Source organism: Zeus faber (genome assembly GCF_960531495.2).
Source record: "Zeus faber genome assembly, chromosome: 5".
NCBI lineage: Eukaryota > Metazoa > Chordata > Actinopteri > Zeiformes > Zeidae > Zeus > Zeus faber.
Window position 1 is genome coordinate 3,436,036 of NC_137192.1, and position 288,358 is coordinate 3,724,393.

At 43.1% G+C, this 288,358-nt stretch overlaps 5 protein-coding genes across 5 annotated transcripts in view; 3 read left to right on the forward strand and 2 right to left on the reverse strand.

The window, feature by feature from the left end:
* Positions 1-7,833: 7,833 nt before the first annotated feature.
* nampt2 (nicotinamide phosphoribosyltransferase 2) lies at positions 7,834-49,126 on the reverse strand. The gene is made up of 11 exons (XM_080000798.1): positions 48,866-49,126; positions 37,917-38,052; positions 31,143-31,246; positions 29,285-29,413; positions 27,702-27,860; positions 21,476-21,606; positions 20,339-20,564; positions 14,193-14,312; positions 12,770-12,910; positions 11,727-11,852; positions 7,834-9,120 (listed from the first exon to the last, which is right to left on the reverse strand). The coding sequence occupies exons 1-11, from the start codon at positions 48,911-48,913 to the stop codon at positions 8,950-8,952; spliced, it is 1,491 nt and encodes a 496-aa protein (XP_079856924.1). The 5' UTR covers positions 48,914-49,126; the 3' UTR covers positions 7,834-8,949.
* Positions 49,127-63,878: 14,752 nt separating this feature from the next.
* cadpsa (Ca2+-dependent activator protein for secretion a) lies at positions 63,879-235,856 on the forward strand. The gene is made up of 27 exons (XM_080000884.1): positions 63,879-64,344; positions 113,136-113,249; positions 133,007-133,339; positions 150,431-150,511; positions 151,649-151,882; positions 155,343-155,464; positions 157,995-158,106; positions 158,350-158,489; positions 160,462-160,528; positions 164,252-164,360; positions 166,201-166,413; positions 172,248-172,384; positions 173,195-173,382; positions 179,105-179,206; positions 179,304-179,367; positions 180,749-180,872; positions 188,322-188,428; positions 191,120-191,276; positions 193,843-193,984; positions 204,326-204,481; positions 204,712-204,859; positions 209,501-209,575; positions 209,743-209,826; positions 210,682-210,714; positions 212,198-212,305; positions 232,469-232,573; positions 233,842-235,856. Exons 1-27 carry the CDS (start codon positions 63,985-63,987, stop codon positions 234,016-234,018), a joined length of 3,792 nt encoding a protein of 1,263 aa, XP_079857010.1. The 5' UTR covers positions 63,879-63,984; the 3' UTR covers positions 234,019-235,856.
* An 18,397-nt stretch (positions 235,857-254,253) lies between these two features.
* On the forward strand, positions 254,254-256,985 carry fezf2 (FEZ family zinc finger 2; the record flags this gene model as incomplete). The annotated part of the gene is made up of 4 exons (XM_080000206.1): positions 254,254-255,060; positions 255,503-255,637; positions 255,758-255,890; positions 256,726-256,985. 4 exons carry the CDS (start codon positions 254,254-254,256, stop codon positions 256,983-256,985), a joined length of 1,335 nt encoding a protein of 444 aa, XP_079856332.1.
* An 11,327-nt stretch (positions 256,986-268,312) lies between these two features.
* Positions 268,313-275,380, forward strand: LOC307230173 (calcium/calmodulin-dependent protein kinase type 1D-like; the record flags this gene model as incomplete). Its single annotated transcript, XM_080000410.1, has 10 exons — positions 268,313-268,407; positions 271,226-271,351; positions 271,467-271,541; positions 271,657-271,795; positions 271,969-272,092; positions 272,519-272,594; positions 272,814-272,926; positions 274,435-274,513; positions 274,683-274,770; positions 275,021-275,380. The coding sequence occupies exons 1-10, from the start codon at positions 268,322-268,324 to the stop codon at positions 275,378-275,380; spliced, it is 1,266 nt and encodes a 421-aa protein (XP_079856536.1). The 5' UTR covers positions 268,313-268,321.
* A 1,962-nt stretch (positions 275,381-277,342) lies between these two features.
* lamb3 (laminin subunit beta 3) overlaps positions 277,343-288,358 on the reverse strand; it is a 16,580-nt gene continuing 5,564 nt past the window's right edge. The window contains exons 4-23 of the mRNA XM_080000004.1: positions 287,870-287,984; positions 287,638-287,711; positions 287,188-287,379; positions 286,824-286,887; positions 286,505-286,695; positions 285,889-286,009; positions 285,449-285,637; positions 284,821-284,976; positions 284,375-284,568; positions 283,917-284,013; positions 283,061-283,436; positions 282,820-282,980; positions 281,358-281,569; positions 280,917-281,123; positions 280,619-280,763; positions 279,975-280,182; positions 279,536-279,677; positions 279,185-279,361; positions 278,082-278,244; positions 277,343-277,866 (exon numbers count right to left, since the gene is read on the reverse strand). Coding sequence (XP_079856130.1) covers positions 277,727-277,866; positions 278,082-278,244; positions 279,185-279,361; positions 279,536-279,677; positions 279,975-280,182; positions 280,619-280,763; positions 280,917-281,123; positions 281,358-281,569; positions 282,820-282,980; positions 283,061-283,436; positions 283,917-284,013; positions 284,375-284,568; positions 284,821-284,976; positions 285,449-285,637; positions 285,889-286,009; positions 286,505-286,695; positions 286,824-286,887; positions 287,188-287,379; positions 287,638-287,711; positions 287,870-287,984 — 3,324 coding nt within the window. The 3' untranslated portion in view covers positions 277,343-277,726. The remainder of the gene's footprint in view (positions 277,867-278,081; positions 278,245-279,184; positions 279,362-279,535; positions 279,678-279,974; positions 280,183-280,618; positions 280,764-280,916; positions 281,124-281,357; positions 281,570-282,819; positions 282,981-283,060; positions 283,437-283,916; positions 284,014-284,374; positions 284,569-284,820; positions 284,977-285,448; positions 285,638-285,888; positions 286,010-286,504; positions 286,696-286,823; positions 286,888-287,187; positions 287,380-287,637; positions 287,712-287,869; positions 287,985-288,358) is intronic.

Consider the following 288,358-nt stretch of genomic DNA (forward strand, 5'->3'; position numbering starts at 1 on the left):
CTGCTTGCTTAAATGTATGCTTATAATAAAAGCATAGACCAAAGGAGGGCTCAGAGCTCCCTGTGTATGGGGGGGGGGGAGTCTGGGGCCGCTTGCTCTGAACGCCAAGTGCGCCATGGACGTGAGGCGGCAGTTACGGCTGTAAAGCTAGTTTCATGCTGCACGGCGTCACAGGTGGGCAACACTGTCTTACCCTGGGTAGGCCGCGCTATAGCATGGTGGCTCCTGTGCACAGTCCGTCCCGGAGCCTCCTGCATAATAGCACAAGAGCGATAAAAAGAGAGCCTAACCCTAACCCTAACCCTGATGTCAGACGAAGAATACTATTTATTTCATTTTTTTTGTTAAACCTGTCCGCATGCTTGGCATACAACACAGAGTATTTGTATGCCATTGCATCTAGGACAGAGTTAGTCTGCAAGTGGAGTTCAAGTTCTCAACCTGCAATGACACTTTTTATTCGTTCTTTAATCATTAAGAACTGCTTGCAACAACTCTGTCCTGTAGACGACCTGTAGGACAAGAGCACAGCTTTTTGTTACACAGAACCGCCACCAATCCCTTTCTTTGGAGAACGATCTTACCATGTTTTGGTCTTTAAACAACTACTCACTACTCCGAGACGGGGGAATCCCCACAGGTTAAACAAATAAACATAGAACCAAACAGCAACATTTAAATGGAAAAACATCAACATAGAACCTGAACCTACACATAGAACATGTATCAATAAAATAGAGTTAATTAAGTCCAGGAAAACTGGAACAGCAATTTGCACGTGGCCTCTTCCTGTCCTAGTTATGGCAGTAAATGATGGAGGAAAGGAAAGGGATGTCACCTAGTAGGGTGTTGGGGTTGTGTTCAAAGCAGGTGCTGGTGGTCGTGTGTGTGTGTGTGTGTGTGTGTGTGTGTGTGTGTGTGTGTGTGTGTGTGTGTGTGTGTGTGTGTGTGTGTGTGTGTGTGTGTGTGTGTGTGTGTGTGTGTGTGTGTGTGTGTGTGTGTGTTGGAGAAATTCTCCTGCGTGGTTGGTGAGGTTAATCTGCCTGCTACAACAAAACAAAACTGAGAGTATTAAAGATATTTATTCTGCAGAATAAAGAGAAAGATTCAGAGCTGCTCCAGAGCAGTGTTCTGATCAGTCTACGCCTACTACTGACCAAGACAGTTTTATACCAAAGAGAGGTTGTGTGCCATTGGTCAGATGTCATTTACAAGACTGTGCCCCTCAATTGTCTCCCTGGGTGTTACCCTCAAACAGTGATTTCACAGGTACAATCAAAACTCCGGTCACAGACGCAATCCTACTATCCCTTACAATGCTCTTTCAAGCTCCCCTGGGGTTATCCTTATCTCCATACAAGGTTGAATGAGGATGAAATGTGATCTGGTTCTTCAATATTGCAATTGACATTGTAGAGAAAGTCTCTTTTCGTAAACTCTAGGGGGCTTCTTAAAAACCCAGAGGCAATGTTTTAAACCCATGAACATACAAAAGGCTATTGTCCTCATTCAAATAGTTGATCATATGCATTTTTCTCTCACCGTGTGTGTGTGTGTGTGTGTATGTGTGTGTATGTGTGTGTGTGTGTGTGTGTGTGTGTGTGTGTGTGTGTGTGTGTGTGTGTGTGTGTGTGTGTGTGTGTGTGTGTGTGTGTGTGTGTGTGTGTGTGTGTGCGTGCCCATGAGATGTGTACGTGTGATGTATCCACCGGTGAGTGTAAGGGACTTGTCCCAATTGGTTCTGGTGTATGAGGTCGGTATTATATCATAGGTCCTCCAAACTTGGAGAAAGAGCCCGAACCCCCCTAGCCACCTCTATGACTGCAGGGAAGCCCAGAGCACCCTGCTCGCAGCCACAGACCCCAAGAGCTGGAAGTCCACAGAGCAACACCCACCAGTTCCAGAGAGCGCAAGGAGACCCTACACCCCTGAGGCGCACACATGCAGCCCACCTCCACATGCAGGCACAAGACACAGCCACAGGCGCAGAACGCAGGCCACATACACCAGGCACAGACAGCAGGCCCGTAGGCAGGTCGTGTGCCGACACACCCCGCCTGAACCGCCTGCGCGAGGGCGCGGCCCGCCTCAACACAGCCGGCCAGATGCCCCATCTAGCCGCAAGCCCCAAGCACCCATCCATGTAGCTGAGTGCGCAGGACACCTGAATGTCACAACTTTGTAGAAAAAAAACATGGGTGGTTTATTGACCGTTGAAGGCAAAAACACACTCTCCCTCACATTTGAAGAGGGGGGAATCGTCACCGAAATGACTAGTGCCGTGTCAACCATATCCGCCGGGTGGTCGACGAAATCTGCGCTTCCCCTGGTTAGTGGGGATGGCCGAGCGATGGAGAGGCTGGTGGAGAGATGACCAGACTGGTGGAGTGATGGAGAGGCTGGCGAATGTTTATGTGGTGCGATTATGTGCAGTGGAATGTGCCAGGAGTAGGAGGAAGAGCAGTCTACCCTTCCGTTGCCGTCAGACCGTGAGGAATTTTGAATGGGATTGATTGGGACTACAGATGAAAGACCGGCGGCGACGTGACGGCAGTGTATATTAGAAATTCCCATACAAATATACAGTATATGAGAGGTGGATTGTGCCACGGATTACCTACCGAAGGAGACTGCTGTGTGACATTTATCTGAGAAGAGAGGATTTTTAGGTCACCGTCCCAAGCATGACTCAAACATGTAACTTGAGTCTCTTTTCTTTCCATTGAACTGATGATTACCCTAACATTAACCCTAACCCTAAAAACGTAATATGTGTCTATTTTGTATTTTTTTAATTATAATAACCATCACAACACAATATGAAAACATGCTTTGCGTCCAACACTTATTTTGGAATGACATACATAATTTTGATTTAAGTATGTTGCATTACACATGTCTAGTATTTTGTAACAACCTAAACTTCTTGGAATTCAGTGAGTTATGATAGCTGTAAGGGCGGATAGACCATTTCCCACAAGGACTAGAACATCTGTAAAATAAAAAGTATTTTTGTCAATATACTGTACCAACAAATGGGACAATTTATGTAGGCCTATTAGATTACAAAATAATCTGGACATATGTACATAGTACATAAGTCACATCACATATGTGTCAGTCACATAGAACATAAGTCACGCCTCTTAGTCAAGTAGGATTATGAGGCCACTAGCCACATCAAATGTTTAGTTATTGCATCCTTATGATTCTTACCAGATTTATATCTCAACTATTGATGCACAAATAGTTAAGTATTTAATAATATAAGTTAATATTTTGTGTTATTAAATAAATAGTCCCTTGCACATTTGTCAACAATCTGCATCCTCAGCCTACTGTATTGCAATCTTATATTCAAACATTAACTCATACACAAATTGTCAAAAAATGTTCAAAAGACGACAGTGTCGATATTTCGGCCTAAACTTTATTGCTAAAATCGAGGAGTCTAAAAAAAGTGGACTTGGGGCGGGTAAAAAACTGGGTCTCGGCTTGGTGCTTATAATGTCGTTGTTAAAAAAACTTAGGCCGATGCCTGTGAAATTATCATGGTCAAAAAGATTCAAGGCCCAGGCCTGTGAAAAAGAAAGCCTGGATCTCGGCCTGGAGCTCTTATCTTATTCTGACCTTCAAAACTTGGAAAAAAAATCATTGGAACTGAACAGAATCTGATGCCTACAAGTTTTATTGTGTATCAGAAAAAACTGACACAACAATAAACTTGAGGTAGGCATCGCGAAACCTGACTGCTTATCTTCCCGTCTTCTCATATATTTATAGTCAAAGCGAGGCGTTTGCTCATTTACATATCTGGCCTCTTTTTGTGTCAGAAAATAATCAAAAATCTGTTTTGAGCCAATCGTAGTCTTAATCCTTTGTTCACTTGTCCTCAAAGTCACTTCTCAGCCAGCCAATCGCAACCTTCATAGCCAAACACCCTCCCTCTCTCGCAAAGGGCGTTACTTGTAATTTTCCAAAAGCAGCTGGCTTCCAAAAAAACAAGAAGACAGGTTCTGCTGACTCTGCAGTCACGGCTTGTCCCTTAAATCACATTTTAGTATTTTTAGAGCTTATAGAGCTTATTGTGCATAATGACCGGGTGTCATGACATTTCACTGCATATATGTATGACCGTATGTATATGTATGTGACAAATAATCTCTTGGACTTGAACTGACCTCTGTGATAATTTTCTTAAATCTTTTTTGGAGAGTTTTGGCATCCTCTATTGATCATACGATGTACTACACGTTGGCTCTATCTGGTGGTTATAAGGTGTATTAAATTTCAAAGGGATTTATTTTATACATTCAATTTGCTTATCGCATCGGATTTAGTATAACATATAGTAGGTTTTTCATGTGGGGTAACTAATTTAACTGTAACAGGTTACTAATTAACCACAGCATTCCCCCTTTGTGACTTCTAAAGTCACGTCCTAACCAAAAATAACAAGGATTAATAAAAGATGATAAGTAGTAACACTGGTTATGCTGGATATCATGTGGATTGTACATGGTTACAATGAGCATGCAGAATATGTTTGAAAACAAGCGGTACATAAATGTACCTGTAAGTGAGTGTATAATTAAACTACTGTAGCGAATATACAATGAAACACAACAAACGTAGTGAGTATAAAAAATGTATAACACAACAACTGAGGCGAGTATAAGGAACTAAAACATAACACAACTGTGAGGATCAGTGAAGTTATGTGAGAAATATTGGTGTGGGGTTTGCTGTGCATAGAAATTGGAGTGGTCATATTTGGTTATGAGAAAAAACTGTATATACACACGATAATATTTGTGATGGATAAAAATATGTAAAAATATATTGTACGTGGAATAAACAGAAAAAGTTTACCAAATGACAACCTTCACATAACAGGTACATAAGAAACCAATCATCTGTGGTGGCTTTTTGTCGGTGAAGTTTACAAAGTTCCCCTTCACAGCTGCTGAATCTGCTACAGTCGTTGATTGAGGGTGGAGATCTGCTGGCACAGATTGTTATTGGCAAGAATGAGTCTGGCCACTTGATTTTTGTATAATACCATTTGCCCAAGGCTGGCCCTTACTGCCTGGTTCTGCCGTTGCTCTCAGATGCGTATTTTACGTAGATGGATGGCTGTAGCTGACAAAGACATAGCTGCCACGGTGGCAGGCTGAGCGAAGGACGGGTCTACTGTGGGTGGCACGGCACTGCTGCTGGGACTCCAGGCAGTGGACCTGTTGTAGCCGTCTGCCTTATCGGTCACTTCTCTGGTCGTGTAGTGGTCTTTCAAGTGGGACTGGTAGGGTTGCTTTGACCTGGGCACATTGGCTTAAACACTTGGTTGAGAGACACATTATGACAATATTGTTTGGTCTAGGTCCACAATCGTAAAGGTGGGGTGCGTGGAATAATTCTGTGATTCCCAAAGAGTTATGTTGAATAACCGACTACAATCTCAGCACCTAAAGTAAATGTGTGCACCCTAGGTGCCGGCCCGCCCCCACGCTCACCTAGCAGGTGCCGGCAACAACGCCCCTCTCGAAGCGTCATCGTGCCGCCTGAGAGCGCCAGACGGGGAGCCATGAAGCTGCCTCACTACAACGGAGAGATGTCGCCGGAGACCTACCTCATCCAAGTGCAGTTGGCGGCATATGTCAATAATTGGACTTCAGAAGAAACCGCCATGCAAGTTGTCCTCTCCCTGGATGGAAAAACCATGCAGATCCTCACCAACCTCCAGCCGCAAGAAGTACTCGACTGGCAGACCGTTGAGAGAGCGCTACAGCATCGGTTTGGCCGCCACATCTACGCCGACGACGCACGGGACAAGCTGATCAACGGGTAGAGGAAAGAAAGAGAGAGCCTGGGCGCCTACATCGAGGACCTCCGTCTGTATGTGCGACAGGGCTACCCGACGTTTGACAGCGCGGTGCAGGAAGAGCTCGCCCTTCAAGCTTTCATTTGGAGACTCCGGCCAGAGCGGCTCAGAGAAATATCCGCCTGCACGCCCCGAGATAATTGGCCGAGGTGCTAGCAGAAGCTAAATGGGTTGAACACGTACTGGTTATGAGTGTTAATTTCCCCAGCACGAAGCATTGAGTGCGCCAAGCAGACAGTGCGGAGACCGACAATGACAAGGCAGTCTGCAACAGTGCACCCCAACAACGACTTCGGCGGGGAAACGAGAGGACTGCCAGGCGGCCAACTGGTGGCTGCTACCGATGTGGAGAGCCGGGCCACATCGCACGCTATTGCCCAACGCCGAAGAGCCTAGCACCACAGACAGCGTTAAACTAGAGCGGGGTGGCACAGCGGAGGAACTGCCACCTGTACGAAGCTCCTCCTCTACCAGAGCACACCTGAGGCTCTGATGTCGGGGTCAGGCTCAGGGGCTGTACCTGAACTGCAACCTGAACGGTACACTATGCAGAGCCCTGGTGGATACTGGTTCCACCATTTCCACCGTCCGCCCCGGGACACTGCTAGGCACAACCAACCTGAGACCGCGAGGCTGGGAGCCCACCAAGCGTCTCATCGTGACAGTCACCGGACAACACACCAGAATGCAGGGAAAGAGAGCCCTTCAAGTGACTGTTGCCAACCTTGATATCGGCCATTTCGGGTTGGCCAACATACAAAACGCCTGCATTATCGGGCTGGACTTGCTGATCAAGTGGGGGGCTGTGGTAGATGTGCCCAGAGCCACACCCTATTTGGGTACTGAAGCCATAGCGCTCCACACCATTGGTGAGGATGGACTACGTGTACGAGTCCATTGCATCACTGCCAGAGGTGGTGCAAAAGGCACCGCCCAGCAGATCTGTTGCAGCGCCCTCAATGGAAAGGGCCCCGCCACCTCAACCGTCGTTGATCGAGACCCGGCGAGCCATCGAAGATCTGTACCACAGAAGCTGTGAAGGACTGGATGCAGGCCAGAGAGGTCAGCTGAAAGAGTTCCTGGGCCTGTCTGCTGACATCTTTGCGGCTAGAGACGAGGACTGCACGCACACCAACTTGGTACAGCAGGACATTGAGACCGGCAATGCACGCCCCATCCGCCTCCTCCCTCGTCGCATGCCATTCGCCAAGCGGGCTGCAGCGGAGCAGAAGATCAAAGAGATGGTGGAAGCTGGCATCATCGAACCCTCTACGAAGGCCAGGGTGTCATCAAGACGTGGAACCCCGCGTCCACTGGTGATACCTGCATCACTCAGAAAGGGCCGACTCGACATTCTCATGCCCCTATGCAGCAGTACCAAGTGGGGGCTTCCATGGAGTGGGTGGCCGTGGACATCTTGGGCCCCTACACTCTAGCTTGCTGGTTAGATAGGACCCTTTATTGGTAACGTACATTTTATCCAATTTTATTTTGTAGAGTGACAAAGGTGCTCACAGCAAATGTATCGGAGTAGAAAAATACTTTTTTAAGTAAAAGTCGACAAAAATATAATAACTCAAATAAAGTAAAGAAATGTCTAGTAGGGATGTTTATTTGTTGCTTTACTTGTTGCTGACTGAGCGATCACACAAAGCATTGTGCGGGACATAGGGTTGCATCTTGCCTTCACAATGTATTGTGGGATGAGTAGTGTGCAGTGTTTGATTGAATGTAGTAAGTCATCCTGGGGCTTTCACATTCTATGAGAGCATACTACGGTTTGGACATACTTGACACTAATTTGTTGTACTTAAGTCTGCCATCTTGTACACCTTGACTTGGACTTTATAAGCTTTGGTCAGGATCTTGTCTCAAAGCCCCAAACATTGTATTGTGCTGGTGGCACCAATGAAAATAAAAAAAAGAATGTAGATGGAAACAAACCCAATGAATCCAAAATGGCAACAAATTGTTTGGCTCTGTATCACTCATCCTCAACCAGAGAGAACACAACAGAAATTAGGCAATGCTGTGCTGTAGCTCTGGGATGGTGTATTTTTTTTTATTGTTATTGGAATTCCCAGACATAACCCAGTGGGGATCTTTCTTTTTTCTTTATAACTGTGCGACAAAATACATTTGAATTTCAATCACAGCTCTTCCATCATTATAAACATTCCTACTAATGACATCCACAAGTTTTAATGTTCAAAAATAAAAGACACGACAGGTCGATTATAATTAATATAATCATATTACATTTCAGCTTAAACAATAACTACACGTGTGAAATCAACTCTTTCATACATTTTTTGGAAAAAAATAAAAAGGCCTTAATAGCAATCAGAACCATTTTATTTTAAAGGGAAACAATGACATTTAAATGAAACTTATCAGACTGTTCAATGAATTGCAGAATGCCAAAATCGTATTAAGCTGGGACTGAAGAGGCAATTTTGGAATCTTATATATTTTCTAAATAATTATCACAATGGAAAATAATATTTGCCATTGTTAGTGTGTGTGTGTGTGTGTGTGTTATTTAATTATTTATAAATCAGAAAATAACAACAATGCAGTGCTACAGTAACCTTTGGCAGACATTTTTCCTTTATTTCCCCCACTCAGTGGCTATACAGCGCCCCCTTGTGGGGATTCTGAGGTAATGCTTTATTTATTTGGAGGGCTGGCAAGGCTTCAGTCAATTCTGGACTTCAAGAATGTGTTAATACCAGAAGGTCTGAAAGTGTTAAAATTGTTATTTATCTCCAATAAGCAAATGGAAGGAAAGAGAGAAGAAAGAAAGAAGGAAGTAAAGAAAATAGATTTATGAGATGTGACCCTGAGCTTTTGATTATTGTTGTCCACAACTGTTGGGACCAAAGTGAATCCGACCAATCGAAATCGACCGGCACAGAGCCCTCTCCGGGTGGCCTACCCTAGACGGGCAATGGGAAAGGGGTTGGAAGACTGCTAGAAGAGTTCACCTTCTCCTCTTCCTCCCCATGTGAAAACACTAAAATCCCGACACTCATTCACGAAAGCGGGACGTTGAGGAAGTTCCACCCTCAGAGCAGTCCATTGATGATGTGCAGGGCTTCCGGCTGCTTCTGGTCACAGTTGTGCTCGGCCAGCCGCAACTCCTCCCCTTCGCCCTGGAGCCGAGCGTTCTTCCGGATCTCATCCAGAGTGTAGTCCTGCAGGAGCGAGCCATTCTCAAACACAGTCACCAGCATGTCCTGGGAGGGAGATGAGAGTTCAATTTAATGCTTCTTAGACAGAATATTAAAGAATGATTTTTGGACAAATCATCTCCCTTATTAATAAATAATATAGTATTACAGGTAAGTAAGGTAAGTACTGTACGCAGTATCTGGTACAGGGCAGAGTTAAGTATTAGTATATAGATCTGCCAACCTTGGTAAAATATTTTTAGTATCACAATAGTGTAACAAGATTCAAGATTCAAGATTTTTATTTGTCACATACATATACATACTTCCATACATATATGCAGTGAAATGTAATGCAACGCACCCGGTGATAGCACACAATAAGTCCTAGGAAAAAAATAAAAAATAAAATAAAATAAAAAGTAGAAAATTCCTTTCTAATAGACCGACTAACTGACTCCTAAAACGTAATACAGTAAGTGGAATACATATAGAATAAGATAAAAAATATATAGAATAAAATACAATAAAAAATAAATTGAAATAAAATGGAATAGGTAGAAGGAATATGCCTATGTATATACAGATATGTGCATTTAAAGTGGCATGTGAATTAAAGTGGCATGTGAATGTGAATAGTGTGAGGTAGTGTTTGCGATAATACAGCACAGTATACAACAGTACGGCGCAGCAATACGGCATCACGAACAACCCTGAACAGTGACACAGTATGCGGTACAGTATGCTACATACAGTATAACAGGGAGTCTCTGTGACGTTAGTTACTGAGCTAAATTACTCCATCAGTTATTCACACCGTAGCTGTCTCGTAAAGCTGCTAATCACATCGTATGCAAGCGACCACTGCTAACAATATACAGTATACAAATTCAAATCATTTGGATACACCACTTGAAACAAATCATCTCATAAAGACACCCAACATGTTTACCAACTAGAGATGCACCGATTCCAATTTTCTTGGCTGATATTTAAAAGTCTAACCTATTCCGATTCTAGCCGATGCATTCAATTGTACGCTCATAATAAAACACTGACTATTAAATAACTTTGACATTGTCGTCCGATCATTCTGAGTTTATATCTGTGATCAGAGAAATCAAATTTTCTTATGATTTGGTCTCTTTGGGGATATCTGCTGTACGTCAATGATCAATACATCGAGTGAGCTAATCACACTCACGTGATAGGAGAGCTGCACATACGCACTACACTGCAATTTCAGTTACCACAATAGTGAGTTTGCTGATTGTGTTTGTTATTATTATTGTTCATTATTCACTACGGAACACGAAACTGTACATGAGTTCCAATAAAATAAAATAGAACATAAAACTGTCACCAAGTTCCAGTATAATGAAACCTGTAATTTACCTACTAACCTTTAGTAGGACATAACATACAGTATAACTAACATGGAAATGTCCAGTTCAAACTTCAAATTGAACTCACAAATATACCTTTCTATTATCTTTATATGGTACTTGCCTTTCCAAAACAAATTGCAAAAAAAGTAATAATAATAAATGGCCAACTCTTCTTATTCTCGTTCACTGGAATCAAATATAACAACTCGTTTTACTGAGTGACTCGTCAAGAACTGAGTCTCAAAAAAGAGTTGGACCTTTAATCACAAGCGAAGCTCATGCACTAAGAAGTTGGGCCTTTAATCACAAGCGAAGCTCATGCACTAAGAACAAAACAATAAAAAAAACATAAACAATTTATCTAATCTTCTTTGTTTACCTTGAAGTTCCTCCAAACAGCCGACATTTTCTTTCTTTCGCTCTCTTTTTTGAGCGCCAACTGCGCAACTACTTTACATTATGTTTTATCGGGTTTGAGTATTGGAGCATTTTTACATACACTATATCAGGCGTGTAAATTTGACCGGCACAGAATCGGATATATCTGACACCGTTCAGCCGGTGAAAACCCACCAATTCCTGTCACCGGACGATCGATCCGTACATCTCACATTTTATATGTTAACATTACTGTCACATTTTTTTGCTTATTTCTCCCTCACTTCCCATTTTACCCCAGCAATGCAGTGTGCAGGATAATAAAGTACTGCTGCGCTCAGTGTGCTGCGTATCAGAGGAAGTTGAGTGAGTGAGAGGGAGGGCTTACAGAACCACAGGTCATAGCATCTGGTCCAATCGGAGGTACGTAGTTTAAATATCCAATAAATGTATGGTTATTCTCTCTCTCTCTCTCTCTCTCTCTCTCTCTCTCTCTCTCTCTCTCTCTCTCTCTCTCTCTCTCTCTGGCATTTCGTACCTGCGTACATTGACCAAGAATTGCGTGGTTGGTACACAAAATGCGTGCAGGTTGGCAGGTCTGATATTGGGAAAAACTTGGGTTATAAACTTGATAATTTTATGAACTGTTATTTTAACACTTTTCTCTCGGGCAGACAGCAAGGTAAGTAATAAGGTACTGGAATAAATCTAATCATTACTTTTATTCCACCCAAACCCAGACAGAGAAGTACCAGGATTTCCTTTGACTTCTGACTATTCGATTCATTTTGAAGTCTATGTTTTATAAAATTTTAATCAAAACATTTAGTAAGACTTAAAAAAAAGAAAAGGACTCTCAGACCCCCTGTTAATGTGAGGGTTAAAAAAGAAAACTGTTCAACCCACCTCTTCGGGCTTGCCCTTCCCTCTCTCTACTGTCTCAAGGAAGCCATCTGAGTTTCTCCTCAGTGACAGACGACCCCTCTTTGACCCCTTGGAGGGGTCCGTCACGGGCTGCTTGTACACATCCATCTAGATGAGACAAGGTGAGACAAAGCAAAGCAACTTTCAAGCTATGTTGACCTCTGGGTCGTTTTGGTTTTCGCATTTCTCTCAGTGAGCTCCTTTGAAGTTTTGTCCACAAAATCATCTCTAATGTTTGTAATGGCTTTTAAAACACACACACACACACACACACACACACACACACACACACACACACACACAATATGTTTTGATTGCGTAGTAAACAACATTTAACTCAATATTTCTGATATAAAGAAAGAAAATTTGTATCAAAAAATAGGCATGGCTTAGGATCTGGTCTGTGTAAGTACCGCTAATAAAAACCCTACTCCCACTCTTAAAGATCACGTTTTATTCTCCATACACCTTTCTCAGTCAGTGCCAAATAAAGGCCTAAGTGGATGACCTAAAGTGCAGATCTAAACTAAATAATTTTGGTAATCTATCAAAGCAAATAAAGATCTCCCGGAGGTCCAAAACAAAATCTTAAAAGGCCGGCTCCAGATTTATTTAATTTTTTTGTTTTTTTACAAATAACCTATTTGAGCACAACCCATTCAAAAGTTCAAGCTCTTGTTACAATGGTACCAAGCAAAAAGTGACATGATGATTGTCCAAGCTGCATGGCCACTCACTATGAAATAAAACCCTTTCCTCACACACGTTCTGCCTTTTTGCGACAAATATAGTGAACGAGTCAGCTTTCTGTCCATTTTATATGGGAAAAACCCTCCTGCCTCAAAGCTTTAGTAGGAGTGGTCACAACGCTAACTTTTCCTCGCCATCATTGACATCATTGGGAAAGCAGGGAGTGAAATTGGCTAGAGGTGGCCTTTCAGACAATCGGCAAAATAATAGGGTGGTGAGGATCAATTCAAAGGAGTATTCAAAGTGCCCTGCTCCCCTGCAGGCCTGTGACGTACCCCCTTCCCGTTGGTCTCCACGTAGCTGCACTTGAATGCGCAGCTGAGGGTGTCCCTGTTGATTTTCTGCAGCAGGGCGCTGCCGCAGCCAAAGTAGACATTTTCTGCACTCCAACCCTCATTGCTGAGTTTATGCAGAATCTAGAGACGGAATGAAGAGTCGCTGTCACTGTGAGACAGCGGCTAGTCACTGAAATAGCCAAGTTCTCCAAATTTGCAGGGATCAAGACTTGGGAGTGTGGATGAAGGGAACGCCTATGCATTCAATAAACAAGATACACATAATATTGACATCTTCAAACAGTAGAACCCTGCGCCGAATTTTACCTTATGTTATCTACACCTCATGTATTTGAAAAATACCGTTACCGAACCAATATTTTTTTTACCCCCAGTGGCTGAAAGTAAAAACAATTATAAATTTTCTATTTTCAAATTTGTATTGAAAACTTTTTTTTTCCCGATGTGTCAGACAGGAGTCCTACACACGCAGACTATGGTAAAAATTACACATTGAAACATTATATAATGTTTGTTTATGACTAAATTTAACGTATTAAATGTATTGTTTATGGATCACACTGGGAGTAAATGCTATCAGATATTAGGGCTGAACGATAAATCAAATTTAAACCCACATCACAATGCAATTTTCAAATCGCAAGGGCTGTTTTTTTTATGTTACACAATCTAACCAAAAGGGCTGTCAATATTGGCCAAAAAACATGTTTGAATATGCCTTCTGAAAAAAACACATTCTTTTGAATATATTATAATATCTATCACAATTTTGAAAAGTTACTATTTCACCAACTTCCGGGCTGTGTCCGCCGCTGCTATTTTCTCCAAGATAATTTCACGATTTGGTCCTTTTATTTAGCTCCTCCGCTCTTTATCCTTTGTTGTGAGATTTTACTGAAACACTGCATAATTTTACATACGAACAATTACAAGGTTTGAATTTAAATCAACCAGTCAATATTCTGTTGGGATTGAAAGTTTTTCTTTTTACAATTCAATAGTTGAAGATATATTATTCATCTCAAGTCATGCTTCAGTTCATCTCATTTCATCACAACACGTAGGCCTTGCCGACAGGAAAGAGTAGTTTATATGTTGACTGTATCCAATGTTGTGGTCATACTATAGAAAGATTTATTGCTTGTGTTTGGTGAATAATACAGAAGATGAGGAACTTAAATAAATCGCAATATTGGTCTAGATAAATCTCAATTCGATTATTTTCCCAAACCGTTGAGCCCTATCAGATATTCAGACGTTTCTCTGCTATGAACTTTAAAGTGACTTTCAGAGACTTTTTGGACGGATAAATTAAGTTCTATTGCACAGAGATAGATTTAGAGAAAGATCTCCATCTCTAAATCTAAATCTCTCAACCTGCCAACATCGAAAGTGCAAGTACCTCTTCCACGGAGCTGAGATCTATACCGTCCCCTTGGATGATGCGCAGGTACGACGGCAACACCTTGTAGCCCACGGAGTTCACCGAGCAGCCAAAACACTCCTCCAGAATCTTAATGACCTGGCAAAACAAACAGAACCAAGCCAGTTCAATTCAACACATACATTTGCTGAGGAAGGAAAATAGAGCACAATTCAATAGAGCACAATTCATGCTTCAATTCATAGGATATGAATTGAAGCATGACTTGAATTGAAGCTTGAATTGAAGCTTCCCCAATGGTCCTTATTACTTTTATAAAGCACACTATTGACCCTAGTTTCAAAGAAATTTGGATTGTTATTTTTAAGTGAACTACGATTTTCTTGGGTTTCTCTTTGTTTGGTGGATTCAAGATTGTTCTCAAGCCACACAACGACGGAGAAACAGATTGGGTAAAAGATTCATAAAAACAGATTCAAAAGTGTATTTGCATCCGACTGGACAGTGATTTTTGATGGTACTTGAAACTTTTACTTGACATTTTTAAAAGGGAGGGTACAGATGTTTAAGAGGCTTATTAAAAACCGCTAGATAGTGTCAATAAATACAATGAGGAATTCTGGGTATGACGCTGAGCTGAGAGGTTGAAGCTCCCTAGCTTGGTTCCTATACCTACCTGAATCCTATTTGAAATAATCAACCAATCCACAATTCAATCCACCTAAAATTGCAGGATATCTGAATGATCCTCCCAGACCGCTCATTATGAAGTTCCTATACTACAAAGATAAAGTCTGCGTGCAGAATGCTGCAAGACAAATGGGTAAAGTCCTCTTCAAAGATTGCCAAGTGATGCTGTTCTCTGATGTCTCTGTAGAGCTTCATGAACAACAGAGAACATTGCATTGAGTCAAACACAAGCTGCAGGAGTTGGATGTCCAGTATGGAAACGTTTTCCCAGCACGATTGAGGGTCACATACGATGGTCGGTGGCACTTTTTTGACAATCCATTGGTGACAGAGATCTTCATTACAAAAATACAGAAGAAAGGAAACAGCAAGGACACTATCTGAGCATCCTACGTGTTCACGGATACAGAATTGAGGGATTGTGGGGTAAGGATACTGTAGACTCAATCCACAGCTGAAATCCTGACTAACAATTGTAATTCATTAAATAGCAATTGGGGGGTCCAACACAGGCATTGTCACCCCTCCTATTTACATTAACCATAGAACCCTTCTCTATGGCAATTAGGACACACAAAAGCACACACAACATCTCCGGTATCAGGTTAGGACATATAGATCATCACATAACTCTATTTGCGGATGACGTAATTTTGTTCCTTACGGACTTATCAAACTCAATTCCGGCCTCACTGAATGTAATTAAGATTATTTTTGGATTATTTTCAGGTTATAAAGTAAATTAAAGCTGCAAGCAGCGATGATTGGGCCCTCGCACCTTTGTGCATGTCGGGGGTGCTGGTGGGATGCCGGTTGATACAGCTGTGCACTTTCTGGACCATCGGACACTGCGTGAACGAGAAGATATTATTAGGAGGAGTACATCAAAGTATAAGACATGTCATTTTATATTATCAGTAGGTGGCGCTATGACTACAACTCAATATCGGCACATACATAGATGTCTTCAGATCGGGACTCTTATCAAACATGTGAAGTTTGGGGCAGATTTGACCATGTACAGTCTAGTTACAAAAGTTCCTGCCAGTAGGGGGCGCTATGACCATAACTCAATATTGGCACTTAAGTGTCACTTAAAGGTTTGTGGCACATTTGACGATGTACAGTCGAGTTACAAACCACACTCTGCCCGTCGGGGGCGCTAGTCTCATAACTCAATATTGGAATGTAAATGTAATAGCAAAAAAGCAAATATATGAAGTTTGGAGCAGATTTGAGAATGTACAGTTGAGTTACAAACAAGTTGGCCTGTCGGGGGCGCTCTGACCATAATAATAATAATAATATTAATATTATATTAATAATAATAATCTCTACTAAATCAATAGGTTCCTGGCACATTCAGTTGGGCCCTGCACTTTCGTGCTCGGGCCCTAATAATAATAATTATAATAATAATAATAATAATAATAATAAATAATACAGCTGCAGGCAGCAATACCCTGTGTATTGCTGCCTGCAGCTATATTTATTATTATTATATCCAGTCCATTTATAATTATGTCCAGTTTCGTCGTTTTAGGTATGTATTAGTTTTCTGGGTTCTGTGAAACGCAACACAAAGTTACAAACACCGTGGACTTACATCTGGACCAATCAACGTGCGCTTACGCCACTGCATGTTGCTCTTCTGCCGTTCAGTTTAAATATCCCCGAAGAACGGTATTAAGAATTATGATTGTTCCTGGATGACACAGTGCGGACACAAAAAAGGGCTGGTTCCTCCAATGGTTCTTAGAAACTCTGTGATGCCAAAAAAGTCTTCGTTGAACGATTATAGTTTGCAGAGTTTTGTAAAACGTAGCACAAGTTTTACATTTTTTATTTTACAGTTTTCCCAGCTTCCTTTAAATACAGCCTCAGCTCATGCTGTCTGTCTAGATGTCATACTCGCAAGTGGCTGGAGTTTTTCACAAATTTCTGCTCCAAATGTAGAGCAATATTGATCAAACTCGAACGACAAGACGTCTGAAACGGTCTGTGCGTACTGCCGTTGTTGTGCTTCAGATACTTTTTGCCTGAAATACGCCTGGATTAAAATATAATAATAATAATAATAATCTCTACAAAAACAATAGGTTTCTCGCACTTTCAGTGCCAGGGACTGTTGGGCCCTGGCACCTTTGTGCTCGGGCCCTAACAATCTCTACAAAAACAATACGTTCCTTGAACTTTCAGTTGATGAACCATTGGCACCATTGGTCCCTGGCACTGAAAGTGCAACTACTGGCCCTGAAAGTGAAACTGGGACTGAAGATTCAAGATTCAAGATTCAATCTTGAATCTTGAATCTTGAATCTTGAATCTTGAATCTACTGGCCCTGAAAGTGAAACTGGGACTAAAAGTCACTGAAGGGCGAATAAATATACTTAAAATGAATATGCTTCCAAAACTATTGTACCTGTTTCAAAATATACCTCTACCCCTGCCATTATCCCACTATGATCCACACTATCATCTATTACTTCTGCTCAGAGCAAATCCCAAATCCCAGCATGGGTAGACATCACAATCACTTTAATCTAAACTGACCCGTAACACATACATATACTCTTCAAATATTAAAAAGCTTAGGGAACAAACATCTAACCATTTGTATTGAACATGATCAACATTTGGCACAGTATTCAAGAATTGCTAGGAGAAAACTCCTCAATGTCCAGTTTTAGTCCAATTTGGGGAAATTAACAATTTAAACCAGGGAGAGCGGACCAAGGTAGATATGGGGGATATGTTGCAAGACGAAAATCTGATAAAGTCTGGTGTTTTCGTTCGCAAGTAGGCCAAGGTCATTTTTCAGTTTTTTACAGATTATGACAGTATAGATCGTAAACTTTCAAAAAATATATTTGAGGAAGGTATGCTTATTTGAATGTTGGTACACCTAAACTCATCTAGCAGAGAAAATCCCCCTCAAAGATTCCAAGCTTTTTCACACTTCTCAGAGGCAGGTAATGAGTTGGGTGAGCTGGTGAACTCCACCCCCAACCACTCCCCCCACTCCCTGTCATTATCTGTCAGGAAACAGTCTTGCAGGGCTGACATGTTAAAATTGCTAAATGTACATTAAAATAAACAATATCTTATAGAGAGGCTTTCTCTGTCATTTCTGTTGAATTTTGTCTGTCTTTTTAAAAAACAATTACAAGACTGAGCCGATAGGGCCTGTCACTTTAAGACATTGTATTGTGGGTAATGTAGGTGCCCTGTTAACACATGGCTGGAGGAAGATAACTGTGATGGAGAGATCGCTATGAGAGCCAATACACTAGTTGCATGTTATTACTTTATTCCTATAGTTGGAAGGTAGCTGTCTGTCTACTACCTGTCCTCAAATAAATGTAAGTCCACAGAGTACTGCCTCACAGTGTCTCTGTGGAAGGAAATCACTCTCTCAGAGGTTCCCAACAACACGGTTCCATTCAAACGGATTAAACACAATGTCCCTCAGAGACATTTCATCAACTTTTTAAACTTTTGGGACTAAAATAAAACATAATTCAGACCCGCTGTCTGTAGCTGCAATCGAACTCCATGTGTCTTCACACATGGACAAACACGGAATATGTTTGCGACTGACTTGGGGGTGATTAGGTAAATTCTGTTAATCCCGTTGTCATATTGCTTATAACAAATGCAATACAAGTTGCATTTAGCGCTGTGACGCCGCAGGCACAGGTTGCTGATGTAGGCTACTTTTTAATTCGGCAGATAACTGCCGCGCTGATTTGTTTATGGGAGGGGTTTCAGCCGAAACTCTGGAACAATAGCAAGATGCAAATAGACTACCACGCCCACACAATGCGCCCAGATCACATGAAAACAAGCGTACTTTGGTGAAAAAATATTTTCACCGAAGTGAAAACAGTATTGAATAGTAATCAATATTAATGCCAATTGTATTCAGTGATCCTAAAACTATTGTTTGCTTTATTGAGTGGGTTCTTCAACATTGAAACTTTTGTAATACGAAACAAAAAAAAACATGTTGATTTGCTGGACTTTGCTTTCCGACTTGGTACACCTTTCACCAGTAGCTGTCACATATGATCTTTCGAACAGCCACTTTTTAAAAATACTCGCAGGTAAGAAGCTTTATAACTGCATCCCCTAATCAATTATTAACTCCTCCACCTCTTTCTTAAATGGAACGATTGATCTCTGATAACTATTATAGTATAGGGTGTATTTCAGTGTGTTATGACATGTTGGTTTCTAACTCATCTGAATCCTCTTACCGGCTAAAAGCCTGAAAAGGAAGATATACAGGAGGATATTTCCTTGGATGACTGGGGTGTGATACTATATGTTCTGAGATAGACAAACTGGGAATACAAGATTAAGATTGCTACAATACAAATGGCTGATACGCACTACTTAACACCAGCTAGATGACATCAGTTTATTAATAATATTCCAGTATTTGTATTCAATGAGAACACTCTAAAGGCAAACTTTTTCATTGCATATGGGATTGCAAAGAGATTGCAACTTTTTGGTGTGAGATCTCACGAATAATACACAAAATGCTAGATGTAAAGCTACCTCTTGATCCTAATATGTTTATTTTGGGGTTATATCCCGCCGCCCTAGTCATATCAAGGAATAAACAAATTCTTATAGCTATGTGTTTACTCTAAGCGAAACGTTCATTCGCCTTGTCATGGAAGAATATAATAAATAAAAAATAATAAAATAAATAGATAAATAAATGAATAAATAGCACTGAGCCATGATCACCTGTGGGCCACTTTAAAGTACCTCTTAAACCAATATGACTATATGCACTTTCTAGGAAAATATTGCTCCTGCCCATTTTTTTTTTTTATCTTTATTTTCTGTCTTATCTTTGCCTGTTTTATATACACTTTTGTTTACTATTTGGTTTGATTGGTTTGTGTAAGATATGTGTTGTCTTAGAACTATGTCGTTTAAAGAGAATAAACATACTGTTAAAAATTATATAATAAAGCAATGGAATATAATATATAAAAAATAAAATGGCAATAAGGGAAAAATGTGGAAATGTACAATAATAATGCATAACTATATACAATAAAATGTGACAATATGCACTAAACCTAAAAAAAATACAAAATAATAAATACAATCAAAATGTGATTTTCTTTATACAATAATCTTTATAATAGTGGTCAGATTTAAAACTTTTTGAAAGAGATGGACAATGCACAAAAGTGCACTGGGAGAAAGTGGAATCACTGTATGAATTTATGATACACCATTGATTCGGTGACTAATGTCTTTCAAATATTACCTTCTTATTTTTCAGTAATACCTTTTGTCTTGAATGGTTTTCTTTATGTACAGAGAATATATTCTTGTCGTTTACCAACTTTTGTTTTTCGTGGCTAGTTTAGACCAACAGTAAAGTCTGCCATTCTTCGACACCTTGAGCTACCATAGCTAATTTTTATTTGTATTTTTTGCTCACCTGTATGAGTGTAGAGGCAGGATCCCCGGAGTCAGGTCGGATGACCAGGCAGGAGTCCTGGCTGCGCTCCATGACCCGCTCCTTCAGCTTGTTCCCCCAGATGTGCTTGCACGCCTTGAAGATGTCGTAGCTGTCGCTCACCACCGACACAGGGCCTGTAGAGAACTGGTCCAGCAGCTGCTCAAAGGCCTCCTTCTCCCGGTTCCTCCCCCAAGAGATGATTGTACTGCAGAGTGGAAAAGAGAGAGAGAAGCACTACGGTTATAAATGTGGTAAATGATTAGCTTTTAATGGCTTTTGTTAATGGCTTTTGGCCTCGCTAGGACATGTAAATGATATGGTTGATGTCATATCATTTACAAACCAAGACGGCACAGCTGTAGTGGATAGTCCACTGGCAGGAAACAATACAGCCGCACAGGAGGTGATGACAAGAGTTGCTATGGTTGCAGACACCGTGAGTTGTGCTGTTGTCCCCACACCTCGCAGATTTTGAGACTGTGTGGCCTGTGTGCGGACTGCGCATGCACTAGTGATGTTCTTTGGCAGGTTTGTGAAACAGCATACAAACAACAGAACAGAATAAAAACAGAATTAAAAAAGACAAATTGACAATCGTCACTTACAATTTGTGAGTAAGTGACAAATTTGTTGCTCTAACTAACTTTGTTTGGTGGTCGGTATTTTACGATAGGTTTCATGGAATGTTGCATTCTGAGTTCCATGAAATGCTTCCATGGAAGTGTTCCCCACTTCCAAGCTAAGTTTACATCATTTAGCAGACACGTCTGTCCAAAGCGACTTCCAATTATTCATACAAGGATGGACGCAGCCATCAGGACACCTCAGCATGCTAGCAGGAGGAGCCAGGGATCGAACTGGCAAACTTCAGAATACTAGACGACGCTACCTGCTGAGCCACTGCCCACCTAAATGTATTCTATAGGCATTTTTCGGCAAAACATGAAAGCCTGTGATAAATCGTTTTGTTTTAGTTTTTTTCGAGTGGGCATGTGTGGAATGTGTCCATGTCTGCCGACACCCAAATGTAGTATGCGCAGAACCCGTTTTGGAATGTAAACAAGGCTTAACCTTCACCTGAATAGTCTGAATGCAAAATGTGTGTGTGTATGTTACCTGTGCTCTGCTGCCGGAATGGAGAAGCCAGCCATGGGACAGCTGTAATAGCGCTGGGTCATCAGCAGTCCGGCTACTGTGTCGGTGCTACAGAAATTGACAAGGTGAGCTGCTCCTCCTAAAGCAGCTGACTAAAGACAAATTACAAGAATATGAGAGAGAGAATATAAATTGAGATGTACACCTCATACACACGTCAGTTTTGTACACCTGAACATATGACATTGAACTCCATATCACTCCCTATACACACTCTGTGGCAGTTTCGCCTTCCACACGCCATCCAAGTGGTGTCTTCAGGGCCCTCCGGCACAGAGACACAGAAGACGGGGGGTTGTAAACGCCAATTTATTGTAGAGAGTGGGCCAGCTGGAATTAGCCCAGGAGCAGATCGACAAATGTCATGACACAGGCTCCTATCCTGAGTGGATAGGAGCCTGTGTCAGACATACATACACACACAGTTGTGGTCAAAAGTTTACATACACTTGTAAAGAACAGGCATGTATGTCAGGCAACACTTATTTTTCTGTGATGGAATGATTCACACACCGTTCTCACAGTGTACTGTGAGAATGTCTTCTTAGACATAGGATGGATGGATGAACATGGATCAGTATAAAAGCGAGATTGAGGTATCTGATTTCCTTAGTGAACACACACTAGAATTAGACCAAATTAGAACCAAATGATACAAATATTAATTTGTTACATCAAGTAGTTAGTAATCAATGTTGTATGGATTTATCACAAATATTATGTTATGTGTAAGAATGTCTGAATGTCTTATTCCTGATCACACTGTTAAAAAATGATTTACTCCATGAATTGAAGGTGATGGGAGGAGTTGAGTGAGTGTTACGCGTAAAATACAAATTAGAGGATGCAACGTCACAGGGCTGGCTTCCTGCGACACGCCCCTTTTCACAGACAATAAGAAGTGACGGCTTAAGAGACGGCTTGCCCACCCTGTATCAAATGAAAATAAAAAAAATGTGTTTTTCCTTTAGTTTGCGCATTGTTTTATTTTTCCTTTATGACTTTGTATTTTTTCTGTTTCACTAAATACCGCCAGGACCTGCGAACACACACTACAGGTTCACTTAATAAGATTTTTATAGTCACCAAAGCTTTTGAAATTTAGGAACTCCGCAACCCTATTTCTCGAGTTATAATAAGTAATAATAACTTTGTAGTCATGGTCGAACAGCCAACAACGTTATTTGCAAGTTCATTTTTAAGCGAGTTCGATATAAAACAGTTAAGAACCTGCTCACCAACCAAGCCTTGAGACTGACCACGGTGTTACATCAAGCAACACTACACAACATCCCAGAGCTCAGACAGGCTGCGGCAGATCTACCCACTGAGCGTATCACGTCCCAGGCGGAAGCAAGAGACATCAAAGGGCTCACCAGCTGCCAAGCTACCCGGGAGAGCTTCGTTACAAGTAACACCGATGGCAGAAGATCGGAGAATAGTTAAAATCTTTAGATTATAACATAGAAATGATATTTAGGATTTTTTATTTTAGTTTAGTTTATTATACCATAATCACACTGTTGCTGTCAAATCAGGGATCAGTTTATTTGCTAGTTAATCATTTTCTTATCTGTTTTATTGATTTTTTATGATTTCATTCTTTATTTCACATTTCTATATTTTACCTTTTATTCCCAAGTATTTTAGCTATAAATATGTTAAACTAAATACGTCAGTTACGAGACTGATTAATTATGCTTAAAGATTGATGTGCTTAAATTCATTCATTTCTCTCCACTAAAACAACACAGTGGTGGTGTCCTCAATGAGACAATTATTAATTATTTAATAGTAACATAGGTGATAACGCTCCAATCCCATATTTTACGGGTGACAACCAAAATCATAACTCAGTAATAAACCCACTGAAATTTGTCAGGGGAGACAGAAACATTATGGTATACATGTCTACCAAGTGTTGTGGTGATATCCACTTAAATTTTTGGAAAAAGCATCAAAAATCTTCTCAAGAACCGTAAGTCCTGTAGCATTATGTCTATGTTAATATTAATATTAACTTATTATTAATATAATTGATAATTATCTTGTTGGGGCACCACTCTCTTTTGTTTAGTTGAGAGAAACTAATACATTTAATTTAAGTAAAACAAGCTTTGAAGTATAATTAATCTATCTCATATCTAAAGTGTGTGGTCCTACTCTCTGTGATCTTTAGAAACTACTCAGGCATGGTCAGCGGGCACAATAGTGCCCCCTAATTATTAGGGGTCCATCCCCTAATGATGGCCCCCTTTTATTATTGTTAGAATTTTTATCATACTATTATACTACATAGGCTAAAAGTGTCGGAACAAGACGATCACTAGGGTATGGACACGATTGAGGTGTCGTTAGAGCCGGGACATCACAGACATGTCGTGCTTCAAGTTTCTTCCAAATCAATCCGAAATTGATTGATTCGAAATTTGACAAAAATCTCGCACTTCACTGACACGGCAACATTTGAAAAACTTAAGACAAATTGGATACTTTGTGACATCATCATCCAATTCGATATAAATGAGAAGATTATGGTTCTCAATGTGTATTTGCACCGTGAGCGGTGTAGACTCCATCGCTCTGTAGTGGTTAGAGATTACAAAGTGTGAGTTTATGTACCATCTGACCTGGTGGATGTCTGCGGGGCTGTTTGATAAGTAAGTAAGTAATCTTTTGTCCTGTAAAATGTCAGAAAACTGTCCAGGGTGACTTTTACAACTTGCTTGTTTTGTCTGACTGACAGAAAACATTCATATATAATTTATGATAATTCAAAACAACAGAAAAACAGCAAATTCTCAGATTTGGGCATTTCAATCTATCAATATATACTTAATAAATGACTTAAGTCGTATACGATTAAAAGTGTAAATGGAGAATCAGCCGCTAAATATCATTATCATTTACCTTACCAATTCTTTCTTCCAAATAATCCAGCCACGTAACTATCCATTCATGAAATTAAATTGCACAGTTTAGGATCCTCCTTATCCCAGGAATCAGAGTTTCCGTCTGAAACAATTGGTGCCTGTCAACGTGTCCTACAAAATTCCAATTTCCCAGACAAATGGGAGAGATTCCGGTCAAATATTATCTGTGTTTATTGAGCTTAAAATTCATAAGAAGGCTTTCTAGAGAATGACATCAAGGCATGTAGATGTATAATTTATTTTATTGAATATTAAAAATAAAATAAGTCCCGTCAGTAAATGCCATATTAAAAATAAATAAATAAAAATTACGACTATTACAACTTGAAATCAAATAATTTCTGTTTCTGACCAATCAGTAAGAAGTGCAGCCACTTTAATTAACATATCACTAAAATAAAATTTTGACCAAATCAAAAACAAAATAAAAATGCCAAGTAGGTCTAAATAAATAATAAAGTTTGTGGTGTTTTCCGTCTTCGTTAGGACGTCACGTCAACATGTTTTACACAATGAATATTCACCAAATGCTTTGGGTAGGACCTTAAATATAAAAAAAAACTGCCCGCCAAACTATGAATGTATGTGTCCCTGTTGTCAATGACACAGCATCTTTCTGTTTCTCTTCTGGATGCTGCGGCTCCGTCTCCGCTCCATGTCTCTACTGTTTTCTCTACTGGCTTAGTTCTCTTAAAATATCTTTTTATAGTGTTACAGTAGCCTAGAGTATCCATCCATTATGCTTATAAGTGGTGGTATCAAGGGTTGGTGTGTTTGTATGTGCATCAGTGTGGCATAGAGTATCAAGGGACTGGTTCTGGTGGGCTGGTCTGGGTAAAAAAGTCCAGGGCCGCCACGGGCGTGGCGATTGCAAACGCTAGTGTGAACGAGACTAAGACTAAAAACGGTGATGAGATGTATATAGTGTATAAAGGGTGATGTGCAATGAGATGCTTGACGCTGAGATGCCACGCATGCAGCGCACACACCAAGGTATTGTATGCAGCACACAATACAGACTGGTCAGAGAGGTGGTTGTAAGTCCGAACGATCGTTAAACAGGTAGGTTAAGTGAGGAGTACCTGTAGTTATTTATTATTTAATAAATATTGGTTAAACGTTAGTCCTTTTGTTGTCTCTCTCCTTAATGATATGTACCTTTGGTTTTATTTGAGGTTCATAAAAGTACATTGTACAAAGCAGTTGTTGGCTCATTTGTTTGTGATTCATATGCACTAAAATTCACCAGATTGCAGGAAATTAAGTCAAAGATTTGGGGAAACTGTAATATGTACCAAAAGCGACTAAATGGGCCCAGTGTATTGCTGTCTGCAGCTATATTTATTATTATTCCCCTTGGCATTTTTCGGGCTAAAAGGTTGAGGTCTCGTTAAAACCGATCATGCGGCTCAAGTTTGATCCATATCGATTTACATTTGGAGCAGAAATTTGTGAAAACCCTAGGAAAATCTACTGGAAGTAGCAGAACGTTTGCGCAAGGTTCTACAACTTCCGGTTGGGTGGTGTAGTGAAATTAGTTTGGGGAACAGAGTGCTTTGTGACATCATTATCCAATTTGTTATACGTATATGTCCAGGTTTTGTCTCTGCGGGGGAATTCGCACCCAGTGAGGTCCACAGTCTAGGGCTGCACGATCAATCGTATTTTCATCGTCATTGCGATCTGAACATGCCCCATAAACACATCACAAAAGACTGCCTTTCCACCATTTTTTCTTCATTTCAAGAGATGTTTTTATTAAGTTTAGAAATAATTGTGTTATTAGTTGTATTATAAAATAAGAGAAGAGAAGCCGAAAGTTTAAGACAATAAAGAAGCAGTAGGAGGAACTTCCACCCTGTGTTCCATCTGAACTCGTAAATGTGTAATTGGTGTCGGTATGGAGTGATTCTGTGTTTCATGGGAACTCTGAAAACTGTAATTTGTAACTAACACGACTAACCTGGACCCTGTGTATTACTGCCTGCAGTTATATTTATTATTATACCATCCTTTATACTATATGATATTATACTTTGGACATTATAATACCACCTTCGATTATAAATCTGGACTACACTTTGCACGTGGACATTCAAAATCCCAATCCGTATTATAAACTGGACTTTATTGTGGAAATTATAATATATACACTTTACTATATATACTTAACTATACGTTAATATAATTATTGCTACTACTTCACTGTAAAGCTACATTCCGCAATTCTACTGCCCATTACCCATTATTACTACACTGCTCCCAGATACTATATACTACATACTATACTAGCTGTACTTAAACATCAAAACACTTCATGCAGGCCCAAAATAAATGCACATGATTTCAGCACACCTAAACTAGTAGGCCTGTGACCTGGATTCATGAGGTTAACGTGATTAGGGGTGATTCAATAAGGTTATTCCAGGGGCAGCTCAAAAGATGCAGACCACTGATTCACTGAACTCTGAATGTGAATTGATACGGCCAATGTTGTCCGTGTACAGATCGGATAATGAATCACTGCATTATTTGTTATTGTGTTTCTTTCTTTGGTGATTCAAGACTCTCCTTTGATTGTGGAAATTTTGCATTCAAATTAGCATGGCTTTGTTGGTTAGCATTGTCATGGAAATGTGTGCTTTCAGTCATCAGATAAACTTCTAAAGAAAAAAAATATTTTTGCTCGGTCGCGCAATCACTGTTAGTAACACCATAAGATACCTAAATTATAAGATACGTTAGCAATGTCATAAGCTACTTCAGCATTGTCAGAAACATAACCTATGTCACATTCTCATAAACTACATTAGCAATCTCATGAACTACGTTGGCATAGTCATAAACTCCCTTTGTATTTTCATGAACTAGCATTTTCATAAGCTGTGTTAGCATTCTTAAACTATGCTGGCAACGTCATAAACTGTTAGTATTGTCATGTCATAAGCTATATTAGCATTGTTATAAGCTATTGTTGCATATTGTCATAAATATAAGCTCTATTTATGATAATGCTGTCGTAATCAGTCACATATGGGCCACCATATATATAATGTTCAGCAATGTAACTAGAAGAAAAAGACAATGTTAGTTTATGAGAATACTAACTTAGGTAATGACGATGGTAATATAGCTTATGACAATTCCAACACAGCTTACAACAATTTGCATTATTGTAAATATAAGAACCCTAAAGTTTATAGAGGGTTCCACAACCCCTGACCACCAGCCTGTGATGGGAGTGCGAGACTGACCTCCTGGGAGGAGACCCCTCTATAGCCAAAGTCGTGCAGCTTGAGGTCCAGGCCTTCCGTGCTCCCAGAGGTGGCTTTCAGGTGCTTGGACAGGATCTTCTTGAACTCTCTGGACATGGTGGCCACAGTGATGGGATACCACATCTGGACAAGCATTGTCTACACCCCAGGTTGGAGGGAGACGGGAAAAAAGTTCACAGAAAATATCAGGTGACTGAATGACTTGTTCTCCGATATACCTTATTTGAAGACCGAATGAATGTCAAACATTAAAGATAAATTCATTTTATTTACTTATTTCTGTTGCTGAAATGAAAAACAAAGAATTGTCCAAAAAGTACTATCAGCCATAGTATTAAACTTGACTTGGACCAGCATTTTTGCATATCAGAACACACCTGATATGCAAAGCGATGCTAAAAAATGTTCAGAGTTTGACTCAAACGCACCCGTTTTGCTTTTACTTTATGTTTGAATGATGGAGAAAGCAATTGCAACCTTCTGAGACTACCGTTTATTAAAGCATCTACTGTGAATCGTGCTCCTGTTTAACAATGTCTCCTGGAAAACTCCAGATTTCTAGAGATATTCTACAGATATTGTCCTTTATGTTTCTCTGACTCACAAGCAGAGCGGCTGCTTCTTTACGGACAACAAAGTGCTAGGAGCCGCTGTTACACAGTTAGTTTTCAAAGTGCAATACAGTAACTCTTTGAGTACTTTGTTTAACCAACAATCAAATCAAAAACGTTTAAGCATGAAAGATTTCATGTTACACAGAGGTTTTATATGCAAGGGGTTCCCAATCTGGGGTGGGCGGCCCACAATTGGGCCACCTAGGCAGTCCGCATCAAAATGATTATTTTTTATTCTATTTTATTGTTTCTATGTTTTAATATAGCATTTCATGTAAACCTGCTTGTTTGTCTTAGCAATTGGCCCAGTGAAAAAGGACCCAAGGTCCCAAAGAAAAGGAGAACGATGGTGGCTTGTTTATGGTGAAAATGTCATTAAATACATTTTCAAGATTATTTTGTATTTCTGTTCTCAATAATCAAATCATAGTATGGCTATAGCTCAATGCACTGATTTTTTAGATTGAAATATATTTCTTTAGCGTCAAATTTTTGTAAATTAACCAATTGTGATATGTTGCACCAATTTCATGTGATCAATCATGATTAATCCAGCGAGACGCACAAAAATCTCATTAGACATGGCGAGTTCAAATGAACATCAGCGCCAACACATTGTGCTCTGACAGGCTCCATGTTTGTTGTGTGTGGTGATTGTAGACTAAAATGTTCTGTCATATCACTCTTCATTTAAATCTCCAACCATCATTAGAAAAAATATCCAACAGCAAAGAAATGTCAATATTTTAAATAGCTGTGGTCGCGAAGAATTTCAGACCAAAAGTTGGGACCTGGGCAAAAAAAGGTTGGGAACCCCTGACTTAGACCGGACCAGTGTCGGTCTTGACTCAAAGTTTCGGCACCATTGGTCTCACTTTAACCTGCAGTATACGTTTTGGACTCAGACTCGCCCACCTTGGATGTTTTTTGACTTCAACTCTTTTTTACCTCTATGTAGTTGGGGAGCCAGAAGAATTCAGGGTCTGTGTTTTCCACCGTGAACAGCACGTTGCCCCGGGGAACAATCTTGCCCTCTGGGACAGCTTTGATACGGATAGGAAGACGACCGTCATATTTCTGACAGAGCAAAAAGGAAAGCATGTAGACCCAAATTTATGCAACACAACTGTATGAATAATACCTCTATGTCCCACATGTCAAAGTCAAGGCCTGCGGGCCAAATCCGGCCCGCGAATGAATTATCTATGGCCCCTGGGATGATATTTAATTACTATTAGAACCGGCCCGCAGGCCGACGCTAACCCAACGCTTTCTGTGGGCGCGCAACGATAGCCCACGAAAGCACTGCAGAACAGGAAGCCCCGGGCCTCAGCTTCATTATTCATCAGCATTCAGAGCAGTGGTCAACTGTCAGCTACCCCCCTCCCAAAAAATGGCTAAACGAAAGGTGGACGCTGAGAACAGGGGGTTTCAAGCCAGGTGGGAGGCAGAGTACATGTTCACGGAGGTAAAAGGCAAACCTGTGTGTCTTCTGTGTGGAGAAAGTGTGGCTGTAATGAAAGAATATAATCTAAGAAGGCACTATGAAACGTCTCAGAAACACACAGACAAAGACAAGAATATGTACACGGAACAAAGGCTACAGAAGGTAGAAGAATTAAAACGAGGTCTTAAGTCCCGGCAGGCTCTGTTCACAAAAGCCAAATCACAAAGTGAGGCTGCTGTCAAGGCTAGTTTTATTGTGGCAGAAGACGTCGCAAAATCAGCCCGGCCATTTACAGAGGGAGAGTTTATCAAAAACTGTATGCTTAAAGTTTGTGAAGCCGTGTGCCCATACAAAAAGCAACTATTTTGAAACATGAGCCTAAGCAGAAACACCGTTGCTGAACGTGTAGACCAGCTTTCCACCAATCTAAAACAACAGCTTGTGGGAAAGGGAAAAGATTTTATCGCATATTCCCTTGCTGTGGATGAGAGCACCGACACATCTGACATTGCCCAGCTGTCAATTTTCATCCGTGGAGTGGACTCCAGCCTGTGCATAACAGAAGAGTTTTTGGGATTACTTCCAATGCATGGACAACTACAGGACAAGATCTGTATGAAGAGGTATCTAGATGTGTAAATGAAATGGGGCTGCCTTGGGAAAAACTTGTGGGACTGACAACAGACTGAGCACCCGCGATGTGTGGGCACAGGAGTGGATTGGTGGCAAGGATCCGTGAGAGAATGCGGGAGGAAAATGTCACAGGTGAGCTGACCGCTTATCACTGCATCATACACCAGGAGTGTGTGTGCGCCATAGATTTTTGTATTTTATTTTATTTTTTTCAGTTGAATGGACTCAGGAAAATTGCAGATAAGAGCCATAAGAAAGAATACAACTGATTTGATTTTTTTTCTCATTTTACTATTTGAAGCAGTGATTGGTTAGGATCATAGAGCAGCACAATAATGCATTTTCAGTTTATAATGCATGCAATTTCATTTCTGCATTTATCTTGATATTAAGGAAGATATTTTGTTTTTGAAGGAAATTTACTTTTTTGCTGTTTGTCTGTTGAAACATGTTTTCACTTGAAATTACTGGCAAAGCCATAAGAAAATATTGCTTTATTCATTTAATGAGTAAATTATATACACTGTGTTAGGTCTTGGTTCAATAGGCTATGTGCAATCATTTCAATATGTTTTAATAAACATTGAACCAGTCCGGCCCTCAACTTGTAGCAAATTTGTTTTTTTGGCCCTCTGTGGTATTTGACTTTGACACCCCTGCTCTATGTGTTTCTGGAGGACTTTCTCCGCGAGACAAAAGTGGGCAGAAAACCTTTCCTTTACCTACCTCTAGGATTTTCCTCCAGCCCTCCTCGTCAAACACAGTCTGTCTGAAGTGCATCTGGTAGAAGATCTTAGCCTCTTGGATTTTCTCCTCTGTCACAAGAGGGCCTGCACAGAACACACTGGATTTACTTAACAGAGCCTTCAAGTTATGTCCACACACACAAACATAAATACAGAGTGACGGAGTGAAGTATGTCAAGTGCAAACACTTTCATTATACTGGATATGATGATAAACCTTGCAGCGGCTCTAGGATCTGAAAACCAATTTTCTGAAAAAATGTACCTCCAGTCTATCTCCTCAAACGTGGGTTGGCCAGATATAACATCCCGACTCTCCTCCGTTGAAGTAAATCTCCAAGTCTTTGCCAATAAACAATAAGAAAATTTTTCTAAACATTGTAGCTATTATAATATAATTACAGTAGGTAGCCTACCTGTCCCTGATGCTCAGTATGACTGCTGTGACAGCGATCACAACCTGTCAGTGGTGCTGAACCCTTAGGTTGTATGTGTGCGCTGTCATGCACAATTTGTGCTGTGCAAGCAGGCACGCATTGTAGTGCTATTTTGTTTCCCTTGTTTGTCCGTTTTAACTAATAAAACAACATTAAATAAGACTTAAATAGACAAACCAAAATGGTCTAAATAGCCTTAACTTATATAATATGTTATATCCACCAGAGGAAACTCTGGTGGAGGCCTGAAGCAGCCATGACATGCACAGACGTAGATCGCGCAAGAGGTACGTCCCCCACAATATTTAGAAAACTCACATTTGTTCCCCACAATAAAACGTCAAAGAAGCTTTCCACCATAAGTTGATGCACAAAAGGCACAAATTGGTAAATAAAAATTCAGCAGAATGCAGGAAATGAAGTGTTTGACATTTAAAATTTCTCTGGGGGAGACCCAGAAAAAATTTAGAGTAGAGTAACCACCACCACAACAGAAATCTATAATAAACAAATTAATTAGCCACCAAAGGATTGTTTGAATAGGTGACTGTTCTTGTCTATTCACAGATCATGAACTGGAGAGAAGTAAAGATCACAATTTTTTTAAATTAAAGATGAAGAAGTAGAAAAGTGAACAAATGAAATCAAATCGATTTTTCCAATTAAAATATATTTTTGTATTTTTTTCATGTTTGCGTTTGTATTAGACATTTCTATCTTTCTACTTCATATATTTCTAATAGCCATGTATTATAAGTGATTTTTCATGTATGGTAAATAACAGTTAGTACTAGCCAGCCACTTAGGTCTGAGCAGCAGGATGAAGTGCAAGAGCAGGGGGCCACTGGATGAGGTGGGGCAAGAGCAGGTAGAGGCAGAAATGGACTGCAGATGGAGGTGACCAAACCTCATCAGGAGATGGCCAGGAGTGAGTCATTAGGTCTGCATTTGTGGATCAAGGATATCCTGATTGATCATAAATAATTAATCCAAATCAACTTTCCCTTTATTAGTAAACGTGCTGCTGATAAACACAAAACCAGCGGATTTCTGTCTGCTGCAGGGTGGCAGTGGATGGGCCACATCAGGAGGAGATAGACTTAAGGGGCCTTGTTAAAATGTTTTACAGGACAAACAAAATTAGGAGGGTCAAATGCAATCGGGCCGACATCTTCGGTCCCCTCCCCAGTCGCCAGCATACTGCTTAAAGGCCAATGAGCGTCTTGGTGGAGGACGAAGAGCAGGAATTGGCTCTCCCGTCCTCGGCCTTGTTTCGAGAGAAGTTCTACAAGTAAATTTACCCGGTGTGGGACTAATAAAGGTTTATCTTATAAGGCCGCAGGGCAGGCTGAAGCACTGCTCAACAACATCTGCCTGCTGCAAGCCTACCAGGCCAGGCTCCTATGGGACCTGGATGGGAATGCCACCCCTGAAACTTACGTGGAACTTCTGCCTCACGATGGCCAAGGGTGCGCAGGAAGCAGGTCGTGTGATGGGGTTTTTGGTGGTGATCTCACCTATCTCAGATATCTGAGAAGGAGAAGACCAGGCTCCTGGATGCTCCGGTCAAGGTATTGGGCCTTTTGAGACCCATTGTGGATGACCCACAAGTTTGAGCAGCAGCAGAAGGAGTCGCTAGCATTGAAGAGCTTCATGCACCAACGGTCCGTTGGTGCATGAAGTCCCTGCGCTGCAAGCCCCGGCAGAACCCCGGCTCATCACGTGCGTGATACGAGAGGGCCCCCAAATACATTGTGCGCCCAGATCTGACTGGCTCCAGCCCAGGAGACGTCCCAGGCTCCACCCACTGACAGGATAAGGGGCTGGAACAGGAAACCTTTCTGTCCCCAGCAGCCACAAGCTTCGGCGGTGGGGGGCAGGAAGGTGCGGAGGACCTGAGGCGCTTCGGAGAGGGGATTCATGCTGCTGAACTTTCGGCTCAACCTCCAGTTTTGGCACGAAAAAGTCATTCAACTGTACGTAATTCCCGTGCCAGCGAAAGCCGTGCGGTTAATGTACACAAAATACACACAGTCTTTATTTCCCCTCCATCACTCCGGTGTGTTTTCCCAGTGTGTTTTATCGAGGCCCCCTGTCCACTCAGAAACATGAGCGTCATGGCCCAAAACTAAAATATGAGCCCAAGGCTCACATGAGGCCGGGACACATCACCAAACACATGAACATGGGCGTGAGCCTTCCTGCCTAGATACTGTGGCTGGAGGCTAAATTTGTGGGCGAATCTGCCCTGGTGTCATCGCTACCACTAACTAGAGCATGCCTCTCTGCTTGTGTGAGTGTATGGAAATGCGAATGCGCAGTTTCTCCCTGGCTCGAGAGGACGATTTTAAAGGGCTATGCTCTGCAGATTGCCCAGCATCCAGTGCTGGAGTCACACAGACGGAAGTCTTGGACACAGCGTCCGTCATCATGCAGGGGAGATTGTCTCTTTCTGGAGAAGGGCACCATTCGCCCAGTAGTGGACAAAGAGAGAAACTACGAATTCTACAGCAGATATTTCCTCATTCCATAAAAAAGACAGCTCTTCTCTTGAGATCAATTCTGGTTCTGAGAGGCTGCATACTCTGTGCGCTGTCCAGGCGCTATTGGTCTATGTGGAGCGCACACACTCCATACGCCAATCAGACCAGCATTTTGTCTGTTATGGATCTCAGACAATTGGGAAACCCCTGTCAAAAGATCGTCTCTCTTACTGGAAGCGATCTCATTAGCCTACTCCTCTGTGGGGCAGGAACTCCCAGAGGGTCTTAAAGCGCATTCAATTAGGGGTGTGGCTACCCCATGGTCATTGTTACGACGGGTTTCGGTTGAGGAGGTGTGTGGTGCTGCTTATGGGCTACCCCACACATGTTCACCAGATTCTACAGTCTTGACATGACGGCGTCAGCACTGGCACAGGCTGTTTAAACAGCGGCCAGGTGTTAAGCCTGCAAACAGAGTTACACTAAGTGGTTGAGAGTGGGTACGGTCAGGTGATACAAGCTCAGCTGTTAGCAGAATCCCCACTAACGAGCATGGCGGTGGGTCTGGGGGGGGTGGTAATGTAATTTACCTCCGTACCTTATGAATGGGTTCTTATATGCTGAAACTGAGGTTTGAGGCCACATCTGCCAGTTGGTCCTTGGAAAGGATGTGTACAAGCACATTACTTGTACACATCGGTTCTGAACTCGCGGTCAGTGAGGGTAGTGGGTATACAATATGTTATAGTAAGAACTCAAGTTTGAAATTAAGTAAAATGTTTGGCTGTAGCTACAACCCTGGTTTTACAAATGAAGAACGAGAGTTCTTACCGGTGGCTTCACTGACCAGCTTGCTCAAGAGCTGAATAGAAGAAGAATCTTTATTTGTCACACACACACACTCATGACCAACACACACACACTTCAAATGGTGGCCAGTGAAATGAGATCTCTGCTTTTGAGCGATCCTGGCTTGTCCTTCCTCTGAGGGGCAGCCAGGAGCAGTGGGCATCATACAGTGATGTGCCTGGGGACCAGTTACAGGCCCCCAGTATATATGCTGGGGGGCAGGTTATATGATGGGTGTCCGGGTGGCCCAATCACAGCCTGTCAGGGCCAAGTTGAGACTTGGTTGGTTTAAAGGGGCTTTCAACTTTATTCAGTGGAGCTGTCTAGAGACTGCTCAAGGCATAGTAAGAACTCTCGTTCTTCCTTCACAACCAAAACCTTTGTTATGCCGTAAGTTCATTAAAGATGGCAAGTGCAGAGCCTCCGCAACCGGTTTTAAAAGAAATGTTTGGAAATATTTTGCATTTGAGGCAAAACGTAAGCCTAACTCAAGTTGAGTACAGCGCTGCACCGCGCGTGCGGCCTGTGTTTTCCTGTGTTTTTATTATAGTTCTATTTCTCTTTGTGTGTTTCCTTGTATGAAACAACATTTTTAAACACAATTGAGTTAACAGACTGTCCCGTTTCTACCCGTTACAAACAAAAGACCATGTGTCTCCCCACTGTCCCATGCCGTGTCACATTGTCTCCCCATTGCTTTCCGTTGCTATGGAACTTCATTTAGCAAAAACTGAATGCTTTTGTGTAAATACTTGTAAAAAATTACTTGTACATAATAAATCTTGCACTTCTGTAACAAGGAGACTATCTATCTGGCAACCAGCCTTTAATATGACGCAGTTTATTTTTATTAATTTTTTTTATCGTTTATAATTATTTTTTTTTCAATCATACATTTCAATCATTTTTTACAAAGTTTTGTTTTTTTAATTACATGTGGATATTTATTTGGTTGATAGATTTTCTTTATTTTAACTGAGTGCACTGCAGAGACAAGGCAGACAATAAGTTAGTAAGTTAGTGTTAAATAAATGTTCATTTAAGTTCAGCAATTTTGTGTCTCATTTGTTATTATTAAATTATTGCATTTTATGAGATGCAAAAAATAAAAACACAACAACATGATATATATTGGCCATCGGTCACCCCGCTCTTTAAATATCAGCATCAGCAAATGAAAAGCCCATATCGGTCAACCACTAATCTCAATACATTGTAGTGGTAGTGGTCATTGTAGACCTGAACTTACATTCCAAATATAAATGTACAGAGATGACCCAGAGATGTCCCATCAAACATGTAACGTACATGTTTGATGGGATGGTAGCTCAGGCGGTAGAGCTGGTGGTCTAGTGATCTAAAGGTTGCTGGTTCGATCCCAGGCTCCTCCTGCTAGCATGCTGTAGTGTCCTTGAGCAAGACACTTAACCCCTAATTGCTCCTGATGGCTGCGTCCGTCGGTGTTTGAACAATTGTAAGTCGCTTTGGATAAAAGCGTCTGCTAAATGCAATGTAATAATGTAATGACAGTGGCAGCAAACCCGGCCTGACGGCAGTCACTGTCATGCAAAGATACCACCTAAGCTTTATTTTGAGCCAGGAAAAACCCTGGATTCCCAAAGGGTTTTGGATTTCAAACCATTACCCCTCAGAGGCTGCCATGATTCGGTGTGTTCTAGAGATTACTCTGATCTGTTAGCTCTTGTCTTACTCGGCCAGTGGCAATAAAAGTATCTAGGATGAATCACGCTATTATGAGAAAATTGAGCTGTGAGATGAGCGATGAGCTGCAACTGATTGAATGAGAATTTAGTTTAAATGTCTTTCTTGTTTGCGCTAAGGACGACTGAAACCTCAGCCATCCAAAACACAGGTAAACCAGTTCACAAGCACTACATACAATTACTAAGATGTCTGAGCATCTAACACAAAGCCATCCAGAGAATTAAGTGAGGCACATGTTTTCTGTGTAACACCCGTTCCGCACTGTGGGCAGGTGAACGAATTGGAGGCGAAATCACTTGCAAAACTGTCCAGATATGTAGTGTTGGCTCTGCTATGATGGCCAATTGCCACTTACAACATACAATCAGAATTGTCTGTGATGGCAGCATAATAGAAGCTTGCGGCTGGACCAATACAATGTGTTGGGGGGCGCTGACTCTTAAATACTGCAAGCAATTTCCCAGGGCTCAACGACGTCGCTGCATATTTTGCTGTTCCTCACGACAGGTCAAAACAGGCTCATTGAAATTAATTAATTTTAATCATTTTTTGTCGCTCACGTGACTGGCAGTCAGGAACGGATATTAGAGGTACCTTTCGAGACATGCCCAAACAACACACGTTTACATTCTTTCTGTATGGACGAGTGAACTACTTCAAAGAGATAGATAGATAGATAGATAGATAGATAGATAGATAGATAGATAGATGACAGACAGATTTTTAAAATACTAATGGCAGATTAAGATAGATGGACAGGTAGGCAGGCAGACAGGCAGTACTTGTACTGTGCAAGCTTAAAAAGGATTCAGAGAAGGTTAATACCCTAATAATCCCTAATAAAATAATAATCATGCCAGTATGTCCAGTGCCAAGATAGCAACTGACTACATGCTAACTGTGCTAGCTCAATGCAAGGCTGCATGATCATCTAGCCGAGCTCCTGTGAAATTGGCGGAATACATCTTCCAACATCTTGAAAGCGTCAAGTTATTTAGGCAATACATGACTGTGTCTTTATGATATTTTATACAATTATTTAATTGTACTAAATTATTTTTGCATTCAATTTGTGTTGACCCTAAATGAATTGTGATTTATAGCATACGTTCCATTTATCAGTTTTGAATCAATTCAATCCAATAATTTTGGGCATCACACCCTTACAGTAATGCTCCTCACATCCAATGCCTTCAAAAATATACAAAAAAAAAAATAGCTAGTACATACAAAACCTTGTTTCATATTCAGATGGATGCACCTGCAAGGTACTTCTTAAGAAGATACTGGAGCCCAAAGAAGACCACTTCGCTGAACGGGGAGCCCTTCTTGCGTCTGCATTCGAAGTAGGAATAGATTTTGCTGACGTTGGGTGGGTACTGTTTGTAGTGTGTGATCTGAAAGGATAAGAAACAGACTATCAGTACAGACCACCATGGAGGTAATATCTCATACATAAATTTGAAAACTCAACTTTGAGTTGAGATTTAAATTTAAGTGGAGGATTGTCATGAAAATAAATGGGATTAACATTTTGTCTTTTTTATGCCACTATCATAGTATACGCCTATTATAATAATACATGTCAACCTATTGCAGAAGAGCTATCTATTGACACTGAATATTGGAACATGAAAATTCAGGTAGACAGTAAATCTTCCTCAACCGAACTGGTGGAAACACCAAATTAGCATTTTATTCTTTATCAACATTAGCTTCCCCTCAAATTTGAATGGCAATCTATGATTGTGGAATCTTAACGATTAAAAATACATGAATAAATAAAAATAAAATAACTATTGCGGTCTGCTTAAATAAGTGCGATCAGGCATTTATGTAATAATTGTGACTCTACAAAAGCTCTACAAACACATTAATGCCATTTAAGAATTACACCAATTATGGTATCAGATATTGAAGAATGTCCATATCCTGTCCGGATCTTATATTTTTCAGTAAAAGTAATGGATTAGGATCGATATTTGGTATCGGCCAATACTGTTTGGTTCTAGTTAAGGATTCTGATGTCTGTTATGTCTGCAGCACACTGAAAAAGTGGTATCAGTGCAAGACTGAACGAGGAAAGGCATTAAAGGGAGCGGTTATCAATTTCCAACCTTTACTTTGCAAATAATACATATTTGCTTTTTGAGAGTAGATGGAATGTCTCTGTGCTTATTGTACAACCCGTTTCTAGAATATGCAGAAAACGAGTCTCCTGTGTGCTAAACATAGGATTTAAATGCAGAGGTGATTGCAGCTTGTCTTCAGCTTTTGTTTTTGTTTCCTTCTGGCCAGCACCATAAGCAAGTTTGTTTGTACAGCACATTTCACGCACAAGGGCTATACAAAATGCAAAGAGCAACTTACAGTTTGGCATACCTAGTGAATGTGCTGGGAAATTATGTAGAAATTCCATTTTAAAAATTACCTTTTTTTTTGCTTTAATAATTTTTTTGTAATGCAATAAGCCATGCCCATTTAAAAATCTGAAATTGCCCGCAAACTGTTCTCTTTACGCACGTCTCTCGATTGTTATAACCCTACTGTTAGTATGGGACTTTATTTTGTAAAATCTGGATTTTTTTGTGTAAATACTCTTGTCGAATTAAACTTCTAAATAAAAAATCTTCTGTAATGGGGAGACCTGTCACTCCGCAGAGACATCGATGAAATGGCCTTTTTAGTCGCAAACTTGAATTTTTGCCCTTGCAAGTAAAAAAGTTTTTTGTTTTTTTTTTTGTTTTTTACAAGCCATGTTCTCCATAAGCCCTAAGATTGTAAATTCATTTAAAAAAAATCCCTGACTGTTGCTCTTGAACATAAAACAGGAAAGGCATTATATAAAAAAAACAAGACAAATGAAAAGCATAGAAATAAAAAGCTAAAAAAGACAGCTACAAAGGCATTATAACATCACAGATAAAAAGTGCAATTTTAAACAGGCGGATTTTTCGCTGAACAGCCATTGCAAATAGAAACATTAATAACTAAATAAAAAACTACCCTGCTTCTCCAATAAGTTTTCCACTTTCATTTTCTTCAACATCTGTCAGTTGAAGTGATGTATTGTGTTTTATCCTTTAAACATTTACTTGTGAAGAAGATTACAGCGGGTATCATATTGTGGGTGTCTCTGCCCACAGGTAGGGGCTTAAGGAGAGAGCCGGGAGTCCTTCTTGTCGTGGTTTGCCAAAATGGCAAGTTTTAATTATAACGATGAACAAAAGGCTCGCTTGCCAGAAGTATAAATAATAAGAATAATGATGATGATGGTGGTTTCAGGCACATGGGGAATGGTGTTCCGCTCTCTGGCTCCTGGTCTGCTGACGAGCCCGTGCACTGATCCCCTCTGCAAGACAGACAAACATTAAGAAACCTCCCGGGCCTCGAGTCGGACCAATCAGCGCTGCATGGGCGCTGATTCGGCCGATTTGAGGCGGCTTGGCGGCCGCAGGAAAGGGAACCATGCTGTCATCTGCAGCCGGGACTTGACCACACCCCTTGGTCCGCCACATATGGACACCGCCTGAATTAGGCCGGGGAGCCATCCGGACGAATACCCCCGCCACCCTGTCCCCCCAGAGCGGGAGAGAAAGTCAGCCACGACCATCTGCGCGGCCGGCCTGCTGGCCTACGGACCACCCGGAAGTTAAAGGGCTGGAGAGCCAGGTACCAACGGGTGATCCGGGCGTTTGTGTCTTTCATGCGGTGGAGCCATTGCAGCGGGGCTTGGTCCAAACAGAGGGTGAAAGCACGTCCCAAGATGTAATGGTGGAGGGAACTGACGGCCCACTTGATCGCCAAACACTCCTTCTCCACTATGCTGTACCTCGACTCCCACTCTTTGAGAGCTTGCGGCTGAGGTACAGCACCGGCCGTGGAGAAAAGTCGGGGACAACCCTCCTATAATAGCCGGCCAGCCCCTGCTTCACCTCCTTCTTGGTCTTGGGTCTTGGTGTGTTTGCGACCACAGCGGTTTTATCAAGCTGGGATCGGACCAGGCCTTCACTCAAGTGGTAGCCCCGATACCCTACCTCCCTCCGTCCCACTTCTTTGAGTTGGTGGTGAGCCCAGCCCGCCTGAGGGACTTGAGCACTGCGCCCACATGCTGCATATGCCGCTCCCAAGTGTTGCTGTGAATGATTATGTATTCTCGGTAGGCCACAGCATATGCTACATGCGGACACAACCCATGAGTCTCTGAAAGGTGGCTGGAGCACTGAACAACCCGAATGGAAGTATGTGAAAGTGGTACAAGACGAACAGAGTGGAGAACGCCAGTTTTTCCTTGGACTCCTGAGACAAGGGAATCTGCCAGTAGCCATTTGTTAAATCCAGTGTCGTGAAAAAACTAGCTGTACCTTACCGGTCAAGAATTTCATCGACCCGGGGCATTGGGTAGGCGTCCAACTTCGACACCGCGTTCACTCTTCGGTAGTCTACGCAGAACCGGACCGACCCATCGGGCTTACCGACCAGCACAATGGGACTAGACCAGTCACTCGTGGACTCCTCTATAACACCCATGTCCAGCATGGCCTCTAATTCCACCTACACGATCTTGCGTTTATGTTGGGCAAGCGATACGGACAATAGTGAACCTTCACCCCCGGGTCTTCTCCACATGGTGGTGTATGAGGGACGTGAGTCCTGGCAGGGAGGAGAAAACATCTGAGAAGCAATGCTGAAGTGCAGCCACGTCCGCCCTCTGGGACAGAGAGAGATGGTCACTTAACAGGACTGAGGACCAGGAGGCGGTATGATCGGCCAGTTATTGAACCTCTGGCCACAACTCATCCCGCTAAATGACTGGCGTGACCAAAGCCACGAACGCCCCCTCCCTCCATTCTTTAAAGAGGTTTAGGTGATAAATCTGTGTCATCTCCTACCTGTCAGACCATTCAACCTCATAATTGACCTCGCCAACCACCCGTGTGACCACAAAAGGCCCTTGCCACTTTGCAAGCAATTTAGAGATGGACGTAGGGAGCAACACTATCACCTTGTCTCCCGGTGTGAATTGTTTGAGTCGGGCCCCCCTGTTGTATAAGAGGTGCTGACGTTCCTGAGCCCGGAGCAAATTCTCCTGTGATAAAGGCCATTCTCTTGTCCAAATGACGGCTATCATCGTGAATGAACTTTCAAATCATGTTTTTTAGCGTTTTATTAAAGCGCTCCACCAGACCGTCGGCCTGGGGATGGTAGACGCAGGTCCGAATTGAGCGGACGCCCAGTAACTCGTAAAGTGCTCGAAGTGTACCTAACAAAAAGGTAGTGTCCTGGTCGGTCAGGATTTCCTTTGGAATCTCGACTCGGGAGATGACCTGAAACAGAGCTTGCGCCACACCTTTGGCCATAATACTGTGCAGGGGCACTGATTCGGGGTACCGGGTTGCATAATCCACTAGGACTAACACAAAACGATACCCGCAGGCGCTGCAGTCTAGCGGCCCGATGAGGTCCATACTGAGTCTTTCGAATGGGAGCTCGACTAGGGGGAGGGCTTTAATGGTGCTCTTGGCATAGCCGGAGGGTTGACTTACTGGCACTCAGGACACGCAGCGCACCATTTACGCACATCTGCCCAAATGCCTGGCCAATAGAAATGGGCCATAATCCGCTGTCGTGTTTTACCGCGACCAAGGTGACCGGCCATCATGTAATGGTGAGGTGCATGGAAGAGCATTTTCCAGGGGTGCTTTGGCACCAACAACTGGGTTATCTCCTCTTGTATCTGAGTGTCGCAGCTCACTCGATATTACCTGTCCCTAATCACCAAACAATACGGGTGAGTGAGCATGACATCTGGGCCTCGACTTTAACTACCCCCTCAAAGGCCCGGTGTCGGGTGTCGTCCCGCGACTGCTCCAGCGGAAAATCGAGATTCCACTGCTCCTGCACACCTCACGCCCGCCGACGACCCCTCTACGTCACCGCAACACTCTCCTTACAGACCGTGAATGCACTCCTCCAGCCTCTCATCAACGCATCAACCCTGGGCAATCCGTGTCCAAAATCAGGGAGTGCAACAGGCGGGAACTAAACACAGCCTGTACCCTATGCTTTTCCACATTTGTAATGAATTTCAAGGCGGACCATCGGGTAGGTGTGAACATCCCCATGCACAAAACGAACCTCCACCTGTGATGCCTCCACCATAGCCCCCGGGTCGAACCAGGCATTGCTGGACCATCGTCTGCGAACAGCCCAAGTGTAACAAAGCCCTTGTAGCCTTGCCGGTTCTAGGTAGGCCCCTTCCCGACCAGGAGAGGGGACCGGCAGGCCGGTGACCACCTGGCTGAGTTTCACCGGGCCACCCGCAGTGCCCACACCCCCGTCCAGACGTCTGCGCAGCTCCCTGAATTCTCACGGCAGCAGGTCCTGGGGTCGGACGCAGCGGGCCCCCGGACATTCTCCTCCGGGGCATCGTGATGGGGTGCGGACCTGGCAAATCCTGTGTGGGCGCTGGGGTCTGGTCCTCTCGCCCGTTCCCGGCGGCCAGTAGTGATGTGCCACCGGTGCTCACGCTGGCAAGGACGTGCTCCAGCTGGCAGTGGAGGAAATCCTGCTCCTCCTCCAGGTCTGCGAGGGGTTTCCGCAGCCTTGGTCGGCTCCAGGACACCTTTCACACTGTGCCCTGCCCCTCCCGAGTCCCTGTTCAGGTTCCACTTGTGAAAGTCTCTACCCACAGGTTGGGGTTTAGGGAGGGAGATGGAGTCCTTTTTGTGGTGGTTTGCCAACATGGCGAGAGTTTTTATTATACCATGACCAAAAGGCTCGCTGGCCAGAAGTATGAATAAATAATAATAACAACAACAACAACAACAATAATAATAATAATAACAATAATGATGATGATGGTGATGATGGTGGTGGTTTAGGGCGCAGGAGGAATGGCGTTCCGCTCTCTGGCTCCTGGTTGGCTGACGAGCCCTTGCACCGATCCCCTCTGCAAGACAGACAAACATTAAGAAAGCTCCCTGCCCCGAGTTGGAGAAATCAGCGCCGCGCCGGCACTTATTCTGTCGATTCGAGGCAGCTTGGCAGTCTCTGGAAAGGGGGCTGTGCTGTCGTCTGCAGCTGGGGCTTGACCATGCCACTTGGTCCGCTACACGTTTCAGTTAACCGTTCCATTGAAAATTCTGAATGTCTTGCAATTTATGGCTTTTTAATTCTCTTGAGGTGAAATATGACTTATCCATTGAATAGGTTTGCTTAAAATTCATCACTTAAAAATCACTTAAAATTCATCAATATTGCAAACGCTTGTACAGTCATACAGAGTAGAATTCACAATATTATAAAAGGAGTAAAAGAGAATTGCATAAATCGAATTATAATTGATATACTTGGCCTATGACATAGGCCATAAATAGGAAAAGACATATATGTCAAATCAACGTGTGATCATATATCGGAAGATTTACTTTGGATTTGATCAAAAAAAGTCCTCCTATGTGATTGTTCTCACAGTGTTAGGTAGCAGGCCTATGCGATAAAGTTACCACTCTTGTGGTTGTTTTGAGTTCTTGTGTTCATGGGGTGGATTTGGAGTGGGTCAGTGTGTGTGCAAACAAAATAGAGCTAATCATATTTACGTGGAAAGTCCTATGATCCCGATTTTTAGGGAAAGCATTTCATAACTTAAAGTAAATTGCTTAATCTCTTGGTATGGCACTAGTTGGTTGCCTCACTGGAGGAAAAATTATACACAAATATAAATGTTAAGAGATGATCTGAACATGGAAAATTCCCAAACAAGATGTACACATTGTGCTCAAACAATATGTTTTGCAAACAAAACTTGATATTTTCGCATTTCCTGAAGAAAATGCGTGTGATTAAGGGCATCTGCTGCTGCTGCTGCAACTGGCCAGCCCAGCTTCTGAAAGAGTCCCAGCAAGAAGTGTTGGTGATTCACATCTGAAGATACCACCCAACGTTTGTGGTAATTGAATAATGCGTTCAAAATATATGCTGGTGTTTTATTAATGGCCACAGGGTGGGGCTATTGGTGCCATGCTTCAAAATGTTGTGCGGATGCTCATGGAGAAGATGCAAGTTTCATCTTATTAAAGACAGCATTGCTGGCCCATTAAGTGCATCAGGCCATGCCTTCAAAAGTTTGGTCACAAATTACAGACAAACAGTAAGGGATATCAAAAGACGAACTCCTGAGTCTTGTTTGGAGTCATCTAAACATGGTATGTACCAAATTTAGTTAAGATTTGATTAAATATGTGCCAAAGGAGGCAAAAAAAATGTGTCTACCAAAAAATCCAAAATAGCAGATGAATATTACAGGCGCAAATGGGCATGGCCTACATCAGTCAAATCGGCATCATCCAAGGAAAACACTGTGCAAATACTGTTTTGCTACGCCTCGTGGTTCTAGTCTGGGAATCAGACCAATCTGAAGCTCATGTTTCATTTGTTCTGCATATTATGTCTGGCCACCCTTCCATTCAACCAGATTTTCAGCCGACCATGCCAGGGTCGGGCCAATCACAACCATTTATCTAATACGGGGCGGGTTTGATACGATGACGATAGAGAGGCACCTTTAAAAAGATGGTTGGTAACGCCCCTTGTAAATTGAAAATGAACTGAGAGGTTCCAAACTAACACACATTTGCGACTTAGCCTGGTGATGGCAGGATATCGCTATTCATGCGTTATGAGCCAAAATGTAAAACATGTAATAACTGACCATATGGCAATCTTTTGGTACCATGTTTTAATATGTTAAGCATTTCCACATTGGGCAGCAGTCCATGAAGTATAAATACTTTAGCACTTTTGGTTTTTGAGCTATCAACTTTCAAACATTCCTCTCTAGATTGCCATTATAGATTTGAATATTTTAAAAAGATATATAAAATCATATGAAATCATATGCTCGATAGACGAAAAGCACACATCTCCTGAAGAAGACACGTTTTCACGCTCTTCGTTTTATTTTCGCGAAATCTTAATTAAAGCAGAAGCATTTTATTTGATTTTTGAATTATTTGATTTCAAGTAGTAATAGTCGTAATATTTATTTATTTATTTGTTTATTTATTTATTTTTAAAATGGCGTTAACTGACGGGAATTATTTTATCTTAAATATTCAATAAATAATATTATAAATCGACATGCCTTGATGTCATTCTGTATATAGCCTGCTTATCAATTGTTTTTAAGCTCCATAAACTCAGATAATATTTGGCCGGAATCGCTCCCATTTATCCGAGAAATTGAAATCTTCCAGGACACATTAACCGGCACCAATTTTTCTCACAGAAACTCTGGTAGACAGCGAATTAGAATTCAGGGTTTAACTATGCAATAAAGTGCCATGAACGCTAACAAACGAGTGATTTGTTTCCTTTTGTTGTTCTAAAATGGGAAATGGAAACTGAACCTGGCAGGAAATGTAGGGGCCAAAGAATAGAACTAGTATGGTGAGACAATAATGAAAATGTTATAAAACATTATCTAAAGCAACCCTGTATCCTGCATTGTTCATAATGATAAATATATATTTAATTTTTAGTTTGTCGTTCACAGACAATGACATATGGGTTCTCCTGACATCTGAACCTCAGATGAACCCTAATCTTTAGCTGCTGTTGGTGAATCATTACATCAGTTATGCAACCAAGCATTTCATTGGAAACCAAAACACATGGGTCTGTTATTACAGGCACCCTTTGGCCTGATCTAATGAAATGAAAATCATTATGCAGCCAATACAGCCCACCCCATAAATGGAAATAAGTCTGCTGACTCCGAGGGACTTCAATTATGAAAAGTAGATCATCATTAATTCTCTGTCTGAAGGTAACGTATAGTATGTAACTTTTAGACACCATCTTTTGATCAGAGTCATTAATTCCCATGATATGAGCTTATCTAGCTAAATGTGAGGGGTAGAGGGTTATTTCATGTCTGGCATGAGCTATGAGCCACATGCAATAGCTTACTGCCAGTAATATAAGTTAATCTAGTCTTCAGAAGTAAGACTAGATGTAACCTATATAGACTAGAGAAGAGTTCTATACCCTGTCGACAGGCGAGGGGTGTTGATCTGCAGCCTTCCTCCCTGGTGTCAGAGCGATATGAAGGCCCAGGCGATATCTACACCACGAATACAACTATTAAACAAAGACATCTATTACGTTTGAAATACACAAAAATGAAATAGTTTGAGCAGGTGAATACGTCTTTAAATTGATCTTGAATGGCTCTAGTCATTACAGTCACCTGGGACGTTAGAGGTGAACAGGGTTAACTTGATACGCTGGAGGTCCTTTCTGTTCAGCATGACTCAACTGCTCTGTTTATTGACTCTTAAATGCAATAACATTAGAAAAAAAAATGTTGAAGTCGTGATAACAAATATCAAGGGTTTTTAACAAAATGCATGGTTGTCATTTTGAACGATGTGATGTTGTGAAAGATCGTTACAGACACGTATATACATGTACACACACATCTTATATTCACACATACTGGATATCAGCATCTCTAAAGTATGCGTACGCACAAAACATACAAACCACAACTACAAAACAAGCTCATTGTATTTAGCTTTAAACTCTGATGAACAAACCGAGGACTGTGTAAAAGATTATTATTGTCATATTTCTTAAAATCTAGGAGATGTAAGCCAAGTTAAATTTCAGTTGAGTTCATTGCAATGCCCAAACAACAACAACAACAACTCAACCCCATTATTTGATTGTGATGATAGACACATTCAAGGAATTAGCACCAGCCCTGGTCCTGCTTTGGACCAGGGACCAAGGTTGCGAGGCATTGTGGTTCTCGCAAAATTGGCCTACTTTTGAAAGCATAATCTTTCCCATTGCAAGGGCCCGCAATTTAATATGCCTGCCTGATTAGATTTTTGTCTCTGGGACACCGGAAGATTTTTATTGTTAGATATAATGTAGTTCAGCATACACATCTATAGGGCAGTTATGGAAATATCAGTGAAACTATCATTAGTGTATATTCTCAAATGATGGTCGCGTCTTGTAAATGAAATAACGACGTTTAACAATTAGTAATTTTGCTATGGACCCCCTGGAATCTCTTGAAGGACTCCTGGGGGGTCTCGGATCCCACGTTGAGAACCACTGCAGTAGAAGACAAGCTCAAGCAAGACCGGCTAGACTAAGACCAATAATCTATGCTTAGCAGTATATATGAACTACATCAAACATCCATCAGTTATATTATATAAACTATATCATATTAACTAATATTACATCATTAATATAATTTAGGCCAGATTTTATTTTATTTGTTTTGGGGGGGGGGGGGTGGTGGTTTATTAGGCTTGGGGCTGGACAATCTCGCATGACCTGGCAAACCTGCTCCGCACCCATATTTCCGGGGTCATGGGAGCAAATAAAAAGGTCGCCCAGTCGCAGCCCGGACCTTTGCCATTTGGCAACAGCACGGAGGCTTGCGGGACATATGACATTTAACCATACCGTGAATGGAGGGAGTGGATAGAGCCTCACTAATTTGGCATGTCAAATAGTTTATTGACAATGTAAATAAACCCCCTTGACTAATAAAAATTGGAACCAAGGTTGCCAACCCCCGCAACCCCAACCTCCGCTCTCTCTCTACGTCTCCGCTATAACTACAAAGGCTTTGAATTTACGTTGTTGTTTTTTTTAATTTTATGAACACGATTGATAGAACTGACTCTAATTGTACACATACATATTTTTAGTTTGATTAGTCTCCAAATCATGTAGGTATGTACCGCTGCTGACATTTGCTAATGTATGTATGTTTTACACGTTATGTACGTTGGGGAACGTGTTTTAAAATACTTAGACAAACAACTGGGAGTATTCTGGGATTAGTTCGTTCGTAGAACTGTTAATTCTGATATTTTCCCACCAGCCATTAAATAGGACCCAGTGAAAATTGGACTCAGAGGTCACTTTCGTTTCCCGGGTAAAGATCACGTCCTCAAAGAAAGATATTTCATCGCCTTTTTTTTAATGACGTTATAACAACGTAATATGTTACGTTACAAAACAAGTATTCGGTGTAACACAGAGAAAAGCTCGCGTTGCTCGTTGCTCACACGAATTCAACATCGACGAAAGCGAGTGCCATGACCACATTTATCAACGTAAAAACAGGGACTTGGATTTTTATGAACCCGGTAGACGCCGCGACTGCTGTCCGCTCACCTTGTAAGAATCCGTGGCCAGTATGAAATTAAAATCTTGCGCTGCCATTGTTGTGAATGAATGAGTCCAGCGTATCTGCGCCCTCTCTGTGTAGGAGGCGAAGCGTGAAGGCAAAAGGCGTGGACAGCCCGAAAGGAAGGCCTCAACTCTGGCCAGGTTCCTCTGGTTCTACCTTTCTATTGCCGTGGTAAAAAAATAAATGAAAAAATAAACACTTCGGACCTGTAAATGGAAATCCTTGTGGACATGGTTTTCAAAGGCTATAGGTTGTGAAGGGGCGGGGTTGGCAACGCGGGTAGTGCTGCATTCCAATACCACTCGGAAATAACTCCGCCAACATGGACGTCCGCAGACATTTGTGTGTTTGTCTTGCAAGCTTGTGCGGTCCACGAGCTACGAGATGTTATCAAATATTAAAATGCAACGCGAAAAATAGAGTTTGACGTATTTTCAAATAAAAACCCATGCAAAGAGAACTTTGTCGTGGTAAAATGTTTGTGCCGCCATGCTTTTGTGACGTCAGATCTGTTATCTCCACATACGCGGCTCTGACCGCCCCGAAATCCCGACTTGAACGGCCGTTCCTTTGCACTTTTCGCAGTAAGCGGTCGTATTTTTTCTTAGTTCCAGTTTAAATGGAATGCAGCATAACGCTGAATTTAAAAACACAGCTCACCTCTATCTAAGCGAATCGCCATTTTTAACGTGCCGGCAGGTGCTTTTACAATTCACAAGCTCCAAACGCCAAATATACTTGGGGCTTCCATGTTTTCCCGAATAGAGGCAACGACACACAGTTCGCTTGCAAGTTAGAACTATCCACTCGGAATTACCGAGTCCCGAGTTACACATAAATGCAGCATGAGTTCCAGAGACATTCCAACAGGAGAGAGAAGCCAAAATAATAGCAAATCATTACGGTTGAAATGTGTACGCTAAGTGGGGCGGATCGATACTACGTATCGTTTTGAAGCGCGATTTCCGCGTCAATAGGATCGATACAAAGGAAGGGACGAGATTCTTTCTCCAAAATGAGTAAATTTGCTTTTTCTTATTCTAAGTATATTTCCTCACTTGCGGCGGCTCGGTGCTCGTCAGCGTTCACCTGGTGAACGGGAGCGCTTTTCCGCACCACGCCCACTTGAATCAAACGGCGAGTCAGGGAGGTGGACTGTGGGCACCGCTCAGTGTTTTATGACCCTGGATTTAACCAAAGGCGACTGGATTCCAAAGTCTCAAGAGTTCAAGGGAAACTCGACTTTCTCTACTCTGTATGGGTTGTACCAATTTGTTACACTCCCGTTTAGTTTGTTCGGAGCCCCAGCCAACGTCCAGCGGTACAGTGGACGGAGCAGTGTCATTGACTGCTGACGTTATTATTGTTTTCGCACCTGAGCGTTTTCTGTTAAATCCTGAATGAAACCCAGCGTGCTGGTGAACTATCTCCAAACCGGTGTCTCCCTCCGCCATTCCGCCGAACTAGCGTAGCCAGTCACATAGAACAAAAGAACAAATAGCGAAACAAAAACAAAATCCAATAATGGACGGATGCATGGTGTGACATCTGATTGATACATCCACTGCAGCAGACGACCCTCACCCTTTGTTATCTTTTAAGGCAGTGGCTTCAAATTCAAATGAATTGGGGGCCACTGGCTAGGTTGTTTTCTTTTAGGGGGAAAACCGGCCTTTTTGTTTTGTTTTCTCGCACACGAGTGAATTGCCTTGTAATCCTGTTAGAAATAGCTCCCTTGTGATCTATTTAAATCTGTTTTGAATTTTGAAAACATTAGGTACATTTTCTGGATTAATTAAGCATTGTGATTTGAAAAAAAAAAGTTGCAGGACAGATTTATCAATAAATTATCACCATGTAGCAGGCCACATTAAATTGCCAGATGTGGCCCCCAGGCCTGTAGTTTGAGACCCCTGTTTTAAAGATAACTTGAATGCAAGCAGTGAGAATTCAAATGAGGAGGAGGGGGGGGGGGCTTTACCCTTAAATCCACCACAGGTTAAACGCTCATGCTATATTATAATATACAAATGGCTTCCATCTTGGTCCATCTAGGCATAAGTTCACAGTCTTTCCCTTGACATAAACAGTCGTCCAGACATGTCACAGTCTGAATATTTCTTCCTGATCATAATTCAACCAGACAGTACACTATAAATACATTCCAAACCAAAAAACTGACTTTGTGACAAATTGCTACTTCTAGTTTATTAGCAGTTTGTTTTTGAAACCAAAAATTATAATGTAAGCTTTTAGGTGTGTAGATGTAGGTAGGTCTTATTACTGCTGAGTTCAAATGGTCCAGCAGTAGGGTCCTCCTGGTACTCTTATGTTGAAATATCCTTAGTTTAGTTTACATTTACATTTACATTTAGTCATTTAGCAGACGCTTTTATCCAAAGCGACTTACAATTGTTCAAACACCGACGGACGCAGCCATCAGGAGCAATTAGGGGTTAAGTGTCTTGCTCAAGGACACTACAGCATGCTAGCAGGAGGAGCCTGGGATCCAACCAGCAACCTTTAGATCACTAGACCACCAGCTCTACCGCCTGAGCTACCATCCCAGAAGTGGGGGATGGTAGCTCAGGCGGTAGAGCTGGTGGTCTAGTTGCACATATTGAAATAATAATTAAAAGAAGTAAAATACACATAAGTAGATAATAGTTTAATTAAAAGAAAATTAAAAAATAAGTACTAGATGTGGGGGTGAAAAAAACTTTGTGGCAGACCAGGGGGCATGGTCAAGCACCGGCTGCCGATGACAACACAATTCACTTTCCCGCGGCCGCCAAGCTGCCTCGAATTGGCCTAATCAATGCCCGCGCGGCACTGATTGGTTAGACTCGGGCCAGGGAGATTTCTTAATGTTTGTCTGTCTTGCAGAGGGGACGGCCTCGTCAGCCAACCAGGAGCAAGACTAGTACGTCACTCCGCCCACGCCCAAAATCATCGTTATTATTATCTATTATTTACACGTGTGGCCAGCGCGCCTTTTTGTTCTTCCGTATAATAAAAACTCTTGCCATGTTGGCAAACCATGGAAAGAAAGACTCTGTCTCCCTCCCTAAACCCTTACCTGTGGGCAGAGACTCCCACAACCTTGAAACAAAGGATTTGCAAGTGGAGCAAAAAAAAACAAAAACATTGGGCCTTGTCAATTGGCCCTCCTAATGTGAAACATCTGAGATAAGGATAATGGAAATCGATAATATTGTGCAGAAAAATCCATTGTCTGCACAGGAGCTGGGAGATAAAGAAAAAACATTGCTGAAAAACATAAAAAGATTAAAAACTGCTAAAGAGTGCAATATTTACAATAATAATCATACAAGAATTAGAAGTGGTGACTAATTACAAGAGCGGAGGCTATGTTGTGGTAGGGAGTTTTGCATTTATTCATTGGACAAACTGCTTCTTGAATGAATTTGGGCTGGAAAAGATTCTAATGTAATCTGGTATGGTACAGGTAAGATGTCCCTAAAAAGGGTATATTCTGCTATTACAAAATTAAATTCAAGGACTTTCAAGTACTTTTTCAAGCACTATTTTTTTCATTTTCGAGTACTAAGCACAACACAAATATAATCAATTTTCAATGTGATCTTATCAATTAAAATATAATAATAATGGTCTCATTATGTATTATTCATATTAGTATATTATATACAGTATATGTACATATATATCTATTATTAAACTCATTGTCATCTGCCACTATAAGTGTTAATTTACATTTTCTTGGCATAATCTAAAATGTTATTACTTTACGATTTGCAAAACCAAAGCGGAATGTCACAAGTTTCTAGTGATCACATTTTTTCTCATAGGGACTTCTCAGTCACTTCAGCACAAAAGGGACTATTTTCAAGGTATTCCAGTACTTAGATCTCTAAGAATGAAATTGAAGCGCCTGTCCTGGGTCTAGGGCCCTTTCTCAATCTGCGTTCTTGTCTGTACTTGTGTTCTTGTGGACTTGTGAAAGGTCATCAGTCGCAGCACAAGTACTGTTCCAATTCAAAGTACGCATCAAGCCAAGTCCAGTCCAAATGCCCGGATGTGGACTTGCTCCACCAATTTTATCGAGGATGCATCGGTGGTGACTTGTGTGGACTTGGGACAGCCAAGTATCCCAGAATGCATTTTGCAGAATGACCGTCCTGCGTCCTCCCGTCCCTGGGAGTACTCCCGAGTCGAACTTGCCAAGTCTGAACTACCAAGTTCGCAAGTCCGGACTTCGCGTACCTGGTATTGAGAAACGGCCTAGGTAATTGGGGACCAGGATCAGTTTGGCTGTACACCTGTTGCTCGTTAGTTGGTCTAACGAGCAACAGGTAAAACTCCCATCCCCACACTCACTCAGGAGAGGAGCCCTTAAACTGTGTGTCTGAAACCCCGTCGTTTGTGTCTCTGTGCTGGAGGTCCCTGAAAATATAACCTGATGCCATAATGCAGGGTTAACTGCCACAGACGGGTTAGAGAATTACATTTAGAAAACAAAGTAAGTTGTGAATTGAATGGGGAAGGGGGGTGGGGGGGATTGAAGACGTTTCACATAAAGCATGGGGGTGAAAATCATCACTACGATCTAAGTATAATATTGATTTTCCTTGATTGCAGATTTTATATTCTTCGCCGGACTGCTAGATTGTAAATGGCATCACATTTTCAAGGATCAATATCAGTGTTCTTAACATTTTTTGTGATTTAATGTTTTTCTATGGCTACAAACCCAGATCCAGTCACTGCCAGAGTTCATCACCAAAAGTTCAACATTTCAAGTTCTTGTTGAACTTGAAATGCTGCTTGACATAAAGCTGTTGTTGTTTTTTTGACTGCAAATCTTTAGCTTTCTTTATAGAAAGATTCTCCACCTCAAAACTTGTCCGAGTGGTCACATTGTTTTCTTTCACTCTTAAAAAAAAAAAAAAAAAAAAGGCTTTTACCAAAGCTACTTAGTAGCTTAGCCTTGCTGAAAATTGTAGCTACCATGCTAATGCTGAGAACAACAAAGACTTATGGAAAGTTAGAAACCTGTAACTAAGTTAAGCGAGCTGTTGATTAAATTAGCTGTAAATGGTGAAAAAGATGAAATGGTGTAAGAGAAGATAGCTAATGTTATCTAATTTAAGTGTTTAAAGCAGCACGAAGTAACTTTTGGTATTTGGCACCCCTACAGTTTCTGAGTGCAATTAAACATTTAAACCACTGTCATAAAACTGTCCAAGAATAATTTATTTTACAGGACAAATATGAGCCTTATCTTTCACGTTTCAATAACAGTCTATGTTACAAATGCAAATAAAATGTAGCCTAGGTTAAAACCCAGGTTACAGCGCCCATTGCACGGACGTCCCTGCTTCAGCGAGCACTCAGTCCATGGCTCCCTCAGAGCCCGGCGCGCGGATTGGCCCCCTGCTACCGGTGTAGGTAACAGATATGCTTGGCCTGGCAGATTGGCTTGCACGCACGAGTCAATGGGTGACACAAACCCTGTGCTGCGTGGCTTCTCTGCAGCGGGTGCCCCGGTGCTGGGGGTGGTGGAGGGCCTGTATATCTGGCGGCCTTGCTGGCATCAGCAGGGGCTGGGATCTAACATCCAGGTGCCCCACGCTGAGCACACTCTGCTACGTGGATGGGCGCTCATGCCAGGTGGGGTGTCTGGTCGACTGCGGTGGGGCGGGCCTCGCCTTTACGTGGGGCGTGAGTGAGCATGGGGTTCCTGCTCCACCCGGGCCGCGGGTGCCTGGCACCCGCGGCCCGGGTTCTATGCCTGCGGCTGCGTCTTGTGCCTGTGTAACCTTCTGGTGACCCCTACGTGATGGGGGTACCTATGCTAAAAGTCTATGTCTAAGGTTGGATCAGGTTACTTAAGATTCCAGGTTCACATCTGATTGGTAAGGGGATTGATTGTAGCTTGTTGAGATTTATGAGACCTCCAACCCACACAACACGTGACCACGACTTGAGAGAATAAAAGTTATGTATTTACAAAGATACCTTCAAGAAATGAATAAAGAAATGTATATGTTCTCTCAACACTGCGGCAAACAAGATAAACATTGACCCGAATCACATCACAAAAAAGTTAAATGAAACCGTTTGCTTGTCTTGGGCCCAAGAACGAAAAGAAACTGGAAGAAAAACCAGAAGAAAAAAACGGGGTACTCAGAATAAAAAAAACCCGCTCCTACCACCCCTGGACCCGAGCACAATGTCCATGTGACGGACGTCCGATGAGAGGTGATGGCATCCAGGAACAACGACGATGGCGGAAGCAGTCAAATCCAGTTGGATCCAGTGGACAGGCCGACCCTCAAAAAAAAACAGCCAGGATAATGCGTCTATTTACTCAGAAAGCACCCGTCTGGAACTCTCCCCAGTCTTGGGAGCCTCGTAAGTTACAGTGCTTAGCTATTATCTCAAAAAAATTAAACCGTAACTTAAGAACTACAGAAAATAACTTGGGTTATACCTGCACCTAGGGGTGGGTTGTATGAGTGTGCCCCTAGGGTGTGGGGTCTCCTCGTGCTCCCTGGGACTGGGTTATGCTCCTTGGAGTTGGCGTGGGGGTTCCTCCACGGCCCTCTGGCTTCTCTGGGGGCCCGGGGGTCTTCTGTGGTCGCAGGGCAGGGCACACACACACACACACACACACACACACACACACGCAAACACATACATACAGGCGGTCCCATCACACACACACACGCACACACCACCACACCTGCTTCGAGTGCACTCCAGCACTCTCCTGGTTGCATTCCTCTCCTTTCCTCCCTCATTTACTGCCTCATTACACTAGGGTTGGTGGTTGTTCTCTCCAACCAAAAACTGGGCTCTTGTCATTCTACAGGTCATCCACAGGACAGATTTATTGCAGCAATTCTTGATGATTTTAGAAATAATAAAGTGTTGCATTGCAGGTTGAGAACTTGAACTCCATATGCAGACTAACTCTGTCCTGGATGCAATAGCATACACATACTCTTTGTTGTATGCCCAGCATGCTGACAGCACAGGTTAAAAAAAAGTGCGTGAAGAATAATAAGAAAAGTGTAAATAACATGAAAACTATTATAGTATACTATTATAGATTCACGATTCAAGATTCAAGAGGTTTATTTGTCACATGCATATACTTTCATACATACGTATAGTATATGCAATGAAATGTCAATGCAACGCACCGGTGCTTATGCACAATATGTTTGAAACTGAACACAATAGCTACCTAAAGATTTCTACTTGACTAACTAACTGATTCCTAAAATGTAATGCAATGAGTAAGTCAAATAATATAGAATAAAATAAAATAAGAACTCAAAGGTAATGCAGAGTGGGTGTACAAAATAGAAATATAGGGAATAGTTTTATGTATATAGGATAGGCTATTATGTATATACAGATAGGTACATCATAGTGGCATGTGAATGAAGTGAGGTAGTTTGTGTAGAGATATTCAGTACAGTATACAACAGTACGGCGCAGCAATACAGTAACACCGAACAGAACAGCAATACAGCACAGTATGCAGTGACCCAGAACAGTGATACAGTATACAGTACAGTATGCTACATACAGTACAGTAAGGTAGTGGAGCATATGTGTGGTGACTCAGTGAGGACCTCTGGTGAGTTCAGCGTTGACAATCCTTATGGCTTGCGGGAAGAAACTCTGTCTCAGTCTCTCTGTCCTCACTGTGTGACTGCGGAGACGCTTGCCTGACCGCAGCAGCTGGAACAGTCCGTTGTTGGGGTGATGAGGATCTTTCATGATCCTACGGGCTCTGCTACTACAGTGGCGTAGTCGACAGGATTCTTGGCAAGGACGAAGTCGAAAAATGGAGCGGTCCTCCCTGGAGAACCTGGTCAGCCACCTGGCCCAGATGCAGGAGGCGCAGACGATGCTCCTGCAACAGCAGACTCAGACGTTCCAGGCCATAGTGCGAACGCAGGAGGTGGACCATGAAGCGCTGCAGGAGCTGCTATGGGAATGCCCATCACCCCACAGCCAGCAGCTTCCAGATGCCCCCGCCTTGGTCGTGCTGCAGTGGATGACCGGTGGGAATGATGCCGAGGCCTTCCTCACCACTTTTGAACTATCGGCGGCGGTGGGTGGATGGGCCAGCAAAGAGATCGCCCTGCGTCTGCTCTCCCTGCTTACGGAGGAGACGCAGCAGGCAGCCCACAGCCTGCTGACCGCTTCCCGCCACGATTATACGGTGATGAGGAAGACCATCCTGGACCGGCTGGGGCATCAGACACTAGAGGGACACCGGCAGCAGTTTCAAACCCTGAACTAAACCAGCGCCGGCCGGCCCTTCGCCTATGCCCAGCAGCTAAGGGATGTAGCTAGACAGTGGCTGCAGCCAGGGGAGAGGACGGCCGACCAGAGCGTCTACGTCATGGTCCTGGACTGGTTAGGCACGGCTCAATGTTTTACAACACTGGATCGAACCAAGGGCTACTGGCAGATTCCCTTGTCTCCAGAGTCCAGGGAGAAATCGGATGTCTCCACTCCCCAGCGGTTGTACCAATTTGTTACGCTTCAGTTTGGGTTGTTTCGGGCCCCAGCCACCTTTCCGAGACTCATGGACTGGGTTCTGCGCCCCCACACGTCATATGCCACCGCTTACTTACTGTAGATGATGTAATCATTCATAGCGACAGCTGGGGGCGGCACATGCAGCATATGGGGGCAGTTCTCGAGTCCCTGAGGCTGGCGGGGCTTATCGCCAACCCTAAGAAGTGCGCGGTTGGGTGAAAAGAGGTGTGGTATCTCGGGTACCACTTGGGTGGAGGACTGGTGCGGCCCCAAGTAGATAAGACCGTGGTGATTGCGGCCAGCACAAGATCCAAGTCGAAAAAGGAGGTAAAGAGGTTCTTGGGGCTGGCCAGCTAATACTGGAGGTTCATCCCGGACTTCTCAGAGTTGACCACCCCTCTAACTGATTTGACCTCGAAAGAGAGCGTTTGAACGAGTCCAGTGGACGGAGCAGTGTCAGTGAGCTTTTGAGAGCATTTAGATGGCCCTCTGTGGGGCGGCAGTATTGCATACAACTGACTTACTCTCCCTTTTTGTCTCTAGACTGATGCGTCGGACAGAGGGCTGGGGGCAGTGTTGTCCCAGCAAGTGGAGGGGGTCGACCGCCCGGTTCTTTGCATAAGCAGGAAACTTGCAGACCAGGTGACCAAATATAGCACAGTGAAGAAGGAGTGCTTAGCCATCAAGTGGGTGGTCGACACCCTCCGCTACTACCTCCCTGGGCCCCCTTTCACCCTCTGTTCAGACCACGCTCCGCTGCAGTGGCTCCACTGCATGAAGGACAATGTGCAGATCACCCGTTGGTACCTGGCTCTTCAGCCTTTTAAGTTCAAGGTGATCCATAGGCCGGGGGCGCAGATGGTGGTAGATGACTTCCTTTCCCGTCTGGGGGAGGGGGGTAGAGTTGGCTCCCCGGCCTAAAATGGCAATGGTCAGCGTGGTAGACTGACGCTCCCCGCCTCTGTGCCAGCTGTGGCCAATTGAATGACTGGCGAATCACAGCAGCTGGGAAGGTTTCTTATATATTAGTTTGTCTTGCAGTGAGGGCGATGGCAGGGAATGTGCGGGAGCGCTCCGGAGGAACCCGATCTGAGCCAGTCCTTAAAGTTCTGTCCTCGTTGAATGCTCCGCACTAGAGGGTTTTCTGTTTAAAACTATGAGCAAAAAAACCCGCCATGCCGGCTCTTCTGCACCGCTAACCCCGTGTCACACATCCTTAAAAGGAACCTGGGTAGCGAACACGCTACAGTGTCGTCTCTTTAAAAAAACAAACATTTTTTTACTTTAAACCAAATCTTGTTATAACTTACCTTGTTGTATGTAAGTACATGGCGGTAGGTGATGTTGGGTCTCGTGTGCGTTAATTATGACATATTTACGTAGGTTTACTTATTTAAGGAGATTTAATATCGTGGCGGAATTTATGTCATTTTAGTGGTGACTTTTTTCCTTGGATTACATTGGTATGTAATCCAAGGAAACAGGTATGTCATGGAAACAGTTACGTTTCCATGACATACCAACAATTTGTGGTGTTTCTGTGAGTAATTACAATTGCACGGCCTCCATTATTCCGACCGCTTGCTGGATCTTGAACGCATTACTCAGTCGCACATTTGAGTTTATTCGACTCGACGTGATCATTATTTTATTGTGGACTACTTTTTGTTCATGTTCGTAGCTTATGTCATTGTTGTGTTCCAGATACTTTTAGCTGTGTTGGACATATTTAGGCCGCTAAATGCATTGGACCCTGTCTGTGACATCAGGGAAATTTGGTAGATTTTAATTAATTTCTGCTCTGAATGTGGATGGACTTGGATGAAACTTCAACCACAGGACATTTGTGACATATCGGTTCAAACAAGACGTGTACTATGTTTGTAGCTTTTGCCAATCTTCTGTTTCAAATAGTTTTCGATTTCAGAATTCAGATAATTTTCCCGGAACAATAGCTCCTTTCCAATGTTCGAGTTCACAATACATACACAAATAATATCACTTTAGTTATGTTGTCGTTTCAATCAAGAGGCAACTTTGGTTATTGTATTATTTTCTAAGTCCAATGACATCAAATGTTATTCATTGTATTGAACAGGCCTAGGTATTTCTCTTCCTCTTTACAGATTTTCACTTGTGACTCTAGAGTCATCAACTCTACCTCCTTCGAGTGTCCCCGTGGGGAGCACGAGTGCAGTCACTCTGCTGCTTTGATGATTTGGGCCACCCACAACCTCAGTTCCCCAGTTGTTGAGTGCCGGGAGAAAAAGCCCAATGTGCCATCAGAAAACGTCAAGGAAATGGAGGAGTTTTTTCCAGTATGGGAGTACAAGCCTCTGATTCGTGCAGTAACCCCAGATGACCTTAAGTTGCTGCTTAGTCAATTCCAATGCCAGTTTACTGGGCTTTCCTTTCCACTGACTGCATCATGGCCACCCACAAACACCTGGGCAGTGATGTCATCCTTGCCGCCATCAAGATGTCAATGGAGCAGCTAATGGCCATCCAGACAGCGACAGTGGGGCAAAAGGACAATCACCTCTGGCATGGTCTGAGGAAAAGGTCGGCTGACAGCAAGCAACTTCAGAAGTGTGCTGATGGCGAAGCGTGTCACCCCTTCCCTCATTTCCAAGCTCTGTGGGAATCAGGACCTGCATGGAGCACTGGCTGTACAGTGGGGTATAGATAATGAGCAGGAAGGAATCAAGGCATGTGAAGAAGCCACGAACATGAAGGTCAGAGGGTCTGGTTTGTGGTTGGCTGACTCTGGGAACCTGGGTGCCTCCCTCGATGGCCTGGTGGGAGAGACAGACATCATTGAGGTGAAGTACCCATACCCATGGAGGGACCATACTGTTGAGGAAGCAGTGCAGAAGAAGTCATTCTACCTTCATCAAAGGAAGGTGCTGCTTACCGCCTGAAGCAGGATCACCACTTCTGGCACCAAGTACAGGGGCAGCTTCATATCTCTGCAAAGACCACCTGCTACTTCACCATCTGCACACCCAAGCAGTGTATGATCAGACCCATCTCCCACGATGACTTCTGGCAGCGTAAGTTGGGGATCTTAGAGTCCTTCTAGAAGGAGCACCTGCTTCGGCAGCTTGTGTAGAAGTCAATGGACTAAAACATTGTTTGTTAATAGTAAATAATAGTTAATAATTTCTGAGATCAGTTCACCTTTATACATCCTTGAAGATTTCTACATTGTTAATTTTTTTTCTACAGCTGTTCTAATGGTTCTAATTGTTATTTTATTTATGTATTTATTTATACATTTTTTGGGAGGTAGTGGATCAGCGTTCTCGCCGCGCCACCTGTCAGTACCTGGTAACAGGGAAGCTAATGATCCAAAACATTAAAGGAAATCCAAACAATGGTGATCATTTCATTAAGGTATGAAAACAAATGGAATTTTTTACTGTGCAACTCTGTATTTTACAGTCAGCTGAAAGCCAATCACATAAAACCACACCCTCACGCATGCGTTATTTGAAATGTAATGCAACGAAAATGTGCTCAGAAATGGTAATGCAGTATCTCTTTAAGATGTAAAGGTTAGTTTGCAGCTTGCACGGCATAACTGAATGTACTGAACTATAACATACATCAAATAAGAGAAATTGTGTCTCTATGTCAGGCCTATAAATGCTATGCTACACCTATTTAATTTTATTTAATTTTTTACATGAGGTGAGGAGACTCAGGACTCAGGACTAAACCTACTGTAGGTTCTGAGTCTGGTGGTGCCTACACACTGTATCACAGAGAGAAGAGACTGAACCGGACCAGCTACAATCATGAATTACTGACATTTCATTGCCTTAATAATTTAGTGTAAGTCGTCAAGAAAACACAAGTTAATTCATTTAAAAACACATCAGTTGACTAACCACATGTATAGCAATTAAACATAGCAATTAAAATATATATAAATATAATACAAAGTCTAAAGGGTCCTTTTGCACTGTGGTTGGCTCTGCAAACTGAAAGTTAGTCATCCAAATTAAATGCAACTTTGATCAAGGGAATCTGGAGATTCACGAAACCACAGCAGTGCTGCGCCACCACATCAGCGGTGCTTTGCAAGCAATGAGGAATGAAATGCAAGATTTTCTATTCTTTCAAATGGCCATTTGCCCTTTCAACCTGTATCCTGGTCCATGCAATAAGTTGAATATCACTCTTTGTCAACCTGCCATGATGGGATGTTGACACTGACTCTGCCTGGCACAATGTCTCAGACTAAAGTTCCTTTATCAGTAAATATAAGATAACTTGACTTGAAGACCTCCAGGATTTCACTCTGAGCCATGATGGCCTTGTCAGAGACCGATCCAGGATACAAATTGTTGCAGTATGTTATCAGAGTGTTTAGCGCCACAGCTAGCAAGACTTTAAATGAATGCATGCTTATATATGAGGAGTAGATGTGTTTCTGAAGTTTCATGGAAGCTCTAGTAGCAATTCCAACATCTGTGCAATCAATGACCATCCTGCTGTTGCGATACATCTGGAATGAAGAGGGTAAGCTTGACAGGTTCTCAATTTCTCCTGCCTTGGCACAGTGGTCATGATGTCCTTAAACCACAACTCATGGAGAACATAGATGAAGATGAATGTGTACTACATTTGTCACACAAGTGAGCTACACTGAAGAGCTGAGCAAGATGGCTACACTAAGTAGGTTGGTGTAGTTATCAGAGCTTCATGAGATTCATGAAGATCTATGGTCATCAAGTGACAGAGATTCTATCTTCCAGCCAGCAAAATAATCAATGGACTCTTTAAATCTCCTCATATTGCCAACAAAGATGTGAAAGATGCTTCTGTCTGGGAGGCAAGCTTCCATTCTATTTTCCATTCATTTCGGTGTCAGCACACTGTCAACGGAGACACTCTCCTCCACACTCCTGCCCTCCACAGGCAGACACTCCTCCTCGGGCAGACTCTTCCCACGCCGGGAACCATGTTGGACCCCTGTGAAGTCCCTCTCTAAAATGGCAGCTGCACACTCTAGAAATGCCACTGGGCCTCCTCTCTGCACACCTTAAATAAGAAAATACTAATTATACATATCTTATATGCAGGGGGTAGGCATAATTAAGTAAATATATCAAAAGAAAACAATTATGTTGTATAGAAAATGTATATGTCTAGCTAACACGTTAATGCTGATAACAACACAAGACTTAGAGAGTTAGAACTTAGAGGTTAGAAGTAAGAGAGCTGTTAGAGCTGAAGATGAAATTAGTTGTACATTTGCTGAGTTGAAACTCTATATATATATATATATATATATATATATATATATACACACACACACACACACACAACACAAACGACAATACTATGATTGACAATATAGACACTATAATAATGACAAAAGTTCAATTTAAAAGAAGCGTGCTAAACTATCGATAGGTTGAAAGTCATTAGAAAGGGATCATTCGCAATGGTTTATGGGATGAGTAGTTCCTTCGCTCTTAAAATAATTATGTACAGTCTTGTACCTTTGCCGTTTTTCAGTTTTCCTTTTTTTGTCTATTCATATTCGTATGTTTTATGGTCACGATTCATCTTGTAGTTGGTTGTCTTGGTTCCAGGCTTAAAGCTGTTTATCAGGATTGTCTGAACTGTCAATGGAGTGAATGAATGGGAAATTCACTTCCGAAAATGGAGCCGTTCAAAAAGTGGGCGGTCACTGGTGTGCTCTTTATGGTTTGTAAATATAGTTTATATTTGTGTTTCCCTTTCCAAACACTAGTCCCATGAATAATTTAATTATATTAAAAAAATAATAATAATAATAATAATAAAAAACAAAAACAAACATAAACATAAAAATCAGGTTGAGGTAAAAAAAATGTCTTTTAACAAACTTTGCGCACGCCTTGTTCTCTCGCGATAGTCGTGATTCGGCGCGCGCTGCAACGCCTGCAAACGACACCTTTACATGAATATATCATCAGGTGGGTGCGCCCCCCCCGTGGTATGGTTCTTTTTCCGCCTCGGAACCTGCGCGGCCAGTTCGCAATTTGTTTGTTTGTGTATGTATGCATGCATGCATGTGTGTGTTTGTGTGTGTTTGTGTGTTAGCAGAGGATCATCAGTGTCTTTTACGTTGTCATCTCGCAGCTAGGAGGCGACGGTCAAGGAAACCCGCTGGAAAAGAGCTATTTCTCCACTGTTCCATCCTGCCTCCCTCCCCCTCCCCCTCCTCAAATTTCTCGGCGAATCCCCCGTCGACGGTGGCTGGAGAGTTGGAAGGCTGGGACACACGGAACCGACTACAAGTCGGAACCGACCGTCAACTGTGAATCGTCTACAAACAGTTTTTTTTTTTTTTATACAACCGACGCTTTTGTGTCTTCCGAGCTTCCGTCTTTGTCAGGTTTTCGTCTCATCTTCATCGAGTTTATCTTTTTTATTTTTATTTTTTATTTTTTTTTTTACTTTTATTTTCACCGACGTCGCCGACGCGACATACAGGTGCAAACCGCTGCCCACCGTGTGGTGTTTATTTGTTTTCAAACAGTCTACATTCTAGATCAACATGTTGGATCCGTCTTCTAGCGAGGAGGAAGGGGACGAGGTTGTGGAGGTGGAGAGGAGAGGGGTGACGGCCCCGAAGAGCGGGTCTGGAGTTCGGCCGTCACCCGGTCGAACCTGCGACAGCGGCGTTGGCGGCAGCGGCGGTGGCGGCGGGCTTCAGCCCCCGGGCCGCGGGGGCAGCGGCCGCCCCTCCAGCCCCAACAGCCCGACACCGGGGAGCGAGAAAGAGGATCTGGAGAAGATGCAGAGGGAGGAGGAGGAGAGGAAAAAGAGACTCCAGCTGTATGTGTTCGTCATGCGTTGCATCGCATACCCGTTCAATGCAAAGCAGCCGACTGACATGGCCAGGCGACAACAAAAGGTAAAAAATAAAATTAGGGGGGAATATATATATATATATATATATATATATATATACACAACATGCATACAACTTCAAACTCCCAAAGAAACAGTGTCCCAACTCATAACTGCACAGTCGACTTGAGATGATTTATGGAATTAATGATGAAATTAGTTGTTTTTATAGACCCAATTACAATGAATATTGCAAGACACAAAGCTCTTCTCACAATCGTTTCAATTCGAGAGAGAGAGACAGACAGAGAGAGAGAGAGAGCTGTTGTCTTCCACCCATTGTAGTGGGTCTTGCATAAGTGCTTTCCCCCCCCCCAGGCATAATTCCTCTCTTCCAGGCCTGTACTTCTTCCTGTTTGAATCACGCAAAGCTCCTGGTTGAACCACACAGTCTACAGTTTTTAAACAGGCAGGACCTCTTTGAGTCTTTTGAGATACACTGTCCGTCCATCTTCTGTTTCCCATCAGTTTCACCACAATCACTTGGCTCATTGCTATCTATTTTCTATTTGACATATTTTATTCAAACTCAGATTTATGCCTAACAAAGAAAAACTACTATTATTTAATCTCAGTCCCTCCACACAGTCAGTTAAGCCAAATCAGTGTCGAGATAAAATCAATTGCGCCCAACGATTGAACGACTTTGTGACACAGTATTTAGTAAAACTGTCATAATAAAACAAGCAGAAAGGTGTGGAATGCTAGACGCCTCCTACAGGCCACTTCTATTGACGTTAGAATGTTAAAACCTTTTCAAGATATCGATGCAACAATTCAGTCCACAAAGACACCTCAGAAGATGTTAAAATCATGACGTCAAGGCAGTAGGGCTCACTTGTCTTTTAGCTTCTAAGCATTCCGATTCAGGAATGAAGAAGACTTATCGAACAGGAAAACCTTGTTTTCTTAATGTGGTTGAGCTAAATATAAAGCAAACTGAATACCCTTTGCCAATGTGCAGTTCTGGCAATACTAAACCACGGACCAAAATGAGACGTAATCTTGACTTGTGCTGTTGCTGGTAATGGAGCAAAGAAAATTTTAGGAGATGTCTTATATGGAGCTATGACTGGTGTGCGTTAAGTAATCGCTGCTGTGTTGTCGGACCGGTTCCTCAGTCGTAGCTTAAGGCATCAGTTTACTCATGATTAAACGGAGCTCTTTGAGTTTGCGACTATAAACAAGCTGAAAGATGTGGTTTTTAGTTTGGATGTTGCAGTGCATGTGGCAAGCCCACAGAGGGAACTATTCAGCAGTTCACCAACAGTTGTTGGACAAATTGGGCCAATTGGTCCAAATATTGAATTGATGGCTAGAGATGAAGAATTCATTGGCTTTCAGTGTAGTTGACCACTGACAACACTGTTCAGGGGTATTCATGTTGTTTAATTTCCCTGAAGGTGCTTCTCTATATTATACTGCTAAATGTTGTCAAGTTTGTTCTGGTTACTGCAGCTGTTCACTTTCTTTGATTCCCACAGATCTAACAGAAACACAAGGTTACTTTCCCATCTCGGAAAGGGCAAAGCAAATTGGCTTTAGAGTCAAGCCCAAAGCTAATGTTTAAAACACAAGGCGAGGAGCTGGAATACTGGGAAGCCTGAACCACTTAAGTGTGGTGAACAAAATTGCTGGGAATGTCCCGAACCCCCCCCACCCACAGGATCAATAAAGTACTATCTTATGTTAGAAGCATAAACCAAGGTCATCACTACAGAGTCAGCAACAGGTGCTTTACATTGCACAGTGGTGTCAACATGTTATCTTTGGCTTTGTGTTCTCAGGGGGTGGGTTCATATTTACTCTAGAGAGGCTATGATGAAAACCACCAGACAACATAGCTTCATCCTGAGGTGAAGGGCTCCACTCAGCTTCACGTATAATATGTTAAGTGGTGCAAAAACAAACATTACATGTAGATAAAGCATGGTGTGGAGAGAAATTTAGAGTGTACATGTCAACGGTCCCCTATATTTCAAATTCCAGCATTTGTATCTTTTCAAGTTTTATGGAATATTGTTGATAGCCCCTTCTTTGGAAAAAAAAATTGCCAAACCGGCCCACTGTGCTCCCAAGTATCTGGTTCTATCCCCATGATTATTCAGAGAGTTTTTCGGTACCTACTGTATCGTGATTCCTGTTCACCTTGGGGCGTCAGTATGATGGAACCTGTATGAACCCTTTTGAGTCCTCAGGCTGTTACCTATTAAATGCTACTACAACAGAATCAAATCAAAAATACCTAAAGGGGCTTAATTTTCGAAAAACTAAAAAATTATATCATTTAGTATCTTCAGATAATATTAGCAAAAGTTTATTCCACTGAATATGGGAGGGACCTTTGAATAGTCAGTCATTTCCAGAAGAGCTTCAAGCTTCATGTTGACTGATGCCTTTGTATCAAACCTCAGTTTGTTAATACTGCATTGATTCCTCCATAGTACAAATAGTTCATTTAAAGCTTTTGTGCTCTTATTAAATAGAGTCCTTTCAAATTGTTTTTTTCTATCGGGAAGGTTAGTCTGTTAGAAAGGCATTAGTGAGTTGCTTACCTGCCCTATTGAATTATTATCTGAATAAAGCTTAAAGTGCCGACATGGAAACAATTACTCTGTTATTATTTATCTTATTGGGAGGAGATGTGTGAAGTAGGTGCTATATTGAGCTGCATTTAGAGTGCCAATATTTTGCTGACAGTGTGAGTAGAGAGGTGAAACAAACAATCATATTCAATACAATGCTAGCTTTGTTTGGACTTAGGACTAAAAGAATAAAGGCTTATAACTAGACATGTTCCAACAATAAAAAGGTTTGATACATATTGATAGAAAATTATTTGTTCAGTTTGAGTTTCTGAGTTAATTTCTTCCCACTTCTGATGAAACTGGGACGTTTAACAGAGACGAGAAGAGGAGCAGGGGAGTGCCGCACTTTTGGAAAAATATGAAACCGATAATGTGGTTAAATTTCCCTACTTGGTATTTGACACTATAAGGAGCACTGTAAGGAGTTGTAACATACTGTCATCCTGGTAAGTGACAGCCTTCTTCAGTCAGGGGGTTTGTTGTGAGACCTCCAAAATATCTTTACTCCTCCCAAGAATCTGTGCCTCCTTCCTTGTTTGCTAAAAGATTTTGGAAATGTGAAGGCCCCCGTCATATGTACTCTGTACCAAAGCTGCCATATTTAGTAAATAATGGAGGTAGAGGGACATCAGTGTGCTGCTTTTGGTTTGCCTTGAACTTAAAGTACATCAGCTTTAATTAATTTATTTAATAATTTACCGTTATGATCAAATATGCAATAGGTGGCCCCCCACTTCTCACCTCGGTCATTACAAACTATGATTAAGGTTGAATATTTTGTTAATTTCCAACAACTGCCCAGCACATAGTCATGGTGTACTGGGGCGTGCAATTGAAACACATTCCAATTAGAATCCAGGTTTAACAGGGGTTAAATACAACAATGAAACGCACATCAAGTAAAACGGAATGAATGACGCAGAGGTGCAGAGAGTAAAAGTTGAATGCAACAGTCTGTTTTTAACACATACTCCCTTCTACATGTTCTCAAGCACATTCACCTGTCAACTGGAAAGTGGGTGGTATTGCACTGGGTTGCTGCAAAGATTAAAAACCATGCTTGGCACCCACTAGTAAGTGCCTTTAACACTCAGCACTGTCCCTGAAATCAAGATGGAAAGGTGAAATAATTGAGCACATTTTTTAAATAATTCTGCAGAAATGCAATGACACAATTTTATAAAAAATAAAAAAATACACAATTGAACAATGTATTCCAAAGTGAATGGAAATAGTCAAGGTCAAAAACTGTTTTCAAAGTCAGCGTCAATTTGAGCCCCACTTAACTTGTTCTTGTACATTTTCACTTTTAGAGTTTCCTGTTAGATTTCATTCTCTACCATCTGTATTGTTTTCACTTGAAGGTCCTCTTGACCTTAGTAGCAGCCCCTGACAGCTGCTCACCATGTTATTGATCTTCTGAAAAATTAGCTGGCTCTAATGATGAGACAGGCCATTTTAAGGAGGTCTTTTCATCTTCATTCTGACCATGTTGACATTACTTACATAACACTGTTCTACTAGAGCAGTTAGTAATGTAAAACATACTACATTTTACGTCACAGATTTCTTTATATGATCATCTGCACCATCGGATCCACTGTGCATCTCTCCAAACAAAACCAATTAACAAAAGTGTTTTTATTGTAGATGTTTTTATTTTACTTTTAGACCTTTTGTATGAAACAAAAAATTCCCGGGTGCGAGTTTCCCAGTTCGTCCCAGTGCGGTGTCCGTGTCCCACAAGCTTGGAGCACGGCAACCAAAGTTGGAACAGACTTTTAAATAAGGACTTGTAGATTTAATGAGTGAAGATTCAGCAACTGGAATGCTTAATTCTCTCCTCAAATTTGTTCAGAAACAGATTTTGGTGGACTGATCAAGTGAAATAAGTGAAAGTTACGGAGTAAATAGGACGAAACCTGAAAGCCATGTTCAAACGCCATTGACTCACAGAAGCCGGAACTTGTGCTCAAACGCCATTGGCTCACATAACTCGTGGCCTCAAAAGGTTGGCTCCACCCACTGAAACAGCCAGTTTTCAGACAGGTTGGATTGGACGCATGTTAGAATAGAAAGAAAGATATCCTGAAATAATCTCTAACTGAATATGACTTTGTTTTGTATGTTTTTCCTAATCTTTCAAATGTTATATCAATATGGGGTTTGTATATCCATACGTTTGTGATGTTAAGTTTTCAAATAAAGTAAAAACAAAAAAGAGAATCTCTGCCATAGATTGTGTTCATGTGGCGCACTGTTGATTCATTGATTCAAATCAAATGCTTGCAGCGAAAGGCCAGTCTCTTGTGATAGCAACTGTAAAGACCTTGCAAGAAAGACTGGTGGAAGCAGGCTACTAGTGGAGATGGTGCGGAGGTGGAACCTGATACTGGGGGAAATGGGGCGGCGGTGGAACCCAATACTTGTGGGGGTGGAAACTGATAGTGGTGGAAATAAGGTGGAGGTGGAACCTGATACTGGTGGAAAAGGGTGGAGGTGGAATTTGATATAACTTGTGTGTAAATATCTTCTAAAGGCATCAATAGCCCCAAAAACATCAAATTATTGATATTCAGGTTTTGAAATTTGATTTTACCAATATCAACCAGCCCTATCCTGTAACATACTCAGTGTTGCTATATTTTTACACTATAATAAACTATGTTACAGAGTATTACTGTGCTCAAACAATTTTCGCAACGGCAGGAAACTAGGTTCTTAGAATGTGTTTACACCACCAACTGAAATGACCCAATTCTGATGTTTTGACCACATCTGACACAGATCGGATATGTATTATGAACACCTAAACGGGAAAAAAAACACATGGATTCTTTAATTTTCATATTTATTATTAAAATAAATGTATTATAAAAAATATTCATATTTTTTTTCATTTTTTTTTTGGGCTGCATTCAAAAGTGGAAATAAATCTGATGCAAATCAGATATCAGCTATTGCCATTTCTGTCTAAACATCTAGATCTGAATTTGATGGTCTTTGCGACTCAAACATAATCAATGCGATAACAAGCGGAACAGGTGGCGACAGTTCAAATAAAACTTTATTTATTCGAAAGTTACTGACCCATATTCTTGGTCAAAAGTTCCAACTATACGATCTCACTAATGTTGAGTTCTCAGTTGTATCCACACACCCCTCTGAACTGAAGTAGCTGTGATCATTGCTGCACATGCCCAGGCTTCAATCAAGGCTCCCCCTTTCTTTGTTACAAAATGTAATTAATATGTTGTGTACCTCTAAAGATGCTTCAGAAAATAATAGCTTGATTTGTAATTTCTATTTCACTTTCATTCATGGCAAATGGCAAAATGGCTGTGCTCATAGGATTATGTAGTCATTATGAAGTGTGCATGTGGTGTAAACACAACCAATTGCATATGGGCAAAAAAATTGGATATACCTGTAGGCAACAAATCGGAACTGGGCATTAAGACCTGCAGTGTAAACGCAGCCTTAGACTGGTTCTATATTTGGAAACATATTGCTTTAACTTGCAATTCAAACAACCAGGCTAGGATAAGTTGTTGGGAATACAGAAAAAAGCTCAGTTTAAAACATTTCTTGAATGTGAATTATTATTATTATTATTATTATTATTATTATTTATTTTTATTTTTTGCAGACCATATCATTAAAGTCAAGTACAAAGTACAAATCTGTGTTCCAAAATTGTCCCCCCTCCCCCCCCTTTTTTTTCTTGGTTTGTTAGAACTAGAACAGCACCTTTCTTCAACCCCTCACCAGAGTTTCCGTTATATGGTTATTGTCGGTTTTTGACCGGGAAAATCTGTTGAAGACATTTAAATCTCTCCGGTCGTAATGTCCGGTGAAAATAATTCCCTCCAAGCACAATTTGAATTAGTGCTGGGTGGATCATTTTGATAAAAAATAAATAAATAAAAGTCCACGGATCTGTTAATTCTCGTGCTTGGCAAGTTGGAAAGGGTAGCCAATCAGTTTGGATAATCTAAAGCTGATCTGAAAAGCTTCACCTCTGACCAATCACGTTTGTCGATATATAACTAAGCCCTGCCCCCTCCCTCGTGGACAGGTTGCGCTTGTAAACACAGTAAACAAGGAGCGGCCACAGGGTCTAGAACTGTGAGGAGAAGCAGAGCGATGATGTATCTTTGGGACACAAACATCCGTAGTTTGGTGGTTTTTTTTTTTTTTTTTTTTATATTTAGGTTCCGACCAAAAACAGACGGTAAATATTTATTGTGTAAAATATGTAGATGGAAGATGGACAACACCAGAAACATTATTTGATTAGACCTTTATTTTGAATATTCAATAAAAATAATATACATCTACATTCCTTGTTGATGTCGTCCTCTATAAAGCCTGCTCAATAAACACAGATAATACTTGACCAGAATCTCTCCCATTTTTCTGGGAAATTGAAATCTTCCAGGACAAGTTGACTGGCACCAATTATTATTATTTTTTTAATTTTATTTTTTTACAGAACTCTAATACAGATGGACAGAGATTTCTAGAATTATAGAGGGATAGAGAGAGGGGAGGAAGTGAGCAAAGTTGACGCCTAAATAATGGAAACTAGTGTGGGCCGGAATGGTAGGGTACCTCGTAGGGGTTGCACGACTACTGTTTTTTACTAGTTGGAGAACTGCATACGTTTGATAATCAAAATAGCAGCGCCCCTGGATTTGCTATTAAGAGATGAATTAAATATTTGCCCAATCCAAGGTTTACGCATTCTGTTAAAATCACTCGTGCATATGGATCTGTTGAAGGAAAGCCATGTCAGTGTTAAGACCCTTAAGGTGCAAAAACATTCCTTCAGATCGCTTTACTGGGCCCCCTAGGCCATTGACGTTCCAATTCACCAGCCTGATTGAAGACCCATCTGTTCCTCTCTGAGATATTTGGATTAACCATTGATCACATCTAAAGTACAGAAAATATTAATGACGAGTAGAAATTTAGTTATCATCCTGGTAGCATCAAGAGGATATTAAAAAAACATGAAAAACCTTCCAGTGTGTAGCAATAATCAACACCTTCTCCCAAAAACACAAACATATATTTTGACAATGATTTAACTCAAAACCAATCAGTAAATCGTTTCCTAAGCCTGCCGTAACAGAACAAGACAAGTTGCAGGATTGGATGGTGGATTCTGCCTCCTTCTTTTCTTAATTTGGTCAAATTTGTCAATATATAGCTGTTACAATACAATAACCAATTCTTATCTTCGTAGACAGACAGCATTTATAATGAGCATGGCTCAGACCTCCTCTGGTGGAGAGCTACTTATAAATGGAATTATGATAATTAGAATTTACCATTGTTACCAATGAGGGGACAAACAGAACTGTTGAGATTCGTTTTGTCTGTGTGGTGAGCATATACATGTGGGTGTAAGAGAGAGACACAGGCTAAGTATGACCAGAGGAGTCATGGTAGAAGTGCACCAGGTGCGTTTTGCGTAGCATACGGGCACAGGCGCGCAAGTATGGTTTTTCGCTGACTCCACCGGCTACATGGTGAAGCGTTGTAGAGAGGGGATAGGAGTTTTATAGTACTGTGATGTGTGACGGGGTTGACCAGACAGACACAATGAAGGAGACACAGACAAGCCTGGTTTTATAGCCTGCCGTGAGGCTTAACACTCCACCAGGGTTGAGGTGTCCAGTCAGAGGATAACAACCTGGGATGGCTGTGGATCAATTGCAAAATTTAACCATCAAGGTGAAATACAATTTTACTGCCGCTGTTACTATTAAAGTAATAATTCCATAAATCTGGATGCACAGTTGCAGTGAAAAGAAGATAGACAAGACGGATGCATGCTGTGTTTTACTCGAAGCACAATGATTGGTTTACGGTGCGTTGCGCTATGTAGCTGCTACTTAGACATATCGTGAAGCAAATGTCGCCGCTATGCATCTGCCTGTCCACCATATTGGAGAGGTCAAGATCTGCTTGTAAACAACATATGAACATACAGTGTGTATTGAGAGATGCAGAGTTCTCTACAAAGTCCATTGTAACTCGCTTAATTCTGAACCAATTTTCTTGATATTTAGTTTGTTATAAATATTTGAAAAATGGAACATGATACTGGAATTGAATTCAGTTACTCGGGGGGAATCTAATCATATTTTTCATTCACTACCATATTTACAGTAAGGAGGTGTCATGTCAGGATATGGAGGTGCCTTATCTTGCACATTACTTTGACAATTGAGTATTAAATATTGAATGTGTTTTAAGATTTCATTTAAACATTGGACATTTTGAATGTTGTTTTCAATGAAGGCCATGGGAAAATGTTCCCTGCTTTTAGTGTTTTACAGAATAAATGGAAAGCAAAGTTTGTCTGTTGATCCGAAAAATGATCTGATCCGTGACTCGAAACCGTGATGCTACCCGAACCCTGAGTTTTGTGATCCTTTGCACCCCTAACCGCGTCCTTTTTTTATTACGGACTTCTCTTCAGACACTTTTTCTCCCCATCCACAATATCCTGGACAACTCCCCTCCAATCAGATTAACTTAGGCACATTATAACAACCCACCAAGGAACTTGACCCCCCCTGTCATACACAGACAGCGTGTTTGTTCTTTGTATTTTAAACAGGTCTTGATAAATAAGCAAATCCGACAGCAGCTCTAGGTCTCTGGTACAATGTAGGCTCATATAAAACACATTTAAATTGCACTATTTGCAAAAACATTTCTCTGTAGTTTTATCTCGAGTTTCTAAAAACGCTTGCGTCACAACACGCAGTTTGGTGAAAAAAAAAAATTGATCTTTTAAGCAAAAATAGAGAAATGTAGATGGAGCCCTAGCAGTGGATTAACATGGTTTGGGAGTCTCTGCCCACAGGTTGGGGTTGAGGGAGGGAGGTGGATTCCTTTTTGCCAAAATCGGTCATCGGTTATGTCGATGAACAAAAGGCTCGCTGGTCAGAAGTAGTAGTAGTAGTAGTAATGGTGTATGAGGGACGTGAGGTCTGGTAGGGAGGAGAAAATATCAACAAAGCAACGCTGAATTGCAGCCACGTCCGTCCATTGGGATGGAGAGAGATGGTCACTTTTTGAACGCTTTTTGAACATCCGGCCCCAACTCATCCCGCTCAGTGACCGGCATGACCAGAGCCACGGACGCTCCCTCCCTCCATTCTTTTAAGAGGTTTAGGTGATAAATCTGTGTCGCCCCCTACCGTTCAACTTCATAATTGAACTTGCCAACCCGCCGTGTGACCACAAAAGGCCCTTGCCACTTTGCAAGCAATTTAGAGCTGGACGTAGGGAGCAACACTAACATCTTGTCTCCTAGTGTGAATTGTTTAAGCCGAGCCCCCCACTGTCGTATAAGAGGCACTGACCTTCCCGAACCTGGAGCAAATTCACCCATGATAACGGCCAAAGTGCCTGTTACTTTGCTTTCAGGTCCATAACATACTGTATTCCATTCTTACTGGTGCTAGGACCTTCCTCCAAGCTTTCTTTAATTAGGTCTAGGGGTCGGAGGGGTAGGTGTCTGGGGTCTCCTGCCAAAGAGGAGTTCAAAGGGAGAAAATTCCGTGGAGACCTCCCCACACTGCAAACAACAGGAGGTCCAACCACCTGTCCCAATTACGGCTATTGTCGTGAATGAACTTTCGAAATCATGTTTTTGAGCATTTTGTTAAAGGGCTCCACCAGACCATCGGTCTGGGGATGGTAAACACTGGTCCAAATTGAGGGGATGCCCAGAAACTCTTAAAGTTCCCGAAGTGTACGTGACATAAAGGTGTCCTGGTCGGTCAGGATTTTCTTCAGAATCCCGACTCGGGAGATGACCTGAAACAGCGCCTGCGCCAACACTTTTGGCCATAATACTGTGCAGGGGCACAGGGTACACACTTCGGGGTACCAGGTTGCATAATCCACTAGGACTAACACAAATCGATACCCACGGGCACTGCAGTCTAACGGCCCAATGAGGTCCATACAGTCTTTCGAACAGGACCATGGTTGGGGGGAGGGGCCTCAACCACTCTCTTGGCATAGTCAGAGGGTTGACTAACTGGCACTCAAGACATGCAGCGCACAATTTACGCACAAATACCCAAATGCCCGGCCAATAAAAGCAGGCCATTATCGGCTGTCTAGTTTTATCGTGCTAGGTTACCGGCCATCGGGTTATGGTGAGCCACCTGGAAGAGCATTTATCATCTCTCCTGTCTGAGTGTCACGGCTCACTCGATATAACCTGTCCCTAATCACTGAAAAATACGGGTGAGTGAGCACGGCGTCGGGGCGCATCACTACCCCCTCAAAGGCCCCGCTGCGACTGCTCCAGCGGAATATCGTCGATAGGGAAGGTCAAGGGGACTGGGGGAGATTCCACTGCCCCTGCACCCGTTGCCAAACTACATACCAAGTTGGGACACAAACGTTTGTGTCCCAACGATACATCATCTTTTTGCTTCTCCTGTGTGTGTGTGTGTGTGTGTGTGTGTGTGTGTCCATGAGGGAGGGGGTGGGGCTTAGTTCTATATTGACAAAAGTGATTAGTCAGAGGTGAAGCTTTCAGATTAGTTTTAGATCGTCTAAACTGATTGGCTTCCCGTTGCAACTTGCCAAGCACGGAAATGAACAGATCTGTGGATTTTTTTTATTTTTATTGAATTGCTCCACCCATCACTAATTCAAATTGTGCTTGGAGAGAATTATTTTCACCGCACATTATGACCAGAGAGATTTAAACCCTAACCCTGATAAGTCACAGTTTGCAACCATTTCTTTCAGTATAACATATAGTGAATGTCTGACAATGTTGTGAGCTTCCCATTTTCGAAAAGGACATACATCTTTTTTTAAAGACTTAAAACTTGTTCTGTTGGATTACATTTAAGCACACTGAGAAGCTGGGAAGCTTAGTGGTGTGTTCCTCAATAGTAAAGAGATGTTCAGCGAGGTTGTGCTCTGAAAAGTAATTGATGGGAAAAAAATTGCAGAACTATCCTTAAGCTAATGTAGTAGTAGTACACAGAGTACTATCACAGAGTACTATCACAGAGTAGCATTTACAGTGCTTGTAAACATTGCTGAATTACACCAAGGAAACGACAACTGGTTTGTAACTTGTAATGCAACCCTGCAAAGTGTAATCCTTAATTTGCATTTTAAGGATTAAATAATTGTACACACAAAGAACATTCTAATAGATCAGCGGTTAAAAGAAAATTTTTATTTCACTTTCAACCAGAAAACCAAGCTAAAATCTTGTAGGACAAATGAATAAAGCCTAAAGGGTTGCTTGGTGGACATTTGAATATCAGAAAGCATTCTGTCAAAGACAGAGTAGCTTTAACGTTTGCTGATTGATTCAAGCTTTGACTTTCTTTTCCTTTCAGAATCATGGTTAACTGAGTCATCACCAAGGACTGCTATGCCTGGGTATCATGTCTTTAGGAAAGATAGAAAATTAGACAGAGGAGGAGTTGTCTTGCATGTTCGAGATCATTTTAAATGTGTACAAGTACATCTCAATTCCTTGCAAGACTTGGAAAGTATTGCTGTCTCTCTTGTATTGTCCCCACCTATGTCTTTTACTGTTGTTGGCATATACGGCCCCCCTAATTCTAAAAACATTTTCTATGACAAATTGAAATCCTTACTCAAGGAAGTAGGAACAGAGACTGAATTAATTGTACTGGTATTAGGTGATTTTAATATAAACAGGGCTGAGAAAGTGAACAGGAAAGAACTCAGAGGTATATCAGATCAGTATAATCTCACTCAAGTTATTCAAGCCCCAATCAAGGTTACTCAATCATCACAAACGCATAGATAGATCTTATTTTTAGTAACAAATCTGAAAGAATTACAAAATCTTTGAATCTGGTATGAGGTCACTTACCTTAATTGTCTCTCATTTAAATGAAGGTGTATTTACTCTACCCCCAATGCAATTTGTTTTTCCGAAAGCATCATTCGACAGTAACTGCAAATTGTTATTTTGTTGTACAAATCAAGTCATATCGATAAAGGAGGTGTTGTCTGAGCCATGTTTTTTAGATTTTAAGAAGGAACTGTTAATCTGTTAACTGTTAATCATAATATTTTACTTTAACTTTCTTAATTTAATTTATCTGTCAATTCCCTGACTTGGATGGAATCCTACTGAACTAAGAGGAAACAATGTACAAGAGTGGGTGATAAGATTCCCTCATCTGCTAGTTGTACAGTAGGGGTCCTTTAAGGGTCTATTTTAGGACCAATTTTATTTAGTATATAGATTAATGATCTCTGAAGTATGTCCAGATTTTAGCATCCAGATTTAGGCTGATAATACTGTGATACCTATGCAAGATCTAAAAATCATTCTGTAGCCATGTATGCAAATGTAAGCAATGTAGTAAGCAATGTAAGCAAAACAGTTTGCATGTATTTCACAGTGAGGATCAATAATTTAGTAGATCCTGAGATTTTTATTAATGGTGAAGTCATCACATCTGTGACACAGACATACCTGTCTTTCAAAAAGAAAGTTAGCAGGGTCATTAGCAATATTAAGTTTAATCAGAATAATTTTCAGAGCATCACGCACCAGTTGTCCACGTCTGCTGCAAAGCTTTTTGTACATACTATGATTTTCCCAATCTTTTCTCCCTTCGTCTTACTGCATATCAACCTGGTCACAGGCATGTGTCACTACACTCAAGCCTGTGTACTTACTCTATAAACAAATCTTAAAAGTACTAGATAAAACGCCAAGGGATTATCATTACTGTAATATCCTGAACAAAAAAAATTGAATTTCCTCAATTTTGATAACTTCTTATTTTACTTTGTATCACTGATGTTTCAAATTATTCAAAATCTTTCAGCCACTCCCCTTAGAGGACAACAAACATTAGAAGACAACAAACATAACCCACAAACATTAAAAATCAGGGAGCTTTGCAGTGTTTAAAACCAGCCTCATCCTCTGAGTCAGCACAAATGCATCACCACCAATGATATGCCTTGTATTTATTGTATATATCATACTGATTTTAACTATCTCACATTGATGGATTCTTATATATTGTGCTGTTTTATGTAGTGTATTTCTTGTTCTGCGGTAGTTATTTGTCTACCTGCCCAAGCACAACAGATGTAAATTAGCTTCTACTGTAGCTAAGTCTGGTGCAATAACTTTTAATTGTGCGCTGTCCCTGCAAAAATAAACAATTACCTTTAAAAAGAATAACAAAATAAATTGCAGTAAGCTCCAGCAGAATTTTGTCTGCCACACACCAATATTTCTCATTCTCCTCATTAAGTGCAAATCCCAGAAGTCCCCTTGGTTCAATATAAAATACGAAAACTAGCCCCAGTAGTGCAGGCCCACTGTGCGCCTTAATTTTGTAAGAAGCAGGAACACAATGGTGCTGCGTTTTCTTTCTGCTTGTGTTTCTCCTTGTTTTATTTACATTTCTTTTTCTTTGCTAATCAGATCGGGGGGGGTGGGTTAGTGGGCCCAGGTGAGGCACGTAACACAATCAGATCAGATCTGTCTGCTTGTTCTCTGCACCAAAATTGGGGCTCTGATGAATCTCTTTCCACAACCTCTCCTCCACTCGTTTGTTTAATCATGGATTCCTTCTTTTTACGGCTTTTGAAAATCAGAATTGCCTTAAAAAACAGCTGATGTTAAGCTTGGAACGCATGCCGACATGTTGCATGCAGGGAATTATTTTACCTGAGTACTGTATTTACGTGCCGTTCTGAGAGATTTTTATTGTAATTAGACCTCAAAAGTTTTTATTTGACTCCAGCACATTTCAAAGGGTATTTCATAGAAATAAAGTGCCATAAAGAGGAAACCAGTAGTGCAATTAAAATGGAGGGTGAGAAAAGTCAATCAGAAAAATCAAAAATGCGAGGTGTCATATTCTTTCTTGGGCCTAAAATTCTTGAGAGATGCGGTTTTTGAGTACATTTTGGAGCATCTCCAAAACAGCAGATCTTGTGGGGTGTTCTGGTATGCAGTGGTACCTACCAAAAGCAGTCCAAGGAAGGACAACTGGTGAACCAGCGACAAGGTCATGGGCACCCAAGGCTCATTGATACGCGTGGGGATCAAAGGCTTGTCCATCTTGTCCAATCCCACAGATGAGCTACTGTACAATTTCTGAAAAAATGAATGCTGGCTATGATAGAACGGTGTCAGAACACACTGTGCATTGCAGCTTGTTGCGTATGAGGCTACGTAGCCGCAGACTGAGAGGGTAAAGAGTGCCCATGCTGACCCAAGTCTACCATCGAAAGCGCCTACAATGGGGAAGTGAGCGTCAGAACTGAGCCATCGAGATATGGAAGAAGGTGGCCTGATCTGATGAACCATGTTTTCTCCTACATCAGGTGGATTTCCTGGGTAAGGGTCCGATCGAGCGGCTGTGGCTGTGCTGGAACAAGCTAGATCCAAGCCCTGGGCCCCCTCTTGCAACTTACAGGACTTAAAGGATCTGCTGCTAACATCTTGGTGCCAGATACCACAGGACACTTTCAGAGGTCTTGTGGAGTCCATGCCTTGATGGGTCAAAGCTGTTTAGGCAGCCTGAGGGGGAGCTACACAATATTAGTGGTTATTAGTGATGGTTTTAATGGTGTGGCTGATCGGTGTATAATATACAGTATGTATATATTTATTTTATTTCTAAGTTCTATGTAGCTTTTATTTCAGCGTGAATTTCAGACAGTGAGAGTCAGTGTGTGCTCTTGTGTATGCTCTTAGTGTTGTATGACAATAACAAAACCCATGTCCAAACAAATATACATATTGATGAATAAAGTAAAACAGCAAGACGATGGTAATAAAACAACCGGGGAAAACAAACACGACGAAAAGACGTGATCGCAACAACAGAACAACAAGAAGCATCAAGCAACAGATGCAAAAAAAAAAAAAAAAAAAAAGTAGCAGCATAATAACAAAAACAACTACACAAACAGGGAAAGGGTGGGTGTTGGGTGAGGATACGGCACAGTGTAGTATATAATCAATCCTTGGACTATATTGGGAAATTGGGAAATCCTCTATCCACCTGTCTCTAGAGAAGCGTGAGGGTTTTCTCACCTTCCAATTCCTAAGGATTAGAGGCTTCACCGCAAGGTATTCCAGCACTTTTCTTTTCTGTAACCCTCCCTTGTAGCAGGGGAAATACTTGCTCTGGTTTCTTTTCAATACGTTCAAGCCTTTCGCCACTTATTGAATATAAAAAGTGTGTGCTTTTTTGCAAAAAATCGAAATTTAAGAGCAAAGTATCCTTCCTAGTGGTGACAACATTTCTGAATTAAAATAGTCAATTAATACTCTTCAAAATGCAGGGCTGCATGACAGTTCAATATGAATGCCTATAATTTCAATTCAAGCCAATCGTTCACCAAGACAACAGACCTGACGTCATGGCAACATGGTGGTACACGCGGCTGGTGGTGAACGTTCCCTTTGTATAGATTTTAAAACACATCTACTGTCGTTTTGAACTACTCTTCAATTTTTGTTATGTTAACACATGGACCACCGACTCGAATGACAGATTTCAGAGTTCCCATGGAACGCAGCATCACTTCCTGCTGCCTTTCAAAATGATACAAACAGGGAGTACTTTCTTATCCACCTTTTGTTACATTTGTTACATATATACGTGATGTCTTCTTGATATGTCCACTTGAGAGGACAGAACAGAGTACCAGCAGCTTTTGAGAAATGCCGGTGCGGAACAAAAAGTACCGGTACGCAAAAGAGTAAAATTTAGAAGTACCAGTGCTGCGTAGCGGTGAGTACCAGCCCACTTCAAGCACTGACCACTATGTAATGTAATTTAAGTAAATTAAATTATACAAGGCTGCATACTGTAGTACACATTCTTAGCTCCTGCAATGTGTTTGCTGTTGTATTTCGTTTTTATATGGACCTTTCCAAGTTCAAGGCAGTGGAAAAAGAGTAATGTTAATGCTGTTCTGTGATTCTGCATAGAATCAGAATCAGTTTTATTTGCCAGGGACATTAACATATAATAGGAATTTGTTCTGGTGAGGTTTGGTGCGTTACACTGCAGACCATTAGCATAAAAAAAGCTTAACAGTCCAATTATTTTGAATAATAATAAAATAGAATAAAAAAAATGAAAAATACAATTAAAATAAAATTGTTAAATATATACAAATAGCCAAATATACAAAACGCAATACTATGGAAGAGATCGCTGCATAGTTTTGGTGTATTAAGAATTCAAACAAATCATACTCCAGCAAAATATGATTTATGATTTGTATATGAAAAGTGGATTTGAAAGTGATAAATGTAAAACAAATGAAGTTTTCTTCATCATCTCGAAAAATACCTTGATATTCTTCATTTTTAAGCATTTCCAGTCCCCTTTATGCTCAGGCAAATCAAATCCTGGCCTTGAAACAAAGGTATCATATTTGATTTACGCCATCAAAGTGATATGTAAATGCAGCGTATGAGTGTGTCTTTTGTGAGAGCAGTTTAATAGTGTCTGCATAATTCATGAGGACGCCGTGTAGAGTGCTAATGATCAGGAAAGCCTTGTCAGTTGGCCTGTTGTGTTACATGTACTTTATATGCACACATACAGCACACCACACACGAACATATGCCAAACATGACTTCATGTTTCTCTCCCTGTCTTGCTCAGTCTCTCTCTTCACACACATACACAGACACATAGATACTTGTGTGTATAGTGGTACCGCATGCACTTAAGAAGCCAATCAGAGTGGCCCTAATCAGTGCGGGCGGTGACTCATCCTGGCAATTTGATCTACTTGGTCTCAGAATTCCCATCATCACCGCTCAGCAGGGCCCCGGTATTTTGCCCTGCCCAGTACACAAACAGCCCTCTGAGTTAGGAAAATCAACCAGAACTTTCTTGGGTGACTTGGAATGTAGTGTACATGGGGGCCATGAAGTACCTGTTTGTGCTTTAGCTTTTCTAGAACAAACATTCGACAAGTTCTTTGCAATCAAAGCAAACAAAATGTAGAAAGCACACAAGAAGCAGAAAGATAATCACATGTAAATACACATGTAACTATCAAGTGGAGAGGGGGTTGACAGTACACAGACAGATAATAGAGGTAGTAAGAAGCCTCGTATAGAAATATATTTACTGTAGGTAATTGCAAACAACTTGTGGAGACACAGCTCATGGTTGGAACAGCCTAAACTTAAAAAAAGAAAAACACAAATGTGCCCTTACATATTGGATGCAGGATTTATGTCCAGAAAGCCGGTAGAAATACTCAGGGGCGTCATTTTAGGGTCAAGCAGGGTGTGGCAAATATGTGTTTGGGGGGTATTTTCCTAACCTTAAGCATTCAAAATGTATTTCAGATAAGCCAAATTCATAGGCGGTAGAGATTAGCACCCAGAGACTTTAGGTTAGCTGAGCATGCCAAATGTTTTTCGATAAGATAAATACAGTGAAGTGCTCATAGGCAGTCCTCATTTTCCTCATTATCCTTATCCTTATCTTGCCATACTGTAGTCAGCGGAAAGCGAGGTCACAAAGTCAGTGTACATCCATGCACTGCACAGATCACCTTAATTTTCCAAATTCTTTACTATTCGTAGTTTATTATTTATTCAGTTTATTTATTATTAGACACCAGAAACAGTGGATGGGGGGAGGGGTGGGGCCTAGTAAGAGAAGTGATTGGGCCAGCCCAGTGTCAGTATTGAAAATGAACAAATGGGCAACTGTCCCTGCTTTATGGCCCGACTGTTGGACAATTTTTTTCAATTTTATTTTTTTTACTCTATCGTCCCTAAGGTGCGTTGGCCTACCGGGAAAATGCCCATTAGCCAGATTACCAGTCCAACCTGAACCCCACACCTCGCTGGAAAACCTGCTGTTTTTGTAATAATTTCCCTGCTTCTACACATGGTGGTATTAGTTCAACTTGTGCCAACCAGGCTTGAAAAGTTAATTTGTTAAGAAGATGGACAACATAATATAGTCAGTAATCATAGTGCTATACAGTAGTGTCTCTAGAAAACACGAAACAAAAACGCAAATGTTTAAATTAATATAAAGTGTTTTATTATTAGAGACCAAAATCAATCAGTGCTGCTAAAAGTGCACAAATGTATAGAGAATAATGTCAGACTTTGGACTTCATTTAAAAAAGATATGGATTTGATTAAAGAAAACTGTTTAAGCAAAACATTGAATGGAACTTTGTAAATGTAAGTCTCTCTCTCTTTAAATACCATGCAACTACATCCCCGTAACTAGGGTAACAGTGACAAGTTGGTGATATTCACACAACTCAGAAATATATTAGGGCTGTCACTTTTAGTTCAGTGTTTTCAAACTTTGTGACAGTTGAAATATTCAAACATTCATGTTTCCTTTATGTTCAAATTAATTCTTACTAATTTCACATCAATAGGAGTTAGTTCAAACTTGAAAAAGACAACAAAACAATTTTGAGTAAGCAAATGGTTTGAGTGAAAACAAAAACTCCACCACAGGCAAGAAAAGGGAACTAATCAGTCTAACAGCAGAGGCCCACTCATTACTTTATTTCTACTCATTACTCATTACTACTGCATGTGTGTGCCATGTGACAAATAAAGATTCTCCTTCTTCTACTGCTTTATTGTCGATCTTAAAGCTCAAACCCATCTTTCCCTGTATATCTGATAACGCTTCGCGTTACAACGATAGCGCTAAGCCCTAGCAACCCACAGGTGGGGAAATGGGTGATGGTGTTTGTCAACCAAACCAGCCTTTCAATTGCGTTAGAATGAACAGTTGATGGAAACTCAAGTGAGGTATTCTTAAAGGCCTTAGCAACGTCCTGAGCCCTATCAGTTGCCTTCATTGCTGGTACAGACCCACTCTGAAGAGTAGTTGTTAACAAGAGGTGCTCCACCGTTATACAGTGTAAATGCCATCCCCAGTTATTTTTTACCACAATTTTCAGCTATTTAACCTTTTGTCTGTCAATTTTACATACCACCATACGTTTTTGACAAAGCGACCATTTGTCAAACATCAAAATTTCAAGCTAAAATTGTACTTGGCTAAAAGTGGCCATATTGCCATGCCCGCTCACTACAAAATAATTTCTTTGCGACTGAGGGGCTACAGACTTATGGTGAAAAAGTCTATTGAGCGACTTAGTTATCTGTATGCTGTGTTCATGTTCTCTCTCCATTATCGATACTAGCTGGTAAACTGCAGTTTAGTAGCCAGCTAGGACAAAAAAATAAGAGGGGAAGCAGGAAGCAAAATTGTCATCGGTCACCCTTTAAAAGGGGCTTCTTTACTGAAACTGTTTCAGGTTTAGTCAGCGATGAAACAGACTGGCAGAGAGTGTGGAAATCACAGGAGTGAACGAAATAGAGGGAGATTTTCCTGCCGCTGCGGCCTCTATTTGCTGATGATTCCTTGGAGTAATCCCTGATTTGACAGCAGTAGATTAGTGAATTCTACAGACGCTTCAGAGTGGACATACTACAGTGTGGGTTCTCAAATGAAAATTTAGATGTGAATTCACTTTTTTATTGGAGTGGCTGTATACTGACGACAAAATATTTTTCACAGTGTTTGCTGGCTAGAAACAATGCAAGTAAATGCAGCTGGAGTCGTTTCTCTCTCTTGGCGATTTTTCTTGTAACAATCGAATCATCTACCACATCAACTGGGTGCTGCATGTCAATGCTATCTGAATACAGGGTCGTGACACTTTTTTTATCTCTTACTTTTGATAATGTGATTTCGGGCAGGAGTTTATTCGCAACACAAGGACAGTTTTGCATAGAACAATTTTACTATTCTCTTGTGTGCTTCATATACACAATTGTGTATATGTAGTCGTGTGTGACTAACTGTTCCTCTCTGCCCTGTATTTACTTGAAAAACGTGTGTGTGTGTGAGTGTGTGTGTGTGTGTGTGTGCGTGTGCGTGTGCGTGTGCGCGTGCGTGCGTGCGTGCGTGCGTGCGTGCGTGCGCGCGCGCGCGCGTGTGCAACGGTTGCCTGTTTCTTCCTCCACACGTGTCCATGTAAAGTATGAAAGCTTGAGTGTGTGTGTGTATGTCATTGTACATGTATGCGCCCGTGCAAATACAATCTCTTGCTCTGATGAGCACTTTCTCAATCCTTTGTTGGTTGGCTGTGTGTAATCTGGGATTACCCATCCATTTGACATTATGTAATCATCAGAAAGCCGGCGCTTATTTCTCACCATAGGAAGGAATGAGGAGACATACTGAAAGTGAAAGCTAATCTGTCGGAGTGCATGCGGGGGTGTTTGAGAGAGTGTGTATTTTTGTGTGTGAGAGTGTTTCATTCTTAATATCTAGGTCATGGATTGGGGCTGTGTTTTCAAATTTGATTTAGTAAGGACATTCACAGGTTGTTTGTTAATCAGTGAATTGCTGGAGTGCAACATTGGTTGGAGACAAACATAATGCTGCTGTTCATGACACAATTTGAACGTTTACTGTTTGAGAATGTTTAATGCATTTTAATAACTTTTCTTACATTTTTCTCACTTTTATTCTTGCGAAACGAGCATACATCCTCTCAAAGGCATTTGTGTGATGCAGGTGATGAGGCCATTTGTTCCTATACTGGTTTCATATTCATGTTGATTTCCATAGGTAGATGGCCTTTAAACACCATTCAAGGCATGCCATTTAAGAGTCATCTGTAAATGAGCCTTGGTCAAAAGGCCCAAAAGAGAAGAGGTGTACAGTATATGCTCTTTGTGCATGTATCTGCTTTTCAAGACCTCTTCTAAATCCCACTGGAGACAGGAGTATTTTCATCACTTACAAAAATCTTTTAAATGCTTCTATTCGTCTGCCTACTGGTAGGACCTCATTTGCAGCACTCTGAGATTTTTTAGGCAGTTCGGACACTGTAAATGCAGGCCCCGATCGCCTGCTGCGAGCTCTATAGGGGTTCTGGTTTTCAGAGCCAGGCAGCTCAAATGGCATTTTAAAATGCATTTTAAGTATGGTTTGGTCTTGAGGATTTGCATAAGGATTTTATTTCATTTTGCCAACATGTAATAAACAATTTGTACAATGTACAATTCTTTTTCTATGCTATGGTGCAGGTGTGTTTGAGAGAGTGTGTATTTTTGTGTTAACCCTAACCCTCACAAATAAACCTCTTGAATCTCTTGGTTTGGAGAATTGTGGCCCCATAAATTTGGAATAATCAAACGCTTAGCAGCACTTGCATGGCGAGGTTATGTGGTTCCGTTGATTTGTTAGAGCTAAACGATATCATGCCATCTAGTCAGATGTAAGATTGTATGACATTGTTTTCATAACCTCCAAATTCCATTGTATATTTAAAATATAGAAGATTTTCAAGCAAATGACAATGGGCCATTTTTTTGGGGCTACCAGCAAAATAAAAGCTCTCATGTAGGGAAAGACTCCCAAAGTAATTTTCCTTTTTTCAGACATTAACACGACACTCAACCCCATAGGTTTCTAGATCCGATGAATTGCAGGTGGCAGCTCTGGAGAATGATATTAAGTGGTTTATGGGGCCTGGCCCTGCCCCTCTGCGAGATGATTTCCTAATGTTATTGCTTGCCATAATAGCCTGTGTTGATCCAGTCACAGAACTAGCTAACTAGCTAACTAGCTAACTAACTAACTAACTAACTAACTAACTAACTAACTAACTGATATACATTATTAGGCATACGAGATAAAGGCTAAAGTATATACTTTTGGGAATCCCCTCCCAGCCTCAAGGCAGATTTTGTGACTTCTTCCAACTGGACTGCGATGTCTTCCAACTGGAGTGTGGGGGTACAATGCAAGTTCAGTACCAATTAATTGCTGCATAATTTGAGCAAGTAGGCATCCGAGTTTGTTGGATGCCATGAAAGGACAAATCCTGCTCCCTTGACACAAGACAACAGACAAACTTTATAACAAGACAGTAAGTTCAAGAAAGGGAAGTTTTATGGGGACCTACTATTAAACACCTCAATAAAACGCCCTCTTAACAGGCTTGCCGGCCTGTGCGGTGAAGCCACTACAGATGATACAGAATGCGGCGGCGCGACTGGTGTTCAACCAGCCAAAGAGGGCACATGTCACTCCGCTGCTCATCGAGCTCCACTGGTTACCTGTAGCCGCCTGCATCAAGTTCAAGTCTCTTATGCTGGCCTACAGAGTGATTGCTGGGAATGCTCCCGCCTACTTAAATGCTCTTGTAAGAGCACATGTTGCCCCCCGGATGCTGCACTCGTCAAATGAGCGTCGCCTGGCTCTGCCGGCCATACAGCCACGGCAATCCAGGCTATTCTCATTTGTAGTTCCACGTTGGTTGAACGAGCTGCCAAAAATGACCAGAGCGGGGACCTCCCTCTCTGTCTTTAAGAAGCACTTGAAGACCCAGCTCTTCAGTGAGTACCTCCTGTCCTAACCTACAATTACTTAGCACCACCTAGCAGTATTTATTGTTACACTAATGTTGTTGTTACACTAATCTCTGTCGCAATGTAGCTTGAATGTTATTCTCCCTTGTAAGTCGCTTTGGATAAAAGCGTCTACTAAATGACTAAATGTAATGTAATAAAATAAGCTTATACAGATTTGAAGCCATCAACCTTGTCACCCATCAGTCTTTCCTATCATCAGTAGTTTTCTACCATTTTATTTTATTATTTTTATTATTTCTTAGGTACCTAAACAAAAAGGACCTTTGAGTATATACAGTGGGGCAAAAAAGTATTTAGTCAGCCACCAATTGTGCAAGTTCTCCCACTTAAAAAGAGGCCTGTAATTTTCATCATAGGTACACTTCGACTATGAGAGACAGAATGGGGGGAAAGATTGAAAAATTGCAGCTCAATTTTATGCTTTGCAAAATCATCTCACGGGCCGCATTAAACCTGTTCGCGGGCCTGATCTGGCCCGCGGGCCGTATGTTTGACACCCCTGGTGTAAAGGAAAGAATGAATGGGGCCATGTATCGTGAGATTTTGAGTGAAAACCTCCCTCCATCAGCAAGGGCATTGAAGATGAAACGTGGCTGGGTCTTTCAGCATGACAATGATCCCAAACACACCTCCCGGGCAACGAAGGAGTGGCTTCGTAAGAAGCATTTCAAGGTCCTGGAGTGGCCTAGCCAGTCTCCAGATCTCAACCCCATAGAAAATCTTTGGAGGGAGTTGTAATTCCGTGTTGCCCAGCGACAGCCCCAAAACATCACTGCTAGGTGATGATCATAGGTATACAGGTATACCTATGATGAAAATAACAGGCCTCTCATCTTTTTAAGTGGGAGAACTTGCACAATTGGTGGCTGACTAAATACCTTTTTGCCCCACTGTATGTATAAAAGATGAGGTGTATCTATTTGAAAAATATGGTCTTATTGACATTTCCAAATTGTGGGAACATAGCACCCACATTTGTATTGAGGGAATATAGGAATATATTGCCTTGTGGGCCCAGCACACGCAAGGCAAATCACCAGGGTCTGGTAGAGGCAGAGGCAGGGTGGCCTAGCCGTGCTGTACCTGGGCATTGGAAACTGGCGTTCGGCATGTGGAACATCACCGCTGGGAGGAAAACAGCCAGAGGTTGTGTGGGAGTTGAAGAGACACCGACTGGATATCAGAGGCTCTCACTGGGTTGCTGGGAAACACTCCACCTGGTGACTCCATAGTTCTACTGGGGGACTTCAGCCATGTGGATAATTATTGAGAATCCTGGAGTCAAGGCGTAGCCGAGGGCCGGAGTGTATCCAGTTTGGAGGGATGAGGGGGACATCACTGCTTTTTGCAGATGATGTTCTCTTTGCCTCATTAGACTGTGGTCACCAGTACTCACTAGAACGATTTGCAGCCGAGTGTGATGCGGTGGGGATGAGAGTCAGCACCTCCAAATCCGAGGACCATGGTTCTCTTTTGGAAAAGGGTAGCCTGTCCTATCTGGGTTGGGAGAGAGCAGCTGACATAGGTGGAGGAGTTGTACCGGACCGTCGTGGTGAAGAGAACTTGGCCGAGAGGCAAAGCTCTCAATTTACTGGTCAATCTTCATTCCAACCCTTACGTTTGGTAATGAGCTCTGGGTCATGACCGAAACAAAGAGGTCCTGGAGGCAGCAGAAATGAGGTTCCTCTGCAGGGTTGCTAGGCTCGACCTCACCCATTTCAAACCTGGGCTGTAATAACATACAGTAATGGTTCATTAACCAATTTCTATACTCAGGTATGATGCTTCGCTTCCTGTGTGTTTTTGTTTTATATTTTGATTAATTTTTTATTTTTTTCCATTAGTTAAGTTCCATTAGTAGCCCAGTCACGGCACACGATTGGTCTTTTCCTGGGTTTTTGAACATTACAAAAAAAAAACCAGAGGTTTTTGAACCATAATGTCAGAAGCCATGAATCAGCTCACTTTCAGCTGATTAGTGAAGTAAAAAAAACCTTACTGTTCTAGTGTTAAAGTAGCACTATATAACTTTTGGGATTTGGCGCACCTACAGTTTCTGACTGCAATTGCACTTTTACACATCTGTTGTAAAACTGGTACGGTGTCCAAAAATAATGTATTTTACCGGAGAAATTTGAACCTTATTAGTCATGTGTCAATAACAGTCAATATTACAAACGCAAATATAATGTAGACCGAGGTTACAGCGCCCCTTGTACGGATCTTGCCGCTTCAGCAAGCACTCCACGGCTTCCCCGGAGCCTGGCGCGGGGATCGGCCCCCTGCTACCGGTGTAGGTAGCAGATATGCTTGGACTGGCAGGTGCGCACGTGTGAGTCAGAGGGTGAAACAAACCCGTGGCGCAATGAAAGTGAGGGCCGAGGCGTGCCGGCTGAGGTGCGGGTCCCCAGCACATTGGCCCACCTGATGCGCACTGTCGGGGAGGGGGAGCGGCTACGTTTTGTATGAGCATTACTACCGGGCATTTTGAATGGCAAGTTTATAATTTATCTTTTTTCTTTATATTGTGGCCAGCTAGGGCTCCTTCGAGTAAGCAAGAGGCAGGAGATTTGATTTCTCAACCAAGCGTGTTCTTTATTAGTCAGTGCTCAGCATTTAACCACTATGCCGTTATCACGGCAGGCATGTTACTCACAGCACACACACTCTCACTCCTGGTGCACCAATCATAACATGATCACAACACATAAAAGTAATAACAATCTATCATAACACGTGACATGGCTAACTAACACTAACGGCATAACAATTAACATTACTAAGAACACGACTAAGAACTAAGAACACACAAAACAATCCCTTTCCCCGAAAACCCCAAAACACAATAAACAAAGCATGCTGGGAAATCTCCACCCCACCTCTATTCCCCAACATGCTACATTGCCCCCACCTGACTGGTTAATTATCCCCAGCAACCCATGTGTCCACCACAAAGTCTCTGAGGTGTTGGGGAAGTTGACGCTTTTGCCAGGTTCGCCCAGGGGGCCCTTCAGCTGCTTCTAATGGCAAGGCACAGACTGGAGGCTGCCCCTGTGCCCCTGACTCACCCTCAGACTGAGCCAAGGGTCGGTAGGGTGCAAGTCGATTTTGATAAAGAACCACCACCGGTTCCTTTTGATCAGCCGCACCCTGTACACCACATCAGACAGTCTCTCAAGGATCGTACACGGTCTCACCCAGTGGCCCATCAGCTTCGGGGAGAGGCCTTCCGCTCGGGCTGTAGACCCCCGGAGGGAAAATCCTCCCTTTTGGTGTGCTGGTTGTAAGCCCTTTTCTGACGGCCCCAGCATCGCCGAGAGCCTGCCTGGTCAGTTCATGCACCGCTCGGAGCTGCTCCCGAAGGTGGTGAAAATAGGCCATTGCCAGTTCCCCGGCCACCTCTGGTTGGGGGAGGGCCAAACACCAAGTCCACAAGGGTGCGGAGCCTGCGTCCAAACATGAGGGCTGCCGGAGTGCACTTAGTGGATTGTTGCACTGCTGTCTGATATGCCTAAAGGACCAGGGGCAAGTGAAGATCCCAATCTCGCTGCTGGTGGCTCGTCAGAATTGGGTTGGGTCGCCAAGGTGCAGTTGGAACGTTCGACCAATCCATCACTCTGTGGGTGCAGCGGCGTAGTCCGGGTCTTTTTAACGCCCAGCCAGCAGCAGACCCTGGTCGCTCTGCAGCTCCTCTGGCACCCCAAACCAACAGAACATCTCATCCACCCGGTGTGCGGCGGTGGTGGCGGCACTCTGCTTGGGAACAGTGTAGGCTTTGGGCCATTTGGTAAAGTAGTCCATGGCTACTAGGATGTAGCGGTTGCCCCGTTCTGTGGCCGGAAAGGGGCCCAAGATGTCCACAGCCATTCGCTCCATGGGAGCCCCCACCTGGTACTGCTCCAGAGGGACGTGAGAAAGTCGAGTCGCCCCTTTCTGAGCGGTGCAGATGTTACACCGGTGGACGTGGAGCTCCACGTCTTGACAACACCCCAGCCAGCAGAAGCAGGAACAGAGGAAGCGTCTTGGTGACCCCGAAGTGACCAACCCTCGCAGAGCCATGGACCAGCTGGAGTACTCTGGAACGTAGCTGGCGAGCACCAGGAGCTGGAAGATGTCGCAAATGTCACCAGGAGTCTGCCAGCGATGATGCAGGAGCCTGTCACGGCTGATGAGGTTGGCCCACTGCGAGTAGAGGGCCTTCATCTCCGTGTCCAGTGCTGAGACGCTGGCCAGTCTGGTCTGTGGCCTGCCCTCACCCACTCTTGAACCCGGGAGAGGACAGGGTCTTGGCTCCGCTCGTATTGGAGTTGGTCTGGGTCAATGTTCCCAACACTGTGGTTGTTGCTCGTGCTTGGGGGCTCTTGGGAACCATCGACGCGTAGCCCATCCTCACCAATGGTGTGGAGCGCTATGGCTTCAGTCCCCAAGTAGAGTGTGGCTCTGGGCACATCCACCACAGCCCCTTACTTTATCAGCAAGTCCACCCCGATAATGCAGGCGTCTTGTATGTTGGCCAACCAGAACTCGTGTTCGACATCACGGTTAGCAACAGTCACTTGAAGGGCTCTCTTTTCCTCCATTCCGGTATGTTGTCCGGTCACTGTCATGATGCGGCGCTTGGTGGGCTTGCGGCCTCGGGTTGCTTGTGCCTAGCAGTGTCCCGGGGTGGACGATGGAAATCGTGGACCCAGTGTCCACCAGGGCTCTGCATAGTGTACCGTTCAGGTAACTGTCCAGGTACAGCCCCTGAGCCCAACTCAGACGTCCGAGTCTCAGGTGCACTCTGGTAGAGGAGGAGCTTTGTGCCAGGCTCTTCGGCACTGGTGCTGGGCAATAGCGTGCGATGTGGCCTGGCTCTCCACATTGGTAGCACCCCCCCCCCCCCCCCCACGTTGGCGGCTGGCACTGTTGATCGCGCAGACTGCCTCATCATCGTCGCACTCCACACTGTCTGCTTGGTGCACTCAATGCTTCCTGCTGGGGAAGTTATCACTTGTCACCAGCACGTGTTCAACCCATTCAGCTTCTGCTAGAGCCTCGACCAATGATCTCGGAGCGTGCAGGCGGATGCGTTCTCTGTGCCGCTCTGGCTGGAGCCCCCGAACGAAAGTTTGAAGCGGGAGCTCTTCCTGCGCCGCGCCGTCAAACGTTGGGTAGCCCTGTCGCACATACAGCCGGAGGTCTGCGATGTAGGGGCCCAGGCTCTCTCACTTTCCTCTGACGGTTGACCAGCTTGTCCCGTACGTCGTCGGCGTAGATGTGCCGGCCAAACCGATGCCGTAGTGCTCTCTCGACGGTCCGCCAGTCAAGTCGTTTTTGTGGCAGGAGGACGGTGAGTATCTGCAGGGCTTTTCCTTCCAGAGCGAGGGCGACTTGCACAGCGGTTTATTCTGCAGTCCAATTATTGAACTGTGCCGCCAGCTGCACTTGGATGAGGTAGGTCTCTGGTGACGTCTCTCTGTTGTAGCGAGGTAGCTTTATGGCTCCCCGTCTGGTGCTCTCCGGCGGCGCTCGTGGGACGGCTAATGACGTGTCAAGAGGGGTGTTGTTGCTGACAACTAGGTAAGCGGGGGGCGGGCCGGCGCGTCACTCGTTCTTCGCTGGCTGCTCCAGCAGACATCTCCCGCCGTCAGTAGAGGATTGCTGGCCCCATCGCTGGCGCGTGAGTCACTCTCCGCTGGCTGCTCCGGGGGAGCTCTGTCACCGGCAGTCGAGGATCACCGGCCCCATTTGGCAAGCTTCCCTGTGTTGCCTCGGCATGAGATTTTGCTGCCTGCGATTCTTGTCTCTTCTTCGACCAACCCTCGATGTTTCGCAGGCATATGGTGAGTTCTTCAATCTCTTCTCGCAAAGTTGCCATCTTGCATCCCACCTCTGACACCAATGTGGCAAGCTAGGGCTTTGTTTCAAACAAGCAATATGCAGGAGATTTGATTTGAAGTGTAATTTTTATTCCTCAGAGTGCTCAGCATTTAACCACCACACTGTTATCACGGCAGGCAGGTCACTTACGGCACACACACTCCCACTCCTGGTGCAACAGTCATAACATAATCACAACACATAAAAGTAAGAACAATCTATCATAACACATGTAACATGGCTAATAACACTAACAACGGCATTACAATTAACATTACTATAACTAAGAACACAAAACGATCCCTTTCCCTGACAACCCCAAAACACACAATAAAAAAGCAATAAAAAAATCTCCGCCCCACCACTATTCCCCAACACGCTACTACATATATTTCACCAGGCAAAAAAAACGGTAATAACCAGAGCCAAACATCAAGCAAGTGACATAGTGCTGTAATGCGTAATGCACCTTTCCTGCAGTTTCGTACCCAAACAAAAAAATGTACATAGTGCAAGAACAGGCTTTCGGGGGATGGGTTGGTATAAAAGAGGCTAGTTAGTATAGTTAGTATACCATCAAAATGATTTTGAAGTTGTTATTTTAAGGTAAAAAGTGTTGCTTTAATGGTTGGAGTTTACTCAGTATATATATTTTTTTGTCTAAAATACATTTTTTAAATCTTCACAAAATAATTTTGACATAAAAAGAAAATTGGACAACCATTGTCAATTGGAGTTTTGCCTGGTTGGATTCAGTTTAAACAAATAATGTTAAGCGAGGAGCACAATTGGGGCCGTCCTTCACTTACGCAAATCATTTTTAACTTTTTCCTGTCGGACCGAAAACAGAAGTAAACCAAGTCACGGGGGTCTTCATCTGAGGTCTCTCACATTTGAAGAGTCTTCTGGAAATGCACAGAATGAGAAGCCAGCACATGGTGAGGAGCTTGGCAATCCGGGAAGACCTCAGAGTAGAACTGCTGGTCCTCTGCACCGAGAGGAGTTAGTTGAGGTGGTTCATACATCTGATAAGGATACCCACTTGACACCTCCCCAGCTGGCATGGGAACGCCTAGGAATCCCCCTGGAAACGCTGGGGAAAGTTGCTCAGGAAGAGGACGTTAGGGCCACCCTATTAAAGCCTGGTCTATGCTTCTCTGTCGGTAAACATCACTGCGGAGAAACACAGCGAAAGGGGTTATGTCTAAGCGTAGGTCGCAGAGGTTTGCAGAGGAGCTGGCGTGCACACCTCCCAAATCTCCACAAGGCATTGTGCGGTCCTATGCGTCAAACGTTGAATAGTGCAACTTACTGTCGCTTCAAAACAAAAAAGAAAATTTAGCAGATAGAAATGTGACTTGTGGATTTTTGTTTGCTCCAGTGGACACATAATACACAAAATCCATACAAGTATAAAAACAAACAGCCACGTGTCTCTGTAGGACACCCATGCACGTTCGCTGAGGTGCAGACAAGCAAAAACCTGCCTTGAGCCTGCGGTCTCCAGTCCCGGACCTGGATAAGCGGCATGAAAATGGATCGATGAATGGAATATATGGATTAGATAACGTGTAGATGAGGGAACATCAGACAATATTTGTTGAGGGAACATAGGGCCTACACTAACAGTAACATAACCTGAACAACTAGGGAACATAACATGTTTCTCTCGACCATATAACTTGTGGGGTATAGTTTTGTCCATTTTAATACTGACGATGGGTCATATCTCCTTTTAATGCAGCTTTAGTTTAGGCAGTATACTGTATTTTTTTCAAGATTTTGACACTGCTTGTTTACTTGTTATGAATCACAATGGAAATACTCATGATCATGAAGAGGACATTGAGTACATTTATATATCTTTATCTTTGTTACTTCATCTAACAATTCACTCTTGGCTGGTGAATTTGCTGCTTTGCGCTGCCCCTTGTGGTCGCCTGCGCGAGCGCTCGGTGTCAATTACGCATTTTTGTATATTTCTTGGTTTTACATCGCAATGTCCATCAAAACTCATCGGCAGTGATCTCATATGACCGCGATGCACTCCTGGATATAAAGAATTCCCTGAAATAACAACTTTGGGACATTTTATCCTTGGATCCAAGGTGGCTGGTGGAGATTTTACACGCCAACACTCTCAACAAGGAAAATAACAACAACAATGCAGTCGCTGTTCCACAGATGGGCCGATGGAGGAAGCATGCCGCAAGCGAGGCAGCATTCGGACCAGAATGAGGAGGCAACCTCACCGTCCACCTCTGCCAAGCATCCTACTTGCCAATGTCTAGTCCCTGGAGAACAAGATGGATGACCTTTGAGCGAGGATTTCATTCCAACGGGATAGAGAAACTGTTGCGTCCTCTGCGTGACGGAGACATGGCTGAACCCGCTGGTGCTGGGTCAAGCCATTCGTCCAGCTGAGGCCTTCCCTGTGTTCCACGCCAGCAGATCGGGGAGGTGGGGAAATCCAAGGGTGGAGGTGTTTGCCTCATGATAAACAGCAGCTGGTTTAACCCCAACAACATCAAGACGCTCTTCCGCTCCTGCTCGCCGAACCTGGAACAGCTGACTATCTCATGCCGTCCATTCTACTGCTCCCGGAAATTCAGCATGGTCATCATCACATCCGTTTATACTCCACCGCAACCGGACACGGACACAGCCCTTTCGGACCTATATGATGTGTTGTGCAGACTTGAAAACAAACATCCCGACGCGGCTGTGGTGATGGCTGGGACTTAAACAGGGCAAACCTTAAAGTTCTGCCTAATTTCCACCAACACATCACGTGTGCTGCTAGGGGACATAGAACTTTGGACCACTGCTACACAAGAACACAAGAACTCCCTGCCATCTCGTTACTTCCTGTTTACGGGCCGTGCATCATACATGGAACGGTAGTGATGAGGGAAGTAAAGTGGTGGTCAGAGCAACCAGAGGGCATGCTTGAGGACGCTCTGAGTGACGTCACCTGGGACATGTTCCAATCAAGTTCCAGTGACGTCAGCAAGTTTTCAGAAGTAGCTACGAGCTTCATAGCTACGTTGGCGGACATCGTTCCCACAGTGAAAGTTCGGATATTTCCAAACCAGAAACTGTGGGTCGATAAATCCATCCGCGGTGCTCTGAATGCTCTCAAGGCTGCTTATAAGAAAGTTCTTGTGTCCGAAAATATGAACAACTACAAAGCGGCATCATACAAACTGTGGAGGGAGTTGAAGGATGATAAACCGATAGGCAGACACAGTGGAGCTACAGATGGAGCAACGGGAATACAGTTACTTGTGGCAGGGGCTGCGGATTATTATGAACTACAACAGCAGCCCCTCCTCAGCCTGTATGTTTGGTCCGGGATGCCTCCCTAGCATACGAACTGAACTCCTTTTATGTGCAGTTTGAGGCTGGCAACAACACCACTAGCTCGCCGGCTAATTGGAGTTAACAGCACAGGGGATGGGCGTGCACTCTGTGTCTCCACATGGCGTCAGGAGGGTTCTGACGCTTGTGAACACCAGGAACACTGCAAGCCCAGATGGCATATCTTGGCGAGTACTGAAGACCTGTGGATATCACTAGGATATTCAACGCCCCCCTGGCCAAGTCGGTGGTCCCGTCCTGCTTCAAGAGGTCCACCATCATCCCTGTACCTAAGATCGCCTCTCCAGCCACTGGAACTACCCTTCCCTCCCTGCAGGACTTGTACACCAGGAGGTGTGGAAGCAGAGCCCGCAGGATCAGGAAGGATCCTCACCACCCCAACAACAGACTGTTCCAGCTGCTGTGGTCGGGAAAGCGCCTCCGCAGTCACACAGTGAGGGCAGAGAGACTGAAACTGAGGTTTTTTTTTTCCCGCAAGCCATAAGGACTGTTAATGCTGAACTCACCAGGGGCCCTCACTGAGACACACACACAGGCCCCACTGCCTACTGTACTGTATGTTGCATACTGTATCGCATACTGTATCACTGTACTGGGTTACTGCATACTGTGCTGTATTGCTGTTCTGTTCGGTGTTACTGTATTGCTGTGCCGTACTGTTGTATTGTATGTACTGTACTGTATCTCAACATACACTACCTCACTTTATTCACATGCCACTTTACTGCACATATCTGTTGATATACAAATAGTCTATTCCTCTTATTTCTATGTTGTATTCACGTTCAGTACATTATCTTTTTACTCTTATTTTATTTTATTACTAACTGCATTACGTTTTAGGAATCAGTTTGTTTAGTTAGTTTGTAATTAGCTAGCTATTGTGTTAGTACTTATTGTGCATAATCTGCAGGTACGTTGCCATGACATTTCACTGCTTATATGTATGTGATTATATATTATGTATTACCGGTGAAATATTAAATTATTAAATATACAGTCTGGGAATGGACACTGCAGAAAAGAAAGCTATAAATATGGATGTCACACTTGGATTGTAATTCAAACAAACAATTTCTCTCATCCTGCAGAAGCACTTTCTGTTTATGGATAAATATTGTGGGCAAGCGTCTATCAATTTAGACTGATCCGTATTCACTCTTGGTGAATAAGGATCAGTCTAAACGGATAGGCATGTAGTTAATAAAAAAAAAAAAGTGATACATTTGCATGTGCATTTCGTTCTGCGCAGAAAGTAAGATCGTTGTGTGGTGTGGGTTTGAATTTAATGTGTAATCTATAATATTACTGTGTACTATAGATATAGTACTGCTAAAGACATTTGTATCTTCTGCATGAACAGTTCTAACAGACACCGCTTGGTGCAACTTAGACACATCGTCAGTGATGTGACCTGGTATCATCGGGTGTTTCGTGGTCTTTCAACATCATACACCCTCCCCCGGTTGACCCAGCCGGGGTGATCAGGTCCCGGCTTGTGTCTAAGTAGCATGTGTCCATGGATCACCCCCCTTGATCCACAGCCATCTGGATGCCTTTTCTGCAGTGTCTGTGATGTTTCTGATGGCTATTCTGTTATGCAGTCCTTTTACCCCCAGCATCTTCAGTGCTCTGTCGAGTGACTGGCCGACAAAACCTGTGCACCCAACCTCGATGGGGTTGCACCGGGTCCGCCATCCCCTGCTTCGGCACTCGCCTGCCAGCTCCTCATACTTGGCCCTCTTCCTCTCAAAGGCCTTTTCCATCCGGTCTTCCCAGGGGACAGTCAACTCCAGCAGGACCACTTGCCTTGTGGTTTTGACACCAGGCCCATGCCTGGCCTGAGTGTGGTTGCTGCAATGTTTTCCGGAACTTGAGCTGTCTCCCTAGGTCAGCCTTCAGGGTCCAGTCCCTTGCTGTTGCAAGCAGACCTCCTGCTTGGCTTGGGTGCTGCTGCGGCTTCTCCCCAGCTTTAACAAAGGAGATGGACTGCCTAGCTAGTTGCTTCTGCCTGCGACTACTATACACGTTTGTGTTCACCTATGTTTACAATAAGTAAACGCTATATTATTCATGTTTGATATAAATTAAACATCTGTTGCGTAACATTGATTAAAAAAAGTACATAAGAAAAGTCTAGTCATTGACCTGTCAACATAATTAATATAGTTCATTATATAGTTAATCTTATCATACTTGGTCATATAGTCACCTTTTTTTATTACATAGACATAGACAATTCTGTCCTTAGGGTACAATTGCTATTTAGGTTTTACCTCAATAACTATATGAACAGTTTCCTAAAGTCCTAAAATACTTGTTGCTCTTAGATGGTCATATCTCTGGTTAGTAGGGTTAAGCTCTACTGGCTGTCAGCATGGACTGTGAGAGGCACGGGGCCAACAATAACACACATACACACACATTGGTTCACATCTGGTCACATATTAACACAAATCTGTGCACGCATGGGCTTGCGCATGCCACCGGCGGTGTTATCTCAGTTTGCTGGCTCCCAGATGGCAGCTGAAGCGACTGGACCCGCCCCCACCAACACCACTACCCTCACAGCAGACACCATCAGCTGATGATCTCCACTACTGTTCTTCACTACTCCCCACTGGTTCTGTTTTTTAATCTCTCTCTCTCTCTCTCTCTCTCTCTCTCTCTCTCTTTGACATCTAATGGTCTAATTTCCAACATGCCCAACACTCAACCTGCCAAAAAACAATGTCAATAAGAGGAAATGAAGAAAACTTCTGGAATCATGCAAAAATATCTGAAAGTTTGACTTGAGAATTTCTTAAAACATGACAAACATGTTTGTGATGGAGATGAACTTATAGTCTAGCTCACCAGGGAAGATCTAAATATTTTCCCAGAGAGAGAGACTGCAATGTTGTGGCAGCACCTGAGTAACAATTTGGCCCACAAAGAAGCTTACCACATCAGTCATTTATGCTACACCGCCAAATAGTATGGAGTTCTGTCTCTTCGACACAAAATGGGTATCACAATATTCCCCTTTTATAATATAAAGTTCAAAATAAAACCCAGCGTTCCATTTCCCTGTTGCTCTAGCCCTCGTTTTCCATTTATATTGCAGTCGGCAGTTTTGCTTGAGAAGGGCTAAGCGTCTTATCTAATAATCACGGAGGAAGAATCCAGCATCTTGGGAGGAGCTAAGAAATATTTTGTCGAGATAGTTTAGAAGGAGCTTGTGGTGCAGGTAATATCACTGTTGAGTCCTCCCGAATGCAGACTCTTTTGAAGTCTATATTGAAGGCGACCTCCAGTGAATTTCACTCCCTGCTTTCACCAAACAGGCTGTACGAGTGCAGTTTGTATTAGAAACACCATGACAACCCTTGATAAACAAAGCAGGTCAATAATGGAGAGGAAAAGTGAATCTACCGATGACTCAAAGTAGGATTTTCCAAAATAACCCTAACCCATATAATTTTCGGATCGCTCACGAGACTCTTCATCAAAGTCTGCCTCATATGCTGGGAAAAAGGAGGGTATACTATGAAACAGGATTCCGTTGTTTGTTAGCTAGCTAGGTTGTGTTTATTTAGCAGGTTTGACTCAACTTCATGTTGTCTCTGTAAAATACTTCAATTGCATACTGCAATACTGCAATTCATTGTAGATGAGGAGCATGCATACAGTAGAGTCAGCAGGACAGATGGCGGGGAAATATTAGGAAATTAAGCTGTCTTAAAATGAGGCCTGTGCTTTTCGGTGTGAGATAGGCAGCGAATACGGGAGAGAGGGAGAAGTCTGAGTCTTTCATAGATTAAGCTAAGCTTTAGCTGGGGTGCCATCGTGGAAAGCAGGTACAAACATTTAAGCATTAGCTGAAAGGGCGGTGTGCACCATTGTGACCAGCTGAAGGACACCTGAGCCTAACTCCAAGTCGACATGGCAAAATGAGTTTACTAATTAGCATACAACCAGACTCTTGCAAAATGTTAGATTGAAATCAAATTTGTATTTCATTGGCTTAATGCTGGTTAGCGTGCAGGAGTGTATATTGGAAGAAAATGTGAAATAGAAGACGGAAAATATGTAACTGGAGTACACAGAATAAAATTTATATATATTTTGAGACAATTAAAGGACAATTAAATAAATTAATTAAATTAATATAAAATAATGTACTGAACATTGATATCTATATATATATATATATATATATATATATATATATATATATATATATATATATATATATATATATATAAATAAATTAAGTAGAAAAATATATAGAATAAATATAATACTGCAAAATTAATAATTGTGTGTATAAAAGTGAATTAAATTGTTGACATTGTATTCATTCATTGTATCATTTCCCCCTAGGCTTTCCACAAGAACCTGATATCATAGTCATTGTGGTAGTTTAGCCTACCACACACCATCCAAGTGGCGTTTTCAGAGCCCTCCGGCACAGACAACGGGGTTTCAGACACAGTTTATTGTAGAGAGTGGGCTAGATGGAATAAGCCCAGGATCAGATGGACAAGTATCATGACAAGGGCTCCTCTCCAGAGTGTGTGTGGGAATGGGGGTTTTATCTTTTGCTTGTTAGACCCACCAACAAGCAACAGGTATGCCAGGGCCCCAATTATCTAGACCCAGGACAGGTGCTGCTCAAACCACACCATCCCCACACCACTGTCATATATATGTAGCCTTCAGTGAATGGTTATTAGTGCTGTGTGTACGTGCACATGCGTGCATGTTTCCGGGCATTTTTACGAGCAACTTTAGCAATTAAGTAGGACCTCAGGTTTAATTGCTGTAGTTTAAATGTAGTTGATGTATTGTTCACTCATAACTATGTTTTTTTTTTTTTTTTTTTTTTTTTTTTTACCTGTGCTGTCAGCATGCTGGGCATACAACAGAGTATTTGTATGCCATTGCATTTAGGACAGAGTTAGTCTCCAAGTGGAGTTCAAGTTCTCAACCTGCAATGCAACTCTTTATTAATTCATTATTCACCATCAAGAACTGCTGCAATAACTCTGTCCTGTGGATGACCTGTAGAATGACAAGAGCACAGTTTCTGGTTATGGAGAGCCACCACCAACCCCCCTCTTTGGAGAACTATTTATCATGTTTGGGTCTATAAACAACTGATCACTACTCTAAGAGGGGGAGAATCATCATGGTGAGACAAATAAGCATAGAAACAAACATTTACACAAAAACATGAACACTGGATGACATGTATTGAAAAACAGTGAATTAGGTCCAGGAAAACCGGAACTACAACTGGTCACGTGGCCTATTCCTGTCATTAGTATGGCAGCAAATGAGGGAGGAGGAATGCAACCAGGAGGGTGCTGGGGTGCGCGCGCGCGTGCGTGCGTGCGTGCGTCTGTGGAAAAGATGTCCACCGGTGAGTGTACATGACTTATCCCCATTGGTACTGGTGTAGAAGGTCGGTATTATGTCGCAGCGCCTCCAAGCAGCGGAAGGGGCCCCCGAAGCCCCCCCGAACTCCACAGCCCCGTGGACACCCCTGTGCTGAAGGAAACCCCCGGGTACCCTGCCCTGCGGCCACAGAAGACCACAGCCGACCAGACGCCCTGCCCGGCATGAGTGCCAAGTGCCCATACACGTAGCAGCGAGTGTCCAGCGTGGGGCACATCGATTTTACACCCCCCCCCCCCCCCCACCCCACCCCATGCCGGCAGGCCGCCAGGTATACAGGCCCTCCGCCACCCCCAGCACCCGGGTCGCCCGCCACAGAGAAGCCGCGCCGCTGAAGCAAAAGGCCAACAGCCGCCCTCCACACCCCAACCCACACCAACAACGGCAAGCAGTCCCCCCAGGAAGGCGACCGGCGGTGCTCTCTACAGCCCCGCCAGGTCGCAGCACATCCCAAACCACCAGGTGCAAGCCGTCAGGACTCCAGCCAGGCTGGGAGGGGGGCCCACCCGGGGGGGCCCACCCGACCGCCCCCCAGTGCGGCCACCTCCCGTACCTGGTGGCAGCAAACCTACAGCGCTCTGCCAAGGACGCAGAGCATCCGCCATGCGCCTTCGCCATGTCAGGCAGCTCCGCGCCCCCATCAGGCCCCTGGTCAACCCCCAGCCGCCGAGCATGCGGACTACAGAACAGAGGGCAGCAGACGGCACCCCCACCGACAGCCCGACCCCCCAGCGACAGGCGTCAGAGGCTAGGTACCTCTGCAGCCCGGTGTGATGACAGAAGACCGCCCCCCACGAAGGAGGCCACATGGTGAGCCCTGCACCTTGCACAGCCAGCCAGGTTCAGGACTCAGGTTGACAAGACCAGACGGAACGCCTAACCAGCCCCAGCACAACGGGCCAACCCGCCCCACGGGATGCAGAGGGACACACATGCCCGGACACACATGCCCAGCCACCCCGCCCGCAGGGTGGGCGACCCCAGCAGCGTGCCAACCCACCGACCATGGGGCCTGAGACCAGCAACCCACACCCCCCGCCCCCAACCCAAGCCCCAGAACCCACAATTAGCCCGGAACCTACACACGGACGCCAGCTGCAGGTACTCCCTGGGAGCATGTCTCCCCCACCCCTGGAGACAGGCCAGCTCAACTCAGGTAAAGAAGCAGGCGCCACCACCCAGACCACCCAACTCCCCCGTGCGGCCCCGGGATCCCCCAAGAACACCGGCCCAGAGCCCAGGTCCCCAGAGCTGCCTAGGCATCCACCCAACCGCGGAGCCCTGGCAGACCAGAAGGACCTCCACATGCCCCAAAGGACAACGATATTGCACTGACTTAGGAAGACTCAAGTATTAAATGATGGAGTTATGTCAGTGATAAAAGTAGCCCATATTTCATTAAATGAATCAACATTGTTTTGGGATATTGCCAATAGTTTTTCCATTAAGATGTAATCTATTAATAAATGCAACCATTGGGATGTGGTGAGATTATTGCTCTTTCTCCAATTGAGTAATATTGTTTTGTTGGCCATTGTTAAGGCGATCAAAATGGGTTGGTGGTGTTTCAGTGGTGGGTCGACTGAGGAGAGGTCACCGAGAAGACCTATAGACGGGGAGAATGGAATGCTGCGACCCAGAAGGGTTGATAGCTTCTTGGTGATGTTGGTCCAGAATGCTAGGATAGGTGGGCAGAGCCAAAAGGCATGGAAGTAGTCATCTCTGGTATCAAGGGAAGAGTGAGAGCAAATGTCATCCACAAAACCCATTTTGAACATATTGTGTTCCGTGATATGGGCTCCGTGCAAAATCTTATATTGGATGAGTTGCATTTTGGAGTTGCGGATCATAGAAAAGGTGTTGTCGCAAGTAAGCTTCCACAGGTTGATATTGGTGGGCACAGCAAGGTTTCTTTTCCATTTCATTGTAGGTAAAGATAAGGTGTCATCTATTTTTAATAAAAGTTTGTATATTCTGGAAAACTGATTTTTCAAGTGACCGATATGAGTGAGATGTTCAATCATTTCAGGTGGTTGTAGGATGTTGTTCGTCAATTTGATTTTAACTTTTAGAGACTGCTGTAATTGAGGGAATTGAAACAAGCCGTGGCCACTGATATTATACCTTTGGGTCAAGATTGGGAAGGATATAAGCAAATTGTTTTCAAAAATGTTTTCCAGATGAGTAATTCCTTGTCTTTTCCAAGACCTAAACATTATTGGTCTGTTTTGAACCTAGAACACGGACTTCCACTTCTGCACCTTTTTCTTTTTGCACATTTTTAACTGTACATTTTACACTCTGTATAGATGTTTATAACATATAGATATGTTTATATATATATTTATATATAAATATGTTTCTTAATAATTATATGTTGTATGTAAATATGTTGCATGTAGATTTGGAGCTGTAACAAAAGTAATTTCCCCCGGGGATTATTAAAGAATTTCTGATTCTGATAGAAATCTGGGTTGTGCCAGATTGGCGTAAATTTGTTTGGAGATAGTGTGACCACTGAGTTTGAGGAATTTCCACCAGGCTGACAGAGTTGTTGCGACAAATGGGTTTTTAAAGCAATTATGTTTCCTTATAGATTCAGTAAGGAATGGGAGATCAGATAATGATAACTCCTGACATTCAGATTGTTCAATGTCTTGCCATCCATGGGCCAATTGTTGCTCTGGTTATAACCATTTAATTAGAAATTGAAGATGGTTTGCTAGATAGTAGTATCTAAAGTTTGGGGCCGTTAGGCCTCCACAGTCTTTGTTTTTCTGTTGTGTTGCTAGTTTAATTCTCGGTTTCTTGTATTTCCAATAAAATTTGTTGACTATTGAGTAGAGAGTATTAAACCAGTGTACTGTTGATTGAACTGGGGTCATTGAAAATATATAGTTTATTTTTGGAAGTATATTTATTTTCACTGCTGCTATCCTACCAATTAATGAGATGGGTAGGTTCCATCGAATGAGGTCTTCTTCAATGGATTAGAGCAATGGAGTGAAGTTAAGGGTAAACAAATCTGATAGATCGGGGGAGATATCAATACCAAGGTATCTAACATTGCCCGTTGTGATAATTAAGTGAAGTTTCTGGGTTGGAGCATTACAGTCCCCCCCACTGAGTGGTAAGACTGTGGTTTTAGTCCAATTTATTAAATAGTCTGAGATCGCTGAGAATATAGATATAAGATTGAACACCTCCGGTAGGGATGATATTGGGTTCCGTATGTCTGCATAGAAACTGATTTTGTGAGCAGAGTTTCCTGTTTGTATGCCTACAATATTACTGTTTTAATGGATAGCCGCTGCGAGGGGTTCAATAAAGATGGCGAATAGTAAAGGGGAGAGCGGACATCCTTGTCTTGTGCTGCGTTGTAGGGTGAAACACTGTGAAGTGTAACCATTGGTGATGACAGAAGCAGATGGAGAGTTGTAGAGGATTCTGACCCATTGAATGAGGGACTCTCCAAAGCTACATTTGTTGAGGGTTGAAAAGAGATATGTCAAATTAACTCTATCAAATGCTTTTTCGGCATCCAAAGAGGCAATAATGAGATTAAAGTTGTTCCTTTTAGATATGCTCATCAGACTGGATAAACAACGCATATTGCTGGATGAGTGTCTGCCTTTGACAAATCCTGTTTCTTATAATCTTAAGGTCGCATTTAATAAGGCTTATGGGTCTGTAACTGGAGGTGAGGGTTGGGTCCTTTTTGGGTTTGAGCAAAACAGAAATGAGAGCAGTATTCATGTGCGGAGGCATGGTGGAGGTTGACTTGACCTCTGTAACCATTCTATTGAATAATGGGGAGGTAAGTGGCCAGAAGTGTTTATAAAATTCCACTTGGTAGCCATCTGATCCAGGTGTTTTATTGTTGGGCATAGAGAAGAGCGCTTTCCTGAGTTCTTCAAGAGTAAGTGATTGATCTCAGGTGGTAGCTTGCTCTGTCGAAAGTTTAGGAATGTTAATATTATTATGAAATGAGTGAATGTTTGATATATTTGATTCATTAGCCGAGTGATATAGGTTCTCATAAAAGTCTCTAAATATGTTATTGATGTCTTGCGGAGAGTCTGTTTTTCTGCCCTGTGAATCTTTGATGGCTGTAATAAGTGATTTTTCTCTATCACGTTTCAATTGATTGGCAAGAAATTTACCTGATTTGTCATTGAATTCAAAATAATTTACAACTTGTTCGTTGCATAAGAAATTGTCTTTTGATGGATGATAGTTTCAAGTTGAGATGTAATTGTCCTGATCTCATTTCGGATTTGCTCAGATGAGTGGGCTTGTTGGGAGTGCAACTCCTTTAGTCGCCGTTCGAGTTTATTTTGGCATTCTGTCCTTTCTTTTTCTTGTGAGTAGAGAATGAAATAATACTACCTCTTAGTACTGCCTTAGCTGTTTCCCAAAGTAAGGATGGTGATATTTCTGGGGAGTCATTCAGTTCAATAAAGGAAGTCCATTCTCTTGAAAAGAAATGGTTAAATTCTTTATCTGTCAAAAGTGAGGTGTTAAACTGCCACCTGCCGTGGGTCTGGTTTGTTTCATTTATTAGGTTGAAACTAATCGGCCCGTGATCGGAAATAGGGTGGATTTCTGGATTCGTGATTTTGGACAGTGTGGAGTTATTTGTCAAGAAAAGGTCGATTCTAGAGAAACTTTGGTGGGGAATAATATGTGTATTCTCTAGAATGTGGGTTATTTGATCGAGAAACAATCCCCAAGAGCAAGATCACTCATCTATTGTTTTATAGTGTCCGACGAACGCCAGGATTTGGGAATATTTCTGGCTTGAGAACGGTCTAAATTTGGATCCAGTTCTGTGTTGAAGTCTCCTCCCAATATGATAATTGATTCAGAGAATTCTAAAAGTTTTGAAAATACATTGTGAAAGAAATTTGGGTCATCCTCATTGGGGCCATAAATATTAGCTATGGTTAATTTGATGTTACCTGAAAAATCCCATTAATCATTATGTAAGGCCTTTCGGTGAGTTCGGATTTTGCTATGTTTAGCAGGTGAGCCCAAGCCTCTCACATTCCAATTAACAAACTTAATGGGTGTCAGTGAAGCTAGTTAGGGGGTGATGGCACAGTGCATCCAAGGCAATAGCTGTACTACCGTTCCCATGTTTTCCCATAGATAAGTCTGGGGTTTCCTCCTTTAAATTCCTTTTCACTGCCATAGTATTGTAGGAAGTTTGTAGGGATACATAACTATACAAACAAATAACAAGTAGACAAAGATAAACACAGAACATTGCCGGATTAGACATACATAAAGTGAAAGACATTATAGAGTGAGAGTGATAGAAGTAAGGAGAGAGGGATTAGGGAGGTGAGATGATGAGAGAAGTATGGAGGGGGAATTAGGAAGGTGAGATGAGAGTAAACGATATTTTAAATCCTGACATAGATAGCATGCCTATTCCTACATCTTGCAGTATATAATAACCAGAATTACAAGAATACATACATTATGATCAGAATAACCAGGGTGTGGTGGTTCTCCTTCAGGACAGGATACAGCACCTTCCGTCGGCGGTTGATCTCCCGGGGGAATTGATCGTTCATGCCTAGCGTTGTTCCTTTCAGCTCCTTGTGCTTGAAGTGTGAAAACTTAGCAATGATGGAGCAGGCACAGTTCCCCACGTGGTGTCCCAGTCGATGAACTCGGTGAAAGGTGACCTGCTTCACGGTGTCTGTCGGGAGTTCCCGGGGCGGTGGGGAGAAAATCTTTCACCATATTTTCTGGGGACTCGGTGTTATTCTCTGGGATCCCAGAAAATATGAGGTTGTCCCGCATACTTCTGGATTGAATATCCAGGATAGTCTCTTTCATTATTTTATTACATTTTTTTACAACTTCCATCTCCGCTGTGAGACGCTTCACGGAGGTTTTTCAGATCTGCGTTGTCTTTTTGCATCTCGCGGACCGTGCGGGGCAGCAAATCAAGACTGGCTTTGATCTCGGTAATGTCTCGGAGGAGTGGACCGAGCATGTCCAGCTTCTTGTTAATCTTATCTACGACACTAACCTCTACGGCACCCGGTATGAGATTGTCTGTGTCCGTTGCTGAGTCGGTCTTCTTCCTTTTCGCGGGATTATTGAGATCCTGGTCATCTTCCATCACGTATGCGTTATAAAAAAAATCTATATAATCCTCGAGGTCCTCCTCAATCTAATCCCACATTCCCCATTCCCACATTCAACATAGTTACCACAATTACATTTTTTGTCTCTACATTCCTGAATCTGTGTGTCATGAGCAAACCCAGTTTTCGAGGTTCCTCACGCAGATACTCGGAGGGATTGTGCAGTACACCTAATGCCCAAAGCTACCTCTCCTTTAGGCAGGTAGGTTTTAAAGGTTGCAGGTTAGAAGTATTGGGAGTGGGAGGTTTATTTTCAGTTGAAACCTAAGGGGAAAGGAATAAACATGATGATATTGTTCCCTACTTTGAGTTGTTTGGTGACATTTACATGTTACTATACACTGTATAAATGCCTTGAATAAACGTAGAAAAAAAGTGTGTGTTTAACTAGCCATTTATTTACAGGAAACTGTATAATCACTTATAACATAAGGGCCGTGCCATAAAAGCCTCTATCAATAGTAAGGTAGATACCAGCTGCATTCGCTACACAGCACTGTTTGTCTGGGGGCCGCACTTTTAATTTAATTTATAAGGTTTGCAAACAGAACGTTGTTGATCCAACGAGCTGTGATAATATAGCTACTAACAACAGGGTATTCTCAGGGTTATTGCTGGGGTCTGGATTGACAAACTACCTTTCTGTGTGTAATGGATGGTTTTGGTTAATAGCATGTTCAGAGCTGACATCCCACTGGGATAATTAGGGTTTTGTGTTAGCCATTCACATTTGAACCTTGAGCATGAGCTTTTTCATGACCACTAGGGTTTTTATTAGTTGCCAGTGCATATTATTGTAAGCTGTGAAATCACTCACTAGCCATAATCAATGAACTGACTTCACAAGCTCCTCTGTGTGATCATCAAATGGCCCCACGTTTCAATGACGCTCACAATTATAATTTTTTTAATGTACGTTAGACATGCAATACCTTGCGATCAAAGAGAAAAGCCACATCAACCCATAAACCACGCTTATACACTCCAGAGATTAGTAAACAATCCCGTCGGGATCCCCAACATAACTTTATGCATATGTGCTTTTATAATGTGTTTCTTTGCACTTTGTCTTAATGCTTTTTATGTAAGCACTTTGAATTGCCTTGTTGTTGAAATGTGCCATACAAATAAAATTGCCTTGCCTTGCTATTTGCACCGTTTTAGCATTCTATTCACAAAAGATAACAAGATTACAAACACGGCCATAAAGTTTTGCTGCTGAGTGCAATTTGCGCTCGTTTTGCATCTGATCCCAATGATCCATGTGGCAAAATATATGATCTATGCGTCTTGGGTGCGGTCTCCATTGGAGAGTCATGATGCGTTTACGGCCTCCTAGACCCTTGCCTGTTTAACAAATGATTAGTCTTAAATTAATATTAAACTTAAAAATAATTATCGGATGGTAGTTATTTTGATTTAAAGTGCTGAATGAAAATGTAAAATTTTAAGAAATCCTTGGAGAGGCTGCGCCGGTGCTATGCCAAATCCTGATGAGGGGATTTGAAAAGAATGGAAATTGTCCGGAGAGGGACACCCGATGAGCCTGGGGTCCGGGCTGTCCATGGTCCTGCAGGTTCGAGGCCATCTGTGGTTCAATGCAAGTTTTGACAACTTTATCACTATTTCCTATAACTTTGAGTTGTTTTTTTGATATATTTTGAGTTTAATAGGAGATATAGAACCATTTTTGTCAATGTTAGTAATGCCTTATTTGTACAAAAACGTATTCAGTTTCAAAAAGGTTGCTTTTGGAGTGTGTTTTGAAAACCATAATAATAGTTTTATTAATAATAATAATAATAATAATTAATTAATAATCTCAAAATATTATTTACAAATCACTGAAAAATCTGGGCGTGACACCCCTTATAAATGCGCTTCAGTTGCACAAGCTCCCTGAAGTTGATCACACAGCGGAGCCTCTTTTTGCCTTTTCTTGTTTTGTCTTGCGCAGTTACCACCAGGTCCCTGCAGACAGTAAAAGCGTACACTCTAACTCGTGTGGCTATTAGTGTCGATGTTATTGAATTGGAGGCTATTTGCAATTAGGCTCATTTACGGGGATGGTAGCTCAGGCGGTAGAGCTGGTGGTCTAGTGATCTAAAGGTTGCTGGTTCAATCCCAGGCACCTCCTGCTAGCATGCTGTAGTGTCCTTGAGCAAGACACTTAGCCCCTAATTGCTCCTGATGGCTGCGTCCGTCGGTGTTTGAACAGTTGTAAGTCGCTTTGGATAAAAGCGTCTGTTAAATGACTAAATGTAAAATGTAATGTACATGTAAAGGGGGCCAATTTTGAACCAAGTGCATTCATAATACTGAATTTAAGTACGCGCAAATAGCACCAGCGCTCCAAGACACTATTTGTGTGGCAGCGCAGTTAACAATGCATTTCATCGCTTGCGGACGCTTGGTGAATTAGACTCTCGCTTTTTCTGTTATTTGCCCCAGTTTAGCGTCCGCAAAAGCCGCGCGATTGCTTTGTGAATATGCCCCAGAATCTTTTTTTTTTTTTTTTTTTTTTTTTTTTTTTTTTAAACAAGGATTGGGTCATGGTTAAGGGTTGGTGCATGTTGTACAGACAGACAAATATCATACGTATCATAAAAAAAGCTAAAAGTGACCTATTTTGCTCCTTTGTAACAATTTAATATAGGTCTCTAAGGTCCCCAAAACATGTTTTTAAATATTTTTGCTGAAAATACCAGATTATGCATTCAAGCTATTGTAACGGGAGTTACTGTAGCTTTGTTACTACAGTTCTATGAGGGAGGCGAAGCCCCTTAGTATATCTATTGGTATATCAACAATTGCATATGTGGAAGTACTGAAATTTATGCACTGAGCGCGAGAGCCCACGGTGGTGATGATCACAGCCTGTGACAGTCCATGCTGTTCAAGCCTACGCCGTTCAGGCGCCAGGTCAGCAGAGGACCTCCCAGGACCGGTAACGAGGTCACCGAGCACCCGTCTTGCACCCAGCGGCGATGTACCGTGTATGAACGTGCCCAGGACCTGGTCTTGCTGGTGGTCTGGTGATTCACGTGCCCTTCCGTATAGAAGGTGCGTTCCTTCTATACAGGAGGGAGCACGAAGCCACTTGCTCCAATGTATGCTTATTATAAAAGCATAGACACGAGGAGGGCCCAGAACTTCCTGTGTGTGTGGGGGGTCTGGGGCCGCTCGCTCTGTTGTACGCCCAGGGCGCCTTGGACGCTGGACGTCAGCTACGGTTGTAACGCTTATCCTGCGGTTGTCAGAGCGGGGTGGGGACATGGAGCAATGTTCTCCCCTACCAAAAGCAGGTGTAGGGAGAGCTGTCTCCTGTCCTACTCCCTCCCTCTGAGGCGCTCAGTGGTCTCAGTGAGAGCACCCCTGAACAGCCCTGTCTCAGAAACGGGCGCGGAAATCCGCACTGCTTTCTCTGACTCGTGCATGGTGGTCCGGGACAGCCAGAGATGTCGCTGGGTAACCACCGACAGCACCACAACACGCATTTAGCCTGCGCCTGGGAGAGGTGGAGAATGGCGGCAGAAGCCTTAGACACTTTCTCTGCCGGCGAGGTGATGGGCCAGCATCTCCTTGAGTCGTGGTGTGCCCATCCTCTGAGCCTCGAATCCCATTACGTTCCGTGTAAAGGGATAGAAGGATGAGACCCGAATGCGGGCTCTGCCCTGTTCTATGAGCCGATGGGGTTTGAGCTTTACTCTGGGCTCCATTTTATTTACTCTGTAAACTTTCACTGATTTCACCTTATCAATATACTAAAATCTGTTTCTCAACAAATTTGAGGTGAGAAGTAAGCAACCCAGTTGCTGAATCTTTACTCATATTAGATCCCAAGGACTAATTTAACTTACTCGGATTGGGGGCAGTTCTAATTCAACCGAAGTGATGTATATTACCAAGATGACGTTAGGGCAGGAAAGCTGAATGAATCGTTCCACCACATGTTTTCTGAACTGACAATAAACTGACTGAGTTGTCTTATTTCACACTTCCACCTCTTGCCAGGTCGAAGTGATTAAAATAAATGATGTCCAAGGTGGGATGGTTTGCCACAAACTTTCCTGCCCACTTCGAGCTCCTGGATGTATGCATTTCTTTTGCTGAAGTACATCCTCTGCAGACCTTCTTGGTGGTTAGCTCCCACTTGAGGTCCTGAGTAATTATGGTACCTAGAAAACTGAAGGAAAGAAAAGTATTAAGGATCTTGTATTTAGGATATCTTCTTGTAGTCACACTGTGCATCTACTCTTTGTCCTTATATACATAGAAGAACGTGATAATGAATTGTCATCATAATCATCCCTGATCCTATAGGTTTTGCCCTATAGGATGAGGGAGGATTTCTACACACAGAATAATAAGGGTTCTTTAAAATTCTTTGTAATTCCACGAAGAGACATTACCGAATGGAGAATGACTTTTCGTAGCGGGTGGTTCTTTATGTCCCACATGTTGTTCTTTTAGGTTGTTTTCTTAAAATTTTATTTAGTTATTTGAGTTATCTGATGGTGGGTGATATGAAAAGAACCTGGGTCCAAGGGAGCGGGGCTACTAGCTGGTTTAAATTTTCCACTATTGCAAAATACCATAATTAAGTGCACTTAAACAAAAACTCAATGCTGGTTTCTAAGAAAAGAACCTCTCAAACCAAACAAACCTTGGTTTGAGAGGTTAGTTCTTCAATCATTAGAAAAATAAACCACTATAACACTAACCACCTATAACAGTCCTGAGGATGAGAAAACATCACCTTACATCTGCCGTCAAATTAACAGAAAGCCTAATAATAAAGAATCAGGCCCAGAGGATATAGAAATGGGGGGGGTCTGACTTTTTACACATTTCTCCTTTACTCCCTCAGATCAGCAAGCAGCAGCTGCAAACAGTGAAGGAACGCTTCCAGGCTTTTCTCAAAGGAGAGACCCAAATTGTTGCAGACGAGGCCTTCATCAATGCAGTCCAGAGCTACTATGAGGTGTGTGTGTGTGTGTGTGTGTGTGTGTGTGTGTGTGTGTGTGTGTGAGATACACACATATATATATATATATATATATATATATATATATATATATATATATATTTATTTATTTATTTATTTATTTATTTGTTATTTTTATTTTTTTATTTGTTATTTTTATTTTTTTTCACTGTTCAGGGTTGTGTGTTTAGGTAATGAATTAATGTTATTACACAAGGCTATGCTTTCTCTGGTTTAGAAGGAACACATCCCATCGGCAGTAAAACTAATAACAGCATAAAATGTTATTATTTACTTAGATTATTTGCATTTAATACTATTACTAGACTATATTACACCAGCTATTCATGCTAATTAAAAAAATTGTCACTATCAGTTTATCACAAAGTAACGTTAATTGGCTGCAATGCCTTCACGCAGAGTTAAACTTTATGTTAACTTTGGTAAACTTTGACACTCAAATTTGTGTCACAGATGAATAGTAAAATTGCTTTCACAGTGTTGGCATCTGTGGTGGGGCAATATAAAATAAACAAGCTTAAATAATTTTTACTGTATTACAAAATCCCATTTTAGGATTTATCTCCTAATCCTGCTCTGAAAAAATACAAATTGTTCCATTAAAGGGAAAGGGGTTCAGCTGTGAGGCATGGTTAGATTAGAGTAATTCTTGCAACATATATGACATAGCAATCAACCCATCCGTGTTTGGCAAACTGGGTATGCTCTGAACTATTTATATACAGTATTGTAGCGAGCTCGGGCTTCTTCGAGCAAGCAAGAGGCAGTAGATTTGACTTCTCAACCAAGAGTGATCTTTGTTCCTCAGAATGCTCAGCATTTAACCACCACACTGTTATCACGGCAGGCACGTCACTAATGGCACATACACTCTCACTCCGAGTGCAACAATCTTAACACGTAAAAGTAATAACAATCTATCATAACACATGTAACATGGCTAACTAACAATGGCATAACAATTAACATTACTGTAACTAAGAACACATAAAACAATCCCCTTCCCCGACAACCCCAAAACACACAATAAACAAAGCATGCTGGGAAATCTCCGCCCTACCTATATTCCCCAACATGCTACATTGCCCCCACCTGGCTGGTTAGCTGTCCCCAGCAACCCATGTGTCCACCACAAAGTCTCTGAGGTGTTGGGGAGGTTGAAACTGTCGCCGGGCCCGCCCAGGGGATCCCTCGGCTGCTTCCTGTGGCAAGGCACAGACTGGAGGCTGCCCCTCTGCCCCTGACTCACCCTCAGAAGGAGCCAAGGGTCCGTAGGGAGCAAGCCGATCTCGATGAAGAACCACCATCCAGTTCCTTTTGATCAGCCACACGCTGGACACCACATCAGACAGTCTCTCAAGGATAGTCCCACCCAGTGGCTCATCAGATTTTGGGGCGAGGCCTTCCTCTTCCTCTCGGGGTGTAGACCCACACTTGCGCCCTGGAGGAAAAATTCTCCCCTTGGGTGCGCTGGTTGTAAGCCCTTTTCTGATGGGACCCAGCGTCACCGAGAGCCTGCCTGGTCAGTTCATGCACCGCCTGGAGCCGCTCCCGAAGGTGGTGAAAATAGTCCATGCCCGGCTCTCGGGCCACCTCTGATTCATGGGGCCAAACACCAAGTCCACAGGGGTGCGGTGCTCGTGTCCAAACATGAGGGCTGCCGTGCGCTTGGTGGATTCTTGCACTGCTGTCTGATATGCCCAAAGGACCAAGGGCAAGTGAAGATCCCAATCTCGCTGCTGGTGGCTCGTCAGAATTGGGTTGGGTCACCAAGGTGCAGTTGAAACGTTCGACCAATCCGTCACTCTGTGGGTGCAGCGGCATAGTCCGGGTCTTTTTAACGCCCAGCCAGCAGCAGACCTCTGCAAACACCTGAACCTCAAAGTTCCGACCTTGGTCGCTGTGCAGCTCCTCTGGCACCCCGAACCAACAGAACATCTCGTCCACCAGGTATGCGGCGGTGGTGGCGGCACTCTGGTCGGGAACAGGGTAGGCTTCGGGCCATTTGGTAAAGTAGTCCATGGCTACTAGGATGTAGTGGTTGCCCCATTCTGTGGCCAGAAAAGAGCTCAAGATGTCCACGGCCACCCGCTCCATGGGAGCCCCCACCCTGGTACTGCTGCAGAGGGGCACGTCGAGTCGGCCCTTTCTGAGTGGTACAGGTGTTACACTGGTGGACGTGGAGCTCCACGTCTTGATGACACCCTGGCCAGTAGAAGCGGGACCGGAGGCTATGAGGCGTCTTGGTGACCCCAAAGTGACCAACCCCCACAGAGTCATGGACGAGCTGGAGTACTCTGGAACGTAGCTGGCGGGGCACCAGGAGCTGGAAGACGTTGCGATGGCCACCGGGAATCTGCCAGCGGTGATGCACGGCTGATGAGGTTGGCCCACTGCGAGTAGAGAGCCTTCGTCTCTCCATGTCCAGTGCTGAGACCGCTGGTCAGTCTGGTCTGTGGCCTGCCCTCAACCACTCTTGAACCCGGGCGAAGACAGGGTCTTGGCTCTGCTCGTGTTGGAGTTGGTCTGGGTCAATGTTCTCAATGCTGTGGTTGTCGCTCGTGCTTGGGGGCTCTTGGTAACCATCGTCGTACGCTTGGCTGTCTCGTAGAGCCGCCACCTGTAACGTCGCTGCATCCGGTGCCTCGACGTGTTGACAGTGCCAGCACTCTGCCTCCTGACAAGGGCTGTCGCGACAACGCATCTGCGTTGGCATGGAGACGGCCAGCCCAGTGGCGAATCTCAAAGTTGTAGTCCTGTAGTGTCTCTAGCCCGGGCCAGCTGTCCCTCTGGTTCTTTGAAGTTGAGGAGCCAGGTGAGGGAGGCGTGGTTAGTGTGCAGAAGGAACTTCTGCCCATATGGGTGACAGCCAGCAGCTCCCGATGGGTGACACAGTTGTTTCTCTCAGGCCGACTGAGGGAGTGGCTGAAGTAGGCGTTGACCTGTTGACCATGTACCCATCATCGTCTGACCAGCGATGGACACTTATCACCTGGTCCCCGGGCGCGTCCACGTATGCTGCCCACTGCTCCTGGTTGTGCCCCCGGAGGAGCCTTGCTTTGCTGAGCCTGCATGCCAGCTGCCAACCTCTGAGCAGTAGCCGTCGGTTCTTGCGTTGATTGGTTGTTAGCGTAAATGAGCATGCTTGGTGGAAAAGTGACGGTTGATGTTGTATTCCTTTAAAACCGCAATAGTTTCTTGGCAAATAAGACATACAGCCTTTGACCGGACTTCAGTAAAAAAGTACTTAGTTGTCCATTCCTTATTAAACACTCGGCACTCACTGTCGACTTTTATTTTCTTTGGCCCACTCATTGTTGCAGATGGGTTCAGAGTAGAAGCAGAGTAATAACAGAGAGTAGCTCGGGCTCCGCAAAATCAAGTCACTGCGCCTAATGCGCCACCTGGTGAAACGCCAGGCATTACAGGTCAAGGTCAAATTAATACAGTCATAATTATGAATTCTGTACGCCCCTGGGGTGCAGGGTCTCCTCGCGCTCCCTTGGACTGGGTCATGCTCCTCGAGGCTGAGCGTGGGAGTTGCTCCATGGCCCTCTGGCTTCTCTGGGGGGCCTGGTGTTCTGTGGCCACAGGGCAGGGTACCCGGGGATTTCCTGCAGCCGAGGGTTGTCCGCGTGGCTGTGGAGTTCGGGGGGGATTCGGGGCCCCTTGCGCTGCTTGGAGGCACCGCGACATAATACCGACCTTCTACTCCATTACCAATGGGGATAAGTCATGTACACTCACCGGTGGACATCTTACACACGCACGCACGCACACCTGCTTGGCGTGCACCCCAGCACCCTCCTGGTTGCATTCCTCTCCTTTCCTCCCTCATTTGCTGCCATAATAATGACAGGAAGAGGCCACATGCCCAGTTGTAGTTCCAGTTTTCCTGGACCTAATTCAGTTTTTCAATACATGCTGTTGTCCAATGTTTATGTTTTTGTGCAAATGTTGTTTGTTTCTATGTTTAATTGTCTCACCCATTGTGATTCTCCCCCTCTTGGAGTAGTGATCAGTTGTTTATAAACCCAAACATGGTAAAATAGTTCTCCAAAGAGGGGGGTTGGTGGCGGTTCTGTACAACAAAAAGCTGTGCTCTTGTCATCCTACAGGTCATCCACAGGACAGAGTTATTGTAGCAGTTCTTGATGATTTAAGAATTAATTAAGAGTTGCATTGGAGGCTGAGAACTTGAACTCCACTTGCAGACTAACTCTGTCCTGAATGCAATGGCATACAAATACTCTGTGTTGTAGGCCCAGCATGCTGACAGCACAGGTTTGAAAAAAAAAAAAAAATAATAATTCTGTACCAATCTTCGGCAGGCCGGATGAAAAAGACCAACGGGCCGGATGTGGCCCGCGGGCTGTAGTTGGCCCACCCCTGTTCTAGAAGCTACTTGAAAGTTATACTAGGTTAGCTAGTTTATTGAAATATCATTTTAAAACATAATGGGTTCCTGCACATTTCGATAAAAGGACATAGAAGGGTGGAAAGGAATTTGAGAGGATTATTGAGATGACCAATGAAATCTGGGAGGAGAATCAGCTAACGTTAGCTATGGATGATCATTTCGTTTTCACATGTGATTTAAATCAAGCTAGTAAAATTTGAAAATATTAGGACATGAACTACCATGTTAAATGTAGCTAACTACTTCTACTACTCCCAAAAGCTTGCTTGCATTAGCTTGCATTTGTGAACATAACATGAAGGCATTATTTGACAAGCTATGTAAGTTTCCCAAAATAGGGCAGGGAATTGGAGGATTGAGCGAAGGGTGACATTGCAGGAAGGATAACATGGAAAAAAAGAGAAAAACAGAATCAAACTTATCTCGCAGTATATATTATTTAAGAGTCAATTTTTTTTGTTAGTTTGTTTTGTTTTTGTAGAAAATGTTGCCCCTAGTGGACACCTGTAGCTTCCTGAATAGAGCAGGATATAAGTTCAGCGCCTAACTAAGCACAGGTGCCTGTAATGTAATTAGGAAGAGGCCTGTTGACGCCGGAGGAGAGATAATAATTAGATTACTCTAACTCAATTCTATGATCATAGGCGAAGCTTAATCCTGATTAGCTGTCTGCCCCCGCGTGTATGCATGTCTTACTGAAAATTTGAATGTACCCATTAGCCTATCAGCTGTGGCATGCCACTTTAATAGGGCTGTGCACCAGCCCATCTGCTCCCCAAGGATCTTCAGCGACCTGAGGAAGACAGCAGGGCAGGAAAAGCTAGAGGACTTTGCCTCTGATCATAGGACTTGAGTTAGAGTAAGCTAACTATCGATCTCACATAGGTTCTGTCCTCTAGCTTCGTCCTATTTGCATAAGACAAAGCTAGTTGTCTCACTTCCTGGAGGAAGTGTTTAATCAGAGTATGGCTAAATGCCGGTTTTTCGCCATGACATGCAGAAATAGCTGATGCATACACCTTAGCAGTGGACGGGAATAAATCCATGTCCAATAACCACTGGAGATAGAAAAGTAAGTGTTCCACAGAGGTGGGAATGACACTCTGTACTTCGCTCAAGCACTTGAAGATTTCCACTTCCCAGCACACTGAGTGTTGCCGAAGCTGCCCTGGCACTCTGTATCGTAATTATCACCGCAGATGACAAGCCCAGTTGTTGTAGCCTCAACCTTTCAGGTACCAGGTCACCAGAGACTGACCGAGAATTGGATGCTGTTTTATCATTCCCTGTGCCTGAGAGATTGCACCCAGGAACCTGGGTGTTGGCCATGGTTCATCCACCAGTAACTGGACCAGCACTGGAAACTAAGATGCGGACGGGCACACCGGGGCTACTAGAATGAGGCATGCTCTCTCTGCTCTCACTCTCATTAACAGGCAGTCTATACAGTGGATCGGAGGGACGTTTACTGTAGCAGTTCGCGGGGTCAGGCGATATGAGCAAAAGCATCCACTCCCAGTGGCGGTTCGTCTCGGTGGTGAAGGGAGAAACAGAGTGGGCACTGAGTGTTCTCCCTGGTTGCAAACAAGTCCATCTACACTTCCCTGAAGTCTTCTTCTCAGAAAAAAATGTATTTGTATTCTGGGAATGTAGCGATTCACCGACCTCACTCCGCCCTGCCGGTTGATATAAGCCTCCGCCAATTGGTTGTCTATCCTGACTAGAACATTGCAGTTCCTTAAAAAGGAGGCCAACTGTTGTACCAGAAGGACTATGTTCACTTCCAACACGTTTGTGTTCGGATGGAGGATTCCACCGCTGCCCCCTCACTGCGAAAGGTTGGCATGCTCCTCCCCATCCCATCAGAGACGTATCTGTGAAGATAGTCACGTGATGGGGCGTCCTTTCCAGGGGTGCGCTGGGCCAAGACCCGGCGGTCCCCCCAATGGTTCAGTACGGCACTGATCGTGGCCGGGACCGTCAACATACACGTTCTGTGGCGCAGAGATTCCACTTTTAGATGACTGAACCATCTCTGGATGGGACACATGGAGCTGTGTGAGCCATGTGTGAGCCAGCAGTCTGCTCCACGTGTCCATGGAGCATGGACATGTGGAGCAGACCCAGCGGTACTACTGTATTTGCTGCTGACATCAGTCCTAACAGATACATAATGGCTACTGCCGTTACCACCCATAGAGGTAGTAACCGCAGTTACTGCCGCCCTCTACAATAGCGTTCTGACAAGGGGCTGACAGTGCAGCTCTTATTGACAGTGAGTCCAGATGAATGCCCAGGTAATCCACCACTGTCTGGAGAAAAAGATGGCTTTTCTCTCAGTCGATGGCGAAACCCCGGTGGGAGAGATGCCTCACCTGAGACTTGGTGTGTGCTCTCGCTACCTCTGGGAGTGAGACAGCACTAGAATATCATCTATTTTTAAATTAAAAAATAAATAGATTTAACCTGTGCTGTCAGCTTGCTAGGCATACAACACAGAGTATTTGTATGCTATTGCATCTAGGACAAGGTTAGTCTGCAAGTGGAGTTCAAGTTCTCCACCTATGCAATGCAACTCTTTATTCATATTCAACTATTTATTAATTCTCAAATCACCAAGACCTGCTGCAATAACTCTGTCCTGTGGATGACCTATAGGATGACAAGAGCACAGTTTCTCATTATACAGAGCCGCCACCAATCCACCTCTTTGAAGAAGTATTTTACCATGTTTGGGTCTATAAACAACTAATCACTACTCCAAGAGGGGCAGATTCACCACGGGTGAGACAATTTTACATAGAACCATACAACAATTACATGGAAAACATAAACATTGGACGACAACATTTGAAAAACAGAGTTAATCAGGTCCAGTAAAACTGGAACAGCAATTGGGCACGTGGCCTCTTCCTGTCATAGTTATGGCAGTAAATGAGGAAAGAAAGGAGAGGAATGCAACCAGCAGGGTGGTCTGTCTGTCTGTCTGTCTGTCTGTCTGTCTGTCTGTCTGTCTGTCTGTCTCCGTCCGTCCCCATCGGTGAGTGTACACGACCAATTCATGTAAAATGGTGCCACGCGAGTGGCAGCCTGTTACAGAAGCTCCTGCTCACGTATGAGCTTCTTTCTTCTTCTTCTATTTTTTAAGTAATTTTTTCGTGTGTTATTATCTCTAAACACTGTTTGCACTAATGGAGGCCAAAATTGCAAGTTTTGCTCTGGTTCTTCTTCTTTTTTTGACTTTATTAACTACTGCGTCGGGAGATTCCGTGAGCAGCCCTATTGTTTACAGTGGGGATCAGCTGTTGGCCCTCCGCAACACAGCGGTGCTGCCCCAGGAGAGACCCGATGTCCCCCGCTAGCTGAGGAGGAGGAGGCGGGGGAGCCCGGGATGGGGCACTGTGTCGTTCCTGAAGGAGATGCTACAGACCCGTTCTCCCGTCTGTTATCATGGGGAATGTCAGATCTATCCCCAATAAGAAGGACGAGTTAACGGCGCTGACCCGGCACCAGAGGGAATATCATGAGTGCAGCATCATGATGTTTACCGAGACATGGCTAACCACGCTAACTCCGGAGGCGGCTGTTTCCTTGGACGGATTTAATTTGCTGAATGATAGATGGTGTAACCCCCGGCACATCACTATCAAGGAAGAACATTGTTGTAATGACATCGAGCTGTTAGCCGTTAGCATAAGGCTGAACTATCTCCTGAGGGAATTTTCGCACGTCGTTGTGATCACTGCGTATGTCCCCCCTCTGCTAACGCCGAAGCGGCCACTGATGTCCTGCACTCAGCTGTAAGCAGGCTGAAGACACAGCACCCACATGCCCTCCTTCTCATCTCTGGGGATTTTTAATCATGCCTCTCCGTCCTCCATTCTGCCCTCGTTCTCCCAGTATGTGACATGCCACACCAGGGACAATAAAACACTGGAGTTGTTTTATGCGAACACCAAGGAGGCATATAATTCTATCCCCCCCCCTGGGAAGATCAGATCACAACCTGGTTCATCTCCTGCCTGTATACAAACCTCTCGTGCTCAGGCAACCAGTTGTGACTCGCACAGTGAAAAGGTGAACTAAAGAGACTGAAGAGGCTCTACAGGACTGCTTTCACTCTACTGTGTGGGAAGAACTCTGTGCTCCTCATGGGGAGGACATCGACAGTCTCACTGACTGTATAACGAATAACATCAACTTCTGTGTGGAAAACACTGAACCCACCAGGACTGTACGGTGTTTTCCCAACAGCAAACCCTGGATAACTCCGGATATAAAGGCTCTCCTCAAGGAGAAGAAAAGGGCCTTTAAATCAGGAGACAAGGAGGAGCTGAAGGAGGTTCAAAAGTAGCTGAGGAGGAAGATCAGAGAGGGGAAGGACAGCTACAGAAGAAAAATGGAGGACCAGTTGCAGCAAAAGAACACCAGAAGAGTCTGGAGGGGCCTCAAAACCATCTTGGGCCGCAATGAACCAGACTCCCAGGCTGTTGGGGATCAGAGGTGGGTGAATTATCTCAACGTTTTTCAATAGATTTGATCAGTCATCTACCCCTCCCCCAGCCTATTCACCCCTGCTGTTACCTTTGTCGTCTGCACCCCAGGTGTTCTGCCCCACCCCCCTTCCTTCAACACTTACAGCCACCCCCCACTGCTTCTCCTACCAGAGACACAACCCCCCCCATTCACACCCTCCACTCAGCCCCCCAGCTCCAATCTGTCCCTCACTACGATCCAGGTGAGGAAAGAGCTCAGGAAGATGAAGGAGAGAGAGAGGCTGCAGGTCCGGACGGCATCAGCACCAGGATCCTGAAGACGTGCAGACCAGCTCTGTGGGAAAGTGGAGCACATGTTCAACATGAGCCTGAAGCTGGAGAGAGTACCACAGCTGTGGAAGACATCCTGCATGGTGCCGGTGCTGAAAATCCCGCACCCCAAGGACCTCAGCATCTACAGGCCGGGGCACTGACGTCTCACCTCATGAAGACCCTGGAGAGGCTGGTCCTTGTGCATCTCTGCCCCCTGGTGAGATAATCAATGGACCCGCTCCAGTTTGCCTACCAGCCTGGCATCGGGGTGGACCACGCCGCCATCTTCCTGCTACATCGAGCTCTCTCTCTGTGAGGATCATGTTCTTTGATTTCTCAGGTGCTTTCAACACCACTCAGCCTGTGCTTCTGAGGGACAAGCTGCAGCACACAGGAGTGGACCATCACCTGTCGTCCTGGATCCTGGACTACCTCACAGACCAGCCACAGTACGTGAGGTCTCACATCTGCGAGTCTGACATGGTCATCTGCAGCACGGGGGCCCCGCAAGGAACGGTCTTGGCACCTTTTCACCTTGGCACCTTGGCACCTTTCCCTGTCGTCCTCATCACAGATGTGGATGACAGAGAATACAGAGAACTGACCATGGACTTTGTGGAATGGTGCCAGTGGAACCGCCTCCAGATCAACGCGGGGAAAACCAAAGAGCTGTTGGTGGATTTCCGCAGGCACAGACACCGGTGAACATCCAGGGAATGGATATTGACATAGTGGAATCTTTTATTGAGTGGTCTGCTGGGACAACAGCCTCAACACAGCTGACAGACTTAATAAACTGATCAAGAAGGCCAGCTCTGTCCTGGGGGGCCCCCTTGACCCAGTACTGGTGGTGGGAGAAAGGTGGATGATGGCTTAGCTGTCATCCATGAACGAATCCCATCCCATGCATGAGACTCTCATGGCACTGGAGAGCTCCTTCAGCGAGAGGCTGCTTCACCCAAAGTGTGGGAAGGAGCGCTATCGCAGGTCCTTCCTTCCTGCGACTGTCAGACTGTATAACCAACAGCGCACCACTTTCTTCCATGGTACAAAAAGAAGAACCGTACCTTCCGTAGCAAAATCATCTTCATGCATGACAATGCACCATCTCATGCTGCAAAGAATACCTCTGTTTCATTGGCTGCTATGGGCATAAAAGGAGAGAAACTCATGGTGTGGCCCCCATTCTCCCCTGACCTCAACCCTATTGAGAACCTTTGGAGCGTCCTCAAGAAAGTGATCTATGAGGGTGGGAGGCAGTTCGCATCAAAACAGCAGCTCTGGGAGGCTATTCTGACATCCTGCAAAGAAATTCAAAAACTCACAAGTTCAATGGATGCAAGAATCGCGAAGGTGATATCAAAGAAGGGGTCCTATGTTAACATGTAACTTGGCCTGTTAAGATGTTTTTGATTGAAATAGCTTTTGATTTCAGTAAATATGATATCCTAAAGCTGCAAATACAACAAATGACCATTTTCAGTTCTTTACAACCTATAAAATGTTTTGAAACTCTGTTGTGCATAATAATTTGGAACCGTGCATTTTGAGTTTTTTATTTTTGAAAAAAATACTGTTATCATTGGGAGGTTTGTTCAATAACATTCGAATTATACCCTAACGGTTGATGACTTGAAAATTATACTGACTGTCATTTGCATCGACTATTTAGGAAAATCTGAGAAAAATATTATTTGCATAATAATTTGGAACGCGGTGTAATAAAGGTTTATCTTACCTTATCTTATCTTAATTGGTTCTAGTGTATAAGGTCAGTATTATGTCGTGGCGCCTCCAAGCAGTAGAAAGGAGAAGCCCCCCCCCCCCCCCCGAGCATCCTGCCCAGCAGACACAGAAGACCCCCGGGTCCCCAGAGAAGCCGGAAGCCCGCAAAGCAACCCCACACCCGGCACCCAAGGAGCATAACTCAGTCCCAGGGAGCACGAGGAGACCCCGCACCCCAGGGGCGCACACATACAACCCACTCCTAAGTGCATGCTCAAGCCACAGCCGCAGAACTTGGGCCACAGGCACCAGGCACCAGGCACCAGGCACGGACCGCAGGCCCGGAGCCAGGCCCCGCGCCGACGGAGCGACAACCCACCCGAAACGCCGCCCTGTCGGCGGGACCGCCATGCCTACTCACAGCCCCCACTGAGCGCCCATCCACGTAGCAGAGTGTGCTCCGCACGAGCACACATAGACCCACCCATAACAGCAGGCAGCTCCCCAGGGGCCCCGGAAGCATTCGGTGGCGCTCTTGGCAGCCCCGCCAGGTCGCAGCATACCTTAAGCCTCCAGGCGCAAGGTGCCAGGACTCCGGCCCAGCCGACCCTGCCAATAACGGCCCCACACTGACCCATCAGCGCCCCGCCCCCTTGGAAGACCCCAGTGCTCAATGTGTGCTGTTGGCAATTGCAGTTAAAATTGTGGGGTGTGGGGGTGCGAATCCTTCAAGCAAGTCAAACCCAAATCACTCGCATCCTTCCTACCCTGGTCTGGTGGAGTGTTGTTCAGAGTAGGATTGGTGTGCGAGCGTATGTGTTCTAAGCTAATATGAGGGGGATTCAAATTTCGGGACGGACGATAAGCACGCTGGGGCAAGAGCGTGATGGGCAAGATGGCAGCCACCCACCACATTCCCACCCACATAGCACCCACCCCGCCCAGATCCGACTGCGCAATAGCACGCCCACCTCCCGTGCCTGGAGGCAGCCGACCTGCTGCAACCAGCCACGGGCTCAGCGGTCCACCATGCGCCTCCGCCATGCCAGACAGCTCCGCGCCCCCATCAGGCCCCTGGTCAGGCCCCAGCCGCTAAGCATGATGAGCAGCGATGAGCGCCTCACGCACCAAGAGCGCCAGAGGATAGGTACCCTGGCAGCTCGGTGTGATGACAGGAGTCTGCCCCCAACCAAAGGATGCCACATGGTGAGCCCCGCACCGAGCACACCTGGCCAGGTTCAGGCCCCCGGTTCACAGGACTAGACACAACGCCTAACCAGCCCCGGCAGGACGGGTCTCAAAAGGACACACAAGCCCCGCCACCCGACCATGGGGCAGACGACCCTAGCCGCACGCCAACCACGGGGCCAAGATCCAATCTTGCAACCCACACCCCCTGCCCCCAACCCGAGCCCCAAACCATGCCTCAAACCAACACACGGACACCAGCTGCAGGCACTCCCCAGGAGCATGTATTGACTATTGAGCTTAGAGTATCAAACCAATGTACCGCACTGGGGTCATTGAAAATATATAGTATATTTTTGGTAGTATATGCATTTTCACTGCTGCTATCCTACCAAATAGTGAGATGGGTAGGTTGTTCCATCAAATTAGGTCTTCTTCAATGGATTTGAGCAATGGTGTTAAGTTAAGGGTGAACAAGTCTGACAGATTGGTAGAGATATCAATACCAAGGTATCTAATTTTTCCCATTGTGATGGTTTAGTATTTGCATATATGTATGACCGTATGTATATGGATGTGACAAATAATCTCTTGAATTTGAACTTGAACTTAAGGGAAGTTTCTGGGTTACATCATTGCAGTCCCCCCCACTGAGTGGTAAGACCATTGTTTTAGTCCAATTTATTCAATAGTCTGAGAATTTAGATATATGATTTAACACTTCCGGTAGGGATGATATTTGGTTCCGTAAGTACAACAAAATATCGTCTGCATGCAAACTGATTTTGTGAACAGTTTCCGCTTTGTATGCCAACGATATTACTGTTTTGATGGATGACCGCTGCGAGGGGTTCAATAAAGATGGCGAAAAGTAAAGGGGAGCACGGACATCCTTGTCTTGTGCCGCGTGGTAGAGTGAAACGCTGTGAAGTGTAACCATTGGTGATGACAGAAGCAGATGGAGAGTTGTACAGGATTCTAATACATTGAATGAGTGACTTCAAAGCTCCATTTTTTCAGGGTTGAAAAGAGATATGTCCAATTAACTCTGTCAAATGCTTTTTCGTCATCTAAAGAAGCATTAATAGAATTTAAGTTGTTCCTTTAAGGTATGCTGATTAGACTGAATAAATGGTGCATGTTGCTGGATGAGTGTCTGCCCTTGACAATGCCTTTTTGGTCTGGGTGAATTTTTAATGGAATTACTTTTTCAATTCTGTTGGTTAGTGATTTACTAATAATCTTTAAATTGCAATTAATAAGGCTTATGGGTCTATAATTGGAGGTGAGGATTGGATCCTTATTGGGTTTGAGCAAAACCCAAATGAGAGATCAAGGCTAGCGAATAACTGAGCAGTATCCGCTGGTACTCGTAGGTTATTCCCATGAAGGCGAAGCAGCAGAACCGCCTGTGTGCCCGTAGGATGGGTACATAAAAATGCATACTTGAGACCAATTGAAGTGAACCTGTCCCCTGGCATTATGTAACGCAGCAGGCGCTGTGTAATGAACATGCAGAACAGTCTCTTTACAATCAGTTTGTAATTCCAGATTTGGTCTCACTCCCCCTGTTTTTATGGGAACCAGAAGTAGTGGGAATAGATGCCGGTCCGGCTGTTTTCTGGTGAAATGATGGATGTAGCCCCCTTCCTTAGAAATGGCGCTATCTCCTCTGATAGGGCAGCCTCTGTCATGGGACTTGACATTACCATCTGTCTGATCCTTTGGAAGGAAGGGGGGGCATCGCGAACTGGAGTGCGTAACCTCATCTTAGTTTTCTGTCTAGCCATCACGGTTGTGAGCACCTGAGACGCGACTCACAGAGAAGGAAGACGCCTCCAAGCAAGGGGCATTCCCCATAAATTCCTTTTAACCTCCCTCTGCCCTCACCACCGCAGACAGGCAATGTGCCTGTCTGCCCAAGGCAGGCCCTTCCCAAAGTGGAGGCCCTTCCCACAGCGTTGATGTTTCGACACACAGTTCTCATCTCGCTCAGACGAGAGAGTGGGAGGTGTGGCTATTAGTGGAGATTCTGTTTGCTGGATCTCAGTGCTGGGAATCCTCCCCGTGGGAATCTGTACAGAAACGCCGGGGGGTGGGGGTTGTCGATGTAGCATGAGTAGGTAGCCCTGTTCGGGTCTCGCGGGGAAGCCAAACATGAACGACCAGCCCTAGTACCCCCACTAATCACATTGTCAGCTGTAATGTCACAGGTGCTCTTTCTGGTCGCGAGGCAAGCAATTAGCTGCCTAACAGAATCAGCGACTGCCGTGGAGATGTATGCTGCATACCATGCGGCATGGGGGATCGCTGCCGGTCCGAGATTTCAGATGAGGGATCCCCTTCATCTGGGCTTCGACTCTGTCCTCTATGACCGTAGAGGGAAGAGTCGGTAGGGGAGTCGGTAGGGGATCCACCTGATGCAGGTTCCTCTGGTTCCTCCTTCCCTCCTCGAAACAGGTCGACAGCGTTCTCCAGTGGGATGCTGTTGTTAAAGAAAAAAGAAATGAGATGGTGGTCTCGCTCACCCTTCGGCAGGAATGTGCATGCTACACAGGCCGCCAAGTCTTCGGTTCCCTGTTTGGCGTGGAGGGAGCCCAGGCATTCGAATCAGCCGACATGCTGGTCCGTTGGTGGCATAATATGCCGGGCATCTCTCGCACCGCCGCCCAAGGGAGCCTGCCTCTGAAAATGGCTGTTGTGGTGGGATTCTAGCGTCGCTCATCTTCAGACCTTCGAATCTCGGGGTACTTCGTATCTTCGCTGTTTAGTGAATGGTCACTGAAGAAAATGGGTAGCAGATCGGCGGGCACATGGTCCTTTTATAGTGGCAGGCCACAGCTGATAGGCTGATGGGTGCGTTCAATTTTTCAGTAAGGTGTGCATGCATGTGTGGGGAAGCCAATAAGGATGAAGCTAGCTTACACTCATATGTAAAATAGAACAGTTTCTCAACTGTTCCACATTCATTTTGTTTTCGTTCAATACATTTTTACTTTTTACTTGTTTTACTTTTTCTTTTACTTTTCCCTTTTTTACTTGTTACAGTTTTACTTTTACTAATTTTGTCAGTTTAAGAAAGTTTCCAGTAAATTGTAAAAATCAGAATTTTGGCTGCACTGGAAAAACCTTGGTCACACTGAGGAATAAAAATGGAGAGAGTAGTGCATTTACCACATCTCAAAACCATGAAAGTATCAGTGTAGTGGGGCCACATGTCTGACAAAATCTGGAAGCTATTTTAAGCACTAGTTTTATAGTGATGTGTAAAATATCCTTGCATGTCATGGGGGTACGGGACTTTAGTGTATTTAGAGATTTCACAGATGACTTTGAATCCGCACTGCTTTATTTGATAATGCTATGTGAATAGCTCAAATTAATAGTCTATAAGGACATTCTAAGTTAATGCAAATGGATGAGAGATTACGGGTAGAACAACAACAAAATAAATCAATACCCTACAGACTTGTATTTTTAATGTGCTTTTCGCCAAGCCTTTTCTCATAGATTGTCAGCACATCATTACAGAGTTAAAAGTGTTTTCTAAACTATATCTATTGATCACATGACAAAAGGGGGCTCGGTATTGTACAATATAATTATAGATTGCGAGACCATTGACTTCCCCATAACAGACAGACGGCATAAATTCCAACAATTCAAAACAATATTTTTGCTTAAATTGTTTATTCAACAGGTTTAATGCAAATTACTACAGTAGCTGCAACACCTATGGCCCACTCTGAGCAGAACGTGACATTTATATGTTTCTTAAGGAATGGTCTACGATGCTGGGCTCTCTGATTCAAGATTCAAGAGGTTTATTCGTCACATACTGTACATATACATACTTTCATACATATATGCAGTGAAATTTTAATGCAACGCACCCGGTGATTACACACAATATGTCCTAGACTGAACACAGTAGCTACCTAAGAAAATTTCTTTCTACTAGACCAACTAACTGATTCCTAAAACATAATACAGTAAGTCGAATACTTATAGAATAAAATAAAAATATATAGAATAAAATAAAATAAAATGGAATAGATAAAGGGAATAGGCTTATGTATATGGAATAGACTTATGTATATGGGATAGACTATTTATGTATATACAGACATGTCCATTCTGCACAGTATACAACAGTACGGCACAGCAATACGGTAACACCGAAAAACCCAGAATAGTGACACAGTATGCGGTACAGTATGCTACATACAGTACAGAAGGTAGTGGAGCCTATGTGTGTGGCTCAGTGAGGACGCCTGGTGAGGTCAGCATTGACAGTTCTTATGGCTTGCGGGAAAAAACTCAGTCTCAGTCTCTCTGTTCTCACTGTGTGACTGCGGAGGCGCTTGCCCGACCAAAGCAGCTGTAACAGTCCGTTGTTGGGGTGGTGAGGATCCTTCATGATCCTGCGGGCTCTGCTACTACACCTCCTGGTGTATAAGTCCTGCAGGGAGGGGAGGGTAGTTCCAGTGGTACGTTCAGCTGAATGCACCACCCTCTGCAGGGCCCGCCTGTCCTGAGCAGTGCAGTTCCCAAACCGGGCAGTGATGTTGCCTGTCAGGATGCTCTCCACCGCTCCACAGTAGAAGGACTTGAGGATCCTCACTGAGACCCGGAATTTCCTCAGCTGCCTGAGGTGGTAAAGACGCTGCCTCGCCTTTCTAACCAGAGTGTCTGTTTGTAAAGTCCATGTTAAAACCTCTGTGATTTGGACTTCCAGGTACTTGAAACTGCTCATTAACTGCCCATAAATCACCAAGGGCGTGTGCGTCCTCGGTTGTAATCCTCGCCTAAAGTCCACAATCAGCTCCATAGTTTTGCTGACGTTCAGATGTAGGCTGTTGTCCTGGCACCAGAGTGACAGGTGAGCCTCCTTGCGGTAGGCCTTCTCATCGCAGTCGGTGATCAGGCCACGACAACGGTGTCGTCAGCAAACTTGATGATGGTGTTGGAGCTGGACCTGGCCACACAGTCATGTGTGTACAGAGAGTACAGTAGGGGGCGGAGGACGCAACCCTGGGGGGATCCTGTATTCAGGGTGAGGGAGCTGGACACGTGCTTCCCCACCCTAACCACCTGGGGCCGGGCTGTGAGGAAGTCCAGGATCCAGGCACACAGCGGAGTATTTAGTCCAAGCTCCTTCAGCTTGACAGCCAGTCTGGTGGGGACTATGGTGTTGAAAGCTGAACTGTAATCGATGAACAGCATTCTCACATAGGCCATCCAGATGCGTGAGCATGCTGTGCAGTACCTGGGAGACAGCGTCATCCGTGGATCTGTTCTGCCGGTACGCGAACTGCAACGGCTCCAAGGTGCGGGGGAGGGAGGCGCCTATATAATCCTTAATCAGCCTCTCGAAACACTTCATGACCACCGAGGTGAGGGCCACCGGACGGTAGTCATTCAGGCAGGCAGGAGAGGCGATCTTCGGGACAGGAACAACGGTGGACTTCTTGAAGCAGGACGGGACCACTGATTCAGCAAGGGTGATTTTGATATTGTAGTAACACCGGAGCTAACTGGTTAGCACAGGTCTTCACTTCCCGCAGCTTTCCTGGTGTTCACCCGCATCAAAGCCTTCCTGACGTCATGTACGGACACAGAGAGTGCGCGCTCATCCCCAGCGGTGTAACTCCAATTAGCCGGCGAGCTAGCGGTGCTGTTGCCAGACTCAAACTGCGCCTAAAAGGAGTTCAGTTCGTTGGCTAGGGAGGCGTCCACACTCGTGGCTGGGGAGTAGCTGCTCTTGTAGTTTGTTATCGTCCGCAGCCCCTCCTACAAGCGTCTGGTGTCCCCCTGCTCCATCTGTAGCTCCACAGTCTCTCTGTACGTCCATTTAGCGTCCTTCACTGCCCACCGCTGATTGTAAGATTGATTGCAGGTTCTTGAACTTATTTGCAATTGTAGGGGGCCAGACACAACCAGCCAAACATTTCTATTCATGGCCCGTAATGAGATAATTATCCAGCATCTACTAATATATGTCTTAAAGCTGCAAAGAGTGGATATTGAGTTGGATTGGCTTGGATGGTTGCCTTTATTTTCATGTGTTTAATAATGTAATATCAACCTGACAAGACAAGTTTCTTCATATCAAGGTAGGATATAATACATAGGAAATCGGAGTATCCCAATCTTGCCCTTTAACATTAAATAAAATGTTCTCAATGCTATCCAATTGTATAATATGGAGCAGTCCATGTGTCTTCGTAACAGTTTTATTTTCTATGGAAAAAATGCTTTTGGGCTGAGATGCAGTGCCTGACTTGGCCACCATACAAAGTTGGAAGCAAGCCTTCCTCCCAATCCTCTGGGGTTGTATTGTGCATATAAAACACCTACCTGCTCTATAAAAACACCCCAATGTTAATACTCAACTCAATATCAACTGACTTTCAGTTGAGTCTTACAATTGATTCTTAAACTATTACTCAATTTGTGTGCACATTGGGGACATTCAAAGTCTTTGGCAATTTGATGCATTTTGGGGGCATTCCATATGCTTACCTTGACCAAACCCCTACCTAAACATTATCATCTCTCATCTTATACCTAAAATTAACCATGTCAAACATAATACTTAAATACAATAATACATATGGTCTGAGCTTAAATCCCAGTTTAGACAAATAACTCCACATACTTCTCCCTACGCTTAAGGAGAATTACTCAGGCAATGCTATCATACATCTCCATAATCCCAGGTCAGAACCTTTCTGTGGGTTCCGAGTTCTTCTGCAGCTGTGGGAGTTTGTGCTCAGGACAATTTTCCAGCTGCAGATTGTTTGTGTGGCTGCAGGGCTTGCTTCTCCTGGCTCAGAGGCATTATGACAGTGTTCTGACTCCACACACCACTGTCAATTAAAGCAGATACACTCTTGGGTATACACACCACACATTTGCACACATGTGTGCACACTGTCAATATCTACCTCACATAGACCTTTGCAGCGATTATTACACCCTCCTGATAATCACTCTTTTTTGTGTTTCTGCTGTTATATATGATGATGATGTGACAGGAAGGGGCCATTTGTCATAAGTTTTTCTCCAATTTAGTTTGACTTAGTGCTTGTGTTGTTTTTTCTCAGTCTCCTTTTTAATTTTTTTTTTTATGTGTTTCACTTGTAATTATTATGCACCTCTTGGAGAGTCAATGATAAATTGATTAGTGGTGAACATGGTAGGGCTGTGTTCTGAACTGGATTTTTTTAAATCTATTAAAATATGATTAAAAAAAATTTATTCAATAAAATGAATAATGCTAATGATCAGCGTTGCACAGGGCATTCCAAAGGGCAGCTAATATATGGGGTTATATTAAGGCATCACAGGTTGGGAATTGGAACTCCACTTGCAGATTTACTCAGTCTTGAATGCAATGGTGTACAAATCCTTTTTGTTGTATGCTCTGCCTGCCAAAGACAAGACAGATTATAAAGATTAATAATAAATCGCCATGAACCCAGCTCCAAATGATTTTGTTGGCTACTAAGCTGTGACAGCTTAGCTTACAAAGTGAAACCATATGAAGGGAAACCATATCTTTTTTTCAACCAATTTCTCTTGCCTAGATCTTCCTGAAGAGTGACCGCGTGTCCCGGATGGTGCAGAGTGGGGGTTGCTCGGCCAGTGACTCCAGGGAGGTCTTCAAGAAGCACATAGAGAAGCGTGTACGCAGTCTACCAGAGATTGATGGCCTGAGTAAAGAAACCGTGCTGAGCTCCTGGATGGCCAAGTTCGACACCATCCACCGTGGCGAGGAGGACCCCAGGAAACACCAGCAGAGGATGACGGCCAGTGCTGCTTCTGAGCTAATCCTCAGCAAGGACCAGCTCTATGAGATGTTTCAGCAGATCCTGGGCATCAAAAAGTTTGAGCACCAGCTGCTCTACAATGCCTGCCAGGTTGGTTTACCACTATTGCATGTGCAATATGCCGGCGGTTTGTGGTGTCTCTGCTGTGTCATTAATACTAGAGTAAGACAAGGGAGGTAATAATCTATACTCTATACTCTATAATCTATAATACTGAGACAGCTAAAGTACAGTATATTATTGTAATATTTCCGATCCCCTTTAATTTCTTTGTGGAACAAACCACCAACATTAAAAGTCAATGCTATTAAGTGATTAGAGAGGATATGTTTTTAGCAATACTCTCCCTTCACTTATGAACAAGTTCATAGCATCCATTTTTTGCAAATACATTTTGTTAAAGGTGACCATGCTTGGTTTCTTTCTTTTGACGATGGGTTGCTAAGGAATCTAATCTACAATGTGCCTTGTGAAATGTGCCTTGCCTTACAGAGTGACATAAAAGTAAGGACTTTAGGCCTGCACAAATAGACCTCTGGGCATTTTCCTGAGCAACAATGGAAGTATGACAGTGTTTCCCCATTGACGTAAAAGGTTATGGTGTGTGAGGAGGGAAATTATTTTATGCACGAGTGGTGTCCATAGTAACAATTGATTGTTGCAAGCACAGCCAATGAAAATCTGGTTCAAGTTTGAAAAATGAATTGTCGTTATATATATAATATGTACAGTGTGATGATAATACTGGAATTGGGAATGGAAAGATCAGGTGGGCTTTTTGGTTTGATTATACGACAATGGTCTCCATGTGATGGTTGATGGTGCTTTTCAGCCAGCTTGTTTGACATTCACTGCAGTTACTAGGGATAAAACAATACATTAACTGAAATAAACACTGAAGTGACAACAGAATAACTAGTCACCGAGAGGGCCTATTACAACTCAAGGCAACAACTGAAAAAAAACTCCATAACCCAGCTTTGTCAAGACGACGCTCTCACTGCCTGCTGAGCATGCAACTTGCTTGTGTTTCGTGTCATAATTGCAATGAGGATAGAAGAGATCTACACCCACCCCCAACCATGTTCAATTGACATTTCCAGAAAAAACATGTATGCTGTGGAATCTAACAGTCTGTCATATTAGGCGACAGGGTGACAGAAGAGGGGTTGGTGAGGGAGGGAGAGTGTGATCTGCTGTTTCTATGCGTGCCATTTTCACGTGTCACGTCCGTGCGCACACACCAACTGGCAGGAAAAGATGTTTCCTTGCCAACAACGGCGCAATATCTGTTGTCATCTGTCTAATCAGAGAGCTGATTGACTGACTCACCACCTAGGTCCAACTGTGGGGAACTCTTTTCAAAATGTATGCTCTTTGAAATCAAGCTTACTGGTTGTAAGCTTTTACATTACATCATTTAGCAGACGGTTGGTCCAAAGAGATTGACAATAATTATATGAGTTTTGAGTAGTCTAAATGACTGTACATCATAGTCAAGTTGTTATCAAAGCATTCTGGTTAAATTTTTTTTTTTTTTTTTGAAAGATGTTTTTGTAAAAATCTTCACTAAATGTAATAGTGCCAACAGAATGTTGTTGAAGACAAAACAAGCCAAGAAACAAGATTTCGATTTTAAGTTTGTTGTGTTTTGTTTGTGTTTTGTTTGAATTTCAGATCCCCAGTCAAGCACTAAGCACTGATTATCTGAAGGATCAGTCCTTCTCCAATCACTTCTCCATTGGAGTAATATAAGTTTGTAACACCAAGACTGCCCCAACTTAACAGCCCATACAGATACAAAAATACAGAAGAAAAAAAATGGTGATGAATCAATAGGTTACGAAAGTTTTATAAAGGTTATGAATTTCATTATTCAGGCAGTCATTTTGTCAGTTTTATCTTGGTAATTATTTATTTCACTACAAAATCAATTACTTACTGAAATGAGGTTTCTTTTGCAATTTTGTATGCCATGTCACTGTTATTTGGTATTTTGATTTATTGATTGAGTGAGCGATTCACTTAATTGATAGGAAATTGATGAAGTTATGCCCTAAGGGAATACGTGTTTATGCTGCGTGGGGTAAGTTTCAAGGAAAGCAACCTCACATTTCCTCCTCCTCCCCTGCAGTCTGTTTGGAACAAAGATCTTTCAAGCTCACTTATGACATCCAGGTTGGTCTCTGCTGCATGATGTCATGATCCATTTCAATATCTCACCTGTGATACCAATTAGAGCCAACGTTTTCTTGACTATGCAGATGTGTAGATCTGTAACTGGTCATCACTGGGCTCTCCTGCCATCATTGTATTTGAAATGTTGTATGTCAAACAACACGCACGCACCATTAGCCCATAGGAAATTACTTCTGATAAGCTCCCCATGTGTGGCACATGGCGCTGGAGTCAGATGCAGCCTTTTTGATAAATGTGCCTCGGGCTATAATGATGACTTGAGCCAAGAGACAAATTGAATTGCAGCGGTCGATGTACAGCGGAAGAGCACCGTGGTTGGCAGGGACAAACGGAGGGAGTGGGTTTTCTTCTCTTTATCAGATGGGTTTCAGCCATTACTGCCACGGTAGAGCCAGCAGCTGAGTATTCCACAGCTGAAAGCCTCTAATTACTCAATACGCACGGGGGACAGCACAGCACAGCACAGGGCAGGGCAGATGTAACTTGTCACTCCTAAAACCATATGGTTGTTTTCTCTAACATGTAGGCACTCGTCGAGGTAGCTCCAACATTTTCTCTCATTCATTTAATCTCATTTTGTTTCAATTTAGCATGAGGCTTCCACTACTCGGTCAGTCAGATATCTGCGGAACACAAATAACAAACAGACAAGGGTGTCTGCGTGTTTGGACATCACAAACAGGGACCAGTGCACAATGCACCATCAACAACCCTCCATTCTCTTTGCATGCGTTTGCACTGATTACACAAATAAGAGCAGGCAGATGGATGGGTGGGTGGATAGATGGGTGGGTCTGGGACCTGTGGCCAGTATAAGCCACAATTCTACTTCATAAAATACACTGTTGCTCACTTGAAAAGAAAAGAAAGACTTTCCATGCTTTGAAGCACACCTTGTTAAGATGTGTGTGTGCGCTTGTCCTCTGTTAATTGTCAGGAGACATCCCCTTATTGTAAGGGGTTCTTTGATAATGTGTGTTTACTCCAGTCGTATTCTTTACACCTTCAAAACTCTTTCGTTAAAACAGTTACACGGGTGGATGCATACATACACACGCACATAAGACATACAGTACACACACGCCACACACACACACATATGGACACTCCCCCACGCGTCTATCTTTTTGTACGTGGTTGCCATAGCAACTGTACACACAGGCACCGCTGTCCCCCTCGTCCCTCCCTTTCCAGCCGTGCGTCACCCGCCCGTTGTTTGAATTAAGGGCAAGTGATTGCCTTTTCTCTTTAATCACACATCACAGGGTTTTGCCTGTTCATCCATCTTGTGGAGATTTCTATCTGATTGAGAGGGAAGTGAGAGAAGGGGTGTCGGGTAGATGGGGGGGTTAGCAGCTGAGTAGAGAGGAAAGGAGAGCGGGAGATAACAGGTGGAACAGATGACAAGAGCGGTTTGAGGGGTAGGGAGGTCAGGAAAGGATGGATGAGAGGATGAGGTGAAGGTGTGAATCAGTGTAGGTTATGACAGGGTAAGGGTGAAGAGAAAGTGATTTGTGAGTGACAGAATTTCAGGGATGCAGACACTCAGTTGATAGAGAAAGTAAATCAGGGCAGTATCACTTACGATCACAATATGGAATGATTTGATAACTGAAATGATTGAGATAAAATTCATGTTGGTAGACCAACCAATTGACTTGGATATCTAGCTACCTACCTGCCTTCCTACCTATATATCTACTTACCTACAATTCTACCTACCTGTCTATCTACCTACCTAACAAGACAGCCTCGATGCATATTTAAACTGAGGAGACACATGCTCGCTCACATGTGACCAGAGAATCCGTATCTGTATGTAGAATCAGTCTACATATAAATATGTCAGTTTTATTAAAAACATAGTAAGATGACTATATATTCACTCAACATTCTTGAAACAGGATTTTGGTAATCAATTCCCCTTTCTGTCCCGTTTGCTTCCTTCCTTTCTTCCACAACTGAAGATCTTCAATGACACTAGAGATGTCTCTCACTGGCAGTGAATGGAAAAGTTGCATCTTGCCGTCTTCAGACGCGAGAAGTTGCACATCTTCGTTTTCTGTAAAAAAATCTTTGCTATTAGCTCGATTCCAGAGGTAAAGTTGGCTTGTTTACATTGCGTTGATATCGATTCAGTCTTTGAGGCGAGAGATGAGGTAATCAGGCTATGCTCTCCATCACTCTCACTGTAATAATGCTGCCATGATTCAATAAAACACAGGGTTCCATAACACAATGCTCTATATAATCAAATTGAACAAATGTTGATTAGTGTAAACAGACCTAGAGTAAATAGTCCTCATCATGCTTGTACATAGATTACAGTATGAAGATGTTATGTTTACATTATAGTGAACAATTTTGAGCTAGGCAGTCACTAGTGGAAAAAGTAATGAACTTTGACCAAAAATATGCCCCCAATATGCACCGCGGCTGATCTGTCAACTGGTTTGATTAAGCCTTTTATACATGAAAAGAAGTTTGCAATTGGGCAGAGGATTTCAGCACGCATCATCTGAGACATTGTACTTCAAGAATTGAGCGGCAATAAAATACCATGCGCCATTACTTTTTACAATTTATTTAATAAGTTACAGAGCATAATCCAGATTTGTTTACCATGAACCAAATTTCCAACACTATCCACAAATGAGTATTTTCCATTTGTTGAACATCAGATAATCACCATAACAATGGCCACAGCAGTTATTTGCAGCTGAGGAAAGGAAAGTCCCTGTAAACCAAACACGTGTTCTGAGTTTGTCACACCGCAGAAAAAAATGTGATATTGACCACCCAGCCAAATTTAGATTGTTTAAAAAAAATCTGCAATTATATAAAATTTGGTTTCAAAATCGTGAAAAAATAGGCAGTCCCCTCTGCTCTGAGACGTTGGGGCTGTAGACACTAATAAACACCTTCATTTAAAAACTGCATTTTGTGTTTACTTGTGTTATCTTTGTCTAATATTTAAATTTGTTTGATGATCTGAAACATTTGAGTGTGACAAACATGCAAAAAAAAAAGAAATCAGGAAGGGAACACTTTTTAACACGTGTGTGTGTGTGTGTACACATTTATATATATATATATATACAGTATATACCGATCAGCCACAACATTAGAACCACCACTAATAACCACTAATACTGATTAGCCCCCCCCCCCCCCCCCCCCATGCCGCCAAAACTGCTCTGACCCATCAAGGCATGGACTCCACAAGACCTCTGAAGGTGTCCTGTGGTATCTGGCGCCAAGATGTTAGCAGCAGATCCTTTGAGTCCTTTAAGTTGGGAGGTGGGGCCCCCATGGATCGGGATTGTTGTCCCAGCACATCCACAGATGCTGGATCGGATCAGACCCTAACCCTGACCATCCACATGATGTAGAAGAAACCACTATTCATCAGACCAGGCCACCTTCTTCCATTGCTCCATGGTCCAGTTCTGAAGCGCACTTGCCCATTGTAGGCGCTTTCGCTGGTAGACAGGGGTCAGCATGGGCACTCTGACCAGTCTGTGGCTACGCACCCCCATTCGCAGAAAGTTGTGATGCACTGTGTGTTCTGACACCTTTCTATCATAGCAGCATTAACTTTTTCAGCTATTTGTGCTCCAGCGGCTCTAATGTGAGATTGGCTAGCCTTCGCTCCCCACGCCCATCAAAGAGCCTTGGGCGCCCATGACCTTGTCACCGGTTCACCGGTTGTCCTTCCTTGGACCACTTTTGGTAGGTACAAACCACTGCATACCAGGAACAGCTCACAAGACCTGCTGTTTTGGAGATGATCCAGTCGTCGAGCCATCACAATTTGGCCCTTGTCAAAGACGCTCAGATCCTTACGCTTGTCCATTTTTCCTGCTTCCAACACATCAACTTCAATAACTGACTGTTCCCTTGCTGCCTCATATATCCCACCACTTGACAGGTGCCATTGGAACGAGATGAGCAATGTTATTCACTTCACCGGTCAGTGGTTTTAATGTTGTGGCTGATTGGTGTGTGTATATGCGTGATATTTGGACTAATAGACAGCGGTAAGTCGGCAAACTGTTGGCGATCTGGTGAATGCTGGGGGCTTGCAAACACCGCTACACAAACTGAAAAGACTTTACCTATTTTTATGTCTCACTCTGAGTAAACTAGCATCTTTACCTATTTTCTCTGATTTCCTGAGCTTTTTAAAAAAAAGTACCACTGTTTTTCCAGGCAAGCCTTTCTCACTCTTGTTTTTTTCTTAATCTTGTGGGAATAACAACGTAGCTTGAACTAACTGGTGCCATTGTAATATTTTGTCTAGCTGACGTGTGTGTGTGTGTGTGTGTGTGTGTGTGTGTGTGTGTGTGTGTGTGTGTGTGTGTGTGTGTGTGTGTGTGTGTGTGTGTGTGTGTGTGTGTGTGTGTGTGTGTGTGCGTGCGTGCGTGCGTGCGTGCGTGCGTGCGTGCGTGCGTGCGTGCGTGCGTGCGTGCGTGCGTGCGTGCGTGCGTGCGCGCGCAAGGCTGCACATCAAAAAAGACAAGATAAGGAGCGGCTTGGGAGACCTGTAGTCATGACAACAGGCTCAGACAGTGTCTTGTTTACTGAAGCATAAACTGCTCTAAACCGGTGCTCATCAGTGGGAGAATGCAGCTCAAAGCATTGACCCAACCTCTACATTTACCCACCAATCCCCAACTCCTGCATGCGTGTCCTTTGGTCAGAATGTCTACACCAAACCTTGTTGTTCATCCCTCAACTAAACCTTTAAATGAGTGGAATATACCCTGACACGCCCAGCGCAACGGCCCTATACCGCTGCCAATGCAGGGGTATTAGCTTACACCTAACTCCAGCTCATTATCAATATCTCTAGACCGCATCTTAACGTTGATCCTTTACTCAACAATGGTTTAGCTGCTATTTGTTGGTTGTTCTACTGAATTTGCTCAACCTCCACCTCAAGCAGCAACATCTCACTGCTGGTACCACTGCTACTGTCCTGTGTGAAGGCTTTTTTTTGTTCTACTCATCATTTCATGTTCAAATACATTTTACCTTGACTTGGAACTAGGGCTGGGTGGTATGGCCTAAAATTTATATCACGGTATAATTTGAAGCACGGATGGTAACCGTAAATACCACAGTATATTCGGTTTTCTTAAAATTAAAAAAAGAAAAGCTTCTAAAGATGCAAAGTAGTCCTATGGCAACTGCATGGCAGCTATTACTGTAGTCTGTGTGTACAGTACTCTTGACTGTATTACTAGGACATATTTCACATAGTACAGAGATTTTTTAAGAACATTTCTTGTGAAAAACTGCAATAATAAATAGAAAATAATAAAAAACCTTTTCTTAATTAACTTCCATCTCTGAAAAACACTTTTTCATGAAATACAATAAAATCAAGCAGCGCAAAGTGAAAATATAAACTGACTTCAAGTATTTGTTGTTATTTATTCCCCCCTTTTGTGCCAGGTAAAATATCATCTTAACATCTCATATCTATATTTCTTTTTGATCAAAGGAATCCTAATGCCCTTCAAATCTGTACGCTAGTAAGAATGGATATGTACAGGCCTTTCTCCTTCACATACCACAAATCTCCCTTGGCATTGGTACATTCCCTCGACCATGTGAATTACCTATAGTAGAGCAGATAAGCTCATATATAAAAGGTATTGTGCATTTTATGACTGAAGCATTAATCTTTCTCTAGTGTTTCTTTAAACCATTTAAACCATGCAATTTATTTTCAGACGTGGAGGTATTTCAGATTTGACCTCTGGGACTTGGCAGAGGGGGAACAAATTTCAGGCTGTCAAATTAAAAAAAAAAAATTTCACCTTTTTGCCAATATCATCACATTATGTGGACTCTGACACAGGGTTCCCATATCTTATACAAACAAATGTCCAAAAAAGATTAACTGGTCCCCTTCCAGAGGACCTGGTTACACGGAGCAGCACGGTCAACCGGCCTCCTTCCCCCAGGTCAACCACAGACTGCCCCCTCCTCCCTTCCGGAGCGTGGGGTCTCGGGCTGCTGGGCTGGCTGGTGAAGGCGTGGCCGGACTTGGCTGTTGCCTGGGCTGCTTCAAGGGGTGGCCTGGCTGCTGGGCTGCTGGATGATCCCAGCGGTGGCTGCTAGGCGGAGGAGCTGGCCGCAGACGGATACCCATCCGCAGACGGATACCCATCCGCAGACGGATACCCATCCGCAGACGGTTTCCTCCGCAGGTGCCACAATGGTTCCTGTTCAGGGACTCTCTGGCACGGGGAAGGGACACAGAGGGGCCATCCAAAGACAGCACCAACCCTCTTCTGACTGGCAGCAGCAGCACCCAGGGGTCCGGCGGCCGAAACAGCCACAGCAACCACCATGTGTAACTGTCTGCAGATCTGTTCCTGGCTAATTCCACCTAGCCTTCTCTCTACAATAAATTGGTGTCCACGACCCATCGTCGTCTCTGGCCCTGAAAACGCCACTTGGATGGCGTGTGGCAGGTGGAACTGCCACAGCAACATATTTATATCTATCTATCTATAATGCTCTTGCTTCAGTATCTAACTTGCTGGGGACCCAAGGACACGTCCCCTGCGACAGTATCGAATTAGGTGCAATTTGGACACATAGTATGTGTAATATTAGTAAACACTGAATAAACAAGGGAACAGCGAGCCACTCTGTGCAGCTGGGGTGCTTTGTGACATCATCCAATTCCACCAAGCGAGGTGATTTGTAACATCATCATCCAATATGTGAAGCACGAGATGCACAAGTGGAAGCGCTGGAGTTGCAAGCCGAGCACCGGGCGCGTGACCTTCAACGTGACGCACGTATGCACGCACGCACTCACACTGAGCGTCTGGCAGTCCACACAAACGCGACTAAATCATTGACTGAAGAAACCTGGACTCAACTGATACTCCTGAAGTTCTAATAGTATATTTTCACATTTGGTGCTTATTTTTTTAATTTATTTATTTTTATTGCAAAATTGTCCTTACATTTTGTTAAGCTGTGCCATTTTGGATGGGCATGCAGGCCACAGGACAGAATTTTGTGTGTCTGCATTTTGTTAAACTGACATAATGGCTTAGAAATTCTTAAATTGAGAACGGGCATGTACTAGTATTTATTATTCTGAAAATGCATGTTTACAACATTGCCAAACAGTATACTGTATGTAGCATAACGTAGCGTACCTTATTATTTTAAACTTTTTTTTTTACTTTTTAGCTTAACGTTTTTACTTTTAACTGTACTTGTTTTACTGTGCTTTATCACCAAGTGAAATTCCTGTGAAAATGCTATACTTGGCGAATATAGCGATTCCGATTGTCTCTTCTCTTATATCTTCTGCTTTGACTGTTTTCACTGGCGGGTGGCTGAAGAGAGGCATCTTGTTCTTGGGCATGGTGTTTGTGGCTGGCTTTGTTCGCTGCTCCAGCCATTCTTTCACAAAGGTCTTGTACTTGTACTGTTGTGCACCCAAGGACTCCACCTTCCTCACTATGTCTGAAACTGATGAATCCATGATATCTTTGGAGTCAAGCACCAGAAGATCCTGACTCTTCAAGAAACGGGTTCCTCTTTGATCACTGCTGTGACGGACCTCACATGCTTCACAAAGGCTTCTTGCACTGCTGGCTGTGGCTCATGATGATGGTTTTCACTTTGTGAGGAGTTTACATTTTCGACTTATGTAGTCATTCTGGCAATTTCTAGACCTGCCACCATCCAGCGTTGCAGCTCCCCAGGATTCTCTCTTGGGCCACGATCCACCAGATCCTTTGAGGAGTACGTTGTTCTTTTCATAGCACAACAAACTTCTGGGCACAGAATTCTTCTCGGATTGTTGGGTGTTTCTCAGAGTGGACCGTCATGTCACGAACATGTTCTGACAGCCACCTGGAGAAGTAAGTGTGATCCAGAGCAAACATCCAGGGCTAGGAGCTGTGTGAGGGTTTCCACATTGAGCTGCAAGTTGCCCTCCCGTAGTGATCTGATTTACCTGTACTTGTTAAAGGGCTGAGGCAGCTGGCAGCAACTAAGGATCTTTATCAGAACACAAATGCAATTTTGGTAAAAATATAGATGATTATAATACAGAGTGAAGGGGCAAAAACTGGAAAAATGCAATGCTGATGCGAATGACATCTCAAGGTCACCAGAGGTCAGATACAAATCGCCTCCATGTCTGAAATAAAACCTTTGGGTATGTAGATTATATGCTGAAACTTTCATACAAATGGTTTGCCTATCTGCCCCACTACTACTGTCTCCCGCTTTCAAGAAAATGTTGCGTCAAAATAGTGGATCAACAGTAATCTTTTCCAACCACAAATCCTTCCTCTTGCAAATTTAGTTGGATATCTAGCTTTAGCACTGACAAACAGAGACATTTAAGCAATATGAGAGAATAACAAGGGTAGAACGGTGGACTGACAGTTGAGAAAGAATAATGAGAGAATTAGACGAATGGGAAACCACGTTCGTTTTCCTGGAGGATATCTTGGCTACAGCACAATTCGCAGCTTAAAAAAAAAAAAAAAAAAATGGGGGCTTTTTTATTTGACAGACTTGAATACGAGACTTGAGTCATTTCACTCTTTGTAAAATGCTGCTGGTTTATCTTTTTTTTTTTTTCTTATTGAGAATTAGATTGTGTGGGTTGAGTGTTTTTTTCCTGGAGAAAATCAGGGGGAAGGCAGATAAATAAATATCTAGCAAAGGCTCAGCCCCTGACACACCTTTTGTTCTTTGTATTCTCTGTGCGTATTACAGCTCTATGTGTTTGTGTGAGTTTGTTTGTGTGACTTTTTACCAGGAAAACAGTAATTCAAAAGTTAACCTCGCTAGGTGGTAGACCCAGGGGTGGGTGTTCAGGCAAGATTTAATAAAGCCTCTGGGGAAGGAGAGAGAGAGACACTTGACTGACTTTTTCTTCAAACGTAACAAACATTTTTGTGAGGCAGATGATCTTATAGACTATGTGACTAGGGAAGATCAAAATATTTTCCCAGTACAAGATCAGTTTAACGGTGAATATCATATTGCCCCTCTATAAAATATTTTTTAAATAATAAAAGGGGGGTAGGGTACGCAAGGTTCAATAAGGAATCTTCTTTTGTGAGACGCACTAAGTGGATCCTGAAGAAGAGGGGACCATGCAGTAGGCCTACATGCTGTGCAAAAAAGTGTTTTTCTTTTTACTGGTATCACATGTAGTTTTTGTTAGCCCTGGAGGTCTTGAGATTGCTTCGGATGTCTCCTAGATTGGTGTTTTTGGCAAAATGCAATAGATGCATCCTGTCCAGTAAACCTATTCCATGATTTGAAGCTGTAATTGCTGGTTTTTGTGGTAACATAATCCCGACATATAATTGCCTTGTGGGATACTTTCGCTGCCACAATATTGCAGCCAGGAGCAGCCTTCAGCATCAGTTTCAATCAGTTCAAATCTAATTTCTTGAAGAGAACTGTCATGTCAGGTTTTAGAATTGTTTACCGGTACCAATGTTAGCTCAATAAAAAAAATGTTTTAAAGAGAAATTGAAATGTACATTTGAAGAACCATGTGTTATCTTGGTTTTGTGGTAACCATAGTCGTTTGTCTGTCTTAGCTGGTTTCACCATTGATTTTCAATGGCCACTGCAGCGTAACATAACTAACTCATGCTTTAGTTATTGCATGCATGTAAAAGCAAATTCTATTAGTTACAACGAGTCAAGCACTTCATGCAGCCCTGGGGGGGAACAATGGGAGAATGACTCAGTTGTTATCTCAGGTTCGATGTGGTTAAGTGAAATTATATTTTCTTTGAGTGCATGTACAGGACATCAATCAGTGGCTGCAAACCAATGTGTCTGTTTGAGTGGGGGTGCCGTCTGCCGCCCTCTGTTCTGTAGTCTGCATGCTCGGCGGCTGGGGGCTAACGGGGGTGCCTAGCTGCCCGACATGGCGGAGGTGCATGGCACACTGCTCTGCGCCCTTAGCTTATTGCTGTAGGTTGGCTGCCAACAGGTACTGGAGGTGGGCGCACTGGGGCACGGTTGGTTCCGGGGGGGTCTGCGTTGTTGCTCCCCGGCCTGCTGCGCCCCTGGATCGATCCGGTCGCACTCACCTATCTCTCCCAGTGCCAAAACTCATACTCAGCACATACAGTGGGGCAAAAAAGTATTTAGTCAGCCACCAATGTGCAAGTTCTCCCACTTAAAAAGATGAGAGAGGCCTGTTATTTTCATCATAGGTACACCTCAACTATGAGAGACAAAATGAGAAAAAAAAATCCAGAAAATCACATTGTCTGATTTTTAAAGAATTTATTTGGAAATTATGATGGTAAATAAGTATTTGGTCAATAACAAATGTTCATCTCAATACTTTGTTATATACCCTTTGTTTGCAATGACAGAGGTCAAACGTTTTCTGTAAGTCTTCACAAGGTTTTCACACACTGTTGCTGGTATTTTGGCCCATTCCTCCATGCAGATCTCCTCTAGAGCAGTGATGTTTTGGGGCTGTCGCTGGGCAACACGGACTTTCAACTCCTTCCAAAGATTTTCTGTGGGGTGGAGATCTGGAGACTGGCTAGGCCACTCCAGGACATTGAAATGCTTCTTACGAAGCCACTCCTTCGTTGCCCGGGCGGTGTGTTTGGGATCATTGTCATGCTGAAAGACCCAGCCATGTTTCATCTTCAATGCCCTTGCTGATGGAAGGAGGTTTTCACTCAAAATCTCACGATACATGGCCCCATTCATTCTTTCCTTTACACGGATCAGTCGTCCTGGTCCCTTTGCAGAAAAACAGCCCCAAAGCATGATGTTTCCACCCCCATGCTTCACAGTAGGTATGGTGTTCTTTGGATGCAACTCATCTTTCTTTCTCCTCCAAACACGACAAGTTGAGTTTTTCCTAAAAAGTTCTATTTTGGTTTCATCTGACCATATGACATTCTCCCAATCCTCTTCTGGATCATCCAAATGCTCTCTAGCAGACTTCAGACGGGCCTGGACATGTACTGGCTTAAGCAGGGGGACACGTCTGGCACTGCAGGATTTGAGTCCCTGGCGGCGTAGTGTGTTACTGATGGTAGCCTTTGTTACTTTGGTCCCAGCTCTCTGCAGGTCATTCACTAGGTCCCCCCGTGTGGTTCTGGGATGTTTGCTCACCATTCTTGTGATCATTTTGACCCCACGGGGTGAGATCTTGCGTGGAGCCCCAGATCGAGGGAGATTATCAGTGGTCTTGTATGTCTTCCATTTTCTAATAATTGCTCCCACAGTTGATTTCTTCACAACAAGCTGCTTACCTATTGCAGATTCAGTCTTCCCAGCCTGGTGCAGGTCTACAATTTTGTTTCTGGTGTCCTTTGACAGCTCTTTGGTCTTGGCCATAGTGGAGTTTGGAGTGTGACTGTTTGAGGTTGTGGACAGGTGTCTTTTATACTGATAACGAGTTCAAACAGGTGCCATTAATACAGGTAACAAGTGGAGGACAGAGGAGCCTCTTAAAGAAAAGGTTCCAGGTCTGTGAAAGCCAGAAATCTTGCTTGTTTGTAGGTGACCAAATACTTATTTTAGGGAGGAATTTACCAATTAATTCATTAAAAGTCCTACAATGTGATTTCCTGGATTCTTTCCCCCCATTCTGTCTCTCATAGTCAAAATGTACCTATGATGAAAATTACAGGCCTCTCTCATCTTTTTGTCTGTCCCAAACTTTTAATCCCACTCACATTAGCTTAGAACACACTTGCACACCAATCCTACTCCGAACAACACTCCATCGGACCAGGGTCTGCGGGACAGGAGGGGTGCGAGTGATCTGGGTTCGACTTGCCTGAAGGACTCACACCCACAACCCCGCAATTTTCTAACGGCAATTACCAACAGCACACATTGAGCACTGGGGTTTTCCGGGGTGGTCGGTCGCTTGCGGGTCGGTCTGGGGCCTGGTTGGCCCCCCTCCTGGCCTGGCTGGAGTCCTGACGGCTTGCGCCTGGTGGCTTGAGATGTGCTGCGACCTGGCGGGGCTGCGGAGAGCGCCGCCTGGTGCCTTCCGAGGCCCCTGGGGGGACTGCTTGCCATTGTGGGTGTGGGTTGTGGTGTGGGGGGCGGCTGTTGGCCTTTTGCTTCTGCGGCACGGCTTCTCTGCAGCGGGCGCACCCAGGGTGGCGGAAGGCCTGTACACCTGGCGGCCTGCTGGCATCGGCGGGGGGGTGGGGGAGGTAACATTGAGGTGCCCCGCACTGGGCACACACTGCTGCGTGTATGGGCAATTGGCACTCACGCTGGGTGGGGCGTCTGGTCGGCTGCGGTGGGGCGGGCCTCCCCCTTGTGCGGGGTGTGGGTGGGCATGGGGGTCCTGCCGGCTTGCCCGTGGGGCAGGCGGCTTGGGTGGGGTGTCGTCTGTCTCCGTGGGGCTGGGATCCGGGCCAGAGGTCCGTGCCTTGTATGTGTGCGCCCCTGGGGTGCGGGGTCTCCTTGTGCTCCCCAGGAGTGGGTCATGCTCCTCAGGGCTGGGGGTTGCTCGACAGCCCTCTGGGGGCCCGGGGGTCTTCTGCGGCCGCAGGGCAGGGTACTTGGGGCTTTCCTGCAGCCGTAGGGTGTCTACAGGGCTGCGGAGTTCGGTGGGGCTTTGGGGCCCCTTCCCCTGCTTGGAGGCGCTGCGACATAATACCGACCTTCTACACCAGTATCAATGGGGATAAGTCATGTAGACTCACCGGTGGACATACACACACACACACACACACACACACACACACACAAAGGCGGTCTCATCACACACGCACACACCACCACACCTGCTTCGAGTGCACCCCAGCACCCTCCAGGTTGCATTCCTCTCCCTTCCTCCCTCATTTGCTGCCATAATTATGACAGGAAGAGGCCACGTGACCAGTTGTAGTTCTGGTTTTCCTGGACCTAATTCACTGTTTTTCCATACATGTTGTCGTCCTATGTTTATGTTTTTGTGTAAATGTTGTTTGTTTCTATGTCTCACCCGTGGTGATTCTCCCCCTCTTGGAGTAGTGATCAGTTGTTTATAGACCCAAACATGATAAATAGTTCTCCAAAGAGGGGGGTTGATGGGGGGAAAAAAACAAAAAAGTAACAGTGGGCTGCAATGTTTCCAGCATCACAGAAATTCGCCCAACAAACCCCCTCGGCTCGGACATCTGCCACATTGACTCACTCTTCCAGTTGCGTTTGGTCTCAACTCTCCCTTCAAAGGAAAGTGTTGGCGTTTTCTAATGTCTTTTTCCAAATAAACTTAAATTACCGCAACCTTTCACTACAGGCTCCGGAAATTAACCAGCACACTACCTACTGAGAGGGAAAAAGGGAATAGCAGGAAAGGAATGACTCCAAAAGGGGTGTGTGTGTGTGTGTGTGTGTGCGTGTGTGCGTGTGTGCGTGTGTGCGTGTGTGTGTGTGTGTGTGTGAGTGTGTGTGTGCGTGCGTGTGCGTGTGCGTGCGTGCGTGCGTGTGTGTGTGTGTTAAAGCCAATGTTGGGGACAGGAAGGGAAATACTGTCTTGCTCCTCTCCAGATGGCATGGCACACTCCAAGCTGCTGACCAGGCACACACACATTCACACACACACAAACACCAGCGCTTCAGAAAGTGCGAGCCTTGCTCAAGTCAACACAGAGATTTGATTTGCATGCGTTACATGAGCATATGCTTGCAATATCTTACTTCAGAAAAGTTGCATTGACCCTGAAACATAATGAATTAGACTAATATTACGTCTTCAAGTTCAAGAGATTATTTGTCACATACATACACATTGGAATGAATATCGAAACACCATAGGTGTACCTTTACCAAGTCGTGCGGTAGGCCCGTGAATTTATGTTGAATTTGAATGGTCAGTAAAGCATGTGAAATTGTCATACTGTCAACAAAATGGAAGCTGATTTATCTCATTACAGGACTTTCCTTCCTTTCCTTCAAGCTCAATGACACGTGATTGACTTGACACGACACAAAATCAATCCAAAATCACAATTTGCTGAAAGCTACTTCCCTGTGAGCAATTAGGGCAGAGGGAACATATCCCAGACTGCAACAATGGTAGATTAAAATGTCATAGCAAGAACAGCCAGTTACAACTAAAACTGTCTTCAAATTGCATAATGTGATTGCATAATGTATCCTTTAATGGACTATACCTTACTAAAATAACAGTCATATACTATACATTATATCATATATATAATGCATAGTAGTATATATGTAACTTGTATATTATATATTGTATACAAACAAAACACAAATACAAACTTACAGCCTTCTACAAAACATGATTAATTTCCTGACATGTGAATGCATACACATGTTTACACACACTCACACACACCAGCACACCTTCGACTGGACTTTTCCAAGCCCCCTTCCCCCAACCTCCCCTGTTCCTAATCGCAGAGGTTTGAGAGTGAGTTATCCATCCGCCCGTCCGGGGGCGTAGAGCGGCTGATGAATTCCACGTGGTTATCAGATTGATTCTGCGGCCCAGTATCCTGAAAGTTGTGAAAGCTTGAGCAGAAGGGATTGACAGGCCATGCCGGTTAGCAGGCAGCGGGCGATGCCATGGCAATGACTACGGGACACGCAGAATGAGGCGCAGCCAGAGGGGTCGTGGCCCTCTGAGTGTCGTCACATGACTCTGTGATGAAATTCATTCTGTGTCCTCAAAGTAAATGAATCACATCAAGAGTTTTGATCTCACATTTCAAAGGCAGTCCATCCTGACATAAAAGTGTCATTTCATATTTTTTATTAAATTATATTATTAATTTGATAGCGTTCAAATTCTGAAATCAGAGTCACCGCTAATGACCTCCCACTCAGCCACAAATACTATACTCTAACATATTCATTATCATCAAATTCATCATTAACTGATCCCTTGTGAAGAGTAAGGATTACCCATGTGTGTTTGTTTAATAAACTGAACTTGTGTGTGTGTGTTTATCTCAGCTGGATAACCCTGATGAGCAGGCAGCCCAGATCAGACGAGAGCTGGACGGACGCCTGCAGATGGCCGATCAGATCACCAGGGTAAAGCGCCACTGATGCCGTAATGGAGAGATGCAGGGCTGGGTGATGGATGGATGCATATTGACTTTGGACATAATTGATAGTTTGACAGTCGGCCTGAGGTTTCCACTGCTGAGTTTTTCCATTCCGATTTCACTATACAATCATTAATTAATTAACCACAGTTTTTCTCCTCTATGACAGGAAGAGGCCACGTGACCAGTTGTTGTTCCAGTTTTCCTGGACCTAATTAACTGTTTTTCAATACATGCTGTCATCCAATGGTTATGTTTTTGTCTAAATGTTTTTTGGTTCTATGTTTCTCCCCCTCTTCGAGTAGTGATCAGTTGTTTATAGACCCAGACATGAATAAATAAATAAATTTTAATAATAATAATAAATAAAAAGTTCTCCAGAGTGGTGGTTCTCTAAATAAAAATAAAGAAATAAAAAACATACCCTGGGATGTTCTTGATGGATATGATATTCACACGAATCCAACCTTCAGTGGGTATAATATGGATTTTTTTGCTCTGCTCCTCCAGTTATAACGGAAGTATACAGTGCAACTATTTCACTGTCGCCTCATTGATATAAATGGATGCAGTTCAGTTAAGGAACGATTGCTACCCTCTAAAATAGATGTCAATGAGGTCCGGTCTCCAATTCTCTGTCACGCATTTCCACTCACAAAAATGTAGGTATATTGAATTGGTGTCGTGTACTCACATGATAATGCTACAGAGGAAAATCTATTAAACTCAGTGATGGTTTGATAAAGGCCGGGAAATAAATATAGATTTGCTTAATTTCATTGCAGGCCTTATTAAAATGCCGGTTCCCATAATTTAAAACTGTTCATAGCACAAACTCACTGAACGCTTTACTATTGAGAAACTTAGCACTCTGCTGCAGCTTCTCGCTGTTTTCAGTTGTAAAGTGTTTATCTTGGTGTTGGTCTTGCAGCACAAGAGCTAATGTTGTTGGGACATGGGAACCAACATTTCAATAAGACCTGGATTGACAAATGATGAACACATCTTTTTACTGTGAAATGAAAAAGTTGCATTTTTCCTTCAGTTAACATAATGGCGACTCTTTACTTGTTTTTTTATCGTCACCCCCTGGCAACTCACTTTCTGTTTGCATCGTTGGCAGGGTGGCAAGTTCCCCAAATTTGTGTCCAAGGAGATGGAGGCCATGTACGTGGAGGAGCTGCGTTCCTCGGTCAACCTGCTGATGGCCAACCTGGAGAGCATGCCTGTCTCCAAGGGGGGGGAGTTCAAGCTGCAGAAGCTAAAGAGGGGCCACAACGCCTCCATCATGGACATGGGCCAAGAGGACGAGAATACACTCTCCAAGTCCGATGTGGTTCTCTCCTTCACGCTAGAGGTCAGTGGAATGGGGCGGTGTTTGGCAGGGAGGTGTATTCATGTCGAAATCCAGATTTATGCTTCTGCAAAAGGTACATATTAACGTCTCTGCGGAGCTACACAGCAAAGGGGTATTGGGAAAGATGTGAAAAACCCAACTGTGAGGATGTGAGCCAGCAGTTATGTGTAGATGGGTGCACCAGAAGAATTCACAACAGTCCAGAAATTGATTCAGAATTCTCTGCTTTTAGTGAGTATTTTGTTCAGCGTGTATTTCCATAATGCATCGAGCCCAACAAACACCAGGGGTTGTATTCCCTGAAGGACGCTTATGCCGTAAGCGAGGCTAGACTGACTAACTTCCGGTATAAGAGGGTTCCTAAGATCCCGCTAGAAAAAATGCCTGTTAGGTTACCACGGCAACATATGCCTTGGAGCTAGCCTGGTCGATAGTAGGATAGTTTGAAGACTCAAGACTCAAGAGTGTCACTGTTCACCGCCCGACACAAATGTGGCGCAAATGCAATGGATTATGCTTTTCAACAATTGGCAGTTTTGTTGGAGATGTATTTATTATATTCCCAGACCACCAAAGTGCAAGGCACATAAAACAAGTGTTTACAGGGGACCTATTTTGCAAAACTCACTTTTTCAGTGCTTGTTCACATAAATTTGGGTCTCTGATGGGACTACTAACACACAAACTGTGAAAAAAGACAACCCAGTCAGTGTATTGTGTTTGTTTCAGAAAACATATTATTGTATTCTACTGTGTGTTTCTTTCTGTGTGTGTGTCCATGTTAGGTTGACTATACTGTAGGCTGTGGCGTGTGAGCTGCGTTTCTCCAAAGAAAACCGTAGATGTATTAATTTTATTCATTTCCTTTTATTTTCCGTTGTTTCCGTAACTGAATGAAACAAAAAACCCCCAAGCCCCAGCTCAATGCTGCTCCAGACACAATAGTGGAAGTCGAATTAAACTTTTAAATTAGGCCTTGTAGATCTAATATGAGTGACAATTCATCAACTGGATTGCTTATTTCTCGCCTCAAATTTGTTCGCAAACAGATTTTGGTGGACTGATAAGGTGAAACCAGGGAAAGTTTACAGAAAAATACGGGAGGGTTAAAGCTCAACCAAACCCCATTGGCTCACTTAACACGGAACTTGTGCTCAAACCCCATTTGCTCACAGAACTAGGGGCCTCGGGAGGGTGGCTCCTGCCACTGAAATAGTCTCCTTTCAGACAGGGTGGATTGAACACTCAAATGCATCATCTGAGTAGCATTTTCAGCAGAAAACTTTACAAGCTTGTTCTGGGGACCTCAGGGACCATATATTAAACTTGGTCAAAAGGAGCATAATAGGTCCACTTTCATTCAATTGCAGATAATTATTTTTTTCAAATTGTAAAATATGTTAGGATCTTATTTTCTGCAGTTATACATAGGTGTCTACATATTGTAAATACTGTATATTGATATTATTTTATATTATAGGCTATATGTGGTACTGAAAAAACCTTAGCAAAAGAAGTGTGCACATGCACAGTATGTACACGCAATATTTTTTTTTGTGACAATTTTTCCTTCTCTTAAAAAAAACATGATTTCAAAAAAAAACAGAAGTTTTAAATTGCAAGTTGGTGTATGTTTCATATCAGTTTATTTATTTTTATTTTTTTAATATATTTTAAGGGAATGCATATAGAATAAATGGAACATGCAGATCAGGTACTTTCGATCAGTTTAAGTAACATTTACATTACGTGTTTGAGATTGAGATGTTGAGATTTTCATTGGGAGTGACAAGGATGGAAGGATTAAGAATGAGTACATTAGAGGGACAGCTCAGGTTGGACAGTTTGGTGGAAAAGTGAGAGAGGCCAGATTGAGATGGTTTGGACACGTGTGTAGGAGAGATGAGAGTTACATTGGGAGAAGGATGCTGAGGATGGAACTGCCAGGCAAGAGGAAAAGAGGAAGGCCAAAGAGAAGGTTTATGGATGTGGTGAGGGAGGACATGCAGGCGGTTGGTGTAAGGGAGGAAGATGCGCAGAACAGAAGGTATTGGAGGCAGATGAACCGCTATGGTGACCCCTAACGGGAGCTGCAGATAGCAGAAGAAGAAGATACATTACGTGTTTATGAATTTGGTAATCGATTGCCCAGGCTGCTTTTCTGTGTTTATTAATATCTTCAGTATTGCCCTTTTTAGTAATCATGTGTTTAAATATTTAAATATTGTTTAAATATTGTTCCATCAGTAATTACTCCTCTGTAGATGTGAAGGAAACTTCACGTTCTGTAGTGATCATGTGTTGAACTGCGTTCCGTTGATTGGTTAAGTAACGGTGTAAATATCGAGAGCATTGATGTTCTATCTCCATCTGATCCAGACTTCACTGAGTCAGACTGGTTTACCTCCAAGCAGCATTTAGAGAACCCACTTAGCCTTGACTGCCAGTTACTACTTACATAAGTGATGCTATCGTGGGTTATCGACGCCTGATCCTCGCGACCTTTAGGGAATACACCCCTGGTCAACCCAGCCTAAAATCAGCCCTCAAGTAAATGGAAAAGGCAGCCTTAAATATACCCCGGCTCAAACCATCTAGGTAATACACACAGGGGTGTTACATTTCAAAACAGCAGATATTGATTTTAAAGATAGATTTTGAGATATTGAAGGCTAGCTATTCCACATGTGTTACTTCATTATTCGTTTACAGCAACTATACAAAAATAGGCTAGAGCTAATCGGAATATTGTCTTGTGGGGGAAAAATGTAAATAAAGGAACAAAGAAAGTCAACATTCTGCTAATTTTTTTCCTGCTGGGAAGCAGGAAAGCAATTCCAGTCTGAAGCAATTCCTATTGCCTGACACTTTACCGCCATAAAGAACCAGTAACAAAGTGAAAGAAAGTCTCACCAGGTCCACTGATCTCCTGAATGACAGCTTTTTTAGAAAAAAAAACAAAAAAAACAAACAAATGAAAAACAAACACAAACCATCACCTTAATTGGACCAGGCACCAGCGGCCATTCTCTCCCCACAGGGATGGGGAAACAAGGGATGTCTCCAAGCTGCGGACTACTCAATGAAACGCTGAGAGAGGATAAATAACCTGTCCAATTCTGACACCCAAAATTCCTGCTGGTGAATTGAGCTTATAGCAAAGACCATACAGAACACTGCCTTACTGTTCCCTGCTACATGATATATTATATAGTAACACTGGTATTACACTGTACTAACTGTAAACAATTATTTATTTATATTTTACAATTTTATGCTTGGAAAAAAAACTAAAAACGGCTCCACGAATTAGAGGTACAACCATTTATTTAGTCGTTAAACAACGGTGAAAGGTAAAAGATCCCCAGATTCCAGAGGGTTGACTTGACTTCCAGAATATTGTCCTGGAAATCCTGATTCTAACAGCCCTTCCACTCTGTTTGTCGCCCCCCTCCCCCAGGTGGTAATAGTGGAGGTGCAGGGGTTAAAGTCTCTGGCTCCTAACAGGATTGTGTACTGCACCATGGAGGTGGAGGGAGGACACAAGCTCCAGACAGACCAGGCTGAGGCCTCCAAGCCCACGTACGTGCAAAGGCATATCCATCACACACCACGTACATCACATCAAATCCAAATTTTTTAAAAATGAGTTAAGTCCGAACTTTAGAGAAAAGGTGACATATTGATTATCCAGGCTGGCATGCCCACTAGGTGTGAAGTAAAACTTCACATTCAAATCTCTTCATACTCATTCTGCCTCTTTGGGACTGAGCAACTACAGCCTTTGGGCAGCATATCTATATTGGCAGTTTACGGCAGTTTGAGTTTATATCTTTTTCTCTCCATTATTGATGCTACCTAGTAGCCATAGTGTCATTTTCCATTTTGGATTAAAATTGAGGTGGGGAATCTGGGAAACAAGAAGTGAAATTGAAGTGAAAGTTCCTTGTCAACCCCTCATGCACGGAGGGAAAACTCATTAATAGTGTTATTAACGGAAGGGAAGGCTGGGTATGTTTTGCTGTCGGAGAGTTGGAAGACAGTGCCACCATCTGGACTCACATGAGAACACACATGACAGGCCTTGTGGAAAGACGGAGATTCCTCAAAAGCAGAACACGATGTGTATCAATAGTACATAAAGAATGTCCTCATATCTGTTTATGTAGATGTATTTAAAAATACTAAACAACCAAACTAAATTGTACAAGTTGTATTCTAAAGTGCCGCATATTTTTAAGCCTTTTTAAGCCTACAGTTGACATTTAAGTAAACCCGGCACAAAAAAAATAACATTTACTCAACTCTTAAGACTGTTTCAAGTGGCATTTTTAAATTGCAATTGATCCCCACGGGGAATCAGTCAAAACCTAGTCATCAAATCCCCCATCCTTCCATTCCCATGTCTTTCCCCTCACGTCTCTTCCACTTCTCATTTACGCTATATCCACCCTTCTCCTCTTCCCCCTTGTCCTCCTCTCCTGTCCTTTTCATCGCTCTTCTCCTCCCCTAGATGGTAAGAGAAAGAGAGAGGGAGAGAGAAAGCAAGAGAGAAAACGAGAGACATAGGGATAGTCAGAGCATCTCACGGCCCAGAGTAATGGTCCAGGCAAGAACTCATGACCACCGAACACTCCTGTGTCTCCTGTCCTCTGTGCTCTTGCCAACAGCAACTTATTACAAGTTAATTGAAGATAGATAGATAGATAGATAGATCGATAGAAAGAATTCTGTTTGAATTTGCGTTATCTAACTCAATGACATTTCAAATTAATCCACTGAAACGGATGAATGAAGAAGTGTACAGTACATACAGAACCATCTATGCACTGACCAATACAGTATATCTGGAATATTGAAACCTCAATGCTTTGCATTGATCTCATTGCGCTATATCAGGGGTCAGTCAGTGCATTTACATAAACTAAATACCCAGATAAACTAAATACCCTGTACTTCTGAACAATAAAACCTGCACTTCTGTAAGGTGGTGAGAAAAATATGCAGATCTTATCCGGGTTAAGGTGTTTGTATACCACAATAAATCGAATCATTGAGGAGAAATCCAGGTCTGTAAATCGGGTCGTGCTTGCGCCTATTTCGAGTTTAACTTGATTAAGATAATGGGGGTAAGGTGTTTACATGACAGTTACAATATTCTGAATATCGCCTTACCCCATTGTAATTGGCGTCGGTGTTGGTATGGAGAGAAGCAGTAAGCCTAATTTACACTGGGCCTAGTTTAAGACAGAGAGTAGCAACGGTTGGTATCAGCGACGACTAATTGAAAATCTGGATTATTGCTGAATGGCTTTCCCACACAAGTGATTTGGTTTGATTTGTTTTGGGGAGAAGGTGGTGCAGGAAACACTTATCTAGACATACTGTATACTGCTGATTCCCAGGGTAAGTCGGCACTTGGCTTAGCCAGACTTGTTCATGCCAACCAGAATTCAACGAAGCATTAGTCTACATGACTTCCAGCGCTCACTGGGTAATTGGTCATGGTGATATTTATGAGTGCATAAGCCCTCATATTTTAACATAAATGGAGCCACTTTTACTTTAGAGGCACTATGTATTCAGCAGCAATTTTTTTTTATTGTCTGAGTCACTGAACAATAATACGTTTAAAAGGGCATGCTTAATTTATTATATTTATTTGTTTGATTGCTTAATTTCCCCATTACCCTAAGCTGAATTTGCATAATTATTGTCTCATACAGGCAGTGTTTTAGATATTTTAACAATGACCTCCACCCTCTGTCATTTATTGATGTATTCGCCCTACTAGCCAATGTGATCCAAAGTAGCTTTTGAGATTCTCTGGTACATTTGATTGCTATGGTTTGTGGAAAAAAAAAAAAGATATCTATCACTAACAATAGATCAAATGTAATATAGAGAAAATCACAATGGCAAATAAGAAGTTCAAAAACACATACACACACACTAACATATTACCACACTACCATAATATGGTATACATATGTGGTTGTTAATCAGAGTACATCTTGTGTGTGTGTGTGTGTGTGTGTGTGTGTGTGTGTGTGTGTGTGTGTGTGTGTGTGTGTGTGTGTGTGTGTGTGTGTGTGTGTGTGTGTGTGTGTAGCTGGGGCACTCAGGGCGACTTCACCACCACCCAGCCGCTGCCTGCTGTCAAGATTAAGTTGTTCACTGAGAGCACTGGTGTGTTGGCCCTGGAGGACAAAGAACTGGGACGGGTGAGCTTTGAAGAAAGCAACAAAAAGTGGAACTTCTCAGCAACTTGTGGACTTTTTTTTTTGATTTCGCAGAGGTTACACCCCCCCCCCCCCCCAAAAAAAAGTGAATATAACCTGCCACTAAAAGTGTTTTGACAAAATACCCTAAAGATTTGGCATGGAGGGATTGAGACAGAGAGAGAATAGGTTTAATCAGGCCATTTCATAAAATAGAGACTGATCATTGATGTCCCTGTTCTCCAGGTGGTGTTACATCCAACCCCTAACAGCCCTAAACAGTCCGAGCTCCACAAGATGGCTGTGTCCAAAGGCTGCCCAGACAGTGACCTGAAAATCAAACTGGCCGTCCGGATGGACAAGCCCCAGAACATGAAGCATTGTGGGTAAGCTGTTCTGTCTTCGAACCATCGCTACTGACATGTTGCTGGGGTTTGTAGCTAAAAGGAACCCTGACTCCTGCCTCCTACCACAGTTTCCCTGAACCCACCTTTTGAGAATTCTGGTGTAAATTAATCCACTATCCTTGCCTGAAAACGTGTATGACCGCTGCAGTTTGAAGCAGTTCCAAGTCCCAAAAAGTGCACCGAGCCAACATTTAATAAGGTTATTGAAAAAGATAAAGATAGTGTGGGTGTCAAGACAGCCTTTAGGCTTACAATAACCTTGTTTGATGAACAAAGCAGGAAGAATAATTTGCCACCCCCTAGTGGCTTGTTGTAGTTAGAGTGATGAAAGTTTTGACTTTTTTTTGAGAGTCGGTACTTGACGAGTCACTCAGTAAAAAGAGTCGTGTTTTGTTTCAGTTTGATTAAGTTGTTGTAATGTACAGTAAATGAGGGAAGACTTCCGCTGAATGATGAACGAGAGTCGGAAGACTGTTTGGCTCTAAGTTGTGACTAGAATTTTTTATGAATTATGCCAAATGCTGAGAGCTTTTTTTGCCTTGGCCTTTAATTTTTCCCTGGACTTAAATCATTTAATAACAAAATGATACTTACCATTTGAAAATCACTGCGCATGTATCCATATATGCATCGGATTGGTACCCTTTTAAGCTCAGTGCCACTGTTTTAAATCGAAACTGCCCAGACATGAATGAAATCTAACCTTATACAATTCTTATAACAATAGCATGTATACAATGTTCTGCACAGTATATCAATATGAACTTTGAATCATGCCTGCCTGTGAGTGTTCCCGAGATGGGCTAGCAGGCACATCCGCACGTCCATTCTCCTCAGATCAGATCCCATAACTGGCAATGAGCCCTGTTAGATTAACGGTCCACCATGTGACAGCAGCAGCTCTTTGAGATGTTCAGACATACACACTCACAAACACACACACACACACCCACAGTCTCTCTGTGGCTGTAAGGAATTGCTTTTCTCTCTCCCAACCGCATCGTTCTCCTCCATATGCTTTCTGTTTGGGATGGGGGGGAGGCCTCGGAGGTGGCTGCTGGGGTTTGGTTTCTAAAGATGCCCACATTGGCGGCATAGCTCCCACCCCCTCCCCCATCTCTTGTTCCATTCTGATTTTCATCTTACAAGGAATGACAGGCAGGACCAGCCCGACTCCAAAGGCAAGGACCAGGGGCAGAATAAAGGGCAAAGTCGGGCACAGACAACCAGGTCGACTTTTTGCCCCACAATGCTGCACTGGGTTCCTCGCCCTCCGATGTTCTTTTACAACAAAGCCCCCCGCTCTTCTCAACTCCCACTTGTTCTCATACAAAGGCGCACACACACACACACAATAGAGCCAAAAGAGGCATTTTACAGCCGGATCTTCTGCTCTAAATAAGATCAGACGCTCAGATGATGGAGAGGAAGGGAAGGCTTTAGTTCAAATGTTTGAGAAAGAACCCTGCTTAGTTTAATTTGTGGCTTCATTTGTTTTACACTTTTCCAGTCCTCCCTGACGGCGAAAAAAACAAACCAAAAAACACCTAAAAATGTTAAATTAAGATAAAAACAAACCAATTCAAGGAAGGTTGAGGAAAATTGAATGTTTAAATGAATTGAATGTTAAAATTTAAATCCACTCCAGATTTAATTGACACTTTCTTAGCAGGTGGTAGAATTTCCACATTCCGCACGGCGATTACGAATCATTTCGAATGTAAAATTTTTAGTTTTGGAATGACATTATATAAATGAGTGTTATGGCTGCAGTAACCTAATCCCACCACAAGAGGTCAGGAGATGCCACGCAAATGAACTCAAATGTTCACAACAAAACAGCACCAATTCATTTTTCTCACTCTTACACACATGCACACATACACACACACACTGTTGTGCTTTTTCCTAAATCCATGTCTTCTTCTGCCCTGTTTTTAATTCACCACAGGTACCTGTGGGCTATAGGAAAGACTGTGTGGAAAAGATGGAAGAAGAGATTTTTTGTGCTTGTCCAAGTAAGCATAAACAATTATTAAAATCTTACAAGATACGAGTGGTGCGTGAATATCCACGGTTCAAGGCACAGCGAGTTAACGGACAATACGTGTAAACTAGCGTGTAAGCATGCTGTGTTTTTGCGATATTATATTGATTTCTATCGAAGAAAAATACTCTTCTTTCTACGGAAGAAATAATATGGTTATGACTTCGCTAGGCCCGAGGGAGGAGCATTTTTCCATCTTGACATTGACAACGTGGCACTTGTATCTCTCCGGCTTTCATTTCAAACGGCGATGTGATGGCAGCCGCATCGATTGTCCATTCGGGCTCGGCGTTTCATTAAAAAAAATAAAATAAAACCTAAAGTAGAGCTCTAGAGATTCTGTACTCCCTCAGCTGTCACAAAAATAAAGGCAGAGTTCGAGCGGGAGACAGGGAAGCAGCCATTTTCTGGTGGCTCCTGGTGCGCGGGCGGGCACACACTCCATGCGCACCCTCTCTGGCGACGCGTCAGGGAGGATATGTCTCAGAGCTACGATTTGACAGCGGATTGACAAAGTGGAGCGAACATTAGCTGGCCTAGCACTCGCAGCTAGAGAAGCCTCAGCGCCGCCAACTTGAAGCCGTTCATCTGCTCGCAGCTATACATACAGCAACTGACAAATGCTGTTCAATAGACTCAACTTGTGTGTGTGTGTGTGTGTGTGTGTGTGTGTGTGTGTGTGTGTGTGTGTGTGTGTGTGTGTGTGTGTGCGTGTGTGTGTGTGTGTGTGTGTGCGTGTGTGTTTTCTTCCGGTTGCCTGTCTTGTTTGTCTTGAGGTGGGAAGGGGGACCGACCGGACTGTTAGGACGTGCAAATATAATTTATTTATCTTTATATCTGTAAAAGGTAAAAACAAACAAACAAAAACAAACAATATGGTGGATCTTAGCGGGGCTCTGTCTCTTTGTGTAACATCTGTGTTTTGTCTTTTTTTTTTTCTTTTTGTTCTGCGACCTTTTTTGCTTTTGCTTGTGTCAAGTCCCGTGTAAGTACTGACTTTTGGCATTTGCTGGCCACCGCCTTCACCCCCTCACACACTTACATCTAGTAACTAGATGTAAGATGGCACCGTGACATGGCAATATGTCATTTGCTAGTGCTTATTAGAAAAGTGTATTTCAAAAAGTGTTAATTCATCTGATTAATTCGCAGTCATATCATAACACTTAAATTTTGAAATTTGTAATTAAAAAAAAAATATATTTTATATATATATAATTTATTTTTATTTTATTTATCATTATTTTTTTTTCTATTTGGTAAAAAAAAAATATATATATTTTTTTACCAGTTAGTTTGTTTATTCATTCAAAAATTAACCCAATGTTACCACTGTGTTTCAGTTGTGTGTGTGTGTGTGTGTGTGTGTGTGTGTGTGTGTGTGTGTGTGTGTGTGTGTGTTTATATACAGTATATATCTATGTGTATTTATGTATGTGTATATATGTATATATATGTATATACAGTATACTGTATGTGTGTGTGTGTAACTATATTTGTGGTTTTTTTAATCTGTTTGTGTGTTCCGTCTCTTCATCTGCGTGCGTATTTACGTCATCCACATCAAAGAACTGACCATTAAACAAATTCATAGCCGACATTTTCAATTCTGTCACCTGACAAAATTGAAATAGATGCCAGCTTTTTTTGTATTGTTTAGTTTCTCAATTCCCAACAGAATAGAGCTGCTAGTAGTCCTACATTGCCGATTGCCGTCACCTGCCATAATTACAAACAAAATGCATTAAAAAAATTAATAAATAGGTCCAACATTGTAAGAAACAACAAAAAAAAATGAAACAAAAAAAAATCGAAATAGGTCCATAAATTATTTGAACTGTTGCTCAAGAAACTTTAACATTTTCACATTTGTTTTTTGGGGAAGAAACAGACAATATAAACATGAGATTCTTAGCTGTGCGTAACTTACCCACAGAGCATGGGGGCCATGCTCTGTGGGTAGAGTTTGTTGGGTTCTGTGGGAGCTCTGCGGTCGCTGCCGTCGGCCCCGGGGCTCATCAGCCCACTGTGAGGGAATTTCAGATGTCACACATGCAAACAAACGCACGCACGCACGCACGCACGCACGCACGCACACACACACACACACACACACACAAGCTAAAACAGTTGAAATGTTGCAGCTGGGGAGGAGTGCTGCCACTCGCCGCCAAATCACAGAGGGTTTCCGTGCGCTCATGGCGAGTGTGCCTGGCTATTTGTTGGTGACAACACAGTACGGCTCCTGTTGCTGCCATGTGTTCATCCACTCCTTTCCCCTTTTGTTAGCCGGGTCTTTTTTATACCCAATACCATTGACATTAGGGCTTGCATGCACACTCGTGCACACACACACGCTCCCCCGCTACTTATTATGGCTGGTCATGAACGCACATTTCCACCGCTATTATTGCCACTTCTACCAGGAATGGCTCTTTATATTATTAACACCCCCCGCAACCCCCTCCATTCAAGCACTTCATTTAAGTTATTATAATGTCATTATCATAGCACACACACAGTCGTATATGGAGTGGCTCACTCAAGAGTGAAACAGATGTCACTTACTTAGCTGCTCCTTCCACGCACAGACACACACACACACACACAGAAACACACTGGTAATACATGGGAACACAACTGTGTGTGTGTGTGTGTGTGTGTGTGTGTGTGTGTGTGTGTGTGTGTGTGTGTGTGTGTGTGTGTGTCTGTGTGTGTGTGTGTGTGTGTGTGTGTGTGTGTGTGTGTGCGTGTGTGTGTGTGTGTGTGTGTGTATTGTCGGCGAAAACGGTCACAGCTTTGTCCTAAACGGTGCTATTAGTGCACCTTTATAGAATTTGCATACTAAACAGAACTAATTACAAAGGTACGATATTAATTTCAACAACATAACAAAATGCGGATCCAAAACAAGCAAAGATAACTCGTTTTTAATGCCGTATCGAAAAGAACAAGGCTGTTTTGTTCACATTCAGATTTGTAAGGGCACCCAACAGCACTAAAACATGTTTGTGAAGCTACAGCCAATGCGCCGATTGTGCGACGAAGCCATGGTGAAAAATTTCCTTTCAATTTAAATGTGACGATAATGCACACAATAAATCAAGTCCGTTTTTTTCCGGGCCAACACAATAGAAACTGAGAAGCAGCAACGTAGTCAAATAATCAAAAATGCAATAAATACAACGCGCATGACTTGCTTGTTAACAAATACAATGTAGGAATAGACGTCAGTGTGACAGTTATAAAAACAGACAAAGAAAAAATAATTTCTAGATAAAGAAAAAACACTGATATTTAAAGGATAATTTTGCTGTTCTTCAACCCAGGCCTTATTCGAATGTTGTTTGCCATCATGTATAGTTCTTTGCCAACCTCGCTGAAGGATTTATAATTAAGAAATGTGGCGCTCTGCTCAACGGGGCAAACTTTTAAGCTGTTTAAAATACTAACATATTCAGCAATGTTGTGCAATGAACTGTCATATACTGTATTTACCTATCCTTTAAGTAAATCTGTTTATTTCCCATTTCTACAAGAGCGCAAAGCGCACGTACATTTTTCTCAACATTAATGTTGATTTATATCTTATTTATTTGCATATATGCCTTTCATGATTCATCCTATATGTAGCTTTCCTGCATTACCAAAGTGGCAGTTAGGTGAACAGTGTCTCTTTTTGTAATTGGTGCAGGTGAGTCAGTACACCTTTGCCATGTGCAGCTACAGAGAGAAGAAGGCAGAGCCTGTGGAGCTCCTCCAATTAGACGGCTACACTGTGGACTATACCGACCCCCAACCAGGTAACGGCAACAAATCACAAAGTGCGCAAAACCAAGGGATGGACCAATCATTTCAAAGTACGACGTTGCCAACCAGGGCTAGTTTCTGTTTGGGAGCCCCTATTTTGTGGAATGATGGTGGGGGGATTCCAAACCCACTAGGGTGGTCTGGGGGCATGCATTTCAAATGTAACTCCATCAATCTGATGCACTTTAAGAGGAAAATAGGCTAGGTCTCTGAAAAACTCTTAACATATTTTTTCTCTCAAATTCAAATCAAACATCTCAAATTGATCCCAGCAATTTAAACATACAGAAAATGATAATAAATGGGAAACACTGGGGCTCCCCTACATCAAGAAACTCCTAAAAAATGTACTGGATTTACCGAATCTGCATTATAACATCTCCAAAATGCGCATAAATGAGACCGATGCCGATTTTCCTTAAAATGTTTATTTTAGAAGAAAGAAAGAAACAGTCTTTAATTGTCACACGACACTCCACAACACATGCTTGCACACACACACACACATGCACATGCTTGATGGTGGCCGGTGAAATGGCTCCTCTGCTTTTGACCCATCCTGGCTTGTCCTTCCTCCGGGGGCACAGCCAGGAGCAGTGGGCAGCATACGTGGACGCGCCCGGGGACCAGGTGATAAGTGTCCATCGCTGGTCAGACGATGATGGGTGCATGTTTTTGGTGGGGGTCCTTACTGACGTGAGGTGGAGGAAACCCCATGTGAGCACGGGGAGAACATGCAAACTCCACACAGAAAGGCTCCTGTTTTTGGAAGATAACCCGCCGGAGCACGGTGCCAATATTTTAAGTATTAGGAACAAATTTGTTAAGGAATCAAAATTAAGGAAACAATTGCAACTGATAAATACTAAACATATTACACCACACCCCCCTAAAAAAAACCCAATAAATAAAATTAATGATGCCATTACACAAAATGAACATAAAATAAATTTGCCCATTGCACAGAATAAGAGGGCACTTGGCTACCAGAAAAAAGAAAAAAGAATCTTCGGGGGGCTCTTTGCAACTATATAGTCCACATATAGCACGAAAGGGCCCTGTTGCCAACCGTTAAGCCACCTTGACAAAGAAACTGGCAGAATCCACCCCCTAATGGCCGTGGTAACGCCTTCTGACTAGAAATGAATTAAATGAGACTTGCCCAGTATGTTTTTGTCATTTGTCGGTTTCAGTGAAGAAGGCGATTTAAAAGACCATTTTCATTTCAAGTAAGCTACCTATATTAATCAAATTGTAATTCAGTTTCTTCAGAATTTCTGATTATGCAATCTCATAATCACACTATCCATACTGTCTCACATGATGAAGAATTAAGTCCCTAATCAATTTTTTTTTTCTTCCACTATTAAAGGATGTTACTACGATAATGGCACTGTTATTGTTAAAGCTACAAAAATAATGCTTTTTCAGACCTTAATCATAATTTTCTGTTACTGCTGCAATCTTTTCCACAAAACCTGCTGAAATACATCAAAAAAGTGCATATTTATCTTTTTTAAGGAAGCCGCTGCATATTCACTCACTTTGTTACTCAATGATCACATAAAACTGATGAAAGTGCTGAAAAATACTGGAGGCTTAGATTCTAAAAGGGCCACATTAGGACTAGAGGGCTTATTGTTCATAGAGGATAACACAAAACCTTTAACTAATCATAAATTCCAAGGCATTTTTATTTATTTATTTTGAAAGACCATATTGGGTGGAAATGCATTTTTTGCTGGTGTGATAAAATAAGTAAAATCCATTCTCTTGCTTTCTCTTCTGTCCGTTTCCCATCGGTTCCGACTCTGCCATTCCCCAACTCACCAGGTCTGGACGGTGGTCGGACGTTCTTCAATGCTGTGAAGGAGGGCGACACTGTGATCTTTGCCAGTGATGATGAGCAGGACCGTATCTTGTGGGTCCAGGCTATGTACCGGGCCACGGGCCAGTCCCACAAGCCCGTCCCGCCCACACAGGTGCAGAAACTCAACTCCAGGGGGGGCACAGCACCGCAGCTCGACGCGCCAATCTCCCAGTTCTGTACGTCCGTCTCAACTCCTAATGTTCTGGATTTCTCTACTAATGGTTTGTTTTTGTAGGTTTCGGGTTACCAGGAAGTCAATCCAAACAATGGCTCCCCCTGCTCACCTGATGGCTTTGTTCTTTAGCTAATGAAACAAATCACCCAGTCAAAGTCCATCTGTTAAAATTTTTCGTACCATGCATTTTTTCCACAATATTTCCTGAAAGGGCTGTACTTCACTAAAAATAATATTGCGTCTACAGATCAAGGTTTTCATTTTTTTTCAAAATGACTTTTTCCCCAAAATAAAAATATCCAAAGAACGATCTCAATCAAGTCAAGCATCATTTTATGTTTAGTGCATTTCATGCATAAAGGATATGCCGATAGACACATCAACATTTTGAGGAAACGTAATCCCCAAAAAAGACCCGCCTCAACCTTTAACTGGGAAACTACCAGATTTGCTCTACCTGTATGTCTTCATGTTTCTTTGTCTCATTTCTTCTCCCTCTTTCTCCTCTCCCTCTCTTCTTCTACATATTATTGTTCTTTTGACCCCCCCCCCCCTGCTATCTTGTAGACGGAGTGAAAGGTAAGGGCTGTCTCTGTCTCTCTCTCTCTCTCTCTCTCTCTCTCCCTCTCTCTCTCTCTCTCTCTCTCCCTCTCTCTCTCTCTCTCTCTCTCTCTCTCTGTCTTTCTAGCTGTCTTTCTTTCTTTCCGATCCATCATTTTTTTCTTATTCAAACCTTAGATTGTCCGTCAGGAGCTAAACGCATACTTCCGCCTGCGTGCATCGGGGTGCATGCAAAAATGATTTTGTTCCTCTGGATTTGGTTTGAATTCCTTCCTCTGTCTGCATATTTGCCATTCGTGTATTCAGGGTTCTCAGATGGGCTACTCATCTGTTTTGTTTTTTGTGAAAACTGTGGTCGTTGTCGATCGCTGACGGCCTGATGGCACATTTCTGCCGCGCAGTCCAGCGGTAGTGTTAACTGGATTTTATTTGTAGCAGCAATCACATGATGTGGTATATAAATGTTATAATGCACACCTACATCGCTTTGATAAATAAGGTTAGGCAAGGGAAGGCTATGTACAAGGTAGGAGAGTGATCAGGTAAGGTATGATCAGTTGTGGTCAGCTAATTCAGCAGAAGTTAAGGTAAGGTTTAATTTAGGCTAAGTAAAGGGTTGGATAGGGTATGGCAAGGTAAGCCTCATATAAACCTTAAACCTTATATATACATAATTCCATGACATACACTGAGAGAAGTATGTTATTACTGACATAAAGGATATGTAATTGCACAAAATGAAATGTATAATAATAAAAATATAATATTATATAAATATAATATTAGTATAGTATAATATTATACAACATATATATGTATATAATATATTATATAGGTGTGCACTGTAGTTCATTTATTCATACCCAAAGGGAAATTAGACTTAATGTACAATAGTACAACTACCTACTATATAATGTCATAATGTCTAATTAATATAACACATATACAGTTACATACTGTGTCGTTATATCACAACACACAAAGACATTGCTTCATTAATACACCTTGTTTTGCGATCGGCAGCAGCCGGTGTGTAAGTTGCATTTTTGCAAGTGACTTTATTGAATGAGCTGTTTTTTACACAACCTCTGGAATCCCACTGTGTCGCAGCAGCTGGTAATTACCAAGTTAAAAGTGCCAGGCCATGAATAATACAGTGCGGTTGCTGCACAATTATTTCGGGAAGCAATCAGTCAAAATGTTACCAAATAACTACTTCTCCGTTCACACCTGTCTCAGTGCAATGCATAATGTAACACGACAAACAGGGCACTTAAATCCAAATTGAATATGTTTGAATGTTGCAAAAAAGATTAAAAAAAAAAAAAAAAAAAAAAAAAAAAGAAAATCACAATGTTTGTTCTTCAGGAAGTTGGAGAGTAATTATATTCCACAGCTTTTCCGATTATCAGAGTTAACCACATCTGTGTTTTCCGGTATGATGACTGACAGTTATTATGACCTTAACGCAATACACATTTGGCATATCGGCGATTACTTAAGCTGTGTGTGTGTGTGTGTGTGTGTGTGTGTGTGTGTGTGTGTGTGTGTGTGCGCGTGCGCGTGTGCGTGTGTGTGTGTGTGTGTGTGTGTGTGTGTGTGTGTTTAGGGTTTGTTGGAAAAAGCTGGCAAATATGCACCTGGAGAAGTGAATGCTACCGATAAGGGAAGTGATGCCATGGCACCTCCTGGCTGCTCTCTCTCCCCTAATCTTCTCCTCTGTTGTGTGGAGCATTGTAGTAAATGGGTTGTAGAACTAGTGCTAGTGCCTTTCCCAGACTTTACTTGAGGCTTTTAGTAGTGCTCGTGGGCGTGAGTATTCTGTAGATAACCAAGTAGAAGGTAGTAAAGGAGAAATTTCTGTCTTGTTGAAGTTGTGAAGTCCTGAATATGGTCTAAAATTATGTTTAAATGGCTTCGCAAAATCCAATGAATAAACTTTTTTTTTTTCCACATCTTTAGTATGTCTAAATGCACATTCAATTTGTACCTGTATTGTAATGTGAGAACCGTTCGTTTCCCTCATCAACAAAAGAGAACAAACTCATTTTTTATATCGTAGCCTTACGTTGTATGCACGTAAATGCCCCATGTTTGTGTTTGTGAATGTGCACATGTTTTACGCGTGTGCATATTTTGCGTCGCATGATGACATTTTTATATGAATGGACCCCAAAATGGTTTTATGCAGCGCAGCGGCAACTTTCACCTTTCTGACCATACATCTGTGATATCCCGTCCACTACAAACATTTTTTTTTTACCGAACGCGCTAAATGGCTTCAAATGTTTTGCAACTATTGCCAGCCCTTTTTTTTCGTATTTTTTGGCCTCAGGGTGGCCCCTCCGCTTCCCAGTCAGTGGTGCAGCGGGATCTATAAATGAGTAGCAGCCGTCAATCATTATCAGGGCCGTCCTCTCAGAGGCCGGACGGACGGGGTGAATAGTGTCACTGCACGTTACTGTCCAGGACTCCCGCCTCCGCTCCCGCTCACTCATGTCAAGCAGACCTGACAGGCTACCGACTGCAGACCAAAGGGGCACCGCAATGTCACCTTTTTGATTTGGGGGTTGGGGGTGGCAGGGGACTTGTTGTCGGGGGGGGGCACTGTCGGGCAGTGCGCCGATGTCCTCCATTCTTTGTTTTCACTGCGGTTTGACAGCAGGGGGGCTCTCGCTCAGCAGTGAAGGGGATGTCGACAGTGACTTGGTCCAAAAAAAACCAACAAAAAAACCTTTGTTAATTTTGTGCGGGAGAAATCTAATTTTGAAGGATTTATTAATTTAGTTTTTAGAATTTTTTTTTTTTTTAGAATCTCTTTATTATACTCGAGTGTTCAATGCATTTTTACATGTCAGTTACGGGAATACACATGAATACATAGTGTGAAAAAAATGAATTTTGCAACGTAGCGCTAAGGTGTATCAGGGGAGTAGTTGTGGCGTGAGCATATATATAATAGATCTGATTAATTGTGAGAGTGTGTGTACTCTGAGTGGTTCTTGGACCAGAGTTTGCTTTTGGGACTTGTGAATGTGTCCAGGGCCTACCTAGGTCACGTACAGGGCGTCGCAATTTAAAATAGCCTTTTGTCAACCATCATGAGATACCCACTCAAATTCATCTCTCCTTTTAAAATTCCCCAGTCAGGTTTGAATGTAGGCACTCGCCCTCAAATCCCTGCAAGTTCTAGTTGTGATACAAATTACTTTAAAAGATGAGTTTGGGTAAGGAGTCAATTTATCCTCAGTTGAGATTTTTATTTTTTTATTTTTTATTTTTTTATTTATTTATTGAAATAGAGACGGGAATGCTGATGTCTGTACCCTATCCATCCAGGTCTTTTTGACAACAGTACTGTCCTGCTGGTTTACGGCAGCCCCCTCCCTGAGCAAGTGGAACGGCTCCGGGGATTAACAGCTGGCCAACTTACTCTGCCATTCGGGCCCAGCACCCCGATGTCAGGATTACTGCCTAAGCGTAGCCCACTAGCTGGGAAAGCAAGTGAAAAAATTTGTTGTCAAATTTTTATTCAAAGCCCCCTATTTTGGTGGGACAATGAAGATTTGCAGGGGGGCCCCATGACAGGGCCCACATCCCAGGTTTGCTAAGAGATGTTCTGTGGCAGCGATCAATTAGGGCCACCCCAGGGGGGCCCGGGGCCACAGGCTCAATAGTGAAGTGGTACAGGGAAGGGTAGAGGATAGTAGATTTATTGAGCGAGGGGGGGCGGGGCGGGGGGGGGGGGGGGGGGGGGGGGCTAATGATGCATGGGGTTGTTAGTTACTCGTTTGAGTTAGGGATTTGAAGAAACCCTGTTGGCTAGCACAACGACATTATGTCACTTACATTTAATTTTTATTAAAAGTTTCGCCATTTCAGTGAGGCTAAATTCATTGACTGTGAATTGGATGTGAACATACATACTTATGTAGGCTCTTAGCTATTGTTTATCCGAACCTCATAATGGTCAAACCAAAGCGGCTTTGTTGGCCTGTTAAAAGGCGATGGGGTTTGCAAAGTGCAATGTCTATGGTTCAATGTCAAAAATGTATGGCTGTGGAAAATACACCTGACAGGACACTTAGGCAGGCTACAGAGAATTTATCGTATGCTGAGTTTGTGTCTGACAAATGTAATTAATGTGTTGCTTTTATTGCTCTGGATCAACCTGTGACTAATAGTATTGGTGCAGCCAAGTGTAATGCTGTTCTTCTAGATAATGATAACAGAAAACAGTCTTTATTTCAAATAACTCATATAAAAGAGGAATAATTATGCGTGAACACTTGCGTGTTGAACGGCAGTTAACATCGCCACGTTCTGCAGTCAGTCGCCGCTTAGGTGCACAGGACCCTGCCTCGCTGTCTGGGAGAGAAAAGAGGAGCACATGACGAACACTGAAGCTTTTAAAGAGTCTGTTAATCGGTTCAATCATCAACAGCTGCGTCCACGGTCAACTGCCCCCCCAGTTGCAGCTGACGCAAAACAAACACACCCCACTACCACAGTTGTATATTCGGATGTGTAACTCATCAATGCTTTTGTTTGATAACCCTATTCACCATGTCTGACAGAACTACAGCCAAAGAACGGCAATGTTAAGAAAATGATTGATATGATGTTTATGAATCCTACTGCGAGTTGGAAAAACATAGGATGTTCATGTGTTTGTAGCTGGTGGAGTTAAAAAAAAAAACAAAAGAAAAACTTGAATTGTTGGATTGGTTTAAGAATGATTTTGTTGTACATCTCATCACGTCTCCCGAATGACTGTCAATCGTAGATGGGTTCGAATAAATAACCTTCTAGTATGTTTCATATGATTCCAGCCTGGTCAGTTTTCCTTCAGAAAAAGGCCCTGCATGTATAGCACAGTAGCTTGCATCTGCGTGTCATGATCCCTGACATTTCATGACTAACTGCTAATTTCAAGATCGCTAGATCACGGTGGGAACACCTGTAAAACTCACTCTCCCTAACCTGCCTTGAGTTTACTTGTGTCACGGGATATTCAATCAAAGCTGGCGACATTGACGTGATCCTTAAATTTGAGACGATTTGTGACGATTTTAAGACGACTCTGTTTATTTGTTCACGGCCGGCCAAGCGACTGGTAGTTTTGATTGAATACTCTGTCCACCAGCAGGGTGTTGTAGATTTACATTGACCTTTGATTCTTTGCTTGTCTTTTGCCTTGTTCTCTTTCTTACTGTTCATTCTCTCTTTCCTGTTGGTTTGTCATTTGACTGCGGGGTGATGGTTGGACCACAGACGCAGACCGGGCGCAAAAGCATGGCATGGATGAGTTCATTTCGGCCAACCCCTGTAACTTCGACCATTCCTCCCTGTTTGAGCTGGTGCAGCGCCTCACCTTGGACCACAGACTCAATGACTCCTACTCTTGTCTGGTGAGGCTTGAAAACCAAGCAGTCTTTGCTTACCAATATGTGAAGGGATTAGTTAAGGAATAGTTAAGGCACAAGGACGCAAAGTAGCAGTTTAAGGCCAGTATTTCCTAGCGTTTTCTTTGGCACTTTCAGCATCACTCCAGCAATAGATTAATTACACAAATATTGACTTTAGCGACCAAAATTTGCCAAAAAATTGTGTGTATAGGCTCTCTCTCAGAGGGAAAGTCAGACATGGAATCGTCTGGAGGTGGTCTTTGAACACTGCCTCATCATTAGCTTTGTTTTGAGTGCTCAATTCTACTATTTGAGGAGATGCAGCCACCCACCATTTCCCTTGGTTGCCAATGTGTTCCAAAAATCTTCCTATGATACCTAGGTTCTATCAGCAACTTCTTCTTAATTTCTTATTTTAATGGAAAGTATTTCATTAAATCTAATCACTGGTCAAAAAAGTATAGCAAACCCAAGGATTTCTTAAAAGGTGCAATTATGTCGAGAATATCAGCAAAGTAGTGAAGCCACTAAGGTGCAGAACAACTTATTTACTGAGGCTTATTTCTGCATAGTTCAGTGCCAATCAGATCCAAATAGTAGATCCACGACAATTATTGGATCATGGAGTCAAAGTTAGAAGCTGTCTAAAGGTGATGGTGCTTAGTGGTTTTCTTACCATTTTCACACTGACATTCAGATGAGAAGCCCTCCTCAAGACCATGACCGGGAATAAGTTAGTAAAGAGACTGAGTTAATGAATGAACGGCCAAAGAAATTTGAATTAAAGCAGGGATTTCTGAATCTCTCCGACAGGGTTGGTTCAGCCCCGGCCAAGTGTTTGTCATGGATGAGTACTGCGCTCGCAACGGTGTGCGAGGCTGCCACAGGCACCTGTGCTACCTGAGCGACCTGCTGGAGAGGGCTGAGAATGGCGCCATGATCGACCCCACCCTGCTGCATTACAGCTACGCCTTCTGTGCCTCGCACGTCCACGGCAATAGGTAACGCTGATGTTAGGCACACAAACAAAAGTATGGAACCCCATCTAATGACGATCCCCCATCTGTGTGGGGAAACCACGACTTTAGCCAGTTGAACAAGGCCAAAAACAACATAAGGACACTGCTTGTTGTAAGGAAATGTATTTTGTCATCACCCTTGGAAATATGGTTCAAATTTACACGTCCAACCTGAGCAAAAATATACAATTCTACCGGCTGTATCGCGTCTAATAGCTTCAGTTCTTGAACCTTGGCGTTTTTCTTTCTTTTCTTTTTAGCTGGGACGCAGGTATTAGGCGCAACAGGCCAAGTCACCTTTCAAAAGAACATCTCTTTGGCTAAGGCCTGGCAGATGTAGTCAAGCACAGGCGTTGGCGTCCTTCCACTTTCCTCCTTTAAAATTTTCTGCTACTTTGTTTATCTTTTCCTGTCATTCTTTTGGCTTTTCATTGTTACTTTGCATGTCGCTTGCATGCTCACTTTTGTTTTCTTCTGTTTTTTTTCACCCTCTCCCCACCTTTTGCATTTTGCAAAATTACCTTTCCTTACTCCTCTCGCTTGGCCGGCCTACCCCATGCCTCCACCCCTTAAAACCATGCCTCTTCCCGCATGTCCAAACCTAGCCAGCGTGTGTGCGAGTTGCTTAACTGGCCGGTAAACGAAACCGAACTCGAGAGAGCCCTTTACCCCTCTCCCCCCGAGTCCCCTGGCCCCATCGCTAGGAAGGAACTCAAAATCATTGAGTTCATGAAGAAAAAGGACTTCAGGTTCCCCTATTCCTCTGGGGCCAGGAGGTAAGTTATTCCCTTGTCTGTGCGTGGGGGTTTTGTCATGTTGAGCCATGCAGGTGTCTGCTCAGGGACCCTCTAAGAAGGGAACATAGAAATCAAAGGGTAGGTGATGGTTTCATATTTGAAATTGGAAGTTTGTGTGCCTGCTAAACTATTTAAAATTTTTTACTACTTTTTGCATGGGCTTGGTGAGTTGATAGTTATTTGAAGCAAGGAAATATTGAAAATATCTCAGTAACAATACATTTACTGGTGTAGAATTGTGTGTATAGAATTACTCAGCTAGCTTTGAGAAAATGTCTAACTATCTTACTTAGAAAATTTTGATTGAACTTATTCCTTTTTATTACACAGTAGCTTACTATTGCAAGAATATATTTTTATCCAAGAACCTTTCACACTTCCTCTTTCATGCTAATCAAAGAAAATATGTATTTCAAGTCTATTCTGATCCTGGAATTGGAGTAAATAAAAGTCCTGTGGAAAAAACAATAACAAAACTCCAATAAGCCAGCTGACCTGTGGCTTGCATTCAACATTTAATAGCTTATAATTAAGCATATCGCAATCGCTCAGTATCTTTACAACTGTTTTCCATTCAGTCATAAATAAGACATCCGATGAGGTGTGTGAGTGTTTTTGCTCTCCCATGCGTTACTTACAGCATGTAAGTTCATCAAACATTAGTTTCATTGTCCATATCTAAATCGCAGTATTTAAAGCCGTCTAATTTTAACATGATTTTGCACAGATATAAGAATAAATAAATACATTTAAAGAAGAGAATCTGTCAGCGTGGCGGTCATCAATCTCCAAACCAAACAGTAACAAATATAGACCGAGGGCCACTCCAGCGCTAAGGGGCAAAGGTCACGCAAAGCCTGTCTGTCAGTCTGTGCTGCTCTGACACTCCTCCACCCTCCTCCCCCTCTCCATTCATACATCCATCCATCCATCTATCCAATCATCTATCCCTTTCCACCCGCTGACAGACAGTGATGGGGCTGACTGAGGACCGGGTGCCTGTTGTGATCGGCCTGGACAGATGGACAGCACTAGCTCCAAGACAGAGAGAGATGGGAGGGGGATAGGACGATGGGGGGTCATGCTACGGAATGTGTGTGTGTGTGTGCGTGTGTGTGTAAGAAGGGGGGGGGGGGGGGGGGGGGGGGTAGATAGAGGGAGGGATGTACACACGCAACCAACCCCACCCACCCCTCACCCCCATGGAGGGAGCTGTTGCAGGAGAGGGACCACCAGACCATCCTGCCTGGAGGTCTGGACGGGCCGTGACAGGATGACAGGTCGTCATATGTGACGGGCGGGTGTCTCTCCTCCTGCCTCTGTCTCTGTGCTCGCCCCCATCCCCCTACACACACACACACACACACACACACACACACACACACCTCGACCACATCCGACCAGACTAGACCAGTGCCAGGCCCAGACCCCCACCCCCCCCAATATTAAAATACACACAAACATACAGACACACATGCAGCCTAATTGCCTGCTGGCCTGAGCGTGTTGATGCTAAGGACAACACTATGTTACTATGTCAAGAAACCCCCGGGGAGAGAAATCGGAGCTTGCATTGTCCGAGTAAAAGCGTCAGGATTTGACTTCTGTCCAGCTCGCAGTCGACTTGGGGCGGGGTTGGTTGTGGTCGGGGGGCTTTGGTGGGGGAAAAAAAAGCATGCCAGGAGGTGATAGAAATTATTCACAGTGGCAATTTAATATGCAGCTGAATGTTTGTTGTTATTTTTATATTATAATAATAATAGTAACCTTCATTAGTTAAGCACCTTTCATACACAATATGAAACCCAAAGTGCAACAAGAAGGCCATCAAATAGCAACAATACATGCAAAGCAAACAAGCAAAGTGCATACAAAGTAGAATAATAAAAGAATGAGCTAATGAAAGAGAAATATTTTATTGTTATGTATTCTGTAAACAATTTGTTATATAGATTTAAACATGAAACATGTAATCACATGCTCAATGTGATTTCTCTGAGACACAATGTTAACGATTGTGTAAGAATTTGTTTATTATATTTTTTTATTTAAAGCTTTTGCGTATGCATCCTCAAAGACAATTATTTGTGTAATTAATCTATTGCTGGAGTGATGCTGAAAGTGCCCAAAAAAAAAGCTAGGAAATACTGGAAGTGGCCTTAAAACAACATTCAATCGGAAAAACGTTCCTGGTTTGAAAGGTAGTATAATAAATAATGATAATTAGAAGAAAAATAATTAGATATTCAAATAAAAAAAATCCAAATGATCAACATTTAGTTTTTAATTGATATGCAACAAAACTTTAGAGTTGGATATACAAATCTAAATTGAATTCTTCAAAAAAAGGTTTTGTATAATTAAACAAAAAAATAGGTACACACAGTTGATCTTTGACCAAATTTTTGAGGAAGACAAGATAAAATAAGATTATAAGATCATTTTAAGATAGAACTGTTAATCTAGTAAACAACAAGCTGTAAGAGTGTGTTTGAGAAGTTCGCAACAAAAAATGTAGTGTATTAAAACAGATTAATTAAGTAATATGAATCAGAAATGTATACTCTGTATACTCATAACAATAATTTATCTTGTGCGTAGTATCGCATTTTGGATATTCTGTTGTTATTTGTATTTTTTTTTTTTATTTGGCTATTTGTATATATTTGACTATTTTTATCGTATTTTTTACTTCACTTTTTATTTCATTATTATTTTTATTCTCCATTTTCCAGACTGTTAAGAGTTTTTCTTTCTTTTTTCTAATAATGCTGATCATCTGTAGCAAACTGCACCCAACCTCACTATGACAAATTCTCAGTATATGTACCAAATGTACCTGGTGGAATAAACAACAATCACTTACCGCCATAAAGTTTGTCAAAAAAACTATGGTGGGTGGAGCACCATGTGGTTACGTAGATATGGCAGATTTTTACGATTCTGATGATCTATGATTTTTATGATAATTTTTATAGTTAGGCATAAAACAGCTAATCTGTGATAAACAGCCTAATAATCAACAACCTCCATAATTTCCTATAATTCTTTCTCGCTAGGTTGTTACTGCTACCTCTTCTCTACTCTGTAGACAACTCATGAGGGAGTCCACAATATTGACAGAAAGATACAACATCGTTTGATTGTGTAATTAGTCTATATATATACATTTTGTCCATCATTTGACATTTATCCATTTGTTTTCCAAGCTAAATTCACGAGACCGACTAGTTCTCCGCTCTACGCCGTCTCCAGCCTGCCCCGCGCGTGCTTACCGTCGGCGATGGCTCATTTGCTTGTTGTCACAGTCGGGGCAGAGGTCAGGGAAAACATTAGGGAAGCTGCCAAGAAACAGGGCGAAGCGCGGAAAAGACGCCCTGCAGGGCTTAATTAGTGTGAAAACATTTTCTTTGCCCTTTGTGACGATGGTGCGGCAACCAAACAGCTACGATAGAGACTACAAACCTAACTAATTTACCTGATAATAAAACACTTTGTTTATTTATTGTCCCTCCCTCCTCATAGCAATTTCCTGAGTTTAAAACATGACTGTGATCCCCGGTCTACATTTTTCCATACCGCACTCACGATTTATGAATATTCATCGGCAGCCATTACAGCTTGACAAACATATACCCGTGTCTGGTGTTATGTGTGTGTGTGTGTGTGTGTGTGCGCGCACAGCTCTGATCTCCTTATCGGTTTTGACACGGCCAGGGCCCGGGTGGAGTGTGAGCAGAGTGCATGTGACAGTAGAGGCACTAGGCTGGTGGTCATGACAGGATCTTGAGACACCAGAGACATGACACACACACACACACACACGCACTCTCTCACTCTCATTCTCTTTCTCTCACTCTCTCTCACACTCACTCACTAGAGCCTCCCTCCTGACTTGTCATCTTGGCAGAGGTGTGTGTGTGTGTGTGTGTGTGTGTGTGGGTGTGGGTGGGTGTGTGTGTGTGTGTGGGTGGGTGGGTTGGGTGGCGGTTCCCATGTTTACAAGTGCACACACGTTAAACACACAGATACGCCGCGCTCTGCAAGTTGTGCGTTTGACTAGTGAGTCGCATTACTTCAGGGGTAGCGGGCTGCCATTTTGCCCACCATCACCTCAAACTCTGCATGGCCATTTGAAGGGATCTCTCATCAAAGCCTCTACTGTGAAATAATCTCATTCAAAAATGGAAAAAAAATTCTTTCCTAAACAATGATGGCTGTGGTAGCCTTAAGCTAGCTGTGTGTGTGTGTGTGTGTGTGTGTGTGTGTGTGTGTGCGTGTGTGTGTGTGTGTGTGTGTGCGTGTGCGTGTGTGTGCGTGCGGGAGGATATGTTGGATTTGTTGCTGAACACCATCTTGCACTATTAAGGCTTGGTCATAAAACACAGGCTAATAATAACACATGTGATTCAATGTTTTAATCGATGAATCATGCTGTTTCTGTGGTTTTATTTTGCTAAATCATATCTGATCATAAAGTAACTATATTATATAATTAGTGCCACCTAAAGGTCCAGTATCAATCATTTCACTCAAGTTTTTCCAAATGCTTATGGCAGTTGTGTCGTCTTAAGTGTCCAAACGGGTTGGCGCAAATGTGAAATCTATCTAAAATGGTCAAACTTCTTTTTTGGGAAAAATCCAGTAAGTCAGATGGCCTTTTTTTTTTTTTTTGCATTTCCATAAACCCGCCGGTGAGAAAACAAAAGTGGGAGGGTCTCAAGTTAGGACATGTGAAACAAGTGTGCAACAGTCACTGAAACAGCCTTTTCAGCCTGGAGGGAGAGAAAATATAGGAAAAACAACCCAGAGACATTATGGTTCATTAGACTTCATGAAATGGTGAAATAAAAGCTAGGGAGCCTCGAATTTGAATGTGAATTTCTGTCTGCTTGTCCACCTATTAGGCCCGATGGCATCGGCACGGTGACTTTGGAGGAGAAGGAGCACTTTGAAGAGATCAAGGAGAGGCTACGTGTGCTGCTGGAAAACCAAATAACACACTTCAGGTAGGAAGGGGAGGGTGTGTGCCATGGTCATTCCGGTTAAAAAGCTTTAAAAAGGCAATTGAAGTTGAACTTAATAAACTCTGTTGCTCTCTCCAAGGTACTGCTTCCCATTTGGTCGTCCAGAAGGGGCACTGAAAGCAACCCTGTCCTTGCTGGAAAGGGTAAGTACCAAATTGTTTCCCCCTGTTTCCCTAACCTTGATTTTGTTGCAAATTACACTGTACATTGCTGATTTTGCAAATACTTCAATGTCAACTTTTTGAGTACCTTTTTTTATGTTAAAATAGACATATGCACCACATAGCTTGAAAAATATATTGCAATAAACGTGCAGATTCAGATAACCAAACAGGAACTACGATGTTCATTCACAGAGGTGTGTTGCTTTAGTTGGCTGTTCAAACATAATGTTTTACGCCCTGCCCATGGCAATTTTCATTGATCGAGTCTCTACTGCCTCATTTAGGCTAATAAGTAAAAAATTAGATTTTGTGATAGTTACAGAAATATATTTTCTATACATTATAATTGATTATTTGTCTCCGGATCACAATTTGACTTCATTATATATAGTCAGAATAGTTGTTTTAAGGTATAATTTATGCCCCATACTACGGAGCCTCAAGGTGACATGGAAAGACGTTATGTAAACAGTGGCAGATTTTCTTGAAGTCATGTCAATCTTATACATTATTATTTTGTTGGTAGTTGATTGGTTGTCTTTAATACAACAGGGCAGGGTCGTCATGGGTAGGTTGCAGTCGCAAAGGTGTGGGACAATTCGTTACTGTTCGCGTCCTATGCAAATAAAAAATAATGTACAACAAAGTCATCAAGATCTTTGTCCAGAAGTGTAAGCACGTGGAGCTTGTCTACAAGTAAAGTGAGTGCACTGTTGATGTTTATTTGTGTTTTGTTTGTTTTTTACTGGCTTCATGCTTGTCTGCGCTAGTCCGTGCCCGCCACCCGTGCTCTGCGCACGGCTCAGGTTCAAGCCGTCCCCACGCTAATGGGAAAGCGCCATTACTCTCTCTGTCTCCGTCACCAGGTCTATGAATGTAGATCGTTTTTTGTTGTGCCAACTCCCCCGACTCACTTCCCCAGCCAAAGTTCTCACTGCACACCGTTGCTGTCATATCTGTGATATGTGTTTTACCCTGCAATGATTATGAATATTTAGCAAATAGCAAAGTGTAGAGAGAAAGTGGAGTATTCATGTCCCAAAATGAAAAGCTTGATGTTCATGTTAAGTTTTAGTTTTATTAACATCATGAACATTGAATTTAACGAGGATCAGTAGTGTCTAATGTTTTATGAATAGCCTCCCATCTAAAATATCCCGGCTCTGCCCCCTGATCGCACCCTCACGGTACTGATGGTGAGGGAGCGAGAAGGGGGTAGCACATCACTGTGCCAAAACAGTTTTAGGGGACACATTCTCTGTTACTCTCTTCGCTCAGAACCGATATCTAGAATCATACTCAACTCCTTCAATGAGGGAGATTGATTTATTTTATATTGCTACTACTCCTCTCCGCCAAGGTGCTAATGAAAGACATCGTCACCCCGGTTCCTCAAGAAGAGGTCAAGGCTGTTATCCGTAAATGTCTGGAGCAGGCAGCGCTGGTCAACTACCAGCGCCTCTCTGAGTACGCCAAGCTTGAAGGTAGGTTTGCTCCACAATGAACGCTCTGGTCCTGCTTGCTGCTTTTTTGAAAACACTTCTGTTCCGCCAGTTGGGGTCGATAGGTATGAGGTTGGTGGAGGTACGTAGGTGTGTGTTAGGCACAGATATGGCCCAGGTCACACCAACATTTATGACACAATATTTTGCACTCAATTAAATTACATTTCAACACAATGGGTGCAATCAGTGGAATGGCTTGTGAAGGAGCTTTGACTCGGCTTAGTGTTTGCATTTTTGGCAAACTTCGACACGTATATTCATGGAGTCGACCGTCACATTTTCCTCTTTTATACAATTCTGCACTGCCAGATCTGAGAAAAAAATATATGCAGTGACCAGTTTGCCAGGACTAGCTGGTTGACAAGCCAGGTAGCTTGTTCATCAATTACGGTATCTAGCTTGTGTCTAACACAAAACAATCTTGCACTTGCAATTTCTGGTGTAACAGAGGCCTTAATTGGTTATTTTTCTAAACCCATTTTAACTTTTTGCAGTGTAAATTCAATGGCATTAGGACCCTGTAATGACTCCAAACATAATCTATTCTCCAGATACTGTATGTTAATGTGGGGAACTGAAGACCAGAGTTTTTTGAAATGTATGTTTTTTTTATGTATCTGATTTAGTGTCCTGAAGGATCATGTATAGATTATGTATGTCTAGACTGCCTCTTTATCTAACCCCTACAGTCTCTCCACAGCTGCAGAAAAGACCTACCGTCAAGGTTCGCTGTTAGTTACAAGCACTTGTACACGTCAGGCCTCGATAGCCAGTACCTAAAGTGGTGGTGTGTTTGGTGTTTCTCCCACCTAGTTTCACTAGTCAAAAGAACAGTAAGTAAAAATGCATTCAATTCCCCACCAATCTCTATGCTGACTTTGTCCACTGTGACCCAGCTCTTGACTCACCTCGAACCTGCTCTTGACCCTTCAGCCCGCCTTGTAGGTGGTGTTCTTTTTCCTCTCCGAGTCAACTCTCTGGCCTTCCTCTCTTCCCTCTGTTCCAAGACAAAAGAAATGAAAGGCCAATAGACAAGGCCTGATGGGATCGCCTTACGCAGCAATTCACTGTTGCTTTCCTTTATTCCTCATTGTTGCATGGTTCAGTTTTTCTTTAATAGACATCATGTGTATTTCTTTGCCTCTGGAATAATTTGCCCACTCACCTATATACTATCAGGCAGAAGAAATCCTCAATGAATATAAAAGCTCTTTTCAGTTGAAATGCTGAACTGATTGCATTCGTCATAAGTGTTTTTCTTCCCGACAATGGCAATTTAAAATGATGTCTTTAAAGAAAGACCCTTACCCCACTGAAGACACTAAGGGGAGACAAGCTTTAGTGTCTTAGTTGGGACTGTGAGTACCTCCTTTCTTTTTAACATTGCACCAGTTTGCTCTGTGGCAGTGGGAAAACGCAAGATGTCTTAAAATATAAAAAAAAAATAAAACACTGCCTGGCAAAGCAAATGGTCCCTAACCCCCACCACCCACCCCCAAAGCAGAGACATTCCATTTGTCTTTCGCATCCTCAAAGTGACATGCAATTGGAAGATGCCACTTTTCCAATTATGTGTATCTCTGTATGACCTATTCCACAAACCCACCCAAACCTACAATCTCTCTGCTCGAACCCCCTTTGATCCTTTTCACCTCTTCGCATGCCCTGGTTGTCCTCCCTCTTTCTCTGTAGGGAAAAAGAGAGAGATGTATGAGCACCCTGTCTTCTGCTTGGCGTCCCAAGTGATGGATTTAACCATTCGTGAGTACCTTCCTCACCCTCACCCCTCCACCTTGCCCACCTCCACCCTCATCCCCGCCCCTGCCCCATCGTCTTCTGGTACCCGACCACACCTTTCTACCCTTTATTTTGGTGGTTTTGGTTGGTTTTCTCTCCCATGAGCTTTTGCACATGAACTACGTTTCTCCCTCATTCACTCATAAGCTCATAAGCTGCTTTCACACATGCACTCCGGACAATGTCCAGATAATGTCCGAACCTGATTATCCGGACATTGTCCGGATTTACCCTTTCACACATGTAGCAAAAAAATTTGATTGTCCGTGTCAGACGCGTTAACACTACCTGGAAATAATCTGTTTGGTTTAGACAAGGGGCGGAACCTGGGTAGAGCATGCAGGAGGCAGGACGTGACGCAATGACCCTGCCAAGCTTTACAGCACATCCAATATGGCGGACGATGCTACAGTCTTATCAGTAGTTGGGCTTTTTTTGCGTTGATACTCCATGTATTTGGACGTATCCGCAATATTAACGAGAGAATGGAATCAGCGTACTCGGAGAGGCGCTGGTAGCACTTCTGGAATGGGGACCACATTTGCAACATTAAACATGCGCACAGGGTGGTTCGCACGCATAGAACATAATTTAATGTTGCAAATGTGGTCTCCCTGCTCCAGAAGTATAGAATTTATTATTTACACAAAAGCATCCAGTTTTTACCAAATTTAGTTCCATAGCAACAGGGAGACGCATGTTTTTTTTTTTTTTGAAACGGACAGTCCCTAAACTCAGTTGTTTAAAAATGTTGTTTCATACATGTAGGAAACAAACTAAAATAATAGATCTAAAATAAAAGGACGCGCACACTACTGTCTGGAGGAGAAACAAAGACTCTGCTCCAATTCTCTCAGTTATGATTAGGTTTTTCATTTTCCATACAAGTAAGAAACTCAGGAAACAAAATAAATCAAAATCTTTCTCTATGAGATTATATTCTATATTTCTATATGATTATCACAAGATGTGCATATAGAGTGGCATGTATGCGCACAGCAGAATGCAGATCACGGCCACCCCGATGTGGGCGTTCTGGACACTGATCACCGGTCCGCCGTGCTGCTCCATTTACCCAGAGCAGCAAAATACCTAGGACTAGAGCTGGGGGTCCATGTGCCTTTTCTTTTTTTTTTTTGAACACCTGCCCCTTTTAAAATTTCTGTATGGGACTGTAGTCCAGGGTACTGAGAACCCGAGTAGTTTCTCAACAGCGCTGAGGGGAGAGGGCAAGAGCCTCCCATCCTCTCTCCCTCTCCGCTCCAGTTTCAGAACACGGTAAACTGCACTTACATCCTTTCAATGCTCTGATTTTTCCCGGCAGATAATTTTTTTTTTTTTTTTTAACTATTCCGTCATCAATGTCAATCGTGATGGAGTCGATCACCGATAGACTATTTAATTGTAAATCTTCCTAAGCCAGCACAGCAGCTACACTCTGTGCACGAACATCCGCACAAAGGAAAATCACTGCCGTATGTTGAGGACGTCATCAACACGTGACACGGCCACTCGCTGTGAATGATCCGGACAATTACATGCTTCGTTAACAACACAAACCTGGACCAGCACCCTAGTACCCGTACTAGGGTGCTGGCAGGGTCAAGTTTGGGTCAAGTTTGGGTAATGTCGGGGTCAAATGATTTGGACATTGCGTTCACACATACAGGTAATGTCCGGATAATTTCAGGTTTACAGTGCATGTGTAAAAGCAGCTCTAGACATGTTTGCTTTGGGTCTCCTCCTTCCCCCCCGCCCCGAGTTCCTCAAGTGCCTCCAGTCTTTTGTGGGTGTGGTACTTCCTGTTGTTCAGTCCTTAGATTACCACAAGCCATTCCTTTCAGGTCCTGTCTTTGGAAAACAGGGCGTCTGTGTTTCTGTCCGCACGTTCCGTGTCCTGCCTGAACCCCCTTTTTTTTCTGACTTGAATGCATTTTTACTTTGTGTGTAAAATCCCCGTTTCAGTGTTCCGGGAAAGCACGGTACTCTGTTAAAGCTACCATCGACACACGCAGCGTATCCACAGCATCGGCTCCAAAGGGTTTTTGGTTTTCTTCGAGTGGAACGTGGTCGGACCAAGCTGAGTTGTCCACATTTGTGAAACGGTCATTGTCTCCGTGTGGTAATTTCGATGTCATGAAATTTAAACGGTCAAAAGATGCAACTGCTATTGTCTCCAAGCAGATTATAAGACAGTTTTCATTGTCGTGTTGAGATCTTTTTTTGTTTGAACTTCCTGTTTCCTTCATCTGGAATAGCCCCCTTTGGCCTCGCCTTCTGCGCTATCTTGAGTGACATTTTCTCTGCTCTTTCTCTTTCCTCTCAATATATCTCCCTCTCTCCATCCGCTCTCTTGCTCACGTCTAGCAGAGAAAGCCCAGAAAAAACTGAAGGATCCAGGTGATGTTTTACCTTATATTGAGCCCCCCTCCCCCCACTGCTCTTTCTTGACCAGAATAAACCCCCAACCCCACCCGGCCGTGACTACCGTAGCCCCAAAACAACAATCCCCCAATCACAACCTCCCTGCTGCATTGCAAACAAATGCCACAGGGAATGTCGAATGTGACAGGAACGTTGTGATGCTCTTGATGCTGCCTCCCCCTTCACGCACTAGCCTCTCCATTGCACTCAATTCTGGAGAAGGGCTCCTCTACGGTTAGGACCGGGACTCCCTCTTAATGGTTTTGCTAGAAGGTCCCAGGCTAAATCCTCTTAAATGCTGCATCCTCCACCAAGATGAAATTCACATTTGCGATGTCCTCAAACGAAAGACACAACGATTCAATTCATAAGCAGCAAAAAAGTACAAAGTATTTTAAATGCAGACGGCCTTTTAAGATGATTCACGCAAAAATAATGCCGACCACCCCCCCCCGTCTATGATACAGTAACAGAGTAAGTGCTGCTTTCTTTATTACAAGCATTCAGGCGGCGCATGTAATAGACCGCTGTTTGCGAGAGATATATAGAGATATTTGAGTCGTAGAAAGTTACACACCCACTTCGTCTGTAACATGTATATAGTAGTGTAAAAGCTTTCTGGATGTTGAAATGTTAAAATTTTCAATCAAACTCACTAGTCTCACAACTGAACAGAATCAGAGGGAGGGAGATGGACCTCCTGTGATTTTCAAATGTCATCCCAGCTTTTCGAATTTGACAGATGACTCCACCTTTTGTGGTTATGTTATCGTTCATAAGGTGGAGCAAGCTCAATATTCAGTCGGGCCTGATAATAACGAGATCTAGTTGATAATGTTGGTTAAAAAAATAATAATTATCCACAAACTTGAGACATTTGGCGCACGCAGAAAGCAATCGTTCTTTCCCCAAATAATTACATAACACCTTTTACTTGAAATGCTTTGCCGGAGCCCAACAATCCCCACTTTGAACCTATACACAGGGCCGTCATTCTTTGGAGGCCTCGAGCCATGTAAAAAGCCAGAGCTTCACTTTAGTGCCACTGGTCTACAAGGGCTGTCTCTTTGGCCTCCTATTCAGTCCGTCTGCGCCGCTGGGTGACAAGTGCTCTAACAGTGGGTGTGCTTCACAGAGCCCTGGCTCTGGACACGACCAATTCAACTCCTGTCTTTTAACTGACTTGGCATTACAAAGAACTCTGTGTGTGTGTGTGTGTGTGTGTGTGTGTGTGTGTGTGTGTGTGTGTGTGTGTGTGTGTGTGTGTGTGTGTGTGTGTGTGTGTGTGTGTGTGTGTGTGTGTGTGTGTAAGCAGATATGAAAAGATGGGTACAGCAAATTGTGCGTAGTGCAAGGCGAGGGAAGATATAGCGAAGGATTTGTGTGTCCCATATCGTGAACATGCTGGCACCACAGCAAAAACAGGTTTTTACTCTCCAACGGTGCACTCTTTGGAAATAAGCAAAGCAGAGCTAATTAATTATCAGTTTAAAAGTGATATCAGCTTTCTGATTCGCTCACTTATCCACCGTGTTAATACCTTCTGTGGAGAACACAGTAATGCTAGTTTGATTGATTCGCTGGTTAACCGTGACGGAATTGTGAGAAAACAAAGCATCCCAGAAGTCCATGCCAACAAATCGCATCAAAGCACACTTTGTAGCGATTCAACGTCCTCAATCAAGGATTTCATCTGAATATATTCTAAAAAGCAGCGTTGGATTTGTTAAAGAAGGTCCCATCTTTTGCAGGGTAATGACAAATTGCTTGAACTTTTTAGAGTCATTCTGCCTGATTTAATCTTGAAAACTTGAAAAAGCGCTTGATGAGAAAATTTAATTTAAAACAGCATTTATGCTTTACTCTCAATTTCAACGCAATTTTGCCTTCCCGCGGTGAACCAGATATGAAATTAATTGACCTCTTCTTGGTCCCAGTGGGTTCTGCAAAGAGAGACCAACATAGCTGGGCACTGCGGGGGCAGCGCTCGTGATTGCGACAGTGAAATAACTTGTCACAGTCGAGAGGTATCCACGTCCACACAAAGTTGTGGACGTGGATACCTGTAGGGAAACTCATGGAGATCTGCGCAACATAATTATTGCATGATCGTGTGTGTCAACTGTACCTGTTGTTTTCATCCTGTTTAATTTGACTCAGTATTGCCCGTGTTTTTCTCTTGGTGACATGATTACTGGAAAGCGATTGATAGAGTGATAGAGATGTGACTCATTCCCTGTGAGCGGCGGGGTCATTACCACTGCAGCTGCCTTCCGCTATTAGCAGAGAATGTTCAGAACCAGATTGTTTTGAAAGACATAAAATTCACACAGAAATGATCTCCGCTAACTGGTATTGTGATGGCACGTGCATACGTTGTGTTATCATTCTTGCCGCACTATAACCATATAACTCTAAAATTTCACAACCATTAAAGGAAACCTCCAATCTTATTTTGTACGTATGTGGGAGCTATTTAGTGAGTTGCTGATCAATCAATCAATTCAATAGATTCCACACCGCTGTAAATCTTTTGACACACAACTGAGTTTAGCACCAAAAGTTCAACATTTTCAAGCTGTTGTTAAAATAACACTTGGCCAAATGATTATCCAAGCTGGCACGCCCACTCACTGTGAAATAAAACCATTTCTTCACACTCCTACTGCCTCGCTGCCACTGACCAACTACAGCCTTTTGACAACACATCGATTGGGCAAAAGAACTAGTGAGTCCATCCACTCCAAAACTTTTCCATGAGCAGTTGCGCTCACGTTAACTTTTTCTTTCCATGATTGACACTCACTCAGCCAATGAGAATGTGCTTTGTTTATCACTTGTGGCCATGTTGCTAATACATGGCGTTCATTTACTAGCCACGCCCCCATTTTCCATCTGAAGAAAACGAGGCCGAAAGCGGCATGCGAAATTGGCTGAAGGTGGCCTTTAACTTGCTATTGACCTAATCTTGCACCTCCTTTTGAAGCAATTACGTGTCAACTGTAGTTACTAGGCGGGTTACATTTTTCAAGGCATGCAAGTTACATTAAACATGTAAGACGAGCACATTTGTCTAATTTCAACACATGAGGGGCCCGAGAAGGTAGTGAAGGTATGTAGCTCGCCGTAGGAATTATCCACAAAACACTCAAACTTCATTGCTTTCTTCCTTGAATGCTAAATTGACCATTCACCTTTGTGCTCCAGAGAATGTAGGGCGGTTAGTCACGCCTGCCAAAAAACTGGAAGACACCATTCGCCTGGCGGAGTTGGTTATTGAAGTGCTTCAGCAAAATGAGGAACACCATGCCGAGGTTAGTGTGCCACCATACAACACAGATGTGAACACACACACACACACACACACACACACAATAAAGAATTGCATCACTTCTGGAGAATCTGTATCTTTTTATCAATCCCAGTAGAGTTTTTTGTCCGTTTTTTTGCGGCCCCAAATGATTTCATTTCCATCTGATACAATGATGCAATTGATGATGATGCAAAACCTAATTTAGTGTTTTGGTAATATAATTTGCGAGGACAAGCAGTGGTTGCAGATTGGATCATTTAACACAGAAAAGTGTTGACTTGTTGACTCTTTTCTTCTTGCAATTGACTAAAATTGCATTGCATTTGACAATTTTGTGCGGGTACAAAATTGCAAGCACTCACAAATAATGCAAGATTGGTTGAATTCACATAAATTCTTGCAATTGCAAGATTGTGAATTATCTCAGGGACTGTGCTTGTATGAAGAGTTAATTTGCAAAGAAATTATAAAAAAATATATATATATATGTGACATGCTCACAGTTTCTCCTGGCTGCCGTTGCCACAAATTACAAGCTGTAAAGAGGAAGCACGCTGTACTGAGTGTGTGCCATGAAGGTGCCGTGCTGAATCACAGCTCCAGCATCAAAATCACATCCTCGCGGAACTGAGTTGTTGATGTTGAGTTGATGACCTATTCAGCAACACTGCCACGGCGAGAGTGGGAGGCCTAGCTGTTTGCTCGGCTTCTCTTCAACAAGATAACAGACGAAAATACATTTTGGGACCCTGCTGTTTACTGATCCCTTTTCTAACCTTTCTAAATCTGCTTAGCTTTTCTCATCACATTGTTTCTTAGAAATAGCACAAACTTGACTCCATATTCCCTCTCTTCTTTTTTCTTTGAACAATTTTCTTGTTTCGAGGGGCAATATTGAAAACAGGGAAAAGAGGTATGTGATTGCTGATGTGACTTATTCAGGTCACATTTCCCACCCACTAAAAACCCTGTGCACGTGAATAATGATATGCTTATCATTGAAGGGGATTTGGGTCATTCATCCTTCCTATGTCGAAAATGGCCCCCAGTATTTTTTTGGTCCAAATGCCAATCGAGTGCTTGTGGGAACATTTGCTAACAGTAATGCCTTGTTGCCTTTTCTGCGACAAGTAATTCTCGTCTGTGTGTTTGTTTCATTGCCCCCCCCCCACGCCTGCCCCAACAACTCCCATGGCAGCAACCCTACTCCTTAATTTAGCCACCTGTTATCCCGCATCACACCCATCAGATATGACCATCGAAGAGGGGCATGAGTTATCTACTCGACCAACCAAAGGTGTTTTGCAAAGTAGTTGAAGAGCAAAAGGTCCCTGCCCCCTCACCCTTAACCCCCTCTTACCTACAACCAGGAGTTTTCAGCTGCGCAGAGGAGCAAAGTGGGGAAAGTTAAAGCATGACGTGGTGTGATTACTGGAAAGGGAGCTATTCCTGTCCATTCTGTTCTTTGTGCATTTCAAGTAAATGCATTCCATCCCCCACACCCGCCTCAGTTGATGTGAGTCGCTGGGTAGAGCGACCTAACCAGCATTCAACGCCTTCCGTCAATATCAAAGAATTCAACCGTCGTTCAATTTTGATCTTATACTTTACCACCTGAACGAGTCACGTCAAACCCCAATGATGGTGTGAACCGTATAACTGTTTCCGACTGACTTATTGATCGGAGCACTGAAAACTCGGATGACGCAATTAACAGTTTGATGATGCCGGCTCTCATCTTAATCTTGGAATTATTATTCAAGGTCACAAGCTATCCGTTGCAAACATTGTCACTTTGACTCTGATGCTGGTTAGGGCCAATGCTACTCGTCAACTACACCATCCTGATGTGCTGCTGCCAAGAGCTCCCCTGGCACGTCTCTTGAGCCTGAGTGCATGAGCCTACAGCCCCACCTGCCCCACCCTCCCTTTTTCCTCAGCCCATGGGTGCATTCCCATCGCAGCGTCGACGTGCTTGATGCGAATGAGAAGGCCACATGGAATCCACTGACGTGACTCCCGGTAGTGGAGATGCATGGGAAAGAGATTTGTTTTGGATGTGCATGAGAGCAGGGAGCTCGTCCCCAATCACTCCACTGCATCTATTGGAAGAGTACACCGCCAGGGGAGGGGGGATATCGGCACGGCTCATCTTGCTTCTTCTCAGAAAGGGGGCTGTGTGTGTGTGTGTGTGTGTGTGTGTGTGTGTGTGTGTGTGTGTGTGTGTGTGTGTGTGTGTGTGTGTGTGTGTGTGTGTGTGTGTGTGTGTGTGTGTGTGTGTGTGTGTGTGTGTGTGTTCAAGTAGTGCGCCCACCCCTACCCACGATAGTTGTCGAGGACCTGCTGCTGTTGTGGCCTCTGTGGGCCGACAGAAGAGAAAAGAAAAGAGTGCAGTTTTTTTTGTCCACGGCAAAACGTTTTTCTGCTTCAGCTTCCCCAAGCATCTCCTCATGCCCAGCAGTGATGTTTTTTGGGGGGGCTTATTTGCATAAAAACTCTCCATTTATTTTGTATTGATTAAAAAAAAAAAAAGATGCTGTCACGAGACTGCTATAGATCAGCGGAGTTACCTACTCAACTCTGAACCTTTCATCTCAGTGCACTGTCATCATCATAAACCCTGTCTCGATCTCTATCGCTGCTTCTCTCTTTCCTTCTCTCCCACTCTCTCAACCTGCTTCTGCCTCTGAAGGCTTTCGCATGGTGGTCGGACCTCATGGTGGAGCACGCAGAGACCTTCCTGTCTCTCTACTCGGTGGACATGGACGCCGCACTGGAGGTGCAGCCACCGGACAGCTGGGACAGCTTCCCCCTTTTCCAGCTGCTAAATGACTTCCTGAGGACTGACTGTGAGTCCGAGAGAACCTATATACGTGCATGCATGAATACAGTACAAACACAGTACAAGCACTCATACACTTGGCATGAATTGTTTAAATTAAATATTTGCAATGTGTGTAGAAATGATCGGCATGCTGCTTATAGAAATGGCAAGTTTGATAGTGATTGGATCGTACATATGGCTCCATTTTTAGTAAATCAACAGCAAACCCAAGTGCTACATATTTTTTTAAAAAAGGCTTGCAGCTGTCATTTTCTTCTATAATAAGAAGTTTATTCTTATATAATAATTAAAATAATCGACCGGTACATTTATTATTATCAATTTCAAGTTGCCAACATTTGTCATTGTCAATATTTATAAAGGCATATAAAATAATTTCATTGATTAAATCTGAAGCTGTCAGGCTGGTTGATTGATGAAGGAAAGGGAAGTTCTATTGTTTTTTTTACATATATGGAGAACTATCATGACACATTTAAAGTGCATTTTTATACAAATAAATGTATATTAGCTCTGCTTCACTAGACCAAAAAGACAATGCAGCCCCCCCCCCCCCCCCCCCCCCGCCCCCCCAAATAAATAAACTAAAAATGGCTCTGTCCTCGTAGCTGCTGTGTTGCACATTTGACTGTGTCTTCCGTTGGCGTAGCCAGAAGGCAGCTCATAGTCAACAATAGATGCACTCGATAAACAGATTTCCTATCAGTTGCTGCGGGCCAGCTATCTTTCTAATGAACCTGCGCATTCTTGCCTGGAGGAGAGCCATGGAGCTGTCTGCCGTCCTACAAAGCAATACACTTCACAGTCACCAATGTGCGGGGGCGTTAATTGACCCTGGGAAACACTTCTCTTTTCAGCTCATCTTGGGCGCTTGGGAGTCAGGGAGAAGACAGAATGAGGTCCTGTCATTCAGCGCTTCAACAGAAATGATTGCAGATTGCTTGTCGTGCTCATTTGTTAGTGGCCGCATTCCTTTTCGGGGGGGGGGGGGTTGCACATGAAATGGCGGGATGTCAAAATGGCTAATGAAGCACATTGCAGCGAACATAGATACAATCATTGCGTGTCACCCGAGCAATGAACACAATTTGAGCAAATATGTCCAAATTAAAGGTATAGCGCCATTGTCCATGCTGTCCTTTGACAATGTACGTTGGGTTAATTAGCTAAAGCATAGGCCTTAAAAATCAATATTGTTAATATTGGACGTTGGTGTCCATATTCAAAATTCCATATAGGGCCATTAACCAAGATCAGAGGACATCTAAAGAGCTAGTAGAACCACAATTAGCACAGAAGGTCATCTGTCATTTGCCCAAAAGCAGCTCACTTATGTGTCTGTAAATAGCCTGAGCACCAGACGGACTACAAAGTCGAGCAACGTCCGAGGAGTTAATGAGGTCTAAAGAAAGCGGTGCCTGGGAGAGCGGCAAGCCCTGCGTCCACACTCCTGGACACACACATCCAAGTGGACAGCAGCCGCTCAAGTGGCTAATTGGGAAGAGTGGCGATCAGCGAGGCAAACAAGCATGGCACCTACTGCGTATCATCGACCTTGACTCAAACACGCACACACACAGTTGCAGGCGTGCAGACAAACAAACAAACAAACAAACAGACCAGGGGGGTTTGGAGGGGGGAGGTGGGGAAAAAAGAGTGAGAGAGTGGAAAGCAGACACACGCTGCGTGGAGCCGTGAGGCATCACATTAGCACACACTGGACTCCATTTTAGCTCCCGTGGTCTTTAGCAGTGCTGCCTTTTTACCAGTTGGGAGCCGAGCAGAGTTGCTGGCGACAGCAAAGATTTGGATATGCGTGGTTTCAGAACCGATCAAAAAACCTTAGCTATCCGATAAACCGTAGCTACCTTGTGCATGTGTTTTTCTTTCTTCTTGTGTATTGACTTAAACTGCAGAGTAAACCCAAAGTATTTTTAATGCACAATCACCATCGACTAAAATGCATCGAAGGACTCCCTTTTCAGCATGTCTATACCGAAACAAATACCTTGAATTTGATACTGCTGCCCAAGCACTACTTTTTCTTTTGTTATATATGAGAAAGTTTGAAGGTCATATACTGCTTCTCAATTCAAGCATTTCTGCCTCTCAATATATATATATATTTTTTGACGGAACAAAAATTTGGTATTTTTGGCTGAAGGCAATCAAGAGATAAGATAAAACAAAAAGGTAGTATATTACAATTTTGTATTGAATGTAACACAATGATTTGACACTCAAATCTATTCCAATATTAAAAAGAAAAATTCAGAAAAAAAAAATTTTTGATCCTGAGTTCTAGAATCACAGTGTAGCTTTGCTTAATTTTCAGAAGAAGACAAGCAGAACTAGAACAAGCTGAGCAGAGGATTAAGAAGCGGACACGGGTTGGCTAAGAGGAAACAAACTCCCATTTATGGTTAGAGGGTTAGAAGGCTCCGAAGTGTTGTATTTTGGAGGTTGTCTTTTCCTATACTTATGGGGACAAGTGTTATCCCTAAAAACAAAAAAAGAAGATTTGACTGCCTGTCCTTCTGGTCAACTGCTGCCTCGTTTCCCTTCTGCAGACAACCTGTGCAATGGCAAGTTCCACAAGCACTTGCAGTATCTCTACGCCCCTCTGGTGGTGCGCTACGTGGACCTGATGGAGTCATCCATCGCTCAATCCATCCACAGGGGTTTTGAGAGAGAATCCTGGGAGCCTGTCAAGTAAGGAACCACGCCTCCAGAAACACCATTGTGTATATACCTTATATTAGTGGTGTGAATCTTCACTGGCCTCACGATTCGATTCGATTACAATTCACCGGTTTCACCTGATTCTCAATGTATCGCAACACCAATTTTCCATATGGGCACCAAGGCCTGCGCCAGGGAGAGGTTTAAAATGATGGTAAACATTGGGCAAGCAGGTAGGCACAGGTCTTCAGAACATGTCCGGCGATGCTGTCTGGACCTGTTGCTTTCCTGGTGTTCATCTGTCTCAGAGCCCTCCTCACATCGTGCTCTGAGATGCTGAGTGTGCGCCTATCTCCGGTGGCAGAACTCGGTTGTGCTGTGCTAACCAGGGGGCTAATGTGAAAGCATCAGAATTCACCTTGGTAGTAGCTCTGCCTCTGTAGTCCACAATAGTCCGTAATCCCTGCCACATTTGTCCAGTGTCAGACAGCCGAAACTGAGACTCCACTCTTTCCCTGTACCCGACGCTTTGCCTCTTCACAGCCATCTTCAGTTGGTAAGACGGTGCTTTTTAATCATCCACGACACGGCGTAAAAAGCGGTGCGCCCGTTCAGTGCACCCTGTATGGAATGGTATCGCACCATAACCATGGGAGCCACATCTTCCACTAGCTTAGCAATGAAGTTCGTCACCACTTCCGTAAACTCACTGACCTCATCTGGGGGGGAGCCAAACACGGCCCAGTCAACATCACTCAGCCGGTTCAGCACCTGATCTCCCTCCTAACCGGAACTTCCCCAACATGATGATATGATTACATTTTGTGTAGGCTGTTATTTTAATCACAATAAAATCTGTTAATTAGAAATAAATGGTAGGGTCCGTTTTTTTTTTTCCTTTTTTTCATGTAGGCCTATTCCAATCCCCCGATTATGTTCTGTCACTGTATCAGAATCGTCCACGTCCGCATCACGAACGGAATCGAGAAATTTACACACCTCTGCCATCGCTGCTACTACAATGGAATTTCCCTTTGGGGATTGATGAAGGAACTTTATCCTTATCTTACACACATGCGTGTGTGTGCGTGTGTGTGCGTGTGTGTGCGTGTGTGTGTGTGTGTGTGTGTGTGTGTGTGTGTGCGTGTGCGTGCGTGCGTGTCTGTGTAACTTGGAGATGCTGCCATACAATGTTTTAAAAATGTTTTTTTAGAGCAGAGTTTAGAGTTTATTCAACTTAAATTAGAGTACAGGCTGCTCAAAGTACAAGAAGGAGCCAACACGATAATCGATGCAATAAGATGAGGGAAACACAAAAATTGTCTTTGATTTATTTTTGCAATCGATATCCCAGTAAAACATTGCACAAACAATTTTTAAGGTATTTGTGGTGGGTGAAAAATAGAACAAATCGCCTTAAATCTATGGCTAATTAGAAGGAAAAAATATATATTTGAAATTCCAAGAAAACAGTTTTTATACAATTTTAATAACGACAGTATGGGAGTAGTTTGTGGTTTGTTGGCTTTCAGAGCAAGATATAAACTCCCCTAGAGGAACATACATATTTTTTCTCACTATAGTTGTCATATGTCATAATCCCCAAGCCCCAAATTCATTAAAAAAAAAATGAAAACAGTAAACAGACTACAAGATACTTAACCTGTCATTGTCCAATGATTATCCGTTTTGTGGCTCATTTGAGGTAAGATCATCTTATTTTTTATTCTTTATTAAATTGCTTTCCCCAGTGCAATTTCGAGACGTTTGTTTGTCTTAACATGTATATATTTGTTTTCTATTTTTACTTTTATGTCTGGTAGCGCTAAACCGTTTGACAGAGTTTGAATTTGGCATATGTTCTTGGGGCCCCCGGAGGGTATATGCTCACTTGTCTTTGTTGAAGCTCATTTTATTTAAGCCCTAAACTGTTTAAAATGCATCGGAGCAATGAAACCTTTTCTTTGTAAAGACCATGCCAGTGTCAAATTTGTGTCAGCGCACACATTTTACTTTACCCCCTGACCGTTTTGCCGATGATAGCTCATATTGTGAGATTCAGGAAAATCTTAACACTATGGTGAGAAACCCACCTTTAAAATTATCTCTTGGTCACAATTACGATGACATATTTTGTTAAAGCAATGGCACTTACACTTTTTCAGATAGAATGAATAAATACAGCAAATTGATGATTCTATTATATTATCTTCTTCTTCTGCTATCAGCTGCTCCCGTTAGGGGTCGCCATAGCGGTTCATCTGCCTCCAATACCTTCTGTTCTGCGCATCTTCCTCCCTTACACCAACCGCCTGCATGTCCTCCCTCACCACATCCGTAAACCTTCTCTTTGGCCTTCCTCTTTTCCTCTTGCCTGACAGCTCCTTTCTCAGCATCCTTCTCCCAATGTAACTCTCATCTCTCCTACACACGTGTCCAAACCATCTCAATCTGGCCTCTCTCACTTTTTCACCGAACTGTCCAACCTGAGCTGTCCCTCTAACGTACTCATTCTTAATCCTGTTCATCCTTGTCACTCCCAATGAGAATCTCAACATCCTCAACTCTGCCACCTCCAGTTCAGCCACCTGCCTTTTTGTCAGTGCCACCGCCTCAAAACCGTACAACATAGCTGGTCTCACTACCGTCCTGATGACCTTCCCCTTCACTCTTGCTGGAACCCTTCTGTCACAGATTACGCCGGACACTCTTCTCCACCCACTCCACCCTGTCTTTAGTCTCTTCTTCAGCTCTCTCCCGCACTCTCCACTGCTTTGGATGGTCGACCCCAAGTTCTTGAACTCATCGGCCTTCTCCACCTCCACTCCTTGCATTCTCAGCTTTTCGCCGCCCTCCCTCCCATTCAGGCATATGTATTCTGTCTTACTTCTGCTGACTTTCATTCCTCTTCTCTCTAATGCATGCCTCCACTTCTCCAGGCTCTCCTCAACCTGCTCCCTACTCTCGCTAAAGATCACCATGTCATCTGCGACGATCATAGTCCATGGAGACTCCTGCCTGATTTCATCTGTTAACCTGTCCATCACCATTGCAAACAAGAAACGGCTCAGAGCTGACCCTTGATGCAATCCCACCTCCACTTTGAAGGCCTTCGTCACGCCTACTGCACAACTTACTACAGTCTGACTGCCCCCATACATATCCTGTACCACTCTTACGTACTTCTCTGCCACCCCCGACTTCCTCATGCAATATCACACTTCCTCTCTCGGCACCCTATCGTATGCTTTCTCTAAATCCACAAAGACGCAGTGCAACTCCCTCTGGTCTTCCCTGTACTTTTCCATCAGCATTCTTAAAGCGAACATTGCATCTGTAGTACTCTTTCCTGGCATGAAACCATACTGCTGCTCACTGATCCCCACCTCTCCTCTTAACCTAGCCTCCACTACCCTTTCCCATAGCTTCATGCTGTGGCTGATCAACTTTATTCCCCTGTAGTTACTACAGCTCTGTACGTCTCCCTTATTCTTGAAGATGGGTACCAGTACACTTCTTCTCCTCTCCTCCGGCATCCTCTCCCTTTCCAGGATGGTGTTAAACAGTCTTGTTAGGAATGCCACTGCCATCTCACCTAAACATTTCCATGCTTCCCCAGGTATGTCATCTGGGCCAACTGCCTTTCCACTCTTCATCTTCTTTAATGCTGTTCTCACCTCATCCTTGCTAATTTGCTGCACTTCTTGATCCACTATCCCCACATCATCCACTCTTCTCTCCCTCTCATTTTCTTCATTCATCAACTCCTCAAAGTACTCCTTCCACCTTTCAACGCACTCTCCTCACTAGTAAGCACATTCCCATCATTATCCTTCATCACCCTAACCTGCTGTACATCCTTCCCAGCTTGGTCCCTTTGTCTTGCCAATCGGTACAAGTCCTTTTCTCCTTCCTTGCTGTCCAACCTCTCATACAACTCACCGTTTCGCCGCATACAACTTGCCTTTTCCTTTGCTTTTGCCACTTCTCTCTTCGCCTTGCGCCACATCAGCTTGAACTCCTGTCTACTTTCTTCATTTTCTCTGACTATCCCATTTCTTTTTCGCCAACCTCTTCTGCTCTATGCTCTGCCTTGTCTGCCTTCCTCCACCACCATCTGTCCTTCCACATTCCTCTCCATGACACCATACCTACCCATCGCCTTCTCATCACCTATGTCTCTGATCCCCTTGCCAACATGCCCATTGAGATCTGCTCCAACGACCACTCTCTCTCCCTTGGCGACACTCTCCACCACTACATCCAACTCACTAAAGAATTCTTCTTTCTATTCCATCTCACACCCAACTTGGGGAGCATATGCACTGACCACATTCATTATCACCCCATCAATTTCCAGCCTCATGCTCATCACTGTCCGATTCTCTCGTCACCTCCAAAACACTCTTGACATATTCTTCCTTCAACACTATCCCTACCCCATTTCTCCTGCCATCCACTCCATGGTAGAACAGTTTGTACCCAGCTCCGATACTCCTGGCCTTACTCCCCTTCCACCTGGTCTCTTGTACACATAGTACATCTACCTTCCTTCTCTCCGTCATGTCAGCCAGCTCTCTCTCTCTTTACCCTTCATAGTGCCAATATTCAAAGTTCCTACTCTCAATTCTACTCTCCTACCCTTCTTCCTCTCCTGCTGTCTCCGGACACACCTTCCCCCTCTTCTTCTTCTTCGGCCGCCAGTAGCACAATTTCCACGGGCACCCTGTTGGCTAACGGCGCCAGTGGCGATCGTTGTTAACCCGGGCCTCGACCGATCCGGTATGGATTTAGATTTGTTGTCCGCATGTTTGACGGATGCCCTTCCTGACGCAAACCTCTCTATTTATCCGGCTTGGGACCGGCACTGATGATACACTGGCTTGTGCACCCCCAGTGGCTAGATTGATTCTATTATATTTAATTGTTAATAATATTATATTGGTATGATATGACCTTTGACAAAAATGTGTTACCAGGAGATCATTTTCAGGGAGGATTCTCACCATTTTGAGACTTTGAAAATATTCCGAAACACGATACAATATTTTGACACAATATTTCTAATCCTATAATGGAAGGTATTATCATAAAATATATAATAATATAACACTAAATATATATAAAAAAACAAATAAATACATTTCTTTATTCAAGAGAATATAATTTATATATATATATATATATATATAATAGTAGCTCACTTATCTAGATTATCATAGATCATAGTCGATTATATTCTCTTGCATTTCAATTCAATAATTATCCTGTACATTCTTGAGGCATTTATAATTAGTATTAAAACTGTTTACTGTGTATGTATGTATCCTGCATATCGTCAGTTTAATGTCCACTCTCCCACTTATGCTTTTCCATTGAGCAGCTGCAAGGCTTAGTTGCAGCCGCGATTAAGTACTACAGTGGTACCTTGAGTTACGAGTGCACTAACATACGAGTTTTCAGAGTTATGAGCCGTCGTTCCGTCGATTTTTTTTGTATTGATTTGCGATCCAAAATTTGAGTTACGAGGAGCGAGCTTCAGGTACGCCGCCGCTGGTGGGCGTGGCGAGTGAATGCAGCCAGCATCCCGCGTCTCACTCCTTCACTTCACGTGGTTACCTGAGCGTGGAAGCATCGCTTTTGTGTTTTGTGCTCACGATTTGTGCTTTTTGTGCAGTTATTTTGCCAATTGCGAGGAAGAAGAAACGGATGATGTCCATTGACTTAAAGCGCAAAATAATAGAAAAACATCAGCGAGGTGTGCGTGTGATGGAATTGGCGAGGCAGTACGAGTGGAGTATTTCTACGATATGTACCATACTGCAGCAGAAGGAAACGATAAAGGGTATTTCGCCAGTCAAGGGCGTTAAAATAATGTCTAAGCTGCGGACCGCTGTCCATGAAAAGATGAAAAATCTGCTGTTTGGTGTGGTTGACGGAGAAACAGCTCGCAGGAGATAGCGTGACGGAGGGTATCATCTGCGAGAAGGCAGAAGAGAAGAGAGATCTACACATTCTCTTTTATTGTGTTTTATTATGTTTTTATACAATATTTGTTATTTATAAATACATTTTTCTCATTTAAAAACATGTAACAAAAAAAATTGGGGTGTTTTTTTCGGGGCTGGAACGGATTAATGGCATTTCAATTAATTTCAATGGGGAAAATTGATTTGCTATACGAGCAGATTGAATTACGAGCTCTGTCACGGAATTAAATTCATAGGTCAAGGTACCACTGTATATCTTATTCTATGTTATATTATTAGGAAAAGTCACAGGTAATGTAAAATGTCTGCACTGACTGGAAAACAAGGTTAAAACTAAATGCCAAACTGTATGATCCTTCTTGAATTTGATTTGACTATTGTAGATTGCAGATCTGATCGTTTTTATCTTGATTCGCCGTCAACTTCTTCCCTGCCTCCTCCTCAGTTTCCTAAGTAAATTTCTGCAAAAATGCGTTGCTTTCATCCCGGACGCTTTCTCTCTCTTTTTTCCTTCCCCTTGTGTTTCCTCTCCACAGGAGTATAACAAGTAATCTGCCCAATGTCAACCTCCAAATGCCTAAAGTACCAAATCTAGCTGTTCGCAGCGTTAACCTCCCACAAATGCCCAGCTTTTCGACGCCCAACTGGATGCCGGCTATTTATGAATCACAGTGTGTATTTGTCTTTTGGAGCCTGGGACATGGCGCCATGTCCTTGGCATGAACTTGGCATCTGGTCTACCCTCAAACCAACAGGACTCAAAAGGGGCCACGCCTCCCGGCCTCCTGCGAGAGCACCGCAGCTAAATATATCTTGTAGCTTTTAAATGAGAATTTTGACTGGCGGGCCACTACACACCCATTACGTAGGATTTTAACACGCTGAGGCAATACTGGATGTTTTTGTTGTTTTTTACAGTCAAGCTTTTTTTTCCCCCATTTATTTATTTATTTGTTTGTTTGTTTGTTTGTTTGTTTTAATAAAGAACGAACAGTCATGGTCAGGTCTGCACAAATATGCGCTTGAGGAGTGGAAAAAGACGGTTCGCCCCAAATGTATTCAGAGGATTTAACTTGAATATTGCTTGAACCAGTGGTCTCAAACATAAAACTTTTAAATTTTTAAAAGTTAATTTACATTTGAGTTACATTTTTACTAGTAACATTTTAAATTGGATTGTCAACAAGCTGTTTTGACTGGTAATTTCTCATGATGGGTAAAAAAGACAAGCACTAGTCACTAATAAATAAGTACTAATACATAATGAATAGTGACTAAATAGTGATTAAACATATGATAGTTACTCGTGACAATTGGAATAGCTACTAGAAGATAGTAAATAAGTACTAGTACCTAATACATTTTGATGAGTAAAACTGAAATAGTTACTGGTAACATTTGGAATAGCAACTAGTAACTAAGATACTAGTAACTTTTAAAAAGTTACTAGTTCGTCCTATGGATTAAATGATTAACGGCTTGCCCTAAACTGCCCATTTTTAACTTTTGTGGTTGTTTTTTCCTCATTAGACATACACATTAGTGTATTGCCTCGTTATAGTGTTAGAAATAGACAATCGTTAATCGTTTGGATTAATCAAGCGTGATTAAAAAAATTAATAATTTGCGGGCATCACCCTGTAGCGGGTCACATAAAATAGTCCCGTGGGCCAGATGTGGCCCCTTGTAGTTTGAGGGCCCCTGGCTTTAAACGTGGTTACATTTCATAGTAGAACATTGTTTATCTTCACATTTAACTGAACTTTGTATCAGCGTGCAGTGCAAGATGCCGGGGTGCCCAGGGCCAGCTATGTTTAGTCACTGATTTGAAAGCTTGCGTCTTTATAATTGATTCAACATATTATCCATGCCACTCGCAAAACTTAAATGAAACATCGTCTGCGCTCGCGACAAGGGGAGGGAAAAGGTGTCACAAAAAAAACTTCCCCACGTGCGCACTCCCACCCGCAGAGTGTGACCCCGGCGCCACAGCTCAGGGTTTCTTTACCCCCCCCCGGGAACTGGCAGCTCAGAAAAGCTGGAATACGACTCGGGTGTTTTTCAGCGAGAAATGTGACGCGAGCCGCACTTCCCCCACAACAAGCGATTTCAACTCGTAATTTATGCGTTAATCTACTTAAGAGGAAAGCCAACAAAATTGTCTCAACATTTTTTTTTTTTCAGTCTTTAATTTAGTGTGATTTAGTTTCTCAACAATGAATAGTAAATCACAGTGAAAACAGCGTATCAAACACACTATTTTGAAACCACTGTTGAACATTATTTAACTCAGTAGAAGATGTCATTTCAGTCACTTGGTAAGTATTGGCTCAATACTTGAGCACTATGTTTTAATACTTAGTACTTTAAACTTTAATACTTTTACTATAACTTCAGTTAATATTTTTTCCAATTGACTCCACTCTTACAAAAGTATAATTTTTGAGTGTACCCACCTGTGCTTACGAGGACGGCAGACTAATTTCCCGTGGGTGGAAATGCCAAACGCCCACCGGTCAGATATGAAATTACATGAAAGACGTAAGAGCAAGCACTGATCTGGCAATATTTGCAATTTGCTGTTTTTGTAGCAACCAAAAGCCAGGTTCATGCCAATGTCACAGCATGGGAAAAAGGGATTGAAATAGACAGTGTTTTGAAAATAGAGGCCTGTTAGAGGCACTTTAAATTCCCTCCCTCCTTCCTCCTCCCCATCATCTGTTTGTCCTTCCAGAGTGGAAAGCTGCAAAACAAAAACAACAAACCAATATTTCAAATTAATAAATAAGGCATCATAGCCACACACATATAGTTTCCAAGGACAACATGAAGTTATACAATTCCATTTATTATATGCATATATTCCGTGCAGAGTGCGAATTATACAATGACAATCAACTGTTTTCTCCAGTGGGGTATGAGAACGTGTCCCTGTTACACACGCTTACGCATGGGTCTTCATTTGTTTCATTCAATTATAAAACGGAGGAAAAGCAATAAATCTATGACAAAACCACATTGTATTTATTTGCTTTGCTTGGAAAAAAGATAGCTCTGAACCTAGCTGCAGATCGCGCCCTCTGCTGCGAAGCCGATGCTAAGCGTAATGGTATGGTATTGGGGTTTCTGAAATCGTATTACGACATTCTTCCAGGCCTAAATATGGGAAATATATTGTAATATTTATGATTACCGTGATGCCCAGACCTGTAGTTTTTGCCTCTTTTGGGGGGGTCAAATTTTTTATTAGGTTTAAGTCACTTTTTTCATTAACAATTACACTAATTACAATATTTTACTAGTAAGATAGCTTAATTTATAGCAGGGTATTTGCATAGGTGGAAAGTCACTTGTTACAGCTATTATTATTACAGTACTTAAGGACATTTTCACCTTTGACTACAACTAAAATTTGGCCTGATACTTTGACTTGAGTTTTTTAATTATTGTACTATTTCTATTTTCAAGTAACAGAACATTAAGCATGTAACATCAATCTCGAATTCCAGAGTAAATTCAAGCAAAGCATTTCTATGTCAATACTTTTATGCAAGCTGCAGTTTGGTTAACAGTGCAATCGCTACTATTGTGTGCAGAGGAATGACTGCTGCAGAGGGCACTACAACAGAGTTGTTATGGCCGGGTCACATGCGCCTTTTTGAATTTTGGAATTATTTTTGTTAACTGAAAGAATTTCAATTAGAATTCAGTGAAATTAAAGAATGCTAATACTGTACATACAGTACCAAGCTTATACTGCACAATGCGTGCCCAAACACCCTAATTTCCCCTTTTATTTCCTACAAATAAAGTGTGGCTTTTTTTGATCACACCAGTTAACACCAAATCAGGTTCAACAAGAAAAACACAAGACAAAGATTGAGAGGGGGTGTCCTACAAGCTGCTTGATGGTTTATGAAAATACACTTGTAAAATAAAAATAAATATTGCTGGATTTATATGAAGTATTTATTTAAAAATGTTAAAATGGCAATAACTCAAGTTTCTTCACTGAGAAACCACAACAAATTAGGATCTGTTCTCCAGGTGTAAATCCAGTCCCCACCCTTTCCAGACTATCACTGTACCCTTATACCTACCCACGTCTGTGTTTACACATGTTACTTTACCTTTGATTGACTGCCCATTAAAATCAAATTCTAAAACCTCATTAAGTAACTAGGGGTCAGTCAGTTAATGGTAAGTGCTAACAAACATACTAAACCCTTTTAATGTAATCCCAAGGCCTAGACCTACCCATTGAGTGATTTCCCCCCCCCCCCTTCCCTTTGATAAGCCTTTCCGAGAATCCCTAATATCTTCCTTAATTTTGAGGCTCTCACTTAAAACAAAAAACTTTTTTGATCCTGACCCCATCCAGCAATGGCTCAGGCACATCGGAGGATCTGTTCTGGAAGCTTGATGCTCTGCAAACCTTCATCAGAGACCTACACTGGCCCGAGGAAGAGTTTGGCAAACACCTGGAGAGCCGGCTCAAGCTGATGTCCAGCGATATGATTGAGTCTTGTATAAAGCGGTGAGGGTTTTTTTTCTGTTTTTACTTCTGCTAAGATTATATTTTGGTCCAGTATCTGTTTGATCTATCCTTTCAGCTGAAATGAAAATCTCCATGTTCAACATTCACTTTAAAAATCGGATTCAAAATAAAGAAATAATATCAGGAATTCTGCACTGTCTGAGGCTGAGTCGAGTTTAAGATGATACACTGTCAAGTACGGGACGAGACCAAGTTGCCTTTCTGTGCAGGACACGCATGGCTTTTGAGGCCAAGCTCCAGAAGAGCAGCCGGGCAACTGACTTCCGTGTCCCACAGTCGATCTGCACCATGTTCAATGTGATGGTGGACGCCAAAGCCCAGTCCGCCAAGCTATGCGCCATGGAACTGGGTCAAGAGGTAGGGTCGGTCTCTCAGTACCACATCCTCCCCGTGTCTTTTATCAATGATTATCAACTGATTGTGAATTGTGTCATTTCAAGCAAACTAATAAGGAGCAAATTCACAGGACAAGAAACTAGAAAGAAAAAAATGTAGTGAAGAAGATTTAATGATTTATTAAAGGATAAATTAAAAAGGCCTTATTACATAGCTAGTTCCCCTCATTTATTAACACAACCTCACTCACCGCTTTACTATTGAGGAACTTACCAATCTGCTACAGCCGCTCACGGTGCTTAGATGCAGTCTAATGGGGCAAATGTATATTAAATCAGCCAGTCTTTATGTTATATCAGGGAAAAAAGGTTTTTCAGGGTTTTATTGACTCTTTTACACTTCCACAAAGCAGCTCTTTTGACTACATCCAAGCTAATGGGGAGACTAGAAACAGGAAGTTTCGCCGTTTCCCACTAGCAACCTACTGAGCCAACGCTACGCTTTGGGTGTACTGCGGCTATTGAAAAAGGTAGTTTCTCACTGAAATGTTATATTACTGTTACTTAAAGGTGCAGTGTGTAGAATTAAGTGGCAACTAATGGTGAGGATGCAGATCGCAACCAACTGAATACCCCTCCCCATGGCGGTGCAATATGCAGGCCTCCATGGAAGAGATGGTGGCTGCGTAAACTCGTGTGAAACGCAAAAAGGCCCTCTCTAGAGTCAAATGTTTGTCCGTTCTGGGCCACTGTAGAAGAGTCCGTGAAGTGTACCCACTCCCTATATGTGTCCCACCACAGCAAAAGCCGCCATCTCACGCATTTCTAAAGTCAACAGGAGCAGGCAAATAAGTTGGAAAAAACCTTTCTTGAAGGAATATGAGATTTTTCCAGATTGTGTTCCTTTGTGTTTTTTTAATCTCTCAACGTATTTCCAAAACAGAGTTCGATTTAAAAATAGTAGAAAAAATTTTAAACCGTGGAGTTAAATATTCCCGTTAGATTACATGGGGAAAAGCAATTCACTTACCGAGACGCTGAACACACTAAGAACGCAGATCGATCGTTTCCTTTAAAGCGAGCGTCCAGGTGGAGATCATTCATCCATATTCCATGTGATATGAAGTCACAATGTGAAATTATTTTGATAGAATTCAACCCTTAAATCTTACTACTTTCACACACACGGAGCTATTGTTGTGAAACGGCGAGGAAGAAAAACCCTTTGTGTCACACACCTACGTCACTTCCGTAAACAGACAGTTAAAGCGCAGCACTGGGGTGTTTCGGGCTCACTTGTCTGTGAAAACTTTCTACTCCTTATCGTTATGGATGACGCAAAGCGGGTGGCGGAAACTCTCAATCATATTGCGGATCTTAGTCTGACCAGTGTGATAGATCCAAGTCAGTGTTAGCAGTGCGTACTGGACATTTTCTGCAATGATAGTCAGGTCTGACGGCGACGCTGAATCTGATATAACTCCGAACTTGGAGAACATTTCAAACAGCGGATTTCAAACTTAATGTGACGATGAAACTGAATATTTTCAAGAACCACCGGAGTAGACCCACGATACGTCCGTTGTTGTTACAGCGGAAGAAGTTGATGACGTGATGAAGTCCGTTGAGGTTGGTGACAGATTCTCAGATTTCAGATTTTCTGAGACTCATAATATTGATAGACTCGACATTTTGTTGTGTTGTCTGTACTTTTAAACTCCATAAACAATTCCAATTTTAGAAAACATGTATATTCTTACTGTTAAATAAAAGCTTTTTTTTTTTAAACAAAATTAGTTGTGTGTTGTTGAGCTGTTTGTGATTGGCCCATTCGGCAGTATGTTAAGTAGCCATGAGGCTTTGTTTGTCCGCCAACCCCATTTGCATTCTGGGAGCTGGCTGAATGAACCTGGTGTGGGTAAAACCTTGGAGGTGATTATCACAGAAACACGGTTTGCCACACCCTTGTCATTAACAAGTCTTAGCTTTAAAAATATTTGCTTGATTTGTACAAGTGACACCTTGTTTGGAAGCTCTGATTCTCCACTTTCAAATGATGCAAAAAAACGCGAAAGCCGCCAAATGATCACAAAGTATGCGGTGGGTCACATGTAGATGAAAACTGCTCATTCTAAGGTAACGAAAACACAACAATTCTTATTTTCATGGGATTAAACAATAATTAAAATATATTTATGAATATTATATTCCCTTTCTGCCAAGTCCGTTCCGTAAATTCTACACACTGCACGTATAAATCACAATACACTAAGACGTGTGTCTATAAAGCAAACATCCCATTTTTGAAAAGGAGATTTTTGATTTATTATTATTTTATTTCATTTTTTTTATCGAAAAACGCTTAAAGAATTGCATCGGTGAACAGCGTTCACTCACATTTAGAAGATGCAACAGAACACTAAGTTTCTCAACAGTAAAGTGTTTATGCACAGTTATAAATGATAACAAAAAACGAATAAGGCCTGGGTTCAAAAATAGAAAACACGATGAAAACGAATAAAAACTTTCATACAAATAAAGGCTTCTATCACTTCATGCAGGTTTTTTACTATAGGTGTTTTTCTATAATCTAGTCCTATGGCCGATAATTGGATTACAAATTGTATCGGTAACTGTCTTTCACGGGGCAACATTTTTATAAAGAACGTTACAATTCTAACGAACACTATGGTGCTCCCAAAAATAGAGTCACGATATTTTCATCCTACATCAACAAAAGATTAGTATGCATGAGGTTGTGTAAAGATATATGAAATATCAGTGCCTTATCAACTTTTAAAAAACCAACACATTTAACACTCAAGTGCGTTCAATTCGTACAAAATGCCTTGAGGAATTAACAAATGTACATTGTCCTAATCAACATGCCTAGCGGCAGCCAAAGCCAAATTACGGGTACTCCTCACTTAACGACCGAGTCCCGTTCCTAGGACAAGGTCGTTAAGCGAATTGGTCGATAAGCGAGGACCCGTGTTATTTCACGGTAAGGGGGCGTGGCCATTGAGAACACTAGTGTAGTGAACACTGACAGACTGCGGGAACGAGACTGAGACTGAGAACAGTGATGAGATGAGATGTATACAATGTATATAGTATACATAGTGTACAAAGGGTGATGCACGATGAAATACTTGACGCTGAGACGCAGCAATCACGCCACAGTATTATACGCAGTGTACAATACAGGCTGTTCGGAGAGCTGGTCGTAAGTCCGAAACAGTCGTTAAACTGGTAGGTCAGTAAGTGAGGAATACCTGTAGTTTTTTTTCTCCTCCCTGTATACCACTGGTTGTCCAAATGCCAACTCTCTTTTTACTTTTTTTTTTTTTTTTTGCTTGAGTAGCTTTTCGGCCATTTAATCATTACCATGTTTCCTCTATCTTTCCTTTCTTTTTCTCTGCTATGTATTTATTTATTTATTTTTCCCTCTGCGTCTTGTCAAAGTTCATTAGAGACTGGGTAAGTAAGTGTGGCTAACAATTCAATTGAAATCTAACCCCTGGTTCCCAAATGTATAATTAGTCGTCACTTCTCCCTCCCCTGTCTCCCTACACTTGCCATTGTTTGGATTTCATTAGCATATGTGTAGATGGTATTGAATATACATGGGATAGAAGTGAGAGTTCTCGTGTTCACGGAATGTTGAAGCAGATACCAATTACCGAAGGCAAATTAATTACCCTTGAAGCCATAAAGGAACATGTATGTAGGCCCTGAACAAAGGGAACTGGGTATAGCAATGCCGACTGTGGCAGTTTGGATTGTCCCCCAATTCATTCTGGAGACAAATTCCTCCAGCAGAATGAATTACTTTGCAGTCATTTAAAGCATTACACTTTATTTCACTTGACTTAGTAGATTTTATTTGTCTGTCTGTCTACTGTATCTGTACATCCATACATCTAGCTATCTTGATTATGCTGTAAATCTTTACATTAAGTAAAGCCTTATTAGTTTAAAAAAAATCCTCCTTTTTTTTTGTTTAACATGAACCCCAAACAAAAAAGCATCCTATGTAGTTTGTATTATATCTATTATTTGTTGGGTTTTTTATTTATTTTGTACTAGAGTCTTACCTGACACCCAACTGGTTGCCTGCTTCACTCCCTACTCCCATGTGTCCTAACTCGTGTACCGAAATATACTAAGCTTGCCGGAATCCTTGATATCTGAGGACATCAGTAGATGATGACACGAATTGCTGGTGTCTGCATTTGGCCCCTCTATCATTTACCCTGCTACCTTACAGCATTCTTAACCCTCTTAACCCACACCTTTAAGGGGAACACAGGGCATTTTTTTAATTATAATAATAACACCGATGGCTTTGCACAAAGAGTATGCCCGGTCGTACTTTTCTCAATTCAGCCAAGAGGACCCCAGGAACGAAAGGTTTCAGGGTTTTTTACTTAGATTTAACAGGTGATACTGAAACACATCTAATTCTTGACACCACTATCAGATAAGATAACTTTTAGCAGAGTTTGTTCCCCCTGGTTGAAATGACATACACAAAATGTCTTGGTCAAATGTCCTGTGTTCCCCTAGAAAGCCATTTCTTGTTTGTGGTCCGTCGTGGACAAGGAAGAGCGGAGTAACGAGCATTTTTTGTTTTGTATTCTCTTCCTTTTGTTTCTTCCAGAGACAATACCATTCTCAAATTGACAATCTTATCGAGGAGACAGTGAAGGAGATGATAACTCTGCTGGTAGCAAAGGTAGTCCAATGTAAAAAGATGTTGACACGTTAAATCTTCTATTGGGTGAATTCTATGGTCGCATTCCCTTTATGAACCGCGTTCCCAAATGGCTTTATTTTCCATTTATTTGTTGTCTGTTGACTTTGTTTTTGACAATGACTATAATCCATCTCTTTTCTCCCCAGTTTGTGGTCATTCTCGAGAGCATACTGGCAAAGCTCTCAAGATATGATGAGGGAACGCTGTTTTCTTCCTTCCTGTCTTTCACAGTAAGAGACGCGCTCACATTATGGGTTGATTGATGGGTGTTCACTGAATTTGCAATTCTCATCATGAGACATTTGATTTAAAGCTGCTGACCATTTATTTTTAAAGGCCACCTCCAGCCAATTTCGCTTCCTGCTTTCTCCCTCAAGTTTTCTCAAAACTTAAAATTGGGAGTACAGTTAGTAATTGAACCTTGTACTCTATACTCAAACACCATGGCGACCAGTGATGAAATATGCAAATTCTCACCAACACCAGGCAACCACTCAAATAAAAGTTTTGAGTTGGGGTATTTTTCCATATGGATATCTGTTTGCTCAATAGACCTGTTGTCAAAAGGCTGGAGTCAGAGGCAAAAAAATTGTAAAGAAAACTGCATCATTTCACTGGGAGTGGCCATGTCATCCTGGATGGAAAGCAAAAAAAAAACACAAAGGCGCAGGTTGCCTTAAAGATCTTCGTAATGTTGGCTCAGTAGTTTATTTAGCAGGTTCACACTGCCATTTTATCCTCATATTAATTTGATTTCATTGATGTCATTATATGTTCCTTCTTAGTTTTGTATCATTTAACCATAGCTGTAAAAAAAAAGTAAAATTCTCCTTCAATACCAAATAGTTTAACACCTTGTTTGGTTCCCCCCCCTTGCACAACATGAGAAATTGTATTGAGTTTGCAAGTGCACTTTTACAGTTTTAGAGAACAACGGGAGCTGGTATTGCGAGTTCAGCAGGCGGCAGACTACACACACACACACACACAGCCTTGCTATGTAGCCTTTGTTCTGAAAAAGCAGTGACACGGCTGGAGCTCTAACTCTTGCTTTTTCACTCCATCTTTCCCCCATTCATCTCAAGGTGAAAGCTGCCTCTAAGTATGTGGATGTACCTGTAAGTGAGAGTTACTTATTATGATATGGCTGTGTGTGTGTTTCTGTGTTTGTGTGTGTCCGTGCCTGTGTGCCTGTCTGTATGCTTATGTTTTTCTCTTTGTGTACAGTATGGATTGGTCACTGTGGACTTTGTGTGTCCTTGGGGGAAAGAAAAATTAAAAAAGCTCCATCCTGAGTCATACGATCTACTTGGTAAAATATCCGCTTTCCATGGTCGCACTTGTCATATTTGTTTTGTGAATGCACCAAATGCCTTGGCCCACACATTGTCCCCCGAGCGTTTCTCAAGGAGGCATTTGCATTTTTTTCCGCTACCCACGTCCCCATTTTGCCTTGTGCGAGTGTCCATTCATATGCATGTGGCCACACACTGCCAGCATTGCCAGCCATGCCACGCTTCGCTTTCTCCACAGCACGTGCAGTTGTGATTTCGTGTTGTCCAACAAATGCCCGCTGGGGTGCCCGCAGCAGCAAGTGGTGGAACGCCGATGCAAACAGCGGCTAAAATCGGCAACCCGCGACTGAGCTGCCAACTCTCTGGGACTGAAACAACAAGCTGGCCTTTTTTCAAATGATTGCCTTGTCAACAAATCTGATGTTGTACTCCTGTACGTTGTCGTGGGTTGTCGTCTCCTGCCCGCCATGCTAATTGTGTCCTTAATGTATAAAAGTCAAGAGTCTTCCGTGGGGCATCAGAAAATGGAATAAAACACTAATTTGCACGTTGGGAGCGGTAGCAGTAGACGTGTTAACTGGGATTAGCGGTTGTTGATGAGAGTTGCTGCCCGACCTTGTCTGCGGCTACGGTAAATGAAGTGAGACAGACGGAGATAGAGTTTAGAGAATAGAGAGAGTGAGAGAGCGGGAAGACAGAGTGAGAGCCGCAAGCAAAAGCCAAGCGTCTCCCTGCAATGACGGCAAAGTGAAGCACAAAGGGCAACAGGGTGCTGCTTGGTGACGCATTGTCCTCGATGAATATTTTACATGTCGGGATGGCAGGCCTCCAAACAATCTGCTCTACCCACCCCCCCAACCCAACCCTTTCCACAAACAGCCCTGTTCACTTTGCATGTGCCCAGGCTGTGACGCTTGGTCTTTGCCCAAAGTATGAATGCCTGCAGACAGACAAATTAAACTGAAAGAAAATAAATGTTATCCCCAAGCCGTCTGCGTACCCTCGCAAATGAAACACCTCTTAAAAGACGACAACAGTAAAACAGTTTTTTCCTTTTTCTCAAAACTATCAAGTCACAAGAAAGCAAGTGTTCGTACCGTAACACAGTAATGCTTCTGTTACGGGAACATAGCCATAGAACATAACCAGTCCAGCGCAGCTTAGATGTAGCATTTGTAATGCCTACACACTGATGCTGACCTATTGTAACTTTTAAGCTTGAACTTGTTATTTTATTGGGGGGGTTGCTGTCCTAACTGTTTTTACGCTCTCTGTCCTCCCTGTTCTTCGGCGATGTTCCTTGTAGAAGCCAGGAATGGATGTTGCGGACGGTTATGTGACATTTGTGCGCCACTCCCAGGACATGCTGAGAGACAAGGTCAACGAGGAGGTCTACATCGAGAGACTGTTCGACGTAAGTGACGCCACCGGTTTCCATAAGATGGGGGGTTAGGTTCTGTCTAATTCTAATTGTTCTATCTCATTTGGAAAACCCTACTTAACTTACACACTTATTTACTTACTTGCTGTTGTAATGGAAGCAAGATGCTTTGTTTAATGTGGTTGTTCACACTGCTCTAATCTTTAATTTTGTTCGCAATTGTTTTTTGTTTTTTTTATTTATTCAGCCACTACTTACCAGGTTGTAGCCAGTGCAATAGCTACATACTAGCTAATGCTCATTTTTACATCTACCAAATATTTTCCAAATGTATTTTTATTTGACAGATATTATACATCCTCACACTGTAGCAACAACATGGCAACCAGTGATGAGCCAATGCCCATTCTCACTAACTTTCTCCACTACTAACTATTAGTATTAGTCATGGTGAGAAGAATTTTAATTTAGGGACCACTCCACAAAAGGTTTTGATAATCAAAAACTTTTGAAAATGGCTTCAGTCGCTTAGTCATAAAGACGCGGAACCAATGTCGAGGGCTCGCCAAATTTCACTCTGAGCAGGATGGGCCAGCTTGGATAATCCTACGTCACGATAAATCCCTTTGTCTGTTGAACTGATGTAAGAAGGATAAAGAAAAAACATGAAATACTTCAAAATCAACCCCAAAAAAGGGGTCCCTTATCTAAGGCTGGAGGACAGTTCTGTGAAATATATTAACAATGAAAATTAAACTAAACAATTAAATCAATTTCACAATTAAAATGGACACATATTCAGTGTTCACTCTGTTGCTGAATTACTCTCTATATAACGTATTACTCTCTCAGCCCATTCCTAGCTGGCCTCAACTGCGAGCAGTTTGCTTGTACTGGCTGTCGTTGGTTAACTCCGGCCTGGATATTCCAATTTGCCAAAACAAGCCCTTGTCTTTCTACGGCTGTGGTCCGCATACCCCTTGTGGTGTTCATGGTCTGTTGTCTTGTCATGTTTGTATTGGGATGCGCAGAGATATTGAGTAGGGATTACCCTAAGCAAGTGTTTTTCTCTGTCACTCGCTGCAGGAAAGCAATGATTAATCAATGTAAATGTAAACACCAAAGCCCTGGGCTCCACTCTATCAGCTGTGCTAATTTATCTATAATCCATTTTAAGACATAGTCACACATCGGTGACGTAAATTACCATTGTTCATACCAAGTCTGTCTGTCTGAAGAAGCAGAATAAACATGTTCACATAAATGATAAAGTGAAATTTGCAATGTACTTGCTGGATTGTGGACTTGTCCTGAACAAAAGACTCACACGTTTAAAGGCATTCGATCTAACATCGATTTTTCTTTTAAGAAGGATCACTTTTCAATGGGGAAATACCGTTGACTATCAAAAATTGAGTCTTTTTCTTACCTGACTCGCTCTTGTCTTACACAAGAATCAACAAATAAATTCTACAAATTGACATTTTACATTTCCATTTATTCATTTCGCAGACGCTTTTGTCCAAAGTGACCTGCAAGAGGCTTGAAACAATCAAAGCATACATCGACCATTGGAGCAACCTCACATTTAAGTGCCTGAGCACCCCATTCCTGTATGAATTGGATACAAGTGCAAGATCAGGAATCAGAATTTTTAGAAAAAGGTGTTTTTAATCGATATATTGGTGCAGTTTGTCAATTCAACAACTTGGAGCTAATTGAGTCAACAAGCACAAGAATAGTTAGTCACAGCTAAAATAGGATCAGGTATTAAGGTGTTCTCGAAAGAGCAGGGTTTTCAGGTGTTCTTTGAAGGTTGTGAGTGTCTCTGCGGACCCTAATGAGCTGGTTATGAGGTGAAAAAAGGTTTGTGTTGCACCCACCTTTTCACAGCACAGACACTTCATATTTTTTAACTTTTTGTGGTCGAGTTTATCACACGAAGGTACCAAATACAGAAACAAACTTAAGTATGTGTACCAACTCAACAACAGACAGTTCTCTAAAAATGTTGGAATACTCAAATTACAAGAACATCTAACACACTAACTCACGAAATGCCAATATAAAGTAGTTAAGTAAATTAAGTGATGAATGAATAAACTTTATATCCTCCTTAAAAGTTCCACTAAGCAAGGTACACTGGGATCATGTCCCAATTACATTTGATTTAATACATAAAAAAAGTTACATTTGTATTTATTTTTTGTCATAAACAACAATAAGCGAAAAAGTTCTGACAGTTGTGAAAAGCACTATATTTCCCTCTATTTTCACTCAACCTGAGTAATCGCAATCCCATTGTTAAAAGTTCTCCTCAAAGGTTCTCTCTCAAAAAGGCGTATGGTTTTCACCTGACACAAAATATCACTGTCCTTGCATGACCATTCTGAAACACCATTTGCCCCGAATATCCTGTTTTGTTTAGGTTAGGTTTGGGAAGCGTACCTTAAAAAAACAAAACTCGTGTCTTTTAATCTTTGCCTAAGAAGATACGAGTAGTGCAGAAGGATGGGTCCCCTGATCTAATCTTCATTGTGATGACGGCTTAAGGAGATGTACGGAAAAACGGAGAGATGGAGAGAGGTACACCGTCCAGGTTGTGTAATCCTCTGCCATGTGTGTGACCAACTGCTGCTTATTCGTGTGTGTGCGTGCGTGCGTGCGTGAGACTGTTGCAATTAGACCTAATCTACACTTGTCGAGATGCACGCGTTGATCAAGCCGTGGGATGTTGTGTATGTATCTAAAATAACAAAGGAGCACCGAATGCCACCCAGTGTCCCTTGTTTAACGCTGTTTCGCCACGGACCCTCTCTCTGCTCCCAAGAAGCCATGGTCGTTCCAACTCGTGCGCCGTGGAAGTGTCACTCCCGATCTGCTCTCCCTGCGGCGGTAGCGCCGCTGCCACCGTGATGGAAGTGTCTGGAGCGACACTCCGAAACCTCTACTCTGTTGTGCTTTTCTCGTCAAATCTCTCACTCCCTTCCCTCACCAACCCTCTCGGCTCCTGCATCCTCCTCCCTTGTTTAGCAGTCCGCTTACGGCTATGCTGTGGTGGCTTTTCTGGTTGTGAGTCTTGAGTGGTTTTCGATATTGACTAGAAGAGTTAATGGTAAAGTGTACAGTCTTCTGCTGCTTCAGCTACAACAAATGATGACTACTGAAAGGTCCACTTTAATCCTGAAACTCAAAAGTGGGAAAACAAGAATTTGGATTTAAATAAACACTGCATCTGGCTGATGGACAGAGTTAAGAGATGTTAACCAACATCTGTCTCCATGACCTGTGGATACAAACTGTAGGGTGCTTAATTTGGAATGTTTCATTGGGTAGACCCCCTAAAACTGTATTTTTTGTTTTTGAGAAAAAGTAGCCCTGTAGTGTACAAATAACAACTTGTACATACAGTGTATTCGGAAAGTTTTCAAGCCCCTTCACGTTTTCCACATTTTCTTATGTTATAGCCTTATTCTCAAATGGATTAAATTATTTTTTCCTCATCAATCTACCCACCATACCCACAATGGCAAAGCAAAAACAGGCGGCCAGATCTAGGAAGAGTTTTGGTAGTTCAAAACTTCTTCCATTTAAGATTTTATTATTTTCACTGCTTTCTTGGGGACCTTTAATGCTGCGGAAATGTTTTTGTGTCCTTCCCCAGATCTGTGCCTCGGCACAATCCTGTCTCACAGACCGCTGACAATTATTTTTGACCTCATGGCTTGGTTTTTGCTGACAATTATTTTTGACCTCATGGCTTGGTTTTTGCAGTGACACGCACTGTCAACTGTGGGACCTTATATAGACAGGTGTGTGCCTTTCCAAATCATGTCCAATCAATTGAATTTACCACTGGTGAACTGCGATCAAGTTGTGGAAACATCTCAAGGATGATCATTAGAAACAGGAGGCTCCTGAGCTCAATTGCGAGTGTCATAGCAAAGGGTCCAAATCCTTATGTAAATGTGAGTAGATTGATAAGGGAAAATGTATTGAATCCACTTCAGAATAAGGCTGTAACATAGCAAAATGTGGAAAAAGTAAAAGGATCTTAAACCTTTCTGAATGCACTGTATGCCCTTTACAGTGTAGCAGACCACCAATGCAGAAATCACTTCAAGGAGAGATGTATGGGGTGTTTGTGAGTGGGTCGGGGTTGGGGTAGGTCGGTGGGAGCACTTAGGAAGGGTCCTTTTAAAACAAGGTCAGGATTGACTCCCCCTAATCTGTGTTTTGTCAGGGAACACACACACACAGACTACCCCACACTCCCGCACATGTTGGCCGGTGACTTAATGTATTTTAGTTATTAAGTCTTGTAAATTTTAAATCTTCAGGCCAAACAAAGCCAAACGTATTTTAGTGGTTGAGCGCAGTCTGACTGATGTAGAAACAAGGAAATAATTGCCTTCCAAAGTAAATGATTCAATAAACAAAAACAATTAGGAGGAAACCAGCATAATATTGATCAAATTCTTGGGAAGCAGTCCATAATCGACACCCCACCGTATATACGTATAATTCATTTACTATTTCAAGGGACGATAAAAAACCTTTGTATCATGTTTTGGCCACCCATTTGAGTATTTCTTTATTTATATATATATATATATATATATATATATATATATATTTGACAAGATTAAAATAATATTTCAACCATCACGGGAACGGAAAGAAAAGCCACAGCTAGAGATTTAGACCTAGGACAAATCTTGTCAATGCCACGTGCCCCATTTACACACAGCTCCCGGTGGATCTACGGCACATTAACAACAACAGTATCACAATAATAAATATTTCTCATTTGTCTGGCGGCCTCCGCTCCGCTTCAGTAACAGAAATGAAATGGAATTAAATTAAGACTGTAGGGGATTTATCAGAGGTGCGGCCTTAAAGAGGATTAAAGGAGTTGAAGGTTTAAGGTCAGTGATGGAGTGTTTGGCGAAGGGTCCATCTTTTGTCGGGGCCGCTCCTAGGCGATAACAAAGACACTGTTTGTTCCTTGGAGTCACCCAATCCGTTAACCCCCCCCCCACATGTTTCCCACAGAACTAGATTCTATTTGTGGTGGTAGCTGACCGGGTAGAGGGGGTCAGAGTAACTGAGAGAGTGTCCCCTTTACCCAAGGAGCTTTCTTTGTTTTGTTCCATAAGGAAATTGAGTAAAATAATAAACATATAAAATAAAAACACAAATTTTCATTAACTTGATTTGGAGGAATGGGTCATGTGATCGCTCCCTCTCCAATGTCCTTACTACCCATGGAGACACAGGCCTGTGTGTGTGTGTGTGTGTGTGTGTGTGTGTGTGTGTGTGTGTGTGTGTGTGTGTGTGTGTGTGTGTGTGTGTGTGTGTGTGTGTGTGTGTGTGTGTGTGTGTGTGTGTGTGTATAAATATATATATATATATATATATATATATATATATATACACTGTGTATATGTTTTTTATTTGATTTCTTTTTTTTTTTTTTGGATCGGGGCTATTTTAGAGATTTATTATGAACTAACCCCATTTGTCCTTGCTTACTTTTCACATCTTACTTGTTAACAAATAACTGACAGTTTGTATGAACCAAACTTTGTTTGTAGTGAAAACTTTCACGATCCGCATCTTTTATCTGATGGGCTAAGTGACCATAATGTGACATTGACAACCTGTCTCCGTAGAGACTGGATGTGTTTCAGTTTCTCGTCTTTGTAGCAGAGTGTGACTGAGAATTGGATGTTTTTTTTCTTCCCGAAAAAACTATTTTTTCTTAAAATCATTTTTAAAGTATTTGTAAGAAATAAATATTCATAAAAACCCACTACCCTTTTTTACGGAAATCGGATGCTTCCATTACCCCACGCTTCCATTCACAGCCATACCGGCATTGTCCTGGAAATGATACTAGGTCGAGAGTGGGGAAATTCACGAAACTGGCTCCTGTTTCCGCATTACTCCAATACGGAACATTGCCTGGAGATTTACATCTTTGAGTGAAAATTGGAGAATATACTTTAATTTTTTATTTTTTCCTTTATTATTATTATTTATTTACATTTTTTTTACCTGTGCTCCATGCTGCATGCTTGGCATACAACACAGAGTATTTGTATGCTATTGCATCTAAGACAGAGTTAGTCTGCAAGCGGAGTTCAAGTTCTCAACCTGCAATGCAACTCTTTATTCTCTTTATTCAACTCTTTATTTGTGAGATGACTAGGGCACAGCTTTTTTGTTACACAAGACCGCCACCAATCCCCCTCTTTGGAGAACAATCTTACCATGTTTTAGTCTATAAACAACTAATCATCATTACTACTCAGAGTGAGTGTGTGAGTGTGTGAGTGTGTGTGTGTGTGTGTGTGTGTGTGTGTGTGTGTGTGTGTGTGTGTGTGTGTGTGTGTGTGTGTGTGTGTGTGTGTGTGTGTGAGTGTGTGTGTGTGTGTGTGTGTGTGTGTGTGTGTGTGTGTGTGTGTGTGTGTGTGTGTGTGCACACTGGTGAGTGCACGGTACCTGTCCCAATTAGTTCTGGTGTATGAGGTCGTAATTATATCGTAGCGCCTCCAAGTAGCGGAAAAGGCTTTGCAGCCACCCCTGAGTCCCGTAGCCGTATAGATACTCCACGACCACAGGAAAGCCTCGAGCACCATGCCCTGCAGCCACAGAAGACCCCCCCAGCCCCCAGAGAAGCCAGAAGCCCGTGGAGCCTAAACCAGTTCCAGAGAGTGCGAGGAGACCCTGCACCCCCGACGTGCACACGTACAACCAACCCCCAAGTGCAGGCATAAGACCCACCCACAGGCGCAGAACCCGACCGTAGGCGCCAGGTGGTAAAGGGGCTTTAGATGCATAGTGACACAGGTTGGCATATGCATCTGGGCCTGTGATTTTTGTCTGTTTACTATTGTGGTTATGGCACAGGGACTTTTCGCCAAAAATGTGTCAGCACTCAAGGATAGACGTGGAGACACCAGACACAGCCCATGTGTGGTCTAATATGGATCATATTAAGACAGCGGCATCTCATGAAATGAGTTCCCATTTGTGGAATAAGGAGCGACTAATACCCGTACCGTGACACAGATCTGTGTGCCTGAGGGCAAGGATGAGTATGAGTAGTTGTTTTTGTTTCTAATTGATATTGAGGCCTCCCGTCAAAATCTCCTGAAATGTAGGTTGGTTATGCAGTTCTTTCAGTCACTGTTTCAGTAGAGGTGTTATTTATTCTTTTTTCTGAGGTTTGAATTAGTTGAGACTTTATGCCTCCCCCCGCCCCTCCCTTTCCTTGGTGTACAATCATATGATCAATTTAATATCATATTTAAATACAATTGTTCTGTCTCTGAAAATGACTGCAGATACAGCTTTAATATTGTGTGTGTGTGTGTGTCTGTGTGTGTGTGTGTGTGTGTGTGTGTGTGTGTGTGTGTGTGTGTGTGTGTGTGTGTGTGTGTGTGTGTGTGTGTGTGTGTGTGTGTGTGTGTGGAGGTTATTTTTCAAAGGTGATGATTAAAGCTTAGAGGTGCAGATGGCTGTTTTGGCATCCCATGCAGTTGATAGTGGAGATTCTGTGTGTTGGTGTGTTTAAAAAAAATTGTGTAGTCAGTTTGTGGGGTCTAAAGCAGAACCCTCAAGTTTCCGTGTGTGTGTGTGTGTGCGAATACTAAAAGTGCGTGTTGTGTTGCAGGAGGGGAAGAAAAAACTGAGAATTAATTTAGTTGTTGTTTTTCTTTTCTACCCCCCCCCCCCCACACACACACACACACACACTATCCACTCTCCAAGACCCCTTCTCACCCCTCCCTGCTGGAGTTCTTGAAATAAAAAACAAGGCTGAAGAGGGGCGGATTAAAACAGCTGTGCTTAAATGCAGACAGATACCCAGCGTGTGTGTGTGTGGTGGGGGGAAGCTAAAGACTAAGCAAGGGGCTGGTGGGTGATGCCGGGAGATCATTGATTAAAAAAAGCCATCTCTTTAGCCCGAGCCGAATCCAGCCCGCCGCTGATACACGGGGGCCCCAACACCCCCCCCTTCTCTCCATCCCCTCCCTCACACTAGCCAGTTTAAGGGAAATGATAGGATGGTGGGTGGGGGGTGGGGTTCATTATGTGTTTGTGTGCAGGGATTGGTGTAGCGCTGAGTCTTGCCACCACCTCCATTCCTCCTGTTTCGGGATAGAGAAACGAGGAGAGGGATGGAGGGTAGGAGGGTGGGGGGTAGAAACAGGGATTACACGGGTCAATTATACACTTAATCTGCCCATGCCCCGGGGTGGGAGGGGGGGGAGTAGCGGCAGCGGCGCAGGGGGGATGGGGAGATTAGGAGCACAACTCATTGATTGACTTGAAGTATTTCCGCTGACCTTGGGTAGACTATCAGATTCGGGGGAGGAGGAGCAGTAGGAGGAGTGAAGCCACAGACCAGATTGCACTTCTGTGCCAAGCGCCTCTCTTTTTTTTTTTTTTTTCTATTTTTTCTTTTAATCACAGATCCCAACCCACCCAACATATCGCCGCTGCTTGCTGTTATGACTTCCTGGCAGTGTGTGTGTGTGTGTGTGTGTGTGTGTGTGTGTGGACAGTGGGAGGGGGGGATTGGTCAGTGAGGAGAATGCCACCAGACTTAGTAAATGGCTGGCGGTGGGGGGGCAGCTGCCATCATACCACTTTGCTGTCCGTGACGCTTTACCACTTTGCCGGCTCTGGTCACGAACCCGTGCGCCCGCATGCCTGCCTGCCACGGCAAGTGAACAGTTTAATCAATCCTGAGCTTTCACCGCACGCAAACTTAACTCCCGAAGTCCACTCCAGCAAATCAATCAGTCGTCCGTCTGTCCGTCAATTAATTATTTGACCAACACAAATCGCGTGGGAGGAGCGATCATGAGTTGTTTCCGCTGCAGTACTGGGAAAACCATTGGGTCTTTTTTCTGCCAAAATCGGTGTTGCGTCTATCGTAGGGCTTTACTGATGTTGTGCTTCTGGTCAGAGGCCTCTTTTGTGTGTTAGAGCAGTTAAAAATGTAAACATGTCAAAACAAGGTATTCCCTAAATAATTACTGAGGCACAACATTTTGTGGGAGAGAATCAAATAAGCCCCCTCACCCTGAACACAGAATCCCCCCAGGGCTGCGTCCTCAGCCCCCTACTGTACTCCCTGTACACACATGACTGTGTGGCCAGGTCCAGCTCCAACACCATCATCAAGTTTGCTGACGACACCGTGGTCGTGGGCCTGATCACCGACTGCGATGAGAAGGCCTACCGCGAGGAGGTGGCTGACCTGTCACTCTGGTGCCAGGACAACAGCCTCCACCTGAACGTCAGCAAAACCAAGGAGCTAATTGTGGACTTTAGGCGTGGATCACAATCGAGGACGCACGCACCGCTGGTGATAAATGGGACTTCTGTTGACAGGGTGAGCAGCATCAAGTACCTGGGAGTCCACATCACAGAGGATTTAACATGGACTTTACAAACAGACACTCTGTTGAGAAAGGCGAGGCAGGGTCTTTACCACCTCAGGCAGCTGAAGAAATTCCTTCAGCTGGGTCTCGGTGAGGATCCTCAAGTCCTTCTACTCTGGAGCAGTGGAGAGCATCCTGACAGGCAACATCACTGCCTGGTTTGGGAACTGTACTGCTCAGGACAGGCGGGCCCTGCAGAGGGTGGTGCATTCAGCTGAACGTACCACTGGAACTACACTCCCCTCCCTGCAGGACTTATTTACCAGGAGGTGTAGTAGCAGAGCCTGCAGGATCATGACGGATCCTCATCACCCCAACAACGGACTGTTCCAGCTGCTGCGGTCAGGCAAGCGCCTCCACAGTCACACAGCAAGAACAGAGAGACTGAGACAGAGTTTCTTCCCGCAAGCCATAAGAACTGTCAACTCTGAACTCACTAGGGGCCCTCACCGAGCCACACAAATAGGCTCCACTACCTTATTGTACTGTATGTAGCTATGTATGTTCTGGGTTGTTCAGTGTTACTGTATTGCTGCGCCGTACTGTTGTATACTGTGCTGTATACCTCACAAACACTACCTCACTTTATTCACATGCCACTTTAATGCACATATCTGTATATACTGAACATGAATAGCCTATCCCATATACATAAGTCTATCCCATATACATAAGCCTATTCCCTTTATCTATTTTGTACCCCCACCCTGCATTACCTTTGAGTTCTTATTTTAATTTATTTTATTTTATTCTATATATTTTATTTTTTTCTATAGTATTCGACTTACTGCATTGCGTTTTAGGAATCAGTTAGTTAGTCAAGTAGAAATTCTTAGGTAACTATGGTGTTCAGTCTAGAACATATTGTGCGTAATTACCGGGTGCGTTGCATTAACATTTCTTTGAATATATGTATTAAATATGTATATGTATGTGACGAATAAACCTCTTGACTCTTCACACAGTTGGCATACAGTACCAATGTGCGGCTTTATCAGGGTATACCTGTGTCTATACCCATATTCCCTGAAGAAGAACACATTTTTGATACGTTCTATTTCACCTGACTCTCAGACAGTTTTTCTCTTTTTGTAGGACTTTTTTATTTTTTTATTTTTTTCAATTAGGAAGGGGATCAAATTAAATACATCCACAATGAAAACGCACTTTGTTTTTATTTAACAGGAAGGACAGTGTAGCGGAGATTGCTCTGATCACACATGCGACCGTCAACATTAGCGCAAACCTTTTTTTTTAAAGGTTAAAAATACGGGAGATTTACGGTAAGATATTTAAATAGGAGAAAAAATGGGAGGGTTGACAGGTATGCCTCAAAAACGGCACACATAAAATATATACAGACAGCACAATTGTTTTTTAAATACTAAGATTTCCCTCATCTGCAGTTTTGTCATGGACATTTGCTATTGATTCCTCTCTGTTTTGTGATTTTTGCTGGTCTGTGCAGCCAACAACAGACTGGCTGTGAGAGCTGATCTGTGGTCAGGACCCCCGCTGGGGGGGGGGGGGGGGGGGTTCGGAAGCGCTCCCCTCTCGTTCCCCAGCCACTGTCTATCCCATCCCCGTCTCAAAAGTCACCTTGACAAGCGAGCGAGTGTTGAGCAGTTGTTGATATACATACTGTATATATGTGTATATACTTGTATATATATGTGTATATATGTGTATATACGTGTATACACTACTATATATATACAGTATATATATATACAGTGTGTGTGTGTGTATATATATATATATATATATATATATATATATATATATATATATATATATATATATATAATATGCGTGTGCATGTGTTTGTGTATATATGTGTATATGTGCATGTGGTGTGTGGATAGGATGATTTGAGCAGCCACACCTTACCTGGATCTAGAAGATTAGGTCAGGGTGGCTGCATACCTGTTGCTCATTGGTTGGGCTAACAAGCAGCAAGTTAAAACCCCCATCCACACACACACTCAGGATAGGCTATAGGCTAATTCCACCTAGCCTTCTCTCTACAATAAACTGATGTCTACAACCCATCGTCGTCTGTGCTGGAGGGCCCTGGGAACGGCACTTGGGTGGCGTGTGGCAGGGGGAACTGCTACTGTGTGCGTGCGTGCGTGCGTGCGTACAGGTACTCCTCACTTATCGACCGAGTTCCGTTCCTAGGACCAGGTCGTTAAGCTAATTAGTTGATAAGCGAGGACTTGTGTTATTTCACAGCAAGGGGGCGTGGCCATTGCGAACGCTAGTGTAGTGAACACTGACAGACTGCGGGAACGAGACTGAATACGGTGATGAGATGTATATAGTGTATGTATGTATATATAGTGTATAAAGGGTGATGCGTGATGAGATGCTTGATGCTGAGGATTGCTGGGATTGTATGCCTCGTACGATCCAGACTGGAGAACTGGTCGTCAGTCTGAACGGTCGTCAAACAGGTAGGTCGTTAAGGGAGGAGTACTTGTATTAGATTAGATTCAACTGATTGTCATTGCACAAAGTACTGATGCAACTAAATGCGTTTATCTGCATTTCACCTATCCTCGTAACTGGTCATTAATCTCTTTAGGCGGAACTAAATCAACTGTAAAAGGATTACACAAGCAAAAGGGGAGGAAGATAATGGTTGTTGTCCGTCAATAATAAACAAAAAAGACCAACCAACCTGAGGTAGTGAGAAGTGTGACGCGTGACGTGCGTGTACGACTGTTCAAAAAACGCAGACCAAAATAAAAAAAAAAGGTTTCACTTCTGTGTAATGAAGTCTGTAAGCTGTTTAGGGTCCCTCATAATTACAGAGAGAGAGAAATCTTGTTGTCTCTCTTGGATTCTTTTGGTCGAAATCCTCTATGAGCAGAATTTTCTCCAGGTCACGTACGGTTGATAGAGGCACCGTCGCTTAAGGACCCTCAGAGGCAAGATGTGGCCCCCGGGGAGAGGGAATGCGAGTGAAATGGAGATGTCTTGTTTGTCTGTTGTTTAGCGATAAAGGGGCGGCGGGAGCAAAGTGATCGAAGACACACGTCACTCTGCCCTTGCTGTGTTTATATATATATATATATATATATATATATATATATATATATATATAAAGCTGGGGGGTGGCGGGTTTGGTGGCATTTGTTTGATAAACTCGTCCCACAAAAGTGACAGCTGCTCGCTGGTATACGTGGATGAGTGGCCCAGTGCCGCTCCCTCTTTGTACATCTGTCAGGGCAGGGGCCGGGCCGAGCGGGGGCCACAAAGGAGGCAAATTGGACCCAAAAAGCAAGCCATTCACCTTCGATGGGCCCCCCTCGGACCCTCCGCCAATCCTGGCCATTCAGGTGCTCGGCGGGTCCCTCAAGTGCTTGCTGGCTTATTCCATTTGCGCTTCCTCCTATAGAGTCACACCCCCCCATCCCACATCCCTCCCCCGAGACCCACAAATGCCGCCCCCCCACCTCAGTCCACCTCTAAGCGGCCCCTTTTGTGAACAGAATGGCTCACTTTTCTCGGGGGCCCCCGGGTGGCGCCTTTTTTTGGTTTTGTTTTGTTTTGAGGTTTTTTTTCCACTACATTTTTTTCCCCTTCCTCCGTTCTCTTCCACCGCCAATGCTTTTCCCCCCTCGGTCATTGTGTGTTGACTCAATGACACGTCGCAAGGATTGCGGTTCCAACTGTTCTGTTCCTCGTAACATACCTGCAACACAAACCCCACTCAACACACGCACACACACACACACACACACACTCACTCAGGCACACTGCACGACAACGCCCCTTACATCAGCGGTGCGCATAACCCCGCTTTCCTTACAAAACAATGGAAAAAATAACCACAGCCTAGTGTTTTTATACCTTGTTCAAGCTCTCTTTGGCTGTTAAAACGACACCTGAAAGACAGGGGTGGGGGGGTAGGACCAGTGGCAGGCCTTTTTTTTGTACAAGACCCGAAATTGTCAGAGTGACAAGGAAAAAAAAAAAACCTCTGTTGTTGTCGTTGGTGGTGTTTTATTCCTCTGACACCAAAGGGTCACTTTGATTGGACACTCACCTTAGCCAGTTTACCTCATTCTCCCACCAGCGGCTCGGCAGTCAAATGGGGGAATGTTTTTTGTTTGGGGGGTGGGGGGGCAGAAGCTCGCCGAGGCCTGAAACTTTTATTTCGGTAATTTCTCCCACAGCTAGAAGGAGAGCAGAGATGGGATGGGATAGAGAGGAGGGAGGAGGTAATAGAACACAAGAGAAGAAGGAGAACAGAGGAATGGATAAGTGGAGACGAAGAGTGGTGGGGACCCAGAGGAACGACTACACCAGGGCCTTGACACTGAGTGCCGTCAAGCTTGGCAGGCGAGGGAGGCGGAGAGGGAGAGAGGGGGAGAGAGAGAGAGAGAGAGAGAGAGAGAGAGAGAGAGAGAGAGTTGGGGGGGTAAAGCCACCAGTGTGAGTTACTATGGTAATGAAGTGTCGTCATCAATGCCCCCCAACCCCTCATCCGCTCTCTGTCTTTCCGCTGAGCTGGTCAGTAACAGGACTAGAATAGGCCAGCGGTGAGCCCTGAAAAACAGAGCAGGTAGGATTAGACAGGCCCTTTTGTTCTAAATGCATAATGTCTCACAGTCACATTTAAAGACACCCCCTCCCTTGGTTGCTTAAAGGCCTTCCAATTTAGCCATCTTGGGGTTTGGCGCTGGTGTGGGATGGCACCCGTGAAAACTACGCCATAATCGGACTACACCCAATGGCCTTTCACAGCCCGCGACGCTCCTCTTTGCAATAAATGTCTGAGGAGTCGGTTTTGGTCGGGTTCCTGCCATGCAACTTGTTATGCCTACCTGAGTGCTTGCTGCTGAAAAAGGAAAGTTATGGCTCCATTATGGCACATGGCAGCCTTCCACGCCCACAAGAAAAGCCTGTCTCTTGGCATTAGCGTCACTGCAGCAACAATCATCATTCCATGCCTCCTGCTAATTGCAGACACAGCTGGCTCTCAGCAGGGCACTCACTACACACTGCAGTCTTGCCCGCAACACACACACACACACACACACACACGTGCAGACTTTCATCACACATAGACACATGCAATGGTTGCAACTCAGGTGCATGCAAAGTGTAGCTTTGACACAGACACAAAAAGACCTACAGTGTGTATATATATTTTTATATATATTATATATTTGTTTATCCTGGAATTAAATTCAGGAATATATATTGAGGGGTCTAAATCTGCTAATAGGTGCTTTATTAACCACCACTACTCTGAGCATGGAAGCCAATTTGGCGGACCAGAAGCATATAAACATAATCAGGCACATCAGCAATCAATATACTCAAAGTCTACCCCCTCCACCCTCAACCCCACACCTTCCCTGCCTACCCACCCTTCTGTCTTCCTTTCACATAACCAGACAAATACTCACACACACACACACACACACACACACACAGATTCAACAGAGGCAGAAAGAGGCAGAGTCCCAGGTTGCTTGTAATCCCTGTGTACCCCCTGTTGGGGGGGCCCTCCCTCCTCAGCCCCCAACATTCCTGGCTCTCAGTAGCACAAAAGACCCCTGAGCTCAGTCCCCGAGCAGACCCACAAAGGAGGGCCTCTGGCCCAACAAGTTGGCGTGTGTGTGTGTGTGTGTGTGTGTGTGTGTGTGTGTGTGTGTGTGTGTGTGTGTGTGTGTGTGTGTGTGTGTGTGTGTGTGTGTGTGTGTGTGTGTGTGTGTGTGTGTGTGTGTGTGTGTGTGTGTGTGTGTGAGATTACAGACCCTAAAAAAGTAAAGTTGTATTGTGTTTCTCCATGTTTTTTAACTTCTGAACAGCACCATGTCTAAATCTGATCTGGGGTCCTATGGTTTCCATCTCAAGTCAGTTATGTGTTCGATCAACTGTGTGACAAAGTTAAAATGAAGAGAAAAATGACTCAAGCCACCTCGGGAACCGCTACATTTTTGACAGCTAATATACAGAAAGGGGTGTGTGGGTGTGTGTGTGTGTGTGTGTGTGTGTGTGTGTGTGTGTGTGTGTGTGTGTGTGTGTGTGTGTGTGTGTGTGTGTGTGTGTGTGTGTGTGTGTGTGTGTGTGTGTGTGTGTGGGATGTTTTTAATGAGATAACGACGTCGCACATCGGCGTTTTCCCAGGCTCAAAAAAAATGTGAGGCAAGTGAGAGGCGGTTACTGGACTTCCTGGCCTACATCACCCCTGATGTTTAAATGAGTCAATCCGTAATTGATCATTAGAATATTGTAGAATACATTTCATATATTCTGTGTTTTGGTACAGGTCTATGTGCAGGCTGGAATGACAGCCTGTGTGGAAAACTGGAGTTTGACAAAATCACAAGTTAGAATCTTAGTCTTCCTAAAGCGTTCTAGTCGCCACCATTTGCAACATCCTCTCTAATCTTTTCTCCTCATCAACAGTGCTTAGTGACTCTCTCTCCTCAGATAGACTTTGCTCTCTCTACCCCTAACTCATGCGTAGTCCTGACAATTTGAATGTTGGCCAAGCAGCAAATATCCTTCCTCCTAGGGAACTTATAACTAGCTTTGACCTACAATATAGATCAGTGTTTCTCAAATGGGGGTACTTGTAACGTAAGGGGTACTTTAGGTTACTGCAGGGGTACTCCAAAAACTTTCAAAAAGTGTTTAAATTATTGGTTATACATAATGTTTAATAAAAACACATACCACACAAATACAGTACATAATTTATGTTAATTTAATTTTTTTCCCAATGCCAGTGAAGGGGGTACTCAGCTGAGAAAAGATCTTAGAGGGAGAATACTACGAAAAAAGTTTGAGAACAACTGATTTTGATGACTTTGTGCTAAGCGACGTTCAAGATTGTTGCGTGGCTAACACATCAGTTAGCCATGGTTGCAAAACACTGGTGTTACGTATATCCCCATTTTTTTTCCCGCGATGGTAAACAGTAAAATATTTCAACAATTCATGTAACCATATTATTCGTTGCCTTGTTGACATCAGTAGGGTAACTTTAGTTTTGTTATTCAAATTATTAAAAGTTCCATTCATTCAAGGCAGCCATGGCAACCTTAACATTTCAGCCATACTGACATGACTGATGACTGATAACTCTCACTCTTCTGGAACCCTAACCCAAACCCTAACCCACTTAAAAATAGGCACAAATTGAATTTGGATTGTCAATATTTCCTTGTAGTAATGCAACTTCATAAAAAGTTTGCCAATGATAACTCCGTATTTGTAGTTTGTTTAAACACTGCGTTTATTGCTGTTTTCACATTACTGCACTGAACACAACAAGATGAGCAAAAGATAACACCCTCGCCATTGTGATCAAGACATTTTCCTAAACAAATGATGTGTCAATCAAACTAAGGTTATTATCTATATTTGAACCCCTCCCGCTCTTTTTTTCCAATGGTGTAGGAGTAGGAGAGGAGACAAGTTGTCTCAATACCTGAAACAAAAGGCTGAAACATTTGAAAAGTAATTCCTCTAAGGAGGTACACAGAGATGTTCTTCTTTTTTGAAAACACCTTGGTTATACGTATCCCAAATTGCAAATCCATGCTTTTTGGCTACACCCTGTCTTAAACCATAGTTGTTGGTTTAATCTCAGCTGAAACCGACAAGTGCGACAGCGAGGGAGGGCGTTGGGGGTCCATATACTGTACAAATAGGGGGCTTGGCACGCACACTGAAACCCTCATAAGAAAAAGGGTGGAGAAGAGGCGGGTATAGATGGGCGAAGAGGACAGGAACAGAGGTTTGCAGATTTTATAGCGAAAACAAGCCACCCCCACCACGCACTGTGGCTTCCCAAAAACATGTGAAGAGTCTGGTGTGAATGCCGCTTTGAGAAACCTGTGTGTGTGTGTGTGTGTGTGTGTGTGTGTGTGTGTGTGTGTGTGTGTGTGTGTGTGTGTGTGTGTGTGTGTGTGTGTGTGTGTGTGTGTGTGTGTGTGTGTGTGTGTGTGTGTGTGTGTGGTGGGCTGGTGTCAAAAGGGGGCAGGAGGTCGCTCTGTCTCCCAGCTCTCGCTCCAAGGGGGATGGACCAACAGATGTACGTGTGTGTTTCTTTTGTGTGTGTGCGTCTATAGTACGTGCAAATGTGAAACGCTGGGGCGTGGGTGCACATGTACGCGGAGCACACTCGCGCACACACACACACACACAGGGAGACGTACCGATTCAGCCCCCTGCTCCAGTCCCTCCAAGCCCTTTCTTCAGATGGAACTCGTTAGAACGTCCCAGATTTAATCGTGTCGGGTTATGGCATTATGTATTCAGAGCCATATTACGCTTGTTTTGGCTGCCGGCAAGTGCAAGCCCCCTGCCGATCCCTCTGCAACCTAACAAAAAAAGATTGAGCCATAGTGAATCTGTCTGTTCCGACGGATGCCTTTGTCAAACTCTAAGGAGCAAAGTGAGTGGTGGTGGTGGGGGGGGAGCACTGTTCATTTGACAAGCTTTGAAGAGGCTTTCAACTTTACTATAAGTGGGCATGTGGACCCCGACCAGACTTAAGCTACATCTTACTACTTCCCTGGACGTTGACACATGTACTATCAGAGGTGGGGGGGGGGATTGGTGACTTGTCAACGCTGGACTTTTTGGAGTTGTTGAAAAGCTTAGACTCCTGTCTCGTCAGTGAAAGGTACAGCTCCATCTTCACCAGCATCGCTGGTGGTGGTGTCAAGAGAACCATTTGGAGATCGCAAGGCATGAGGGATTGGAAAATTCAACCGACGGGTCTATCAAGCCCGAACGGGCGTGTCAGAAGGATGGGTGGAAAAAAATGTAATGAAGTGAGCAAAGGGAAGTGAAAGTGAAGGAGACAGATTTAAAAACTGGGGAAAAAACCATGGAGAAATTGGATGATGCACAAAGACAAGTTAATTCAAAACACTCATAAAACACAAACTAAGGTAATTAAGCATTAAACCTTTTAGGGAGTACAGTTGCTTGTCACACCAGCAGTATTTATTGCAGCCTTGGCTTGAATACTTTGTGGTACTATTTTTTAACCTCCGGTGACACATTTGTGGTATAAAATGGCACAGATCTTTACAGGATACTGCGAAGTGACGAAGGCCGCACTGTATTTTCTGAGAGGAGGATTGAGCAAGTCGTAGAATGATTAAAAAGCTAAAAATGGTCCACGGTTAAAGAATGTGTGGTTACCAAATGATGAAAAGAAGTGTAGCACACTAAGGAAACCATGGAAGAAGAAAGGGGAACGGGGGAATTATTGCAAACAACATTCGGGCATCCATTGCCTTTATTGGTGCCACTGTGTATCTCTGGCCCCAGGTAGGACCAAAAAATGGCCATTTCACAAAAATGGCCGCAGATGGGAGCTGTGATATAGCTCTTCACAAAGAATTGCAAGAGAAAGGGAGACATGGGGAGCAGAGGGAGAGCCAGTCAGTCAGTCAGTCGCTCCAGGCCTGGCCTCCCTGCAGGGGGTTGTGCTCGGGGCGAGATCACAGGCCTGCTGCCATGGCGATGCCTTCACAGGCACACAGCGATATAGAGGAAGCTGCTGGCACCAGGTCGCCACGCTGAATCACCCCCCACCCTCCAACACCCCCGCCCTCTCTCCGGCACAGCCCTATATCTAGTGAACCCACATCTAAAGGAACCGAGTTTGACCTACATGTGGAGTCCTCAGACTCATCCATTGGCGGTCATCTCCCAGGTACAGGATAGGCAGCATTTGTTCAAGTGGCATATAACTGCTGGACCTTTTGGCCAAATTACATCTTGACTGTAGGTGCTATCTCTCTCGGTGAATCCACACAACTGTTACAAGTCGCACCATATGGATTGACGGTGCAAGTGTAAGACAACTTACACTTGCACCGTCAATCCATAAAAAGACATGCTTGAGATCTCTCACTTATCTGTCTGAATCCCCTGCTTTCTACCCCCCACCCCTCAAACCCCACCCAGCCCCAATTTCATTCCGCTCTGACCCCTAACTGTTGAAAGTCAGTCGGCTTCTATTAGGATCAGCCCGTTCTCGTCATTACCCATCAATTAGACAGAGTGGTGGTGGTGGGGGTTGGGGAATGGCAGCGGGCCCACAGACAAACATCTGCAGTCTTTCAGCTCAGCTTCTACACGAATGGCGCTGAGGAAGAATGCCGGGGATGCACCGTCACTCGCTGAGCAGGGAAGTTGTGAGTGATGACTCGCAACTGGGCCCCTAGTATGAGGGAGGCCAAGTTGAGCAGACGGAAAAGGGCCACATCTTTACCATTGTTAAGAGGGTAGAGTTTGTTTGTTTTCATGTTAGGGATATAACCTACAATGGATTACTGTGTAAGAGGTACAGTGCTCCCTGCTCAGAGTTATTTGTCACGTTACACTAAGCTTGGAGTGCCTCAACTTCCAACCGTTATCTTCAGTGGAGCAATGGAGGGGAGATGGTTCCCAGTTTTCTTAGTTTCCTCAGGCTTAGTTTCCCTGAATCATATACCAAGACAAGGGACAAGGAGCTGCACCGTCCAAAAGGAAGACGAAACTAAACTAGACTTAGGAGGACAAAAAAAATTGGTTGAGTTATCTGTTGACAGGATGTAAAATTGTACTTGGTGTCTTAAAGGAAGAAAACACACATTCTTAAAATATTGTGTGTGTCTGTGTGTGTGTGTGTGTGTGTGTGTGTGTGTGTGTGTGTGTGTGTGTGTGTGTGTGTGTGTGTGTGTGTGTGTGTGTGTGTGTGTTGCAGCAATGGTACACCAGCACCATGAATCTTCTAGGGACGTGGCTGACTGACCGCATGGACCTGCAGCTCCACGTCTACCAGCTAAAGATCCTCATCAGAGTTGTGAAGGTGGGGATGTGGGGGAACTCGAACAGAAGCCTTTTTCATGATCATATTTATACACGTTTCCAATAGTCCCAAAAGTCATACTTTACATCAAATATAGCTATATAATTATATATAATCACATAGACTAATCACAATCACACATACAAACAAAAATAAAACATATTGCATGTGCCAGAATATTGATAAGGATGGCCTGAATGATACAATTAGTGCAATAAATAACGTACGAAAGATAGGAAGGACAAAAAACGTGACTTAAGGCAATTAAATGTAAAAACTGTAGGGGAAAAATGAACAGCCTCAGTTGGTTAAGGCCTATATGGACACGGGCACGAACACATCGTCAGAAAAGCACTGCCAATCCTTTCTGAGGTGCTGTCTTTCAAAGCAGTTGTCTTTACAAGATCAGGAATTCTGGGATCAGCAGTCTAGTCCATGTACAGTATATACTGTATATATCATATAATAGACTGTGGCTACTGAGCTCAAACTGTACAACACTGTACGCAAAACTTCCACAGAAAACCTTTAGAGTGCAAGAGGAGAGAGATGATGGCCTATTTCATTGTGCCGTCACCTTTTGAGATGGATTCAGCGCGGCTTGGAACACAAAGCGAGGTGATAGATAGCCCAACGTGTCGCCCCAGAAAACCGTCGCATCTTTTTCCCTGCTCAAGTATCCCAGGTCAAGCCACAATAACCACTGCCAAGTGCATGCTGTATCAGGCTGACAACACTTGGCCCGTTTTACCAACATCTGGGTCAGAATGTATTTTTGTACGGAGAGCTCCTGAATTGAGCTTTTCTTCAGCCTAAAATACATACGACCTGAGTAAGTGTGTAGATAAGTGTATCCCAACCCTTTATTCTGCTATCCTGTGACCTCTAAAATGGTCACAAACACATAGAACTGTGTTTATTATTATGGCCAGTCAGTCTGAAACTTCAGCTTGTTGAGATGAACACAGAGCTGCTCTTCTGCCTAGAACTAATGATTTAGTACATCTTTTCAATTTGGATCTTGCAACACAAGATCTAGTTTCCATAATTTATTTATTTGAGTGAAATTAAATATTAAACAATGAAATAGCTTCATGGCACATTGGTTGAAAAACACTGGTGTAGACCTTTTGTAACATTAAAGGAATCACTTTATACATCATGACCTTGCTATGGGAATGCATCAAAAAAAAAAAGTTTTTTTCACGCACCATTCAGATTTCTAACAATTGGTTTTTCTCTTTACTCACTGAAATGCCCCTGTCTAGAAAAAGTACCGGGACTTCCGGCTGCAAGGCGTGCTGGACTCCACGCTGAACAGCAAGATGTACGAGACCGTGAGGAACCGACTGACCCTGGAGGAGGCCACCGCCTCTGTGAGGGAAGGAGGCATGCAGGGCATATCCATGAAAGACAGCGATGAAGAGGACGATCATGATAACTGAATACAACAGAAGGGGGAAAAAAACTTAAACCCCCTCCACCCCCCAACGCACACTGCCCACAACACACCGGCCTGACTAGGTAAACTGGGAGGCGGGACAGAGTAGAAGCTTTTAGAAGGTGTACTTGGATGTTACTCAAGAGGGCTCAACCCTAGGGCCAGAAGAGTAGCAACCGTGAGGTTCTCTAGTTCAAATGTTCATCATATTAGATATTGGCTATTTTATTTCAATTCATAAATCGTAGCTCAATGATATTGAAACAGGATTATTTTAAAGATTGCTAGCAGATTTAGTCAATTTGCCAACAAGGGGCCTGTTCGGTGATTTAGTATCGGTGTGATTTCTGAAGTAAGCATGAATCCAATTGTTTCATAAGAACAAATATTTCTGCTCAGCCTACTTGGCACACTATAAGCGTACTGTTTTCCCTATCTTTAGATGGGGAAACGCAGTGTCAGTGGCACTTTTAAACCCTGGAGCAACATTTATGCTTCCACCCCGAAGGAGCTGAACCATTTTAAGGTCGTGAACAACTGAGCGCATTGTGGTTGGGGAAAATGTCCCACGGATCCTAAACAATTTTGACGCATTATCTGTAAAATCTTGAGGATTACTCAATGGCACACCCCACCCCCAAGAAGGAGAACTTGGAGAAGCATGAAAGCAATCTGGGGCCGTACGTAGTGCGGTTCAGGGTCCAATTTGGTCCAAACTTCAAATCCAACGTCAGCCTGTCAACCAATGCATGTACCAACTATGTTTACTTTTTGACTCGAGCTGTAAATGTAAACGTAGAAGTGAAGATATGGTTGAGATTTAAAAAAAAATGTAAAAAGGAGAAAGAAGCAAAAATTTTAAACCATCATCGAAAACTCAGAACTTCCTGAGTCTACTCCTCCCATGTTCCGAAGCAATATGTATAATTGTTTCATTGGCGTCATCAAGGCCTTTTTACAAATGCTTTCCTGTAAAACACTAAAAAGCTTTTCCAAGTACTTCTTTAAATGTGAAGTGAATTCAGCCGTGGTATGTCATTGTGAACGGGAAGTGATAAAATTGACTCTCTCTATGTCCTTGTGATGGGTTCGCATGTCTTGGTCAAATCAATAAATATATTGCATTAGCGTTCGCCCGGAGTACACTGAATATTTCAGAATAATCACCTATAAGGCAATCAATTACCCTAACCTTATATTAACATAACACAACATTAATCCCTAAATATTGCCTGGTTTTGGCTGTCTTCAGTGAGATACAAAAGAAAAAAGAAAAGCTATCATCCTGACCACTCTTTACATAGAGAGTACCGCTGTATCACCGACAGGGTCAATTGTATCTCACGCATCAAAAAAGAGGTCGGTTGAAAATGCAATATTTTACCACTCGTTTCAGACTTTGGTGGATGTGCTTATAGATTTGTTAGTAATAATTTTTCACATTGTAATTTGTAATAATGTTAGGTTTTATGACATTGAAAGAATAGTTTAATGACATAATTTTGCTCATATGTTCCCGAAACAGTCATTCCAGAATGTATGATGTGTTTTTGTTGTTTTTGTTGTTTTTCACATTTTTATAATGGATTATGGGAAGTGAAGTCTTTCTCTCTCTGCCAATGTGGTTTTATATATATATGTGTGTGCGTGTGCGTGTGCGTGTGCGTGTGTGAGGCCAATTTTGCAAGTACTGCATGTCCCAGGTGTAAACACACGACTGCAAGTGTTTTGTTCCCTGTGTGAAGTAGTTAGTGGATTCATCCTGCTTCTGCCTTCTAGGTGAAACCACTCAAAGGCACAAAGGTAATTCAAATAAAGGTCAAACAGCAAATGTGGAAAGTATATTCGGAGTGCGTCAACATTCTTTCTATCTGTGCACCCCCCCTCCTTTTGGGGGGGTGTTAATTCCTGTTCTGTGTTCCGATTCGCGATACAAATTGCAAATTTTCAGTCCATTTCTGGTGAAACTTCTTGTGAACTTCGCACAGATGGCTAGACACGATGGGGATGTTCTGTCACCAGACTGCAAAAGATACATATTGTTAATCCGCGGCTCTGACCCGACCCCCCCTCTCCCTCTTCCTCCTTAACTGTAGTGTTTTCTTAAGAAAGAGAGTCGGGATTAAATGTTGTGGATTAAGTACCGCTTTTCTTGGGAGTTTATATTACCATCCAGAAGGAGATTGGAAGAATTGCCCGGGATCAAATCAAGAATAGCCAAAAAAACAAATCAAGAGCCGGGATTAGAAATAATACAGACAGATATTAAGAGGAGACGTGATATCTTTTTAATTATTTCATAGATTGCTTTTGGAAGAAAAAAAATCCCTTCTTAAGAATGAAAAAACAGAAACAAATCAGGGGAATAACAAAGATTTTGGACCAGCTTAGTGGTAATGAGGTGGCTCAAGCGAGAAAATTTATAACAATCTTGTTTCTTGGTGAATGGCATTGCATGAGTGCCCTGTGCCAAAAGGGGAATCTCTAGTTCCCTGTGACCAGGCATTACTTGCACTCTACAGTTGATGACCCATGTCATTTCAATTTATCATTTTGAGTTAAACCATTTCACATGAACACTTTACCAAAAGCAAAATAATGTAGGCAAATAATACTGCTTTTGCATTAAGTTCTTTTTGCTCTTAGTTTAAAAGGTGCCTTGTGCCTAGATCTTCCAATCTAAGCTGGTCAGTGCCATAGATACATTTAATGATATGTAACAATAAATGCAATATTTGCATTTAATGTCAATCCTGGTGGTAGCTGTTCATATTCCCAATGTGGACTATATATTCCATTTCAAATGGAAAAGCTTTACTATTCTCAAAGAACTTCATGTTATGACACCAGAAGCAACAATGGAGCTAAAGGCGAGCGAGGCACTGCTCCCTGGAGCAGACACCAACCACGCAGTGTGGAAATGCCTTAACAGACTAAGATCTGGTGTTGGACGTGCAAAAGCCACTCTTGCCAAATGGGGATACCTGAATGACGGGGACGCTGTCTGTGACTGTGGAACTGGACCACAGACCATGGCGCACCTCCTGATATGTCCACTGCTGGAACAGCCCTGCACAGCATCAGACTTGGCAGAGTTTAATGAGAAGGGACAGCAATGTGTTCAGCTGTGGCTGAACCACATCTAGCCAAGCCCTGTAACTGACTGTTTTGTGGACACGACAAGAAGAAGAATGTTATGACAGTCCTTTGATTGAGAACTTTAATGTAACTCACCTTCCTGCTAACACCAGGTAGGCTAATGAAGGTGGATGTACATCTATCAGCCACAACATTAACCACTGACGGGTGAAGTGAATAACATTGCTCATCTCGTTGCAATGGCACCTGTCAAGGGGTGGGATATATTAGGCAGCAGTGCACAGTCAGTTCTTGAAGTTGATGTGTTGGAAGCAGGAAAAATGGGCAAGCGTACGGATCTGAGTGACTTCAACAAAGGCCAAATTGTAATAGTTACAGTAGGAGCCACTTGAAGAGGGCTGTCCCAGCTGGTTGACAGACGATTTGCAACCAGCTTCCAGCCAGTTTCCAACCAACCAGCTGGAATTCCCTCTCCCTCTCACATGTCCTTCCTTACAGGGCATGTTTAACTTCAACTGTAAACATGCTCATTCATTCAATTGTAGTGTATCATCATGAGATGGTGCTAACTTCACAAAAACACAATCACATTTCAGAGAGAGATTTCAGTTAACTCTTTGATATTGTCCTTTGAACCTTGACCAGAGGTCACCTTCAAAGTTCAATTGTTTTTTTTTGTTGTATGAATGAGAACAGTTCTTAATGCTTTATTTTAATAAATGTTGCACAGCTTTTAATTTTTAATTTCAAAATAGAAGCTGTTTCTTTATTTAAATTTTTAAAGTTACAAAGTTCTAAAGCTTTGTAATGAGAGCACTCAAACTAGATCTATGTAATTATAGTTTCAGGTTTATAGTCAAATACTTGACACAATCTAAGCATCATCACCAGTTATGAACAAATTTGAGGCAAGAAATAATCAATCCAGATGCTGAATTTTGACTCATATTAGATCTAAAAGATATAATTAAAATGTTTGTTCCAGCTTTCATAAAGCACGGGCTCGCTCGCTCTGGGATTTTCTCTTTCATTCAATTAACATAAAATTAAATAAATACATCTACAATAAAAATCATTTTTATTTTATTATTTGTAATGCTTTTTTATTACAGCAGAGTGTACGTGGGCTGGTCCCCACCCAGAGCGATGCGACTTGACTGGGCGAATCAGTACCCGGGAACGTGGTCCTAGGTTTGGACCTATCACCGGCACCTACATCACTGAAGGTTCCTCTTGTGCTGGTTAGTCCCTGGCCTGGAGTAGGAGCGAAATAAGTTGCTCAAAACGGACCAGCGATCATTCCGATAGTAGTTCCTGCAGTGTGGACACAATTAAAGGGATGGTTCCTCCAAAAAGGTCCTTAGAACTATGAAAAAGTTCCTGCGGTGCGAAAACAGGAATGTAGCCTGGAGGCGTTCCCAGGCGCCGGCACGAAATTACGTCATCGAGGGGGATATAATCACAGGCAAGATCAGGGACCCTGCATTGGTCAGCCACACCCCAATCACGGATCTGCCTGGCTCCTGTCATGTTCCAGCTGCCCTCTCAAAGTGGCTCCTACTGTAGACAACTGGGTCAGAGCATCTCCAAAACGGCAGGTCTTGTGGGGTGTTCCAGTATGTAGTGGTTAGTCCCAGTATGTAGTGGTTAGTACCTTCCAAAAGTGGTCAAGGAAGGAAAAGCGGTGAACCGGTGACAGGGTCATGGGCGCCTAAGCCTCATTGAAGTGCGAAATGCGAAGTGTAGCCTGTCTGGTCTGATCCCACAGAAGAGCTACTGTAGCACAAACTGCTGAAAAAGTTCATGCTGGTTATGATAGAATGGTGTCCGAACAGACAGTGCATCGCAGACTGCTGCGTATGAGGCTGCGTAGCATTAGAGCTGTCAGAGCACCCATCCTGACCCCTGTCCACTGCTGAAAGCACCTACAATGGGCGTGTGAGCATCAGAACTGGACCATGGAGCAATGGAAGAAGGTGACTTGGTCTAATGAATCTTCAACATCATGTGGATGGCCGATGAAGCATCTGTGGATGTGCTGGATCAACAAAACCGATCCATAGGGGCCCCACCTCGCAACTTTAAGGACTTAAAGGATCTGCTGCTAATGTCTTGGCGCCAGATACCACAGGACACCTTCAGAGGTCTTGTGGAGTCCATGCCTTGATGTCAGAGCTGTTTTGACGGCACGAGGGAGCGCTATACAATATTAGTGGTTATTAGTGGTGAATTTAATGTCATTGCTGATCATTGTATGTGACTGCATGTGACATTTTGGGTTTCTGACCCCAATTCAGCGGCCATATTTTGAGTCAAGTAAAGTTTATTCATACAGCCCTTAATCACAATACAGTCTCAAAGGGCTTTACAAACCCACATTATACATAGAAATCAATAGCATCCCCTGGTCTGAACCCTCATCCAGACAAGAAAAAAACTCCCAGAAAACCCTTTGGGGGGGGGGGGGGGGGGGGGAAGAAACCTTGAGAAGGGACCACAGATTTAGAAATCCCCCTTTCAGGATGATCAGGCTGAAATGGATGCCGAGTGGGCAACAATAATAATATAATCGAGTGGTGCGTTGCGGTATTCGCTCGCGACATAGCAACGGCAGTAACTAGGAAGACGCGCTCAGTGATGTAAACTCGGGGCACTACGTGCTTATTAAACCGCATCACTGTATAGTAGATATGTGCGCTATGACCTCGGCTACTACATACTAGCAACATTCACATACAGTAATAACTTGGCATCGCCGATAATAAAAGTAAATAATGCTGGTAAGCAATTTCAGATGTAGCACCAGAATCAGCAAAACCCAAAGTGTTTTTTTGTCAACGGTTTAATTTGGGCTTAGTTAGGCTAATTCCAATTCTACTATCAGTTAATAGTCAATATTGACCATTTTTTCACAGACAAGGGAAATATCGGGTGATGTAAAGTACTTTGTGGTACTGTTCTGTATGTGGTACTAACCAACCCCTGACCTAATTGTTTCCATGGAGAGAGCCCCAGCACTACACATACGAATAAACAGAGAGAGAGAGAGGTTTTTTTGTGAGTGAGAGAGAGCACACCGAGACGAGATTAATGGGCCCTGAGATTTACGCCAGCACGATCCAAGCTGCTTTGGCTTTTAAGCTCCAATCAAGCGGGGAAATGAGAAAACGATAATGGTATCCAAAATAAAAGAATTTCAAATTGACCGGCACAGTGAGAAGCCAGGGTCTCGAGTTGGAGCGGCGCCGCCAGGGGGGCCGTCCGGCGGTAATGGGGATGCGGGGCCAAGCCATTCCGATGCGTTGAGTCCATCAGGAGAGTCCCCGGCACCCGCGTGGAACGATGGCGCCGGAAAATATGAAAGTGCGAAGAAACGTATCAAGCCTCTGATATGCAGACCTCTCTCGCTTTGAACAAGCAATTCATTCACCTCCATGACGCTGGAGGCAAATAAGCAGCATGTGTAGGAAAATATATTTTTTTATTTGTTTTTTGTTTTTTTCATATTATATTTCATTTGTGGCTTTGCGTGCCGAGAGTGTCCAAATTGCCTGTCATTTGAGAGGGCAGGTAGATGTCAGATCTGTTTAATAAAGGCGCGCCCACAAAGCCTCTTACGTCCTCCTGCATGAAAACCTGCTTAACTCGGGCCTTAAGAAGGGGACAACAAGCCTGCTGATTAATTTTAGAGCTTTTTTTCTCCATGAAAAGGGTAGCTTACAGTTTTAAAGCAATCTTGCACGGCGACATCAGGGGCAAATTTTTTCATACTGTTGGGGGGGGTCAAAAAATGACACAGAACTGTGTGTCCATGCTCTGTGGCCGTACAGTGAAGCCTATGTGGGGGATCAAGGAAATTGCGGTCGCTGGCGGCTGCCGTTATGATGAGGTATGATGTTGGGATGTTAGGCTTTAGATTCCGCCCTGATACATGCGTTGCTTTCCTGCAAACATTCACGCTCTCGCGTCTCAAGTCCCTTCGGCGAATGGTTTCAACTGACAAATGCCTCCTTAGGCTCTTGGAAAGTAAACGCTCCCGTATGAAGCTCATATGTTGCTGTACTGGTGTGTGTGTGTGGGGGGGGGGACACAAATACACAAACACATACACACAATCCATGGTCTACTATTAAACATAAATAAACAGATGGATAGATACTGTAGATAGATAGATGATAGATAAGTACATAGATAGATAGATGGATAGATAGATGGAGGCATAAGTAGATGGATAGATGGGAGACCAAGTCATTGTTTTATAAGTCACAAGTCAGTCTCAAGTCTTTTTTGAGTTTCGAGTCCCGATGTGCTCTTCACTAAATGTAATACCATTTCATATTTTTAATAAGAGTAATAGTTTGTATATTAACTTTACACCACAAATCATGAATGCTTTTTTAATATAAATATATTCATTACTTTCCAAATAAACATTATATTTCCATGGAAATGCCATGAGAAAGACACATCAATACGACAACGATAACAAAATATTGTACTGCTCTCTCTCTCTCTCTCTCTCTCCAGATACACTCTCAACACCTAAAACAATCCTGCCATAAAGTTACAATCATTTATTAAAAGGTACATCGAAACATCTGCTACTGAACTTCAAGTAGGCCTACAATTTGAACACTGGCCTGAATGTCTGAGAAAAAAATACAGATCACAAAGGTGGGAGATAAAACCTGAATATGGAAACTGTCCATCTATCTATCCATCCATCTATCTATCAGAGATGTTTAAAGTAAATATGGGATCATGGCAGATGAAAAATGACTTTTATTTGATCAAAAGATCATAGTTTCACTGTTATCTCCCACCTAGAGTAGACAGGCAGGTATTGCAATTTGGGACCAAGTCATATCTAACAATAGAAATCTGCTCCAATTGAGGGTGAAATTTGTGGCCTATTGAAATTGAGGGTCCTCGATATTGGGGGGTGGCTGAGAGTCACTGCGTTGCTGCTCCAACCTTTCTTCAATGAAAGGCTCGGAACAGGTCGGAAAAAAAGGCACACACACACACACACACACACAACATTCAACCTCTTGCTAGGTTGCATGTGGCATCTAATTTCGTGCACAACCTTGAAGCCTTCATGGTGGGCTCTGATGTTCAGTTCTTTGTCCCTGCAGCAGCTTGGATGGGTGGGTTGGGTGGTGACTCACTCTTCCCCCATTCACCCCCCCCACCTTCCAAAAGCTACAGCACTCCTACAAGTGGGTCAAAGAACGAACGAGGTGAGGTGAGGAGAGGGGGGGTGTCGATGAAGGCCACTGAGGAACAGCAGAAAATTTAACGACATTTAAGCGCCTGCTTTACGGAATCACCCTCCGTGTTACACCACGGCACACACACTCAACAGAAGACAAAATCCACGGAAGGTGCCCTGCAAGGGAAAAGTGACAGGCTGCTCTGCACGCACATAGGGCAGGTGGAGGAGACTGCGGGTGACGGGGCCCAGGTGAAGGCCACAGGAAGTGACAGGGGCCCGCCGAGCGCTTCAAGGACGGAAACGCGGCCTGACAAAAGGACCCCACGCAAGGGGGTGGGTAATTTAAAAAATCCACTTCAACAGCCAGTTGTGCCGACCTGTGCCCGACAAGCCATCAGACGTGACTTTGGCGTTATGTTTTTTTCCATGCGCTTCCCCTTTGTCTGCAAACTTTTTTGTTTTCATGAGCAAAAAAATAAAATGAAACAAAAACAACAACCCCGGTGAGAAGAGAGTGGACGGGAAGAGCTGCCACTTTACTGGCTAAGGCAAAAGAAAAATGCAAGTTAGCATAGGAAAAGAAAAACAAAAGTGCAGGAAGGGGCTCCCAGCACCCCACGACAATAAACTCATCAAATTTATCCATAAAACCTATAGGAGTGATTCTCAAATGGTTTCATATCAAGGATCTTCAATTTGATGAGCATTTGGCCATTTGATACGATTTAGTCTCAGGGACCCTGGTCTGAGCAGATTTTTACTGATTCCGTCCAAACGTCCAAACCTATCTATGCTACAGTCAGGGAGATAACAGTGAAACTAGGATCAACACAATTGTTCTACATTCTCTGATGGTTCCAACTCCATGTAAATGAAATAATGCTGAGGTGGAACTATTAATCGTTTTTGCCGTGGCCCTCTCTGGAACCTCTTGAAGGACCCCCCTCGCAGCGACACACGTGTCCTGGGCTGGTTTAACAATACTGTGTTGACTATGAAACAATATTTGCTTATTTTACATTAAAGGCACAAGTCTTTGTATCACATTGTGAATTACAGTTGTGAAGCTATTTAGATAGATAGATAGATAGATAGATAGATAGATAGATTGATAGATAGATTGATAGATTGATAGATAGATAGATAGATAGATAGATAGATAGATAGATAGATTGATAGGTGGATGGATGGATGGATGGATAGTTTATTCATCCCTGAAGGGAAGTTGCAATTGTCTCAGCAGCTCACATCAAAACAGTAGGAATAATTATAATAAAGGAAATACAATAAAATGAAAAATGTTTTTCTTTAATGATAGGGAACAGCAAGCAGCTAAGTGAATGGTATAAAGTATAAAGGGTAATGAAGTACGAAGACAATGTGATGACAAAAAAAGTAACGCTACATTTAAATGTTCCATAAGTGGCAAGATCTCTCAGTCTCTCACACACACCTCCTCTCCTCTGGTTTAACCTTAGTGAAAACTGTCACGCACGGGTGGAAAGTGTGAGGACAACTGTCTGTGATGAGGCCGGATGGCCGGAGCCGCCGCCGCCGCCACGGAGCTTGAGAGCATATATCAAAGTTATCATCATGATGCGCATGCGCGGATATTACTTTCCATCGCACAGACAAATTGACAGACAGAGAGAGACTGACACGCAGAAGTATAAATCCAATCCCACTTTCTTCCCCACAAACTTTATTGCGAGTACAGCGTTAAAGTTGCTTTCGTAACGGATACTTTCCGTTTGAAGGCCTATTGATGGTAAGTGGCACTCAGTATAATAATAATAAATATAGCTGCAGGCAGCAGTACGGGGTTCCACGGTAGTCAGCCCTTCATTAAAGTTCTATGGAAGATGTGCCTTGGCTCTCTGTTCCGGAGTGTTTTGTGACTGCAGAAATTCATTCGTGGTTACAGCGTAATTCTATGATCGGTGGTATTTGCGGCTGTGGGTGGGTTTCTTATGCTGCAACTAACGGCAGTTATCATTCTGAAGTAGGGCTGCATGATTGTGGCTAAAATGAGAATCACGATTATTTTACTCAATATTATGATCAAGATTGTTTATCACAATTATTAGTCCATTTTTGGGAACAGAATTATTTCATGGCACTTTGTAAATCCAGTAATTATAATTCAGGAAGATTGTATACATTGATATCTCTGGAATGTCTATAAATTCTGACAGTGATGTGATTGGGTTTTTATTTTGTAGAAGTTACTCTGGTGCATGTCAGTTGTCCTCAGAAGCGTACATATTTATGGCATCAAATACGCTGCACTTTGTTTAATCCAATTGTCTTCTGGTAATAGTTTCAAAGAATTGTTTTTCAAACATAATAAAGGTTAATAGTAATAAAAGAATACCTGTCACTTTGTAACTATTGTATGGTTTAGAGTTTGTATCTTATATTACTTTAGTGAAAGTCCAATCGCGACTTTATCTGTGCGTGGCGTTAACTTGGTGATGTTTCGATTATTGACACGTGATCTGTGTACTCTCTGATCTGTGTACGCACGCAAGGATTTTTCAGTTGCCGTATATGTCTGTGTGTGGCGCCATCTTGGTGAGGTTGCGATTGTTGATCACAAAACTTCTTCCACAAAATGAACCAATCTGGATGAAACTTGAATGACGCCATGTTGCTACTTCCCCGAATACACATCTTATTAATTTTGTCTGTGGGTTCGTCGGATCCATGACATCCATAAAGTTCTGCCGTAAATTACATCTCGACGTGCCACCATCTTGGCGAGGTCCCAATTGTTGACCAATCACTAGACTGCAGTGCCATCACGTGACCTGTGTGTGCTGTCATTTGCGCATTCGCGCACCTTGCGGTGATGATAAAAAAATACAGTTTTTTACTAAGTTATTCCACAATAATGAACCGATCTGGATCAATCTCGGAGGACAGCATGTTGGAACTGCCCCGAATATTTCAATTTCATTGACAAAAACAATAGGGTTCGGCGCTGGACAAATATGTAGCATTCCCATTTCAACCAGACATGAACTATTGATTTTAATTTCTAAAGTGACATAATTTGAGTCATATGAGATAGGTCAGTTCTAAATAACAGTTCTAAATAGCTGAGCGAACAGTCCTAATTTTGTTTGTAAGTTGTAAAGTGGAGTAATTTCGAAATGTCGACAAGAAATACAAAGCCCTACAGGCTGTTCTGCTCATATATACAGCTGCAGGCAGCAATACACAGGGTCCATTTTAGTAGTGTTAGGTGCGTATTACATTTTGCAGATTTTTTGTAATCCGGCATCAAATTACACAAATTCAGCCTGATTCTGATCCAAATATGTCGTATAGGACAATATTTTAATTGTCCGGCCATAACAGTCTTCATCCTGTGTAGTGTGACATAATCAGTGAATTCTGCGCCAAAATGGCAATTATTTGTACATTATGGCGATAACAACTTCTCAATGTTCTCGGGGTTCTGTAAAACACCTATTTTTATGTTGCCACTAGTTACAAAATTTCTAATTCTTCAATTGAAAATGTTAGACCAGTTGAACATATGTAAGTCCAACCGGTTATTATTTGCAAAATAGAGTACATTGGGAAATTGGGAAAAGAGATGACAAAACAGGTCAGATATATGTTTTATTAAACAGATGGACAAAACAATCAAACAAAATATCACAGTATTTATAAAGATCACACAACATGTATGATTGTGTATCATGAAAAGTGGGAATCTTTAGTAATTTTAAAAAAGGAAACAAGGTTTTTTCACAGTCCTTTTGTTTCATATTTTCTTTAACAACAGTATGACTTACCTCTAAGGCTGGACAATTGCTTCTTTATTGCCTTAGACTTTCAGCTATTTTTCAGCATCTGGAACAAGCATAAACAAACATTGTAATTATTTTATATAACAAACACAATAGATACATGTTATTTCACAAACATAATAAATACATGTCACTTTAAATTTGTACTTTATTGCATTTGTGCTAACAATCTACAATTGCAGAACTCAGTTAAATAGATGAATTCCTGTAATGTCAAACGGACAACATTTATTGGACATTCGCATTAATTTGGAATTTGACTTATAATGGAAGGACTGTCACTATTTAATGCCTTCTCCCTTTTCTTTTAAGCCCGCTACGTTTAGCTGCAGGAAGCTGCATGTACATGAAATTTCTTGAAAACAACCGTCTATTTTTGGCTCTAAACCAAACCTTGTTATTGTTAGAACTTACCGTGCTGTGTGTGGAAATAAAGCTGCAGCCACAATGACGGAAAGTGGACGTTTGGTCTCGTGTGGGCCAATAATGACGGAAGCTTATGAAGCAAAGCGAAGTTACATCATTTTAGTGGTGACGCCTTTCTGTGTATTAAATTTTCTAATGCCTTCTGAGTACATAAAACGCAACATGGAATCGCAAAGTCGGGGTGGATTCGACGGGAAGAGTTTCTGTGGATTCATGTTTTTTCGTACCCAAGTTTTCCGATGGGTTACGATTCCATGAAACAGGAAAACAGCTGAAGCTTTTACGTGATTATTTCAAATTTTCAGGGTAAAATTTTTCTGATTTGGTCCAATCATGGACTCGCAGATTTTGTATTTTACGAGTTCCTCGAATCCCCTAAAGTATGGAGGAACTCAATGCCTCATCTAAGATCCAAATAAATCCAAATAGATCCAAATAAAATGTCTTCATTCACAAAAAGACCAAAGAGATCAAATTTAAATCGAACATCCCTACCAAAATCAAACAGGTAAGACTGTACAGAGACACGCGTAGTTTGTAACCTCTAATCACTACAGAGCAATGGAATCTACAACAGGCACCACGCAGTGCACACAAAACAAATAGACATTCGGAACCACAACCTGCACATTTATAAGGAATTGGATGATGATGTCACAAGGCGTCTTACTCCACAAACTCATCTCGTGCCACCACCCGACTGGAAGTTTTTCAACCTTGGTGTGTCAGTGATGCATGAAAATTTGGCTAATTCCGGTCAAATTTTGTCAGTTCTTCAGTAATTCCTGCTCCATATGTGGATCGACTTTGATGAAACTTGAACCACAAGATGTCTGTGATGTCCCAGCTCACCGGGTAAAGCATACCATATACAAGGCTCAGTCCTCGCCACAGCAGCCAGAGTTTGATTCCGGCACATGGCCATTTTCTGCATGTCATCCTCTCTCTGTCCCCTACCTTCCCTTTCTCCACTCACTATCAAATCTTCTTCTTTTTCTTTCTGCTGCTCCTGTTAGGGGTCGCCACAGCGGATCATCTGCCTCCAATACCTTCATGAAACCACGCCGCATCTTCCTCCCTTACACCAACCGCCTGCATGTCCTCCCTCACCACATCCATAAACCTTCTCTTTGGCCTTCCTCTTTTCCTCTTGCCTGGCAGCTCCTTCCTCAGCATCCTTCTACCAACTCTCATCTCTCCTACACGTGTCCAAACCACCTCAATCTGGCCTCTCTCACTTTTTCACCAAACTGTCCAACCTGAGCTGTCCCTCTAATGTACTCATTCTTAATCCTGTTCATCTTTGTCACTCCCAATGAAAATCTCAACATCCTCAACTCTGCCACCTCCAGTTCAGCCACCTGCCTTTTTGTCAGTGCCACCGCCTCTAAACCGTACAACATAGCTGGTCTCACTACCGTCCTGATGACCTTCCCCTTCACTCTTGCTGGAACCTTTCTCCACCCAATCCACCCTGCCTGTACTCTCTTCTTCACCTCTCTCCCGCACTCCCCGCTGCTTTGGATGGTCGACCGCAAGTAATTGAACTCATCCGCCTTCTCCACCTCCACTCCTTGCATTCTCAGCTTTTCGCTGCCCTCCCTCCCATTCAGGCACATGTATTCTGTCTTACTCCTGCTGACTTTCATTCCGCTTCTCTCTAATGCATGCCTCCACTTCTCCAGGCTCTCCTCAACCTGCTCCCTACTCTCGCTACAAATCTCAATGTTATCCGAGAACATCATAGTCCATGGAGACTCCTGTCTCTGATCCCTTCGCCAACATGCTCATTGAGATCAGTTCCAATGACCACTCTCTCTCCCTTGGGGACACTCTCCACCACTAAATTGAATTCACTAAAAAATTGTTCTCTCTCTTCCATCTCACACCCAGTTTGGGGAGCATATGCACTGACCACATTCATTATCACCAAATCAATTTCCAGCTTCATGCTCATCACTCTGTCCGACACTCTCGTCACCTCCAAAACACTCTTGACATATTCTTCCTTCAAGACTATCCCTGCCCCATTTCTCCTGCCATCCACTCCATGGTAGAACAGTTTGTACCCAGCTCTGATACTCCTGGCTTTACCCTTCTTGCCAACATTCAAAGTTCCTACTCTCAACTCTACTCTCCTACCCTTCTTCCTCTCCTGTTGTCTCCAGACACACCTTTCCCCTCTTTTTCTACTTCCTGGGTCGGCATGAGCCCAGCCCGCCTCAGGGACTCAAGCACCGCGCCCACATGCCGCCTATTCTGTCCCAGGTGTTGCTGTGGATGATTATGTCGTCTAGGTAGGCCACGACGTATGTACATGCGGACGCAGGACGCGGTCCATGAGTCTCTGAAAGGTGGCTGTGGCACCAAACAACCAGAACGGAAGTGTGTGAAAGGGGTACAACCAGATCGGAGTGGAGAATGCCGATTTTCCCTTGGACTCCTGAGACAAAGGAATCTGCCAGTAGCCCTTGGTTAAATCCAGTGTCGTGAAAAAACGAGGCGTACCTAACCGGTCGAGAAGTTCATCGGCCAGAGGCATCAGGTAGGCGTCGAACTTTGACACCACTTTCACCCTTCGGTAGTCTACACACAACCAAACCGATCTATCGGGCTTACCCACCAGCACGATGGGACTAGACCAGTCACTCGTGGACTCCTCTATCACACCCATGTCCATCATGGCCTCTAATTCAGTCAATCAAGTTTATGTTCAAGCTGCCGATACGGCCAAGAGCGCACCTTCGTCGTCTCCACATGATGGTGTATGAGGGATGTGAGGTATGGCAGGGAGGAGAAAACATCAGAGAAGCAATACAGAAGTGCAGCCACGTCCGCCCTCTGGGACGGAGAGAGATGGTCACTTAACAGGGTATGATAGGTCGCTTTTTGAACCTCAGGCCCCAGCTCATTCTGCTCTCTCTATTCTTTTAAGAGGTTCAGGTGATAAATCTGTTGCCCCCTGCCTGTCAGACTGTTCGAACTCATAATCAACCTTGCCAACCCGCCGTGTGACCTTGCCAGTTTGCGAGCAATTTAGAGTTGGACATAGGGAGCATCAATAACACCTTGTCTCCCGGTGCGAATTGTCTGAGCCAAGCCCCACTGTCGTATAAGAGGCACTGACGTTCCTGAGCCCGGAGAAAATTCTCCCGTGATAACGGCCGAATCAGCTCGTGTAACTCTGCTCTGGGTTACTCACCCAGGAACTCGTGAAGTTCCCAAAGTGCCATATGACATAAAGGTAGTTCCATGGTCGGGCAAGATTTCCTTCGGATTCATGACTCGGGAGATGAAACCATGCCTGCGCCACACTTTTGGCTGTAATACTGCGCAATCGCACTGCCTCGGGGTACCGGGTTGCATAATCCACTAGGACTAACATAAAACAATACTCACCGGCACTGCGGTCTAACGGCCCGATGACATCCATACTGACTCTCGAATGGAACCTCCACTAGGGGGAGGGGCCTTAACGGGGCTCTTAGCGTAGCTGACTAACAGGCACTCAGGACACGGGGTGCACTATTGCGCACATTTACTCAAATGCCCACCCAATAGAAGAAAGCCATTATCCGCTGTCGTGTTTTATCGTGCCCATGGTGAATGGCCATCGGGTTATGGTGAACCGCCTGGAAGAGCATTTCCCGGTGGCTCTTCGGCAACCAACAACTGGGATATCTGCTCTCCTGTCTGAGTGCTGGACCATCGTCTGGAAACAGCCTGAATCCAGCAAAGCCTGATGTCTACACCCTTGTAGCCTTACCGGTACTTGGTAGCCCCCTTCCTAAACGAGGGAGGGAGACAGAGTCTTTCTGGTGGTGGTTTGCCAACATGGTGTGAGTTTTTATTATAACGTTGAACAAAAAGACTTGCTGGCCACAAGCATTAATAATAAAGAATGTACATTTTGGGCGCAGGAGGAATGGCGTTCTGCTCTGTCTCCTGGTCGGCTGACACCCCTGTGCACCGATCCCCTCTGCAAGACAGACAAACATTAAGAATGCTCCCATTCCTGAGTCGGACCAATCAGCACCGTGCCGGCACTGATTCGGCCGATTTGAGGAAGCTTGGCGGCTGCGGGAAAAAGAACCAGGCTGTCGTCTGCAGCCGCAGTTTGACTACGCCCCTTGGTCCACCACAGTCGTATGGTGGGATTCTGTTGCACTTTCTAAACTTTTACTGCAGGTTATGCAGTCTTGTCTTGGTATTGCCAGAACCTTTTCTAAAACGAGACAGAGAGACAGGAGTTCCCGGAGCAGCAGCCAGAAACACACAACATTTTACTGTTACTTTTCTTCTCTAGGTTTTTAATAATTTTTCTAATTTAAATTCTGCTTGTATATGTTTTTTTGTTTTTTACAGTGATGAAGAATCTAATGAAAAATAAATAATCCTGTCCCGCGCATGCTATCGCAACATTTCCTGTGTCATTTCTCGCGCGTGTTTTCCTGACAAAATGTAGTTTGGAGACCCAACAGACTCGTAAGGGGTTTCCTCCTGGTAAAAAATCTTGTAATGTAATGACCCCTGTCGTCGATCAGTCATCTAGTTTGAAACCACAACAACTTCAAGTATCCCGATCACAAGACAAAAAGTTGTGAAGTGTGACCAGTACAGCGATCTGATGACTTTGAAAATCGTGTAGTGTGTCCATGGCATTAGAATAGTTTGCAACAGCAAACAGAGTGTAACCAAAGTGTAAATATGTTATAAATAATTAGTGGGGTTTGCCAAAATATGTTCTATAGTACTTTTATTTTTGCACCTGGCACTTTTATTTTTGTAAGTTGTATACTGATTTAGATTTGGAGCGAAGCTGGAGTCCGTGTGCCAAAGTTTTGTTGTTTTTTTATTGTCAGGCACTGGTGCAATAAAAGGCTGTTGCTGGACCCGAATCACGTCTTGCGTTCTGCCTTCCATACAAAATCAGAGGATTACAAATGGTGCCGTGACCCGGATCGCATCTTGCGTTCTGCCTTGCATACAAAATCAGAGGGTTACATGAGTAGAAACACAACTAGAGGCAGTAAAGGTGGACTAGTGAGTAGATGACTTTCCATGTTCGGCGTGATTACGTTTAATGTCCCTGACCTCTGTAGTCTAATTTAGCCACTTGTTATCAAGTTTACAAATGACATTTCAGGTAAAAAAAAAAAGACCAACAGATGTGCAGCTCTCAGGTAACAAGGTGACCCCAACAACAACAACAGCAACAAAAAAAAGGACACTCCCTCTTTAAGAACTCAATTAAGCAAAGTGTAATCCCTCCATAATTGTGTATTGCTTTGTTGGGTATGAAGAACAAAAATACATTGAGAAGGGTGTAGGAAAAAGAATATAGCTCTATAGACCCTTTCCACCAATAGGTTGATGTTGAAAAAATATATATATTTAAGTGAAGAAAGAAAATAAACACATCAGCATGTAAAAATCTGCAAAACCCTAGGCTATACCTTCTCCCCCATTCATGCCTGCAGGCTGCCAGTTGTAGTCTGCTGAATCAACGTTTGAGTTAATTGCTCCTGGGGTTGAATGGAGGGGCTGGTGCTGCGTGCTATAGGATCAATGTTTATTGTGTTGGACGACCAAGCCGGTAATTGTGCCTGAATAAACTTTAATTATAGTATTTTGCGCTCCATATGAGTGGTCAGCGGATTAATCCTTCCGCTCTCTGCAGGCGTATGACAACAGAGTCCCTTTGGATGGGAAAACCAGCATCAATTCATACGTTTTTATTAATTTATTTATAGTATAGATTTCAAGTATATTACACAGTGTATGTTATACAAATCATTCAGTGTTAGCCTAAATGCCCTGGGTCAGTATACCTCAATGTCGTGTTTCCAAAGTAACTATTGTGACATTACAAAGTGGATAAAACTTGTCAAGTTCGTTGCAGCCCTTAAAAATTCCTTAAAGCCCCCGTGCAAAATCGTGCGCAAAAGTGAATTGAAGTTATCCCCTTTTGCGTCCAAAAAATGGTCCGACTCGATCATCGTAGCGCACGGTGGATTCCAGCAGACTCGTATGCTTTCTTTTTACAAGGGGGTTCTTTTCATTTGCCCCCGCCCCCCCGCCCCCGCACTTTAATCCACCCCTTCTATTTCAGAACACACACACACACACTCACAAACACAAAACCGCGATTCACGCAGTGCTATAGTGGTTAAAAGTGAAAGCTCGTATTTCCCTGAGCCTCAAATCTCTCCAGAAAATTGCTTCTTGTGAATGGGAGGAAAAGACGGAACGACGTTTAATAGGATCCAAAGGCTGGGGAGGGAGGGAGGGAGGGAGGGGAGGTGGGGCGGTTCTGCACTCTCAAACAGGTGGGAAATTAGACGTTTCTCGATTAGAACAAATAAGAAAGTATATAAGCAGGCATGCAAAAAGAAAAAAAAAAAACATATCCCATCTCTCCCGAGGATTACGTTTTAATGAAAAAAAGTCCACCAAACACATTTGACTATAGCCTTGACTGAAAACGCGTTTTCAAAGCTAAAATACAGATTGACGTTCCACGGATCGTCTAATAAATCTGATAATTTCTTAATGAAATAAAAAAAACATATTATTATTATTATTATTATTATTATTATTATTAATATTAATATTATTTGTATTATTATTATTATTATTACTATTATTATTATTATTATTATTATTATTATTATTATTATTATAACAACAAAAACTGGAATAACGATTATAACTATAATAACAACTATAATAATAAATATAATAATAATAACTGGAATAACGATAACAACTATAATAACAACTATAATAATAATAATAATAATAATAATTTAAAAAATAATAATAATAATAACAACAACAACAACAACAATAATAATAATGCAACAAACAAAACAAATAACAGTTAAATACTTTATTGTGCTGTGCTTCTGGCGGTTGAGCCTCACCGTTATTGTTGTATTTGTTTGTTTGTTTTTATCACAGAGGAATTATTCCATTCCATCTCGTCTGCGAATGAGAATCGAGGCTGTTTGGACGTCTGCATCAATGGGGCCTATATACCCGCACACACTGTGTGTGTGTGTGTGTGTGTGTGTGTGTGTGTGTGTGTGTGTGTGTGTGTGTGTGTGTGTGTGTGTGTGTGTGTATATATATATATATATACACACATACACACACACAAAGGTGGGGGTAAGAGTTGTAGACGAGGGCTTTGGTGATGGCGTATTCCTCGTCCGGAGACAGTGATCTGTACAACGCCGAGGAAGGAGGTCGCTAGTCCAGTTCAATATGTGACGGAGGGCTGTCATCTCCCACTCTGTCCGCAGCATCTCTAGTAGGGCCACAAAAAAGGTAAAACTCAAATCTTTTTTCTCCCATCCTTTGCAAAAAAATGGACCCCCCTCTCTCTCTCTTCTTACAGTGAGCTCCCCAATGTCGTGTTAATGTTGTGTGTGCTCGAGTTAATGAGCATTAATCTATTAACCCTGGATGCCATTGTTGCAGAGGATGGCCATTTGAATGCAAATAATGACACTGTGAGAGAGCAAGGTGCTTAATAAACTGATGTGTCCTGTCTTTTCTGGAAGCTCAAGGAGGAGGAGGGGTGGGGTGGTGTTGGCGGCGGGGGTGAAGACAGACAACTCGGCCGTTGCTCGTTCTGCTTTGCTCACACTGAGTTCTTGTGCTCTGTAGGATGGCAAGTCCTCTTCCTCTGGAGACCGTGACGCCTTGCCCGCGACTCCTCGACGGCGGCGGCAGGACAGGGCCGGCCGCGGCGCCCAAGTCGCTGGCCTTCTCCATCGACCGGATCATGTCCAAGAGCTCGGAGCCGCGCGGGGACGATCGGCGCGGAGCGGACGCGTTGGGCGGCAGGAAGCTGCCGGGGCTCTGCTCCCCGATCCCCCGCGTGATCCCGCTGCAGCCCTTCTTCAGCTACGACCTCCAGGCCAAGGCGCTCATGAACTACTCGGAGTTCTGGAGAGCCAGCGTCCGGGGGACGTTTTGCGGCTCGACGGCGGCGGCGTGCAAGGCGAACTGCGGGATGTGCGGCGTCAAGGCGGCGGACTCCGGCTTGAAGCGCCCTCAGTTGCCGGGGACCAGGGTGATCAAACCCCAGGTAATCCACCAGGCCGTGGCGATGCCCGCCAGCGGCTCCGTGTACTACCTGAACTACTTGGACTCGGCGTACCAGCAGTCGGAGCTGCTGTCCGGTCACTTGTTCTCCTCGGCCCTGGCCTCTTCCCAGGCGCAGGCTTCGCTCTCGGCTCACCACAAGCTCCTGTTGCTGGAGAACGCCAAGCTGGCCGGGGTGACAGCGGACAAGTTCCCCACGCCGCAGTATCCGCACAAGGAGCATTTACCCGGGCAGCTGGACCAGATAGTCAAGGAGAACCACCACGGTCTGAGCTCGGAGAAAAACGGCGTGAAAGCGCACGGCAAGGTCAGCAGCAACCCGGTAGACGGAAAGCCCAAGAACTTCACGTGTGAAGTGTGCGGAAAGGTGAGCTTCAATTACTGCGCAATTCCGATAGACCAAGTGATCGGAATTAAAATCCGTCTGCCATCGAAATGTGTTAAATAAGCATTTACTGATGTTATTTTTTATTTATTTTAATAACGCGCCCCACCGGTTTCCTCCCGTCATTGGAATTGAATTGTATAGGATGGAAAGACAAATACATTTATTTTACTAATATAAACAATCTAGCGGTTTTACGAGGTCTTGCGCTTTTTGGAAACGAAAAAAATAAAAATAAAACAATTATGGAAATTATCCAATAACGATAGAGGTACCTATACTGACTTATACATGAAAATGATATATATATATATATATATATATATATAAATATAAAATTATTTTTAATATATTGATGTATTTATTTTCCCTTGCGTTGAAATACATTTAAGACGGACTTTCTCCTTTTTCTTCCCCTTTGCAGGTGTTCAACGCCCATTACAACCTGACCCGACACATGCCGGTGCACACCGGAGCCAGGCCTTTCGTGTGCAAAGTGTGTGGCAAAGGCTTCCGACAAGCCAGCACGTTGTGCAGACATAAAATTATCCACACACAGGTGAGAAGATATAAAATATATATATATATATTTCGGGTTTTTTTGTCGGTTGAAACGCATGTACTTTTGTGGAATAAAAATCACTGTTTTATTATGATATTATATATGTTATTGTTGTAGGAAAAACCTCATAAATGCAACCAATGCGGGAAGGCTTTCAACAGGAGTTCCACACTCAACACGCACATACGCATCCACGCAGGCTACAAGCCTTTTGTCTGTGAATTCTGTGGGAAAGGCTTCCATCAGAAAGGTATATTCATCTCATGCACGGCAACCTACGAAATAGTCTCTATTAAAATACTGTTGAATGCTATTACACTCTTGGTTTGTAGATTTGATCACATATTTCGTTTTTTTTTTATTCGAAATGTACAATAATTATTTAAATCAATTATCTGTCAATGGGATTTATATGAGAGAATCTTAGAAAAATACTATTTAACTACATATCTCATTTTTTTTCGGCAATCCCACTTTGGACGCAGAAAATTGAACATTACCGCTTTATGTCAGTGGACTAAAAGGTCTCCAAAGCATTTTTGTTTTGTTAATTTATTTATTATTCACTGTATTTATTATTATTTTTTTGTAATATTACACGTGTTTCAACGAATGTCATTAAAGATACACGCATGCACCGTGAGAGAAAAACAAAACAGCTATATGCCATGTTATCCATGACAGCAAACAAAACCCCCCAAAAATTAAAATAAAACACCCGTTTTCCGAGGGAGCTTAAAGCGATCCGTGTAAAAATGGGACATGTCACTTTTCACTAATTCTTACTGCAAGATGGTGCAAATTTGCTACGGGTCGCTTGGCAGACCTCCCGAGTCGGACATTCGTTTATTCAAAGGGTGGGATTGGGTTTGGGTTTGAGTTTGACAAAGTTTGACAACTTCTTGACTCCGACATAAAAAAAAAACTGATTACTACGAAGGCTATGGAGGCCCTATTGTAGAGAATATAACTCGGAGAACCCCCCCCCCTCCCCACAACCACCCACCAACACCACCACCCCCTTTTCAAGCTTCAAGTTCGTTTTCTTTTGCCGATGCTCATTTTCATCCCGTGTGCCGTCCCAGGAAATTACAAGAACCACAAGCTGACGCACAGCGGGGAGAAGCAGTACAAGTGCTCCGTCTGCAGCAAGGCCTTCCACCAGATCTACAACCTGACCTTCCACATGCACACGCACAACGACAAGAAGCCCTTCACCTGCGGGACGTGCGGGAAGGGCTTCTGCAGGAACTTCGACCTGAAGAAACACATCCGCAAGCTGCACGACAACAACCCACCCTGCTTAACTGCCGCCGCCGACTCATCCAGAGAAATCCAAAGTTGAGCCGTGCATATAAAAAAAAAAAAAATATATATATATATATATATATATATATTTTTTTTTTTTTTAATTTATTTTATTTCTTTTCTTATTTTTTTTTTTCTTTTTCTTTTACTTTTTTTTTTTCTTTTAATTTCCAGACCATAAATATCGGAGCGTTCTCCTCGGACAATGCGAGCCCTGGATGCACGGGACCACAAACCTTTTTGCGAACAGTGTATTTATGGACAGCAACAGCAAGATGGTTTGAAGAATTGCATTGCGGGGTTGCATTGCATTTTCTGCAGGGTGATGGAGACATGGCAGATGTAGGACGCTTTCTCCCTCGCTTTTGTCATGGGGTGGGGTGGGGGTGGGGGTGGGGTTGGGGGAGGTTGATATTTTGCCTTTAAACGTCGCGACGACATGGCTTTTCGAGATTTCTTTTCAGGATGTGTGGAAATGTCAATTGTAAAATAACGGGGGCCGTGGAGATAAAATGTTATTTAAAGTTTTGGTTTTTTTTGGGGGGGGGGGGGGGTGATGGAGGGGGTGCGCATTTTTGTGTGTGTTTCAGAGAAAACGTTATTCGTGTGAACATATAAGTTATGATGTATTATTTTCTTTTCTATTTGGGGGGGGCGAATGTTTGGATTAAATTGTTTTCATTTTTTGAAACGCATTCCAAAAATAAACTTTACCTCCCTGCACCGCCGCACACACTTTGTTGTAATTGTAAAACATAAAACAATGCGATGAATGTAGAATATATTTCAATGTGGTCGTAGACCTTTCGTTTGGACGGAATTATAATTTCTTTAGACGAGACTCCAAAGTCTCCTCTAAAATAGTATAATAACCAGGGTATGCGCAAAGTGTCATTGCATTTTTTCAAACTCCATCAGCAACTTTTTTTTTTGCGAGGTGAAAGGCAGACTGTGTATATTACGCAGCCACTCGTGCCTGAGCATTTATTGACAGACACGATCCTGCTAATGCAACATTACACTTGACTTGTGCGTAATGGCGCAAACGATCAGAGATAACGCGGGGCCCTTGAAAGCGAATTAGCCTACATACATCTGGGGGTGGGGGGGGGGTGGCATCAAATTGTGTTCATCAGAATAGAGATAATGGACCACTTGGGCCACATCTCCTCATCTGGCCGCCTTTAATCGACCGGGAGGCATTCCGCGCACGGCCGCTGGAACAATATTATCCTAACGCGCATTCTGATGAGAGGCGGACGCGTGTTCCCAAACGTCGCTCTTTCTATTACCGCCCAATAAGTAATTAGACTCAGCAGCCACACTCACATGGTAAGACCTCGAAGACTAATATTGCCAGTTAAACGCGCCCATTTCATCACTATAGTCACTATATATTCCACAGAGGGCCAGGTCGCAGAGGAGGGTGTACGAAACCCGCTGAAAGTCATTATCCACCGAGATGGAGACCGACGAACCTTATACACACGGTGGAAGATCGGATTTTTAGAATAAAGAAATGTTTCGTTTACAAAATAAAAACGCACATGAGGCCTTATCCGCCCTAAAGTGCAGACATGAGGGCCATACTTGTTTTTCTATCAATTTAAATAACAATAAAAAATAATTATCATAATAATAATAATAATAATAATAATTATAATAATAATAATAATACACGTGTCAGCCATTCCCATACATATTGTTCGGTGACATAAACATGGGATTCCTTCTTGTTGTGTGCGACAGGGCGTGAATGCCCGAAACTTTAACTTCATTTACACTCGATCCAAGCAGCATTCACGCGGGACTTCAGATCCAACGCGAACGGGACTCGAGCTTCTCTCGAAGGAAATGTTTGCGTGCTGTATGAGGGGGGGGGGGGGGGGGGGGGGTGCAGACTACAGTAAGTGTTCGTCGAGCTCAGCCACAAGAATTGAAGAAAAGAAGAAAAGAGTGGGGGGGGGGGGGGGTGTCCTGGCTGGTAAACAAGCTAAAGGCCGCCATGTTGCCCCCCCCCCCCCCCTCCCCGAGACGCACTCAAACGCGTCTCGAGCCGCCTTTTAGACGTCCGAGCAACCGGCTCCGCGCGCAGAAGCACGTTAATTGACGCGCCGGAGCTCATTACCGCGCGCCCGCGTGACCCGGCGACGGAGCGAGACGATCGCCCGGGGGCGGGAGCGCGCCCGGGGCCCTTCATCAGCCGCCCAGCGTCGAGGAGTACACGGCGGATCAACCCCGAGAATGGGGGGCATTTAGGAGTCACAAAAGGGAGCCCTGGTTGAGAACTGGGAAGAAAAGGGGAGGCGGGCTTTTCTTGTGTGCGCCAATTCAATTGATTCTAAATGGAAGATTAGCGGGTGCGGCTTCGAGCTTCGGCTTCAGCGTCTCTTTAAGTGCCGGGCCGAGGCAGGAGAGAAAGCAAACCAATTAAGAAAAAAAAAAGCGAACTGCATCAGATGCTACACCCCCAACCACTACCACCACCACCACCACAACCACCACCTTCAAAACACCCCCATACCCCAGGTTTTTTAGCCCACATGAAATTCCAATTAAATCGTCCCCCGCCCCCAACCCCACCCCCAGCACAAGCAATTTCTCTCACCGCTGGAGAGAGGGAGGCTGCATGGTCCGGACGGGGCATCTCCTGCATGCGGGTTTGTTGGGCAGAAAGGGCGAAAAGGAAATCAGAAACCGGAATACAATGGTGTTTAAGATGTAATGACATTTTATTTTATTTTATTTGTTGATCATTTGTTTAATATGATACACCTTGATTGTGTGGTCTGTACAACGTATTATGGGCATCTGCAGGTCCTTGAAAAGCATCAAAATGTCTTCAATTCAGTTTTTAGAAAGATTAAGTCCGTGAAAGTCATAGAATAATAATAATGTGAATTTATGAGGTCTTCGTTCCAATATAGTCATTCGGTCTTATCCATTTTTGTCAAAACGAGTCAAGTTTTTCAGCATTTTTCACTAATACTCTAGCCTTAATACTAATCTCCACGAATATCTGTTATATTTACCTGGAGAAATAACCTAGATGAATTCAACTCACTTTATACACATAGGCCGATACCCGTCATACTTACCCCAATAGAGAGAGATTGAGAGAAAATGATTCCACTTGCCTGTCTGAAGTTCTATGGGGGGGAAAAGTCAGTACGTTTATATTACAGAACCAAATTACTGACTTAGCTTTCTGACCTAATGGGTTGTCCCAAAAGTCAGTCTCAGTTAAAGTTAGTTAAGATTTGTCTTGAATATGCTTCAAAGGTATTAAACGTCACTCTGCAGACACCCTGGATAAGAAAGGATCGTATTTGATGGTTACAATGCATTTTTCTTTATTATTGTTAGTACCATTATACTATATTTATTGGTTTATGTAATTGAAAAAAAGTGTTTTGTTTACAACAGCAGCAGGTGAAGATGATCCAATGATGAATGCAAATGAGCCACTCAGGAAATCACCAACTTAATTTGGACTTTCAGGGCGACCCCCCCCCCCCCTCCCCCCTTAAGTCCTCTCAACTAAAACTTATGAAAATGTCTAAAAGACACAAGCGGCCTTGGACGCCCCCCCCCCGTCCGCCCTTTCTCTCTTGGATGTGCCATGACATCTCAAGGGCACGTTGAGCTGGGAAGAAGGTGCTTTGTGGCTCAGAGGTCTGTGTGGTGGGGCGCCGGTGGGAACTGAGTGGGGCTAGAGCTCTCACTGCCGATCTGTTGTCAGTCTTTCAGTGCCTGACCGCCACTCGTCAAACCGTCCGTACGTCCCTCTGTCGTGTGTCTGTGGAGCTCGAGGCGAGCCAAGGAACTGGAGGCGGGGGGGGGGTGCTCGTTGCACCTCGTCCTTCGAGTCTTCTGTAAGGAGGATTGATGGAGGACATGCAGATACATGGCCTTGAAAACTGGACGGCTATAGGCCTTCATCTTCCCTCTTCACAGATCCCCTTTTTGGTTTCTCCCCAGGCCAAAGGATGAAGTGCTCATTTTCTTTCCGTGCTGGTTAATTCATCTTTTGTCATCAAAGGATGGATACGTGGACGATTGTTAGAAAGACAGAAAACAAATGTCTAACTTTCTCAGCAGCAAACGAATAAAGAGATATTGGTAATCCGGCCGCTAACAAACCATTTTCTCTGTTGCTGCCGAGGTGCAGTGAGGACTATAGTGGTATTAACCGGTGGTTTCATTGTCGGACAGGATCAGTTAATTTGGGGATGTCCGGTGGCACTGCTAATCCCTTTGACCTGACATGGCCCCGCTGGGAAATGTCCACTTCTGCTCTGCTTAGGTCGCAGCATTAATGATGTACCACTCTGCAAGCTCACACAATTAAAAGACCCCCTTTGAATGAACCCCCGTGAGCTCTGAGATGTTGGGCTTCACAAGGAGATGAGCATTCCCAAGGAAACAGAGAACATGCAGAATGGGGCCATGAGTGAGGTGAGACTTTGTTTTCTTCGAAGGGGAAATTGATTGCCAACGCACCGCTTCAATAGCAGATTCTCTTCACGCGGGTGCGTTGATTCAGAGCAAGGAAGAATTCAAATCAACAAAAGTTGCGTATCAAAGTACACAGATGCGAGATTCCGCGAGACCCTTGCAGTTTGCCCACTTAATCAGTCACTCGATATTTGCAGTGCCGATTGTTGAGGCATTAGGCAAAAAGACATTCACCGAAGGCACAAACAATCAATACAGCACAAAGAATCTGCAGGGGCTCCTCTACCCACTAGAGTTCATCAAAGTGAGGCCCGGTAAGAATGTCCACATTAGCTCACTAAACAAACAAACATGTTGCGCGTGTGAGCTCATTCAACATGAAAAAGTGTATGTACCCAACTTGACATACACTTTGTTTCTTTGATTCGGGAACGAAGTGTACAGAGGTATGCGATTATGTTGACCTGGGCAAACCTCTGAACCGTGTGACGGGAAAACAGTACACCAAGGCCTGTGCACTTGACAAGAGCGGTAACGTCGGGGCTTCCTCGGGGCACTGCGTTTCATTTGAGACAATGTGACAACGGTCAAGGTTTTCCATGAAGGCAGGAAGAAGACAAAGAGCCGTGAGCGGCCGTGACGCTTAAGTAGAGGTGACATGAACAGATCGAAGGAAGAAGAGGAGGGAACCTTTTACCTTTTCAATTTGTTTTCTGTCCGTACCAATCGCAGATGGGGAGAGGATGCAAATCATGAACTGATATAATAAGAGTGATCGGGACTCCTTGCACTCAAGAAAAATTAAATGAAACATAAAAAAAAAACCTGGCTATAAAAATGCAACATGACTTAATGTTTACCCCCCCTTAACATCTTCCTGGACACACGGCAACCCCGGAGTGTATCACAAACTGAAATGCAGCATGCAATTACCCATTATCTAATCAGTTGGAGTCGACACATAACCATTTACTGGGCTTTTGGGCTCGGCCAATTATATGTTAAGGCTCTCAGCGGGCTCTCAAGGGCTAGACTGCATTACATAATCATATGGCTCCCGACGCACCAGCCATTAGAGGCGGGAGGTGGAGGAGTAGGGCGAATCATGCCGGGGCGGGGAGCCAGGTGTCTACAGGGGAGGATAGGGGAGGGGTGGGCTTCCGATAAAACCGAGATCAGCACTGGCCCCCTGCGGCCAGCGCTGATGGACAGGGGCAGGCGGCTGGCTGGGCGGGCGGCAGGCAGTGGTGTCTCTAACCACTTCACCTCAGGCTCCTTGGCTTGTGGAGTACATAATGCAGAGCTAGTGGTTTGGAAGGGATCCAGATCCTCTGCTCTTCTAAACAAACAAACAAACAAACAACATGAACAAAAACATAACAACCGGCTGCCTCAACCTGGGGATGCCATACGCGTCTTTAATCCCTCGACCCATCCCACCCCCGACACAACCCCCTTAACCCCCACCACATCCTGCCCTTGACCTCTCATACCTCTCCCCCATAATGTTTTTCCTCGCAAGACCATTACCCCCCCCACACACACTCACCCTCACACACACACACACACACACACACACACACAGACACACACACACACAGACACACACACACACACACACCAAACCACCAGTCCTCCCTCCCTCGCCCGGACCCCTGCTCAGTCCTGCTACCAGCTAGGCAGTCCGGTGGCAGTAGTTGACCCCGGGGGGGCCCCGGCAATGCGGGGGCCTCAGCTGAGGAGTCGGGGCAGCTGCCAACCGCGGCCACTTCAACCCTGGCCATCCGAATGATTGCGTTTGTCAAGCCGCCACTCCGCGTCAGCACGGCCGGGGGTTGATCACTGCAATTAGGCGACGGAACATGGATGCCAATCGGCATCTCAGAGCAGTGGGGTATGAGATAGGGGGTTGGGGGGATAGGGGATTGGGGTGGGGGTGCATGGGTGAGCTGGTGGGTGGATGGGGGGTTAAAGGGGGAAAACCGGGTGGATGGGAGGGTTAGTGGGACTTTTTGAAGCTGACAGTCAGAAAGCAGAAGGAAGAGCTCCCTGTGTTTTTGCATCTTGGACACACCCCCGTCACCCCCCAAAAAGAAAAAAAAAATGTGCAATGCCCCAATATCTTAACCCACGCATAGACACACCAGGCCTCATTGCATAGTATTCCCGTTGTTAATATCCATATGACTTTTGATGATATAGTTATCAAAACGATATCATCAAAAATCGAAATGGATATTTACTTTTATTTGACTAATTTTTATGATTCAATATAGTCTTAATGATTTTAGCATTGTCTTTTGTCCAAGGCTTTGGATCTATGGACAGACATAAAGATATATATTTTTGTAGCACCTGGAGACATCCACTTAGGCCTTTTTAAACCATATATATTTTTTTATAATTAATTTATATTAATTAAAAAATCCATAATCTTTTTTATTTTTATTTTGTTAAATCGAAAATAGGTGTGTATGTAATATTTTCCTTGCTTTCAATAAAATATTTACCAATATATTGCCTGTTCAAACTATATTCATTATGGAAAATCTTCTTTGCTATTTTTTAAAACAATATTTATTATCTAAAACAAACCATTATTTATTATTTATTTAAACATTTTCAAACAATATACACCTGCAAAATAAAACACCATAAGTATAGGTGATATTAGGTAATGAACAGTAATAACAACGGGGGGATTTGAGTCCACTGATTGACCAACAGCTTTAGCCATTCAAATGGATCGATATCACAGCAAATTGATATGTAAATTGTTACCATAAAACTTTTTTTTAATCAGATATTTGTATTTTTATTCGATAAGAAACTGGGCATCCGATCTAAACAATTCTCCAACAGCCGCAGAATATTTCCAGGCGTTCCCTCCCCACATGTATTAAGAGTGCAACAATAACGATAAAAAAATATATTATGTATATATATGTAAATATATATGTATATTGAAATTATGTGGATTTAAAAAGTAGCTTCTGTGAATTAGAATAAGCAGGCGCCCAAAAGAAAATGTTGAGAGCAGAAATGAAAATAACTATCCTACCCCATTTTGAGCTCAAGCGCTGGCGAAGCACCATTATAATAAAAAGAACAGCAATAGATAGATTTAATTGCAACGAATTCCCGATTAATCGAGTCTTTCCAAGTTGATAAAGCCTATTCGTCTTTCACACGGGGTTTGATTAAGAATGCCCTTTTTTCTTTTTTCTCGTTTATTGGGATGAGAACGTCAAACGATTGCAACGGAACATTATGTTTGCGGTGTGACGATTTGGTGTAAAATGACAGCTGCGATCACGTGTGGCCCGTAACTGACGGACGGACTGAAGGGTTCGCGCGTGGATCTGCAGCTTTTGGAACTTGGAGCTGCTACATACAGCACGAGCTCCCTCTGGCGCTCTGTGACACGCACTACATATGTGTACACGCACACGCACGGGTTGCAGCGCGGTCTGATCTTTGTTGTAAAGACCGACAGGAAAGGGCTGCGTGTAGTTGCTGAAGTGTAGCTGAATACACTATGACTAACCCTGTGGTGAATCCGCCATTTTGCGTCGCCTTATGTGGCTAGCTGGCCACTCACAAGTAAAGGTCTTCAGATCCCAGGTCCCTTTGGTGAACAACCTCCCCAAAGGTCCCCACCAAGTCAACACAAACTAGAACAATTATAGAATTGTGGCAGATATACAGTGACAGATCATAAACGACACACCACCCGAAGATGTGGCATCCTAAGCTCCCCCCCCCCCCCCCCTCCAGCATGGCCTATATGCGTTACCTCCTTAGAAGTCCAACAGGTGGACAGAATAATGGAAACACACTGAAAGTATCTAAACTTCAGCTGCGCTAGCGTAAAATTAAAATGTAGTTAATTGCCAATTAGCAGTATGTATGTACTTGGATATGTGAGTTTTCCGAGCAACATGAGGCAACCAACGTAGTTCCGTAGAGGCCAAACAGTAAACCCCACCCCCCCTTTCACAAACTGGAGACATGTCAGTCACAGAAAGACAGAAATGCAGACTTCCTTCATATGTCAGGGAGAAGTGTTGCAAAGCTAATGACTGCACATACCAAACATGGACACACTGTGACAGCAAAGCGGATCCGTGGTCACAAGTCAGAGCGGGCGTCGTTACGCACGGTCGATTACGCATAACCCTCCTTTTGTTTGGTTCAGCTGCACTGGTTGCACTGTCGGTAGTCGATTAGTCACCTCCATTTCTCCTGGCATTGGACTCTGTAGCACCGCAACCACCTCGCACCTCCACAGATGAAACAATCGCAATACGTTGCAAGCGAGATAAGCTACAAAAATGATAAAGGCATGTAAAAGGCACAAAAGGCAAGTGAATAGATTTGGTTTGGAAACCGTTTGTTTACTGTGTTTGCTCAAGGTTCAAGTTTTCAGGATTTTTTTTATATTGTGGAATTCCTGTACACGGAGCCAGCCAAAACATTGTAAAGAAATTAATGAAATAAAATGTAATAAAATGTAATTAAATAAATGAATTAATAAATATTATTGTTTACATTCAATTTAATATATATATTGAAGAATGTCGATATTTTATTGCTGCTCCCTCTGCCTCTCTCTGTCGGTTTTTTGGCTCCTAATAAAATGTGACGTGTGATTGATGCATGATGGAAGCTACAGGCCTCATGTTGTGACCTCCTGAAACCAAATCATGAACAATTCTTTGTCTTCATAATTTATTAAGAAGTTATGGACCAGAAACAAAACTCGTAGAGAGTTAATCTACTGTGCTGGTGAGTTACATCTTTTTCCTGTACGTATGTGTGAATAAACTAACTATAAGCCTCAAAGGGAATCGGTCTCTGAAGAAATAATATTGGATACGCATTGGACGCGTATTTTGTCAAGTGAGCGCAAATGACCTAACATTGGTGCACGTTATATAAGAAATAGCTGTGCAAAAGCTATTTTATTTAGATAGATGTTCCGTCTCTTTAGTGAAATCTAACTGTTGAAGTCAAGTCGTGTTGTTTTCCTAACGGTTTCCTAGGTGCACGTCACTCAGCCACCACTGTCACCGACGACTGAATCGCCAACGGTGAGAGAAACAACACTGGCGAAGCCAATACGGTCAAACCTTGACCAATGACATTGGCGGGTATAAGGAAGTCAACCAAAGCCTTTGGTTGACTTCCTTGGTTTGTGGTTTGTGTTTTTTGTGTACTGTAATAGAGGTTTAACTGTTTGCACTCATACATTTTGACGCTTGGCCAGATCCACGCTTGACTTAAAACCCCATATTTAAACACGACACGTTACACGTCAATAATTTTGTCAATCAAACATTCTTTGCTTGGGAACGTTATGCAGCACCATTGCAAGGGAATACAAACACATATAGAACTATAAACACAACTTTATAATTGTGTTTAAAAAAAAACAGATTTAACTTTAAACCAATTCGAATAACTGTATACTGTATACAGAAGCTGTATAAGGCTTTCAACCTACGCTGTATTATTTAATGGACTTGAACTTAATGGTGATGTTGAATTGATCATTTGCCATGGTCTACTTGCACAACGAAATAAAACAAATTAAACATTTTAAAGTAAAATAAACCCGACACACCATGGGTTTTGCATGGTTGTCGCTTGCACAAAGGCTGCAGGCTGCGAGTCGCTGCCCTGCGCACCACGCCCACTGCGCCGCGCCCTGACAACACGCTGCCTGCTCGGAGGAGGCAGGTAGATCTGCGGAGATACCTCAACAAGTGCCACCTCCCGTCCGTTGCCAAGGTAAAGACTTCATTTTATTATAGTATCTTTGTTTTTTGGTTGTGAGAACTCATTGTCTTGATATGTCCAATAGGTAATTATGAAGTAATTCACATCATTAAACATAGAGCTATGAATTTAATTCGCCTTTTGTTTGTTTGAGTGGCAATGTATCTATCTCTTAATTAGTTCACAGCAATGCAGCATGTATTCTGCCAATGGTTTTTGCACGTCTTCAGTACATCTAATATCAAATCTAATGTCAGTTTCCTTTCCTTTACATGTATGTCATTTGAATTGACATACGGAATACATTATATGCGCTAAACCGTAATGCTGGGTAAATCATTGGGAGAGGCGCTGTCCACCTTTAGGCTATTTCTGCATCTCTCTTTTGAACATTTGGAGTGTTTTCTCCAGCCTAGAAGGTTTCCAGAGAAATAAAGAACCAATGATCTTCGATGTCTATAAACAGATTTATCGTTTATCAACACGAGGATGATCTCAGATTTTGTTCCTTAGTTTGTTGTAGTAATGGAGGAGTTGACTTCCGAGAATACCAAATGATGAGCTGTAATTGAACAACTGCGGGTTATGATGAATACGTGGTCCACCGTTCATTTGCCTTTTGGTTTTCCAAGTAAACAGGGCAGGATTACAGGGCGACCCAATTTGGGTACTGTCAGGGAATCAAGCTGCATAATCTGTTCCCACATGAAGCCGAGCCAAAAAGGTTCAAGACAGGAGATTGGACAAAGCTAGGGAGGGGGGAAGAGAGAGAGAGGGAGAGAGGCAATTTACCCTCTCTAATCCTGCACCTTTTTGGGTGTTCTGTAACTGATAGGTACAAACAGGCTCAGATCGGTAATCAAACGTGCACAGTTTATGTAATCACAACAAACCGGTCATCTGCAGTAGCAGTTTCTCCAACCCCTTGGAAAAGAGAATAATTTTGACTTTGTACTTGAAATGAACTGATTAGCCAGTCACCATGTGAAAGGTCTCCATCACATAGAGTGTCTGGTTATAGTGTCCAATGATGATTGGTCAATCAATGAACTAATTAATCAATGAATCTCATTAATTTTTCCACCGTGGTTGTGTGTGGTTCAGGGGTCTGCAAAGCCAAACGTCAGAGCCGCAATGGGGCGAAAGGAGATCACCTGCAGCTGGAAGAAGAGCACCAACAACATCAAGGAGGTGTTTGACTTCAAGGACAAAATGGGATCGTAAGTATATGGCCTTCAACCACCCCACACCCCCCTCATACTTGTACACTTGCAGAGTGGAACTTTCAAAGCCAAAAAAATGGTCTGTGCAGCGGGCAAGTTCTACATTTTCTCACTGTGTTGAGTATACAGTATACTGTATGTATATGAATTGGACAATTCCTTCTTCTTTTGGAGTATACAACCTAATTCAAAAAGGGGTTTCTATTAATTTGCCTTTCAATTTCAATATTGATGTATCGCATCTTGTGGGTTCATTTATGTTATGGCCATTCCTCAGAGATAGAGGAGATAATGGATGGATTAATGGCCATAAAAAATGAAATAAAAAGGGGCAAATTCTGCATTTCCTCACTGCTCACTACACTTCCTCTCATTCAGTATGCAGACATGTCCGAATCGGAATCAGAATCAGACTCTTTATAAGTTGTTTTGCCAAGTACATATTCCCATACAAGGAATTTGTTGCGGTAACAAAAAATTACTTCAAATAACAGGTCAGAATCGTCCATTAACCAAGTGGCTCGTTAAAGGCCCCAGAGCTGACTGTCTACCCCGTACAGCTCACCTCGGAAGCCGCTTAGAGTGTACTCTCCTTTGCCCGGCTGTTCTGTGAATGAGCCCATTTAGCGTGTGTGTGTGTGTGGGGGGGGGGGGGGGAGTGAGAGAGGTGTTAAATGCACTGACGTGAGAATAGAGCAGCGCGGGAACATCCCAGCATTAGTTGATTATAGGATTTAGAATCCTTAAGTTCATTGTTGTCTGTGTGCGCGTGTATTTGCACGTGTGTTCATTCTGTGCGGCATCTTTGATGCTTTATGTAAGGAACCCTCCATATTTTTTTTTTACAATGAATTTTGACACTGATCCTAATAGATTAATGCAATTTTCTCAACTTTGATACTTATGAGAACAAGATTACCAAAAACATAATATGTAATTGATAATCTTGTTCTCATAAGTATCACCATTGCCCACATATCTTCACATTATGAAGATATGTGGGCAATGGGGAGGTAGCATGCAGAAAATGGACAGAAACACGGGTGGAGGTATAGTGAAGGTAGAATGAATGATGAATCACAACAGTTAAATACAGTACAGACCAATTATGGCCCCTAGGCAGTGCTCCAAACAGAATGAATGAATGAATAATTGAGAAGATTGGCCAGGCCAAACCTGCACTTCATACAAAATGTACATACCTCTTCATCTCCGACACCCGAATGGGCTTAATGAATGTTCAGGTGTGACAGTCAGATTCTGCGATTAGACCCTGGAGTTCTCCAGGATTTCCAGGGTAAAGGAAGGTTCCTTTGCCATGATGACGCCGAGCCAGCAACGTCACGTAGTGTCAAGGTCCTTTCTCTGCAGGTGTCGGGAAGCTTGAGTTAGCCGGTGCCCACATTTATGTATTATCTCGGGGTAGATTTCATGCAGTGAAAAAGGAGAAGGGGTCACGTAACACAAGCCTAAGTTCACGCCGTATGACGAATAAAACATTCGACATTTGGCATTCACACAACATGGCTTCAGTGATTCCAAATCTCATTCATCATTAATATATTTTAATTTTCACAGCCATCATATGCTCTAAGATCCTTTGTGTACAATAAAAGAAAAAAATAATGTGTTTCATCAACGCTTCCCAAACAAAGATCACAGATGGGGCATTTATTTTCTCTAATAACTCTATTAGGTTCCTTTATTGCATTTTCCTCGGCATTGTGTATCACTTCAAGTCATCACTGAAAAATATTACACCTCTGTTCTATTACATTCCTTCTAAATGTAGTAGAACGTCAAAAACAGCAAATAAAGTTTGGCTGACGTAAAAATGCACCACTCCATTGATAGACGGTTATTTATTCATAACCCACTTGGATTGCTTTCAATTACAAGTTATAGAATTTATTTTGATCATGTTGAACTATTTTAGTGGGTGATTCTGTCATTTTGCATTGAAGTATTTTCTAATCTAGAAGTATCTTTAGATGGACCTGCTCCTAAAAACAGTCACTTTCAAAATAGCAGATAAATGCCTCAAAGCGCAGTTACATTCTGAGTGTAAAACCCCCCTTTGCTAATGCCATTGCTATATCCACTACACCTCGTTCTCAAATCCTGATCCACGGGGCTAACTCTTACCAGTATACGTAGACTAATACCATTGTACTTTGTCTTTAACTGGGTTAAAACCTGTACCACCAGTGTCCACGCTCCTGATTGGCTCAAGCAGCTTCAGAGGGCTGAACGGGCTGACAGTAGTCAGTAGTTCTAAATCAGTGGATCCCAACCATTATCATTCACAACCAGCCTATTTTCAGATAAGATTTTCATATAGTTTAATTTCTTGTAGTTATTTTTGGTATTCGGCTTTTTCAACCAGCATTTTGAAATATGATAAACATAAATTAATAATGAAATGTTAAGATGAAATTTTTTTCAGTTCTGTATTCTAGGCAATTTTGATTTCATTCGATTCAGACAGTTTTTAAAAAAATGCTATGCTTGTGCTGATTGTCTTTAGAGAAACGAACCAATTGTCACAATGACAAATTTTTCCAATGTAAAACTCTTCCTGATTCTGACTCTGAAATTATTGTCAGCACTAAGAAAATAGCATGATGAAATTTTCCGCCCCAAACCCTGTGACCCCGGTAGCCAATATTTCTTGTACAGGTGCCAGTGTTTGGGAACCACTGTGTTGCTTCCAGCACAGCATTTAACACCTGCCTGTCTCTCTCTCTCTGTCTCCCTGTCTCTCTCATGCTCTCTCTCTCTCTCTCTCTCTCACTGTCTGTTTTCCTTCATTCAGGGGCTCTTTCTCTGAGGTGTTCATGGTGCGAGAGAAGACGACGGGGAACCTGTACGCCCTGAAATGTCTGAAAAAGAAAGACCTGGCTCACAGCAACCTGGAGAACGAGGTCAACGTGCTGAGAAGGTAGGACACACACACACACACACACACACACATAACATTCTCAACATATACTTTTTCAAGTTCAATTGAGAAAGCTGAGGATAACTGTTGACCCCACATATATGCTTACCCTCAGAATAAAGCATGACAACGTGGTGGGACTGGAGGACTTCTATGAGAGCCGCACCCACTACTACCTGGTCATGCAGTTGTAAGTGAACAGCATAAGTGTTTTTGTTTTGTCACCGTATGAGACTCCTGCATCTGTGTGTTTGAGTAACCGGGATGTGTGTGTGTGTGCTGTGTGCGTGTGTGCGTGCGTCCAGGGTGTCTGGAGGGGAGTTGTTTGACCGTATCCTGGATCGGGGTGTGTACACAGAGAAAGACGCCAGCACTGTCATCCGACAAGTGCTTCAGGCTGTCTGCTACCTCCACGAGAACAGCATAGTCCACAGGGACCTCAAGGTCGGACACATAAACACATCTGACACAGACAAACTGCATTCTCCATTATATGCAGATGTCGAGAGTTCTTTCTGGGACCCATAGTCACACACTAATCTTTTATGTCCACTTCTTCCTCCTCCCTTCATGCTCCAAAAACACACATATGCGTCTCCTCCACATCGTTCGAGTAGCCAGAAAACCTACTGTACTACAACACCGACCAGAACGCCAAGATCATGATCAGTGACTTTGGCCTGTCCAAGATGTCTGATCACGGTGTCATGTCCACCGCCTGCGGCACGCCGGGATATGTTGGTGGGTTGAGTTGTCACGGAAAAGTCCGCAAGAACGTACCATCCATATCAATCCATATGAATACTTTTTTCCTGAATGCTGTTCAGCACATCTGCACAATGCATAATATCCACATGCATAATAACCACATGCATAATATCCATAAAATGCTCTTAGCCATGTATAAAATGCATACATTTCAAGATATATTTTCAGATTTTCAAATTAACATGCTCCCATTTTGATTCTCCCTTATTGATAGATATTTTTATGTCAGAAAATGTAGAATTTGCTTTTACACTGTTGTGCAGGAAACACTACTTTTATTTCTGTGTAATTATATTGTTTGTTGTAATTAAAATCACTTTTCTTCGACTTGTATTAGCCCTTCTAATACTTAAAGACACCACCACAGTAGTAATGACTGATATGTGTCTCTCCCAACAGCCCCTGAAGTTTTGGCCCAGAAACCCTACAGCAAAGCAGTAGACTGCTGGTCCATAGGGGTCATCACATACATCCTGTATGTACAAAAACCACACATATTAAAAGTATAAGGCACTGCCCACTGTACTTCCAAAAAGAAAACATACCAAAACTTTTGGTTTTCTAAGTGGATTGAGTAAATAAATTTGAAATTTTGCCCAATGCAGCTTTATACAAATGTATAATACATTTCATGTCAAAATTACTTATTGAATGTGAAATGCATATTGATGTATCTCTGTCTCTTCGTTTCCAGACTTTGCGGTTACCCTCCATTCTTCGAAGAGAACGAGACACGTTTGTTCTCCAAGATCATGAGGGCAGAGTATGCTTTCCACACACCCTTCTGGGACAACATTTCTGAATCAGGTGAGAGGGTGACTCATTGAAGTCGTACGTAATTGTTTGGAGCTGATACCACTAATCTAACCAAAAATATTAGGTTGCAGTATATGGTAAATAAATAAAACAATTGACCTATAAACTGAAATATACAATTGTCCTGAAAAATATCAATCCTGTTGTAATCTTACAAATTAAGGGGAGGGGGGTGAAATTACTCTTTAACTGCATTTACAGTCGCCCTCCCTTTCTAATGTTTGGGCACGTTATTTTGAACCATTAATTTTGAGCTTGAGTATCACAGACGCTAGTTTCAACGAGGAAACAGCACCATCTAGTGGTGGAAATTAAGAGCCTCACGCCTAGTGACGGGTTTCACAGCTAAGAGTCAGCAAAGACAACTGGATATCATAATTGAACATTTATGGTGTGAACATTTAGAAATGTTACAACATGCAAGAAAAAAACCAAAAACAATAAAATGTCATTCTTTTCAGCAAATTTGTATGGTTTCATTAATCACTAAAGTAATAACCCAGCCACACTTTGGCGCCTTTTACTGATATGATATAATAGACAATAAATATAATATAAAACGGTAACTCCTCGCTACACTTCTCTATAACATTGCTTTCTCTTTTTGCCTGCTGACAACACACATAACTCAAAATCTTGCCACTGATGAACCTGTTCCCAAGGCACTATATGTAGTATTTAAGTCTTGTGTTAAAAGTAGTCTCGGGGATGTATGACACTACAAATAGCTTGCCAACCAACATTCTAATTAAATACAGCATTCTAGATAATTCAGTAAAGATAGGACAGCCACTCACTTGGGAAACAAGGCAAGATTTTCCCAGATGACCTCACAATTCACTCTTAGGCGAGTGAATAGCAAACATTTCTCGTGACCTCACCTCCTAAAGTTAACAAAAATAACTGACCTATTTGGATTAGAGCAGGTATTATGAGACAACGGGAAGCCAGGACCTAATTCCTTTTCCATGGGGGGTGAGGGACACGTGGGGCGGGGTGTGTGTGTGTGTGTGTGTGTGTGTGTGGGGGGGGGGGGTTAGTTTAAAGGACTCTATAATCCCTAAATCTGGTAAAATATTCAAATATTTGAAATATTTAAATATTAAAAAGTAATTTTTTGAGTATAAAAAAAGGTGACATTTTCATATGTTTCACAACTTAGTAAACATCTGCGATTGCCATCTATAGCTATGAGATCTTATGAGTTTCATTTTTAAAAAAAGCACCTAATATGCAATACCACTAATACAACAGTAATAAAAAAATAAATAAAATAATAATATTTTTAAAATGCTAAAATGAATAACACTATTCTTTAGTTATTTTAATCTATATAGAGGTTTTGAAAAACAACATCCACTAGTCATTAGGATAACGAAACAACCGGGTTTTAGTGACACCTTTAGACTTTAATCTTAAATCTAAAAAAAAAATGGTTCAATCTCTTGTGTCAAGCTCTCGTTAAAATAACTTTCTCTTTCATTTTTGTGTTTCCACAGCCAAAGACTTCATCAAGAACATGATGGAGAAGAACCCAAAGAAGCGCTTTACAACTGAACAGGCACTCAGGCACCCCTGGTAAGACCCTGGCCACACACACACACACACACACACACACACACACACACACACAAATCAACATATAAAACACATAAAATTTAACATATACAACATCAAAACCATCCCCCCTTCCCCTCATTTTCCTTTTCCTAATTAAAACGTGGTTATGATTATGACAACCCCTCAGGATTGCTGGAGACACAGCGAGAGACCAGGACATTTACCAGTCTGTCTGCGAGCAGATACAGAGAAACTTTGCCAAATTCAAATGGAGGGTACGTAGTTTGTTTATCACACTTTATTTATGTAGCACATTCTGTACTTCAGAAGTTACGACTATACGTACTTTCACTTCACATAAAATAAGTCAAATGGATACGATTAAACAAAAATAATAATAAAAATGTATCTAGTAATAATAATGAAAAAATAAGAGCAGTAGTAAAAACAACCCACACATATTTACACACTTAGTAAATTAAAGGTAAAAAGATTAATCGGTATTGATTTTTCCCTCTCCAACAGCAAGCCTTCAACGCAGCCACAGCCATCAATCACATGAGAAGGCTACAGCAGTCCCACAGCCAGCCTCTTGATACCGTCCCCAGCATAGTAGTGGACTCTTCCCCCATGAATCCCCAGGGGGGCGGCGCAGAGATGGCTGACTGTTGCCACGTCGAAGAAGACGAGAGCCCGGATTCTAACGGGAACCTTCCCAGCGTCGCAAGTCACCTGAAGCTCCCATCGGAACCCATGGCCTCTGGGAGAGGGTCATGCCCTCCCCTGAGGGTGAGCCACAGTGAACCAGGGCACCCCCCGGTGGTGACGGAGACGAGCATCCACGCGTACATCAGCGACCCGACACTGCGGTCCACTCAGAGGTGAGGGCAGGAGCGCCGGAAGTCTTATGATTTAAAGCAGGGTTTCCTCGCTGTTTTTCTGCATAGGAGCACATTTTTAAATGGAATATTCCTATTCTGGCTAGAACTGGTGAATAAGATGATTTAGTGCAGCCTTGCAATTTTGATCTTGCAACACAAGAGCTAGTTTCTCCATTGTTTCTTTTTTGAAGTGGAATTAGATTTTCATAGCACAAGGTTTGTAATTTTTGTTAATTGTTTATTTTCAACACTCTTACCCCATACTACTCATATTAATGATATGAGGATGCCTTCTACTTTTGTGATATTCAGTATATACTCTCCCTTTAGGCCATATTTAAATGTTACTTAAACATTATTTCATCCCCACTAATGGGACTGGTTAGCTCCTTCTGGTTTATCTCTAGGGTTTAAAATTAGAATAAATGGGAAAGGGTCCTTCTGTGGTACTAATGTCTTGCTTGTAATGTGACATTGCAGCCATGATTCCATGGACAGAGGGAAAGACAGAAAAGGCCAGGCGCTCCAGACGGGGGTGTGTTCCGTTATGTGATCGACCCACAGTTCCACAGAGGAATTTCGCCCAGGTAACAGAGAACCACATGAAACAAAATATTTAAACCAGGAGATATTATGCACTAATCTTCTTTACAGGTCTTGGCCGATAAAAAAAAAACTCACTATGGCCAATTACAAATGAACACTCTCTCTCTCTCTCTCTCTCTTGTACTCCCTCCAGTTTTTCTCTGGCAGCTGGTGACAGCCAACGGTGTTTGTCGTCCTCTGAAGAGGCCTATTGCCATGGTCTGATACACGCTGGCCTGAGCCCTCATTCTACTGTATCAACGTGAGACAATGTGTCAGTCTGAGGGAAAAACACAAAATGGATGGGGATCCACGTGGCGCATCAACATCCCGGCACATGGCGGCGCAGCTTGTGTGCAAAAATATACACCCACACACACATATCTACAGATATACCTCCAATATTACGTATTGCACCTTGTGATGTGGGAAAATATGAAATGCGTTTCCTCAATTTCCAGCATTATATGTATAATATTCCATTATAATGTTCCAATTGCATATCTCATGAGTGGGATTTATCCATTTTTTGGATTGTTTTAGATTACATCAGCTCTGAAAATGCTACGATATTTTCATTGTGGTGACTTTGAGTTATAATGAAACGTCATGTCATGCCGTCATGTCATGTCGTCATTTCATGTCGTCATTTCATGTCGCATTAATTATGCAATGAATTATACAGGAACACTGGATTTCAAGAGGTATAATAGCTCATGGTTTTTGATGTCCTTTGATACTCTTTCACGTCAAAAATGCATAATCTTGAAAGGGTAAAGGCCACCTCCAGTATAGTTGCTGCTGTTCTGAGCTATTTGGGGTTTTCTATGGCACCCATTGCTGCAATAGATTGATTCTTCCAGTCACAGCTAGGCCTTTATGTGATTTTAGCGCCCAAGCTCTCGTTAAAATGGTACAATTAGTGTTGCTGTGTTCAGTTTGGCGCTCCATTATTGACGCATCCTTGTAGCCTAGTGTTTGAGAATCCATTTTGTTCATCACTGGTTGCCGTGGTGAAAAATGAAGGGGAGCTGCAGGAAGTAAAGTTGGCGGGTGGAGGTGGCCTTTAATAAGGAGTCGGTGGTTGTTCATTTTAACAAAGAGATTACAGTCAAGGCTTTACCTCCGGCTGATATGATATTTGCTCATATGACTTGTTTTTTTTTGAGTAAAGGCTGGGCTAATGTTCTTAAATGTGCCACGTTTTTACGAGGTGTGTGTGTGTGTGTGTGTGTGTGTAAAGATGCAGATGCAGTAAATGTTAATGAGGTGATGGAAGTTGAAGATGTTATTTAAATACTGTAATATCGTCCATAAAGCTTGTCCTCTTATTTTCTCAATACATTAACCATTAACTTTGCACAATATGAATATATTTTATTCTTTATTTAAATACTCTGCATGATATTTTTGATTCAGAAACGGTGCGTTACAAAATGAGAAAATAAAAAAAATTAACAATGTTTCTCGAAATGTTTTTAAATAGCCTGTGTAGCAATTAGACAAACATCATATCACAGCAGTAGTGAGTATCTGCAACAAAGGGGGTGCTGCACGCCCTCTGCACCGCTAGCTCAGCCCTGATAAGGATAACTGCAAATGTACTGCTATGAAATGTTTGAAAAATTGTGTGAAAGTGCTTTGCTAACAATCTCACACTGAGAAGTGCTGTAAACAATGAAAACAAACAAAAAAACAAACACAGTATGCTCGGCTGTGTATGAAGCGCCATCTGGGGATAGGAGGCGGAAGATGCTGCACCTTCTCAGCCCTGGCAGCTGAAGTGGTCGTGGGCCTTTGCACGAATCTCAGCCAAGAGTGCCTGAAGTTTGGCATCCAGTCCTTGAAGCCGCCCTGACTTCTGCCCAACCTCCACCTGCAGTCGGCGCAGGGAGTCAGCTTTGTCTGCAAAAGGAGAACACCAGGATGCAGGGGAAGAAGCAAACGGGTCGTCAGAAACAACAAATTTAACCAATTAGAATTAACATTGCAATGCACTAACGGTGGGTTATCCACTGGTCAAGCCCTGTTTTATTCATATTTATGTTCCTAAATGTCATTAGATTTGTTGGGAAGTAATACGAAAGTACACAGGGCAGGGATGGTTATCTGTTTATTACCTGCAAGAGACTTCATCATGTCTCCTGTGTCTTTGGCCAGAGTGCCGGCATCCTGCTGCAGTTTCTGAAGCCTCTCTCCCGCTGTGCCAGCTCCATCTCCATGGCTGGCGTTGGCGTTGGCAGCACGCAGGTGTCCCAGCTGCTCCTCCAGGGACGTCAGGTCCTATGCATGGACAGATGCATACGTCACCCTAAAGCCCTATTGGTATATGTGTGTCCTATAGAGAGCTACAATATGGGTGCGGATGTGTTGTAGCTGTTACATTTTTTGGAGGCGTGCATATCGCTCCTGTACAATTTACAGGCTATAAAATGTAATTACTCGACCTTTTCTTACACTAAATTAGGCCGTGTTCATAAATCTGCAGATAAGTTTAACCCTCCCTAAAAATAGTAGACATCACTTGATTTCTGACTGTTAGAAAAGGATGCGTATGTTATTATAGATGTTATTATAATGTTAGATACTTATGTTATAGATACTTATAGATGGTTACTTTCAGCCATGAAAGTGGGGATAAAAGCAAACAAACTTTACTTCTATTTTGGCAAAGTATTTGTTGTAGCGATAAGCCTTATTACTACTACAAATATTGAGCCTAAATAGATGTAATAGAATAATGTGTGGATGACTGGGCTGAACCTTGGGGCTAATGAGAAATTAGTCCCAGTGAAAAAGTGTCATGTCAGTACAAATTCTCCCGGTCAGTTCTCTGCCGACCTCTGCAGTTCACTTTCAATACCCAGAAACACAATAACGACCCGAAGGTGGGGGTCACTTGATATGCATGTACATGTTGGATGGGGGGATATTTCTAGGACATATAACGTATATTGATATTTTACTGATATATATTTCATAGAAACTTGAGTTAAATAGGTTTTAAATATAGCATGTCTGTTTAATTCTTTTGGGGCTCCATCCTGCTCTAAAGATATAATAAAAGTAGCCCATTGGACTCTCGAATTCACATGAAACCCGATATTCCTAATATACAATGTGGAATATCCACACGTTTATCAGTAATGTTTTGAAAGTACAGAATTAAAGATTCCTATTTGTCTAGGTGTTAATTGTAATCCGTAAAATAATTGTCTCTCACCTTGGCAGCAGCTTTCGCCTCCGCCTTAGCGCCGGAAGCTTCTTCCTCTGCGTCATCGGCCAGCCGGCCTCCGGAGAGCAGCAGGTCTTTGAGACTGATCAGCTGGGGCTTCATCCCCCCGGCCAATGATGTCACTTCCCCTAAAGCCTTCTCCACTGGGGTCAGCTGTGCGTCGACCTGAAAAATGATGGGATAACGGGAGGGAAGAAAAATATGAGAAAGAGTGGAGGAAAAGGTATGAAGAATGACGGAATATGTCAAAACAGGGGCAGGCTGAGCCCAGTCCTTGTGTGGGAATTCCAGCATGTTGGCATAGAGGAAGGGTCCTTCTGCATTTCATCCGCGCCCTACCTTAGACAGGGTGTTATTCAAGTTGTCAATGGTGTACATGCTGTCTTGGAGCTTGTCCTCCAGGCTAGTGAGGGAGCTTTCAACTGCACCGAAGCCTAGCAGCAGCCCGTTCACGTCAGCCTTCACCCCCAGCGCGGTGTCCCTGCACACAAATGGCAAAAAATAAAGCTCTACAGTACGCCAGTGATACATTGTTTTTTCGTTTAGATGACAGAGAGGAGCTCAGGTGTTAATCTGTTTACATTTGTAGATTTTCATTTCATTTTTATTTTTATTTCATTTTTATCTCTTTCTTTTTTACTTGCACTGTTCTGTCAACTTCTGCTACCGTAAAGCCCCTGCCGTAATTTCCCACTGGGAAGCAATAAAGTTTTATCTTACTTGACGTTAGTGGACTCATAACCCAAAGCCCAGGTTAGCGGGTTGGTAATTAGATTACCTGGCCTCCCTGGCCTCCTGTAGCAGTCTACTGGCTGCGTCTAGCTGCGGCCCGGCCCTTTTCAAAACTTCGGCACTGTCAGGTAGACCGGCCGCCAGGATCTTCAGCTCCTCCAGCTTTCTTTTAAGACCTGCCAGGTTGAGGGGCAGTTTGGCATTCAGGATCCAGTCGCTCACCGCCTTGACGCGGGTGAGGTTTGAGGACGGGTCTGGGTAGAAAGGATGGGTAAACGTGGAAAGTGGGAACAGGATTGGTAAGTATGTTGTTTCTTGGGAGGGCGTAAACGGAGTAAACACATATAATATAATGTGACATAATATTATTATAACTAATGACCCAATTTGGTCTGTGAATCCAGTTTGATATGGCCTAGGATGAAAAATAGCAATCGTATCCTGGAAGCAATAATCTATCAGCATACGCTTCAATATGACATAAATTACTAAAATAGTGCAAAATGTGAATGACTCAGTGGACTCCAAATCATCATGTTGTAGAGATTGAGAATCACACCTATATTTTAACAAAGTAGGAAAACATGAAGTTAGACACATTGCGAAATCCTCTGTGTATATCCTTGTATGCATCCTTCCGTTTACAGTATCCATCCATCCTACAATTCCCTAAACTAGAATGGCTCTTACCCGAGAGAAAGTCCTTGACCTCTTTGACCACATCGCGAGTCTCCTTCAAATATCCTTCCAGGTCGTTTCTGACCTGCTTTATCTGGTTGGACAGCTTCTCCGTAGATGTTCTGACATTATCGGTTGTAGCATGCGCTTCCTGGACCTGAGCAAGTGAGTTATAACCATTTATACCACCAACTATGAATATTCAACTTCTGTTTTTGCAAAGCAATTACAGTACCCGAGCCCAATAAAGCTTTCAAGTCACCTAGATTAGAATCGCCCAAGCATTCCAGCGTCACCAATTAAATCGTACCTGGTCGGTAGCTGCTGCAATTTTCCCGTTGAGCTGGCCCAGTCTGTCCTTAACGTTCCTGGTGCTGTGCTCGGCATGATGCCCCAGAGGCTGGGGCCCCACGCAGCCGTCTCCTTGGTCACAGGATGGTGTGTTCCCCACCGGACACAGATCGTAGCCCTCACATTGCAGAGGGGTGCAAGGAGTGGTGCGAGTACTGCCGCACACCTGACAATTTGAAAACAAAAGAAAGGATACAGATGGATCATAAAGATAAAAGCAGTGAGCGACCTCTATGAGAAACATGTTATTTTCGCTTCAAATTGGGTGTTGCTTCAAAGACTTTGTAAGGCTGTGACTACTGTAAATCCTAGAGTGACAACTTTCCACTACCAGCTGTGGCTAGTAGTGGAGAGCTCTACATTAGATGTCCAACCTTAAAAATTGTGTGCTCCTAGCTACCTGCTTGGCCGCTGGAGTGAGATTGGGTCGGAAGGCCAAACTTGTGTTGAGTTTCTCCAGATCTCTGGTGTTAGCAGGCTGGACTTGGTTCTGAAGATCAATGGTGTCACCTCTGGTCGATGCCGACTGGTCCACCGTCTCACTGCTGGCCTCCATGCTCTTCGCCGCATCTGCCGACTCATCATAGGCGTTCTTGATCGCAGAAAAGGCTCCTAATTAAGATGGAAAAATATGCAGCCGTGGATCATTTTATGTTTAAATAAAGATGATTACCCAGGGAATGGGAGATGTCACAGGCGAATAACAAATCTCTGTTTTGGGGAAACAAGAGATAAGCTCCAAAAGGAAGCGATAGCTGTTGTTTATCCAGAAGAAATTGACATGGGTGTCTACTCTACCTCCCTCCACTCAACCTCTACTCTATTGTGCTCTACTCTACCTCTACACTACTTCCCTGTCCTCTACCTCTACCCAACCTCTACTCTACCTCTGTACCTCTACTCTACATCTACTCTTGCATGCTCTTCTCTACCTCTCTCTACTCTTGCTCACTCTACCTCTACTCTACCTCCCTCTACCTCCCCTACCTCTGCTCCACCTATACTCTACTCTACCTCAACTGTACGCTACCTCTCCTCTACCCCCCTCTTGTACCACTACTCTACCACTGATCTAACTCCCTCTACTCAACCTCCCACTACTCTACATTTATTTTACCTCTGCTTTACCTCCCCCTACCTCTGCTCCACCTTTAAGTCTTGTTCATAGACACCAAAGCCATGGTATCGTTTAGTGTTCACGGCATAAATGCTGTCATTACAGAGCTTGCGAAACAATCGTCCGAAGGAAGGTTGTACGAAGATGTCCGCAGGTACAATTTGTACGATCCATCCATGCAAGACCCCAAAAATAACCAGATGGCGTTTGAATTCATGGAAGGAGATGGTGCCTTGTCTGTCCAAAGATTTGGACTATTTGAATACCTCAGGACTTCTTTGTCATGTTTACACCAACAATTTGCACAAACTCATGACTATATAAAAAAAACCTGCACTGACTACAATAAATATACATACATTACAGACTTTCTATTTTAATGTTACTGCTCTTTTCTAGTTATTCATATCCTTCCCTCAGGACTCCTTTGTAATGTGTAAAGCCGTTCTTTCAGTGTTCCCTGGTGGTTTCTCCCATCTTTCAGGAGAATATCGCCACGGCATCTACACAGCACCGTGCAACTATATATGCTCTTATTCTCTGGTCGTGCACGGGCCATGGGCCGTACAGCCTTTACTCTACTCTACCTCTCTCTACCTCTTCTCTACCTACCTCTAACTCTGGTCTACCTCCCTCGACTCTACTTCTACTCTATGTCTACTTTGTCAGGAACTGATGAGGGAATCAATTATATTGGGTTGTATAAAGTTTCGTTCATTGCACTGCAGCTTGTAGTGTCATCTACCTGTGTTGTTGGCATTTATGGGGTTTCTCAGCTGGTCTGTTTTCAAGTTGTACGACAGATCCAGACTGTCGACCAGAGACTGTAGTTGCTTCAGTTGCGATTCCAGATTGGGCACCCGGTCCAGTGGTAAAAATCCATCGTTCAGTTGCTCTACCTGTTCCCTGGTGCACAGAAACAAACAGGAGTGAAGTTTCACACAGTCTGGGAAATGGACCTTCCCCCTAAAAACCTGGTCCTTTACCTTAGCATGTCGAATTGAGAGAGGACATTTTTAATTTGCCCCGCAGAGTTGGGAGGGAGCGGGAGGGAGTCTTTGATCTTGTTAAGCCTGGCCTCCAGTGCCCGGATGCGGGGGACCAGGCTTTCGGGTCCAACTGAGACCACGGGAGGAGAGGGGTGGCCTAGGGACAGTCTCTCTGCGCTCATACTAAGGTTGCGGATCTGTCCATCCAGGTTGAAGAAGCAGTAGGGGCAGACCTCACAGGTGGGGAAAGAGTCACAGTAGCCCCGGCTACAGGAGTCACAGCGGGCCCCTTTTACGCCCAGTCGGCAATGACAAGCCCCTGTTCTCTTGTCACAGCCCCCTGAAATGGTTCCACCTGAGGCACAGTTGCACGCTACACAACCGGACAAAATATAAATGAGGTAGCGGTTAGATCAGAGGCACAAGACAGTCAGACGGGCAAACAACATTGGTTTCTCATTAATAGAACTATCGAAAACCTTCTATGTGTCTGCAAAAAATTACATCTTAACAAGCCAGGAAATACCAAAAACTGGCAAACAAAATTAACAATAGATTTGTTTTGCTCTTGATAAAGATTAGCTGGTCTAGAATTGTATGTGTGAGATTATTTAGCTAGATTTGAGAAAATATGTCTTTAACTATCTTACTCAGAAAAAAATAGCAAATTTTATGGATTTGTTTAAGTCAAGTAACTTTTTTTGAAAAAAACAAAAAACAGCTGAGATTTAATCCTCTCTACAAACTACCATCCTACTGGCAGATATAAGAAGATTTTTTTCTATAATCTTTTTTTTTTTCATCTTTTTTGACTTTCTTTGGCGTGATGTTTTTGGTAGTGTTGGCGACTTACGTTGACAGCCAACGAGAGGGTCTCCATACGTGTTATCTGGGCACTCAGAGCAGGTAAGACCTCCGAAGCCTTGTCTGCACTGACACTGACCTATCCACTGAAAATACAGTGCAGCACACATCAGCACAAAAACAAACATATTTTAATAGAAAGTATGTGGTAAGAGTGCCATTCAAATTCATTTATCATATGCTAGAGATATCTAAAGAGAAATCAAGCTCAGGCTTAAGGATCAGATTCTGCCGGCCAATCACTATTGTACAAGAAATTTGACTATGCATTGTCGCTAAGGGGTAAAGAAATGTACTTAGGTTCTGACCTGAATGTTGGCCAACAACTGACTGACTTTTTCATCCTTTCTGTATATCAGGGAGAGTTATCTTCTTGTACTATCTATTGAAATATTTTTATGACACTTCTCATCGTTCAGGAAGGGGTCAGGGTGTGGTGGGTCCTACCTGATCACAGGTATCACCGATGGAATTGGTGGGGTCACAGCTGCAGGGCACACATCCCGTCGCTCCCAGTGGCTTCCAGCGGCCCTTGGAGCAGCGGTCACAGGTCAGGCCATGGAAGTGGGCGTTACAGGGGCACTGACCGGTCAGTGGGTCACATTCACTCGAGCGTGAGCCATCGGGAGAGCACAAACATTCTGGAAGCAATAGGGAACAGATAGTAAATTTATATTCACCACATTGATACTCACCGATACACACCTGCATTCATAAAACCTATTTTAATCTCAACGCTACATTAACAGGGTATTAGCCTAAATACCTCTCAGTATTAAACACGCTCGACATGCAGTGCTTGAATACATTTGCCCATTTTAAAGGAGCAACTCTTTTGGAGCAACTGTTGAATTTCTTGAACAGAGAGTGTAAAAGTGTTACATGTCACGTACTGGTGCAGCCCAAGGGGTTGGAGGCACTCAAGCTATAGTGACCCCTCCTACAGCGGTCACAGCGCGGCCCCTCCACGTTGGCTTTACACTTGCAGGATCCCATGGTGTCATCGCACTGGCCACCGTTCACTGTCCCCTCCACGCTGCAAATACAGCCTGGTGAGAGGGACGAGAACAATGAAATCAATTTGTTATCAAAGTTCCCATCTCACAATACAACACAATTGAAACCTTAACAAGCCAGAAAATCATACATTAGCATTTTCTCCCTTTTTGGATAAATTGACTGAGGTAGAATTGTGTCTATGTCTTGTGGCGAAAGCCGAAAGAAGAAGAAGAAATAGAAGAAGAAGAAGAAGAAGAAGAAAAAGAAGAAGAATTGTGTCTATGACATTATTCGGGTAGCTTTTAGAAAATATGTCTTTAACGTTGAAAAAATTGATAATCCAAAGGATCTCTATGATCAAATTAAGTGACTTTAAAAAACACCCTGACTCACACACACCCATGACTATAACCCATAAAATAAAAATGTATATGGTTTTGCAATGCCTTGTTGTGTGCACCTTAAAATTTATAACCTACGAGTGTTGTGCATGCAAGTGTTGATAAGCAAATCACCACGTACGTGTGCAAGCGTCGGGGCTGTCCATGGTGCTCCGGGGATTGGGCTGGTAACCTGGGGCACATTGGTCACACTTTGGCCCTGTGGTGTGGTGCATGCAGCGCTCACACACTCCTCCACTCCTCTGTCCGCTGGCTTCGAACACAGCCTGGTCAAAATGGCAGCGCAGGGCATGGTTGTTGCAGTCGCAACCTAAGGTGAGAGGAGAATGGTTAGTATACAACTGAGACATTCACAAGATCACCCAGTCATCTCTCAACCGCATACAGTATCTCGTGTGGAATTGATACACTGGATGGCCCAGTGCAGATGACCCCAAATGCACTTCAAAACGTGGTGAAGATTTAGTATTGTAAATATTTAAAAATTGCAGCACAGTATAACTCGTATGTATGATGTTGAATGGTGGATTTGAGGCTTCTTGGATGGTGGTGGATTCTTACGTTGACATGTATGAGGGTTGCCTTCCTCTGCGGGTTTCCAAGGCAGGTCATTGTACAGGTCAGCACAGTGTTCACAGTTCACGCCAGCTGTATTGTGTTGGCACTTACACTGTGCGCTTACCTAAAAGGATGGAGGCAGAACACATACAAACAATATACACATCATGCCTGTGAAGACTGCTTGCCAGCAAGGCCCGCCGTGCAAAAACAGCCCTAACTGAGTGTTAATGTGAGGAAATGTTTAAAGGTGGGTTTCAGCACTGCCCAGGGCAAATAGAGGTTGAAAAAACTTCTGGAAATCATGTTCTTATAACTTCACAATAGCTCAATCCCTGCTCAAGATTGTAGGAAACTGAGAAACTATATGTTCAGGATCCACCTGGAAACCTTTACACATTGTTTCATCCCAGGCGTCAACCCCTGCCCGCTTTCCAACTCTCCCTGTGTCTGTTTGTCTGGTTAAAAAACACCATCTAACTCTGTGACTCTGCTTATGAAGATGTTTTATTGAATGTCTTCAAATGATGTAGATGGATTCTACTGCGACTGAAAAATGTACTTATCCTAAGTTGCTTTGGTTAAAAGCACCTGCTTCAGTAATAAAATGTAAGTGCACCTGTATGCTGTTGTCCAGGCTGTTGGAGGAGCTATCCGACAGACACCGGTCGGCGTGTCCGTGGCACATGCAGCTGCCCATCACCTTCATCTCCTTCAGGGCATAGAAGTGGCTGAGGGCGCGACCTGGCAGCCGGGGCACCTCCCCCAGGTCGGTCAGCCTCACCCGCAGCCCTGTCAACCCCGAAACATCTGTTGGATGAGAAAGCCATGATTAGCTAAGCCACAGCCGGGGTCAGAGCCTGTTAATGGCTCTGGGATGTGCTGATCAATAGCGTATTGGTTTGAAAGCAGTACAACAAAACCAGAGATGTTCTCACTTTCAATCTTCTGGCTTTCAGGGGCAGGAACATAGGTGTACTGGCGCAGTGGACTGAACTGGATCTGGAGCAAGAAAATAAAAACGTGGAAAGGGGAAAGGAGGTAAGCAGTGCAACAGACGAGAGGTATGAAAGACGTGTGAAGCGGGGTATGAAATGTATGACGTATTAAAGATGAGACCCTTTCTGCAATACGGTTTATGACCACATGCTATGTATCCACTGCAAGCTCAAACACAGTGAACATTTAAGGGTCAGATTGACAGATAAAATGAATGAAAAAGTAAAAGAAAGAAAAAAGAAAAAGTAAAAGAAAGATAAAGTAAATGATTGATGGGACTACAGGCAGAGTAAACCTCCGTACAATCTGGTCTCGGTAAGGGTTGGGCCCAACAGGGGCCAAGGTGTAGCAGTAGGTCTGGTCCATGGTAAGAGGTGTTGCCATGGGAACCCCAGGAAACGCTGCCCGGCAGTCTGAGGCCAAGTAGAGGGCAGGCTTCCATGTTTGGCCTTTGTCCAAGGTTCTCTCTATCACCAGAGAATCGGGACGGGGACCCTGCAGAGACAAAAGTCAATTAAATGTAAATTGCAAGGTAGTTAGTTTATCAAAGTTGAGGTCCCAAAGGGGCCTCGTAAGCACCACACCGTTAACATAGTTTGACAAAAAAATCCTAACAGCTGAAGAAGGAAAAGAAAAAAACTTCTCTCTGCTGAATCTCCATTTCAGCAGAGCTCTATTTATCTCCAACCTGAGACTGTACTTATAATGCTGAGAGTCATTTCCAGAGAGAGGAAGTAGTGCTGAAACATGTACCTTGAAGTCCAGGATCAGGTTGTCCAGCTGGAAAAGATCCTGGAGGTCCAACTGAAGAGTGACTGGATTTACATCTATAAGTCAAAGGACCAGAATCACATTTAGATAAGCAACCCAAAAAAATAAACAGACAGACAGACAGACAGACAGACAGACAGATAGACAGATAGACAGATAGACAGATAGACAGATAGATAGATAGATAGATAGATAGATAGATAGATAGGCTTACCTTTCTTGGACTGCCACCACCTGTTTGGCCTTGCAGTAGACAGAACATTCTGGACAGTATGAGCCAAACCACTAGATGGGTTCCTTGAGTCACAAGGACAACATTTCATCCTCCACTGGGCGAGACAGGAAGAACATTTTCAATTAGAGAAAGACAGCCAAAATTAGCCATAACCATCCACCTCCTAATTTATGTGTGAGGGATCCTATAGGCTGACAGTTAAGCCATAGGCTGAGAGAATGAGAGAGGGAGAGAGAGAGAGAGCATTCCATATACTTTTGAAGTGTACACATTTGAATTCATTACATCTCAGATGGATGTCTGGTTGACTCTGTGTGTTGTTTTTTCCCAACGTCTGCCTCTGTTACATAAGAAAAATGGAAATGTACTCATTGTGTATTCAGGCACGCACAACGTCGGCCAGCCTTCCGGGCAAGTAAAGTGAAGGTCAGGTCACCAAAAGTCAGGAAAAGCCCAGCCAAAAAAGCT

Excerpts from the sequence above, each read along its gene's own strand:
- nampt2 (XM_080000798.1), bottom strand. The coding sequence starts at position 48,913 with ATGGCAGCGCAAGATTTTAATTTCATACTGGCCACGGATTCTTACAAG. Across the intron at positions 29,414-31,142 it reads GCTGGAGGAAAATCCTAGAG|AAATATGACGGTCGTCTTCC; the intron begins GTAGGTAAAGGA and ends TTGCTCTGTCAG. Across the intron at positions 11,853-12,769 it reads TGGAGACCAACGGGAAGGGG|ATGGATGTGTACAAGCAGCC; the intron begins GTACGTCACAGG and ends TGTCTCATCTAG.
- cadpsa (XM_080000884.1), top strand. The coding sequence starts at position 63,985 with ATGTTGGATCCGTCTTCTAGCGAGGAGGAAGGGGACGAGGTTGTGGAG. Across the intron at positions 64,345-113,135 it reads TGGCCAGGCGACAACAAAAG|ATCAGCAAGCAGCAGCTGCA; the intron begins GTAAAAAATAAA and ends TTACTCCCTCAG. Across the intron at positions 204,860-209,500 it reads CCATGGAACTGGGTCAAGAG|AGACAATACCATTCTCAAAT; the intron begins GTAGGGTCGGTC and ends TGTTTCTTCCAG.